At 33.4% G+C, this 268,765-nt stretch overlaps 31 protein-coding genes across 45 annotated transcripts; 12 read left to right on the top strand and 19 right to left on the bottom strand.

The window, feature by feature from the left end:
• Window positions 1-9,809: 9,809 nt before the first annotated feature.
• LOC100258611 (serine/threonine-protein kinase PCRK1) lies at window positions 9,810-13,890 on the top strand. The gene is made up of 4 exons (XM_002283562.5): window positions 9,810-10,453; window positions 11,017-11,277; window positions 12,435-12,557; window positions 12,893-13,890. Exons 1-4 carry the CDS (start codon window positions 10,067-10,069, stop codon window positions 13,451-13,453), a joined length of 1,332 nt encoding a protein of 443 aa, XP_002283598.1. The 5' UTR covers window positions 9,810-10,066; the 3' UTR covers window positions 13,454-13,890.
• A 1,042-nt stretch (window positions 13,891-14,932) lies between these two features.
• LOC100253466 (probable serine/threonine-protein kinase PBL9) lies at window positions 14,933-18,946 on the bottom strand. Of its 2 annotated transcripts, none has more exons than XM_010652712.3 (7): window positions 18,490-18,946; window positions 18,226-18,344; window positions 16,957-17,282; window positions 16,721-16,856; window positions 16,472-16,614; window positions 16,234-16,357; window positions 14,933-15,970 (listed from the first exon to the last, which is right to left on the bottom strand). In XM_010652712.3, the coding sequence occupies exons 2-7, from the start codon at window positions 18,275-18,277 to the stop codon at window positions 15,423-15,425; spliced, it is 1,329 nt and encodes a 442-aa protein (XP_010651014.1). In that variant the 5' UTR covers window positions 18,278-18,344; window positions 18,490-18,946; the 3' UTR covers window positions 14,933-15,422. The 2 variants fall into 2 exon arrangements, with proteins under 2 accessions (XP_010651014.1, XP_002283646.2); XM_002283610.5 differs by having other exon boundaries at window positions 18,576-18,945.
• A 5,547-nt stretch (window positions 18,947-24,493) lies between these two features.
• Window positions 24,494-31,784, bottom strand: LOC100248352 (triosephosphate isomerase, cytosolic). 2 transcript variants are annotated; one of them, XR_009465835.1, is made up of 10 exons: window positions 31,548-31,776; window positions 30,616-30,691; window positions 30,092-30,215; window positions 29,071-29,155; window positions 28,812-28,944; window positions 28,424-28,518; window positions 25,985-26,063; window positions 25,645-25,822; window positions 24,922-25,004; window positions 24,734-24,817 (listed from the first exon to the last, which is right to left on the bottom strand). XR_009465835.1 is itself a non-coding variant. In XM_002283635.5 (9 exons), the coding sequence occupies exons 1-9, from the start codon at window positions 31,584-31,586 to the stop codon at window positions 24,767-24,769; spliced, it is 765 nt and encodes a 254-aa protein (XP_002283671.1). In that variant the 5' UTR covers window positions 31,587-31,784; the 3' UTR covers window positions 24,494-24,766. The 2 variants fall into 2 exon arrangements, 1 of the variants encoding a protein (XP_002283671.1); XM_002283635.5 differs by lacking the exon at window positions 25,645-25,822 and having other exon boundaries at window positions 24,494-24,817; window positions 31,548-31,784.
• A 3,318-nt stretch (window positions 31,785-35,102) lies between these two features.
• Window positions 35,103-36,409, bottom strand: LOC100243225 (uncharacterized). Its single transcript, XM_002283646.4, has 3 exons — window positions 35,930-36,409; window positions 35,447-35,554; window positions 35,103-35,360 (listed from the first exon to the last, which is right to left on the bottom strand). The coding sequence occupies exons 1-3, from the start codon at window positions 36,296-36,298 to the stop codon at window positions 35,214-35,216; spliced, it is 624 nt and encodes a 207-aa protein (XP_002283682.1). The 5' UTR covers window positions 36,299-36,409; the 3' UTR covers window positions 35,103-35,213.
• A 1,714-nt stretch (window positions 36,410-38,123) lies between these two features.
• Window positions 38,124-47,390, bottom strand: LOC100853337 (methyl-CpG-binding domain-containing protein 5). The gene is made up of 3 exons (XM_003632100.4): window positions 46,591-47,390; window positions 38,748-38,855; window positions 38,124-38,620 (listed from the first exon to the last, which is right to left on the bottom strand). The coding sequence occupies exons 1-3, from the start codon at window positions 47,170-47,172 to the stop codon at window positions 38,417-38,419; spliced, it is 894 nt and encodes a 297-aa protein (XP_003632148.1). The 5' UTR covers window positions 47,173-47,390; the 3' UTR covers window positions 38,124-38,416.
• A 765-nt stretch (window positions 47,391-48,155) lies between these two features.
• Window positions 48,156-51,190, bottom strand: LOC104879546 (pentatricopeptide repeat-containing protein At4g11690). 2 transcript variants are annotated; one of them, XR_785963.3, is made up of 2 exons: window positions 49,321-51,190; window positions 48,156-48,727 (listed from the first exon to the last, which is right to left on the bottom strand). XR_785963.3 is itself a non-coding variant. In XM_010652714.3 (2 exons), exons 1-2 carry the CDS (start codon window positions 51,166-51,168, stop codon window positions 48,668-48,670), a joined length of 1,746 nt encoding a protein of 581 aa, XP_010651016.1. In that variant the 5' UTR covers window positions 51,169-51,190; the 3' UTR covers window positions 48,156-48,667. The 2 variants fall into 2 exon arrangements, 1 of the variants encoding a protein (XP_010651016.1); XM_010652714.3 differs by having other exon boundaries at window positions 49,483-51,190.
• A 14,131-nt stretch (window positions 51,191-65,321) lies between these two features.
• LOC100253587 (glucan endo-1,3-beta-glucosidase) lies at window positions 65,322-66,999 on the top strand. The gene is made up of 3 exons (XM_002280989.4): window positions 65,322-66,391; window positions 66,481-66,733; window positions 66,837-66,999. Exons 1-3 carry the CDS (start codon window positions 65,339-65,341, stop codon window positions 66,863-66,865), a joined length of 1,335 nt encoding a protein of 444 aa, XP_002281025.1. The 5' UTR covers window positions 65,322-65,338; the 3' UTR covers window positions 66,866-66,999.
• A 3,843-nt stretch (window positions 67,000-70,842) lies between these two features.
• LOC100265539 (target of rapamycin complex subunit LST8) lies at window positions 70,843-74,879 on the top strand. Of its 2 annotated transcripts, XM_010652715.3 has the most exons (11): window positions 70,843-71,009; window positions 71,151-71,273; window positions 71,757-71,858; window positions 71,950-72,062; window positions 72,236-72,305; window positions 73,141-73,218; window positions 73,684-73,800; window positions 73,940-74,034; window positions 74,176-74,255; window positions 74,438-74,497; window positions 74,600-74,879. In XM_010652715.3, the coding sequence occupies exons 2-11, from the start codon at window positions 71,166-71,168 to the stop codon at window positions 74,725-74,727; spliced, it is 951 nt and encodes a 316-aa protein (XP_010651017.1). In that variant the 5' UTR covers window positions 70,843-71,009; window positions 71,151-71,165; the 3' UTR covers window positions 74,728-74,879. The 2 variants fall into 2 exon arrangements, with proteins under 2 accessions (XP_010651017.1, XP_002283718.1); XM_002283682.4 differs by having other exon boundaries at window positions 70,848-71,273.
• Window positions 74,880-79,172: 4,293 nt separating this feature from the next.
• LOC104879547 (RING-H2 finger protein ATL56-like) lies at window positions 79,173-80,132 on the bottom strand. Its single transcript, XM_010652716.3, has one exon. It carries the CDS (start codon window positions 79,890-79,892, stop codon window positions 79,314-79,316), a length of 579 nt encoding a protein of 192 aa, XP_010651018.1. The 5' UTR covers window positions 79,893-80,132; the 3' UTR covers window positions 79,173-79,313.
• An 840-nt stretch (window positions 80,133-80,972) lies between these two features.
• Window positions 80,973-81,533, bottom strand: LOC104879618 (RING-H2 finger protein ATL14). Its single transcript, XM_010653146.1, has one exon. It carries the CDS (start codon window positions 81,531-81,533, stop codon window positions 80,973-80,975), a length of 561 nt encoding a protein of 186 aa, XP_010651448.1.
• A 337-nt stretch (window positions 81,534-81,870) lies between these two features.
• On the top strand, window positions 81,871-85,130 carry LOC100260322 (CAX-interacting protein 4). Its single transcript, XM_002283710.5, has 3 exons — window positions 81,871-81,985; window positions 82,746-83,757; window positions 84,803-85,130. The coding sequence occupies exon 2, from the start codon at window positions 82,754-82,756 to the stop codon at window positions 83,738-83,740; it is 987 nt and encodes a 328-aa protein (XP_002283746.1). The 5' UTR covers window positions 81,871-81,985; window positions 82,746-82,753; the 3' UTR covers window positions 83,741-83,757; window positions 84,803-85,130.
• Window positions 85,131-85,572: 442 nt separating this feature from the next.
• LOC100244947 (mitochondrial import inner membrane translocase subunit Tim9) lies at window positions 85,573-88,825 on the bottom strand. Its single transcript, XM_002283841.4, has 2 exons — window positions 88,613-88,825; window positions 85,573-86,000 (listed from the first exon to the last, which is right to left on the bottom strand). Exons 1-2 carry the CDS (start codon window positions 88,705-88,707, stop codon window positions 85,814-85,816), a joined length of 282 nt encoding a protein of 93 aa, XP_002283877.1. The 5' UTR covers window positions 88,708-88,825; the 3' UTR covers window positions 85,573-85,813.
• Window positions 88,826-91,650: 2,825 nt separating this feature from the next.
• On the top strand, window positions 91,651-96,092 carry LOC100255246 (outer envelope pore protein 16, chloroplastic). The gene is made up of 6 exons (XM_002283713.4): window positions 91,651-92,023; window positions 92,128-92,179; window positions 93,306-93,337; window positions 95,129-95,162; window positions 95,309-95,376; window positions 95,794-96,092. Exons 1-6 carry the CDS (start codon window positions 91,910-91,912, stop codon window positions 95,932-95,934), a joined length of 441 nt encoding a protein of 146 aa, XP_002283749.1. The 5' UTR covers window positions 91,651-91,909; the 3' UTR covers window positions 95,935-96,092.
• A 1,132-nt stretch (window positions 96,093-97,224) lies between these two features.
• Window positions 97,225-102,476, bottom strand: LOC100260459 (pentatricopeptide repeat-containing protein At1g07590, mitochondrial). The gene is made up of 3 exons (XM_002281022.4): window positions 102,335-102,476; window positions 99,594-99,988; window positions 97,225-98,943 (listed from the first exon to the last, which is right to left on the bottom strand). The coding sequence occupies exons 2-3, from the start codon at window positions 99,921-99,923 to the stop codon at window positions 97,693-97,695; spliced, it is 1,581 nt and encodes a 526-aa protein (XP_002281058.2). The 5' UTR covers window positions 99,924-99,988; window positions 102,335-102,476; the 3' UTR covers window positions 97,225-97,692.
• On the top strand, window positions 100,108-110,675 carry LOC132253914 (uncharacterized). The gene is made up of 5 exons (XM_059737282.1): window positions 100,108-100,178; window positions 105,509-105,586; window positions 108,712-108,767; window positions 109,718-109,799; window positions 110,198-110,675. The coding sequence occupies exons 1-5, from the start codon at window positions 100,108-100,110 to the stop codon at window positions 110,673-110,675; spliced, it is 765 nt and encodes a 254-aa protein (XP_059593265.1).
• A 9,585-nt stretch (window positions 110,676-120,260) lies between these two features.
• On the bottom strand, window positions 120,261-121,531 carry LOC100267253 (metallothionein-like protein 1). Its single transcript, XM_010652721.2, has 3 exons — window positions 121,276-121,531; window positions 120,768-120,854; window positions 120,261-120,664 (listed from the first exon to the last, which is right to left on the bottom strand). The coding sequence occupies exons 1-3, from the start codon at window positions 121,323-121,325 to the stop codon at window positions 120,559-120,561; spliced, it is 243 nt and encodes an 80-aa protein (XP_010651023.1). The 5' UTR covers window positions 121,326-121,531; the 3' UTR covers window positions 120,261-120,558.
• A 6,188-nt stretch (window positions 121,532-127,719) lies between these two features.
• Window positions 127,720-128,796, bottom strand: LOC100250087 (metallothionein-like protein 1). Its single transcript, XM_010652720.3, has 3 exons — window positions 128,692-128,796; window positions 128,210-128,296; window positions 127,720-128,110 (listed from the first exon to the last, which is right to left on the bottom strand). The coding sequence occupies exons 1-3, from the start codon at window positions 128,739-128,741 to the stop codon at window positions 128,005-128,007; spliced, it is 243 nt and encodes an 80-aa protein (XP_010651022.1). The 5' UTR covers window positions 128,742-128,796; the 3' UTR covers window positions 127,720-128,004.
• Window positions 128,797-133,729: 4,933 nt separating this feature from the next.
• LOC109122806 (metallothionein-like protein type 2) lies at window positions 133,730-134,754 on the bottom strand. Its single transcript, XM_019220633.2, has 3 exons — window positions 134,591-134,754; window positions 134,176-134,259; window positions 133,730-134,083 (listed from the first exon to the last, which is right to left on the bottom strand). The coding sequence occupies exons 1-3, from the start codon at window positions 134,653-134,655 to the stop codon at window positions 133,978-133,980; spliced, it is 255 nt and encodes an 84-aa protein (XP_019076178.1). The 5' UTR covers window positions 134,656-134,754; the 3' UTR covers window positions 133,730-133,977.
• A 6,416-nt stretch (window positions 134,755-141,170) lies between these two features.
• On the bottom strand, window positions 141,171-146,402 carry LOC100250212 (probable GTP-binding protein OBGM, mitochondrial). 3 transcript variants are annotated; one of them, XM_010652717.3, is made up of 8 exons: window positions 146,238-146,393; window positions 145,929-146,007; window positions 144,050-144,311; window positions 143,792-143,952; window positions 143,574-143,682; window positions 143,131-143,213; window positions 142,946-143,008; window positions 141,171-142,865 (listed from the first exon to the last, which is right to left on the bottom strand). In XM_010652717.3, the coding sequence occupies exons 4-8, from the start codon at window positions 143,924-143,926 to the stop codon at window positions 141,648-141,650; spliced, it is 1,608 nt and encodes a 535-aa protein (XP_010651019.1). In that variant the 5' UTR covers window positions 143,927-143,952; window positions 144,050-144,311; window positions 145,929-146,007; window positions 146,238-146,393; the 3' UTR covers window positions 141,171-141,647. The 3 variants fall into 3 exon arrangements, with proteins under 3 accessions (XP_010651019.1, XP_019075853.1, XP_010651020.1); XM_019220308.2 differs by lacking the exon at window positions 145,929-146,007 and having other exon boundaries at window positions 146,238-146,402; XM_010652718.3 differs by lacking the exons at window positions 144,050-144,311; window positions 145,929-146,007; window positions 146,238-146,393 and having other exon boundaries at window positions 143,131-143,217; window positions 143,792-143,906.
• A 333-nt stretch (window positions 146,403-146,735) lies between these two features.
• Window positions 146,736-151,365, bottom strand: LOC100853532 (uncharacterized). Its single transcript, XM_003632141.4, has 5 exons — window positions 151,003-151,365; window positions 150,010-150,239; window positions 149,670-149,761; window positions 147,766-149,563; window positions 146,736-147,617 (listed from the first exon to the last, which is right to left on the bottom strand). The coding sequence occupies exons 2-5, from the start codon at window positions 150,167-150,169 to the stop codon at window positions 146,932-146,934; spliced, it is 2,736 nt and encodes a 911-aa protein (XP_003632189.2). The 5' UTR covers window positions 150,170-150,239; window positions 151,003-151,365; the 3' UTR covers window positions 146,736-146,931.
• A 9,856-nt stretch (window positions 151,366-161,221) lies between these two features.
• Window positions 161,222-162,928, top strand: LOC100262095 (fasciclin-like arabinogalactan protein 4). The gene has a single exon (XM_002283873.4). It carries the CDS (start codon window positions 161,364-161,366, stop codon window positions 162,639-162,641), a length of 1,278 nt encoding a protein of 425 aa, XP_002283909.1. The 5' UTR covers window positions 161,222-161,363; the 3' UTR covers window positions 162,642-162,928.
• Window positions 162,929-176,651: 13,723 nt separating this feature from the next.
• Window positions 176,652-180,057, top strand: LOC100256990 (probable protein phosphatase 2C 23). Its single transcript, XM_010652723.3, has 4 exons — window positions 176,652-178,548; window positions 178,682-178,795; window positions 179,215-179,479; window positions 179,564-180,057. Exons 1-4 carry the CDS (start codon window positions 176,869-176,871, stop codon window positions 179,677-179,679), a joined length of 2,175 nt encoding a protein of 724 aa, XP_010651025.1. The 5' UTR covers window positions 176,652-176,868; the 3' UTR covers window positions 179,680-180,057.
• A 4,591-nt stretch (window positions 180,058-184,648) lies between these two features.
• LOC100251857 (epsin-3) lies at window positions 184,649-186,644 on the top strand. 5 transcript variants are annotated; one of them, XM_059737460.1, is made up of 5 exons: window positions 184,656-184,822; window positions 184,961-185,105; window positions 185,185-185,307; window positions 185,416-185,577; window positions 185,662-186,644. In XM_059737460.1, the coding sequence occupies exons 2-5, from the start codon at window positions 184,963-184,965 to the stop codon at window positions 186,245-186,247; spliced, it is 1,014 nt and encodes a 337-aa protein (XP_059593443.1). In that variant the 5' UTR covers window positions 184,656-184,822; window positions 184,961-184,962; the 3' UTR covers window positions 186,248-186,644. The 5 variants fall into 5 exon arrangements, with proteins under 5 accessions (XP_059593441.1, XP_059593442.1, XP_059593443.1 ...); XM_059737461.1 differs by having other exon boundaries at window positions 184,656-184,826; XM_059737458.1 differs by having other exon boundaries at window positions 184,649-184,822; window positions 185,416-186,644.
• LOC100262227 (U-box domain-containing protein 33) lies at window positions 186,635-195,252 on the bottom strand. Its single transcript, XM_003632101.4, has 7 exons — window positions 194,746-195,252; window positions 194,141-194,259; window positions 193,851-193,963; window positions 190,343-190,880; window positions 189,164-189,715; window positions 187,996-188,718; window positions 186,635-187,059 (listed from the first exon to the last, which is right to left on the bottom strand). The coding sequence occupies exons 1-7, from the start codon at window positions 195,026-195,028 to the stop codon at window positions 186,877-186,879; spliced, it is 2,511 nt and encodes an 836-aa protein (XP_003632149.1). The 5' UTR covers window positions 195,029-195,252; the 3' UTR covers window positions 186,635-186,876.
• Window positions 195,253-198,654: 3,402 nt separating this feature from the next.
• On the bottom strand, window positions 198,655-202,317 carry LOC100246726 (actin). Of its 2 annotated transcripts, none has more exons than XM_002283903.5 (5): window positions 202,092-202,317; window positions 201,102-201,171; window positions 200,562-200,955; window positions 199,391-200,004; window positions 198,655-199,000 (listed from the first exon to the last, which is right to left on the bottom strand). In XM_002283903.5, the coding sequence occupies exons 2-5, from the start codon at window positions 201,156-201,158 to the stop codon at window positions 198,935-198,937; spliced, it is 1,131 nt and encodes a 376-aa protein (XP_002283939.1). In that variant the 5' UTR covers window positions 201,159-201,171; window positions 202,092-202,317; the 3' UTR covers window positions 198,655-198,934. The 2 variants fall into 2 exon arrangements, with proteins under 2 accessions (XP_002283939.1, XP_010651027.1); XM_010652725.3 differs by having other exon boundaries at window positions 202,102-202,226.
• Window positions 202,318-210,320: 8,003 nt separating this feature from the next.
• On the top strand, window positions 210,321-211,395 carry LOC104879550 (cyclin-dependent protein kinase inhibitor SMR3). The gene has a single exon (XM_010652727.3). The coding sequence runs from the start codon at window positions 210,824-210,826 to the stop codon at window positions 211,313-211,315; it is 492 nt and encodes a 163-aa protein (XP_010651029.1). The 5' UTR covers window positions 210,321-210,823; the 3' UTR covers window positions 211,316-211,395.
• Window positions 211,396-222,028: 10,633 nt separating this feature from the next.
• Window positions 222,029-224,553, top strand: LOC100241592 (uncharacterized protein At3g17950). Its single transcript, XM_002283919.4, has 3 exons — window positions 222,029-222,378; window positions 222,638-222,787; window positions 223,961-224,553. The coding sequence occupies exons 1-3, from the start codon at window positions 222,367-222,369 to the stop codon at window positions 224,435-224,437; spliced, it is 639 nt and encodes a 212-aa protein (XP_002283955.1). The 5' UTR covers window positions 222,029-222,366; the 3' UTR covers window positions 224,438-224,553.
• Window positions 224,554-227,907: 3,354 nt separating this feature from the next.
• LOC100263866 (putative E3 ubiquitin-protein ligase XBAT31) lies at window positions 227,908-231,398 on the bottom strand. The gene is made up of 8 exons (XM_002283929.3): window positions 230,969-231,398; window positions 230,780-230,839; window positions 230,534-230,605; window positions 230,323-230,444; window positions 230,086-230,226; window positions 229,875-229,982; window positions 229,251-229,509; window positions 227,908-228,673 (listed from the first exon to the last, which is right to left on the bottom strand). Exons 1-8 carry the CDS (start codon window positions 231,146-231,148, stop codon window positions 228,278-228,280), a joined length of 1,338 nt encoding a protein of 445 aa, XP_002283965.1. The 5' UTR covers window positions 231,149-231,398; the 3' UTR covers window positions 227,908-228,277.
• A 5,953-nt stretch (window positions 231,399-237,351) lies between these two features.
• LOC100251989 (uncharacterized) lies at window positions 237,352-243,395 on the bottom strand. Of its 2 annotated transcripts, XM_010652728.3 has the most exons (11): window positions 242,950-243,394; window positions 242,543-242,677; window positions 241,993-242,059; window positions 241,788-241,884; window positions 240,146-240,242; window positions 239,877-239,960; window positions 238,586-238,626; window positions 238,373-238,438; window positions 238,193-238,252; window positions 237,913-237,964; window positions 237,352-237,815 (listed from the first exon to the last, which is right to left on the bottom strand). In XM_010652728.3, exons 1-11 carry the CDS (start codon window positions 243,107-243,109, stop codon window positions 237,727-237,729), a joined length of 948 nt encoding a protein of 315 aa, XP_010651030.1. In that variant the 5' UTR covers window positions 243,110-243,394; the 3' UTR covers window positions 237,352-237,726. The 2 variants fall into 2 exon arrangements, with proteins under 2 accessions (XP_010651030.1, XP_019075852.1); XM_019220307.2 differs by lacking the exon at window positions 238,373-238,438 and having other exon boundaries at window positions 242,950-243,395.
• Window positions 243,396-246,089: 2,694 nt separating this feature from the next.
• On the top strand, window positions 246,090-252,797 carry LOC100258708 (U-box domain-containing protein 13). 2 transcript variants are annotated; one of them, XM_002283956.5, is made up of 4 exons: window positions 246,090-247,002; window positions 249,886-250,002; window positions 250,374-250,826; window positions 251,231-252,797. In XM_002283956.5, exons 1-4 carry the CDS (start codon window positions 246,733-246,735, stop codon window positions 252,437-252,439), a joined length of 2,049 nt encoding a protein of 682 aa, XP_002283992.1. In that variant the 5' UTR covers window positions 246,090-246,732; the 3' UTR covers window positions 252,440-252,797. The 2 variants fall into 2 exon arrangements, with proteins under 2 accessions (XP_002283992.1, XP_019076214.1); XM_019220669.2 differs by lacking the exon at window positions 246,090-247,002 and adding an exon at window positions 248,571-248,722.
• Window positions 252,798-257,216: 4,419 nt separating this feature from the next.
• On the bottom strand, window positions 257,217-258,922 carry LOC100246640 (dof zinc finger protein DOF3.6). 2 transcript variants are annotated; one of them, XM_019220344.2, is made up of 3 exons: window positions 258,602-258,922; window positions 257,574-258,450; window positions 257,217-257,476 (listed from the first exon to the last, which is right to left on the bottom strand). In XM_019220344.2, exons 1-3 carry the CDS (start codon window positions 258,650-258,652, stop codon window positions 257,403-257,405), a joined length of 1,002 nt encoding a protein of 333 aa, XP_019075889.1. In that variant the 5' UTR covers window positions 258,653-258,922; the 3' UTR covers window positions 257,217-257,402. The 2 variants fall into 2 exon arrangements, with proteins under 2 accessions (XP_019075889.1, XP_059593439.1); XM_059737456.1 differs by having other exon boundaries at window positions 257,217-258,450; window positions 258,602-258,915.
• Between the last annotated feature and the right edge of the window lie 9,843 nt (window positions 258,923-268,765).

The following is a 268,765-nucleotide window of genomic DNA, read 5'->3' as shown; positions in this document are numbered from 1 at the left end:
ATAAAATAATTATTAAAATTTAAAAAACACTTTTAAAGTGTTGAAAAATCTTTTATATTGCTTTTAAATAATTATTTGATAGATAATTTAATTTTATCAAACATCTCATTTTTCTTCATAAACAATTGTATATATATATATATATATATAACCATGGTAATAAAAATATTAATCATATATTTAAAAGATGCCATTTCATTTAAGAAATTTAAAAATCACATCAAGTTTAATTGTCTTGCCCAGCTATCATATAAATAGAATTTTTTTATTTCGGTTTGAAATGAAAAAAAAAAAGGCTTATTACAAAATTTTCAATTTCCTTATATAAAAAACTAGTATTATAATGTGAAAAATAAGGTAACGTAAAGGAAAAACCATCTAATCTCTTTCTTATTATTGAGAAAACCAACCTTAACTTTCAAAATTTCCAAGATTGCTTATATGATTTTCTTATTTAGAATGAAGGGACAAAAGTTGTTCTGGATGGCTAAAAAAAATTGTATGTTGTTGAATTTCAAGTTTAGCTTCAATTTGGATTTTATGCTTCCCAAGCCCAAGCTCAATCTATAGACCCATCTAACAAATGCATTTCAGATTTACTAATAATCAAAACTTGCCATGCATGTTATGGTAACTTTAATAATAATAATAATAATAATAATTTAATATTGTACCTAGTGTTCCAAAGTCCGGGTTAGGGGACAACTTTCAATCTTTTCTTGAGGTTCCCTAGAGGATCATGAGAAGGGAGATAGGAGGCACACTATTCCTACGATTGGATGTACCAATTTTTTTTAAAAATGTACTTAAGGTTCCAAAGTTTGTTTTAGGGTGGGAAACGACCTTCAATCACTTCTCGAAGGTTTTCAAAGGAACAAATGGACCATTGGAAATGAGATAAGAGGCCCGATAGCTCAAAAATCGTATTTATCAAATTTTCTTAAGGATGTACCAAATTTTTCTAAGGTTATACCTAGATTTCCAAAGTCTATTCCTAAGTAGAGAATGACCTTCAATCGTTTCCCAATGGCCTCCAAATGAACAAATTGGCCATAGAAAGAGATATAAATCATGAGAGCCTTTAAATTGGATGTACCAATTTTTCTTATGAATATAACAAGGGTGCCAAAGTCTGCTTCGGGGTGGGGAACAACCTTCAATCATTTCTTAAGGTTCCCCATAGGAATATATTAATCATGAGAAATGATATAAGGGGCTTGATATCCCTATGATTTGATGTACTAATTTTTCTTAAGGATGTACTTAGAGTTCTAAAGTCTGTTTCGGGGTGGGGAACAATCTTCAATCATTTCTTAAGGTATCCCACATGAATATATATATCATAAGAAATGATATAAGGGATCTGATATCCCTAGGATTGGATGTATCAATTTTTCTTAAGGATGTACTTAGAGTTCCAAAGTCTGTTCAAGTGTGAGAGAGGACCACCAGTCACTTCCCAAAGGCCCCCAAAAAAACATATAAACCATGATAAGAGAGATAGGAGTCAAAATTCCCTTAGGAATGCATGTACCTATTTTTCTTAAGGATGTACCTAAAGTTCCAGAGTTTATTCTGGGACGAAAGAAGACATCTAATCACTTCTCAAGGGTTCCTAAGGAATATATAGACAATGATAAAAGAAATAAGGATCTTAGTTCCTCTAGGAATGGATATACCCATTTTTCAAAAGTTGGTTCAAAATTTGATTTCAGGGTATGGTTGCAAATAGCTCCCCAATGTCTCCCAAATGACTATTTAAAATAAATATGCATGACTTGTAAAATTTAAATAATAATAATAATAATAATAATAATAGAAGGAATTTCAACAACAAGAAATATAATTTATAGATTATATAAAAAAAATGGTGGAAAATAAAATATTATTTTTAATCATAAAAATTAACAAAATTAACTTGTTTTTTAATAAAAAATAATTATAATCTTTTTACTCTAAAGTATTTATATACTCTTTTATTCTTAAAATTATAAATTGAATATTTAAAAAAAAAAAAAAAGAAACTTCAATTTTTTTTCTATTGTATTTTAGGTTATATTTTATTTGTTATTTATGATTATCTATTATATGTTATGTTTTTGTATTTAATGTGTTTAATAAAATGATTGAAACCAATAAATATAAAAGGATGAAACATTAGAAAATTGAAATTAACATAGTTTTAAAAGGAAAAGTATGGTCGCCTTGATACATATTATATATATCAATATAAAATTGAATAACTTTTTTTAAAATAAATAAATAAAGATAAAATCTTTTTGTAAAATACCTTTCTAATGGAATTAAATAAAAATCGTTTTCTAACCAAATTTATTTTGAAAATAATTCTCATAAATAAAAGTTGAAGAAAAGCCTTTATTTAAAAATTTGAATTCAACTTTCTTTTTTTTTCTTTTAATAAATTAGTCAAAATCTTTTTCCCAGTAATTTTATTTTCAAAATAATAATCAAATTGATGTTTTTTTTTATACTTTCTTGAAAATAGAGTTGCAAAAATTCTTTTTTTTTCAACAAAAATAAATAAAATTTCTTTTTCTTATAAACCAAATCAAATTGAAATTTTATCTTCCAATAAAATCGTACTTAATTCAAATTTTTAAATAAAAACAAGAAAAATTCTTTCAAAATAAATTTGAATGTGAATAAAATTATATTTTTTTTTTATAAATAAATGGAAGCTTTGTGAATGATCAAATTGAATTTTAATGAAAATAATTTTTTTAAAAAAATTCTTAAATTTATATTATGATATTTAAAATAATCTATTTAATAAATCATTTTGTATACTTCCTCATGTATAATTTTGTATATTTGAATAATTCACTTTTATCAGTACTTTGGTGTACACATACACTTATATTAATTTTTTTTTGTGATATCCCTGTGTTGACCCCAAATTTGGGCCCATTTTTTCTCCCACATTTTCCTCCACCCACAGACCACTCACACGACCTCCCACCTCTTCCTCTTCTCATTTTCCCCCATTTTCTTTCTCTCACTTCATTTCTCTCCACTCTCCTTTCTTCCATTTCTCTTTCACACATCTCCACTGTCATCATCACACCGACTGTGCACCTCACAACCGGCATGTCGCACCATCTCCACCATCACAGCCCACCGCCGACAACCTCATCTGCATCAACCACCGAGACCTTCATTTCCATGGCAGCCACTTCAATTTTGGCCTTAGGGTTCTTCAAGAGAATGAGGTGAAACCCTTTCCTTTTGATCTTTAAAGTTTCATTGTAAAATTTTGGGTTTGTTATTTGGGTTTTGGTTTTTGCATGTAAATTTGGACTTCGTTTTCTTGACTTAGCCTATTTGCATTGTATATTCATTGTGGGCATTGAATGTTACTTGCAATTGGGCTTCTTTTTGTTTTCTACATGGAATGATTGTTGCTGGATGAGTACATGAGCATGATGAAACTTTTTTGGAAATGAGAAAGAAACTGAAGGCTTTGGCGGCAGATTGACAGGAGAGCGGCTCATGGGGAAGCAGAATACTTTTTAACAAAACTGTAAATCCTTTTTTTATTAAACTTCCTGATCTTTTCAGATGAAATTAAATCCTTTCTTTTGAAATTAATTCCAAAAATCATGTCTTTATTTAAAGTAAAACTCGTTTTGTTAAATTTGAAAAAAAAAATTCTTCTTTTTTCCTTAATAAAACTGCTGGTGATATTTTCAAGGTAAATTCCTTTTGTTAAATATATATATATATATTTTAAATCTCTTTTTTCCCATGGAAATTGGATTGGAAGAATGATATATATGTATATATAAAAATAAAATTGTCCAAAAATATTTTGAAGGAATTTAGGAAAAATTTTCTTTTTGGATAAACTCCTTTTTTTTTAGCCAAAATTCTTTTTTAATCAAAGTCAAACTAAATTCTTTTTTTAGACAAGTTTGAAAATGTTTTTTTTTTTTTTGAAAGGGTAAAAATCCTCTTTCTTTAAGATAAAATAAAAGAAGAAAAATATTTTTTTAAAATAAAATTTAAGCAAAATTCTCTTTTTAGATGATGTTCAATTTTTTTTTCATTTTTTTTCTAAACTAAAACGAAATCCCTTTTTTTTTCAGTCAAAATCGTAAAAATATCTTTTTTAAAATAAAATAAGAAGAATCAAATTGTAATATTTCTTTTGTAAATAATTTTTTTATATAAATCTGGCACTTTTTTACAATACATTTGAGTTTTTTTTTTATTATTATTTTTTCATATATATTTTAAAATTTTAAATTGATAAATTATGTTTTTCTATTAAATTTGAGGAATATAAAATGTTTATTTTTTCGTTCTGATTATCTAAAAAGAACACGAATATGATGAAAAATGTTTAATCGGCTTTTATTTTTATAATAAAATCATTTTAAAAAATTTATATGATTTTTCTATTTTTTTTCTTTGCATAATGTTTTTTTTTCTTAATTTTCATATATAATTTTTTTCAATCAATGATGTTAATGATGTTAATATATTTGATATGTTGAATATTAATTAGATATAAAAAGTAATCCTCAAGATATTACTTTTATTTTAAAATACAGGGATAACAAAAATATGTTATAATTATAATATAAATACATTTACGTCACAATAAAACTTAATTGGGAAAATTTTGATTTTTTTTTTAAAAGTGATAATTTTATATGATCATACCATATTTCATAACATACTTATATTATAAATTATTTCTAAAATTAAATAAAATTCTAATTTAAATTCACATAGCTTTTTTATATATATACAAAAATTATTAAATAATTTTAATACATCGAATGAATATAGTTAAAATAGGTATAACATAAATATATTATATTTACAATATATTATAACATAATTTAATTTATTTTTGTTTAATTTTTTCATGTGTTATATTATTACCCAATGAATAGTTGCGAGTTATTCCATTTATTTAATAGTTATATTATATATTTATATATTATTTAATTGATGAGTGCTCGTGAAAAATAATTATTCATTCTATTATGATAATAAAGTTTTTAATTGTATGTTTCATATATAAAACGATATAATAACCTTAAAATATGATTTTTATTTATAAGATATTGAAAATTAATTTTTTTACAAGTTTCTTTAAAAAAATCTCAATTTTTGTTTAAAAAAGAAAAAAATAGCAATTTTTTAAACAATCTTGATTGTTTAAAAGTAAACAACGATTTTTGGGCATGAGAAATATACTATTGATTACCTATACTTATCATCTTATGTGGGCTCCACATCATTAGCAAATCTCAAATTTATTTATGGATAATATAGAAAACATATTCAAGGGTAGAATTGTCCTCTAAAAATCCTAGAGATGAGTGATCCTTCCCAATAATTATCACACCCAGCCCACCCCATCTGATAATTATCCATAATAAAAATCACTTTTAGTGTAAATAGAATTAAGTTAAATATACTTCTTGAGTAAATTTATAAAAAAAAAATCATTTTTCTTAAATAAAATCAAATTGAAATACTTTTCCAAATAAAGTTGTAAAATTTCATTCTTTTTTTGCAAAAACAAAAATATTTTCATTGCCAAATTGAAATTGTTGTAATAAATTATTTTAATATTTTCTTGAAAATTGAATACAAATAAAATTGAATCAAATTACTTATTAGAAATGAATTGGAATCTTTTTGTAAATAAACAAATTAAAATTATTAATTCGAAATTATTTTTAATAAACTCATTTGGAATTTCTTAAAAAGGTAATTTTAAAAATATTTTTAATTAGCTTAATAAATTTATGATTATTTTATTGTATACTGATTTGTGTCATTAATCTTGATATCCATCACTAATTAATTAATTTTCACAATCCTCTCAATTCGCTTAGTAGAAACCATAGGTATATGAGTTTAGAAGGGTGTTACGACTTATCATCGTACCTTTGCAGACATGTCTTTTCTAAATAAGGAGTCATATTAGAGTTTTATTTCATTTTTATCCTTTTAAAAAGTAAAGTAAAATAAGTGACGACTCACATTTTCAAAAATCAATTCTCACAATAAAAAATGGAGTCTCTTGCGTTTCGAGTGGGGACTCACATGAAAAATGCGGGTCCACACTTTTAGGAGAGACTTGATTTTAGGATTTCAAATGGTGCTACAATTTATTACCTTACCTTCTCGATAAATCACTTCACCTTTAGACTAGACTTGGTTTTGTTATACTTGTTTTTTTTCCTTTTCAAAAGTCACACTTAAAGTTTTTTTTTAAATAAATTATAATTCCAAATCTTTATCTAAAAATCAAGAATTTTTTATTTATTTATTTTTATTTTATATTTTATAAATAAAAAGTAAGTCACGCCATTAAATGGAAATACATGAATACACGTCAAAAATGCACTCCACGTAATGACTTTGTGCCTTCATTCAAAATTCCAAGGAGATTTTTTTAAATAATAATAATAATAATAATAGTGATAACAAACAAATAAATAAATTTCATAATGTTTGATCCAAAAATTCATTATAGATAGGCTAATGAAAATAATAGTTGAAATAATTTGACTAGTAAATTTTTAATGATTTGATCTTAGAATTATCTTTCATCAATATTATCAATTGTTTTTTGTGGCATTTTTTGAAGAAATTTATTAGTCAAATAAGTTTTGAAATTCTTTTCTGTAAAACGTTGGAATTAGCAACAATGCAAACGAATTGGGCCCAAACTACAACACAAGGGCCTGTGGCCCAGCCGATGGTTCAAGTCCATGGACCACTCCTTTCAAAAGGCTTTTTCCACACCAATAAGTCAATTTTTTAGTACAACGAATAGTTGGATCATAGTGAATTTGGTAGTATTTCTAATTGAATTGCCTTAAGTGAAATTGTGTTTTTAAAAGACTCACCTATCAAGTGTTTATGCACAAAACACTACAGGTTGATCATCCAACACTTCCAATAATTTTTTTGATTTTTAAAAGCATTTCAAGTAATTTTTCAAAATTTTAGAAATTTTTCTTAAATTTTGTTTTACGCCTAATATTTTTTAAAAAGCATTTCCTAAAATCACTACCAGCCGAACTGTTCATTCAAATCAAACCATGCTTTAATAACAAAAAAATAATAAATCAAATTAAAATTGGCAAAGTTGGTTTGGTTCAATTTATATGATTAATTGAACCAAAACCAATTTGAGCTTAAATAATATTTTAAAGTCATTCAAGAGTTTAATATAATCAAATCCAATGGCTTTTTTTTAAAATTTAATTACAACTTTTTATGTCTATTTGATTAATTTTATGACTTAAAAAATAACTTAACATGAAAAAAGTATTATTATTCAAATAAGTTTTTTCATATTTAATAAAACTTTTATAATACAAATATTGTCTTTTGAAAAATTGACTTTGACTTTAACAATAAGGTTGTAAATTGTGATGAAAGGAACTCGAACATGATATGATGGAACTCCCCCTTTAAGAGATAGAGCAATTGTCACTTGACATCTACATCCTACCTTAGGAAAAGATGTTTGGTTGAATCCTTATCTCTTGATTTATTTGATTAGACAATTACGCGTCTGTTCTTTTGATATTCTTTTTACCATTATAGATTTTGGGCTAATCAAACATCACTACATGTCAAATTGTATTAGACGGGATACTGAAGTCTGTTTAGGGCTGATTCCTTTCCAATGAGAACTAGACACGCATCCGATATTCCTTCTTTTTTTTTTTTTTTTTTGCCGGGATCTTAGTCCATCCCCACCTAAAGCTTGGGCTTCAATTTTTGGCCCAAATCGATTGGGCTTGAAATCAAAAGTTTGATGGAGTATATAGAGTGATGGGTGCGTGAAAAGAGAACATAATTATTAATAATGAAGGAAATAATTCATCTACCACTCCAACCACTCATGCTGTAAAAACAATGAATAATAAACAAATGGATTTTAAATGGGTTGATTAAAATTTGGGTAACCATAAATATGGTGAAGCGTGAGCAGGGCACTTGAACCCAACAACTGATGTGGACATATGCCGTAGTATTCATTCTATTCCTTAGGAGATACGCCACATAGAAAGAAATGTGAGTATGCTTCCTCATTTTCCATGATTTGGAGACTGCTGTCTTTTGATCATTACAATTATAATTGGGCAGGAGTGTATGTCTCACTTCTACTTTAGAAATCTCATCACCTCAAACCCTTTTCCATGTTCAAGAAATAACCAAAAAAATATTTTTCAAAAAGGTTGGGTTTAGACTTTTTTTTTTCTCCTCTTTGGGCTGGGGTGGGTTGGTGGGGTGTTATTATCCCCTCAATTCCACTGGAATTTGATCCATGGGTTACCTAATTTGTAGGCAATATACAAAACGTTTCATTCTCTAGATTTTATTTTATTTTTTTTCCTTTTTTTCAATGGTCCTTTGACTCCTTTGTTTTGAGCCTCATCGCCCACTCCAATGGACCACCAATCCCAATTCAAATCAAGCCCACCAGGGTTATGAGTTGGAATTAGGAAAGGTTATTCACGTACCCTACCTACCCATTTGTGTATATTAAATTATAGATTTTTTTTTTTCAAATTTAAAAGTGATTAATTGATAAATCTCAAAATGAAAAATTTTAAAAAAAATTAATGGTAAAAAGTTTGATAACTTTGTAATGGAAGTCATAGTTTTTATTATTTCTTTTCAAAAATTTATACAAAAATATAAATAAGTTATATAAGAAAAGAAATAGCAATATTTCTAAACAAAAATATATTAGAAAAAATCCTAAAATTAAGAGCACCAAAGAAATATATGGCCTTGTTTGTTACTATTTTTTAAAATAGTTTTGAAAAATAATTTTTGAAAATAATTTTTTGATGTTATTTAAAACAAAAATCTATATGCGATAAATAGTTTTAAAAAATAATTTTTTGATATTATTTAAAATAAAATACTGTTTGTGAACCTAAAATATTTTTTGTATCAAGTACTTTATTTTTAATTATTTTACATACTTATATAATTCTTTTCTAAAATAATCTTTAGAAAATAATTAAAATATATTTTATACAAATGCCTTATTTTTTATTATTAAAAGCAAAAAATATAAAATAATTGTCTGATTATCAATTGTGTTTTCTTATTTTTATTATGGAGAAAAAAATTTATTTTTAAAAATAATTATCACATAAATTCATAATTTCTTTTTTGAAGCAAATACATTTATTATTTCCTTTAATAAATAATAAATTAATCTTAAAATATGACACATACAATTATTGGTGATGTAACGGTTGGTTAATCAAAATCATATGCCAAAAAAATTCAACATTACTTAAAAAATTTCAAGGGAATTTATGTTAAGATGGATTTATCCAAGGCTGCAAGGATTGAAGTCGTTGCATAAAGTCAAGCCAAGCCATTTTATTGAAGTCATGATCCTGGAATATGCGCACTTCTAGAAACCAAGACTGGATCAAAACTCTGCAAATGGGTTTGGACCATCCATATTAAAACCTATTGAAGCGAAATTACACCTGAAGCCCTCACCAATTTTCAAATTTCTCCGCTTCAACCCTTGCTTTTCCCTGACTCACGTGACCTCGTGTCTTCCTTTCTTTTTTAAAGCAAGTACATATTTCTTCAAATATATTTAATTTTTCCTTATTTAAAAAATAAAAAATAAAAAATTTAAAATTACATTCCAGTTGGATGATATGATATGATGAATAGAAGCCGTATGATTGGAGTTTGCATTCCGTTAGGAAAAGCGGTTGTGATTGAAGCTGATGGAACCGGCACGGGAGAAGGGTGTGGAAGAAGATAAAATAGACCCACACTATCAGATATCAGAAACTACACCTGCTCTCTTTGTTTTCTATTGTTTATTTTTGTTTTATAAAAACGAAAACAAACAAAACTATGTTTTAATTTTTGTTGCCGCCTAATTTTCTAATAATATTTCCACATTCACATTCAGAGTTGGTTCATCCTCCTTACATTTGACTCTTTCTTTCTCTCTCTTTCTAAAACGATTGAATATTATTATCTCTATGCATTCTGGGTAGAGTAATCCTTCGGAGAAATGAAGTGCTTCCATTTCAACAACGGAGAGAGAAGAGAGGAGGAAGACGGCGTCCTTTCCAGGGCCTCCAAGGTCTCCTGGGCTCGTTCTCTCAGCGTCGCTTCCAGCAGTGCTGACGTCCGCCGCTCCGAGTTCGACTTTGATTCCAGGGACCTCTCCGACTCCGTGTCCTTCCACGAGTTCTTGGCGCAGAGGCGGGCCAATGATCTGCGGGTGTTCACCTTCTCGGAGCTCAAATCGGCGACTAGAGGGTTTAGTAGAGCTCTGATGATAGGGGAGGGAGGTTTCGGGTGCGTGTACAGAGGTGTGGTGAGGGTTCATGCTGATGAAGCTCCTGATTCAAAGATGGATGTTGCTGTAAAGCAGTTGAATCGAAATGGATTCCAGGCATGCTCTTCTTCTTATTTATTTTACTTCATTTCATTTCAATGAGAAACTAATTGTGGTTTTGTTCATTTTAGCTGCATTCAGTCGCAAAAATTTCAGACATTGTCAAATTTATTTTAATTGAAATTTTTAACAATTTTTATCTTTTTTTCCAATTTTTGAATGGATTGTTTGCGCTGTCCTATGAACTCGATGAATTGGAATGCATGCTTTGACTTACTGTTTGAAGAAGCAAATGATGACACTAGAAAACATCGAAATTGTTGTGCTGAAATCCATCTCTTTTGCAGTTGATGTTTTTGAAATATGTTTGCCTTAAATTTCTAATTATCTCCTTTATTTTATCATGTAATGGTTGGATTTTTTGCAATTATAGTGACTGTTCCAGAATGCAAATTGGGCAATTCTTCTGTTCGCCAATTGAATTCAAGATACATTACTACTACCTTTTAAACGATTACAGAAATACGAAAAGAACATCGTGGTCTTCTATTTTGTTAGCTTTTTAATCCGCTACTGCATATGTATAATTTCTGATTTGAGGGCATCTGACTGGTATTCAGGGGCACAAGGAGTGGATCAACGAGGTGAACTTTTTAGGTGTAGTTAAGCACCCAAATCTGGTGAAGTTAGTGGGATACTGTGCAGAAGATGATGAAAGAGGGATCCAAAGGCTATTGGTTTATGAGCTTATGTGTAATAAAAGCTTGGAGGACCATCTGTTGGCTCGGGTACCATCATCGCTCCCGTGGATGACAAGACTAAAGATTGCTCAAGATGCTGCCCGTGGTTTGGCATACCTTCATGAAGAAATGGATTTTCAGGTATTTTATTCTCTTCTGTAGTTCAGATGCACCTCATGAATTAAAAACATTTAGATCGCTGTTTGAAAGGTAATTATCCCTAATTCCGTTGCTGACTGAGGACACATTTAGCCATAGACCTTTTGGCACAGCAAAGAGTTTAATATTAAGTTCTTGCTGAAACTGGAATAGGCTCTTTGCATCATTGTTTTAATGGTCATATATTGTGTTGGAGAAGGCTAATTAAAGAAAGTGAGAGATCTTTGATACTTGCTACGGGTAGGAAATGAATGGGTTTCCTGTTTCCTTACAGGGGTGAGAAGATGGAAGATGTGTTAAATAAATGAGAAGTACAAAAATGTTGATTAGAAACCCAAGCTCCTGAAGTGAGGTTTTAAGATTTCATGATGAAACTCTGAATAGTTGTTACCAAAGTAAAGTTAAAAAAACTAACGCTTCCATGAAAAAGTTCATGCTGCTGTTATAATGTAATTTTGACATCCTATGCAATGCCTATTGCATCATAGATCAAATATATCAAAGGTAACCACTTGCCCATTAAAGAAATGCCGTTGAAGAAATAACTGATGTAACATTGTTTATCATTGAAATGTCAGAACCCACCATTTTATCATTCAAGCCCTTGAGGAGGAGTTCTTGTTGTTTCATCATATGACTGCATCCTCACTCATTATTCTGATTCTTCATGTCTAAGTGATCTTTCCCTTTCAAAAAAACTCAAATTTGGATATGAAAAATTCCAATACTTTCCAATGAGGATTTCACAAGGCGAGTAACAAGAACCAAAATCAGGCTATCTGCATTGGTTTCTCCCATATCTGTTCTTATTGGAGAATTTTGTTTATTCATTTGTTTGATGAAATTTGATAAACGCAGAGGCAGCTACATATCTATTACTGCAAAATGCTTCTTTTCCCACCTTTACCATGTTGCTGATTTGAAAGTGGTGATTATATGAACAAAAGAATTTTGTAATTTTTTTTCTCTGTTCACCTTTTTTTCTCTTCCATTCACCACTTGACACTTTTGCAAGGTGATAAAATGGTGGTAAAGAAAGGTGGGAAGAGCAGCAATGTTGTATAGTGTCTGACTCTATGGTCTGTATCTCTGAAGGAACTGTCAATTTTCTAATTTCCCTTCATTATCATTTACTGCAGCTAATATTTCGAGATTTTAAAACATCAAATGTTCTGCTAGATGAGGACTTTAATGCAAAGCTCTCTGATTTTGGACTGGCTAGGCAAGGACCAAGTCAAGGAGTTAGTCATGTTTCAACATCAGTAAGTTCAGCTATCCCTGCATAAGACGTAAACAAAAAGCCTGGGCATTGGAACTTCCTCTGGATGTTTAGATATAAATTCAATAAATTCCAGTCAGGTGAATTTATTAGTGATAACTCAAATGAAATTGATGCTTTCTCCAAAAGTTTCCACCTGTACTCTTTAATCCACTTTTAAGGATTTTTAGTAGAATTTGAACCATGTAAGTAGATTGAGGAACCTTGATGATGCATTATTTCTGATTGATCCCTTGCCTGGGTAACAAATCCTGACATTCCTGCTTGTATGTGAAAAAAATGTCTTCTTATCACTGATTATTACTTTATTTTCCAAAGGTTGTAGGTACAGTTGGTTATGCAGCTCCGGAATATGTTCACACTGGCAGGCTAACTGCAAAGAGTGATGTATGGAGCTTTGGGGTGGTTCTATATGAGCTCATCACAGGAAGGCGAGCAGTGGAGAGAAACCTTCCTCGTAGTGAGCAGAAGCTCTTGGAATGGGTGAGACCTTATGTCTCGGACTCAAAGAAATTTCATCTTATTGTAGACCCGCGACTTGAAGGAGAGTATTGCATCAAATCAGCTCAGAAGCTTGCATCCCTAGCTAACAAATGCCTATCAAAGCAGCCAAAATCCCGTCCTAAAATGAGTGAGGTGGTTGAGATCCTGGGAAACATTATTAGTGAGATAGCACCCCAAGAAGAGGTTGCCCCACAACCCATCAATGAAACTGACAATGTGAAGGAAGAAGCCGAAGAGGAAACTGAGCCCATCAAACAGGGGAACAATTACCTGAGGAAGGTTTTTGATCTCAAAGACATGGTGAACTTAAGAACCAAATCTGTCGGGAAGTTAGATTGGAGAAATTGGACCCCTGGTATGGTAAGAACCTGGTAAGAAGCTAATAGAAAGATGCTTGCAGTGGACAAGCACATTCTATTCTTTCAATAGAAAAATGAAGCTTGCCATCCCTTGAAGTTTGGAGGGTATTTATTTTTCTCTTCATTCTTCTGTTTGCAAGATACTTGTAAATATAGGGTGAGGAAAGCTAAATGAAGGGGCATTTATGCCTCTGGATGAACATGGAGAGGGGCACATTTTCCTTCTCCAGAATTTATATATAATGTGTTTTGTCCTAGATTTGGCCATGATGATGCCAATCAATATAAGAAGTATTATCTTAAATACTAGTCAGTTTGTAGAGCAGTGATGACGATCCAACAGAGCAGTTATGTAGCACACAATGCCCCCTTGTGGATATCACCTATGGTTGTAAGTAGAAGTAGAAGTATCTTCTGGGTTTGAAGTCGAGAATTCTCTTCAAGTTTACCTCATTTGATGCTTAATTTTGTGAATGTGCTAATTCCTAATATATGCTAAGAGTCTCTTTTTACAAGTGACCCCAAATCTAGGAATCATTTTTTATAATAAATATTTTGTAATTTATTTATACACTTAAAATTCTTTAATATGAATATTTAACAAATAAATTTATTGCTCTAAATTAATTAAAAATAATAAAAATGAATATTAATTAAAATTAATGAAGATAAATATGTCGATTTAATAATTAAAAAAATTAAATTATTTTTTTCAAAGAACATCAATACTTAGGTGGTATTTGTTTTTTTACTTAATTTTAAATAGAACTTAATAGTGTTAAATATTATGTTGTTTGTTTTTGTAGTATTTTATTTCTATTAAGTATTAAAAAGTAAAAAAAACCAATGTGTTATTTTTTCTATTTAGAAAAAGCTATATATTTTGGTTTTTTCTAATTAGTAAAAAGTTTACAATAAGTCATGAAAAAGTAGAAAAACAAATAACCTAAATTCTAAAACAATAGTTTTAAGCAAAAAGCTAACAAAACAAATACCAGATTATCAAGTAAAAAGTATTAAATTTTATCAACACCCTCTTGAATGGGAAACTTAATTCCAACCAGAATTCAGGGAGCTTGGGTCAAGCTGTAGAGGAAGCCTTTGTTGAGTTGGTTTCGGCTGAAATCTTCAAGGCCCGGCCCTACCCATCTTATCCCTTGGAGACAGCCCCATTTGGAGAGGCCTAGTGGCTGTTGGGGTTGAGTGCAGATTTAAGACATGGGTCCCGTCCGGAAGCCCTTTTAACCTAGTGCTGTGGTGCTGTGGATCAATCTGAGATATTGGAAAGCTCTGTTAAGTCCCAAACATAGTTATATAGGCAAGAGACATATCCACGTGTGCCCCCTCATTGCTTTAGCACCAATCCGCTCCCAACTTTCCTGCTGTAATGTGCTACGCATTTAACACCATTTTGTTGGTGCTCTTCAATGATGATGGCTCAAGACTTTCCTTCCATACACACAAGTCAAACTTCTCCCCACAAGCACAAGCACAATTCCACCCAACCTATGCAGATCTCATTAGCTCAACTTCCTTTTCTTTCTTGAAAAAGAACATCAATAATGTCACATTACACAAGCTGAATACAGATGAAAAGGGAGATAAGACACATCCTCCTGAAAAAGAAATATATATAATAGAGATACAATTACGCCTCAACCCAAAAAGGAGGGAAGAAAAAAGGACGTAACTTGCACACATCCCCTTCTCTCCAGGCTGTTTTTTATTCTTCTTTTTTCTTTTTTCTTTCTTATAAGATTGCCAAGCTGTTTTCTAATCCAAGGAGATATACCAGTTTGGGTTACCTCACGGGGACTGTTGTCAACAGAAGTTGATTTTGAATACATTAGTGAGAACATGAACTGTACAGTCATTCAACAAAATACAAGAACCGCCTGAGTTGCTGGATCACTGCCAAGCTGCCTGCCAAATATTTAGATAGAAACGAGAGCAGTTTATGCCAAGTTCTTCCATGTCCTTTTCTACTAGGTATATAGTGGGGAAGCTGATGGCCTTGGATAAGCAATAGCAGTAGTGGGCTTTTCTTTCTTGGCATAGTCTGCGCTTTGTGGATGAGCAGAAGGTATAACAGGTTTTTCTTTCCTAGCATCATCTGCACTTAGAGGATAGGGGGTAGCAATAGGAGGTTTTTCATTCCTGACATCATCTGCACTTCGTCTTCTATGCTTCATCCCACCACTTCGGTTGTTGGTGATTTCTGGTTCCTTGCAGTCCTGGAGCTGCTCCAATGCTGTTACAACCTCAGTCATAGTTGGCCTGAACTTGGCTTCTGTAGATAGGCAGCGTAATGCAAGGTTAGATGCCTTATGGGCTCCCTCCAGTGAGTACTGACCCTCAAGACGGTTGTCCAGAATACGGAAGATTTTGCGTTTGTTGGCCAGGTAAGGCTTAGCCCATTCAACAAGATTGTGTTCTCCAGAAGGCCGATTCTTGTCCACTGCTCTTCGACCAGATAACATTTCCAGGAGAACAACTCCAAAACTATATACATCACTCCTGGCAGTCAGATGACCTAAAATAAGTAGAAGTGGGGTCATTATCATAAGAAACAATATATGAAGAGATAAAGAAAACATAACAATAGCAGCCCCTGACAACCCAATATTGAATACTCCATAAATACTTGACAAAAAGCAAATCACTGAAATCACATCAGTTGATAAAAAATGAAAGGAAGGAGCATGGATTCGACCTTCATCTACTGCACATCCCTCAGATGATAATAAATTCCAAACAGTATTCACCCGTGAAACAAAGAAGTGCATTGAATGATACCTGTGGCTAGATATTCTGGAGCTGCATATCCATAGGTCCCCATGACCCTAGTAGAGACATGACTTTTGTCACCTGTTGGACCATCCTTGGCCAGTCCAAAATCAGAAAGCTTTGCATTGTAGTTCTGTGACAAAGTGTTATAATAGGAATCAGTGGAAAGAAGCAAGTAAATTTTCTGGAATTCATCAAATGCAACCATGAAGGAGTGTGAAGTCTATCTGCTTCACTGGTCACATACTGAATCAAGCAGGATATTTGAAGTTTTGAAGTCCCGATATATCACTTTCGTTTCAGCACTATGAAGAAAAGCAAGGCCCTTTGCAGCACCAAGAGCAACCTTCAGGCGGAGATTCCAAGAAAGAGGTTGGAAGTAAGAGCCCCCTGTTACAACAAAAGCAATATTAATGAGTTGGTCATCGAACATTATAAAACTCGGTTTTGTTCATTAAGTGGGTCATGAACCAAGGGGTGGATAGGAAGAACTCACTCCTGAATAGATGATTCTCCAAGCTGCCTCGTGGCATGAATTCATACACCAGAAGCCGGTGTTCATCCTCTGAGCAGAAACCAATTAGTTTCACAAGATGAGGATGATAAAGCTGCCCCAGATAATTAACTTCTGCCTGTAGGATCACCGGTACCATAAGAGATTGAGAAAATGGTATGACTTAGCAAACCATCCTACATAATGTAGAGTCCTAAGCAAGGAGAATTAAAACTCACCAACCACTCCTTGTGACCTTGGAAACTTTCCAGGTTAAGCCTCTTCACAGCAATAACCATGCCAGTTCCAGGCCTGGCAGCAGCAAATGACTGTTCATCAATCCAACCCTTAAAAACTGAACCAAAACCACCTTCTCCCAACACGCTGTCAGGGCGGAAATTCCTGGTAGCCATTTTGAGCTCAGAAAATGTGAAATTCTTCAAATTTGGGGACTGCAAGATGTCACCCTCACTTCGAGGAGTTGGAGGCACTGAAGCCACGGAGACCTTGCTACTTGTACTGTTTTGTTCATTTCCATCAGTGCTAACATATTTTGAACTCCCCCCTGCACAAGACAATGGACAACATCTATAAAAGTTAGTTTTTACACACATTTTACTAGTCTAAATAAATCCTGTCCTATAGAGCTTGATCATCCATTATTTTTTTCAACAAAAGCCATTGAGGTCCAGAAACAATTAACTCAAAAAACTCTAAACCAAATCTATATCTTCCAGTAACCCCCACTTCCTCTCGTCTGGAGGAATATAGCTTCCATAAGTTGCAAAAGTTCAATCAAAATACCACTCTTCTATGATTCACCTTAACAAACAACATTTGGGTTAAGTGTCTCTGCATCAATAAATATTAACCTGTTTGGTTGTTACAAAAACCAGAGGAAAAAAAGTATACATATATGAAGTTCTATAGTTTCTGCTGCTTATTTCCTAAGAGGAGGAAATGTCAATTTAGCCAATACAATACATAAGTGAGTTTTTTTATCTGGTTACAAGATCCAACACCACAGAATTCGTAAGGTTTCACTTTGCTTTTCTTCTCCTCCTGTTCCTCAGCAACAAAAGGAGCAAAAGGAAATAGAAAGAGTGGAATAACATGTTGTGGTCACTCACTCCATGAAATAGTTATCAACCTACAAAAGAGGCCAATAGGCAAATTTTCTAACATATCAAGAAATCTGATTCCTTTCATTTCATCACTATTGATTGAATTACTTTCTCTTGAGACTATGGGTCCAAACACAGTGTAAAGCTCGTACCCATATAAAAAAAGCAAAGTTCAAAGTGGAAAACAAGGAATTTTAGGAAAAGGTAGCAGCACAGAGAAAAACCAAACCTCAAAATAGAATCTCCAATTAGGGTAACAAAAACCACCCAAAAATATTCAGTTAACCCAAATCAAAATTTAACGGCCAGACCAACAAAAATCAATAAATACACTACAGTATTGTTGTTAGCTACCAGGAAAGAGCCGACAAATTTGAGTAATACCTGTGTGGCATGGGCTCTCAGCCTTGATTCTAGCACTTAGACAAACCCCCATGGAAAGTTATTTCCCAGAAAACAAACAACCCCTCTTGCCTTCCTCCTTCGCCAAAGCGTTCTCTGCCCTACAAATCACAAGCATAAAACTTACGGCTTTGCCCAGCTTTATGAGACTTGAACAAAAAAACATGAAAAGAAGCAGATCTGGGTCCGAAAATCTAGAACTTCTCTTTCAAGACAGAGAGATAGGTTTCTTATACGGACACAGACCTCTCCCGCAGAAATGCTTTGGGTACTTTCAAATTCAATTGAAAAGCAAAACCCAGATGCGAAAACACGAGAAATCCAAAATCCACCTCTTTTTTTGTGAACCCAACCCCGTATTACAAAACCCCGGCAGAGAAAGAAAGGAGTTTTCGCTCCAGTGCTTGTCTTGTTGCTCTAAGTTAGAGATGGAAAAAAGAGAAAAAGATAGTTTGACTGGGGTTGAGCTTTGGTACACTAATACAGCTCGAGCTGGAGAGAGAGAGAGAGAGAGAGAGAGAGAGAGGGAGAGGGGAGGGGGGTGTGGGAAGGTGAGGGGAATAGCATTAATAGCGGGTCGTCGTGTTGCTGGTCCCCAGATCCTCAAAGCTCAGCCATTTTATATATGTACAAATTGTTTTCTTCTCTTCTCTGAGCGTAGATATTGAGTGAGTAGGCATCAGATAAGCCCGCCCGCACAGCGCTGCTGTCATCCTGAGCCGTCCGATACCTTTTCAAGAACCCACTTCTCGATGCTTCAACATGGCTCCCCAATCCCTATCTTCGTTCGGCTCGCTCGGCTTTGCCCCCACATCCCCACCCCCACCCCCACCAAACCCTTGTTTTATTATCATTATTTGGAATTCTGAAATCTATTTCGTATTCACCTCCATCGCTGCTTCTACGTTCTCACACTGCATTATCTCCTGCCTCTACGCCACATATTTTTATGCTCTTCTTTCAACAAAATTATTTATCACATGAATAATTGTTGGATTTGCTTTTCCAATACATATATGAAATATTTATTCAAAAAAGGCATTTGAAAGGATGTGATTAAATGAATGTAAATATCTCTTAAAAGATAATATCTTCATGTTAGTTAGTTATAAAGCCATTGCTCTTTTTACTAAATCTAATCAACTATCCAATCATATCTAATACTCTTATTCAACATTTTCAGCTCAATATAGTCTTCCACGCTTTACTTAAGCCTAAATAGTAAATACTAAGACGACAATTGTCTTATAAATAAGTTCAATTACAAAATAAATCAATGGACACAAATATTCTGATAATATCATTGTAACTTTTTCATTTATTTTAAATTTTAAATTTATAAATGTATTATTTTAAAATATCTTCTTCCCTCTAATTTTCAGGTTTTATTTTTTAAAAAAGTTTAATTATAATATAGAAAGTAAATTAGAATTAAAATTTCTTAATTTATTTAACTCCATCATATTTATCATTATAAAATATCTTACTTATTAAATATATAAAATTAATAAATTTAAGTAAGTTAAACCAGTTGAGTCTTGATTGGATCACAAATTAGTTATTTTAACATAGGTCAATGAGTTGAATGATTTAATAGTTGGAATCCAACTCGTTTGTTAAGCTGGTTATATAAATGAAAATGATTATAACATAAATGCAATTATATTTAGTAGATGTTTGGTAAATTAATTTAATAATTTAAAATGATTTAATAATTTAATTTAAGTCATTAAGTATGTTTGATAAAATAATTTAAAATAATAAATAATTTTAAAAGTTTACATTTTTATTTTACTTTTTTATCCTTATTTGTTTTTAATTATCTTACGAATTTTTTTGTTACTTCACAACCTCATTATTATTCAATTTTATTTTCTTAATTATAATTTATGAAAATAAATATATCAATTTAACAATTTAAAATAAATTTTAAGTTTGTTATTAAATAATCTTAAAATTAGGTAATAAATTTTAAGTTAATAACTTAAATATTATTTAATTTAAAATTAACTTAAATTACTAAATAAGATATATTAAATTTTATTAAACACCTTTTTAATTTAAGTATTTTAAAGTTTATATCACTTTTTAAAATTATACTATGATAATGTTATGATACGAATAAAATCACATCTAATTCGAATCCGTTAAAATTCATACAATTTTTTAGTGTGACGGTGAGCTCACGGCTTGGGGCATCGTTGTGAATTAGAAGTCGTGGTTTAGAGCACATCATTGAAGGGTTGTCCCACAAAACATGGGGCTTGAGTCGCTCGACTCTTTCACCCCTTTTGTGGCCGCCACTTTTGAGCACGTGATGATTTTTAGACTTTCTATCTGCTTGGAACCTTCCAACACGAATTTATCTTCTAAGCTTGTTGAACGGGAACCATTATTTATGTTGTCTCTGTATACCTCCCTGTTCAAAATTCAAAGTTTTTTTTTTAATGAAAACATTAATTTTGTTTTGTCTCCTTTTTGTCCACTCAAATCAATATAATTCATAAATAAATGAATAAATAATTTTATACACGTACTTGACATGTCAAATGATTGATGTATTTGTATTTTTATACTATGATAAGACAATCTTTTTGTTGACATGTATTCTTATTTTAGTTGTATTTGGCCAGAATTTTCATTTTTTAAAAATTAATAATTATTATTATTATATTTTTTATAATTTATGAAGTCAAAATTGTAAAAATTGATTGAAAAATACAAAATAAATAAACTACCAAACCAAGAGGAAAAACCTTGTCAAGCATATAATTTATAAAAATAAATTCAGATGTAAAATTAGAGGTGTAACTTTCCGATTTGTTTAACCTAATCCACTTTTTAAATAGGTTTAGACAAGCAATTTAAATATTTGAGTTATAGTTAAGTTAATTTTTTATTTTTTAATTCTAACTTAATTTGAGTTGGATTTTAAGTAGAGTTCTCACAACTCAAGTCTATCTCTATTCGAGTTTATTATTTTGATAATACTTAAAATTGATATTATCTTATTCGATTTATTATGTTGATAATAAAAAATATTAAATTATAATTATATCTTATAATAGAAGATTATTTTTTAAAAAAAAAACTTTAGTTTCCTATATGAAAACAGTTTTTAAAAACAATTTTGTGTTCTCTATAATATATATATATTTGATAATTAAAAGTAAAAAAATAAAAAATAACTTTATGTTTATAAAAATATGAAACAAGAGTGCTTTTATAAAATATCTTTTAATTATTTTTATTTGTTTTATATGATTATTTAAAAAAAGTGATTAAAAAATAAAACATGACATTTAAAAAGTTGTTTTTAAAATATATTTAAAAATAAAAAAATAGATTAGAAACATTTCATATTTTTAAACAGATTTTTATTTTATAAAATATCAAAAAACAATTCTTAAAAATTGTTTTAAAAACTATTTTTGTAACCTTAATTTTTACATAAAGATATATGAATTTAATTTTATTCTTTATTATTATTTTAAAATTTTATCACACTTATTATTTATATTTTAGTATAAATATATAAAAATATAACTTTATCAATCCGAGTTCAAAAAATGATATTGACTTATACTTCTATTGAATGTCTTTAGATTAGCCCTCGGGTTAGGTTAGACTCGAACTAATTATTTATTACTTCTATTAAGCTAAGATTAAACATTAACCCCAACCAACACAAAAGTTGCAATCCTAAGCTCTAAGCCAAAACATACGTAGATCGAATTCAATGGTTGACCCCAACAGTTATTCCACTTAAAGATTGGGGAAACGTGCCGTAAAATTACGGTCAATGGTTCACCAGATTCAAACTTCCAAAAGTCAAATAAAAATCCAAAGCAATCAGCTGTTGCATCACTCTGAGTCTCACACGTTAAACTTCACATTGCTTAATAAATTTTTCATCTACTCTTCGTCCATTTTTATTTTTATTTTTTCAAAAATTATAAATACGAGGTCCGAAACCACAGCCATGTTTCTCGATTTTGAAAAGTCTAGTAACCAAACAATGCCCGTGAAATCCACCCAACCAAACACATGAGGTAATTACCTTTTTCTGCGGATGACGTATCCTCTGCTGTATGGCTTACGAACTGTCAGTCAAAGATCGAATCTCCGCTCTTCATTCTTTGGACTTTTTTTTTCTCACTTTGTCATCAATCATTTCACCTTCAAAAACCGCCTTGTTTACGAAAAGCCAACAAATCTTAGCTGTGATTATCCAGATTCTTTTGACTTCCAGTCCACGCTGGACCCACCGAAACAAAAGCCAATGAATCGACCCCAAGTGAGAAGCCCCTGGAGCCCACCTAGGCGCGGCGCGGCTACTGAGCCGCTAAGCCAGCCGATTCGGAAGTGTGCCGTTGGGGCTCCGCCGTGGACCACTAGGAGAATTAGAAAGCAACTAAAAAGTGGAGGATAGAAGAGTACTTTGGCATTCTTTATTTGATTAAACAAATAATAAAATCAAAACGCGGCGTTTTAATTGGGGGTTTGATCTCAATGCTTAGAATTTTAAGTAATGATAAATTAGTGGCATAATATAAAGTGCGAGCAAGACATTAGTCAATAGGTTGGCTATCTGGGTAATTATGGACGAGATTGACGGCAACCAAACCATGCGTTTGGTACGTCTTCATGACACGTCGGATGTTTGATTATTAATATTTGCCCAAATTAGGGTTCAGAGACTTATGTTTGATGTTCTCATATTAATTTTTTAATGAAAAAAATATTATTTTTAGTAGAAGATAATATATGGATATGATGACGGTGTATTTTATTGTGTATAAAAATTATTTTATATTGCCGACTGTTTCATTTTTGTCATGTATGGAATTAGAACCATATCTTGTACAGGGTGGCCGACTTATTTTCAGGCGAGCATAAACAATTATTTTTAATGACTACTTTTGGAAAGAGTTGAAAAACTTAGCCAAATCATTATTTTCACAAGTCAAAATTTGAAAATTGGTTTAGGGTTGTCTGAGAGCTATTAAAAAAAAATATTTAAAGGTTAAACATAGTTTAAATATTTAAATAAAAATCTCAATCGTTACTTTCTAACAATCCACCTGTCCTTATTTTCACTGTAATTAAAATTATTCTTGTTTTTAATAAAAATATTTTAAAAATAAATGATAAAAAACAATAATAATAATCGTTCATTTAAATCGCCATGGTATGAAAAAAGAAAAAGAGTGAAGTGGTGTTTGTTTTTTTGGCTTTTTGCTGAAAACCATTTAGTTTTAGAATTTAGGTTGTTTGTTTTTTTACTTTTTCATGACTTATTATAAACTTTTTACTAAATAAAAAAAGTCAAAATATGTGACTTTTTCTAAATAGAAAAAATAACACAATGATTTTTTTTTACTTTTTAATACTTAATAGAAATAAAATACTATAAAAACAAATAACCTAATATTTAATACTATTAAGTATTAAGATTCTATTTAAAATTAAGTAAAAAAAATACTAGTAGTCACATACTAGTAGTCAACGCTTTAATGCAATTTTGGAATAAAAAGATGGGGAGAGGAGAATAGTAAGGGTCAGTAGAAAGGGACAAAGCTCATAGTGAGTGGGGCATACCCCATTTTGTCTACCACTATAATATGGTCAATTTCTCACCCCATCTGGGTGGTACCACGGCTCTTTTGGCCTTTTCATTTTAACCAGGAAAAAAAAAAAGGGGAAAGAAGGGGTCAACAGTACTCTCCCCCTGCCCAATCACCTGAAAGAAGGTTATGCAAAAAGACAATTTTACAATTGGTAACTTGCAACTTGCTACACGCCTCCAGGCTTTTTCTTCTAATCCCCCTTTTTTTTTTTAACTCCTTTAGATCTCTCTTTCTTCAGAGTAATTCAAGCTATTGGAATGTCTCTGTCACATTGTGTAGGGATCAATTAGAGGTCTCCAGAAAATTGTGTTTATTCCCAAATGCCCTCCATCTCCCTGACAGTTACACCCTTGTCATCTGCTCCAAAAAATTTTGATCATGACATGCGATGAGACGTTTTGACAGAATATCTATATGCCGTTTTGATGGGTCTCGTGCAGTCAGCAGACTCAGCACACGACCCTACCTGATTATAAGAGGCTGAGCAAGGAAACTTCCTCCTGATCTTCCTGGTCGCATCCGAATGAACAAGGAATGCGGGGTGGCCACCCACAGAATACAAACAGCATTTATTTATATATGCTAACAGATACAACAAAATTCACATATAGTGCACCCGCTTTCTTTATTTGTGGCAATAATAGTCTGGTTTTATTATAAGATTTTTAAGATGTTATGATACGGTTCCACAAAAAAGAAGCAGACTCGTGTCCGATCTTTATTTGAGTTGAAAACAAAGATGGGTCCTCACCTCAACAGACATGAAAAAGGGAAGATTATAATACTGGGAGACGTCCAGCTAACCTCTAGTTCCAGGACACCAAGACTACAAAATTACAGCTTAAGTTGCTCAGCCAGCATTTTTGAAGGACAGTAGAGGGACCGTCCAGACTTTAAGCACTCTTCTTTACAGTGGCAGACTTGATGATGTCGATGAACTCCGGCTGGTTAATGGAAAATGGATAAGACGAGCATAAGTCTCTAAAGTTTGAAAGATGACCAAGTAGATTATAATAATATATAACTTGTAAGCAATAAATAACCGTACCTTTAAGGAAGCTCCACCAACCAAAAAACCATCCACATCTAGTTGCGTTGTCAATTCTTTGCAGTTTGCTCCATTTACAGAACCTGCAATTGGTGTGCATTGAAGTAAAGAGAACATGAATAGGCATAGAGTCCCTCCCTCCCTCCCTCTTATCACACTCTCCTATGTGCACAGACACATACAATTGGCAAGCCTTTTATGTTACATACAAATACACAGCAAGAAAATCCCTTGCATACTTTTATAACTTTCCAAAGCATAGAAGGCTGACCAGATAATGTGGATGGAATGATGACATATAGTACTAAGGGTGCAAACTTGATCCAGTCCAAAAGCCCTGACAAACACTCATAGCTTGAGTTGGACAGCTTAGTTCTTAAGGAAGCCCAATCTGGTTAAGCTAATTACATGATGGATTAGTGCTTTTTAGACTGATTGAACCTGAAACCAGACCACTGAGCATTCCAATTGCATAAAGAAAGGATACTCCTCTTTCCCTGATAATGTAGAACATCAGGGGTTAGATGGCCATTGGTTTCCTTGCAAGGCTTCCTTTATACTAGAAGTTGACATTTGAAATTAAAGATCTCATCTGTCAAAGCCAACACTAAATTAAAACCAACACAATACAGTGGTTAGATTATGATCCTTTGGGGCTATTTGCTGAGTTCAAGTTGAAAATATTAGTAATGATTGATCATAGGTGATTGGTAAACCATGTACCTGAACCGGTTTGCGATTATATGTTTGACATCTAGTTTAGGAGGAAACAGAGTTCTGCCTACCGCTATCTCCAAGACACTCTTTTTTGTCCTTTCTGGTCCCATTTGGCTTGTTTTTGTGTCTACCCTGTATGTACTTGATCATGTTTCCTCCTCCCCTTGATGTAATTTTTATTCAACTAGGGAGAAAAATAAAATAACACCAACTTATTCACCCTTATAACATTAATAATATACATAAGAGACTTCCATTCTGAAAAACTTGTTTTTACTGGATAATTAGCATGTTTTCATTTAATGGATAATATGGGTATGGAAATGGATGTGAAACAGGATGATACCTCCGTAAATAATTCTAGTTGATGCAGCAACTTCATCTCCAGCATTATCATGAAGCCATTTCCTCAATTCACAATGGACCTGACACATATAAACACTGATTCTGTAACAAGATATTGGCCTGAAGCGACTTTATAAAACATTATCTTTAGAAAATGAATTAATGCAAAATTAGAAATCGTTGAAAATAAAATATGATATAAATATACACACACATAAGCCGCCAGGATGAGGAGCCAGAACTGCCTAGGGATTGCTGGGCATCACTAAGTTTCCCATAAAGCAGTGGTGGCAGTGGTGGCAATGGTGGGCCCAGATTTTGGTTCAGGAGGGGCACTGTTTAAAAACTTAAATACTAATTGTAATCCTTATATGATTAGTACATTTATAATTCTTCCCCAAGTATTTTCATATTTTAAAATATCACATAATAGCTTTATTATTAAGGCTATTAAATATTTGTCTCTTCATATATACAATCAAGTAATTTTTCATCTATTATTCTTTTACACGGTTATGTAATCAAAGTTCCACAAATATAAAAGAAATATCAAAATTGATTAACAAATTTAACAAGATTATGCAATCAAAGTTCTACAAATAAAAGATAGATGATATTAAATTACAAATTAAAAAAATTCTAATAACATATTATAGAGAAAAGTTGAAAGAAATATCAAGATTTTTCCGATGTAGACATGACTATTAACAAATTCAATAATTTTAATAATTCGATAGGATGTTTGAGAAATATAAGAAATGCAAATAGCAGTCATAGATAAAAGAATTAATAACAAATTTTTGTAAAATTTTTGAAAAAATGACATAAAAATATTTAAATAGAGAGTTGTTAAGATTTTTTATTAGAATTTTTGGGCAAAAAAAATCTAAAATGCGCTTAGGTCCTAGAATTAGGGTAAGTTGGTCTCAGATTTAAAACATGATGTGTATCACTCAATTTCTCTCTTCTTTCTTTTTTGTTTTTTTCCCTGTCAAAATGCATCTAGAGATTCTATTTAGAGTAGGAAGAGAGGAGTGAATGTAGATGACTTATTGGTAGTATTAAGGTTTACCTACTACCTAGAAAGAAGCAGTTTTATGAGGGAATTAGGTTTTGTATCCTAATATGGGAATTGATTTTTTGCATTAATCAGGTGGGGGGAGGAGCCACTATGATGCTGTGCCTGATGAACTGTGCAGAGATTGCCCGGCACAGTAAATCAGGTTGCAACCACCTTAAGGTGGAATACAGAGGCACTTATTAACTACCTTCAAGCTATTTATCCTTTAAATTCTCAACATTGTTTTCCTTTTCTCAGAAAAAAATGAAGTGAGTGGTCCAGCAGAAATTCAGATTTATGAAGATCAGAGTAATTAAATCAGAAAATGTTTGCCCTAAAATATCCCTGAGCTTAGACCTAGTTCGGTTGTGGGAGTCAGGTTGCTGACCATCTAGTTCCAATCTTAAACCCCATGCTAACCCATACCCAGCCAAACTCATTAATAAGTGGATTGAAAAGTTCAAAGCTAAAGACAATAACCAACCCTCAAGGACAAATCATATGCCAACCTACTAATTTATCAGTTTTAAAATCTCTTCTGTGAGAGAAGAGGAGTTGGGCTAGGGTGTATATGGGAAAGGAGTCCTCTTCGCTTTTAGGCTTTTTGGAATGGCTTGCGGGTCCTTAAGGACTGGTGAGGTTGTTTGTTCATGTGTTTTTTGTTTTTAGGCTGCTTTGTATATTTCTTGTATGCTTTGTGGCTTTTCGCCCTTTAATATCTCTTCTGCTTCTTGTGTGTAGTGGATCATGCATAGTACTAATAGGCATATATTAGATATTGTTTTTTCAACCCAAATCCTAACCAATTACCAAGTATTCGAATTCTACAAGTCACAAGTAAGTTCATGGATTAATTAGGTTGTTGGGCACCATATATACCAAACCTAAAACAAAAAAACCATACATTCACACAATGTACCTTACCAATAGAAGAAATGTAGAACAACCAAGTTCTTGTTGATGCCAACCCTAAAAACCAAAAACCATACATGTACACAATGTACCTTACCAGTAGCAGAAATGTAGAATCACCGAGTTCTTTGCTACAATTACATTGCTGTACTAAAAATATTAGATAGAGAAGGCTGTTAATGTAGATAAGGCCAAAAGGGCTTTTTCATGCACATACCTACTCACTATTTATAAGTGATTAAAAATGGAATACTCTTTCAGTAATCAGACTAGCCCAATATGTCAGCAAGTTTTCAACATTCTGGTCATTGAAAGAGATCAGTATTCAATGAACTATAATCATAGGGTAATTATCCTGATAGGGCTGGATTAGAGATTCCGGTTTAACAATAACTGAACTATAACATGCTTTCCAGCATAAAGATCCTTGTTAATGAAATGACAAATTCAATAACAACCCAGACTTACTTCCTGTGCCTGAGCAGGGGTTGCAACCTTTCCAGTGCCAATGGCCCAAACAGGTTCATAAGCCAAAACAATATTATCCCAGCTTGACACTTTTTCTGAAAGAGAAAATAGCAAATTATTCATCAAACATATCCGTTCATAGAGAACACATACAGCTAGAAAAAAGGGATATGGCACAATTACAAATTCATGTAGCATTAAAAATGGAAAATTCTGGAACCTCCGTAGTTGATAATAGAATGTTATTTCCTAATGACAAGTGCTAGAAAACAAAAGAGAAGACCAAATCCATTAAAATATGACAAAAACCTGACTAGATGGAGGAGTTAAAGTATCACATATATTTAAACATCCACCAATGCTTTGTGGGTGATGGGGAAACATGTACCTGCAATCGCTTTAGTTTGTGCAGCAACAACAGCCATTGTAGATCCCGATTCTCGCTGCTCAAGAGTCTCCCCAACACAAGCAATCACTTTCAAGCCTTGGGAAAGTGCATATGCAACTTTATCTCCAACAAACTGCATTCACAATTATAAAGAACAGATACACAAAGGCAGATGACACATCATCAACAATAAAAGCCTAAGCAAAAAGTTGACGTGCAAAGATTAAAGCTGCATATGTGTCACTGCACCATAGTTTACCTCATTTGATTCAGCTAAAAGACTTCTTCTTTCAGAATGACCAAGAATAACCCAAGGAATGCCCAAATTGACAAGCATCTCAGCACTGTGCAAAATGAGACATCAGTTTCACGTTTAACAATTTAAACTGCATATAGCCCAATTACCAATTCACAAAAATATATCAGAATCAAATAAAGCAAACTGTAAAGAAAGATTAACTTGCAGTGACAAAATAAACCTTAAAAAATAAAAATCTAATCAATTGATTAATATATGATTCTTGTTTCAAATGAATGAAGATATTGATACGCAAACTCCAGTAAAGATAACATGTGATATAAGCCTTTTCTTTATTTTCTTTTTAAATCCTTTTTCAAAGAATACTCAACCAACCCTTTGATGAGAGGGTCAAACCCACCAAGAACATTAACTTGGGAGGAACAAGGAATTGGTGGAAGGCATGAGGGACAAACGCCAAATTCTTTAAATTTAAAATTTTTTAATAGAAAAGTATACAATAAACTGGTTATTGCAAGACAAACCAAAAAGATCACAATTGAAACACAATCATAAAAAGTTTAAAATCAAAGGTTAAACTACAGCATGACAAGGTAGCACATTAATTAATCTTCTGTTAACCAGCAAGCTGGCAGTGACAACCTCCTTAACAGTCATACTCTTAAGTCTCTAACAAAACTATACAAATGACAGTTCTTTCTAACAAGCCTTTCATAATCAAATAAAACTTTATCATTCACAAATAAAAATATTAATGCCAGGACAGCCAAAAGGAGAGCAATGAAAGAGAGTAAAAATTTTTAGTAGAAAAGTATAAAATAAACTGGTTATTGTAAGACAAACCAAAAGGATCACTATTGAAACACAGTCATAAAAAGTTTAAAATCAAAGGTTCAATAATAGCATGACAAGGTAGCACATTAATGAATCTACTGTTAACCAGCAAGATGGCAGTGACAACCAAGGACAGCCAAAAGGAGGGCGGTGAAACAGAGATTATAGGAATAGTATAAAAACATACCTGATCTCACCAGTGAAAGCACCTCCTCTCCGAATCCAACAGTTTTGTGCCGCAACTTGGAAATCAGACCTTAATAAACTTTTTACCAAAGGAAGAAACACAAATGGAGGACTTACCACAACCTCTGCAACAAAACAATGTTTCACCACATAAAAACTTGAAGACAAACAATACCAGTTAAAAGCACTATAAAATGACAAAATGAAAGAAAATAGAGTGAGAAACATGGATTGTATAAAAAAAAAATTACTTTAAAATATATATATATTGAAGTGGCCTATTGAACAAAAGGAAATATCCTTCTTTTAGTTAACAAACTAGCTTATGAAATTCTGACCTTTGCCAACTTTACCTACACCACAAAGGTTGGGAAAATTTTCCCACTACACAATTACTGGTGATTGAAATGAGGTAAAATAAGGACATGATGCTTGCTAGTTTGGGAAATTTTGTAAACCATACTCTGATGCATCCCATTCAGTGGTCAATGAAATATGACATAGAAACTGCACAACTCAACTCACCCACAATGTCTTCGGACGGAACTTCAGCCTCATTCAAAACAGTAACAATCTTCTTCACCTCCTCAACTGTTCCATTCTGCATTGATATTAAATTAAAAACTTTAACCCATCATTCATTCAATAATTTACACATAATTCAGTGGTGGTTTCTCAAGCTGTGTCCAATAGACAAGAAAATGGGTCCCCCAGACTACAAGTAGGGAAGGGGCTTATGGAGTGCTATAATCCAACATTAACCTAACCCCACTTTTCAGTTTCTCACTTTTTTGAAATCAGCATCATCATGGGATACAATATTGACTGAGATCTAAAGAAACATGTTTAAAAAAGTCACATGTTCTCTAACTCAACTGATCATCCTATTTAACTAACATGCAAATGACTAAAGTTGGACAGATTAAATCTTAAAGCGTGCTAAATGAACTGGCAAAAATGTTTCTCAATCAAATTCTTTATTTTTTGCGACGGCAAGATCTGTCATAAGCAACGTAAATCAAATCCATAAAAGAAATCGATGACTAGAAACCCTTGCATGCAAATCCGAGATTCAAGATCAAATTTTTTCTTGAGTCAAAGGTCTAAATTACTCAGCTTTCATGGTCCTCTCCTACTCGATAAGCCCTTCCTACTCAACAGTTTTCCGGTATTGTTCCTTCAAAAATTGAGGTGGGAAAAATACATATCTTCGATATCCCATATTTCAAGTTTTTTTTTAAAAAAAAAAAGGAAGGAAAAAAGAAAGATCCACTCTTCTCAAATTTTTAAGAGTGTGGATCGATCATTGTTCTCTCGGATTCCAAACACAGAAAAATCGAGGATTCAAAAGCTCAGATTCATTCGTTTTTCCATCGTTTTCTTGGCAACCAAACAGAAAATGAGTAATTCGGAAGATGACTTCGAAAGTAAAACAGAACCGAGGATCAGAGACATACGCATTTCCAGTTGCCGCCGATGAAAAACTTTCTCCCCATTTTTCAAACCGCTAACGATGAAATACCGAAACCACAGGTCCACAGCCCACCGACAGATAAAGCAGAGAGTTGAGTTTGGCTCTACGGGTTTTTTTTATTTTTTACCCTTTTTTATATATTTTTTCTTACTTTTTTTTTTTAAATCGCTTTTTTTCCTAACATTTCTGGAACCAAATGGAGGATAACTATGAAATTATCATTAAATTTATTTTTTAAATTAGTTTTTATACTGATTGGTGTCACAGTGTCAGTGACGCCACACTTTTAAGCATGCGCTTCCACGTAATGCTCTGACGTGTTATCTTCCTTCCCAAAAGTGGCACGAGTCATGACTGCCCATTATTATTATTATTATTTTTTATCTTTTCTACTACTAATAGTCCCATACTTCTAAAATGAATCATTTTTTAAATTTCCCTGATTATTTTATTTTATTTTTTACATTTAATTCTCCACTAGTCTTTTCAAGTCCATATTTTATAAAGTTAGTGGACTTGAAAAGATGGTTGGAGTCAATTTATTGTAAGTTAATTATTATTATTTATTTGTTATTAATAATGTATATATATATTTTACCTTTTTTTTTTTTTTTTTTAACAATGGTGTTTTGGGCCCAAAAATAAATTAATTGAAAGTTCATATATCATGCATATTTAAGCATAAGATCCAAATAAAGTGTAAAAAGCCCAATTGGGCCCAAAAATTGACCAAATGTCTATACATAATGCACATTTAAGCCCAAAACCCAAATAAAGTGTAAAAATTAAGTTGAAGGATATTATCCTTCATTAATCTTTAAAATACCTTTAATCTCTACATAGGCACATAATGAGTGTAAATTTCAATTTTTTTTTTGTGTTTTTTTTTATTTTCTATTCCCAATTAAGTATTACTCATTTCTATTTTCTTTTTTTTTTTAAAGATATTGAATCATTTTACTCTTATTATAAGTAAGGATAAAAATTTTAATATAAAATTTAATGGATAATCAATGAATGAAATTTAATTCTTTTTATTATTCTCATATAAAAAATAGTACGGTTTTCAATTTTTATTTTTAAAAATAGTTTTCATTTTTTAATTAAATGTTTTTTCAAAAATAAAATATAAAAATATAAATCTTATTACCATTTTTTTAGAAAATATTTTTTAAAATAGCTTTTGAACGTAATTTTTCTTTATTTATAATTTAAAATATAAAATAATGTTAATTTTCAATTATTTATAAAATTTTTGTAAAAAAACAATGAAAAATCCAAATGGTTAAAATAGAATTATTATGGTTGCATGAATAGTGGTGCAATAAAGACCAAAAAAAGCTTATGTGAAAGGTCAATAAGTATTTTGATATTTTAATATCTTATATCATTTCCATTAATTATGTAACTTATATAAACCAAACCTTAATTTTTGAGCCCATATGTGCGTGAACTCTTTTTTTTTTGCTAGGTGTGCATGACGTTAACCATTGAATTAAGTTTATGATTTTATTTTGCATAAATTTTGCATTATTGGGCTTTTCTTTTTTAAGCCTACGATTTCATTTTGCATAAATTATAGCATTGCATGGAGCTTCTTCTTCTTCTTTATTAATTAAAGACTATTTTTCAAAAAAATCAAATTTATTTTATTATTATTATTATTATTATTTTAACTAACTCTATCATGTCGAAGCTACATCAAATTTACCTAAATTATATTTGTTTTAAGTTTTGTTTGGTTTTTAAAAGTATTAAAGAAAAGAGAAAAAGAAAATATTAAGGAAAATAATTTTTAAAAATTTATTATGAAAAATGTAAAAAAATACATATAATTAAAATTATTAATAAAATAATATATTTTAAATTTATTTAATTTTTATATAAAATAATTAAATAAGTGATAAAAGTTTGATGTAATATATAAAAATAATTTATTAATTTTAAATATATATCTTAATTTTTTTCACCTTTTTATCTTATAATTTTTTTTTTCTTTTCTTTATATTTTTCAGTGCCCAAGTGAGGAGACCCAACTAGACCTAATTCATGAGAAAAGAGAAGTACTTTTGGAGAGTTGTAAAACTACTTAGAAATAGCCTCTATTAAGGGTTTTCTATCGATGAAAAAGAATACATTTTTGCATTTTTTTTCCCGAAAATGTGAAAATGAATCTAAGTCCTTATTTTTTTTTTCTCCTTGAAAAAAATAAAATAAATAAGGCTTTCTACGTAAAAAAAAAAAATTTAAAAAAAATAATTCTCATATTCATAACTTGAAAATCTTGTTTTACATGCCCAAATGGTTTAGCATTTTTTCTGCAAGGGTTCAAGAATTGGGTCCATTGGAATATCATAGTAGAGAGTCTCACAGGGAATGAAGATTTTTCACAGTCAATTTCTTGCTCCCCAGTCATTTTCCGAGATGGAAAGACGGAGAGAGTGGATGTTCCATAGGAAATGAACATTATTAATGGGTAGGTAATAAGTCTTTCTCTGGCTATTCACCACTATATTCAAAGCTGCTACTTTAATTTAATTAAAATTTAAAATATATAATACGATATTAAGATGCATATTAATATAAATTGACCGGATTAATACCTCATTAATCTCTTCAATTAATCTCCGCTTTTATGAATGTATCTTTTTCCCAAAATTTCCACCAAATTGCCAAAACTATAAAGCCAAAAAAAATTAACAAAAATAATAACAATAATATCATTAATTATTGGATTAATATTTTGTAAAAATCAATTGAGATTGCTATGGGAAACTCAATATTAGTGAAAATTTATGAAAATTATGACTAAATTTTCTGATTTTGAGAGAAACTTCAAATGAATAAATAATTATTTTCAAGCAAACAAACAAAATAGACAAAAGTGATTTAAAATTAGAAACAATTTTTAAAATTTATTGTTTTAATATCATTTTGTTAAAATAATACTACTTTGAAAAGAAAATAATTTTGTACAAGAAAGAATGGGGAGGGGAGATCTCTTTTCAAATAAAGATAATCAAACCCAAAATATATTTTACGTTTTTAAGAATAGAAAATTGATTTTGAAAATAGTTGTCAACCATTAATTTTTGAAACAAGTTTTCCAAAACCTATTTTCTATTAAAAAATTAGTAAATATATTTTTTAAGTTTTGAAAACAATTTTACATCTTTAAGAATATAAAATTATTTTGAAAAACAAGCTTTTACCTTTTTAAAAGTTGTTGTATTGTTAACCAAATTAATCGACTAATACCTCAATAATATTTTCCACCTTTATGCCAAATAAAATATTATAGTAAAATGGTTATATTTTAGAACACAAATTAATCAAATTCTCATTTTAATAAATTAATTATTTTATTTTTATTATGTCTCCTTTTCTTAAGCTATTGTAACCGTACTTATTAAGTCGCCATTTTTGCTAAATTCGTACTTATTAATTAATATTATTTTTCCTTATTTTAATTTTATCATTAATAATACTATTATTACCACTAGAAATAAGAATTTTGTAGTGAATTCTACAGAACAAATAAAACTAAAAATTGAACTTCCACTAAAATTTACTTCACCGTCCTATTATCAGTATCAATACTTCTACAAGCATCCAAACATTTCATCATGAAATTCCTACAACAACCCAGCTATTCGATTTCATCCAATGTGTGGGGACCCAGTGTACCTTCTGGGGCAAGTCGGCAAAATCTGGGTTCATCCATGGCGAGGTTCCTGGAGCTTGAGCCGGCAGGCGTCTTCCATCTACCTCCCTCACCAGCACCATTCGCCATAGCCTGCAAGAACAATCAACTTAAAAGGAAGGAATGATAAAAATATGGAACCAGACATTCTCAAAGGGCGGTGAACAACCAATTCTTACAGGATTTGGATTCTTGTTTGCCGTCCTCCTGGGTAAGACTTCTGTTTGTAAAAAACTAAGCACCTTCTTCTTTGACCTGAAACGATTTCCCATAGGATCTACAAAGAACTGCAGCAAACCAGTTAGTTAGCACAGATGTATGGCAACATCTTTGGGATTGATATGGATCAATACCCACAACACTGACTTTTAAATAATAAATAAATACAAGTAGAAACACCCGTCAAATAGTGGGCTGTAATACTGCAACTTCAGAAAACCCATTATTTTCAAGCGTTATATGACTGTTTTTCTACTAAAACCACTAATTTCAAAATGAAACGAGTTGGGTTATGAGTCATGACCCAGACTCAGTTGTACTAACTCGGCTGAAACTTATTGGACTTGCCGATTCTCTGAACCTTGATAGAAAGCAAACCCTAGTCGCAAAAATCACTGCATCCAACCCAAGAAAGATGAAGGAAGATCAGATTAGTAAATTACAGAATCAAGATATCCCGCTTTTTTGCCTTGCAAGCGAGTTTCCTTCTCCACATGCCAGTCGGGTGGCAACCAAGAAGGCCGCTCATCATGTAGTCGTCCCTTGTGACCCGCCTTAGTTTCCGGCTGAGCGACCAGAAGTTGATCGGAAGCTACCGCCGGAACCTTGTCCCTGTTCTCCCTAGGGGTTTGGTGTGCATGGAATCGTTGCTTTACAGATGCTTCATCAACTTGGCTACTCTTCCCTTCAAATGATTTGAGCCTTTTCCTTTGGTTTTGCATAGCTTCTAGAATGGGGTCGTTGGGAACATAATTGTGAAGGGGTGTGCAGTCAAGAAAAACTTCATAGTCTATTTCACTTCGCCCAATCATTTCTGGGAGAGACGTTTCTTCTTAGGCAAGAAAACAATGGGGAAACTAGTCAGATGAACAATTTTCTTTCTCAGGCAGGTTATCTCTGGAGAAAACTTCATCCCTTAAAAGTGGTCGGTAATCTAGTAATTATCATCATACTATTATTATTATTGTGAAAATTATTTATTTAATAGTAAAATAGTAAAAAATATATCGGTGTAATGGGTTAAGCCCATTAATACCACCTTAAATTATTATTATTTTTTTTCTAATATCATATCACCTTTTCTGCCTTAGTATTTATCTCGAGATTCACACATGGTCTTAAGATTTTTTAGCATCCAATCTATTTAGTTTCCATTTTTTTGTGTGATATCGCACAAGATTTATTAAGAATAAATGAGTACCAACTCAGATTTCTATCATTTTTTTAATATTTTTTCATACCTTTAATTAACTTTAGTTTCTGCCATTTATTTTATTTTATTTTGTATCACTATAAAAAGTGGAGTCTATACATTGATGTTTCGGGTTAATTTAAGATTATTTGATGAAGTAAATTGAATTATTTACTCTTATCAATTTTAATTAATAATTATTTATTTTTAATTTTAATTAACATTTGTCTTCATTAATCTTAACTAATAATTTTACTTTTTAAACATTCATATTGAAAAAATGCATACAATAACTACAAAATATTTACTCTAAAAAATAAATCTTAAAGCACAAAGTAATGAATGCAAAAGATTGAATATGATGGCTTGTTGCGAATGTCGTATCCTAAGTATCCTAATATTGGATATAAAATACATATTTTAGGATATCATTTTCAAGTTATGATATATTTGGATAACACCATATCTTAAGATATTATATATAAGGAAATATGTTATACTATGTTTAAGTGAGTTCTAAAATGAAAATAGAAAGGAATATATATTACTTTTTAATATTTAATACTTGTTTAAAATAAAAACTATATAACATTTCAATATTTATTATTAAAAAAATATGAAAATTTCTTAGGTTTAACTATATTCAAAGATTAAAATATTTAAGATTTATAAATATTTTTAATTTTTTTTAACTATAAATTTAATTTTTTAATCAATTTTTAATTTTAAAATAGATAATATAAAAAAATAAAAAAATTGATAAGAAAATAAATTTATAAGGCATGAAATATGTATATCATATATCTTAGCTTAAACTTAACATATGTAAAAATTAGAATAAAAAATATATTTTATATATAAGAGATATAAAAATTGATGGTATAAGTAGTGAGATAACTTATTCCATCTCATTATTAACCAAATATGAAATATATTATATTTTTTCATTTTTTATCTTATCTCATATTATATTCGATCAATCAAATATGAACTTAATTTATTTATTAATTAAAATTAAATTATTATATTATATTAAATCATTAAATTAATTTACTAAACAACTTACAAGACTCCAAAATGCTTCCATATGTTGAAGAAGATTGGCGCTTCTCACAGATTATGTCTTCTTGAATTAAATAAACAAAGGGGTCGATCTCGTTCGCAAACATGAATTATTATTATTTCTACTATATGCAGTTAAATTTTCATCTTCAATAAAGGTTGTCTACCACTGTAGACACCACGCTTATGAGAAACGTAACGCAACTAAAAGCCAATAGATGTTAATGAGAAGCCCATGATCCAGAATGGAAGGCAATAACTTTTTCAGCAAAAGATGGTTAAATTGTACCACCCTATTTTATACAAAAGTTTACCACTTCCCAAACAATTTCCGGGTTTATGTTTGAAATGCGGGAATAAGGAATGAGATTACTCCATCTAGATTTTACTTACTAAATATCGGAATAGGAATCAAAGATTCATTATGATGGAAGCCAAAACTTTTTCCAGGTAATATTCTGATTCACATTCCTATTTCTGCCAAAGCCAAAACTTTTTCCAGGTAATATTCTGATTCACATTCACATTCCTATTTCTGCCAAAGCCAAAACTTTTTCCGGGTAATATTCTGATTCACATTCCTATTTCTGCCACCAAACACATCCTTATTGTTAAGTTTAGCAACAATGGGGTACCTTGTATACAAAAAGAACCCTATCATACTCCCATAAGGCCTTCAAAATGTTGGGCGCCAGCTACTTTTCAATGCAAGGAACTCGAAAGCAGCAGCCCAGTCTCGCTTGCTGGATTCGGGAACCTCTTGGCCATTAATAAAAGGAGTCCAACCTTCAGATGAACCAGTCCGGACCCATTTGACAGTGTCTGGCACATCTTCAAAATTAAAGTTCAAGGGAGGACTCTTTGTTCCCTTCTCTGGAGACTGTTGAAGCAAATCCAGCACTTGTTAATGAATAGAAAACAAAATTGCAAAAAGGTTAAAAAAAAAAAAACAGAGGGATTATTCTTCAGCATCTTAAATCGAACAAGGATATTCATTTTCAACTCACGTTATCAGGATTTTTCTTTGGTTTCTTTCGAACCTCTCCTGTTTCAAGATAGTACCGCACCTCTTTCTTGGATCTGAATCGCCGGCCTGTGATTGGTTCTATAAAATACTGCACAACATCAAGACAAGTTAAGCCATGTTTGAGCCTCCCTGGGGAAGGATTCTCCTAAGCTTTTTTACTTGATCACTTTCAAAATGGAAACATACTACTTGAGTGTTACAATTAAAAGCCATTTTATTAGTGTAATCAGCATATTTTACCTGTGTCGTTAGATTCAAAAGGTAAGTTGAAAACATGATATGAGAAAAGATAAGGCTTCTAGAATGTCGATGACAACATAGAAGACCAATCCTGTAACTGTACTAATTGGGTTGAATTGGAGGATTGGATCTACTGACCACAAATCAGAAATCTGCATTGGTGTAACTCATAAACCAATTGCAGTTATATGCAACCTTGCCGTGGTTGATCACAGAAATAAAGAGCCCAGTGGAGGTCGACTGAAAGCAGGAATCAAATGAAACCCATTTGTGTAAAACTTCCATAATCCAACTCATAAAAAACAAATGCCTATATTTGTATAACCAGCATAGCTGTACCCTTGGGGTGTGCTCCCTTTATCAATGGACACCGCTAATAATCATTTACCTACCAAAATCAAAGATAAAGGATGTAGCAATAACATCCTCAATTGATCTTTCCAACCCTTCAAATATTTTCATTAAAAAAATAAAAATAAATAAAAGTATTATTATTCCAACTAACTGCTACAGTTATATCATTACATGCAATCTTGCCTTCAATTGATTGAGCTTAATAAAAAATGGGAATCAAATGAAGCACCTATCATGTTTCTTTTACAATATGATTCATATGAATAAAAAATAGAAGCATGTTTCATGAAAATAATTGGTATCATCATAACATCTATAGTAGTTTTCGCTAACCTATCAATCTTTTCCATAAATGAAAAGAAAACATGCTGGTAGTCCAGCAGCCAGAGAAGGAAACAAAGTTAACACATCAAACATGAGAAATATGGACTTAAACTAGAAACAAAATAGATATCATTCATGTCAATGATATGAGACAAACAAAAGCTCAAGATTATCAAATCTAATGTAACCAACTCCAACAAGGATGAAGTAAACTTAAGCTTTCTATAGATTAGGAACTTCAACAAAAAAGAAAAACACTTGTATTTCTATCATATATGAACTCAACCCTCACTGGAACTCAACATTTGTATTTCTACAGTTATAACTGTAACATATACAACACTTTTGCCAACCCCTCAATTTTTTCCACAAACAAAAAGAAAAAATATGCTGGTCGTCAAGCAAGCAGTTAAGGAAAAAAAGCACATGGAACATGAGAAATATGAACCTGAACTAGAAACAAAATAAATATTATTCATGTAATTGAATTGAGATAAACAAAAGCTCAGGATTATCAAATTTTAATGTAACTAATTCCAACAAGGATGATACAAACTTAAGCTTCATATGGTTTAAGAACTTCAACCAAAAAAACGTTCATATTTCTATCATAAAACAAGTCAACTGCACTATTCATTATTGGCAGTTCATTTGGCTAGCCAGCATAAGTCTATAGTTCCATGTGGCACTCTAAACCTTACACCTTGCACATGCTAGAAAGGGAGGGAGGAGCACAAGCTCCAAACTCACACCCAGCCAAGTGGCATCTCCTAATGACTTCATGTGGTGAACCTGAGTGATAACAGCATGACGTGCAATCACAACATATGAGCAGCAACATGAGATTGGCTTCTTGAGAGGGGAAAGCCACAGTGCATATGAAGGAGATAAAAATTACTTTAGTTATTGGATCAGTGGCGAAATTACAAGAACCTCTAGCAGCATCCAGATGGCAAAAAGGTGGCCATAAACACCCCAAAAGGATACAAAAGCATTCACCCAAGGCAGTTGGGACTTGGTCAGATAACATCAAGGCTTCATCACTTGGACTAAAGAAGACAGTAGTAGCCTAACTGCAATGTGACTGCATAATGCCTAATGCAATGCCACACATGGCATAACTTTTAGTTCTTGGGCTGCATTTTGGTTAGAAAGTCTCCTCACTGCCCATAGGCTAAAAAGAAGATGTAGAAGACATTAACTAATGCAAACTGCTGATGAGACAGTATAACTTGCTATCTAACAGATTACACAAACTTGACACTATATCACAATCATACAGTGAAGCTATCTAGTTGGTGACACCTGTCCAACACACAAAGCATCAAATGCATAAGTTGAGAGCTCAGCTACTCCTATGATTGAGTGAGGTCACACTGTCAATGTAACAACTATGCATTGCAATCAACCAAATGATTGCCCATTTCTATTTGCAATTGTGAACTAAGTTCAAATTTGGAAAGATTTTTTTTTTTTTTATAAATAAACATGAAGTATATTATCAAAAGGCAAATAGCCACAAAGCATACAAGATGTATACAAGGTAGCCTAAACCTCTAAGAGCAAGATTTGAAACAAAAAACCTCACCAGCCCTTAAGTGGATGCCAACCACTCCAAAAAACCTATAAGTGAAGAGGACTCCTCTCCAATATATAATCTACCCCAACTCCACAAGTTACATACAAAAGAATTTTTGAGTTTTTGTATTGCTAAAGAACCCCCCCTAAAAGCTAATCTATTCATTTCCTTCCAAACCATCCAAAAAATACTCAACGGAATGGATTTCCAAATCTTTTTCCTTTTTTTGCCCACAAAAGGGCCCCTCCAGCTAATTAACACCTCTCTTACTGTTTCCGGGAAAACCTACTGAATGCCAAACAAGACAAAGACAATCTCCCAAAGAACTCTAACCACTCTATAGTGTAAAAGTATATGATTTATAGTTTCTTCTTCACAACCACACAAATAGCAACGATCTAATTTGGAAAGATTAACAACCACAAACTTGTATACACGCACAATCACGATGTCAACAATCAAAACACATTAACATACTACTCATGTATGTGAAGTAGCCTATAGTTAACCAACCACACTAATTTACAGCAACGTTTTCCCTCTTTGGTTTAAGTGCCTGAAGATGGCTAAATATAACAGCAGGTTATCAACCTCATACACACCTTCCTCCCCCCCACAACACACACATACACACAAACAAAAAGCCACTACCACCACCACAACAAAAAACACTAATTACGTACTATGTTGGTGGAACTATTCCATCTTCACATTGAGACCTATCTGTTTCAAACCATGCCGTCAACTATCTACCTTTAAGAGTTAGATGCATGGACAACAATCAACATCCATGTTGGATTAATCAAAAAGCAAAACCTGAATAATTTTAATGGAAATAAATTACTCATCTTAGATATAACCAAAACCCAAAAAAGAAAAAGAAAAACTCTTGATGATCATTTGTGCAAGCCATCAAAATGAAAAATTATCTAATTACATGAAAATGGCACAATTAAAGGGAATGTGTCATCCAAGATTGCTGAATATAATAAACCTTCTAAAAAAAATACTAAGCCATATGCAGAAAACATGATAATTTAGTTGAAAACAAATTATTTATATTAGAGATAACCAAAAACCAAAAAAAAAGGGAAAAAAAATGACGAAGAAGAACCTCCCAATGATCATTCATGTAGGTCATCAAAATGTAAAATTACCAAATGACATGAAAATGGCACAACCAAAGGGAATGCGTCATCCAAGATTGTTGAACATATAATATACCTTCTAGAGAAAACATTAAGCCATGTGCAACGAAAAGAAAAGCTATAATAGAAATATTAATAACGTGTAAATGAGATCCGATTCTTTGACGCTATTAACACAAGGCCAAAAGGTTGCTCTTTAAACTTGGATCTTTTTGGGTGCATAAAAAATGAAATGGAAGGTAACAAGGACGACACAAAATTAGATTTCTAACTATTTTTGGACATAAGGAAGATCAGAAGGCTTCCTCTCAACTCTTATCTGTTTTAAGCCCAATGCAAAGCACCACCATCTCATCAATAACCACAAAGTTTAAACCAAAATACTCTAATTAGGTATTTTTAGGTGCACTAGGAATTGTGGAATGTAACTTCATTTCTTTATAAAGCAATCCAAAACATGTATTCCAATGAGTGCCAAAATTACTTTGTTGGGGAAGACACAAAAACATCAATCAATGGTTCATTACATAGTAATAAAATGGAGCAAATTACAAATATAAAGGATTAGAAGACGAAAGAATGGGAAGAAATGGATGAATTGTATCAAGTAGGAAAGATGTAGTTGAACATTTTGAAAGGTGAGTTACCTTGTGGAGGCGACCTCCCTTAACAAAAGCAACCTATTGAATTTGCCTACCTAGTTTTTTATTTTTTATCTTTCCTCCTTTTTTTTTTTTTTTTCTTTGTTAGGTCCTTCACTATCCCTATCTCATTTGAGATCAAATTAGAAAAGGTCCAAAAGATTTTTATTTATGAAATTGTGAGGATGGTAAGCGTCAAACCGTCCTTGGTGTTAAGTTGTGATGATGTGAAACCCTAATAAAAAAGGGTTTGAGTACCAAAATTTAATTCTTCTAAAGAAACCATTTTCGGTAAGTAGCTTTGCCCAAACCCTACCATAAGAAATCTCTAGGGTTGTTCAAGTGGGCCTTCACCTTTTCTAAAGCTACTCTAACGCTCCTTATTCAAAACATCTACACATGTGACCAAGGATGATAGATGATGCTTAGATTCTTGCTCCTAGATCATTAGAAGGTCTTTAGCTTCAACATTAAGCCTAGAGTTTGTCAATTTCCCCTTTGGTATATTCACCGTCTTCTAAGTTTGCTTGTGGGCTTGATTGTTTGTGGTTCAAATAAGCTTTAGTAGCTTTTATTCTTGCTTCAACCAAATGTCAAACTTGCACCATCCTATGATGCTCAAGAGCATCATACCATATTTATAGAAGGTAAAAATCAATAACAAGAGAGATGAACAAAATATGAAAAAACAAGGATAAGAACTTAAGATTTTGAGGTAATGCTAGAGGGTTACTTGATGAGTAGATGACAAACCAAATGGGTCACCACTTACTAGCGGTCAAAATCCCATTTCACTGAGGTTGAAGAGAAAATGAGCAAAAATAAAAGTGTTGTATCCTAGTTGCCAAAAGAATCCAAAGGATCATAGTATAATGAATCAACCTCCATAGCAAAGTCAAAGACTTGACCCTTAGAAAAATGCTCTTGCATCTTTGGTACCTCTTATTGATTAGAGAAAAAGATGACCCCTTGAGGAGACATGTCAATGATATGTCATAGGGGATATCTTTAAAATCATTTCTTTCTTTTCCTCTTCTTCTTCTTGATCAATCATCTTTTGCTTCTTAATCAATCACTAAACAACTATCTAGAATGGAAGGACAAATTTGGTCACTGTAACATGCCAAGGCCTAAAGTGATTCAAAAGCAAGAATAGCAATATGAGTTATGGGGCGTAACAAAAAAAAAATGCTAATTTGGGAGCTTCAATCATTGGGGTACCTCTAACAAAGAGTGGTAGTTGTCCTCAGCTTTTGAATCCACCAAACTGACAAAGGTGGATTAGCTAAAGCCTTCTTTATCTTGTTCTTTAGCAAGCTAGCTTGTTGATAAGATGGTGCTACACTCTCAAGGCTTGCCTGTTAGTCTATGCCAATGCCTTTTCTTTTTTTTTTTGGGAGGAACCTTTGAACTTTACTCCTGAGGACTTTGATGCAAGATCATGGATGGCTTAATAGGCTAGGAGATCTTGGATGGGTGTCCCCACATGCCTTCAACCTAGATTCCTCTCTCCTACTCTAAGCATGCCTAGTAGGTTACTAGAGGCACTAGGGCATTCTTCAATGATGTGGTAGCCTTTGAGTCAAACGCCTTTTGGCAAACAACTCGTTGAAACATCCTCACAATCATACAGGTTAGAAATCAAAAGTCAAATGACTTCAAATGAGAAAAAGTTACATAGGGTGGTTTCAAGACAAAGGGTAGTTTCTACCATTTGATAGCTTTAAAAGACATGAAGCCTACCTGATGACCACAAGGACCTACAACCATAAGAAAAAGAAATGGGTAAGCTAAGGACCGAAAAATGCAGTGACATAAAAAGATATTGGAAATGAAACAACTTCCTTCTCTTCCTATCTATCAAGGAATCTGCGAGTTGAAGTAACATGGTCTAAGCCCTTCCAAATTGTAAAAAACCAAAAAAGAGCACGAACTTGTTACCCTCCTATACCTTATCCAAGTCAGGGTCTCATAACAAGCTCTTAGTAGCCAAGTGGGGACATGTTCCTTGACTTGTGGAGTTTGATTTGGTAAAAACACAAAAGCTTCTCAAGCCTAATATGAATTCCTTTATTAGAATCACTAATCTCATCTAAACCCAAATGGATTTGGCGAAATGTCGCCAATAGAAATGACATACTATCATCAAAAAGGGCAATGGACCCAACACGGAAATGTCCAATGAGGACATATATTTCACCACTATTGGTAGTCGTCTCCTCTACAATGCTTCTTTCCAAAGGGTCATTGATGGTAACAAAATCAAGGATTTGAAAATCCCTAGAGTATTGGATCACGAATCCCTATTACTTACGATGAAACAAAAAAAAGAGTGAGCAATGAAGGACGAAAGCAAGAGATTTAAAACTAGAAGGAAAGCAAAGACAAGGAGACAAAAGGGAGAAGGTAAAAAAGAAAAGGGTCATGGCTGAAGGAAGGTATAAAATAAAAGAAAATGACCAAAACTTACAACAATGAGCAATTGTGAGGAGACAAAATGACATGTTGCTTAATGTGATACCAACATCCCTCAAAACCCTATGTGTATCACTTAGACTAACAAACATGGATCATCCATGTGACATGTAAGACATTTGTTATCCTACCTATAGACAATTTTTCCCAAGAGGGGAAATTGTAAGGGCAAAATGCAATTGCAACTTTTATTGTCCAAGGAAAACCATGTGTGGTGTGTGATGTATCATTGGGGACAGAAACAGAAGAAACTAAGAGAGGGATATTGAGCAAATGAAATCTGAGAAAATCCCAATCGAAACCATAAATGATCTCTATGTGAATAAATGGCACCATGCTAAGACCAGATGCACATTAATGACCTCAACCACCATAGCAATGCATTTAATGCCAGCACCCACATGCCAATTACTATCCCATTGCTGGCAAGTTCAGCTGTCCCATTCCAAAGCCAGGAAGCCTCTCTAATATAAACCAGATTTTCCATAAACAGGTATGACAAGTTTTCCATTTCTGTTGTTTGTTTCGTTCCACTAAATACCCAATTCTTATTGAGCCATGGAAACGGACTTCGGCCACTGTGTTGGCCAGAGTCTCATTATCCTTCCTTGATCTTGCAGAGGAGGAGCAGGTTGCTAGACTAGATTGACAAAAGAGGATAGAAAACACCGCAACAATCCTACAATGCTTTAAGAACCTCAAAAAATAATAACTATATTCAGAGAGAATTACACTAACAAGAAACAGCAACGGGCTATGATTTTTATTTCAGGAAGCCCATGTAAAGTTGTCATTTTGCGTCTGTTTGGTTGCCCGGAAAACCAGAAAAAATAAAAAGAAAATTAAATTATAAATCATGCTTTTCGTTTTTCTTTAGTTGATTTGGTTTCTGAAAAATGAAATTCGCTTCAATTAAGCCAAATAGTTGGTTTAGCCGCATATGCCCAAAGGTTTCTGTTTTTTCATGGAAATACATAAAGACCTATCTTTTCCTGGCGATATTTTCTCAGCAACCAAACAGAAGATCAAAATAAGAATAGTATTTTGAGATACGATATCAACCTTATCTCTCGATCCAGCAGAAGCACCAGAGCTTCGAACCCTGCCCTCCACAATCCAACCCGGCGGCAACCAGTCCTCCCTTTCCACTGAAGCCATACTCGCTGTCGCCTCCGAAGCTCTCTTCCTCCCTCGCCGCGGCTGAGACTCCGATTGAGACGCAGAATTGTCCAATGACGGCCTCACCTCCCCTGCCCAATTTGAATCGCCGTCAGGCGCACCGACGCCGCATGATTGAGACGCGTGCGACGCCGTTTGGAGATCGACAGTTTCAGCTCCGATCAGTGTTTCTCCATTTCTGACCACGTTGGTCTCGATAAAGCAGCTGGATTTCAACAGGGGATCCTCCGGCGGATCGACTAGATTTTTGTGATTGTCTTCCGATGCTTGAGGCGCATATGACGCTGTTTTAAGGTTGTCTTCTCGCTTTCCTTTGACAGTTTGAGCTTCCGCGTTTGTCTCGATTAAGCGACACAGGCGGTCCGTCAGTGAGCTGGTTAGGGTTCCGTGCACTTGACCGGGTTCCGATGGATCCGACCCGTTCGACGTGGGATGACTATTTCCACCCAATGCAGAGATTGCCATTATGGTGAGTGAGACTCAGAATTTGTACCCAAAATCCAAATTAAAAATACGATATTTGGATAATTTGGATTTTGATCTTAAAATAAATAAAAAAATTGAAATTTATAGAAATCACCTGAACATTGTTGTTTTATGATATTATATCAAATTTAAATATTAACTAAAAATAATTATTTAATTTGTCTTTTGCTTCCTTCCCCCACTTCATAAGTCAGAAGGATTTAAAAAGATTTTCCGGATTAGTTAGTGATATGAAAACAACAATTTTTTTATATATAATTAAATAGTAAAATTTCTATTTTCAATTTAAAACAATTATTTATTTATCTTTCTTTGTATTTTCATTTTTTTCCTCGTACCCACAAACTTTTTTAAGACAAGAAAAAGGAACCATTTTTCAAAAATCCTCACTCTCACATTTTCCTCACATGGTGTCTTTACTTCATTGAAAAATATGGATGTATAATTTGATTTAAATAATCTTTTATTTGATATATATTTAAATATTTTTAAAAAGAATTATAATTAAATTTACATATAAATATTAAATAATATATTTACATATTTTTAAAATCATTAAAATTCTTTATTAAAAAGAAATAAATTATTAAAAAATAATCTCGAAATGTTGTTTAGAAAAATAAAAACAAAATAATGGTTTTCAAAAAATAGTAAAAAATGATAAGATAAATGATTATATATATATATATATATATATATATATATATTATAAAATTAGTTAAAAATTTATATATTTTTAAAATATTTAATCCTTATATAGATGAATTAAAATAAATAAAATAGAAAAATAATTTATTAATTTTAAATTTATTTTTCCTTTCCTTTTACTTTTCCTTCATGTTTTATTTCCTTTGTATTTTTCTTTATTTTTCAAAAACCAAACATAGTGCAAGTTTTCAATTTGTTCTTACAAATGAGAGTTCTTGAGGACTCATAAACAAATTGTTGCTGCAGCTCTTGCCTCTTGCAAAGAAATGTTTTCTGAATCAAAGTTTACACTATTCAGTTATGTGGGGCTTGATCCAAATTCAACCATTGGAAAACCTAGATTAGAATACATATCATGGTATCTTGGTAACTTTCTTCTCTATTCTGAATAATCCCACCTCTTTAGCATGTGATCAAATTTATATGCATTCGCAGCTAAGCTATATAACACAAATGGACATAAGAAGGGATGGATGAAACCCCAAGCTATGAATCTCCTTTCCTCCTGAGGAACTTGCAAGGATTGAGCAAATTTGATGATGCTTTCAAAGCCACTTGCCCTCTTCTACTGTGCCTCGGCTTGGACATCAGTCTCAAGAGATTTGAGACAATGGTTGGGAGGACATGAAAACAATCTGCTTCTTCCATGCCAACAGGTAGATTTTGAATAAGATTTGAAGTTATAGAACCACTCCTTTTTCCAAGTCTGCTCTTAGGTTTTCTATGTCATATTGGGCTGTCCATCCTCTGAACATGGGCTAAAACATCATCTTTGCATTCTCAATGAGCCAAATTCTGGAGTCATAATTAAGCTGCTCAGTAACACCTGCAAGGGGGAAATGAGCTGGTTTCAAGCAAGTCATAGAACTCATTGCGAAGAGGTGGAATTGACTTCCTCCTATATGTGAAACATTCCAACTAGATTTCAGATGGTCAAGACTCGATTGAAGATACATTGCAATACATGTCTAAATGCAGAGAGGCGGTTAGAGTATGACTTGCAATAGAAACAAAGAAAATGTAGACTCATTAAATCAAATATCCTGATGCAAAGAAAAAAAACTTATGAGAGAAGCAGAACTAAAAAAAGCACTGTGTAAACTGCCTAAGTCACACCAAATTTAATTGGTGTTAGTGAAGAAATGCCAATGCAAGAAGTGAGTTTCCAGAGCTTCAACAGAGTGCAATGGCTCAATTTGCTACTGTAACTCTGTTGGTGATAATAAAACCACTATAGTTAAGAAGCAGAAAATTTTGAGATGGACATGAAATGGTGAAATTTGATGAAATTTCTGTTCAATCCCGCCCCACGATGAAGCAGCTAGTCTAGGTTTGTATATATTTTCACAAACTATTTTGTCAAAACTAAATAGAGATTAAATAAGTCTTATCATAATGTAAGGAGGTTATGAGGCTGACCTAAAAATGAGGCAATGATCAACCCCTTGAGAGAGAAGCAGGGACATCAGAAGATTTAGGCAATTTGATTGTAGCCTCTTCTCATCTGTTTCTCCATTTATTTTTTTCCCTAATATATACATTCAAGTCTACATGAAAGCAATTCAAAATCTCCCTTCATACATTATCAAACCTGGCTTTAGAAATCATATTCCAGATAGAAATGGATGGCTTTAAACCCAACTCTATCATATCTTTAAGTAGAACTTCTGCTTCTGTCCATTTCTCATCCTTGCAAAGAATTTGTATGGTTGAATTATAGCTAGCAACATTTGGAACCATCCCATTCTCACCCATTTCTTTAAGCAATCTCAGGGCTCTATAGGAGCTACCCTCTTTGCAATACCCATAAATCATCGTATTATATATCACATCATTTGGCTTCAAATGCATCTCGTCCAATGACTTGAACAGCTTTGATGCTTCCTTCATATCACCTACCACACACAATCCATGTATTAACACACCATAGATGTAAATATCTGCCACCAAACCAGCCTTCTCCATAGAGGAATATATCTGAAATGCTTTCTCTATGTTATCTGATCGAACAAGGGCGTCCATTAGAATTGTATATGTGACTTTAGAAGGGGAAAGGCCTCTTGCTTCCATTTCTCTAACCATATCAGTTACTCCGGCTGAGTTTTTGGCTTCAGAAAAACCCGCAATTAGAATATTATAAGTAGCTAAAGATGGAGACTGACCACTTGACTTCATTTGATTGAATAAGCTTGAAGCCTTGTCCAAATTCCCAATACTGCAATACCCATCAATCAATGTGTTATACGAAATTAAATTAGGACTCAGGCCATCCCTCTTCATCCTACACATCAATCTTTCAGCCTCCAGAACCCTCCTTTCTTGACAAAGACCACCAATTAAGGTGTTATACGTCACAACGTTACATGCTACCCCTCTTTCACGCATTTCATCAAACAGTTCAAAAGCATTGTTCAATTTGCCATCATTGCAGCATCTACAAATCATGGAATTGTAAGTATATACATTAGGAACAATCCCAGTAAGCTTCATCTTCTCATACAGCTCAATCCCATCTTTCTTAAGGCCCATTTTGAAAAACCCATTGATCAATACAGTGTATGTGTACTGATTAGCAACTACATCCAGCTCCCCCATTTTATAGAACAACTGCTTCCCCCGCTCAATATCACCATTCTTACAACACCCATCAATCAAAGTAGTGTAAACAACAACATTTGGGGACAAACCCATCTCCTCCATCTGACCCAAAACCTCAAAACCCTTATCCAAATATCCAACCTCACAACAACCCTTAATCATTATTCCAAAACTATAGACATCCAACTTAACATTGCCCTTGGTCTCATTAAAGACCCGCCAAGCTTTTTCAAAAAAATTAGACTTTATAAGCAGAATCAGAAGATTATTAAATGTATTTGATCCGGGTACAAGACCTCTACCAATCATCTGATTGAAATAGAAGAGAGCTTGTTCAGGTAATTGGGATCGAACATGGGCATTGATGATTGCTTCGTGGATAAGAACATGGGTTGGAAAAGAATCCAAGTGGGGTTGGGTTAACTCATGGAAAAGCGACGAGGGGGTGAAAGATGAAGAAGAGATTTGACCAGAGATGAGTTTGAGAAGAAGAGACTGGGAATGAGAAAACAAGTTGGAGGAGATGAGGAGGTGTAGAATAAAGGATATGGATTGGTGAGTGTGCTGGAAGCCTTGGAGAGCTGAGGAAGTGAAGAGTGAGAGAGCTTTGAGTGGGGGACTTTTCACCATTTTTGGAAGGAGAATGAGAGCTTGTTGAGTTTGCGCCATTTTCCACAGCTCCTCAGTTCAAGTCCGCATAGTATTATCCTATAGTTTTTGTCTATTAATTTAAGAAATAAATGGTTAAATATGATGACTTTTCATATCCGTCGATTTATTCTCACTCATGTTTTTATATTTTAACTATTTTAAGTATTTATAATATGATTTAAAAGAAAAAATGATTTTTATGAAAAAATAATAATCACATTTTTGTCAAACTAACGTAAAAAAAAAAAAATTTGTTTGATAATTATTTTTTAAAACAGTTTTTTGTATTTTAGATTAAAAAAACTAGAAAACATATTTGACAATTAAAAACTATTTTTTTCTCAAAAATAAAAAATAAAATGTTTTTAGAAAATATTTTATAATTTTTTTCACTAGTTTTCTAAGAGTTATTTTAAAAAATAATTATATAAACATACATAACAATTAAAAATAAAGTTATTGACATAAAAATTATTTTTAAAATATATTTAAAAATACTAAAAACAAGTTCAAAACATTTTAAGTTTTCAAACAAACAAAATTATTTTTAAAAACTCTTTTTTAGAAATATTTTAAAAAATAGTTATCAAATATGACCTAAATTTTCAAATTTGAATTTTCAATAACCCTTTTATCAAATAACTGTTAATTTAATTAACAAATGTTATTAGATTTGTAGGATAAATTTGGTATATTTTTAATGCATTTTGGTGATCCATTTTTTATATTTGAGTATAAATTGTGATGATTTATTGGTTGTAAAATTAAGTCAACTGTAATTTAATTTAATATAGATTTAAGCAACCTTTAATATTTCTTAATAGGCATAAAATTGAGTATCCTATATACACTTTCTATTTTATTATTTTTTAAATAGAAATATATTAATAATTTTCATATAAAATATAAGAATTTTAAATATTTATATTGAAAAAAATAATAATTTTAAAAAATTAAGATATTATTTTTTTTTTCAATTTTCAATTTTTTTTTAAAGTAATTCTTAAAAATATAAAATTTAATTTATACTTTTTATATAAAGTATTCTATTATTATATTGTAGACCTTTATTTGGAAGAACCTTTTTTTTTGCTTCCATTTTCTTTTGCCAAATGGTGGAGTTTTGGGGAGCACATGCTGCATTTAGAGAAGATGTTAGCAAATGACAACATGTTGGTTAGTGGGGGACGACCTCTACAAGTGAGTGGGCTGCATGAGACGCGTAGCAAAAGACATTGCTATCTTAGCATGGTGGTAGTTAGGATGGAGACATCTCTAAATGGGGAGCAGTAGAGCTGGTGGAGGCTTAGAGGGGAAACAAGAAATAGAGGTGTGAGTTGGATGATATAGGAGAAATGAGGTGGTGAAAGAGGGGGGGATGCAAAGAAATATTCCAGGTTTCCAATGATCAAGAGGAGAAGAAAGAGCAGTGAGTTGCAACCTAAAATACCTTGTTGGAGAAGAAACTTTCAGCACTCAGCTTGCAACTAAGGTACACTTTCAAATTTCTCTTACTTATTCATTCTTTATTTTCATGATTCTCATTTCTTAGTATCCAATGATTAACTGATCAATTGTCATATTTGTCTCATCTTGATTAGTAAAGACCTCATTATTGGCTTAGAGGGGTGTCACGACTCACCATTGTACCTTTCTAATAAGTAGCCTAACCCCTAAACCCAGACTCAATTTTTTTTGCAAACATGTTTTTTCCAAATAAGGAGTCACACAAGTTTTTCTTTCTTATTTTGTTTTCCTTTTAAAAAATAAAACAAAAATAAGTGGCGACTCCAAGTCTTTTCTAAAAATCATTTTTTTTCACAAATTAAAAAGCGAGTATCGCCATTGAGTGGGGACGCACATGAAAAATGCGGGTCCACAAAATAGTGACTCCGCTGGGGATCATAGAGTTGAGACAAATGTGGCGTTTGATTAGTTGGTTGATGGATACCTTCTCTTTGTGCTTTTCTATGCTTGAGTGATCATAGCACATTGAGAGTTTGATGTGGTGATTTTATATGCTTGACTGCTATATCCATTTGGGACATTGACAGACTGATGATATTGATTGATTCTCTTGTTTGTCTTAGCATATTGATTATGCTCTTGCCATGATTATCTTGCTCACTTTAACATGTATGTTCATTTTGTTGTATATCTTGTTTGTCTTAGTGTTGATTCTCTTGCTTGTATATTATCTTAATCATCTATGAGCATGCTATCTATCCTTGTTACTATTCATTTTGATTGTCATATTCTCGTTTAGCTTATGTGTGGACATGGATGATATATTTGCGCTCTACTTGACTGCTTGTTGCATGACTGCTCTTCTTTTGTGTGATTGCATGTTGTTTGTCTATGTGGGTCACACATCTATCCCTTTATCTCCAACCCTTTAGTTTTGGTCATTCATTTCTTTTCGGTTCTTATATTTGCAAGTGTGAGGCCTTGTGTGTACTTGTTTCTCTAGGCAAGCCAGTGGTTAGGAGTAAAGTCTAGCAACAGACTATATAGATGTTTGGGAACATTTTGGAAGATGTTGACATATTGATGTTGATTGGAGTTCGATATTTGAAGACTTGTATAACCCAGAGCTATGTTTCATGGATATTTGTGTGACCAATGTGTTTCATTTTCTGTTTTAGCTTCATAGGACTGTCGAATGCACCCATACCGCTCATCGTACACTTTAGTTGACTATTGAGCGTTAAGAGTTGTGAGAGTTTTCACCATAGGAAACCCCCTGGGATGTCAAGATAGTGCATGTGTGGAGGTGATGACCACCTTGCATGGAAGCGCCCCATTTCTTCGGAGATGTGTAGAGGGTTGCATATCATCGAAGAGTATAATCACTTTTGGTAGGGATTTTTTAAAGTCCACATTTCCCCCTTCTAAAGCCACCTTGACCTTGTAAGGTGAGCCTTAGATCATTTGATCAGGATTTCCTTCCTTACACGTGGGTGCAATCTGAAAGCCTTCAATTAAGAATGCTCAGAGAGCAGTACAAGTTTAAGTTACAGTTTGGACCTAGTACTCCATTTTCAGTCTCCAATTAAGAATGCTCAGAGAGCAGTACAAGTTTAAGTTACAATCAGATAATCCTTCTACACTTTGATGGCTTGTTTCTTTTAGTTCAATTTAACATTTCTTCCATGTTTTCCCCATGTCATACCTTATCTTGTTCTTCATGCTTTGTAGGATTAACTCTTCGTTCTCAATCTAAATTCACCATCTTGGGTCAAAGTAGAAGGTGGATTAGTTCGTATTTCCATGAGATCAAACATGGATCAATAGTTTGTCATAGTTGACCAACTCACAACGTTCATGGCTTCCATTTAGGAGGCCTTGACCAATCTTAGACAGGAGATGGGTAGTCAGCAGAGTAGACAACCTATAGCTTAGGATGAGGTGCCTCATGATTCACTGCTGTCACCACCACTTAGTCAGATAGTGCCACAAGCCCCACCTTATCTATTACACAGTCAATTTGAGGTCGTCCCACCTACAACAGTACACACCACGATCCTTGAGGATACTCACACACACATGGATCGTATCAAGCAGCGTATCGGGTAGTTGAGAGTATTTGACATTTTAGTTGTTTGAGATGATCTTGATAGTATACCAGTGACCAATTTACTGGCCAAGTTCAGGATGTCTGACATTGAGAGGTACATGGACGTTGTTTGTCCTCATGTTCATCTTCGACTCAATAATACCGTGATGAGGGCCCATGGGTTAGATTATCAAAATACTAAAAAAAAAAACTCCACAGAAACCAAGAACTATGATTCGTTTTTATTTATTTATTTATTTATTTTAATTTTTTAATTTTATATTTTTACTGCATCCATCTATATAAAGATATATATATATATATATATATATATATATATATATATATATATATATATATATATATATATATATATATATATATATATATATATATATCCTATATCAAAATACTAAAAAAAAAAACTCCACAGAAACTAAGAACTATGATTCGTTTTTTTTTTTTTTTTTTAAATTTTATATTTTTACTGCATCCATCTATATAAAGATATATATATCCTATACACGGAGTCTAACTAATTCCTAAATTGTATACGGTAACATCAACAAATACATGGTAAGCCAATCTGTTAATCTTTTCTTATATGTACAACCAATATGATTCCTAAATTGTACAGGGTAACATTAACATTCCTATATGTACAACCAATATGATTCCTAAATTGTATATGGTAACATTAACATCCTCCCTCAAATTGATGCTGGTAAGTCAACCAGCAACAATTTGCCAACAAGAAATTGATGCCGCTGTCGAGTCAAAGCTTTGGTGAAGATATCAACCACTTGGAGATCAGAAGAGATGTGAGGAAGATATATCAACCGACTTTCCAAGGTGTCTCGAATAGAATGACAATCAACCTCAATGTGCTTGGTATGTTCATGAAAAAGGGGATTGGTGGCAATCTGAATAGCACTAGTGTTATCAGCATGAAGAGGTGTAGAAGTAGTCTGAGGAAACCCAAGCTCCTCAAGAAAACCGCGTAGCCATACAATTTCAGAACAAGCAGTAGACATGGCACAATACTTGGCCTCAGTAAAGGATTTAGAAACACGATCTTGTTTCTTACATATCCAAGAAATTAAGGCATCACCTAAAAACATACACCAACTCGTAGTAGATCGACGTGTATTTGGACACCCAACCCAATCAACATCACTATAGGCAACAAGTTGAAGAGATGAGCCGATAAGAAAGAATAACCCACGAGTAGGTGAACCTCAAAGATAACGGTTGATGCGTTGAACTGCAGCAAGATGGAGATGTCAATGAGAAATCATAAACTGATTGACCTGATGAACAACATAGGAGATATCAGGTCGAGTAGTGGTCAAGTAGATAAGACTTCCAACCAGGCGCCGATAAAGAGTAGGATCATCCAGAAGGTCCCCTTCATCTTTCCTGTATTTAGCATTTACCTCCATAGGAGTATCAACAGAAGAAGTGTCCTCCAAACCAGCCAAAGTGATAAGATATTGAATATACTTATGCTGGTTCACGAAAATACCACTAGCCTGATGATGAACTTCCAATCCTAAGAAGTATGTGAGCTGTCTAAGATCTTTCATATGGAAAGTTGTATGTAACATCTGTTGAAGCTTAGTAATCAAGCCACAGTCAGTGCCAGTAATGATAATATTATCCACATAAACCAAGAAAAGGATTATACCCAACACAGACGTATGGAAGAAGAGAGAAGAATCATACTGAATTTGGGTAAAACTGAAGGAAAGAATTGTACTGCGAAACTTCTCAAACCAAGCCTGGAGCGCTTACTTGAGCCCATACAAAGAACGTTTTAGCTTACAAACATCATAAGGAGAAGAAGTAGTCATAACCAAAGGGAAGCTTCATGTAAATCTCTTCCTGGAGATCACCATGAAGAAAAACATTTTTTTACATCCATTTGATGTAGTTGCCATGACTGTGAAGCGGCAATAGTTAAGATGGTTCGAACCATGGTCATTTTGGGCAATAGAAGCAAATGTCTCCCCATAATCAACCCCATATTCCTGTTTGTTACCTAGAGCTACGAGGCGAGCTTTGTACCGATCTAAAAAGCCATCAGAAAAAAGTTTTACAGAGAAAACCCATTTACTCCCAATAGGTTTGACTGTAGGAGGACAAAGAACAATATCCCAAGTATGATTCTCTTCAAGTGCTTGAAGTTCTGCTTGCATTACATTTTGTCAACACTCATGTTCCATGGCCTGTTGATAGCAATAGAGAATAGAAATAATGGACAAAGTAGCAACAAGAAAGATAGGAGAGAAGAATCCATACCAATCAGGGGGTCAAGAAAGACGAGTAGACCGACGAAGAGTGGTGGAAGCAGGAGCAGGATTGAGCGTCGGGTCAAGATCGGAAGGGGGCACAGAGGAAGTGGAACCAAACTCATGTCAACAACGTCTTTCATACACAAAATCAGGTTTGAACCTTTCCACAATTATTTGGGAATCAGAAAAACTAGGCAGAAGAGATACAGATGTAGATGACAACTCAACATGAGATGAAAAGAAATATTGATTTTCAAAGAAAATCAAATTCCAAGAAACTCATATACGACGAGCATGGGGATCATAATAAACATAACCCTTGTGAAGGATAGCATAACTAAGAAAAACACACTTAACAGACTAAATAGTTAGTTTATGTCGTTCATGAGTAGGTAGATGCACAAAACAAACACAACCAAATGTACGAAGATTAGAATATAAAGGAGAATGACCAAACAACTTAGAGAAATGAGAAACATGATTTAACATAGGAGAGAGTAAACGATTGATCAAATGAATTGCAGTAGAAAGTGTTTCACACCAAAAATGAGGAAGAACCGATGAGTCAAGTAAAAAAGTTCTTACCACATCAAGAAGTTGGCAATTTTTCCTCTCAGCAACATCGTTTTGTTGTGGTGTCGAAGGACAAGAACGTTGAGAGATGATCCATTTGCTTTGAAGAAAGTCCTGAAACTCATTAGACATGTATTCTCCGTCAGAATCAAAGCGCAAAACCTTGATGTTGGTAGAAAATTGAGTCTCAATAAGTGCAAGAAAGCGCTTAAAGATTGAAAAAACTTTAGCCTTAGCCTGAAGGAAGTAAACCCAAGTAAAACAACTAAAATCATCAATGAAATGAACAAAGGACTTGTAATGTGCATGAGAAACAATAGGTGCAATCCTCCAAACATCACTATGTATAATATCAAAACATTGTGAGGCACGAGATGCGGAATGAGGTAGAACTTTACTTTTGCCAAGTTTGCATGACGTACAATCGAAAGAAAGATCAAGAAAAGAACATGTTTTATTTCCCAATAATCCAGAATTAAACAAAGGATGAAGTACATCAGAGTTTGGATGGCCAAGACGTCTATGCCACATCTTATGTCCAGAACCAACAACATTACATGGAAAGGAAAGTAAAAGAAAACTAGGAATCATAGTGGAAGGAGAAACATGAAGAGGAAAGAGTCATCCCATTTTAGGCCCCTTCACGATCATCTTCCCGAACACTTGATCCTGCACAACACAACCAGAACGGGAGAAATTGATATTATAATTATTATCAACCAATTGACCAACAAAAATAAGATTTGTGGAGAGGTCAAGAGATGTAAAAACATTAGTTAAGGAAGATGAAAGATCACCAACAACACCGATAGGCAGATAATTGTCATCAGTAGTGTTAATTTTTAGATTTCCATCATAATTTATGACATTGGAAAGAGAAAAAAACAGTATTCTTCATATCGTTAGAAGCTTTAGAGTCAAAATACCATGGCTTAGAAGAAACCGTATGATTACCTAAGAACCCAAAAATAGAAAAAGCAGAAATGATCATTTGTTGTACTATTTCAAGAGTGAGTGTGTTTGGGTTTGCTAAGACTGTAGGAGCGGGAATATGAACAACCAACGAGGCAACAGGCAATGCAATAGACCTAGAGGCACCGGTGGAGGCATGATAAGCACTACCCTACTTCCTTTTAGGCCAAATGGGACAAGCAGAGATGATATGACCTTGTTTCTTGCAGTAGTTATAGAACTTTTTGGGACAATCCTGAGCAATGTGACCAAAATCTTTACAACTAAAGCACTGGACAACACGCATGTCTCGACCCTTATTCCGCCCTTATGCTGCATAAGCCACAAAAATAGGTGCACTAACATTAGCCCAATGTTCCATAGTAGCTTGAGTTACGATACGCTGCTCCTCACGCAGAAGTTCGCTCAAGCAAGCATCCAGAGATGGTATAGGATGACGATTCATTAGATTAGACCGTGTAATTTCTAAGTCGGGTCGTAGCTTCATCAAGAATTGATCTCGCTTGATGGTTACATGCACTGCTTGGACAACAGAGATAGCTATAGTGGGAACATTAGCATAAACAATGTCGGAATAATCAATCCAAATAGTTTGAAAACCAAAAAAATATTCCTCAATTGAGAGACTTCCTTGTGTGAAATTAGCCATCTCATACTCCAATTGAAAACGCCTAGCAGAGTTGTCTTAATTGTAAACCATGTGGAGATAATTCCACATAGCAGCAGTTTTATAAGACCTCAGATTGAGAACAAGGTGAGGTTCAACCGATCTAAGGATCCAAGTCATAACCCGAGCATCCTTAATTTCCCACTTAGACAAAGCCTCAACATCACGAGGTGCAGGATTACTCCCACCAATATGACCCCATAATTCTTTTCCTTTGACAAATAATTTAAATTGAAACTCCCAAGCACAATAATTTTTTCCAGTAAATCTAATAGGAAACTATTCCAACTTATCTGATGACATGATGCAACCGAGAGACAAAGGAAATAGCCCACCAGAAAATTGGAATAGAAATGACCAAGAACCAGGTCGTGATGAACCCGATCAACACTATTTTCGATGCCAAGCATTTGATTGGTAGAAGATCACGAACTCCACTCAGAAGGTGCCGAAACCTTGCTCTGATATCATGTCAAAATACTAAAAAAAACTCCAAAGAAACCAAGAACTCTGATTCTTTTTTTTTTATATATATTTTTACTGCATCCATCTATATACAAATATATATCCTATACACGGAGTCTAACTAATTCCTAAATTGTATATGGTAACATCAACAAATACATGGTAAGCCAATCTGTCAATCTTTTCCTATATGTACAACCAATATGATTCCTAAATTATACATGGTAACATTAACATTCCTATATGTACAACCAATATGATTCCTAAATTGTATATGGTAACATTAACATAGATGAGTCACAGATGATCACCATGTTCCCTTTATCTATGAGTAGCATAACCTAATGTTGGTTCACATTTTTGGAGTCCTCGCGACGTAAGACATGGGATGACCTAGCTTAGGAGTTTTTGTGACAATTTTCATTTAACACTGTTGTAAATGTGTCGAGGAAAGAACTAGAGGCTTTGAGACAGATATCAGATGAGTCTGTTTCTTCCTTCATCTCCCATTGGAGGGGAAAGATAACAGAAATTGTTGATAGATCATTGGAGAGAGATAAGATACAAATGATTTTGAGGAGTCTGCAACCCAAGATTGCTAGACATGTGGTCAGAGTACCTTTTATAGAATTTAGATCTTTGGTTTCAGTGTTGTATGACGTGGAGGATAACATTTCGAGAGGATTATAGTCTGATTCTTCCCTTGTTGATGCTAAAGGAAAGAAACCAATTTAAGGACAAAGGTCAGATGTGAGCACTATTACTTCTACTAGTCAGAGGCCTTTTGGACGTCATCAGTCAATTTCACAACTTGCTAGGGCTTACCCTTCTAATTCACCTCACCAGTATAGGCCACGGGCACATTCTCGGCCATATGATCAGACTTACTCGTCTCCCACACTAGTACAATTGTGTTATGTAGTACCGGGCATAGAGAGGTCTCTAGTCTCATATCATGCTCTAGTATAGCCATGCTATGCAGCACAGGTCATAGAGAGACCTCCAACTTTATACCTTAGACTTAGAGTTCCGCAGGCATCTGTTCATTTTGTTTTGAGGACACCAAGACAGTTTTCACAGTTGGACATGCCATTGAGCAAGGTTTTTCGGAAGCTCACAAATGTTGGATTATTGACGCTTCTTGCTTCTAGGCCATTGCTTTAGCCTATTCTGCCACAGTTTAGGATGAATCTACACTGTGCATATCACTAGGAGCCAAGGTGGACGTCAATGGGTGACTTTAGCAGAGGTATTGGGATGGAGGAAACCAAACTTTATAACGCAAACCTCATCAAGCACATTGCCTCCGGCAAAGGGACGCCATTGATGCCTATTGGAAACCTACATTTTCACTTTGTTTAACGAGAACTAGAAATCAGGCCCTTCATAGCAGAATTTTGGGCTGTTGAAACCCGACTTTTGTCCCATCTACGAGTTGAGTTGTTTACAAGGAGGCCAGCAAGAGCAGGAATTTGAGATAGCCCAGGTGATTTTTAGTTGTAAAAATATGTTCGCCTTGTGTGTCATTACTTAAGAAATGAATGGTAGTTTCATGAGGATTCAATTTCCTATGCAGCCTCTTGAAGGATAGAAAACGTGGTGCATTCCTAAAAAAGAAGCCCCCGAAGCCTCGCTGCAGTTGAATTTAGACTTTGCATGCGCCACCGGAGTGGATTGCTCAAGTATATAAGAAGGTGGGGCATGCTTCGAGCCTAACACCGTGAGTTCACATGCGGCCTTCACCATGAACGCTTACTATCAAAGCCATGGTCGCACCAAAGAGAGCTGCGATTTCAAGAACACCATAATAGTCACTCATAAGGACCCGAGTGAGTATTTCTATCTTATTTCTAACCTCAAAATTGAAAAACCATTGTGTGTTTTATATCCATGATGACTTGAAATTGTGACGTGTAGTGTGGATTAATGCAGGTTATGGACTTTGTTCTTACATTAGTGGAGAAGAAGAAGGTGGTGGGTCAGCGGGTGGCGATTATGAATAATTATTATTGATTTCATGTCTCCCGTACATAGAATATTAATAAGTAGGTTGTTTATAACCTATGGGAGTCAATTTTCATTTAAATTTTCGAAGAACTGTGTACATTGTTAGATGTTGGCATCCAGTTATTTGAATGTCCTTCAAGGTGTGTTTCGTGCGCTGGAATGAGAAATGGGAATGGAAACTTTTATATTTCCATTCTCATTCCTCATTTAGGAAACAACCTGGTAATTTTAATTCTTACGTATGTATTTAGGAATGTAAGGTTGTAATTATTTGTTTTTATTTTAATGTTAAAATATTTATTTTCATTTTAAAAAAACTCTCACAATATGTATAGTTTTCAAAAAATCTATTTTAGTGTGTGATTTAAAAATATATTCATCTTAAAATTTATACCATTGTTTATTATTGTTCTTGAGAAACAATTTTTAAAAATAATTTGAAACCCAAAAATATATGTAATGACTATAAAAATTAATAGACATAAATAATGTTTTGAATTCTTTAATAAATGTTCTTATTTTTTAAGAATAATTTGAAATTTAAAAACTGATTAATTAGTTATAAATTAAATAAAAAATTTCAAAGATTAAATAAAAAGTTTTAGAATATCATGTCCTTAATTGAGTACCTTTTCATTCATTTGTACCTTAAAAAATTAAAATTTGTTTGTTTTGAAGTCCAATTCCAACTACGAAAGAAGTACTAACTCATCATAAAGATTCACAAGCATATAATCTCTTGTTCTCTAAAGATACTTGAGTATATGCTTGACATCCACCAAAAGCTCTAATGAGGAAATGGACTAATATCCACTCATTATTCCTATAACAAAACAAATATTTAGTCCAATATGTAGCATCACATACTTAAAACTATCCATTGTAGAGGCATAGGATATCACCTTAATGCAATCTCTCTCCACATATGTCTAAAGACATTGCTCTTGAGAAAGACAACCTTAAACCTAAATGGTAACAAACTCTTATTGGAGTTTTATATTATGTACTTGACCAAATGTTTATCAATGTAGGTGATATGATACAATTTTCATATTCTTACAGTCCTAAAGGACTTTAACCCCGAGAATATATTACACCTTCTTCTAAATTTTCATCTAGAACCGAGTAAATTACCAAATTTTTATTAATGACAATATCCTTACATCATATCTAATGAGTAGATTGTCATCTACCGACTATTATTTTAATGAATATTTAGATGAATATGATTTATATTTTAGAATTCTAATAAGATAAATTTTATTTGAATGAATATATTAATTTTGTTTCAGTTACTTTATAATGTAAGTATCTAAATTTCAGAAAAAGATAATAATTAATTCATTTTTTATTCAAATTTTATTTTTAAGTGTTATTTTTTTCTTTATATATATATATTTATAGAGAATAATTTATATGAAAATAGAATTTGTAGGAAACAAAAATAGTAATTATGTGTGTTGGGTATCTATTTCAATCTTGAAATTTATAAATTTATTTCAAAACTTATTTCTTATCCAAACTAATTCTTATGCTGATTTGTTTTCTGCATAAACATTCTTTAAAAATTTTACATCTATTATTCAAAAAGGAAAAAGGTAATATATATATATAGATATATATAATTTAACAGACTATTATTTTAATGGATATTTAGATAAATATGATTTATATTTTATAATTCTAATAAGATAAATTTTATTTGAATGAATATATTAATTTTGTTTCAGTTACTTTATAATGTAAGTATCTAAATTTCAGAAAAAAGATATTAATTAATTCATTTTTTTATTCAAATTTTATTTTTAAGTGTTATTTTTTTCTTTATATATATATATATATATATTTATAGAGAATAATTTATATGAAAATAGAATTTGTATGAAACAAAAATAGTAATTATGTGTGTTGGGTATCTATTTCAATCTTGAAATTTATAAATTTATTTCAAAACTTATTTCTTATCCAAACTAATTCTTATGCTGATTTGTTTTCTGCATAAACATTCTTTAAAAATTTCACATCTATTATACAAAAAGGAAAAAGGTAATATATATATATATATATATATAATTTAACCAACTATTATTTTAATGGATATTTAGATGAATATGATTTATATTTTAGAATTCTGATAAGATAAATTTTATTTGAATGAATATATTAATTTTGTTTTCGGTTACTTTATAATATCAGGATCTAAATTTCAGAAAAAAGATAATAATTAATTCATGTTTCTTCAAATTATATTTTTTAGTTCTTTATATATATATAGAGAGAGAGAGAATAATTTATTTGAAAATAGAATTAGTATGAAACAAAAATAGTAAGTATGTGTGTTGGGTATCTATTTCAATATATATATATATATATATATAGAGAGAGAGAGAGAGAGAATTTAACCGACTATTATTTTAATGGATATTTAGATGAATATGATTTATATTTTAGAATTCTAATAATATAAATTTTATTTGAACGAATATATTAATTTTGTTTCAGTTACTTTATAATGTAAGTATCTAAATTTCAGAAAAAGATAATAATTAATTCATTTTTTATTCAAATTTTATTTTTTAGTTCTATATATATATATATATATATATATATTTATTTATTTATAGAGAATAATTTATTTGAAAATAGAATTAGTATGAAACAAAAATAGTATGTGTGTTGGGTATTTTTTCAATCTTGAAAATTTATAAATTTATTTCAAAACTTATTTCTTATCCAAACTGATTCTTATGCTGATTTGTTTTCTGCATAAACATTCTTTAAAAATTTTACATCTACTATTCAAAAAGGAAAATGGTAAAATATATATATATATATATATAGAATTTAACCGACTAATTCAATTTTTCTTGATGATATTTTTATTAATCTATGACAAATTCGTTTCTCTGTTAAATTGTTAAAGGACAAGTAGATTTATTTTGAATTCAAGAATTAGTAGAAAATTTTAAAAGTCAATGTAATTTATTTTGAAATAAAAAGATAAAAGTTAAACAAATATAATAATAATCTTATTTAACAAGAGGCACATAATAAATTAAAAATAAAAAATTCTAAAATACCTTAAATCTTAAAACAACTTGATATGCATTTAATTAGGAAAAAAGAAAAAAAAAAATACAAACAAAGCAGTTCTAATGATTTTCTCTCCAACTTTTCCTTATCGTGAAATTATATTACATGATCAATTAAGTGACAAAAATATGTTTTGATATTTCTCCTTTAAATTCCTTTTTAATACTCCCTTTGTCTCCAAATATATGCACCATAATATTAGTTAAGTTATTACAAAAATTCCAAATTTTTATAGAATATTTTTAGAAAATTCTATAATAGGAAGGTGAAATCCGAGTCTCTTTTTGGACTGTTGTTCATCAAATTTATAAAATCAAATTATAAATTAAGTTTGTTACCAAGAGGACAAAAACAAAAAAGGAAATTATTATCGTCCGAATTTAATGGTGGAAACCCTTATATAGAAATTCATGGAAACCAGGAATTGGACCGCAACAAAGAGATGGAGGATCTACTTCTCTTACCAAAAAAGAATTACAAGTTATTGCATGCATGTGTGTATATATAGAGCCACGACATAGCCCTAACGTGTGTAGCTCTAAGAACCCTCCTCTTGCAACCATGGCGGCAAAACTACCGTCTCTTCTCCTCCTCCTCGTTCTCTTCCACAACTTGTCTGCCGTGTATTCAATTGGAGTCAACTACGGCACTGTCGCAGACAACCTGGCATCACCATCTGAAGTGGCGGCCTTTATCAAAGATAAAACCATCTTTGACAGAGTGAAGATCTTCGACACCAACCCCGATATCATCAACGCGTTCGCCAACACTGGCATTGGCTTGACTGTCACCGTCGTCAATTTGGATATCCCCAAACTCGTTCACCCCAACGAGGCTACTAACTGGGTCGCCACCAACATCGTCCCATTCTACCAAAAAACCAAAATCAACTACATCTGTGTTGGTAACGAGATCACCATGTCCGGCATTAGTGACCTCATCGTAAACCTCGTTCCGGCGATGAAGGCGATCCACGCGGCTCTACAAGCCGCTGGCATCAATGACATTAAGGTCACAACTCCTCACCCTTTCAGTATAATGGCCAGCTCCAGCCCACCCAGCTCTGGTAAATTTGCGATGGAATTCGAACAGAGCTTATTGATCCCGATGCTCCAATTTCACCGGGAAACCAACTCTCCGTTCATGGTGAACCCCTACCCCTACTTTGCATACTCTGGGGATCTCAGGAACTTCTTGTTGTTCGGTGAAAACGAGGGCGCACACGACCAGGCAACTGGGCTTACCTACACTAACATGTTCGATGCTATGGTCGACTCTGTTTACTCCGCCATGAAGAGCGCGGGTTTCGGCGACGTCAGCCTTGTTGTGGGCGAAACCGGGTGGTCGTCGGTGGGTGACCCCGGCAGAGGTATTGGGATGGAGGAAGCCAAACTTTATAACTCAAACCTCATCAAGCACATTACCTCCGGCAAAGGGACGCCACTGATGCCTGGAAAACCCTTGGAAACCTACATTTTCGCTTTGTTCAACGAGAACCAGAAACCGGGCCCTTCAGAGCAGAATTTTGGGCTGTTGAAACCCGACTTCAGTCCCGTCTACGAGTCGGGTTGTTTACGAGGAGGCCAGCAAGTGCAGGAATTTGAGACAGCCCAGGTGATTTTCAGTTGTAAAAATCCGTTCGCCTTGTGTATCATTACTTAAGAAATTAATGGATTTTCATGAGGATTCAATTTGCTATGCAGCCTCTTGAAGGGGAGAAAACATGGTGCGTTCCTAAACGCGGCGTCCCCATTGCCTCGCTGCAGTTGAATTTAGACTTTGCATGCGCCACCGGTGTGGATTGCACAGCGATACAAAAGGGAGGGGATTGCTCCATCCCCTACAGCGTGTGGTCACATGCAAGCTACGCCATGAACAGTTACTATCAAACCCATGGTCGCACCATGGAGAGCTGCGATTTCAAGAACACCGGAAGAGTCACCACTATCAACCCCAGTGAGTATTTCTCTCTTCTTTCCAACCTCAAAATTGAAAACTTTAGTGTGTTTTGTACCCACAATGACCTGAAATTGTGGTTTTCAACTTGGATTAATTGCAGGTTATGCACAGTGTATCTACCTTTCTTGAGAGGAAGAAATTGGTGGCACTTAGGGTGGTGGCTACAAATAATTATCATGGTTGTCGGTTTCATGTCTCCCGTGTCGTGTAGAGTATTAATAAGTGGGTTGTGTATAACCAATACTATTCAATAATTACCTAAATGCGGGGAGAATTGTGGATGATTTTAGACGTCCATCAATTGCAGTGCATGAAGTTATTTAAATGTCCTTCGATTACTTATTTCACTTGCGATTTATTTTCTTTTCCAATTTCTTGAATATCTCATGGTAACGGTGCATAGTATCTCTACTTCCTAATTAGTATAATTTTTTTCTAATAAAAAATATTATATAAAATAGTTTTTAAGTTATACATTATTACAATATTAGATTTTCTTACCAAATAAGAAAAAAGTGAAATCGAATTTTAAGTGGATAAAGATGTGGGTAAAAATAGGAAAGATCCGTGAAATAAGTTGATCATGGTTTAAGGTGTAAATATAAAGACTATGAAAACATTATTGATCTCTTTGACAATTATTTTTTAAAACAGTTTTTAAAAACTATTTTATAATATTTTATAAAATAAAAGTTTTTTTAAAAACCTAAAATGTTTTTAATTTATTTTAAAAATAATTTTTATGTCTAATGTTTTATTTTTAAATATTTTACATGTTTCTATAATTATTTTTTAAAATAACCTTTAAAAAACAAATAAAAATTATAGAAAACAAGTAAAAGATTTTTTTTAAAAAACATCATATCTTCTATTCTTAAAAATTGAAAACACCATATTTTTTGCTTTTGAGAACATAAAACAGTTTTTTGTTGTCAAAGTTGTTTTTTTTTTTTTTTTAAGAGAACAAAAAATAATTCTCGAAAACAATTACCAAGTATATGTTTCAAAAACACAGTAGTTATATCAAAATTTTATCTTTTATAATATTTTTTTATTATATAATAGAAGAATTTTCTCTCATCTAGGTATATTGCTTTAGTACTATCAAAACCTTTGTACGGGTTGTTTTATCTTTATCTTCTTAAACTGATATTATTTACATTAAAGTTTGTAATAGTTGCATTGACACAACACCTCATATGAGCTCTTTGACCACAATTACAAGAATACAATTCGATGTCCATTCGCAACTCTAATTTTCTTTCCAAAAGACCAAGCAACTGGTGGGGAATCTTAATTACTAGATAGGTAATTAAGTTAAGATCATGATTGATGTTCATCATTTAAAAATTATTAAATAGATTTAATATCATTCTTTTAATTATTAAGATTCTATATTTTTTTAAATTAATTATATCTTAAATTATTTTTCATATTCATGTTAATTAGGAATTGTAACAAAGAAATAGCTAGTGGATAACGAATAATAAGATATATAATTAACGATAACAAGAGAGATGAAATACATAATTAAATAGACAAGTATAAATTACTATAAGTATGATAAGGCATATGTCAAGATCATTAAAAGATCAAAGATTGAGTTAATGGAATTTAATTTGTAGTGAAGATTGTGATAAATATTTTAATTTAATTAATATTTTAATAAAAGAAATAACACATGATTAAGAATTTGAGACATTTTGAAACAGCTTGGCCTAGAGATGGACAAAAATGGTTATTGTCCAACTGGGTACCACATTTGAATAAATTAATGTCGTGAAACTTCAAGCTTTAAAGTGCCACATCAGAAATTTAATTATAATATCTGAAAAAAAAAAAAAGATTCTCATTATTAGATGTTTCAAAATCAGGGTGTTCTTTGTCACACCTCCAACATCCTCATTATTAGATGTTTCAAAATCAGGGGTTTCTTTTAGAGCCCTGTTTGGTGACATTGATGTGAGGTAGGTATGACAATCATATGTATATATAGGCATAAATAGGTTGACGGATTTAAAATTTTAAAATTAGTGAAAAGCCATGAAACTTTAGAAGACACAAAGTTTTTGTTTTTTCTTATTTTTTGCTTTTCATCTTTTTATCATTATTTCTCGTTTGAAGGACTCAATCTATTTATTTATTTATTTATTTATTTATTATTAGTAAGTATTATTAATAGTTATATTGACAATACTATTTTGAGTCTTATTATTATTATTGTATAAGATTATCATTATTTTTATTACTTGCCATAATAATTATTGCAAATAGTTATTTTGTTATTAAAAACAATACAGATAATGTTTATATATATAAAGTGAATAATAAGAACATTAGAAGAAAAGAAATAAGAAAAATTAAGGTGAAACCATAAGAAAAAAAAATGGTAATTTTAGCTTCATTTTTTTATAGTAAATTGATTAAATATTCTTAAGAACAATTTATTAGAACTCATAGATTCTAGTAAAATATAAATCTTTTCTATCTTTTTAATGAATCATATAAATTAGAAGTATTTTCTTCTTTTTTAAATTAATGAGTCTTTTTTCAAAAAGACTTAAAATAAAAGTCGTCTTTTTTACAAATTTAAAATGTATTTACTTGGTTTAAGAAGGATTATGATTTATTTAAGCTTGATATTTTCTCCTTTATTCAACATGAGACATCACACTTATAAATAGATGTTAATTGATGATTTATACGAAAAATATGACTAGGGATGATAATGAGAGGTTTTTTTTAGTATATGCTACATACTGCTCTAATAAGACAAATTTGAGATTAAAATAAATAGGTTAAGGATGAATGGGGTATTTTCTTTTAAACTTAAAGTGGGTTGGAGTATTGTCTTATCTTATCATACTCCAATTATATAAATAATTCATTTAAAAATAATTTAAATTAAGTTTTTATGTTCTTATTTTAACACATATAAAATAAAAATAAAAATTATTTGTGATAAAATAAGCTATAAAAAATATTATTTTAGTTATTTATGAAATATACCTATTTTTAATGTAATTATAAATTTTAAAAAATTAAAATTAAAATATTGACTTTAAATTCAATATTATGCATTAACTATTAAGACTATATATGAATTTTTATTAATAAAAAAACGAATGCATAACATTCAATTCAATTTAAGGACAAGAATAATTGTATGTTATTATTTAATAAATATGATTTATTTCCTCTTTTTAATATTGAATATTATTTTAAAGGGCAAATACTAGAGGTGACAAATTTTAATATGATTTCTCAACACGATACGAATTTAACACGTTTTTCACAAATTTGGATTGAGTATAAACAAGTTTATGTCAAATTTATGTCAACCTACGTAACTCATTAATGAATAGATAATTTTTAGTCAACATACATAACATAAATTTTACTTGAATCGACTCATTTAATAATCCGATTTTTAACCTAGTTATATTTTAAAATTATTTAACATGTATTTAACTTATTTCAAATTTATTTTTAAAGAAATAAGTTAATTGATTTATAAATATGCTTGAGACATGATTAAATAGGAGAATTTAATTATTAAATGGATTAAATATATTACTTATATTTAATAATTAGATAATATTTAGATTTATGTTTTTAACATGATTTATTGGGTCCGGATTTAATTATATAGTTAATCATATAGTAAAATACTTAACATTTGACACGATATAACAACCCATCAACATAAATTGTAATCCATTAAAAACACTAACATACCATCGTTCTTTTATCACTTTTTCTTTTCTTTTTTATTTTTCTTTACTCTGACACTTCATAACAGAATATGAAAAATTGTAGCTTTTGCATGGAATTTTAAAATATTTGACTACATATTAAATCCTTCATCAAAGCGTAAACATGAAAAACTAGAAACTCATCACAACAACTTACAATAAAAGATAAGAAATTTGGATTATTTTTTGTTCAGAAAATATTTTTTAGTTTTTTATTTTTTATTTTCATGTTCTACGAGTAATTTTTATTTCTTTTTTTTTTTTTAATAAAATAAAATAAATTTTGTAAAATAATGCTTCATATTGAGTTTCAAACATAATAAATAAAAAATAAAAAATACAAATTGGGGAAAATGAAAGGAAGTAAAGAAAAGAGGAGTTTCCTTCTAACGCCTTGATTCAAGTTGGGTTCAAGGAGTTCACCCGTTTGGGTCGTCAGCTAAACCCTAACCCCCGTTTGCCTACCCAGAAAATGCGAGAGTGCACCAAAAGTCAGAAAAAAAATAAAATATATTTAGGTCAAGAGACGTACTTTTTATTTTCAGCCATTCCTCATTCATTTTATTTTATTTTCTTTTCTTCTGTATTCAATGATCTTTTTGTGGCACCTGGAAGGATTTAATCACTCAGTTCTTTTGATGGAATGAGTATCTTCTCAGAATTAGGTGGCTGAAATGGCCCAACCATCAGTGATCCTCGCTACGGCCAGCTACGATCACACAATCAAGTTCTGGGAAGCCGAGAGTGGTCGGTGCTATCGGACTATTCAGTACCCAGAATTTGTAAGTCTTTTGTTTTTTGTTTTTTTTTTTTCGCTTCTATAATTATAATTTGGTGGTGTGTTGTTTGGTTCTGGGCATTTTGGTTTTAATGGTCATGGGAAATTGTATTGGTTTGAGCTTCAAGGTATTGAAAAAAATTACTGGACATGTATGAAATCAGGAATAGTCAAAAGGGTTATATAGAAAAATTGTTCAATAATTCTGACATTCGGTTTTAATCAAATTCAATAATCATCCTACTGGGTGGAAAATCTTTTAGAATGTTCTTAGGCAACAGTGTTCAAACTGGATGGTTGGAACTCAAACAGGGGCAACAGGCCCTGTGGCCTAGTGGTATGATTCTCCTGGATATCAGTGGAGATCAAGGTTTGATTTTGGGGAAGGGGAAGGAGGGGAGGGGAAAGGAAGAAGCCTAGCTATTAGGGAATCTGGGCCTTCAGGTAATTACATTCATGAAGTCTTATGGTGATCTTGAAAATGCAGAATGTTAATCGACTTGATATAACCCCAAATAAGAAGTACTTGGCTGCAGCTGGAAATCCCCACATTCGACTATTTGACATTAACTCCAGTGGTCACCAACCTGTATGTCTACCATTTCTTTTCTTACCTATTTTGTTTGTAAAGTAAATGTAATCAATTTCCCTTGGTAATCATCACTTTGTTTCAATGATAGATCATGAGCTATGATTCACATACCAACAATGTCACAGCAGTGGGGTTTCAATGTGATGGAAATTGGATGTATTCTGGTTCTGAAGATGGCACAGTAAAGATTTGGGATTTGAGGTAAGCAAGTAAGTTAGTAAGCAAAAATATTCGTCACTATGTAAGGTATTCCTTCCTAAATACTTGCAAGTTCTTTCTGGTTTATTTTCATCTTAAAAAATTATTCACATGTGCCTTGTTATTTGCCCCTCATATATTTCTATGATCTTATTCTCACTTTAAGCTAATTTTAGGGCTCCAGGGTGTCAACGGGAATATGAAAGCCGTGCAGCTGTTAACACTGTTGTCCTGCATCCAAATCAGGTGATATTATATGGCATTTTCCAATATCATTTAGCTTTCTTATAAATCAGTGATTGGGTTGTGGATGTTTGGAGATTAGATAATTAGCTAACTTTATTTTTGTCTGCTTATACCTAAATAAGAACAGACAAAGAGTGGGGGTTAGAAGCTTATAGAGCAGAGGGGGATTAAGAATGAGAGGGTGATTAAGAAACAAATCTTAGGGTCTCTAAGGCCTATATGTACCTTGCTGGTATTGCTATGTAATATGAAACATGGATGCCTTCAAATTTGTCTACTTGTGCTCTATAGCATGAGAATTGTTGGTAATTACTTCGATACTTTGACCTTGAATTTCATTCTTGTAGAAAGTAATTTATACCAAGGGAAGATAAAATATTCTAATACTTTAATTTAATAAACTAACAGAAATAAGATATAAACTGCTGATAATAGCCTTACAAATTTTTCATTTGTAATTGTGTTAATGGGATTTGGTTTAAAGAAGTAGAATGGCAATCCCATCTTATCTTTGGAGTCATAGGACCTAAAGAGAAGATGCAATGATCTTTTGCTAAATTCCCTATATGCTTTGGATTGCCCTTTAGGCGCCCTTTTCTCTTAATATATTTTTTCTGTGTTTATCTATAAAAAAAAAATGATCTTTTGCTAAATTTTGTCCATGTAGATTACTATAGTTTAATTTCTTTGATGGCTAGAACATAGCCATAAGCTCATGTTTCCCTTTTTTTGTTTCATTTTCTGGCCAAAATCAAATTACATACTATAATGTCTCATTTTGATAATTTATCTGTTGAAGTTATTCATTATCCAACTTTTTGCATGTGTTGTGCAGACAGAACTAATATCTGGAGACCAAAATGGAAATATTCGAGTTTGGGATTTGATAGCAAATTCATGCAGCTGTGAATTGGTATTTGTTGAGTTAATTCTGAATATTATTTCATGTGTAGAACTTCAGTTTCGTATTGATCTTATGAAATTTCATTGAAGAATCAAATTCTTATGGACACTTCTATTAAATCTTAGTTATTTTGAAGATTATGTGGAGAAAATCCACCAAATAAATAAATAAAAACAGACCTATATAACATCTTAGCAAGCTCTGATATCTCATTCAGTAGAAAACAGTATAAAAGTTCCTGAAACTGTTGTGGTTCTATGTGAGATTTTCACAATGAAAGAACAAACTTTTCTAGTACACTACATTCTTCCATTTTCATTAAACCTTATTTTATCACTTTGTGTCATTCTTCTAATGACCGCACATGAATATGTACTTTGTTATTTCATTACTAACGTCTCCAAGGACCACCAAGTAACTATGCAAAGGAAATAATTTTTCATTCTTTATTTAAGTTTTACAGTTTAAATTCAGGTACCAGAAGAAGATACAGCTGTGCGCTCTCTAACTGTAATGTGGGATGGGAGCTTGGTTGTGGCTGCAAATAATCGTGGAACATGCTATGTCTGGCGCTTGTTGCGAGGGACCCAGGTCTAGCTCTTATAAAGGATGTTTTTCTCTTATGATTGTTTTCAATTCTCTATAACTGATTGACTCCTTGTTTAGTTTGATGATAAATAAATTGTTCTTGATGATTTTCATATAACAGAACACCCTTTTCCTGCTGCAGACTATGACCAATTTTGAGCCGCTTCATAAACTTCAAGCACACAGTGGCTACATTCTTAAGTGTTTGCTCTCACCTGAGCTCTGTGACCCTCAACGGTATGGTCACTACCCCCACACCCCCACCCCCTTTTTTTCCCCTGGAGAAGAAAGTTATGTTCTCTGATTAATTCCAATTTGTACTCTGGGCTTTGTAACTGAACCACTGAATTTGATCTAAAGTTATATATTTTGTTCTAGATATCTGGCTACAGCATCATCTGATCATACTGTTAAGATATGGAATGTGGATGGTTTCACCTTAGAGAAAACTCTAATTGGTAATTTAAATCAACATCCTTTTAAAGCCTCATCCTCATTTTCCATTTATTTATTTCTTTGATTCTTTCTTTTCCCCTGCGGTGGTGAGCGAGGTTGGCTTTAGACTTATCTCTGAAAGATCAGAGTGGTTTCTTTCGATTGCTCTGACTTATAATTCCTTAATGTCATTTATATTAACCAGGACACCAACGGTGGGTTTGGGACTGTGTCTTTTCTGCTAATGGTGAATATCTAATCACAGGTACTGATCACTTATTCAAAATATCTGTTGCCAATTGAATATAGGATCATTAACCACCCTGCCGCCTCATTCGTTTCATCTATTTGCCATTGTCCTTTGCAGCTTCCTCGGATACAACAGCCAGACTTTGGACACTGTCAACCGCAGAAGCCATCCGAGTGTTCAATGGGCACCACAAAGCAACAGTGTGTTGTGCCCTCAACGATGGCCCTGAATATTTGTCTTCTTGAACCCGTATCTCATATACAAACGTTGAATAGTGTGGAAAGAGCTGTTTATTTCTTGCCTTGTATTATCATGGAAAGAAGGGGCAAAGCCTTGCCCTACTGCTTAATACTGCGTTGCAAACATAATGATTATTCAGTATTTTTGCATTTTTTGACATGAATTCTATACCTTTAGTTAGTAAATCCTCCAAGCATGATACACCCACTGCACTTCACCACCCCCTCATCACCATTCTTCCCATACCCAAAGCTTTGTGAGGCTTCCCTCAGTGTCTCCCCTATTCTTTTCATGGCCGCATGTGCTCTTTTAAGTCTAGCAAGCATACCATCAGGGGGGGGGGACTGAGACTAGAAATTCTGGGCGTTCATGGTTTTGAGATGGAGAAGACAGAATCAATAGTGAATTAGTGGGTGTGTTTTTTGGATTTGGATTTAGGCAGCTAATGTGTGATATGTAGTAGGACAAAATTTAATCTTTTACAATATGCCATGTGCTCAAATTAATTTAATTATAGACCATAAAAAAAATAATGAAAAAATAATTATCAATTCTTGTTAATAAATAAATTAGAGATTGCTAAATATATTTTTTTAATTTTTCTTAAATATTATTTTTAGGATAATATTAAAAAAGGTTAAAATTATGAAATGGCTTTTAAAACTCCTTTAATAATAAAATTTATAAAGAATATGAAATATAAAAAAATGGTGCTTCTAACCCTAGTAAATTGAGTTAATTTTGAAGCTACGTGAAAAGCTCTTAAGGGAGATTCAAATTTATTTCAAAAACAAGATTTCAATAAATTTTTAATTTCTTCAAAATATTTTTGAATTATCAAGACCTTCAAAGCCTTAAAATCGAAATCTCTCTTTAATCTGATATCAAGTTACTCAAAACCTAGACAACATTGTTCAAGTCAATTTTCGGCCCAAGTCATACTAAAACTCAAATCATCATGGCTAAGATCAAGTTAAGACCTAAGTAAATATAATTCCAAGGCCTAAGTATCGATATCCATGAAGGTCCAAATCAAGCCAAGATCCAAACACACCTAAGTCCAAATTAAGTCAAGGTCAATAAAGATAAGATTTAAGTTAAAGACAAAGTTCAAATTAAAATATAAATTAACTACAAACTCCTTTAAAATAAACTTTCTCTTACCATCAATGAACAACTACAAAAGAATGTACAAAATAGATACACATTTCTTCAAATTAATAAATATTCTATTTGATCAAGTATAATTTTTCTTAAAAAAAATCCATATATAATCTTTTTAACAATTAAGTATTATAATTTTGTCATTCGATAAAATTAAAATATTAATAATTTATATTCCATCCTTATCACACTTAGTAAGATTTGACATATGTTAATGTTAAAAAAAAAAAATAAGAGGATGAAATATTTTGTGTTTTTAATTATTTATAACATAATTTTAGTTAATTTTGTCATCTCATTATTAAATTGTGATCTAATAACTTTTTTAGTTCAATAACACATGATAATTTGAAGAAAATAAAATCTAGTTTTCCATAATTAATATTTGAAATCACAACTTTTTATTTTAAATTATCTATTATAACTTTGGAATAATTTTTTTTCCTCTAAATACTTGTATATTGGGATTTATATTTTATACTAAAAAACTTATTACAATATATAAGTTTACTTAAATTGAGCTAAAATAGAAAAATGATGATATACTTTTTAAAACAATAAAAAAAAATTATTAAGATTTTAGTTTTTAAAAGATATAATGATTTATTTAATTAAAAATTGATTTTTACACCAAAATAAAAGACATTATTTCAATTCTTAACAACCTTAATCTTTGAACTGAGAAACTTTTATATAAAAGTTTGAATTTATTTTATTTTTAAAAATTATTTTTAGAAAATTTAAAATATAAGGTAGTAATTTTTTTTTTAATATCTCAAAATTTTAAATAATTTGATATGTATAAATTTTCTGATTTTAAAAATAGAAAGTGGAAAGTATGCCCAATTTATTGATTTTAAAAATTAAAAAAAAAAAATAGAAAGTCGCCATCGTTGACATCTTACTGCAGGCATATGCCACACTCACTGCACTTTTGCCACTCCTTCATCACCTTTTTTTCATCATACACAAAACTTTGTGATGCTTCCATCAAATTTTCCTCTGATATTTTCTCGGCAATATGTCTTATCACCTGATGGGAACTGCCACTATTTTGTGGCTGATACCTTGGTATTCCAAGTTCAGTATCTGGGGCTTCGTTAGCTTGAGATTCATCCATCATTCTTCTGCAACAGAAGTACATGGAGATGAAGGTGGAGCCTATCAGGTCTACGACAAGGAAAACACCCAAAGGAGATTTTATTAGATTATCAAAGTCGGGGAGAGGAGGAGGAGATGGAGAAATTTGGGAATCCTTGTATTTCTTGTGGCAATACATGGTGGTTATTATTAACAAAATATTAAAGATTTTGAAATTCTAGAAATAAAGGAGGGACATGAGTGAAACATGGAGTTAAATATATGATTAAAAGAAGAAAATTATTCAACCAGATTTGTCCCAATATAATTATGACCTGCTCAAGATTGTCATCACTATGCAGACACAATTCCAAGGAAATGAAAAGTCAACTGAGAAATTGACCTGAGAGGCCATGGGATAGAGGCGCCAGTTGCAAATAAGGATAGTCGTAGGCTTGTAGCAGCAATGGAGCATGCATTTTTGGAGATTTATCAATGGCCCATGTCTAGTATGATGGATTTGGACGAGATACAAACAAAATAAGGGTGGAATGGGTCAGTTTTGAGGCTTATAATAGCTTAAAATTATTTATAAATAAAAATAAATATTAACTTTACTTATCTTTCCTAAAACTTTACTCATACTATTACTCAAATTAGTAGGTTTCACATTGAAGATTTTATGTAATGAATGTAGCATAATAGGGCTAAAACCTCGATAGAATTCTATTGCTTTTTTACGGTTTTTAAGGCTACATTAAGGTTTCTCAGAAGTTGCTATCTCTAGATATGGTTCTTCAGCAAGTAAAGGTGTGCAAACACAAATACCAGGAAAACTATTGATAAAGGGAAAATGAAGGATGTATTTAGAATATTTTAACTATTCCTCATCGACATAATATCCCCCTAAAACTATACATTGTCATACACATACATACAAATATATATATCCCTAATAGGATCTATGATAGTAGTGGAGGGATCAGACCGATTCACCATATATGTCGTCATATCATGAATTTTTTAGGTTAGATCAAATAAAATTCAAATCACCAAACTTTAACAAATAACTTTAATTATATTTAAAATTTTATTAAATATTTTCTCTTTCTTTCTTATTTGTTAATTTTACTTACTCCTTTAATTTAAAATAAGATTAATATTTGATGAATTTCAAAGGTGATTGGAATTACTTATGAAAATAAAATAAAACGAAATTTTATTTTTTTCCTTTTTTTTTGTATTCTTTTTTAATAAATGAGAAATGAAATGCAAATCAACATTTTTTTTTGATAAAATATATAATTTATATATTAAAAAAAATTAACTTTTTAGTATAAGGATATGTAACACATGAAGGATGATGGTATACTCAGATGGAAGATAATACAATTTTGTGCCACGCCCGTATCATAGCTCATGCCACTATTCCACGTCCAATCCCATGATGCAGGATGCACGTCATGGTTCATGTGATGATTTGTAACGTAGAACAAGGATACATTTAGACCAAAGGGGATGAACCATCCCACACGTGTGCCAATGAGAACATGTAGAGAAAAAACCTTATTGTTTTTTTTTAAAAAAAAAGTTAAGATATTTGAAATTGTAACGTAGGACAAGGATACATTTAGACCAAAGGGGTTGAACCATCCCACACGTGTGCCAATGAAAACATGTAGAGAAAAAATCTTATTGGTTTTTTTTTATAAAAAAAGTTAAGATATTTGAAATTGTTTTTAGAAATAGTTTCTTTATTTTTAAAACTAGAATATAATTTTATAACTCAGGAAATATGTTTCATAAATTTTTGACAAAATATAGTATTTTGAGAATCTTTTTTCAAAATAAGTTACTTTCTACAACAAATTTAAGATATTTTAATTATTTTTTAAAATATTTTAAATAATAATTAAAAATATGAAGAATATTTTAAGAATTTTTACATTATACATCAATATACTATAACTTAATGAAAAATAAATCGAGAAAACTATTTTATATATTTAAATTTTCGAACAGAATTTTGTTTCCAAAAACAATGAAAAATTATTTTAAAAAACATTACTATAACAATCATTAAAAAATAGCATTTTCTTTTAATTATTTCTTTTTTATAACTAAAGATGGCTATCCCTTGGATAGGAAGATGAGAACCATAGCCTCAGTTGCATAAATATCAAGGTAGGTGTTGTATTTAGGAAAATTTTCTTTCCAATAAAAATATAAATAACTTATAGAAATTACGTAACACACATGAAAAGGCCAGCAATGATACCGAATGCAAAGTATATACAATCCCATGCCCTCACAAATCCAAAAAATAAAAAATAAAAACAGGAAAACCCTAATCAAGATTTGGTACAGTATCTTTAACACGAAGACGGCATATGGGGCAGACCCTTTTCTTCATCAGCCATAAGCCTACACATGCTTTATGGAAGACATGGCTGCATTCAGGAAGAACCCTACATATCTCTCCATCTTTAATGTCTTCCAAGCATATCACACATTCATCGTTACCCTTCATTCCACCTTCCTCAGCCCTACTTTTATCAAACACAAAGCTTGGCGCTACTTCCATCCACTTCTCCTCTACAGATCTTTGACTAATATCATCATGTGTTCTTGGACTAAAATCATGAGAAGGGGGGCGATGATCATGATAAAGATTTGTAGCTCCGATTTCGATATCCGGCTCTGGAGTTTGATGATCATCTCTCCTTCTGAAGAAACGCTTGAGCCAACCGCAGAGGGTGAGGACAACCAAAAAGATGAACAGTGGGGCAGTGAATATAGAAAAGAAGCCAATGAGTACTGAAGCAACAACATCAGCATTAGGAAGAGGGGGAGGGGTAGGAGGAAGGGGTGGGGGTGGGGGTGATGGTAGTTGTGGAAGAGGATGAGAAGCTAGGGGGAGGTCCATGTATTTTGAGATATAGATTAAAAGATAGGGCTGATGGTATGGAATACAAATCGCTTATATTTTCCTAATCATTGGAGCGCACACCAAGCTGCATTTCCATTATCCTAATTAGATAAGGAATGAGCAAGAGAATTTGAGATGCCCATCTTGTGTTGTGTCCTTTTACCACCCTACTTACTATTTTTATGTTGTAAGAACAACTTTAAAAAATAAAAAATTCTACTCTAAAATAATAATAATATCAAAGATTTTTAAGCAAATATAATGCATTTAGTAAATAAAAAAAAAATCTATAACTTGAAAATTATTATGAGAATAGATTTACTTTGTGCATTTATTTTGAATAAATATTTTTGCAAAATCATATGTTAAAACAAAATTAAATAAGTAATTTCCCGGTATAATATTAATAATTTGGAGAAAAAAGCAAGAAAATTAAAATCCATTTTTAATCATAAATGGCATTCTTTGAATGTTGTCTTCTCAAACACAACTCATAAAAAAAAGGATGAGTTTTTGGGTGCAAAGAAAAATTCTTTTGTGGATTACGTATTGAAACTAGTTGATCATAACTCTGATTTCTTGTGTAACTATTATTATACCAAGTATAGCAAGATAGATATACATGTGGTTGGAAGTTTGAATTAAGAAGTTGGGTTTTTAATGACTTAAAATTCCAAAGCAAAATGTATTTTTATTTCTTTTGTTTTTGAAAAATAAAGAAAAAATTCTTTTTTGGAATATTGTTTCTCACCTGATATTAAATATAGTAATCCTCTGTAATTCAGTTTAATCTTATGGACATAACCATAATTTTCTGAGATAAAGAGAAAAAAATAAAAGAAAAACATAAATTGAATTTTGAAATAACGAGGAGATAAAAATAAAAATAAAAATAAAAAAGGAAGAAAAATATTTAAAAAATCCAGTATTATATACTAACAAAATTTCAAACATCTAATTAGATACAAAAGAACACATACAATGACTTATGGACTGATGATTGTATTTAAATGAAAACTAGAGCCAATCCAGAAATTCATAATCCAAGCCTGATCAATATCTGTCAAGAGGAGAGAGTCACACAGGCAGCCTTCGGACAAAGACGGCAGTGAAGGCACGGCAGATAGGGCAGGAATTGCTCTGCATCAGCCATGAGACTACGCATTCTTTATGGAAGACATGGTGGCATTCGGGAAGAGCCCTACATACGTCTCCATCTTTGAAGTCTTCCAAGCAGATGACACATCCAGTATTAATACTGCTGGACTTTTCTCCACTTTCACAGCCTTTAATGCCCTTAGTTTGATCATACACAAAACCATCTGATGCTTCCATCACCAGCTCTTTTATTCCTTGCATAAGCTCGCGTAATCTTTCAGAGTGATGGGAACGGAGCTGAAAAAGAAGATCACGATAGTGATCAGTATCTGGAGCATCTGCAGCAGTTTCATGATCATTGTATCCAATTCTGAATATTCTGGTGATGCAAGCACAGATGAGGACCAGGAAGACGATGAGTGGGATAGCGGACATATTCAAGATGCGAAAAACCATCGAATGATCGGTGGGAAGAAAAGGAGGGAAAGGGTGAGGGAGAGATGGGAGTGATGGAAAGGGTTGAGAAGCCGGGACATCCATGGGTCTCTGTATCCGATGGACATGGATCAATGAAATATATATATATAGTCTAAAGAGTTCCTATATTATGAGACTTGCATTCCTCTCATAATCCTAACTGTACTATGAATCAAATTATGGAAACTTTCCTTTAATTACCACAGTTTTTATTATTTTAGGATATGGAATCCATGTTTTATTATTTTATTCCTAATATAAAATTATGAAAATTAATTTTATTTGTAATACTATTTAAATATATAAAAATAAATAATAAAAACAATTTATGATTTATTTTTATTTTTTTTGGTCACGTTATCGCTGTAGACCTTTATAATCTGGAGAGGCTTCCATTCCAAACGTCCGTCTTCTGGAATTCTCTGATTCTCTCCTCCTCCTCCTCCACTCTCTCTCTCTGAAGAAACCAAGACCTTATCCAATCCCTCTTTCTGAAATTTTCGGCGCAACAGCAGGTAACCTCTTTGATGCTTTCACTAATCTATCTGTTGAATGCTCTCTCAGTGATATATGTAAGGGCGATTAACATATGTCTCTCTCACAAATCTTGAAAATTTTCCCCAATTTTTTATTTCATGGGAGATTCATGAGGACTGTCATTTCGATCCATTGTTTTTGACTGTCGGTGGGGATGCTAGAAATTTCGGAGGTTTTTATTTTTTGAATCCCTGAAATTTCGTCCTAGTTCGCGTTTTATTTTATTGATTTTTTGTACGATTAAAGCCCCAATCTGTTTGTTTTTCGCACTTTCTCAAAACAAATCCCTAAAGTTTTTCAGCAATTGGCTTTTAATGAAGATCTAATTGAAAACCCTAATCAAAATGCTAGAAACTTGTAAGTCTTTCCTAAAATTTTCTCTTTATTGATTGTTTGTTCTTGCTCCGAGATCAGTAAAGTTCTTATCAATTCCCCAAAAAGCCCTAAGGTTTGCTACCAATGTTGTTTTGAATTGGAGTTCTAATTCAGAACACCAGAAATTTCTAAAATTTCCCAAATCTTTTTCATTTTTTCCTTAAAAAAAAGTTTCTGTGGATGTTGTTTGAATTCCTCTCTATCAGTAGTTTGATATCTCTCTGAGTTAATCAAAGCCCTAAGATACGCTAATCCCTATCAATTTCGTTTGAGATTAGAATTTAATTCAAAACCCTAATTTGATTTTTTTTTTCTTGTCAGCCTTAATATAAAACCTTATTTTGCTTTTATCTTTCTTGCCAGGATAAAAGATGCCGGCGACAGCAGGTAGGGTTCGTATGCCCGCCAATAATCGGGTGCACAGCAGTGCTGCCCTTCAAACCCATGGAATTTGGCAGAGTGCAATTGGTTATGATCCGTATGCCCCCAATAAGGATGATGCTAAGAATTCCTCCCAACCCAAGTCATCGAATTCCGAACCAGAGGCTGAGAATGCTTATGCTAGTTTCCAAGGTCTCCTTGCCCTTGCCCGCATAACTGGATCTAATGCAGATGAGACTCGTGGAGCATGTAAGAAATGTGGCCGTGTCGGGCACCTCACTTTCCAGTGCCGCAACTTTTTGAGCATTAAGGATGATAAAGAAAAAGACCCAGATGCGATTCAGGCCTCGGTTTTGTCTGGTTTGGATAAGTTGAAGGGGAACGTGGGCAAGAAAGTGAATGGTAAGGGTGCAGTTGAGGATGAGAGTGAAAGTGAGGAAGAGGATGAGAGTGAGAGTTCTGACTCTGATGCTGATTCTGAGATTGAGAGGATTATTGCTGAGAGATATGAAAAGAAGGGTAGTAGCAAAAGGAGGTCATCCAGAAAGGAGGTGTCAGATGATGATGGATCAGATTCTAGGGAGAGGAAGAAGAGAGGTAGGTCAAAGAGAAGGAGTGGGAAGAGGGTAAGTGGTGATTTGGATGATGATGATGATGAAAGTCGAAGGAAGAGGAGGAAGGAGAAGAGGAAGAAGAGGAATGATTCATCTGATGAGGAGAAATCATCAGATGAGGATAAGGAGGAGCGTAGACTAAGGAGAAGGAAAAGTAGGAAGGAGAAGAGGAGGAGGAGAAGTCATCGCTATTCTGATGATTCGGATTCATCAGGGGATTCTGATAGGCATAAGCGGAAGAGCAGAAGGGCTGCATCATTGTCTGATTCTGATATCAGTGGCTCGGATGATTCGCGGGTTGGCAGGGGCACAAAGCGGTCTGAAAAGAGGAATAGGAAACGGCATCACAAACTTGATGATTAATGCCCTGATTGTGACTGGTAATGCATCATATGATTTTTCTTGAATCATTCTTGTTGTATGCGGCAAAGTCTTTTCAGGAATATGGTCTGGGCATGGGTTTTATGCTTTAAAAATGTAGGAGATGAAAAAAAAAAAAAGGGTTCTTCATGTCCTCTGACAGAACTATGCACTTTCCCGTTCATTTGATCGCACTCAGTTGCAAGTAACTGTTGCTGTGTGTTCTTATTTCTTGACTGTTGGACATTTCTTTCTAGTTCGTATTTCAAATTCTCTGATACTAATTCACCAATTGTAGTCTATCTTAACCTAGACTGCCTTGGCACTTGTATGCTGTCATGCTCTGGTCATGATGTCTTGAAGAGATATCCCTGAGTTACCTCTTTACAACAATTGTTGGACTGCTCAATTTTCCATCCTTCTATACCCTGTTGGGTTTGCCATTAAGTGCTACCTACCTGAAAGAATGGCCATATTTTTTGTTTTTGTTTTTATTTTATTTTGTTTACTCTGTTATATATTTATTTTTTGAGTCCCAACAGTCCACCACTGAGTATGATTTTTTTAAGAACAACGCAGGAGAGGGCAAAAGCTGTTGGCAGAGAAACATATTCCAGCACCTACTCCTCATAAGTATTCTTAAGAATTTGAACCAACAGGTGCTGATTGTGCAGTCAGCATCCTGATGTTTGTTTCCCCATGAAGAGTCTGAAGGGTGGGAAAAAAGGGAATTTGAACCAACAGGGCTTTTCACGAGTGGAAGAATGGCATCCATTCATTGGTTGGGACAATTCTGGTTTATCCTGTTTGTTAACCAAAATGATGGCTTATTCACATTCCTTCAATGTAGCACATTGATCAACAGCCATGTAGCACATATCTTTTGGTGGTTCAAAATAGTAGACTTACTGTTTTATGCCGTAAAATCTCAGAATGATTTATTGCACAGTTTATTCTAAAGAAAGATGCATGTAAATGTGTCCTTTTCATTTTGGCTTTGAAAAAAAATTAAAAAAAATTGATTGGTTAATAATGTCTGATGGTTGAACAATGTTTCTTTTGCAGAAAGTTGCTGTTGCTGATTGTGAGGCATATGGTTATGGTGATTCTGCAGTAATTATTCCAACCAGCAATTAAAAGTGGTCAGGCTAAGCTTTTATCGACAGTAGATTCTGAGATGAGGTGCTTGTGCCCCTGAAGTGAAAAACAAAAAACTTGTTTAATTTTTCTGTCATTGTATCTTCAAGTGGCCTGTTATTCCACACACCTGTTCTGATTGTGGTTGTTATCCTTGGATGTCATTTTCTATTATCAAGAACTGGTTTGATTGAGAGTGTATTCCCTACATGGATGGATAGATCCGAGTCAATTATCTATTTTCCATTATGCCTTATTTGCAGGTTGTCACAGAATTTTGAAATTTATGGTGGCATTTTAGTTCTGTTAAACAATGTTTATGCATCTACCTTTTACTGATATGTTGAAAAGCTCCACTGGTTGGAACATTCCAAGAATTCCTGCTGTGGCAAAAGATTTCTTGTGAAGCTGAAGTGGAGCATAGAAAAAGGATGGTTGGTTAAAGGTTATTTCTTTGAATTGATTTCCATGGAAAGGAGGGTGTGGTTCCAGTGTGCTTGAGTTCCAAAAACACTAACTGGTGTACGTTCCGGCAGTAAAGATCTACCTATTTATCTGCTTTCTTTCAGTAAACATGGTATTCAGATTTGCATTATACAATCAGGGTTAGTGATAGAATGGCCACTCAAAAATATCTTAGCATTGTGGCTCCACCTTATAATAAGGTGCAAGGTTAAAATGCTCAAATATCCAAAATCTGCATGAATCAAAATTCAGTTACTGAAAGTCATTCATCAATCTTCTGGAAAGCTACAGGGGTATAATTTGCTTGAGGCTTATTCCTAACGAGGAAATTCCTGTAGTTGCACCCATTGTACTGCACTGGGGGAAGAAACGTATGTAAACTAAGAACAGAAACATTTCCATTTTTGTAACAACCACTAAATCCTCCTGGGGCAAGTTTGAACATGTTTTGCACCCATGGTTGCTTAAGGGCTTTTAATCTGGTGTTGCTGTCCCTTGGTTGAGCTCTGCAAATCTCATACCCACACGCATCGAATGCTTCAAGAACTTCTCAGCACATCGCCGGACGCAGGTCTCTTCTTGCTTGTCAAGGGATTTGCGCCTGAAGCTCTCCACACAGTCACTAAAACATCTCTCCACCAGTGAATTATACATTCTAAGACTGCAAGTTGAACGAGGAAAACAACATATTAGAAGATTTATCCTGAAAATACAGTACGATTCAGAAACAATTTTGATTATCAGAGCCAAAGCAACAATTTTTTATATTCATTTATAGGCAAAATTGAATTTATTAACGAGGCACCTAGCAAAAACAAGGGATGCATTCCCTGACACAGGTATTGGACAAGATCCGCAAAAAAGCCCAAAAAGAAAGAGGGAAAGAAAATTGCAGCTGGGCTAACTTGAGACCACGACATCGACAAAATGTGACAAGAATAAATTGGCTTCCACAGGGAAACAGCAAGATTTTTTCAAGCAAAAATAAAATAGAAGATTAAAAAACAGCAAGATTTTAAGACATGTTTAGGTCACTAACAAGGATTATTCTACCCCCTCAAAGATTCTACTGTTTTCTTTCTTTCCAAATTCTCTGGCATAAACAAAGACAAGTCATTTTCTGAACTTCCTCGTGCCTCTGTTCTAAGAAACCACACTGGCATCCATGTAAAAAGACTAACTGAACAGGGAAGAATCCAAAAAACACATAACCATGCAAAGATTAGCATCAGAAACAACCAGAGCAACAATTGCAATGGTAGGGAATGCTTTGTGCAAATGACTTGACCACTTGGGAGGTATTTCTTTACAACAAAGCACCATACAAGCTGGCTATGCACTCCCTAGATCATGTTTAGTCCCTGTCACAACCCCACCACAAAAAAGTCTCATTTTCATTTTACAATGGTTTTAAGAAAATACTCCTGGATTCATAAACAAGACAGAATGCAAAACAAAGTTGAAGCTACATTGAAGTGTACATGTTACTACCCTATCAAAAAAAATGTTGCTACCTCTTCAAAGAAAACATTTCAGAAATCCATCATAGACACTGCTATTTTTTTTCTTACATATTTAACACAAGTTTTGTTCCCAATACGTCCAAATGCAACAACACATATATTGCACTGGTTTTAAGGAGAACATTCTTCTGGCTTCACATTACCAATGTCACAGAAAGTAAAAGTTCTTGCTTAGACACTGCTATATATTTTTTTTCTTACATATTAAACACAAGTTTTGTTCCCAAAACGTCCAAATGCAACACATATGTTGCACTGGTTTTAAGGAGAACATTTTTCTGGCTTCACATCACTGATGTCACAAAAAGTAAAAGTTCTTGCAACCAAATATGGCATAAAGCCATGATGTGAAGCCACATGACAAGGACCAAGCAACAAATTTCATGCCATGTTTTACACCCATTATTTATGGGCTTTTTAATTTAAAAAAGGAGATCATCCTTGCATCTTTTTACCATTTTACAATGGCTTTAAGAAGATTCTTCAGGATTCACAGTTTATAACTCATGCAGCTTACATTATAAAAGTTCTTGCAACCAAAAATAGCCAACATAGAAACCACAAAACAAGAACCAACAAAAAAGACAGTATGCAAAACAATGATAAACCACTTTGAAGAGTAGGTGTTGTACCACTTGAAATAAACATTTTAGAGTCCATCATAGTCACTGCTACTGGTTTTTTTCCTTCTATTTTGTCTTCAAAATAGTTTTCAACAGGAGTGTTGTTCCCAAAACGTCCAATTGCAACACATGTTGCACTGGTTTTAAGGAGAACATTATTCTGGCTTCACATTATCAATGTCACAAAAAAGGTTAACCTTGCAACCAACATGGCATAAAGCCATTATGTGAAGTGGTAACATAAAGACTAAGCAACAAGCACTAAGGTTGTCTTTGGCTCCCAAAAAGTACCAAGAAAGTGAAAAAAGTGCTAAGAAAAATTATTTTCTTATGTTTGGTTATACCATGAAAAATATCAAAGAAAATCAAATATAATAGAAATTAATTAGAAATTTAAACATTTTCAAATTATTTCATCTTTGTATTAAAGAATTAAAAAAAAAGTGAAATAAGTTTGAAATAATATATAAAAATAATTTATCAACTTTAAATCTATTATCTATTTTCCTTGACTTTTTCTTTCCTTCTACTTTTCCTTTCTATTTCTTTCCCTACTCAAATTTTCCAAAAACTAAACATAGCCTCAGAAAAACAAATGCCTCAGGCCAGTAACACGTATGTATTGCAATCAATCTTACACAATGTACCAGTGTAAGGACTATGGAACCATCAGAATCTCTTCTCTATGAAGCTAAGTAATGCCGAGCTGATGGACAATGGATCCATTATTCAATCAGCAACGCCGCATGAAATAGAAACGTGTAGGCTACAAGGGAGCCCTAACCTATATATCACAGTACAGTGTAGAACTATCGAAAAATATGATTTCTATCTTCAATTAAGGAAAAGAAAATTCAAACAAGGGTTCATCTGAAACAATTTATCTCGTAGACATTCTCGATATTGCCCATTGGATTCACATATCAACACTCGAAATTGCACAATAGATTCAATATCTACATACAAAATACCCCGAAATAAACCAAAATAATTCAAAATTTCAGATAAAACTCTCATATTTGCTTCAGGAGAAATGGCCAGAATAGACTTCTTGGCATCGCAAAATCCACAATTTCTAACACGACTCTCGAGTATTGCCAAAACACATATAAAAGGAAAGGACGAACCTGTCGCGGATCTGAAGCTGGTCGATCATGACAGACATTCGAAGCTTATCTTCCTCAGGAAGAGAGTCCAGATCTCCTAGCATGCTCTTGTCCATGATTGACTGATCTCAAATTAGGGTTAGGGTTTAGGGGTTTTGACACAATTCACACCGCAGACATTTATAGGTATGAAGTTTCACCGAGCAAACCCTAGATGTGTCACTGAAGTCAATCAAAAACGGTGTCGTTTTGATTGTAAGTCCTTTTACCTTTTTTGGGTGAAAAATAATATGTGAAATTGTCAATGTTTTCAGAACCGGACCGGTCATTGAACCGGAAAAGTTACCGGTTCACGGTTCACCGGTCGAACCGGTGGTCGAACCGCGGTCGAACCGGTGATGTCATAAATATGTAATTTATATATTATTAAAATTAAAATTAATTATAAAAATTTTAAAATATATATGAATAAATTAAAAATCAATAATATTATTTTATATATTTGATATTATCAAATTAAATGAAATGTATATAATATTTAAATGTGAATATATTAAAAATGAAAAATTTAACTAATTTTATAATTTTTAAAAATATTATATTATTTTTATTTAATATTATAAAAAAAATTAAAATCCAATATTTATTGTTTTGTTTGGCATATCAAATAACAAAACGCTGGTAGCCGAGTGGTGTCTTAGCTTACTTACAAAACCCAAGGTCCCAGCTTCAAATCCTCTTGTTGCATTTGTTAAACCTTTTTGGCTTTTTCATTGATATTATCATATGCAATCCCACATCGGTTTGTGAGAAAAATAAAGGTGCAAAGGATGCCTATAAAAGGCATCCTCCTCAGTGAAAGCTACAGCACGCTCACCTTGTGGGCTCAAGACCGAGCCTCCTTAAAGGGTTTGGGTGTGGGCTTTGTCAAGCTAAGACATGGCCCAGTATGGTGTTTGGCCTGCAGCTTTTAATTTTTGTACATTGGGCTTGGTTTTTGGCCTGCAGCTTTTAATTTGTATACATTGGGCTTGTAAAATGGTGGGCCAATATGGACTGTTCGGTTCGTTTAGAACCGTCCGGTTCTACCGGTTCACCGGTTCGACCGCTGGTTCAGGCGGTTCGTAACCGGTCCAATGGTTAAACGGTTTAATAGGGTGGACCGGACCGGAAATGCGACCGGTCGACGGTTGAACCGGTTGGACCGGCCGGTCCGGTCCGGTTTTTAAAACATTGGAAATTGTTCTTTTTCAAAAAAAAAAAAAATAAATAAATAAAAAAAAAAATATATATATATATATATATATATATATATATATATATATATATATAATTTTTTATTTCTCTTGTAATATTTTCCTTTTTTTCCTTGGAATTACTGCCCATTGAATATTAAGAATTTAAAATTGTATTTAAAAATTATTCTTAAAAATTATTTTTTATTTTTTAAAATAGAAAATAGTTTTAATGTTAGAGAATTTTTCATAGAAAATGATTCTCTAATAATATTTTATGAAAATAAGTTGTTTTCTAAAACAAATTTTAAGAATTTTCAAATTTTTGTAATATTTTGAACAATAATTAAAAATCTACGTGATATTTCAAAAAAAAAAGTGCATTGTATATAAATACTTAATACTTTCCTTGAGAATAAATTCCCATTTTTTCATTTTTATTTGAGTTTTCAAACAAAATTTATATCTAAAAAATAATTAAATTTTATTTTTAAAATTTGTTTTTTTTAAAAGTAGTTTTATAAAATCATTTTTAAAATATTTACAGATAAGTCTTAAAAATATGAAAAGATATGAGAATGAGATGCTTCATACAAGCCTCCTACTAATTTAATGATAATAATGTTAATTAAATCATGCCCACAAATGAGCAGAAAATAAAGTAAAAAAGACATGATTTTTAACATAGTTTAGTAATTAAAGTAATCCCTACAATCATAAAATGCATCAACACTTAACAATTCACTAATCAAAACTAATAAAAAGAGTTATAATAGTAAAACTCTTAAAAAACCTTTTAATTATGACTGCACACTAAAAAAACAAAACCTTAAATATAAAAAGGTTAAATATATAATAAAGATAAATTTATCGGTTAACTCAAAATAAAGATTTCTCTAGAAGACATTGCTTCTTTCAACCCCATGAGCTAACTGGACAGCTCTACCCCAACATTCCGAAGGAAGTATTATAAAGTTAATTCAAACTTCACCATCCAACAAATAATAAATAAAAATAATAATAATAATAATGTGATTGAGGTATAATAAATCAAAACCCACTGATTTTGAATTTTCTGATGTCTGCTTTATGTACATATGGAAATGGGATTAAAAAAAAATGTAAGCAAAATGGCAAAAGATGGGGCAAAATGAAATAATCTGAGTTTTATTATACATAATATGTAAAGCTATTAACTTTCCAAGGCATTTTCTGGATTTTGTCTCTATCTTGTTTATGGAATTGTAAAATCTCTGATTATGAGTCTCCATTTTTCTGCAATTTTGTGAGGATTCAGCCTTTGTCAACATGGGTGTCTTTCTTCATGGCTGCCTGTATCTAAGGGCAACCCTTCTCTCTTAAGTGCCACCTCTTTTCCTTTAGGAAGATGTTCATGTATAGCCTCAATTCAGTGAGGCTATGTATGATCCCCCAATGTATAGGACATTTTTATGGTTTCACACTTTGAGGTGATAGATTAGATCGGAGAAAATTTCATGTAGAGTAGCAAAACCAAGTTGTGTAGTTAATCCGAATGAGGATTTCTTGAATGTGTTCTAGAAACTGCTATTCTTTCATGTTTCTTCTGCTATTTCTTTAAGGTAATCAGTAGGTAAAAGGCCCAACCTCCCGAGAGGAGGCCTTGGCCTGGTTACAATCAATGCCCATATGGAAAAAAGGAAAAGAAAATGAATTCTGAAAGCAATTTATTTTGTTCAAATCAATTCTTTGAATTTAGCATAATCTTCTGTCACTCTCAAATGGATTCTCTTCTCATTTTTCTGTCCTATTCGTAAGTCCTGCTTATTGTTTTTAGTATAATTCTACAGAAACATTAACTTCTAGATTACTTGAAAATTGCCTTCTCACCGACAGGGTAACACCCGCTTGAAAAGCGAAGTGGGATGATGGGAAGTGAGCCTCGTAGACTGAGCCAAGTGTACGTCTATCGTCATCTCTGATAAAATTATTGAGACAGATGGGATCTCACATGGGGAATCAAACACAGACCAATCACATGATCGAAACCGAGTGGACTTATAAGTAGTGAGCACTGAAGAAGAAGAAGAGGAAGAAGAAGAAGATGCCTTACCAGAGAATTTCAGGGTCTCTATCAACTCCAAGGGTGGCTGTTATGATCGACATGGGCAACCCATTTCTCAACCTCACCGTAGACGGTTTTTTGAAGATCGGAACTGTAACTTCACTTCATTTTCGTCATTTTTTTCCTGTATTCTCTCAAAATTCAATTATGGAATCATTTCTACTTGTCTCTGTAATCTTTCCTTTCCTCTCTCTCAGGTGGCAGCTGCCAGAGCCGCAGCCGAGGAAGCTTACTACGTCGTCAAAAGAGGTTATTTCTACTCTTGATTTGATTTGCTTATCATAAACATAAGATTGAAATTGCTAGTCCATGATGTCAATTTTATTGATTTTCCCTTTATTTTAACTTTTTCTTTCGCTTTCCCCTTTGTTTTTCGCAACTATCAAACATTCATTTCCAATTGTGTTGATTTGATGCAACAAGTGAAAAGTACACATAAATTCTATTCATATTGATGGGAAATAGCATATCTTGTAAATGGAGAAGCTTAATCACTTCAATTCGACGCTAGGATGCAACATGCAAGCAGTTGTAAATGTGAAAACCCTTTTGGTTTGATTTTTATGAAGTCAAAAACTCTTTTCTAAAATGGTTATTTGGCTAATTTTGTTTAAAGAGGTTATGGTTTATAAAAGTGCTTAATGTAGAAGTAAGGAAAATGGTACTTCTTTGTGGAAATTCTATTTTAGCTTATGCATGCAAGAACTTAATTTATGTTTAATTAAACTTTTATAATACCAATATTGTCATTTAAAAATTATGACTTTGACTTGAACTTCAACTTTTGGCTAAAGTAAAAAACAAGAAGCTATTTCAGATAAGGCCAAAGTCTTGTTTGCATTGGTATGGGTGGGCAACTGTGGTTAGGTCCCTTCTATGGTGGGAATGATGGTTTAACGACAAAGACTAAAAAAATATAAAATCTTGTATTAAGTTTGTAATATCAAATAGGAAGAGTCATAGTATCAAAACAGTAAAATAGTTTATCAAATAATGTGCATACTAGCGGAGCCAGATAAGGACCAGGAGGGACACATGGCCCCCCTCAAAAAAAAAATTGCAATAGGGGTTCTGAATCCTTGATCTTATACTTAGAAAGGAAAGACTGCTTTCCACTACACTATATACCATTGTCCCTCCCCTTTATGCCCCCCATGAAATAATTCCTCTATTTGTGGATGTGCATGTGTGCATGTCACTGAAAATGGGCCTTATGTTGCCTCAAGGTACAGCACTTCCTTAATTCCCATTCATTTTGACATGATTCAGTTTGACTATTTCTCCATTTTCTAGGAATGCTTCATTTTATTATCACTTATTAATGATAAAGCTTTTTTCTCCTTGGTTATATGCTAATGTAACTTAACTTTTTCAGGGAGTATTTCACGTCACACTGTTGAACACTCGGTAAGATCTATCAGTTCATTTAACCTAGTTGTTTTCTCTCAGCTGTTACTGCCCTTCTAACTTTACATTTTGCTATGTGGGATATGATAGTTAGTCTGTCCAGTTTAATTGTTTGCTGGGTCAAGAGGCTCCTTCTTGGGACTTTCTTCTGGGAAGTGACAACCTCTACTTTTCAAGCTTCATTCTAAATTCCTAATCCATGGGAACTTAACTGACTAGTTGCTATGATGTGGGTAACATGGTCAATGCCCTTGGTCCTGGAAAAATGAGAAGGCCAGAGACCATATGCTCACCTAATCTGAGTGCTACAAACGGCATCACCAATCTGTTAGTTTATATCCAAATATTTTAATCATTGAGATGCTAATAAACATTTTTAGAGTAGGTTTTTGTCTTCTCTGCTGTCCCCCTTCTATGTTTAAACATTTTAGTTTTCCACCTTATGAAAGTTCTATGACAATCAAGAAATTAATGTACAAATGACACTTAATGCATGAGCATACCCTTTGAAGAATATTTTTTCCAAGAGAAGAACCGACATTGCTGCCCAATCAAATCACCCCTTAACCAATGGATACTTAGCAATTATCTTCTAGCTTAATTTTATTGTTGTACTCCTCGACCTGCAGAAAGTGCATTTACTAGAAACTATTTATATTCAGTGTTCTCATTGCCAATGATATGATATCAAGGGCAATCCTCTTCTTTATCTGTGCACTCAAATACCATCACAAACTTGCCATCTCAGCTAACATGATTTTAGAACACACACACACAAACACTTGCTTATGTGCAGTGCACAAGAAAGGGGTAGTAATAGTAAAAAACGGATGGTGGTTCAGAAAATTGCTTATTTTGAACTTTGAAGTGTGTCTTTGAAACTCAAAAGGCATCCAATCAAGATTGTTTGCATGGAAAATCCATTAAGGCATCATCTATAACAGGCTCAACCCACTCTGCATTACATTTTACTGTTGGGAAATAGTTAGAACTTTTAGTTCCTTTAATGACATTTTTTTGGAAAATCTCCCTCAGCGTAATGGTGTTACTCAAATAATATCTCATATTTCACCATTGACATTAATTTAAAGGACTTCATCCTTGAATTTTGATAGAAAAAGTACTTAATGAAACAGGCGATCCTGGGAAAACATAGCTTTACCAACATCACCTAAAATTCTCATTATTCACTAAAGTGCATCCCTCCTATATGTCTTCTCTGATTTTGAACTTTTGATAAACCTTGTGCTATTTCTTCATCCCCTGGTGTACATGATAGGCTAGAGTCAACCTAACTTCCAGAGATCTGTCATTGTGTTTTCCCATGTATTCCAAATTCTCCAGGCAGGTATGTTTGGCTGGGGAATCACAGAAGACACATTGCTTAGCTCTAGGCATAGTTGCCCTACCAAGAAATTTTAGAAGCACCCACAAGAGGATTTCCTAGGTTGAGACCAAGCTATCCTAGTTCAACTCCCAAAGAAGTGGCTTCAAGGGCTCCCAGTTAATATGAGTGATCCAAGTACTTCTGTCCTTTGTTGGTACCCATTCTCTTCATCCTAGCGAGCAATTCAGTAGTAACTTCTAATTTCTTAATATTTCTTGGAGCCTGTTCTATTACCAAGTGTTCAATTTCAAACTTGACAGCTAGAACACAGTAAGAATGCCAGCATGCTGACTTTTAGAGGTTTTACAAGATTAAATCTTATAGAGGACTCTGTCCATAGAATGAATTTTGTTCTAAAATATGACCATCTCTGACTTGACTAATGAAAATTACCATTACCGCAGTTGAAGAAGATGTGCAAAGAAGCTGCATATTGGGGTAAGCATAAGCAGTTTTGCATACTGTAACTTATTGAAAAAAACCTGTTTTGTACGAGGCATGAAAGCTATCTTTTTCCAGTAAGCTTCAGTTTTCTTTGCAAAATGAGGAACAACACTGAGAACTCCTTTTGTTCACATCAACAGGAACCGTAGCTGGAGTATATGTGGGAATGGAGTATGGGGCGGAGAGGATTCGTGGCACCAGAGACTGGGTAATTTTGCAGTATATTGCCAAATGTTTTCTGTATTCTATATATATATATGAAACAATGTGGCTCCCTATTTTCATTGATCACAAAACATGCTTCATTCATCTCAGATTCTGCACATGGTTCAAACTTTATCTTTCAAGATCCTTTTTAGGTTATTTTCCCAATGAAAGGAGCTCCACATCAATTTAGTTTCTTGTCTCTATATATTTCTATCATCATGTCTTGGCCTCACTAGCAGTTGCCAAGAAATCATCAAAACTTCTAGAAGTGAATTTTCATTTCATTTGGTTCGACTGACTGACGTTTCAAAGCATCAAAGCAGTTGCCATTCTGAATACTTATTCATATGAAAGGGCTGATCAGTTTAAATTTTCCAACTGACGATGCGCCCACCTATTCCCTTTGGATATTTTGCAGAAGAATGCCATGCTTGGTGGTGCATTGACCGGTGCCATAATATCCTCTGCCTGCGAAAAGGGTAGAGACAAGATTGTTGTGGGTGCCATCACAGGAGGTGCCATTGCTACTGCAGCCGAGTTCCTTAACTATCTTACTTGAATCAAATGGACTAAATCTACCTATCATTTCTTTTTATATGGTAACAACTATATCGTATGTTTGGTTTGTAATATGTCAGGTTATAATAACTGGATCTTGTTATGAAGACTATTCCTGCTCTTTGATACAATACGAAGTCTATCTACCTTGTCTTTTCAGTTTCTTTGCTGCAGAATATTTCTCTATTTGTGAGCCATTGGACGATTTACAGAATGAAGTACAATTCAAATTCTTTGCATATTTATTTTTACTAGTGTCTGATAGATAATTGCAGGAGCACCACTATCTTCCCCAATGGAAACCTATTTTTCCTCTTTTTCCTTTGGGGAATGCAATAAAAGTGGAGGTACCAGAGCTAGGTGTTAGAGAACCAACCTCAAGTCTCCAAACAGGATTTATTTTGTAGAAGTGCAACTTAAATGCACTACCAAAATACCTTTTTGATACTTTAAATTTAGCACATCCAGGTAGCATAATCTTAATCAAAGCTGTCAAGACAATTAATTTTGACAAGCAAGCACATTCTGATGCCCTGATCCACACTTTTTCCTACTTATGGATCAGTCCTTCATAGAAAATACACACAAGAAATCTAGAGCGTTGCCCTCTATTAGAAGTACATAAAAAAATAATCTATCTAGATTATTGGATGAGAGTACAAACAATGGAATAGCAATACAAGGCACAAAGCAACAGATAGAAAGCAATAAGACTCACACGCTCATATAATGCCCTGGTTGATTGAACTATATGATAGTCACCTCTTCCTTCCTGTAACCAGACCATAAACAAAACAGACGAAAATAGAGTACTACATGCAATGAAACTGGTCAATACCAACACCCATAATACTGGAGTTTCCAAAGAAAAATACCACAACCAATTTCCCAACAGTAATCTTCAGAGTTAGTTTCACAGTACTTTTATAAAACACTCCTAATATAAAAAACACTTTTGGATAAAAATCAGGTGTTCACTGTCATTTAGAAAACATTTTTAAAAATTTTAAAAATACTTCTAAAGACACGCTTCAATTAAAAACACTTCAAATGAAAACACTCGGAAACCAACCCTTATTTTGTAAATATATGATATAAATGATAGAACACAAACCTTTTGGGAGCAGAAGCTAATCAAAACTGACAAGCCAGCAGCAACTGGAGTAACTACATTCATTCAACTGCTATATAAAACTCCACTAATCTCTGTCTATGAAGAACCTCCAGATTCCTGCCTCAAAGAAAAATAACCTAACCACCCAGGCAAGCACATGTACACAAAGTGAGAAAATTCATCGAAAGGCAATTTTCATTTTCATTTTTATTCAACAAGTAGTGAAAGATAATGGGGCCTGCTTTACAGATAATTACAATTTCGAGCAACCAGTTAGAGTACATGAATAAATGATTTTATGTTATTCAAAAACAGCCAAAACAATGCTATTAAAAAAAATTCTATAACCAGTTAGAATTTCTGTGCTGCCTTTGTAATCAACTAATACTTTTCTTGGTGGTGGAACAGAATACAGAAGAAAAAGTGAGGCTACATGCTGTAAGCATCTCCAAATAATCTGATGAGCTCTAGAGGCAAGTGAAAAGAACCATTTCAGTGTGCCTGAAGTTGCCACATTTCCCTTAATCTGTAAATCTGCAGGATGCTCCTCCAAAATTTATCCCTCTCTTCCAATTTCTTATCTTTACACCAACATTTTGCCTTGAAATTAATATCTGCTGACTAATCCAGTATAATTGATTTGAATCAAGTCTGAAACTGCTCAGCAAGTTTCATCAGGCTATAGGTCTCCGCATCTGGCCTAGCACCTCCCAGAATCATCCTTCTCAAAAGATTAGGATCATAGACCTTGGCCTTCACATAAGCCTTAATCAAGGTGTTATAAACAAAAGTGTACCTGGTATAGTTTGCTGTCTTCAATTCTTCAAACAACTTCTCAGCATTCTCAACATCACCATTCTCAGAAAAAATCTCAACAATGGAAAGTGTAGTCTCTAACCACGGGATTGATTTCCTGATCCTTGTGCTAATTGTCAAACCCTTGCCCAACTCTAGAGTCTTCAAGGCCTCCTCCAATAACCCTGCTTTCAAGCAACCCAAAGCCAGATTTCGATAAGTTATGGCATTTGCTTTGCATCCATTCATCTCCATTTCCCTAAACAGCCCAGAAGCTTTATCAATAAACCCATGTTTGGAATAGACAGATATCATTGAATTGAATTGCTCTGTTGATTTCAACTCTTTTTTTGACTTTATTTCTAACCAAAGCTCTTCAGCTCGATTTAGTTGTCCAATTCTACCAAATGCTTCAATTGCCAGCATATAACTCTTAGATCTAACATGGGGAAGTTCTTGCACAATGCCCCAAGTACGCTCTAAATCAGTAGGCTTCCCCAAATACCCATACAGTATAATTAGAACATCTAGTGTTGACCAGTTATTTCCAGTTATGGACTTCTCCACTGCTTCAACATATGCCTCAGCCACAGTGTACAACTTTGCAACAGCATGTGCAGTAGCTAATAAGCAGTAAGATACCTCATTCGGCTCAACTTGTTGCTGCTTCATTTCACCAAACACCTTGACCAGCCCTTCAATATTGTGTTCATTAGCTTCTATTTTCATGAGAATGTTATAAGTAGAGACATGCCGGGCAACCTTATCAGCTTTCATTTGGGTGAGGATCCTTGGGATGATTTTCCTTCGATGAGGGGATGAATGGAGGATAATAAGACGGTTGAAGACCAAGTATGAAATGGGATGACCCAACTCCCTCATTTTCTTCATGTAAGCAAGTGAAAGCCTTATCACTCCTTTATCCAAGCATGCAATTACAAGATTGTTGTACAACAACTCATTCTGGAATTCTAGAGGTACATGGGAGAAAAGCTTCTCACCTTGTGAAATCCCATGAAGCTTGGTTGTAAATTCTAATAGATACGAATAGTCTAGTTCTTTTGGCCTGTAGGGCCTCTCCCTGACCACCCATTCCATTACCTGTCATAGGTAAAATATTATTCAAGCATAGTTAACGCATGTTCCTGCTTCTTCAAAGAGGTAATTCAAGCAAAGACAGGACTTTAGAACATTACCCAAAATGCAGATGATGCTAACTACTATGTCCTTCACAATTTAGGCCATGTGCAAAATGACACAGAAGATGTTATGTGTGTTCTTTATTTAGTACTCTTTAATGGCAATATTCTTGATTTTTAATTTGTATTCCATTTATGCTCCATTGTGGTAGCTGAGAAAAACAGAAAAAATGAAAATGAAAATTTCAAATATTGAATTTGGAACCTAAGAAAAACTGAGCTAGGATTAATTCAACCATTGGGCTACTTGAACAAACTCTTCATTCTTGGGAAACTTTAAAAAATAACAATAAATAATAAAAATCATAAATCTTCAATATTTCACCTGCTCTCTTTTTTCCTCAGATTTCCCAGCTATCAAAAGGTAGGGAATTCAAGATTAACCATGCCTCTTGAGTGGGATGTAGCATCCAGTTTAAGCTAATTATGCAATTTCCATTGTTCATTCCACATTGAAATAAATATTTGCCATCCTTTAGAACAAAGAAAAATTGCCAAAGATCAATCACCATACTCAGTTGAAAAGCTGAAACAACACACAGACATAGTTACCTCAAGGGCACGTTTGTTGAATTTAAGCTTCCTCAGACGATTAATGGCATGAAAGATGTGGCCTCTGTGAATGGGGCAACCCTCACCCATCCAGCTTTGGAAGGCAAGCCCAACTGGTTCTCCTCTTGGAAGCTTCTCAATCCTCCAAGATAAGGACTTGGATTCTTCCTCTTGATTTGGCTTTGAACTTTCTTCAAAAGAAAGAGCAGCTGTTTCCGTGCCAAAAGGGTTGAAAGAATAAGCAATTTGATTAACAGGTGAAGAGAACACAACTGTTCGACGTATTGCTCGAAAGAAACTGTGTCTCCACAGCAGCACTCCTGCTTGCATGCCTAATTTCCCTTCACTATCAGAGGCCCTCCATGTAGGTTGTAAACTCAAATCATGGGTCCCACCTGTCATGGACAGTCCAAATACAATTGAATTTCTGGTATAATCTACAAGTTACAATTTCAGGATTTTCATAACAGGCCCCCAAAAAAATCATTTGCATGAGCAGTAAGGAAGGTAGTCAATGTATTTGTCAGGTGGAAAAAGGGTTTTCCAGGCACTTCTCCAAAATGCTTCTTCCAATGGACTGACAAGGTGAATTGAGAAAATAAAACTATTAAAAATATGTTCCTAGAATGTAATATTATTCCTGAAACATTGCTGTGATGAGAACACTGATGTTTTACATGGTCTCATGTTGTTGGACGAGCATCTCTTGTTGTTGATTTGATGGAAGAAACTTGTTGAAGTTTCAAAATGGTTGGAAAAGATATATTGCAGGCTAGTTAACAAGCCCCTTTTGGGTGCCTTAACATTTGCAAATTAGGCATTTAACATCTAGGTTACATCCGCACCGAATATTAGAAGCTCCTCCCTGACTCTCTTGATAGTTTGAGGTTTATTTGGATTGAGGTGATTAAACTGTGACTCCTTTGTCTTGGTCCTCGTTTTTGTGTTTTTTTTTATTTCTATTTTTATTTTTATTATTTTCTCTCTTCCACTTTGTCCTGTGCGTAACTTTGAATATCCCCTGTATACTTGGGCTACACTCCCTTTGGTGTTGTTTAGTGAAAGCCAAGAGCTGACCAGAAATTAAAGATGACATATAGCACAAAGGCTGTTAATGGAGCTAAGCTGAAAATAGCAAGAAAGAAAATTAATCATAAGATTAGACATTCTGCAAATTTAACAACAGAAAACAGCCCATAAAGAGTTGAGAACGGTTGAGAGTGATTGATTTTACTTTTCTTGCGATTCCTATTCCTACAATATCAGGACTATCTACAGAAAAAAAAAAAAAAATGGGAGGAAAGAAAGAACTGAATTTCTCAGCCAAGGGGTCACTGCTTCCATTATCTTTGAGAGGATAAAAGTATGAACAGCAGAAGTAAAGAAATGTTCAAATTATATATTCAATTACATTTTTAAAGCATAAAGAAAATTTCCACCACCTGCTATTACTTAGTTGTAGGGACCCCTCCCTCCGAGAACACGTGGCACGCATCTTACAGTGACACATGGCACGCATTGTCATCCGGGTCACCCTCATCCGGATCTTCCTATAAAGCACACATGACGCGCTTTTTCCATCCGGACTGCCTCAAGGAAGAGCAAACGACGCTTACAAAGCATAGACGTCCGGACGGCTTCCATAAATGCGTCCGCTCCACAATACATCCGGATAACCAACATGGGTTATCCGGATATGATTGTCCGGATCATTGACTAAAGTAAAGCGAGTCTTACACGATATTACAACAACCTGCCATGGCCCACGTCCCATCACCTGCAGAGTGAAAGGACGAGTTGAGGTGACAACAAGTCACTTCCCACGATCATTCTACATGATCACTTCCCACGATCTCTGATAGCCACATCACCTACCACGGTTTCTGACAGCCGCCCATAGAGTGGTGATGACCCTGCTGCCATCTAATGTCATCATGACAACATAAAATATCTCTCCACCATTAATGAGAGGAATAGTACTCCTGGCACTATATATAAACCTTCACACGAAGAGGAAGGTAACCTCCTAATACCTAGTAAAAGGCCAACTAATTTATATCTCCCTCTCTAACCATGGCTAACAAAACCATCGGAGGGTGCGTCCGGACACCCCGTCCGGATGCTTTTTTGCAGGTATAACTGCTGAATCAATAACTTATTTTGGTTGAGGTCGCGCATCCATCCATTTGGCAATTACGTGGAACACCAGGAGCGCGAGGTATCAACATTAGTGTCATATGTATTTATACGAATTGGTTCTCGTTATCCCTTGGTTTTGAATGAATTCAGGAATTTGCATAGCTAATAAATGAAAGTAATTTCATTGAACCTCTCAAAGATAATAATCATATTCATGTAATAAAACTACTTCAAGAGTTTTTAAAGTCACAAAACTCCTACTTAAATGGGAAATTATAAGAACTAAGAAAGAATAATGCAATCGAGTGGATACAAAATTCTTCAGCCATTGCAAGGATTTCAATGGCGTTTTTCAGGCGTGCCTTGGAGCGCGCCTCAGGGCGAGGCGTGGCAAAAACGCCTTGAGGCGTTGAAGAAAAAGCAAAACTCCAGAAAGGCGTACGCCTCTGTGGGTCTTTGCGACTCAGGTGGCCATGTTAGAAAAAAAAAATTGAAGAAGATATCAACATTTTAACCCTAAAATCCCATAGAAAGTGAGTGAGAACTGAGAATAGAGAAGAAAATGAAGAAAAACCCTAACCCTAGATCTGTGAAACACTTACCTCACGATCGTGGCTTCTCACTCCGACCACACCCTCTCACTCCGTCGACCACCCCATCTACCTCGTCTCAGCAATCGGTGTCTTCGCCGTCCCGCTTCCTCCCATACTCCTTTCTACTTTCTCTTTTTTTCTTATCTTTTGTTTTTTTCTTGGGCAATGTTGTCTGGTTTTTTACTTTTTACATCTTTGTTTTTTTTTTTTGTTTTTTTTTTGACCACTTACTCCCCTTGCTCGCATGTCCATCCAATTTCTTCTCTTTTTTTTTTAATGAAAATTTGTAAAATTACATAAATAATTAGGTTTTTATATTTATCTTAATCATTAGATATCACAATATACTTAATTTTAAAAAATTTATTATTAAAATTATATTCTTTTATGTTTTTAAAAAATACGACTAGTAAGTTATTATATGACCGTGAATATGACTAAAATTGAATTTATATAGGATTTAAGTTCAAATTAGTCATTAGATACAAAGTTCTCTAAATTAGATTTTTATATGATCATCTACTTACCAGTGATTGTGACATTAAATGGATTATATTATGTTAAATTACCCTAATTTAAACTCCAATTTTCAACTATTAATTTCCAACAAATCACATCAATGTTTTTGGACTATTAATATTAAAAAAGTTAATAATAAAAAAGACAAGTATTTTTATTATTACATTTCAGTGAAATCATAGTTTCAAACTTCGTAAGATTCTACTTAATCAAGAATTTTGAGTTTTTTTTTTTTTTAAATTAACTTTGCTCAATTAAAATATAGATTATAATTAAGCATAATGTTGTGAAATGTAACCCTTTTTCATTTTTTTAAAAATTAATTTAAAATCATCGTTCAAAAATATGACTTCTATAAGACTTCAAAACCATATCTTAAAATGCAATTTCTTAAGATACAATTCCTAAATTTATATTTACACCCTGATTTGCATAAACTTTTAGGGGAAAAAAACAAAAGAACATCTTAAACATTTGTTTCATAGGTCAAGGTCCTTTGTTACGATAATGGTCTCAACTCACAAGGACATTTGGGACCCAAACTCTTCAATCAGTATGCTTTGTTTGCAGAGGAGATGGGAGCCTCCTGTGAAAATTTTTATAAAGTCTTATCCAGAAAAGAAAAGATCCAAACAGACCCCATGTTCTCTCTGCTCTATAATGCATGGCGCCCCACCTTGAAATGCTAAGAAAAGCAAGGGTTCAGAAGCACCCACAAAGTCAAATATTGAAACCTCTCAGAGGTAGCGCAGATAAGATGAGAGCGTGACTGAAATGAGCTATTCATATAAAATATAATTCAAACCCCCCTTCCATACATCATACATGCACCAGACTCACAAGCACATTATAATATTACAGAGTCACCTAGAAGCTAGCCATGAAAGCTTTGCAAACCCCCATGGCTGCCTTATTTTTTAAGGACCTTACTGTTGAAGTAGAGAGAGGATTATTGAGAAACAATGGCTTAGCTTTCCCATTGATTAAGAATGAATATATATACACAAAACCTAAAACATAAAAATAGGAAACAATCTATCCAAAATACAAAAATAGGAAATAATCCTACAATTAGGAGATTACAACAAAAATAGGAAACAATCCTACAATTAGGAGATTACAACAAAAATAGGAAACAATCCTACAATTAACCCAAAACACAAAAATAGAAAACAATCCTGGAATTAGGAAATAACAACAAAAATAGATTGGCAGTGTGTCCTTGAATACCACATACTAGATAACGACCCAAATAAGGTTTGGGTTGACGTTGATTATGAGGAGAAAACGCAGTGGTAAGGCCTAGTTGTTGTGGAGTGGTGGCTGGTGGACGCCAATTTGGACGATTCCGGAAAGCTGTAGGATTTGTCGTTGCTAGTAGTGATAGAGGAGATGGTTGAGCGGTCTCAAGAGATGCTTCTTTGTTGAGAAGTTTCTCATGGAGCTTAGCAAAAGAAATTAACGTGTCACGGGCATTAATTGCATCAATGACGGATTTGTACTCATCACTTAGTCCTTCAAGAACCTAATCAATAAGATCCTCATCATCAATTGGCTTCCCCAAAAGGGCAAGTTCATCGGCATGAATTTTTATTGCCTACATATATTCACTAATTAATTTTGAGCCCTTGGTATACCGCTTTAATTGTTTATTCAATTGTTTAATATGACCACGAGATGGTTTGGCATAGGTATTGGCTAAGGTTTGCCATGCATCAAGGGAAGTGGTGATGCGGGCAATAAGCGGTCGTAGTGAAATGGAGATAGCACCAAGCAGAGCATTAAAGATGAGACTATCCTGACGCTTCCAGGTTGTGTATGCAAGATTTGGGGATGCAACACCAGTGAGATGATGATGGGTGGTGGTGGATGCCATCAATGAAGTGATGAAAATCATAACCTTCAATAAGAGATTGAATTTGAAGGCTCCATGTGAGATAATTGGTGGATGACAATTTGGTGATATTGGAGAGATTGATTATAAGGAGGGGATGTTGAGGATCTTGGGAATTTTGGATGGTGATAGGATCGTTGGTGGAAGAGAAGGATGCACCAGAAGCCATTGAGGAGAAGGAAAAAAAAAATACGCCTAAAAAGATTAGGCTCTTGATACCATGTTGAAGTAGAGAGAGGATTATTGAGAAACAATGACTTAACTTTTCCATTGATTAAGAATGAATATATATACACAAAAATAGGAAACAATCATAAAATTAGGAGATTACAACAAAAATAGGAAACAATCCTAGAATTAGGGAATTACAACAAAAATAGGAAGTTACAACTAATTACAAGAATTTGAAAATAGAAAGAAAATCTATTATAATGAATTCTCTAATTCTTACATCCACAACAACTAATCACATTGACTCAACCAGAAATCCACTTCCATTTTTTTTCTTCTTTCTCTTATTTATGTAGACCATAGATACTTGAGGCACCATCCCATCTTCTTACTTATTAGCCTTAGCAGTTGCATGGATCGCAGTTGTAGCTATTTCCGCACTTGCAATCATTTCCAAACTTGCAGTCTTTTCCTCCTTCTAGGCTCATCTCCGATTCCTCAGAGTACCTGCTAAAAAATTGTAGTAAAAGAACCATTAATTCGTTCATTTCCAAGAAAATATGCAAAAACAGAAGAATGTTTAATTTTTGTATTTGTAGGTACATCTTCGCTGGTGCAACCCCAGTGATGATGATGGTTGCAGCTATGATGGCTTTCTTTGAGGACCCCAAGTCAGGGTACATGCCGCATTTGCAAATATACAAGGAAAATGAGAAAGAAATAAGCAAATGATTCAAAGTGATAAGCACTCAGATCAATGTTCTAGACAAAACAATAGATTCAAATCGCTGAAGAAAATGATTGAGTGATGAAAAATGATGTTTTAAAAACCTCATACCACAGTTTGTGTTAAGGCCTCGCCTAGTTGCTGAGAATAGTGGGGCCAGAAAATTAACAAGAAAACCCATTTATAGGGCCCCGTTTAGTTTTTAACGAGAAAACCACTTACAAGTGCTGGATATTGAAAATTTTTTATATGGGCTAACATTAATCGGATAATTTGTATTTTCAAAAAATGGGTTAATGGATAGTCTATTATATAATGAACCCAATTAACTAGTGATTATATTTAGATTGAGTTTTGCATATTTTGAGTAGAAGCTCAGTTGAGTGGCAAGTGTAAATTATGGGTCTCATTGAAGCCCATTATGGGAGTGCCCAATGAGAACCCAATATTGAGTTATGCTAAGTCCCCTCTCTAATCTAGATAAAGGGTTTTTCTGTTTTCCCATAAAACCACCATAATTGTTATCAAGATCATAGAAAGGAAGACTTGATTGCAACAATCAATCACTTGTTTTTTATTTTTTGTGATGGCTCAAACAGAAATGTTCTTTATAATGATTTTCTATTGATAGTATCTTTTAATCGTGTATGATTAATTTATGTGATTATGTAAATATTTTACACTGCATGTATAATACACTTTCCCAATGACCAAACGCAAAAAGGATGTGAATTCAAGAAAGAGAAGAAATCACGAATGATGACACTTCCTTAATTTTTTTTAACACTTAAAATATTTATTTTTTAAGCATTAAAAATAATAAAAATATATTCTAAAATCACTCAATTTCTACAAATGTATTTAACAATAATTTTAAAAAATATTTATAATATTTATAATATTTAAAAGATAAAAAATTCTAAGTATTAAAAATGATAAAAATACTTTGAAAGTCCATTTAATAATAATTTTTAAAAATATTTCTAATATTTTTAACATTTAAAATTTTTCATCATTCAAATATAAAAAATATTACAACTCTTTTTTACCAAACACAACCGTATTCAAAACGCTGTCCTAAGATCACTTCATTGTATGTAATAAATTGACAAAGTTGGCAAAAGAAATTGACATAGAGCAAGTTTGTTTACGAGCAGCCGCTGCCGCATGTGCAGCCCGAGCCACAATCACAGTTTCCACCGCAGCCAGACATGTTTTCAGAGGAAAATGATGCGATGGGAAAGGATTTTCCCGGGAAATGGAATTCACAGAAACCAAAGCTATTTATGGTGAAGGTGAGGAGAGGAGAAGAGGATATGAACCGTACACGTGGATGCATATAATGGTAGTTGCGTGGAGATTGCCATACAATTAAAGTGCATACTGCATACTGCATAGTGCTTCCCCACGTAACACCTGACCAATCTCTTCTCTATCCCTCACCGTCACTGGTCACACTGGTCATTAATTTGTCAAATTTATATCATTTTATTTTTAAAATTGTTTTTCTACCTCATAGAAATGTATAAAAATACATTGGCATAGTAGGAAATTAAAGATTTGTACTTAGAAACTCAAATATTATATGATACCAACAGACCAAATATATTAATTTTGAAGAAAATAATCGTTTGAATCATCTTTTATAAAAATCATATTAAAATAATTATATACATAGACATGGGAGAAATGATGGAGGTAAACAGAACTGGGGCTTCTTGTGAAGAAGCCCTAAAGATTATAATGGGCTGAGTCTGGGCCGACCGGCCCAATTTTTGAACTATTGGGCTGTAGGTGGGCTGATTGCTAATACATTTAATAAATATCTTGGACAGTTTATTCTAGATGACGGGCAACTCGATCTTAACACAACCGTTTTCAATGCACAATCAATTTAATTGGATTTAAATTAATTAAGTATATATTAGATGAACTTTTTATATTCTGTGTAAAATACATTTTTAATATTCCAAAAAACCTAATTTACCATTTATTATTCTTATCATCTTAATAAAAAATAATTATATGATAATAAATATTTTTTTTAAAAAAATTGTTTCTCATACGTATTCATTTTTAATACTTACCTTTTCTTTTCTCTTTTTTAAATGAAATAATAATGTATTCTCAGTCGTTATACTCATATTTAATATTTCCTTATGAAAATTAAAATATTATAATCGCTTTTTATCTCTCTATATATAAGTTTGTTTGGGAGGGTCTCTATTTGAAGTATTTTTTTAGAAAGTGCTTTTAGGAGAATTCCATATCAAGTATTTTTTTTTAGAAAATATTATAAGTGATTTTTTTTAATATTATAAATGATTTTTAAAAATTTTAAATGTGTTTCATAAATTTATTAAATATATAATATTTTTAAAAAAAATATTTTTTTTAAAATTAAAAATATTTCCTAAAAGTGTTCTCTAATATTTTGTAAAATAAAAGTTTGTTTGAAGTCTTAAATGTTTTTAATCTATTTTTAATATTTTTAAATGTATTTTAAAAATAATTTTTATGTCTAATATTTTATTTTAAATTATTTTATATGTTTATATAATTATTTTTTAAAACAATTTTAAAAAAACAATTAAAAACAACAAAAAATATAAAATATTTTTTTATTAACAAATGTGTTTTCCTATTTTTTGTTATGGATAATAAAAGACTGTTCTAAAAAACAATTAACAAATAAAACATTATTCTTTCAATTTAGTACAAAGGTGTATATAAGATGTTTATATATTTAGGAATCAAAAGTGAAGTTTCTTGAAAGGTGTTTCAAATTTTTTTTAGGCCTATGTATGAATTTTTTCTATTGGATAATATTTTGTAAGGAATGTGAGTTTCTTATGAAATAAGGAAATAATATAGTTTATTTATTTATTATTATTTTTTATGCAACGGAGACCTTACTGCATAATGCATCATTCTAATAGCTAATAAGACTTTACCTTTTGTATATAAAATGTTTTACATCTTATAAAATTTTTTAAAATAATTAACTTATTAACATGTAGACCCCCATTTAGGGGCTCATGTTTATCACATTTTGTTGTAAGTTTTTCTTTGCAGGTGGAAGGCCCTCAAGGAGCCACGTGTCTCTTCCAGATTGGCTAGTAAAGAATCAAGTTAGTGGTTTTGATGGCCAATGGAAGCTTGACACGTGGAGATATATTCAGCAGAAAAGCTGAAAACCGTTAAGCTGTATGGCAGGGTGTCGTCTGGCAGCTGGAGTGAGTGGGGAGAGGAGGTTGCTTTTAGGAGGCTGCAGGAGGGTGGTCTGCAGGAGAGCCGTTGGAGATATTTTTAGAGGGGGGCAAAAGAGGAAAGTGGGCAGAGATCTTTAGAGGAGAAGGGGTTTTTGTTTGGTGACTTTGAGGCTGGACTGAGAGGAGCTCTCGGAGCAGGCCGTGAGAGTTTTTCCAGAAGATCCGAGAGCTTTAGGGGGGAGAGGGTTAGAAAAAGTTTGCTCGAGAGGGAAGCCAGAGAAAAAGGGAGAGAGAGAGAACCAGAGAGTGAGAGTTTTCTGAAAGAAGGAGGCTACAGAGACAGGGAATGAAGTAGAATATCTGGACACATAGCTAGTCTCGTCGGAAGCTTTTTTTCAGGTGCGTGTACTAGACCATCTGTTCATTATGGTTGGTTTTCCTTGTATTATTGTGACTGTGCCATGAATAATCCACACCTTACTCTGCATATGAAACTGGATTAAGAGTGATCTAGCTTTTCTTAGCTTTTCTGTGTGTGTCTGAGGAATATTCTTGGATCTTATATCCATCTGATTCTTCCCACCTGTTCACTGGATGATCTGTTCTTTTTATGCTTGCTCTCCTATTTGTTTACACTCTGTTCTCAATGGCCATTCATACCCTCAAGAAGAAGGGTTTTGGGCCAGCATGAGCTTTTGGTTTTTATATGGGCACAGTTTCTAAAGTTTGGGACCAGAAGATGGTTTTGTGAAGAGTGTTTCCAGGCTGAAGTTCCACGCCATGTTATTTCGATCTGAGTCTCATTATTAGTCATCCCGATGTCGACTGTTTTCTGTTCACCGAGTTTGATGTATTTGGGGTTTGCTCAGGAAAAATGGAGAGTCCTGCTTTACAGCATAGGGATCTTGATGTCCATTGTCTTTGCCTATTTTCTAATATGGAAATACGAAGGTCTCTACCAGAAAAGTCAGCTAATAGATGTTCTACTCAGACATAAGGGTATGATGTTATACAGCCATTCTTAGAAGGAGACGAAATAATGATTTAAAACAGAGCCATGCGAGGTGATCAGAAACTATAAAACGGGCTTTCATAAAGCGAAATTCCCTCATGGTGCTTTAAAGGTGGTTTCTGGTTTTGGTCATATAGCTAGGGCACTCTTTCTGGTCATATGGATGTGAAAAGGCTTGCTTTCATAGGGTCAATTGGTGCTGAGACATTGTTGTTGTAACGGATCACCTATATTCGCATCCAAAATGATGATTTTATGCTTTAAAACGCATAGTCAATGATCCTTTTAAGAAAAGAGTGGAATAAGGACCTCGTGTTAATCATCAGCAATTTCATAGGATCCTTGGTTACACAAAATCTGGTATTGAAGCTGGTGCAACTTTTGGTGTCAGAGGTGGAAAATTCGGTTCTAAAGGCTATTATATCCCATCCACCGACTTCTCAAATGTCCGTGGTAATATGTTGATAGCAACAGAAAAGATTCTTATACCAGTGCAGTTCATTTTGAAATTCAAGGACCTGGGTGAGGTGATCGGAAAGACAAACGCTGCTCACTATGAGTTAATAGTTGGAGTCTTTGCCCAGAGCTTAGATACAGCCAATATCCTGATGCGCGCATTGAAGGTGGGCACAGTATGGGTCGGCTGCTTTGACGTGTCTTATGCAGCGATTCCTTTTGATGGGTTTAATGTCACTCTCAAGGCTATGGAAAATCACTTGATTTTTAGGTGGATGAAATGCCGCCTTGTTAAAATCCCTACAGCTTCATCATTTCTGCATGGGTCCACAGTCCACATGAGTGTTGAGGGTGGATGACACTCCTTCAGATGGTGAGCACTACCGGTCAAATGGACATGGGATGACGTGGAGGACGCGTTCAATCTTGCGACTCCGTCTACCACTCGCATCCTCAATTACCATACCCATTTCATCATCTCGCCATCTTATGAAGGCAACACCATCCCATTATCAATCACGACTCAAGCAAAGCCATTCCCGTCATAGCCTTCATTCTCTCTGCATCCTCATACCCACTCCTCTCTAAACCTTCCCATGCATGCCACTACTCTTTTAATACCCACAAACCCACTGCTCATGGCCGATACTCCCCTCATTACCTTCTCTCACTCATCCATTCTGCCATTAAGTGCACCCTTCTCACTACCCTTCGTCACCCAATCTGTCACCTCAACCTTTGCACGCATGGCATCATCACCCTACACACTCCCCGAACCTACAGCCATCCACTCATCCCGTCCGATGCCCATATCACCCACTCACTCAACCATCCAAAACCACCTTCAAACCGTGTGCCATTTCCGAAGCCCCATGCATCCAATCCATTATCTCACTTCGCGCAAGAAAAAGCAAGGGGGGAACGGTAATAGCAGTCTTGGTCTCTATCATGGCCGTCACCCTCTCTCTGCACCTCACCATATTCATCCTCGCCATTGACTCAGAACGATGCCGTAGCACTGCCAAGTTGGCGTCTGATGGGTACGACGAGCTTACACACTGCGTATTCAATCCGGGTGCATTGAGTGTGTATATACCGAGGATGTTTTGGGCTTCGATGGGAACCATACGTTTCCTTGACCATTGGGAATGATGCCGTTGAAGATGAGATTTGTCTTCACAGCTTCGGTATTATCCTATCTTCATTCTCGTGTATAGTTTGACCCCCAAGGAAGAATATGAAGGAAAGCCTCGGATGCAAAATTGGATTTGAATCTGTGGGACTATGGGCTCTTGATGAAAACTGGGAGCTCGTTTGGGTCCTTGGAGGCTCAGTATCAAGCTCTTGCCCACCTTGTTGAAGTAATGAGAGAGGCTCTAATTGAAGACACCTGCCCCACATACTATCTCTTTCCAATTCTAGTGGGCCCAAAAAGGGTATGTGGGACCAAGCAGAGGTAAGAGAAATTCTGAACATGGCTAAAGGACTCGGTCAGGCCCAAAAGGGCAGCACAGGTATTTTGAAGGCCCAAAACCGAAATAAAATTATGAGAGAGGGTGCCTTAGAGGCTTAGAGCAATCTCATTCAGAATAAGCCTATCTTGAAAGTGCAAACACTGATTGGCTGAGTTTTCGTGGGTCAGGTATTCAGGAGGTCCACAGCATGCTCTTCAAGTTGTCATCACCTATCTTTGAGCCGAGGGTCCTTTTTTATTTATTCCTTTGTTTATTCCTTCATCTTTTGGTTTTAAAATAGTTTCCTAAACCCTAGTTTACAAATAATTTTTCAAATTTTTTTTTATTTAACTTTTCATCTTTAGTTTTTTTTAAGGTCTTAAAAACCTCGTTTTTTTTAATAATAAAGGTTGATGCCATTTTTCCATTCGACAAGCAATTTTCAAACCTATCTCGGTCTTTTAAAATGTGTTTAAAATAAACATGAATTTAAATTCCGTAATTCCAAGTGATGGAATTTATGGAATAAATTCATGCTAAAATAAATTGGGCTTTGGTGGGGGCCCCACATATGAGTTTTCATGATTGATTGATTGACTGATTGGTTGACTTGTTTGCCATGCGTGATTGATTTCACTCTGTCCTGTGATATGCATGTAATCATTTTGTGTTAATTCGCTAACCCTGTTCTATGATAGCGCATTTATGACTAAAGGTCCAGGTACGCACTCATTCTCATTTTGATCATTTTATATGCATATTCTGATCCTCATATTGTGCATGATCGATTTGAGTGTTCATTGATTTTCTTATTGATTATCACGTCAGCTTTATTCTATTAGTAGAGACCTGACTTTAGGGACTTAGAGGGGTGCTACGGTCTTTACCGTACCTTCCCGATAAGTAACCTGACCCCCGAACCCGATCCGGTTTTCGTAGATCACCTTTTCCAAAAATAAGGAGTCGCACTCAGGGTTTTTCTTTCTTATTTTGTTTACCCTTTAAAAATAAAACAAAAATAAGTGGCGACTCCAAGTCATTTTCAAATAATCAATAAAAATCAATTTTTCAAATAAAAATCGAGCTCGCCATCGAGTGGGAAACGCATTCGAGCAATCGAAAATGCGGGGTCCACAAAATGGCGACTCCAAGTCATTTTCAAATAATCAATAAAAATCAATTTTTCAAATAAAAATCGAGCTCGTCATCGAGTGGGAAACGCATTCGAGCAATCGAAAATGCGGGGTCCACATAACAATATCTATAGGCAAAAAAAACATTTATATTTACTCAGGGTTAATTAAAATATTAAATAATTTTGAACTATATTGATAAAAACGTATATTAAAATCATTTATTTAAATTATTTTATTTTAAACTAAAAGGGACACGTGGAGTCTACTTTATGTTAAGTCTAGGAATGGGGAGGGGGTGGGGAAGAAGTAAATAATAATAATATATTAATACAAAATATAGTAAAATGAAATGAGATAGTGTATGGTTGTAAATACTAAATAGTAATTTATAGTCTTTCTGCAATCCAACCACATCCTCTTGACTTTTCTCAATAGTCCGGACTTTTCTCAATAGTACAGCAATTTAAAAAAGTTATGCTTAAATTACTGTACTGGCAGAAGTTATTACAAATATAGGGTAGTTTTTGCCACATAGGAGAGAGGAGAGAGGAAAGAGGAGAGAGGAGAGAGGAGAGAGGGTGAGAGAAGAGAGGAAAGAGGAGAGAGGAGAGAGGAGAGAGGGTGAGAGAGAGGAGATAGGAGAGAGGAGAGAGGAGAGAGGGTGACTAAAAAAAAAGCAAACTCGTCTCTTGAAGAGACGAGTTCCATGAAAGAAGAGAGGAAAGAGGAGAGAGGAGAGAGGAGAGAGGGTGAGAGAGAGGAGACAGGAGAGAGGAGAGAGGAGAGAGGGTGTGTAAAAAAAAGCAAACTCGTCTCTTGAAGAGACGAGTTCCATGAAAAAAAAAATATATATAATTTTAAAAAAATTCTAAACAATTATTCAAGGGAACTCGTCTCTTGAAGAGACGAGTTCCATGTAAAAAAATCCAAGAGACGAGTTCCATGTAAAAAAAAAAAAAATTTTTATTTTAAAAAATCCCAAATTTTAAAAAAAAAAATTCCAAAAAAAAAAAAATTCCAAAGGGAACTCGTCTCTTGAAGAGACGAGTTCCATGTAAAAAAAAATATATTTTTTAAAAAATATAATTTTTATTTTAAAAAATCCCAAATTAAAAAAAAAAAAAATCCAAAGGGAACTCGTCTCTTCAAGAGACGAGTTCCATGTAAAAAAAAATATATTTTTTAAAAAATATATATATTAAAAAAAAAATCCCAAATTAAAAAAAAAAAAAAAAACACACAATTCCAAAGTGAAGAGACGAGTTCCATGTAAAAAAAAATATATTTTTTAAAAAATATATTTTTTATTTTAAAAAATCCCAAATTTAAAAAAAACAAAAATAAATTCCAAAGGGAACTCGTCTCTTGAAGAGACGAGTTCCATGTAAAAAAAAATATATTTTTTTTAAAATATATATATTAAAAAAAAAATCCCAAATTAGAAAAAAAAAAAAAAAAAAAAAAAAAACACAATTCCAAAGGGAACTCGTCTCTTGAAGAGATGAGTTCCATGTAAAAAAAAATATATTTTTTAAAAAATATATTTTTTATTTTAAAAAATCCCGAATTAAAAAAAAAATAAAATTCCAAAGGGAACTCGTCTCTTCAAGAGACGAGTTCCATGTAAAAAAAAAATTATTTTTTTAAAAATATATATATATATTAAAAAAAAATCCCAAATTAAAAAAAAAAAAATTAATTCCAAAGGGAACTCGTCTCTTGAAGAGACGAGTTCCCATGTAAAAAAAAAAAAAATTTTAAATATATATATATTAAAAAAAAAAAAAAAAAAAAAAAACAATTCCTCAAAATTCCTAACAGACGAGTTCTCATCTAAAAAAAATATATTTTTTTTAAATATAAAATTTTAAGACACGAGTTCCTTTAGGAAAAAAAATATATTTTTTAATTTGGGATTTTTTAAAATAAAAAATATATTTTTTAAAAAATATATTTTTTTTTACATGGAACTCGTCTCTTCAAGAGACGAGTTCCCTTTGGAATTGTGTTTTTTTTTTTTTTTTTTTTTTTAATTTGGGATTTTTTTTTTTTAATATATATATTTTTAAAAAAATATTTTTTTTTTACATGGAACTCGTCTCTTCAAGAGACGAGTTCCCTTTGGAATTTATTTTTGTTTTTTTTAAATTTGGGATTTTTTAAAATAAAAAATATATTTTTTTAAAAATATATTTTTTTTTACATGGAACTCGTCTCTTCAAGAGACGAGTTCCTTTTGCAATTTTTTTTTTTTTTTTTTAAATTTGGGATTTTTTAAAATAAAAAATATATTTTTTAAAAAATATATTTTTTTTTACATGGAACTCGTCTCTTCAAGAGACGAGTTCCCTTTGGAAATTTTTTTTTTTTTTTTAAATTTGGGATTTTTTAATAAAAATTATATTTTTAAAAAATATATTTTTTTTCCTAAAGGAACTCGTCTCTTGAAATTTTATATTTAAAAAAAAAATATTTTTTTTTAGATGAGAACTCGTCTGTTAGGAATTTTGAGGAATTGTTTTTTTTTTTTTTTTTTTTTTTTTTTTTAATATATATATATTTAAAAAAATATTTTTTTTTTACATGGGAACTCGTCTCTTGAAGAGACGAGTTCCCTTTGGAATTAAATTTTTTTTTTTTTTTTTTAATTTGGGATTTTTTTTTTAATATATATATATTTTTAAAAAAATAATTTTTTTTTTACATGGAACTCGTCTCTTCAAGAGACGAGTTCCCTTTGGAATTTTTTTTTTTTTTTTTTAATTTGGGATTTTTTAAAATAAAAAATATATTTTTAAAAAAATATATTTTTTTTTACATGGAACTCGTCTCTTGAAGAGACGAGTTCCCTTTGGAATTGTGTTTTTTTTTTTTTTTTTTTTTTAATTTGGGATTTTTTTTTTTTAATATAAAGAGACGAGTTCCCTTTGGAATTTATTTATTTTTTTTTTAAATTTGGGATTTTTTAAAATAAAAAATATATTTTTTTTTACATGGAACTCGTCTCTTCACTTTGGAATTGTGTGTGTGTGTTTTTTTTTTTTTTTAAATTTGGGATTTTTTAAAATAAAAAATATATTTTTTTTTACATGGAACTCGTCTCTTCAAGAGACGAGTTCCCTTTGGAATTGTGTGTGTGTTTTTTTTTTTTTTTTAATTTGGGATTTTTTTTTTTAATATATATATTTTTAAAAAAATATTTTTTTTTTTACATGGAACTCGTCTCTTCAAGAGACGAGTTCCCTTTGGATTTTTTTTTTTTTTTTAATTTAGGATTTTTTTAAAAAAAATATTCTTTTTTACCTGGAACTCGTCTCTTGACTTTGGATTTTTTTTTTTTTTTTAATTTGGGATTTTTTAAAATAAAAAATATATTTTTTAAAAAATATATTTTTTTTTACATGGAACTCGTCTCTTCAAGAGACGAGTTCCCTTTGGAATTGTGTTTTTTTTTTTTTTTTTTTTAATTTGGGATTTTTTTTTTTTAATATATATATTTTTAAAAAAATATTTTTTTTTTACATGGAACTCGTCTCTTCAAGAGACAAGTTCCCTTTGGAATTTATTTTTGTTTTTTTTAAATTTGGGATTTTTTAAAATAAAAAATATATTTTTTTAAAAATATATTTTTTTTTACATGGAACTCGTCTCTTCAAGAGACGAGTTCCTTTTGCAATTTTTTTTTTTTTTTTTTTAAATTTGGGATTTTTTAAAATAAAAAATATATTTTTTAAAAAATATATTTTTTTTTACATGGAACTCGTCTCTTCAAGAGACGAGTTCCCTTTGGAAATTTTTTTTTTTTTTTTTAAATTTGGGATTTTTTAATAAAAATTATATTTTTAAAAAATATTTTTTTTTTCCTAAAGGAACTCGTCTCTTGAAATTTTATATTTAAAAAAAAAATATTTTTTTTTAGATGAGAACTCGTCTGTTAGGAATTTTGAGGAATTGTTTTTTTTTTTTTTTTTTTTTTTTTTTTTTAATATATATATATTTAAAAAAATATTTTTTTTTACATGAGTTCCCTTTGGAATTAAATTTTTTTTTTTTTTTTTTAATTTGGGATTTTTTTTTTAATATATATATATTTTTAAAAAAATAATTTTTTTTTTACATGGAACTCGTCTCTTCAAGAGACGAGTTCCCTTTGGAATTTTTTTTTTTTTTTTTTAATTTGGGATTTTTTAAAATAAAAAATATATTTTTAAAAAAATATATTTTTTTTTACATGGAACTCGTCTCTTGAAGAGACGAGTTCCCTTTGGAATTGTGTTTTTTTTTTTTTTTTTTTTTTTAATTTGGGATTTTTTTTTTTTAATATAAAGAGACGAGTTCCCTTTGGAATTTATTTTTTTTTTTTTTAAATTTGGGATTTTTTAAAATAAAAAATATATTTTTTTTTACATGGAACTCGTCTCTTCACTTTGGAATTGTGTGTGTTTTTTTTTTTTTTTTTAAATTTGGGATTTTTTAAAATAAAAAATATATTTTTTTTTACATGGAACTCGTCTCTTCAAGAGACGAGTTCCCTTTGGAATTGTGTGTGTTTTTTTTTTTTTTTTTAATTTGGGATTTTTTTTTTTAATATATATATTTTTAAAAAAATATTTTTTTTTTTACATGGAACTCGTCTCTTGAAGAGACGAGTTCCCTTTGGAATTTTTTTTTTTTTTAATTTGGGATTTTTTAAAATAAAAAATATATTTTTTAAAAAATATTTTTTTTTTTACATGGAACTCGTCTCTTTAAAAAAAATTTGGGATTTTTTAAAATAAAAAATATATTTTTTTTTACATGGAACTCGTCTCTTCAAGAGACGAGTTCCCTTTTTGGAAATTTTTTTTTTTTTTTTTTAAATTTGGGTTTTTTTAAATTAAAAAATATATTTTTAAAAAAATATATATTTTTTTTACATGGAACTCGTCTCTTCAAGAGACGAGTTCCCTTGAATAATTGTTTAGAATTTTTTTAAAATTATATATATATTTTTTTTCATGGAACTCGTCTCTTCAAGAGACGAGTTTGCTTTTTTTTACACACCCTCTCTCCTTTCTCCTCTCTCCTCTCTCCTCTCTCCTCTTTCCTCTCTTCTTTCATGGAACTCGTCTCTTCAAGAGACGAGTTTGCTTTTTTTTTTACAGTCACCTTCTCTCCTCTTTCCTCTCTTCTCTCACCCTCTCTCCTCTCTCCTCTCTCCTCTCTCCTCTCTCCTCTCTCCTATGTGGCAAAAACTACCCTATATTTGTAATAACTTCTGCCAGTACAGTAATTTAAGCATAACTTTTTTAAATTGCTGTACTATTGAGAAAAGTCCATATCCGCTATGCGAAAAGCTTCCTTAATCCCGCTTTAATTTTTAGGTCCTTGTGGGTATCTTGGGAGTAAAATGTGTAGGTAGATACCCCTAACAATGAAGTGCTCAACAAGAAGCCATCCGTCCCAAGCAACATCATCCCCTCAATCATAGTTGTCCAAATAGTCAACCACCATGAATGGATTGTTACACACCATCGACGGGTCAACCTAACAATTGTTATTGCTAGCAGGATATGTTACGGATTAAATACTGAAATAAAGAGAGGTCATAATGGCCTGGCCTAAGGGAAGTTACGAGGTTCATCCTATAAAGGGTTATAGGAATGAGGATTAAAGGTACGAGCAAACTCTTCTAACAAATCCTCAAAGCTAACTTAAGCATAAAAAAAGTCTTCCTAAAACCATTCAAACATACCTTTTTTGGCAAGTTCAAATGAAGGAGACACTGAGATAACTGTTCGAATGCTCGGCCGTGACCCAAAACTAATAGCTCCCATGAGCCTTTGTTGTAGTATTTGGTTCATACTATATGTAAAAAAAAATGAGCAAATGTCGGAATGGAGTGATGACATTTACCATTTAATCTTGTATTTTTATCATTAAGGGCGAACGATAGGTTGAGAGGCGCAATTCATGAGTATTTTTGGAATTTCAATACCTAAGGGTTAATATAAATATGTTTTTATAGTGAAATTTTTCTTTCTTATTTTGAACGTAGATAATCCATCTAACCACATTAAATTTGTGTGTTTTTTTTGTTTTTCTTTAATTTTTTCACCAAGAATTGTTGCATGAAGATCAACGCCCTTTATATCTACTAAGAATTATCCTTCAACTCTTCACATAATAGCCTTCTCAAGCACAAATTGTAATGAATAAGACTTGCCCTCACAAAAAGTGGATTTTACAATTGAGATGTTCAAGCACAAATGTTCTCAATCAAAAGACGCAACCTTATATTCAATGCACTTTGGAGGATTTAAAATGAGTAGATGAGTAATAAATAGGACTTACAAGTTGTTATATACTCATAAATACAACTAAAGTTGAGTTTGGGTTCAAACTAACTATTAAACACAATGTTCATATAATTGGAGGTTAGGGAGTCTTTATAAGCTAAAGTAGTTGTGAATGTTTGCACATAAGAAGCAACCAAGGAGTTAGTTTTTAAAATTTAGCACAAGAGATGAAACATTTGGATATAGACCTAGACAACCATCTTTTAACATATTCGAGCATTTTTCAAGTATAGAATGATTAGATTAATTCGTTAAGATTTTTTAAGACGCTCAAAATATTTTGGTTTTTGTAGTCTTGTAAACTAGGTAAGGTCTTATCATCCTAATATCCTAGGATTTACTATTAAATCTTTGATTTCCTACATTTTATTCATATTTTAATGTTGTGATAATTTTCTACTTGTATTATGTTGAATTGCCCTAATTTAAACTCTAATTTTCAACTAATAATTTCCAACCAATTACATCAATGTTTTTGTAGTACTTTAACATGCTAATATTTAAAAAGTTGATAATAAAAAGATAAATATTTTTATTATTATATTTCAAAAAAAATCATTGCTTCAAACTTCTCAAGATTCTACTTAATCAAGAATTGAATTAAAAAAAAAAATGAACTTTGATCAACTAAAATATAGAGATTATAAGCATGTTCTGATGTAACCCATTTTTTATTTTTTATTTTCTAAATTAATTTGAAATCATATTTTAAAAATATGACTTCCATAGAACTTAACAAACCAATATGAAAATAACAAATTTTTGTAGCAAATTTGCTTCATAGGACAAAAAACAAAAGAACATTTCAAACATTTGTTTCATGGGTCAAGGTCCTTTGTTATTATAATGGTCGGCAAGGGCATTTGGAACACAAACTCCTCAATCAATATGAGTTGTTTGTAAAGGAGGCAGACCCAGTCCTCCGCTCAATAATGCATGTGCCCCACCACCTTGGAATGATAACCAGATCAAGGGTTCCACCAGCAGCCAAAAAGTCAAAGGATAAGATTAGAGCGTGACTTAAAGGAGTAAAATATAATTCAAACTTTTCTTCCATACAGCGTACATGCACCTAACACACAAGCACATTATAATATTACATTACGAAGTCACCAAGAAGCTAGCGATGAAAGCTCTGCAAACCCACAAGGCCCAGGACATGCCATGGCCGCCTTATTTTTAACAGACCCTACATCCACAACAAACTATTAACAGTACCTCGACCAGGAATCCACTTCCATTTTTTTTTCATTTTTTCTTATTCATATAGACCATAGATACTTGAGGCACCGTTCCCATCTTCTTACGAATGCCTTAGCAGTTGCATGGATCGCAGTTGCAGTTATTTCCGCACTTGCAGGCATTTCCAGACTTGCAGCCTTTCCCTCCTTCCAGGCTCGTCTCCGATCCCTCAGAGAGCCTGCCAAAATTTTTAGTCAAGGAATAATTAATTCATTAATTTCCCTGAAAATATGCGAGAAAGTGAAAGTTCAATTTTTTTTTTTTTTCTAATTTGTAGGTACATCTTCACTGGTGCGACCCCGGTGATGATGGTGACAGCGGTGGTGGCTTTCTCTGAGGAACCCAGGTCAGGGTACATCTTGCCGCATCTGCAAATATATACAAGGAAAAAGGGAAAGAAATAAGCAAATGATTCACAAGGAAAAGGACCAGACAAAACGGGGGAATCAAATCGCCGAAGAAAATGATTTGAGTGACGAAAAATGATGGTTTTTACACTGTAGAACCCCAATTCGTGATTAGGCCGCGTTCCGTTGCTGAGAATAGTGGGGGCCAGAAAATTAAAAAGGAAACCCATTGAAATTTTCTTTTGATTTTAAGTTTTAACCGGCATAATATACTTTCCCAGCAACCAAACGCAGGGCATGCCAATTCAAAAAAAGAGAAAAGAAATCGAAAAAGGAAAAGACATCAAGAACTACGAGACATCCTGTTACTAGCAAAAGAAAACATTTTCTATGAAATTGACAAAGCCAGAAAAAGAAATTGACATAAAGAAAGTATATTTACTTGCAGTCGCTGCCACAACCACAGCTAGAGCCACAACCACAGCCAGACATGTTCTCAGGGGAAAAGGGTGTGATCGAAAAGGATTTTCCTTGGAAATGGGATGCTCTGAACACAAAGGGTATAGGACGAGATCTCTAGGGAAGGACATGACTCCTAGTTATAGCGACGGAGAGGAGAGGAGCGGAGCATTTGAACCGTACACGTGGATGACTATGATGGCAGTTGCGTGGAGATATCGATACAACCGAAGTGTATACGATTTCCCCCACGTAACGTCTGACAAATCACTCTTTACCTCTCACTGTCACTTGTCATTTGTCGGGGTTAGGTGACTTTATCTACAAGAATAAAAATATTACGAAGAAAGGAAAAACAATTTTCTTAGTAAAATATTTTAAATATAGATATTTCCGAAGTTATCGCGTTCCTCGAATAAACAATGCTGTATCATACAAAAACAATATGAAATTGTCCAACTCCTTAACTTATTTAATATTAAATTTTTTATTTGTTTATCTTTAAACTAATTTAATTATCCTTATTTGCCAAAATAAAAAATTAATCATTTTTATATAAAATAAAATAATTTATAAAAGACTTATTTTAAAAAATTAAAAATTATTCAGAAAATTAAGGCGTTAACAAAATTTATTTTCTTTAATTTTAATTTTTTAATTTTTTTAAGAATGCATCTATAATTTTCTATATGAAAATTTCTATATTTTATATAAAAAATTTAAAAATAATTATCTTATTTACAATATCAATTCCTCGGTACAATCTATTTCTAAAAATTTCATATTTGATCACTGTTTCAATAAATTTCCGTCTACCTGCAACTTTATTAAGAGGAGCTGTATTTCACCGTAGTTGTGGAATAGGTCTGTAAACAAGTAGTTCAGTCTTTTTTTCTTTCTTTTTTCTTCTTTATAAAGATAATTTGAATCTAGAAAGTTCAAAGAAGGCAACTCTGATTTTTTTTTCCTTTTTTCCTTTTTTGGAAAAAAAAAGGTCATTTTCATATGTAAAATATAAGGTAAATTTTTTCCAACTCAAGTCAAAGATGTGTAGCTCAGTGGCACAAAGTGATTCAAAACCCAAATGGTTCAAATCATCTAGAGATCCCTTTCTAATATAATTTTTTTTACTTCAATTTCAAATCTCCTTCTGACGATTCAAAGAGTAGCATACTCAAATTAACAAATTAAATTAACGATATTTGGTTCCGAAAAGTACTTTAAAAATAATTACAAAATGGTAGTTTAGGATTTTCCATTCTTAATTTTAATAATTACAAAATAAACAATGGTAACCTAATTGTGCATTTAATATTTTATTTCAACTTTAAAAATATCAAACCATGAAAAGTTTAATGACATTAAGATTTGAGGTTTAATTTCAAGCTTTTTACCTATAATTATAATTTTCCTTCTTTTCTCATTTCTCTCAAATATTTATTACTCCACGTTTAAAAATAAGGCATGATAGGTCAACATGATGACCTAGCACGATAGAACATGTCCTTTGGCCTAGTATGACCCAAAAGATTGAGCCATATCAATGTGAGTCATTACAACGTGAGTCATTATAATAATTTGGTTAAGTCGGTCCAACCTGATCTTTTGGTGTGTCGAGTCACAGGTCTAGTTTGGTCTGACCCTTTTAACACATCTATTAACCATAATCGCAACCCTAATTAGAGATGATAATAGGGTTAACCCACCCCACCTTTTCTATAATAAAAGGTATTTGCAAGAGTACTCTAAACAAATCAAAAACTCATTTGAGAATATTTTTTTAAAACTACCTAACTTAATATTGGTTACTACCTCGTCCTTCCGTTTATATATAAAATTAAATAAAAATAATTCTTTTTATTTATTTTTTGTTTTCCCTTTTTAATATATTTTAAATAAAAATGTGACTATTTCTCATATAAATAAAATATAAATTAATTAATCTATTTGTAGCTTACATTTTATTTTAATATATTAGAATTTTTAAAAAGACTAAAGAATTTAAACACATACCAAAAATTCCCCAACCACCAACCCAACCCAATCCAAGTTTGAGACAGGATGAAAATATATTTAAAACCATCCATTTTATTTATAAATATAAAATAAAACTGTGTTCAAGCAAATACCTTAATTATTAGCAAAAACTAAAATCTTAACTTCTATAATTGACTTTTATGCTTAAACTTAAATGAATAACTACCTTTATTTTCATAGAAACTTAATGAATATACACGTTTAATTTTAACATATTAAATTATTTTCCTTTACCTAAAATGATAAAACATCACTATGGTCCAAATTTCATACATTGTATGAGTGGGACCACACTTATATATCGTATCTTAATTGGCACCGCCCTAACTATTAATAATATGCATTACTCAACATTTAAAAATAAGACACAATAGGTCGGCGTGATGGCCTACCATGATGGACCATGCCCTTAGGCCTAGTATAATCCAAAAAACCAAGTCATGTCAGTATGACTCACTACAATAATAGGATCGGGTCAACCCAGCCTGATCTTTTGGTATAACCAAATCGAACTGCCTGACCCATTTTACACATTTATTATATCATATGCAAGGATTGAAATATCGGTTTTTACAGATATATCGATACTTCAATTTTACGGATATATCGGAAATATCGGAGAAATATCGGTGGATATTTTTTCATAAATATCGGTGGAGTGAAAATTATTTAAAATTAATAGGAATGCTTGAAAAAACTTCAAAAAATGATAACATAAGTAAGAATACACATTTTAAAGTTATCTTGTAAGTGTAATTGATATATATATAATTAAGAAGAAAAATATCGTAAATAGAGATATATTGGTAGATTCGATATTTGAATTTTAAAAATAATATATATGAATTTTGAAAGTGTATAAAGTTAAAATTGAGTTAAGAAATATGAGATTGCAATAGTCTTTATACTAAGAAAGATATCGATGTAGTTTCAATATATTATTAGATGAAGGGAGTTCATCTTGTTGAAGACAGTATTTATTTTAAAAATTTTAAAATATTTTTATTAAAATATATTTTATTATATTTTAAATGAAAAATTAAATTAATTTATATAAAATATCTTATTTGAGATTTAATTTTTAAAATTTTATTAAAAATATGTGATAATAACTTTTTCTATTAATATTAATTTATTTAATAATAAAAATAAAGGTTGATAATTAATAATTATTTATATAGAGAGTGGAAAATTGTTCTCATGATTTTTTTATATATTTTATTATATTTTAAATGATAAATTAAATTAATTTATATAAAATATCTTATTTGAGATTTAATTTTTAAAATTTATTAAAAAATGTGATAACAACTTTTTTTATTAATATAAATTTATTTAATAATCCAAATAAAAGTTGAAAATTAATAATTATTTATAGAAAATTGTTCTCATGTTTTTTTTATTTTTTATTTTTTATTTTTTTATCTCCCCTAAATCTAAAAATAAAAAAAAATAAAAAAGGCACCCACTTCTCTCTCGGGCATCAAGAACCCTTTTCTGAAGGTGTCTTCCAGCGAGAGAATCCTTAAAAAGCCCTATTTTCCTCTGCTACTCTCAAATCTCAATCCTCGCAGGTACTAATCTAATCATGTTATTATTTTTTTTTTTTTTGCAACCCCCGTTTGATTCCCAAGAAAATCCATCCCCATTCGATTTCCGGGAAAATTCATCCTCGTTTGATTTCCGAGAAAATCCATTCAAAACTCCCAAAGAAAACCAAAAAAATTGCTTTTCTTTTGCTCCCTGTGTTTTCTGGATCTGTTTTAGGGGTCTCTTTGCTGTTGTGCCATTGGATTTAAATTTCACGAACCCTAAATCCACGATTTTTGAGCCAGGCTGAAAAACACAACTGCGCGGGCTGGACTGGTAGGAAATATCACGATTTTTCTCCGATTTTTCGGTGCTTCACCGATATTTCGCCGATATATCGGAGATTTTGTCGATTTTTGGCCGATTTTTCCGTCGATCGATAATCGGTGGCGTTTATCGTTTCCATGCCGCCCGATAACCGATATTTCGACGAAATATCGGCGACATTTTCCGATTTTTCAATCCATGATCATATGAACTATGATCTCAACCCTAGTTATATTTTTAGCATCTTCCCTCTTACTAAGGATGAAAAAATTAATAAAGTATTCAATAATAATTTATTAAGTTTAAATTTGTTTTTTGTTTTTTTCTATATTTTCTTTTCCTCAAAATTTTCAAGAACCAAAAATAAAAGGTAAATAAAAATAAAGAAAATTTGAAAAAAATACATCCTTGAATAATTTTTTTTCCCTTAACCTACTTCATGCCCAATGAAACATGAAACAATTTTATAAACTTTATTTACTTTATTTCCTTCTTTTTATTTTCCTATTAAACTTTTCGAACCAAACATAGTCTATTAACAATGCTAACATCATATCCACAAATTTCAAGCAAGTCAAATTTTACGTTAAAATCTCATTTTAAATTAATTCAATTCTTTATTAATGAAAAAGCAAATCGATGTTCACAATACCACAAGATAATGTATAAAATTTAAGAGAATCATTCTTGGATTGAATATAATATAAAATATAAGAGAATCGGTCTTCAATTGAATATTTATTTCATTCTTGGATTGAATGTTAAGCTTGTAACCTCCGAATTATATTTTTCTTATTAAAATAATATACAACAAAACAATATTACTTTATTTAAATTATAAAATGACAAAAAAAACAAAATAAAGAATTGAGTGCACATGTGAAAGAAAAAAAAATGAATCTAAATCATTATTCCCAAAGTACCCATATAATATCACTTATTTCCCCCCGATATTTCACATCTTCATTGTTTAAATGTAGCAATCATAATAAATTCATCATAAAGATCATAATAAATGCAAATTTTTTTTATTATTTATTGGTTACAAATGATAAAATTAAATTCATTTTTCTTATTTTTCACTATAAAGTTATTCCTTTTCTTCTTTTAAGATAATACTACTTACCTTTTTTCGGAGGCTTCTATTGGAATTTTCATGTTTAAATGGAAAAAATAGTGAACATTAATTCAATTGCAGATCTTTTTTTTGTATATGATTGTACAAGATAATGTTCTAATCCTAGAATTCAAAATTTTCAGCAATAACATTAACAAGTTAAAAGCATTAAAAGAGAAAACCTAGCTATCTGTTTGGTTTCCCAGAAAATAAAGCAATAAAAGAAAGCAACATTTTCACTTTTATGTTGTCTGTCGAATTTTGCTTAATAAGACAAAAAGGGAAAAAGGGAAGAAGAAACCTTCAGGACAAATTAGCCAAACAGGCCCCTAACTCGTTGCTGGTGAAAATTTTAGAGTTCAAAATTTCAACAATTCCAAGATAAAAAGCACTCAGTGAAATCCGACCCTCTGTTTGGTAAGCAAGAAAATGAAGAAAAATAAAAGAAAACTACATTTTGATTCCTATGTTATTTCTCTCACTGTCTTTGCTGCCAAAACTTCAAAACAAACAAAAATTAAATTAAATTAAAAGAAAAAAAAACACTCAGATTTAACAAAGCCAAAAAGATCCGTATTGTCGAGCCCTAGATGGTCAAAATTTTCTTTCATTTTCGCATTGTTTTCTCAGCATCCACACGACTGTATCTAACCTAGAAGTCGATAGAAAGAATTGGGAATAGAGATTGGAGCAGTACCTTGAAGGCTTGAACTCACTACTCAGAGCAATCCAACGGCGAGATATTGGAGAAATGATAGGTGTAAAGAGAACTCGGGGTTTCTTGAGCCGCAGCCCTAAAGATTATAATGAGCTTAGCCTGGGCGGGACGGCCCAATTTTTGAACCATTGGGCTGTAGGTGGGCTGATTTCTAATACATTTAATAAATATCTTGGACAGTTTATTAATTGGATTTAAAATGAATTTCATAAATAATTAAATTTTTTTAAATCTACATAATTATATTGAATTAATTAAGTATATATTAGAGGATCTTTTTTAGAGTCGGGTATAAAATACTTTTTATAATATTATATTAATATTCCAAAAAAATTAATTTACCATATATTATTCTTATTACCTTAGTTTCCAAAAAATTTAGCACGACAAACAAAGCAAGTGGATGTACAGTTGGACAACAAGATACATTGTATCGGGAGCTTTTTAACCAACTTGTATATTATAATATCGTATTCTTGTGTTAATATTTGATTTCTTATATTTTATCCCGTGATGATATGTACTTGTATTACGTTGAATTGCTCTAATTTTCAACTATTAATTTCCAACAAATCACATCATTATTTTGGTACTACTTTACACGTGTTAATAATAATAAAACCAAAAATATTTTTATCAATACATTTCAAATTAATCAAGAATTGAGTTAAAAAGGCCATTGATAAAAGACGAGAGCGTGACTGAAAGGAGCTATTCATATAAAATATAATTCAAACCTTCCTTCCACACATCATACATGCATCACACTAACAAGCACATTAAAATATAACGAAGTCACCTAGGCGGTAGCCATGAAAGCTCTGCAAGCCCCCATGGCTGCCTTATTTTTACAGACCTTACATCCACAACAACTAATAACAGTCACACAACCAGGAATCCACTTCCATTTTTTTCTTCTTTCCCTTATTTAAATAGACCATAGATACTTGAGGCACTGTTCCCATCTTCTTGCTTATTCGCCTCTAGCAGTTGCATGGATCGCAGTTGCAGCTATTTCCGCACTTGCAGGCATTCCCAGACTTGCAGCCTTTCCCTCCTTCCAGGCTCATCTCCGATCCCTCAGAGTGCCTGCCAAAAATTTTAGTCAAAGAATAAATAATTCATTAATTTCCCGGAAAATATGCGAAAAGGAGAAAGCTTATTTTTTATTTTTTAATTTGTAGGTACATCTTCACTGGTGCGACCCCGGTGATGATGGTGGCAGCGGTGGTGGCTTTCTCCGAGGAACCCAGGTCAGGGTACATCTTGCCACATCTGCAAATATATTCAAGGAAAAGGGGAAAGAAATAAGCAAATGATTCAAAAGGAAAAGGACCAGACAAAACGGGGGAGTCGAATCGCCGAAGAAAACGATTAAGAGATGAAAAATGATGTTTGTAGAACCCCAGTTCGGGATTAGGCTCCGTTTGATTGCTGAATGCTGTGAATAGTGGGGGCCAGAAAATTAAGAAGAAAACCCATTGAAATTTTCTTTCGTTTTCAACCGGCATAATATACTTTCCCAGCAACCAAACGCAGAGGATGGCAATTCAAAGAAAGAGAAAAAGATATCGAGAACGACGAGACTTGCTGTTACTAGGAAAAGAAAACATTTTCTACGAAATTGACAAAGCCAGAAAAAGAAATTGACATAAAGCAAGTTTATTTACTTGCAGTCGCTGCCGCAGCCACAACTAGAGCCACAACCACAGCCAGACATGTTCTCAGAAGGAAAAGGGGATGAGTTCTCAAAGGAGGGGACTCAACTCCTACTTATAGCGACGGAGTGGAGAGGAGCGGAGCATTTGAACCGTACACGTGGATGAGTATGACGTCAGTTGCGTGGAGATATCGATACAACCAAAGTGTATCGGATTTCCCAATGTAACGTCTAACAAATCTCTTCTTTACCTGTCACTGTCACTTGTCAATTTTCAAGGTAGGTGACTTTATCTACAAGAATAAAAATAAATAAAAATATTACGAAGAAAGGAAAAACAATTTTCTTAGGAAAATATTCTAAACAAATGCCTCTAATAATGTATCATACAAAACAATAACAAATTGACCAACTAAACTCCTCCTTAACTTATTTAATATTAATTTCTTTATTAGTTTATCTTTAAACTAATTTAATTATCCTTATTTTCCAAAATAAAAAATTAATAATTTTTATATAAAATACTTATTTAAAAAAATTATTCAAAAAATTAATGTGTTAAAAAAATTTATTAGCTTCAATTTTAAAATTTTAAAAAATATTTTTTAAGAATACACCTATATTTTCTATATGAAAATTTCTATATTTTATATAAAAATTATTATTATAAAATTTTTAAAAATAATTAACTTATTTACAATATCAATTCCTCGGTGCAATCTATTCCTAAAAATTTCATATTTAATCACTATTTCTACTTAAATTTTCGCCTACCTGTCACTTAATTATTTCATTGTAGTTGTCGAATAGTTGAATCAAGAAAGTTCAAAGAAGGCTCCGATTTTTTTTCTTTTTCAAAAAAAAAAAAAAAAAGTCATTTTCATATGTAAAATAAAAGGGAAATTTTTTTCTAATCCATCAACGACGTGTAGCCCGATGGCACAAAGTGATTCCAAACCCAAATGGTTCAAATCACTTGAGATATAATTTTTTTTTTTTTAACAAAAAAAAATCCCCGAAAGATACGTTAATATAAATTATCTTGAGATCCCTTTTTAAAAAAATCTTTTTTACTTCAATTTCAAATCTCCTTTCCACGATTCAAAGAGTAGCATGCATGCTCAAATTAACAAATTAAATTAAGGATATTTGGTTCCCAAAAGTACTTAAAAAATAAGAAAATTAATTTTCTTATATTTGATTGATTAGAGAAAATACAAAATGTTAGTCCAGGATTTTCCATGATTAATTTTAATGATTACAAAACAAACTATGGTGATCTAATTGAGCATTAAGTATTTTATTTCAACTTTAAGACTAACAAACCATCAAAAGTTTAATGAGATTAAGGTGGTGTTTGTTTTTTGGCTGAATAGAAAAAGTCAAATATTTTGACTTTTTCTATTCAGATAAAAGTACCTTATTAATACTAACCAACATAATTAAAGTGAACTTATTATCAATAAGTTTAGTTTAATGATGTTGGTTGATGTCAATAAGTTACTTTTAGCTGAATAGAAAAAGCTAAAATATTTGGCTTTTTCTATTAAGCTAAAAAACAAACACAACCTAAGATTTGAGGTTTAACTACAAACTTTTGACTTATAATTATACTTCTTTTTTCAATTGGATTGGCAACCATCCAACCATCACATTACTCAACGTTTAAAAGTAAGACACAATAGACAAATATAATGACATAATATAATCAATCATGCTCTTATACCTAATATGATCTAAAAGAGTGAGTCATATCAATATAACCTACTACAATTAATTGGGTCGGATTGATTCAACCTAATATTTTGATATGTTGGGTCATGGGACAAATTGGGCGACTCGACTTATCAACACATCTATAACACCATATGAATTATAATTTCAATCCTAATTAGGTATGATAATAGGGTTTTTGTGGCTACCCTGCCACACCCTACCATTTCTCTAATAAAATGGATTTGGTAGGGTACTTTAAACAAAACAACAATTCATTTGAATTTTTTTTAAAAGATTTAACTTAAGTTTGGTTATTGCCTCTCATCGTCTCGTTTATATATAAAATTAAATAAAAATAATTTTATTTATTTATTTTTGTTTACCCTTTCATGATTATTTCTCATACAAATAAAATAAAATATATATAAATTAATTAATCTATTTGTAGTTTACATTGAATTTTAATATATTAGAATTAAAAAAAAACAATAAAGAATTTAAACACATACAAAAAAACTCTGCCCCTACCCCACAACTTTGAGGAGGGGTGGAAATATATTTAAAATCACCCATTTTAATTTTAAATATAAAATAAAAGTATATTAAAGTAAATACCTTAATTAGTAACAAAAACAAAAATTATAACTTCCTTAAATGAATAAATACCTTTATTTTTCCATTAATCCTTAATGAATATACACTTATCTTCTATGTCTTTATACTTTATCCCATTTCTTTTCTAATTGAGTTATTTTCTTAAACTTTTTTGTCTTTTCTTTTGTCTCTTGTTTTGTCATGTCGTATAACGGCTAAGCCTTCAAATATTCATAATATTCACATAAATACATCAAAGGCTTGAACTTTAGGCATAGGAAGTTTCTTATTTAAATTGTTCTTGTTAATGATATCATATAATAAGGCAAAATTTGGTTATTGTCAAGTATTAAGGAGAAAAATAATTTTTTTATATTTAATTTATTATGAAAAAAAAGTGAATTAGTTTCAAAAAATAAGAAAATAATATATTTAAAAATTTATTTTATAATTTCACCCCCTTTTTCTTTCTATTTTTCTCCCTATTTTGTTCCTATTAAGAAAAAACATAGAAGAATAGAAAAAAGTAAAAAAAAAAAGGTTAATACATAATTTTTATATTGCTTTAAACTCATTTGGCTTATTTTTCATAATGAATCTAAATATGAAAAAATTATTTTTTTATCATTTTCCTTGCTACTCAGGATAAATTAAAAAAAATTATTTTATTTTATTTATTTTTTTATGTTTAATTCACCATAAAAAGAAAATCTAAACAAAAATAAAACATATTTAAAATTATGTAGTAATTAACCAATTTTCAAAGCTATTTAGGTGGTGTTTGTTTTTTGACTGAATAGAAAAAGTCAAAATATTTAGCTTTTTCTATTCAGCTAAAAGTAACCTATTGATACCATCCAACATAACTAAACTGAGTCTATTGATAATAAGTTCACTTTAATTATGTTGGATGATGTCAACATATTACTTTTAGCTGAATAAAAAAAGCTAAAATATTTGACTTTTTCTATTCAGCCAAAAAACAAACACCACCTATATATAATAATAAAAATATGTGAAATAAACTTAAAAAACATTCAAAAATAATTTATTAAGTTTAAATTTATTTGTCATTTTTCTATATATTTTTTTCTACTTTATTTCCCTCAAAATTTTCAAGAACCAAAAGGGAAATAAAAGTGAAGAAAAATTGGAAAAAAAATACATCTTTGAATAATTTATTTTTTTCTTTAACCTATTTCATGCACAATCAATCATGAAATAATTTTATAAACTTTATTTTCTTTCTTTCAAACTTTTCGAAACCAAACATAAACAAACAACAATTCTAACGGTATATTGACAAATTTTGGGTGAGTCAGATTTTACATTCAAATATTATTTTAAATGAATTGAATTAGCAAACCGATGTTGACAATAACACTAGATACCGTATAAAATTTAAAAGAATCATCATTGGATTGATAAAATAAAATAAATTATATGTCTTATGTTGAGAAGGAAGATATTAAACCTTAAACTTGTTAGTTGTTACCTTGTAATTGGATTCTTTTATTAAAAAATATACAACAAAACAATGCTGCTTTATTTAAATTATGAAATGACAAAAAATAAAATAAAGAATTGAGTGCACATGAAAAAATATATATATCCAAATCCTATTTAATAACTCAACATCTTCTACTTTTAGAATAAAAATATATATTTTTTAAATTTAGAAAACGGTTAGATAAAAATAATTTTGTTTTGAAAACAAATTTTTTAGAATAAATTTAAGGTGTTTCAATTATTTTTTGCATAGTGTTATGAGTAAAGATTTTGAAAATTTTGGGTGTAGAGTGTCTTTATTTGAGTTTCTAAACAAAATTTTATTTTTAAAAGTAATTTACAACTATTCTTAAAAACTATTCTTTTTGAAAATGATTTTCCCAATATTAGATTTTTCCAATGCAATTCCACTTTCATGTGGTTAGTAAATATTTTAAGAAAATTATTATATTTTATTTTTTATATTATTTAAGATCTTCCACAAAATAATTTGAAATACCTTCTTGATACTATTTCATTTTCTTAAACTTTTCATGAAAATATAATAAAAATTGGAATATTAATATGTAAAAAAAAATTGAAATTTTAAGATGTAATTGGCTTCTCAAGACTTTTAAAAATCTTTGTAAACAATTTTAAGTTATTTTTTTTAATTTAAAAACATGTTTTGTAAAAATGACAGGGAACAACTTTTATAAGTAAAAATTATTTTTTTAGGTTTGTGAAGGCAATTTCAAGATTGAATTTGAATATGAAATCAAAATCAAGTTATGAATATACCATATTTCCACAACATCAAGTAATTAAAACCTTAAATTAAACCCCTAATAAAACTATTGATGAAATAGAAATGGAAGGAAGATGAAAATATTTTATTTCCAATTATTTTATAGGTTAATTATTACTATTAATAAGGTTATTTTTAGAAATAAAAAAATGACAAAACATATCATACTTTTCTAGATAATATAAATAAGTTCAATAAATTTTGCATAAATTGTGTCTAAATGGTTTTTTTTTTTTAAAAAAAAATCACTAATTTAAAGTTCATACTATTCATTTACGAGGTTGTAGTCTCTATTCGTTTAGCTTAAAGAGTGTTTAAGTGTTTATATACTTTCCTTTCATTTGCCTTAATCCATATTTAATACATCTTAATCCTAATCTTTTTTTGTATACTTGTACTGTAATTTGCAATTAGTGGAGAAGCTCGAGCTTAGGATTGAGAATAGAGGGAGTAAACGTAGATAATTTTCAAGCACATTATAATATAACAAAACAACCAAGAAGCTAGCCACGAAAGCTCCGCAGGCCCCAAGAGAAGGGACTTGCAGGTGCCATGGCTGCCTTATTTTCACAGAACTCACACCCACAACAACAACTAACAGTGACTCAACCCGGAATACGCTTCCATATTTTTTTCTTCTCTCTCTTATTTATATAGATAGCTATTTGAGGCACTGTTCCCATCTTCTCCTCAGCAGCTGCATGGATTGCAGCTGCAGCCATTTCCGCATTTGCAGCCATTTCCGCACTTGCAGCCTGCCCCTCCTTCGAAGCTCATCTCCGATCCCTCGGAGAACCTGCCAAAATTTTAGTAAAAGAATAATTAATTCATTAATTTCCAAGAAAATATGAAGAACAAAAAAAGTTTAATTTTTGTATTTGTAGGTACATCTTCGCTGGTGCAACCCCGGTGATGATGGTTGCAGCTGTGGTGGCTTTCTCTGAGGAGCCCAAGTCAGCGTACATGCCGCAGCTGCAAATATACAAGGAAAAGGGGAAAGAAATAAGCAAGTGATACAAATTGAGAAGCACCCAGATGAATGTTCCAGTCAAAACGGAAGTCAAATCGCCGAAGAAAGGGATTCGGTGACAAAAAAGGATGTTTTTTAGTTTTTACGCGTCAGTTGAACTCCAGGTCGTGATGAGACCCCGTTTGGTTGCTGAGAATAGTGGGGCCAGAAAACTAACAAGAAAAAGCACTTCCTTTCACTAGGAAAAGAAAACATTTTCAAGGAAATTCAGTGCCGGAGGATTGACAAAGACAGGAGAAGAGGGTGAGTTAAAGCAAGTTTATCTTTATTTACCCGTTGCAGCCGCTGCCGCATTTGCAGCCGCTGCCGCAACCACAGTTTCCACCGCAGCAAGACATGTTTTCTGAGTAAAAGGGAGTGATGGGAAAGACTTTTCCTAGGAAATGTATTTCACTGAGAACAAACGCTGTAGGACGATTTCTAAGGGAAGGACTTCACTCCCATTTATAACGAAGAGTGGAGGATATGAACCGTACACGTGGAGATATCGATACGCTCAAAGTGCATAGAGCTTTCCCCAATGCAACACTGACAAACTCTTCTTTACCTCTCAATGTGACTTGTCTTCGTCAAGTTTAGGTGAATTTATCTAAAGAAAAAAATAGAAATCACACAGAAACAAAGAAAGAGACTTTGCTGCGCTTGTTTTTAGTGGGAGACCTCATTTGGCTTTGCTAAGTGTTTTTATTTAAAGTGATTTTAGAAAATATTTTTAATACTTAAAATTTTTCATTATTCAAACATTAGAAATATTTAAAATATTTTTTAAAATTATTATCAAATGTATTTTTAATAACATTTTTGATAATATACCGTATAAATATAAAAATATTTTTAATATCAATAAATTACTAAAAAAACATTTATTATGGAAATAAAATATTGCAATAAATAAAAAATTTATTTTTAAAAATAGATAAACACTTGTATTATTAAAAAAACTCAAAAAATTATCTTTATGATTATGAAAATTAGAAATAAATGTTATTAAGCTTATTATATGATAAGCTTGTAGTTCGATGAGATGGTATAAAATCTCAAAATTATTTTTTGGATATTAATTCTTTGATCTTTGGTGAGACATTTTCATAAAAAATTGGAGAGAGTGATTAGTAGGAAACACTTTGGGTATTTTAGGAATATTTGAAAATTTTAAAGTATTTTTTTTTTTAAAAAAAACACCTCCCAAATGCTTCCCTAAAAACACTTCAATTGTTTTTAAAAATTTTTAAAAGTGTTTTTCAAAGTATTGTCAAATACCTTTTTTTTTTTACCTTAAAAACACTTAAAAAATGTTTTTAGGGTGGAAATACTTTTAAAAAATACTGTCAAACGGGCTCGAAATGTTTTCTTTAAAAGTATATTTAAAAAAATTATTTATAAAATATTTATTCAGAAAACACAATTTTTTTTTGTTTTTTAAAAATATTTTCTAAATTTTTTTCAACACTTTTTTTCTTTTCAAAAATATTTTTTTTTTAATCCAAAAACGCTTTCAAACGAACTCTAAATAAGAAATTAAAGAATTTTTTTGAATATTTTCTTAATAAAATATCTTAAATATAATTATTGTATTCATTGAATGATTAATACCTTTAATCATACATCATGGAAAAAAATATATGAAATTTTTGGATTAAACTTATTTTAGACATTTAAAAAAAAATTATTAAAATTTATATAAAAAAACTAAAGTATTAAAAAAAATGATTGTCTTAAATTTTAAAAAAATTAAATCTAATTTTTAAGAATATATGTATACCTCAGTGAAATCTGTTAAATTTCCATGAAGGGGTGTTGCTTTCATTGAAGTTGTAATCAGATCTCGTAAACAAGGGAATCGGTCTTTTTTTCTCTTTTGTCATTGTAACAATAATTTGAATCTAGAAACTTCAGAAGAAGTCAACTCTCTGGCTAATGGGAGAAATAGGAACGAACAAAAAAGTCATTTTTATATGTAAAATATGAGGGAAATTGTTTTCCATCATGCTGCGCAGGCCCAATGGAACACGGTGATTTCCATGCCCCAAAGTCAATCGCTTTGTTCAAATCACTCAAAATATACTTAAAAAATAAAACCCAAAAGAATATATTAACTTGAGATCCCTTCCTAACATAAACTTTTTATTTCAATTTCAAATCTTCCCCCTCAAATAATCCAAAGAGTAGCATGCTCAAGTTTAAAAATAAAATCAAAGAATATGTTTGGTTCGGAAAAAGTATTCTAACAAGGAAAAATAAGTGATAAAAATTTATTTAATATAAAAAATATGAAGCTTGAGGTTTCTTGATGTTAATTTTGATGATACAAAACAAATAGGTAGTCTAATTCTGTAAGAAATGTTTTATTTTGGTTTTAAGTATATCAGACCATTGAAGGTTTGACAAGATCAAGATATACCTTAGTTGTTGAAAATGTTTTTACTAAGATTAATTATATAAGATTGAGGTACGCTAACTAGAATTACAAGCAAACATCTCTTGAAACATCCATCGTTTTCAAAGTTTCATCCAATATGTTTTTAAATGACATTAAAGTTTTTCAAGATATTGGATGACATGGAAAACAAAGTAAAATTTATGTCTTTTCTTTTGGAAGCTTTCTTGAATCGTAGGAGTTTGACTAGGTTGTTTTCTCTTGTTTTTGCAAGCTAAAAAAAAAAAAAGCAAACTTTTAAAAAATTGGAAGAGATATTGGGTACTAGTCCATTGGTTTAGTATTTTCTTTTAGGGCAACTTCATACGATGGAAACATACCTCAACCAATTAAGCTAGACCTAAAATTCCCCTTCATAGTCTCTAATCGGTTAAGGTTCAACTCTAAACAATCAAGTAATCAGTCAATTAGTTACTTGATCGATTAGAACTTTTTAACACCAATAATCATTTACAATCATATTGTTTCCTCCATCAGCTAGTAACTTAATTGATCACATGATCAATTGGTTTAATATAAATTGTGCCTAATAATTATTTTCTTCAAAAATCACCTATTTAAAGCTCTCACTCTTAATTATGACAGTAGTGTTGTGCTGCACCTTTTTCTTTTATTTGCTAATCCATATTTATTGCATATTAATCTTAGTTTTTGTTGTATATTTGAACTTTAAATTGTAATTTAGGAGGTTTATTGTTGAAAATTTTTTTATTTATGCGAGGAAACTTTTGTTAAAAAGAGAGGAATCTCTTGAGGGTATTGTAAAAATAGATTGGAACCTCAAATCCAAGCATAAAGACTTTCAAGATTTAGATTGAAAAGAATCTCTTAAGGGTATTGTAAAAATAGATTGGAACCTCAAATCCAAGCATAAAGACTTTCAAGATTTAGATTGAAAAAACTCGTAATTATAGTGGAGGATTCTCAAACTTGTGATTGAAACTAAAAGGAGTGAGTATATTTGTACAAGTAATTGTCAAACCTTTATAAACACAGAACTTATCCGATTCATCCATTTTCAAATTATGTACAAGAAAAGAAAAAAAAAAACAATAAATTTATCTTTTTATAATTTTTTACTTTCTCTTTTCCTCTTGAGTTTTTCTTCCTATTTTCTCCCCTAAAAATTTCCCTAAATTTTTTCAAAGCCCAATAAAACATAAAATATTAAGAAAATTAAGCAAGCAGGTATGAATGAAAAGGCACGAAACATGCTGCATTAGACACAATTTTACAACAAAACAGCATGAGTGAGGCTTGGACTTTCTTCTGTCCACAATGGAGTCCTGTTTTTTCTGAACTTCTTCCATGGATTAATCAATTCCATTGACCTTTTCCTTGAAAAATATAAAAATGGTTGTTGTCATAATTATTTTTTCTTTTTTCATCTATGTAAAAAAAGATTGCTTTCAAATATTAGAAAGCAATTTACTCCTCTCTAAAAAAGGTGGATTATGAATGACTACCACCCTAACCCTACCTTTCTTTGTTCAATGATTATAGACCTAATTATTTCCCTACTAAGGCAAAGCAAAAATGGGAGAACAAGAGTAAAAGAAGGCCTAAAAACAAAGAGAAAAGAAGGGGGTGGGAGGCAAGAGGATAGATATATGCTTTGGGTCTGAAAATGTATGATGGGATTCCTTGGTGCACTTTATGCTAGCAAAAAGAGTGGCATTGCTCTCTGCTTTGTCCTGCTCCACTGCCATCTCTTCAACCACCGCATATTTTGATATTTCCAAAGCCTACTTTCTCTTTTTCTTTTTGCATTTTCAATTATGAAGTGGGAAGCAAGAATCAATCTCCTTTCTTTGACTCAAGGGGGTTGTCCAATGCTCTCGGTCCTACTCCTACCCATTTTACAATAAAGTGAAGAGACCTTTTACATATGTGTGTATATATATATATATAGCTTTCAATATTTGGTGGCCCCTTGGTCACTTCTATCCCCTCAATGTGGATGGCCTAGAGGTGCTTTTGTAAGTGACCAATCAATGGGCTTGCCTGTGAGCTGTCTCACATCATGTTTTTCAAACCTTTTCATTAGAAAAATATTTTTACTTAATATGTATGAAACAGAATATAAATCCCACTAAAAAAATTTGAGAAAATTGATCTTAGTTGAAGTGGGCAAAAACTTTACTGAGGTCCCATTTGAATTAACTTTCAAAGCTACAATTTATTGTTTCAAATAAATAAAATATTTTCTATCTATTTGAGTAATTATGGTTTAGAAGAAAGTTGAACATGTAACATTTCTTTTTCTAAAAACCCAAGCTTGAGTTACATGGAAACCAACTTTTATAATACCATAATTTCTCTTTAAAATCAGGAACTTAAACTATAACTTCAACTTCTAACTGTTCATCCATTCCCTCTACCTCCCCTAAGGCTTAAAGGGGCAAGCTTAGTTAGTTGGGTTTTCTTCAAGGGATTGGGCTTGGCCCAGAAAGCTAAAGACTTGAAAATTTCCGTTTGGTGCCTAAGAAAATGTTGGAAAAGAAAGAGGAACTCTTCAAATTCCTTATAGTTCAACTTTCTCCGGTATTAGGTGTGGAAAAATCCCTGAATTCCAGGCTTTTATTACAGTGTTCCCTGAATTGTGATGAAGAAGAGCACCTGCTCCCTGGAGCTCTTGACAAAACCATGAAGTAAGTTTGATACATTTTGGTCAAATAATGAATGAACTTGAGCTCTACTTTCTCATCAAGAATAACTTATTTTGCTTTCTTCCCACAAAGAAGTTATGCTAACTTTACAAGACTTCCTTAACCAACAAAGTAAGAACCCAAGCGACTCCAAATAAAGCAAAAAGCAAATGCTTTAGCTCGTAGCTTTAAGACAGTGACGAAGGATTATATGGACTCCACTTTGCTTTTACAATGGTACCAATCTGAGGCTTTGCCAGCCTTATGTCTTCACCACTCATTTTATTGTTGGAATTTCTTTTATAGGATTTGTAGACTAGACAAATTATGACATAGAATTCTTGAGAATTTTCTGCCATTGCATACGTCTTGTAGCTGAAAAAGAGCTTAATTTGGGAGATGCATGGCACAGTTGTTCAACTTCGAGAATTTCTGATATCCCAGTATCTGCATTTGGTTCTTGTGCTCATCTGAAGAAGACAATGGCTGTGGTTTGTTTCTGTGTATCTTTTCACCCCTTTTTCATGTTTTTAAGTCTTTGGCTGGTCATCCTTATAGCTGATTTATTATGTTTTTCAGCAGGAGTACCATGATTCTCCAATGAAGGGTTTTTCATTTTGGCAGTGCTCTTAACCGCTGGTTCACGAACCCGTGATACGTGGTCGGAGAAATTGTCTGAACTTTACTTCACTAATATAAGATGCCACAAACCCTTTTAAGTGTTGTTCGTTGTCAAAGGGTTTACGGGCAAGTCTATATACTATTGTGCTAGCGAAAGCTCTGATGCCAGTTTGTTGTGCTTTGACCTAATCCCAAAAGACGTCCAAAAGCACCCAAGTAAAATATAAACTAAACTAGCCAATAATGGTAAGAGAAATAAAGATAAAATAGGGGGCACAATATTTCCAAGGTGTGATAATAGCGTCCTACCTAGGTCCTTCGCTACGACTATTAATCCACTCATTTTCAAATTGGACGAAGACATTGAGATTGGCTAAAATCACATGGATCGACTAAAACCATTTTAACAACTCTAGTTAAAATGATTCTCATACCCCTTTGACTAATCACTGTGGTACAAGGATTCCTAAAATACATCAACCTTTTAATTGAACCAAAAACCAACAAATCTCTACCTTGGCAGAGGTTACTTATCTTCTTCCAACTTCCAAAAGTCAAAACATTCTCTGGTAAACGAACTAACCATCGTCACCTCTAAAGCAAACTCTTAGGTGAGCCAAAAACCAACATATACATGGTGTACACAATTTTCTTGCGACTCCCTTGAGGCATCCTTGATTTCTCTCTGTTATAATACATGCACAAGTGTCTAAACTACTGGAACATCTACCATGCGTAACCATTATTTAAAGTTTAGCAAAGTTGGAATGCAGAGATTACCAGTTTTGAGCCTTCGAAGTTACTTTTGGAGCTTTCTGCTAAACACAGTTGTGACTCCTATCCAGTTTCATACATTAATTGAATTACTTATTGTGCAAACATCGCTGATTTACACAAAACAATCTTTTGATTGCCAGCTATGCCTGAAGGAGATGTATCAAAATTCTTGGTAGTTCGACTCGTTAAACATCTTGTAATGAGTAAGTTCACAGTGCAAGAAATCACACAATGAAAGCTTAAGAACCACAAAAGAAACTTCTAGTAGAATTTACAGATCCCAGGTTGTGGCCAAGTGGAGTGTTCTGGAACTACAATTATATTTGTAGTTTGAAATAAGACATTGATAATATATTAGCTGATAAGAAGCTGAAATTGTAATCCTTTGCAGGAGGTGGGTGATTATATGTATTGTACTGGCATATAAGAAGCATCACAAACAAGCCAGACAACAGAGTATGAACACATTGTATCTTTAGAAAACTGGGTTCAACCAGCAGTTTAGGCTATCCTGTTATTAGGCTTGTAAAACAAAAACAATTTTCAGCATTTCTTCCATCTACAGTCCGTTGACAGACAGCAAAACAATAATATTGGCCTAATCGGTCAACTGGTGAGAAAAAAACCAGCAAACAGGAGCCTTGATTCATCATCGGTTTAAGAGATTAGTGACAGCTACCAAAAATATACTAAGCTCAAAATCTCTCTGGCTCTGAAGACTACCTGCAATGCATCTGGGACTCAATGTCCCAGCTGATTACCTAGTTGTTTGCAGCACATATTTTCCAATGAAATGTGTGGGGTGGGGAACCCTCATTACTAGCAAAGAATTTGTGTCAGGAACAACCTAGTCAAGCAAAATTCTGTCCAAACTCAGCCCATATGATTCTGCACCATTCACAAGCATTCTGAGGCCAGCTTTTAGCTCTGGTATTCCCTCCTCCAGCACTGCACATACAGGAAAGATTGGAACACCTTGCACCCTTCTTTTCAATTCTTCATAAAATTCTTCAGTCCCTGCCTCATCGATTTTGTTTGCCACTACTAAGGAGGGTCGATTTGATAAACCCTCTCGATAGTACTCTAGCTCTAAAATCAAATCTTTCAGCTGTTCCCATGGTGGAATTCCTTTCCTACCATCTAATGCAGCAGCCAAATCTACCACATAAGCTATAACTTTAGTGCGTTCTATGTGCCGCAGGAAAGCGTGTCCAAGTCCACGATTCTCATGGGCACCCTTTATAAGACCTGGAATGTCAGCCACTGTGATTGATAAATCATCATACTTTAGATTCCCAATATTTGGCCTCAAAGTTGTGAAGGCATAGTGGCCTACTGTTGGCTTAGCTCTTGACATAGCCCCTAGAAGGGTACTTTTACCAGCATTTGGGAATCCCACAAGACCCACATCAGCAATACTCTTGAGTTCCAATACAAGAATAGCCTCCGAACCAGGAGACCCAATGCCAAGAGAGGATTGATCATCATCGGATACTTCAGCCCCAAGTTTTGTAAGTTTGTGGTCCCTAGAATTTTTGGATGAAGAGATATTGCCTACACCACCCTCCCCTCCACAAGCAACAATTATACGTTGGCCTTCTTCTGTTAATTCAGCAACATTGTATTGTATTTGTTCCTTTTGCTCTCTTTGTTCTTCCAACTCTGGTTCGGACATACCATCATCAGTCTCCACAATTTCAGGGTCACTCCCCCCTTCTCCCTTATAGGATAGAAAATCTTCATTGAGAATTCTGGATTTGTTATTGGAAGGAGAAGATTGAGGAAGAGACACAGATGATGAAACTTGAGTAGCTTGCCTCTTTCCGACTGATTCTTCCACAGTTTGTTCAATAGTTGATGAGCCATCAACAATATATACTGTTTCTGCTACTTCCACTGTGCTGGGGTTCACAGAGGCAGGTTTCTGGTGAGATTCAGATAGATCAACATCAAGTGAGCCTGGAATCTCCCAGGGATCCAATGCTGCTGAAGATCGGTTTTCAACTTGAGAAGGAATTTCACCTTCTACAAGATGAACTACAGTGCCAACAGGCACTCGAACTACCTGCCAGAAAATAAGCTTCTCAATAAACTATGAAATTATCATTTAACAGAAGTGACATCCAACATCTTATTTATTGTAACCTTATCTGCCCCTCGGGTTCCTATCTTATTCTTCGAACTTCCATGTCCTCCCCTCTTTGCATTCTGCAGTACAGCGTCACCATTACTCAATTCTCTAAATGCTAGCCATCAAGATCTATATTGTTCTGAAAAATTTGGACACAAAACCAAAAGATAACGAAGGAGAAGATGGCAATGGTACATACAACATGATGTTGTAGATTGCTGAAGTCCCAAACTGTGGCAGAGCATTCTAGAATCACATCTCCCCCTCTTCCACCATCCCCACCTTCCTTGATTCCACATATAGATGAAAAACATGGCAATGTATAAAAACCATTAATTCCAAATTGTCACTCCAAACTAAGAAAATGACTAGAATGTGCAATTATTTCATGAATGGAAACGTTTGAGATTTGTTTGAATAAGTTTCAATCAATAAAGGAAACCAAAGTATAGGGCATTAGATTAAGAAAGTAGCAGATATTAGTCACCGGTCAAATGGAAAGATCATAACAGCCTATTAAAAAGGAGGAAAACATACTAATGATTAAATGAACTAATATCATAAGTAACCTGAACTGCCAAGAAATATTATAATTTGATTAAATAATGATTATAAAGACTTCGACTAGAAAAGAGAACCCACCATCAGGTCTGCCATGGCGATCATGTCGGCTACGGTGGAAACTGGAACAACCGCTGCCGCCCTCACCTCCTTTTGCATATAACCTAAATCTATCAATCATTTTTCTTTCCTGTAAACAAAGTCCCAAAAATCACAACACAAAATCAAGAAGATGTAAATATATAATAAAGATTAAGAATATTCTATATACAAAATTGTGTGGAAGTGAGGTCAGAAACCTGTAAAGGGGCACTCTTTGACTTCTTGTAAGGAGTATCAGAATAAGGGCAAAGGAATGGAAGATGACATGGTGATCTGGAGGATTTTCTCAAGACTTCCAAGTACTGAAGGGGTTTGGCACAGCGCAACCACATCTTTCTCTTCTTTTAATCCTTGAGATCTTATATATTTATTTAGACACCAGCATCAACAACTAGGTCATGTATGTTGCAACATTCAAAAAAGGAAAAAGAAAAAAAAAGGAACTTTTCCTATACCTCCTCCAGATGCTAATTTATTATCTGTTGATGCCAGGCTAATGTTGGAGGTGTCTTGAAGATATGCGAATTAATGGCACTGGGCACTCACAAAATGCAGAAGTGCTTAGTGCAGAAAATAGCACTTCAGTATTTCATCTAATGTCACCATATGGATGGATGATTTGAACTCCTCAACACAAGCTATTTACTTTTAACTGGCCTTGCACCTTCCATATTCCTCAGTATGCTGCTTCCATTATATTCATTAACCTTCAATTCACTGCAATGTAATTCCCATTAATGATAAAGAAGAGTTCTTTAGTGGAATGCAGATTAGACAATTACTCTTCATGAAAAACCACCAGCATACTAAGATGTAAATGATGCATCTCACCAATTTAATCCTTGTCTTCCCTTCAAACATTTGCCAACAACATTTTGAATTTTGTTTCAGAAATTTTGTTTCCTTTTATTTTGAGATTACTACAAGTTACATGGTGGTTTCAGTTCAGTCATTTTTTCACAGAAATTATGGTGTTTTATACATATATATACATCCACATAAGTAAACTTGACATTGAAATCAGCTAAATAACGAATCCATCAATACAGGGGCCACAACTATATATCTCAGTGACAAATGAAAAACCAACAACTGTTTGGTTGCTAAGAAAACTGAAGAAAAATAAAATAAAATAAAATAAAATGAAAAATACTGCATCCTAATCTTAAATTCCTTTTCTTTACAAAAAAATGAAAACCACATTTCTATGACTAAGCAAAATATTTGTATTATGTTCCAAAAAATGAAGGCTTTTGCCTTCTCAATGAGAACTCAGAGATATAACTTTTTTTCTCCTTGGCTTTCTTTTGCTCAATTTTCTGAGCACCTAAATGGCGCAAAAGAACTTAAAAGATAGAAAACCAATAGAGAAGGGTAGAAGAAGGCAATATGAATTAATTACCAAGATGACCATTTTGCAAAATTTGATATTGACAACACTTTGGGCAGGTTGAGCAACTTGGTTGGATTTTCAAAGGAGTCCAATATAGGCCTCACAAGTCACAAGAGGATGATATACACTCATATAATATTAATTGTAAAAACTGCCAAAGAATTTTCTGTTTTCATAAGCTAAATACATAAGAAATTGTAAAGGAAGATTGCCTTTGCAACATCATCCACTTCATAAGAAATGAATGCCCAAATCAGTGGCCTTCTTTGATTAATGTGATTTAAGAACAGAAACCTACTTACAAACTGAACCAACTATATCAGTCATTACAGATGACACCTTATGCCAATTCCTCTCTTTCTCAAACTCCTTTCCAGAATTAGTCAATTTGTTCCAATATTTCCTCATCCAGGTGAGAAATTATCCACGGTTATCCTATAATTTAAAAAGTTTTTAGCACTATGAGGAAAATGGTACCCCAATAATCCTTTGGCACTTTCCATGTATTCCATGATGCAATCCAAGAATTCAAAATTTTCAACAATAGCATTGACAGGTTAAAGGCATTCAACGAGAAACTTTGGTTTCCAAGAAAACAGAGCAATAAAAGAAAACAATATTTCATTCCTATGTTATATCTCATCTTTTGCTTCCAAAAAAGACAAAAAGAAAAAGGCCATTAGAAGTGTGAATTTCAAGTGAAGTGGCATTTTTCTACATTCTTGAATCACCGTTTACAACTCAAAATTTTAATCACTTTTTTCATGTAAGAAAAAACATTCCCAAATAGCAAAGACCGTTTATCTTACAAAAATTTCAGTCTGAACTGTAATCCAAACTGGCATTAGTTCCACAGCTGTTCAAAAAGAAACACTAGAATCCAAAACTTCCACACCCACCCCCCCACCCAAAATTTTATAAAGCACTCAGTGAAATCACACCTTCAGTTTGGGTGAGCAAGGAACACAAATAAAAGAAAACCACATTTTGATTACCATGCTATCCGTCTCACTTACTTTGCTGCCAAAAAAACCAAAAAAAAAAAAAATTCAAAATAATTCAGACCAGCAGAGCAAAAGAATCATAGGGGCTTCAGCAAAGTACAATTTTCTGTATTCTCCTACCCTAGATGGTGAAAAGTTTACGATTCAAAATTTTATTTCATTTCTCATAATTTTCTCAGCAGCCAAACGATTGTATCTAATTTAGAAGTTGACTGATTGAACTGGGAATTGAGATTGGAACAGTACCTTGATCAACGGAAGGTCCGAAACGCAGCGTTTGGAAAAGGAATGATTGAATGTTTTGTGTATACAAAGATCGGGCCTTCTTCTGCTGTCAGCAAACCCTAGAGCAGTGTGCCCGACATGAGTTCAGTCAGGTGATCCTGATAGTGGGCTGAGCCTGGGCTGCCCAATTGTTCAACTATTGGGCTGTAAGTACTCTTACAAGTTGCAATTAAGAGATTATTTAATTGGACTCACCTCATTCTCAAAATCATTAGATTATTTTATATCAAATTTATATTATTTTTATTTAAAAAATTAATATTTTAATTTCCAATATTATAATTTGAACCATCGATTTTAAATATATAAAAAAAATTCAATTTTAATAATAAGCATTAAAATTATTATTTTAATGTTAATTATAATAGTAAGACAGAAACCATAAGTATATAAAATATTGTATTTACATTACAAAACCCCAAGCATAAGCACTGCAAGAAGATCAATGGGCCAAAGAAATTCAAAAAAGAAGTCAGATTGTGTTAAATGTAAAACACAAATTTTTTGGAATACAATCCACAACAAAAGACACCCTCCTATCTCAAACCCTATCTACAAATTCCAATGGACAATATTTCTTCATGGAAATTGACCAGAAACAAAATTTCATGTACAAGGCTGGCCAAGAAGCTCCTTTCTCTAGTCTCAATAATCTTCAACAACAAAGCATTTCATCCAAGAGTTCATGGAAAATCATATCCTCCATCTCCAATGCCAAACACTCTGTTTCCGACTGGAGATTCATCCAACCATCATCCTTTGCCAAATCTCCAGCCACAACATCGTTCAGTGTCAGCTCCTTCTCCTGTCCCGAGCTCAGGCGCCAGCGAATATTTGCCCAGACCGCCTCAACAACATGATGGCCTACAGGCATTGGATGGACACGGCAGCTGTATGACAATGCTCTTGGGCAGTAGGTGAATGATCTTTGATAGATCTCGAGCAACGCCTGGTTAACCAAGTCAAACAGAAGCTGGTGATCACAGCTTGGACCGACCTCCTCCTTGGAGCATTGGTTTTCGTGGGGCAAGCAGGCCTCCATTTCCTCGAACACTGAGGGGCTCAATGGCTGGTCTAACAAGTGCCATGCTTCTAGGTACTCCTTCCCAGTGAAGCCTGATAGCTCAAGGACGTCCCTCACATAATTGAACTCTGCTTCATCCTTTTTAACCGGTTCATCATCCAGGAAGTGATTGTAGGCACCCTTGTTTCCATTTTTAACTTTCTCATGGTTTATTGTGACATAAACGTGTGACAATTCATCTGTGCTGGACCTGCCCTCTGAGTTGATCAAAGTATCCGACTCGTCAAAATCAATGCGCCTTGGTTTCAACTCTGTGCCTGATACAATTTAATTTAAACATTCAATTTTCTAACCATATTGAAAAAGGGGTTGTCCAAACAAGAAAAACGTTTTTCAAGAATGAAATAGTAAAGCTAGAAAATTAGTGGAATTTCAGCACATTGGAAAGAAGTCTATGATGATTACCTTCTGAAAATGTCGACTTTGCTGGGGTAGTTATGACATCTTGGAAACAGGACTCAAGAACAGAATCTGGACTTGGTTGTGCAAGCTCGGTGTTGGAATTCTTCTCAAGATCCACCTCCTGTTCTTGGCTAAGGCTGTTTTCCGTCATTATTGGCTCAAACATGTCCTCACTAAGCCCACCGTCATCATTTATGCCTACCATTAATCCAGCGGGGCATTCAACACTTGGACCACTATCACTTCCTTGTACAATCTTTTTGCTATCTTCAGTCTCTGCAGCAACAGCATCTGTGAGTAAAATATTTTCCTGTCCATAGCTCTTCTCCATATGTAGCTCATCTGCATTCTCACTAAACCCATTCTGGTAATCTAAATCTACTGAAGACCCAGCCGGATACTCAATACTTGGATTATAACTGTCACTTTCATCTACCAAGTCTTTTTGAAATTCAGTGCCTATAACAGCTTCTAATGCTACACATTCCTCTGTACTTGAAGGAAAGTCTACAGGTTTTGGTTCATTGTGACTCTCTCTTGTGATATTTGTAGTGCTATCCAAAGAAGTCCTACTTGGTTTCCCTGAACAAAGGGCATCAGAAGACAACTCATTTGGTTGTGCACAATAAAAATTGAACTCAGGCAGAGACAGATTCCTTCTGGCTGTTTTCCGACCATGCCCCCCTGATGGAAAATCATTCTCATTTGTCACTTTTAAGCTCTTAGAGTGATGCCACCTGCCCTCTCTCCTGAAACCATGCTCAAACAACTGAGCATATCTGTCCAATGAGTCATTTGGAAAAGATGTTCTTCTGCTGTAGACTCCACCCTTGCTGTGTTCATAGCCAGGGATATCAGTTGCACTGTCATCCCTGGGCTTGTCTACACCATCTTGGCCTATTGTACTCTCCCTTCTCCATTCAGCCACCTCGTTCTCATCTGTGGACAAGCTTCCATGGACGAGGAGGTTACTCACCTTTGTGCTCTCTTCGGTAGCATTTTCTGTTCTCTGCTTAGTATCTGCCAAATGATTTACATCCTCTTGGTTCTTCACCAAACTTTTTTCTTGTTCTGGAGCACTGCCTATAAAATCATCAGCCACACGGACATCCTTTGAAGACTTGGATGCTACCAACTTTGGTGCTTGAGCACTAGGAAGCAGTTTTTCTCTCTTTGGGAAGGACCAAATTTCATTCTGCTTGTGTTCGAATTTACTAGGCTTGAAATTTCTCCGGCGGGCCAAATCAGCTGTAGGAAATGACCCTGATTTGGTTAATTTTATTTGGGAATTGGAGGTCTGCAGGCTATGAAAACGATTTGCAATGCCGACATCTGGGTCTTGTAGAATCTTCACAAATAACTCCTTGTTTATGCGTAATAGCTCCAAGACATCCACACATTCCTTTAGCTGATGACCTGAAATATCTCTGTTGAGCTGGTCAGAATCCATGATATTCTGATACACTGAAGCTTTCCTTGCTTTCTCACTTCTCTTATGAAATATCCCATGCTTCTTAGCATCCCGGGTATGCCCCAAGTAGTCCACAAAATTCCCGGCAGCTAGCTCCTCGGAGGCTTTTAGAATAGGTGGATCCGGCAATACAGCAGCAGCAGTGCTTCTTTCACCAAGCCGAGGATCTGAAGGTTCTAGATGATGGATTGAAACAGTTTGCCACAACCGAGGTTGTCCAGGGAAGCGCAAAACACGATGTATTGGACCCCCTTTCTTCCCTGTCTCTTTACCGCGGGCTTTGCCAGACCTTTTGTTCGCTTGGTTAGTTTCTGTAGTACTCTGTTTCACCTGATGTATATCAAAGGTAACATAATGTCACTTTACATTCTGTTGTGAACAAACCAAACATTTTTTCATTCATTAAAGCAGATGCAGTTCCATGTTATGAACTTACAACAGACTGGTCTGCTTCATCATCCATGCAGTCTTGTGCTTTGCCAGTGCCAGTGCCACTGTCAATCAAATGTTCTCGTAGATTTTTATCACCTATAAAAGGAAGAAAAAAAACAGGCATTTAAGTAGAAGAATTAGGCTGGAGTTTCTATCGAAAACTGCCATGGAGAAGTGCTTAAAAACCCCATCTACTTCACATTTACCAAATCCAAATATCATAAAAGTTGTTTTCAAAACAGCTATATATGCAAAATTCCACATTGCTTTCACAGAAATGTCCATATTTGTGGGAAAAGTGGAGCAGAACCAAATATGGGGTTGAGGAAAATTAAGATGCTTACATCTAGCATGTCTTCTGCCACGGTGCCATTTGTGTGGAAGGATCTTCTTGACGGTATGCCAATGGTGGTAGTCAAGAATATGAAATATGCCCCATATGCAGCCTGGATGATTCTCCTCAACCCCAACATCACTGTCTTGGCGCCTCAATGGCTTTCCCATTTATTTCCACAACCACAGCTGGTCCTCCAAACCTACTCGGAGTGATAATGGATTGAATTGCAGCCACTATCTACTCAAAAACCCGACAAAAGAAATGAGAAAAGACAGAAAATCCAATAGCCGAAACAACAATATTCAAAATCACCTACAACCTGTCTTAAAAGCTTCTCAAATCCCATACATGATCCCAATAATTGAAACAAATATCATGGGAAAAAACCCGGAATTTGAAACAAAATTGAATCATAACAATTGACCAGGATTGCAGGATCAATATCCAATAATACCCATATCTAAAAAGCTCATCAATTTTCCTTTCATTACTTTAACTTCTGTTTTTTATGCCCTTTTTCCAGTATTGAGGCATGTTTCTTATTTGCGACAAATACATAATGACATCTTAAGAATTTCACAGAGAACATTGACCAGAAACAAATGAAGTTTCAAAAGAAGAATACAGAGAGCCATAAAAGGAATTGCCGCCTTTTCAAAAGACGCAAATCAAAGTGATGCATCAACTATAGATCGAAGAATTAACACCTCTAATCCATCAAAAGATATAGAACTTTTATAAAAACTCAATTAAAAAAAAAACCCATGCTGTGTTTGGCTGCAGAGAAAGGGAAGTAAACCCACAAAAATTGAAAACTTCAACTCTCAAATCTCTGGCCTTCAGGGTGCTATTTTTTCCTAGAAAAAGAAAAAGAAAACTCCAAAAGCCGTATTAAAATTCACGAGCTGGTTTTCTTTTCCTGGGTTACCTCGACAGTGACAAAAACTTAAGAGAGAGAGAGAACCAGAAAGAGAAGAGAACAACAGAATAAATTCAATACCTTTTGAGCAGAGAATCGAACTCAGCAGAGCCTTAGGAAGCTCCGAAGTCCAACTAGAGAGAGAGAGAGAGAGAGTTGCCTGGGTTGTGGCGGGCTTTGAACGAGAAAGATGAGAAACAGAGAAGCATATACAATATTGAATATTGAATAATACGCTTTATTATACCATAATAATAACAGTAGAAGGTATGGGGAAAATATTTGTTGCTTCAAACGTACACGATAAGAAGAAGAAGAATAAAAAGGTGGTCGTTGGTCTTTGTCTTTTAGAGACGACCAGTCTCGGTCTTTCTCTCTCTTTCTCGGCAGCCAAACAATGGTGGAGATGCAGGTATTGGATTAGATGACCAACCATAGCAACTACCATTACAAGTGGGCAACACCTCGACAAGGACTACTAGAAGAAATGATGGGGATCTTTTCCTTAAAGTACATTTGTTCCTAAACACAGATGATTGTGGTCATTTGATCCTTCGATTCTCATTTTTAAACAGAAGGAAGGGGTTTTATGATTGAAATTGGTTTTACCTCTACCCTTTTTCACTTTCTTTCTTTTTCCTTCGACTTTAATTATGATGTGTTCGGCGAATTTGAAATGAAAAATAATTCAATTTAGATATATTTTAAAATGATTTGAATTATCAAATAAAAATAATTTATTAATTTTAAATCCATTTTATTTTATTTTATTTATATTTTCCCTTTTTATTATCTTTTCCTTATATTTTCCTACATAATAAAAATCCCAAAAAAGAAAAATGTTAAAAGTCAAAAGTTTTGTTTGAAGTAAATGTGTAATGATAATGCAAGTTTTTATTTTTTATTTTTTCATTGTACCAAAAAGAATTAAGAATTAATTTTCATAAACAATAGCCATCGAAGGTGCAGTAGGAGAAGGGCAATGTTGATTTTGGGTGTGGGTTTCTTTGACTACAACGTAGGAGAGCAATCAAATGATGTCTGGGAACATTGACAGGCCTAGAATATTGAATCTATGTCAATATTATAAGCTTTGATATTAGAGCATGGCCTTGACTGAATCAAGCTTCATTGGAAAGAGTCAAATGTGAAATAGTTTGAAGCGAAAACCCCAAAAGTCCTCTCTACGGAAAGGTGGTGGAATGACCATAGAGGACAAATGTGTTAGCCCAAAACTGACCTGGTAGCCTCCTCACAAGTCACAACAACCAGGTCCAAGTGTCCAAGCATGAAATCAAACTTCTTTATTTGACCTTCAACAACCCTATTGTAAAGATGCATGCATGGCTAGAACTCAGAACTTAGAATTTCTCTCTCTTAGACTTATTTGGGTTTTGGGTATTTGGTATGGTCAAAATATGAAGCTACTAGAATGTTCTTTTACTCTCTTGGGAGCCACTCGTCTTTATTTAAATTTGGTTTCAACTCATCAAATTCTTTTGATTTAATGTGTTACGTTTTAATGTTGTTTAAATTTAATAACATTTTCCCCGCATGTCCGGTTAATTTTTTCTTAAAATAGCTTATGACTTAAAAAATATTTAATAAAAAAGTTAGGAAAATGTTACTTTGTACATAAGTTTTATTTAGTTTTATGTACTAATTTTTTTTATATACTTTACAAAAATTTTGTAATATTAATATTACTTTTTAAAAATATTTTAGATTTAACTTTTTGTTAAAATTAAAAAATAAGAAATTGTCTGAAACGGGCATTTGAGGAAAATGATGTTCATATGTTTGATTTAATATATATATAAAAAATTGGTTAAAAATACATATATTTTCAAATTATTTAAACGTTATATATAATAATAAAATAAATGAAATTAGTTTGAATATGTATATAAAAATTATTTATTAATTTTAAATATATTTTTATTTTTTTTACTTTTTTTCTTTTAATTATAAAAATATTTTATTAACTTTAAACTTATTTTTTAATTCTTTCTTCGTATTTTCCCTCATTTTTAAGAGAATTAAACACAAAATTGGTCTTTTAAACCATAAAAGAAAGTACTCTATTGAGTGATATGAAAGACAAATTCCTAGGCCCTAGGAGTCACTCCATTTTTTTTTTATCAATACCATGAAAAGAAAATTACTATGATTAAATTAATTTTTTGAAATCTAAATTAACTAAACTTGAAATTTTGATAATAAAATAAGCATTTGTTATAAATAAAATAAAATGTAAAGTGAAAGAAAAGTAGAAAGAGAAATATGGAGAAAATGTAAAAAATTGGTCTCAAACATGTATCTCATTAAAACCTTACTAGAAAAACCATATAGGAAGAAAAAAACTATTGAAGAATAAAAAATATAATATTTTTGTCATTTTTTAGTATTATCTTGGTCTAATTGTTTCTTAAAACCCTTGTTAATAAAAATCCAATGAAATGAACAAACGAGACATGAAATTGCAAACCAAATCTCCCTTTTTTTTTACCCAAAAAATAACTATTTTAGACAAGAATACCCTCACTTTTTTTGGCAAAAATAACTTTTTCTTTTAAAATACATATGTAAGTAATGAAAATGTTGAAGTGTATTTATGTCAAAAATGGGTTACTCTTTAAATTAAAAAACAAGAGATGTTAGTTTTACAAATTTGGGATATTTTTCATCATTTTAATCAATTAATCCATAAATAAAACAATGTGCTAACATCCTTTGCATACATTGCAAATTGGTGACTTTTGAGTTACAAGACGATTGTTTGAGTTATTTTCACTTTGGGTTTAAGATGTGAACATAATTATTATGCCCATAGACCGGGACTTGAAATGTGACATCATGTGTATAAAAAAAAAACTTTATTGAACTATGTTTGGTTTTGTTTCCATTAATATAATCTTATTAGGCTAAGGTTTCCTTGAACTTCTCAAGAAGAAGATATATGAGCAGAAGGGGAAATAAAAAAGAATGAAGAAGGTTTATCAAGATCATTATAGGTTATTTTTATATAAGATTATGAGTGCACAAATTGGTCTTAAATCTTTTAAAAAATGAATAAAGAATATTTCTAACTAAAAATCACCTTTTATTAGTGTTATTCATAGTTAGAAAGACTTTCAAAATGTCAAGGAGTTTATCTAGCTGGATTTTCCCAAGGATTTTATGCTCAAGATGAAAAAGTTTCAAAAAACTAGAGTTTTTTTTAATGTATTTTTTTAATAATTTTTATCATACATATATAAAAGAATGAGATTAATTGTTTCAAAGATAAAAACTCATGTTTTGGCATGCATTCCATCATTGAAAAGGGTTTTCTAATCTTAAGCTTTCTTGTGGAATAATATGAGTTGTTAAAGGCAATTTGTGTATTAATTTTTTATATTTTTTGTGCATTTGACCAAAGTGATTCAATTGGTTACTATTCACTTAACGAATCGATTAATTTGGTTACTGTTCATCGATTGATCTAGTTTAGGCTAGCATAAGCTTGTTAATTGATTAAGGTGGAAACCTCAACTGATCGTTCAACTAGACAAGCTTTTTGAATCCAACAGTCACTTGCCAGTGTATTAAAAACCTAATGACTTGTAATTAGTTCAATTGGATTGATGGTTGATAAGCCAACCCCAACTTGTGCCAAATAGCTAATTTTGACCTTAAATTCCTATTTAAAGGTCTCATGCTTATTATATTGTATGAGATATAGTTCAAAATCATTATTGAATATTATTTGAGTCTTTATAGAGTGTTTTTAAGGAGCACCTTGCTTCAAAATTTGCATTTCATCTAAGTACACCTCAATCCCTAGTTTTATCTTGTATTCCTTTTGAGCCTAAAGTTATATTAGGATCTTATTATCTTTAATTGTAATCTTTGTCAGAAATTGCTAAATGTGGGATCACTTTGGGAAACTTAAAAGTGAGGTATCTTTTGAGAATGTCCATTAAAACCATAATTCAAGGGAAATAACTTGTAACTTTGGCTTTAAATGTCTTATTGTTGTCAAGGGCATTCCTTGGAACCATAATCAAAGTGTAAATATTGAAGCCTTAGGTTGAAAGTTATGTTAGTGGAATCCTCAACAAGGTTGAAACTCAAGGAAAAATGAATGTATGATGGGTTGTGTCGAAGCATTATAAAAGTTTGTGTTTACATTTTTCTATCATTCATCTCTATTTACTTTTGTATGCAATCGTGTTTTCCATTATAATTTTTTTATATTATAATTGTACTTGCCTATTGCATTCATGATAGTACATAATTATAAAATTTCTAAAAAGTGATAATCATCTAATTCACCTTTCATCTTGTTATTTTAGGTTAATTAGCAATAAATGCTAATAATTGGTATAAGAGCTTGACTTCAAGATTAAGATTGAACCACTTTATAGGAATAGTTAATTAACCTAACTCGCTATTTATGAAAGGTTTTTCAATTTTTAGACTTTTTTTTTCCAAAAATGATTATACGTGTTGGAAAACAAAAATGAATTGGTTTTTAAAATCTACTGGTTAGATTTATGGAAAGTCTTTAGAAATGGTTATAATATCTTAACTAAAATTGAAAATGGGTGTTCATTCTAAAGCCAAGTCATGAGTGTTGGAATATCTAGATTGCTCTATTACAAGCCCTAGATCATTATGATGCATGCAAAACTATACTAAAAATCTCTAGATCTATGCAACGAAAGCATATACATTAAAAACTATAGATCCATGTGTTTAGAAAAACTAACTACGATATGAATGTTCCTAAAATTCTAATAAGTGAAAAGGTAATGTAGATTTTGAAAACCAAAAGATCTTTCGTTCGATGGCTCTTTTTCCTAGATCTAAGCAGTTTAGGATGATAGAATCCTCTCAGATGGGTGAAGACTAATATTTTTTTCTTTGGATGATAGAACAATAAAAAAGCTCTAAGCCCTAAACCCTAAAAGAGGTTTAAATAGGTTTACCTTTGGGCATAAGTGATTTGAGCCTATTTTGAGCTTGTATCACTTAATTCAACCTATTTGGATTCTAATTAATTAATTAGTCATGTTGAGCTTTAATTAATCAATTATTTCATTTTAAATAGACCATTCACAAACTCTTATGTAACCTTGCATATTTATCAAAACACCTTTATGCACACATATAAATAAGAAACGCAAAACCCCCTTAAATAATGTGTCATATAAGAATATGAACTCGAATATAAACCATCGAGACCTATAAGAAAGTATTAGCTTCCTCGGAATCCAATTTTGAAGTTGACTTAACATCCCACTATAATGGGTCAACTACATTCCAATATCTTATAATATTAGATGGAACTAGAACACTCAAGTCCTTGACTTGTTAATGACTACATGCAAACTTCTTATGAACTAGTGCTCATAATCTAACGAGGTGAATGTTATCAACCTCTTAAGATTACTTCTACAATTCTTAGGTCTCAAATCCTCCTATTATGATATTAACTAACATATTATGGTTCTCTAATAGTATAAGTCAAATCTCAATTAAGGAATTATTATGACTACAAATTTTATAATCACATGACCTTAAGATTACCTAAGGGGACACACTACCTCAAACCTATGAGATATCATAATTTCTGTTTTGAGAAACATGTTGTTACCTATCTTAATCAATAGCAACTCAATCCATAGAGAATACATGATCACCTTAAGATCTTAACCATAGGTAAAAGTTATTGAAGATCTCAACATTAGCTTAATATTTTCTTAAGGTTAAGAGTCTATGCAACATAGTAACTTAGTGAATCATGACTACCTAATAGTCAATGTTATGATTCATCATAGGTCCTGTCCAATGTGTAATCATACATACTAACACACTTATCATGGGAAACTTATCTCGATGATCAAGATAAGTTATCCTTCCAATTAAGAGATAGTGCCCCATAGTTTCAGATGGATTGCCTAAATCTATGAACTAAATGTGAACAACTCATTAATCTTTCATGGAATCTATGACTTAAATCTTCCATGAAACTCCTAAAGTACATAAGTCATGTACTATGCAAGTGGTGTATACCTAAATGATTAAATAAATATTAATGGAAATAATGGATAGAATAGTGGAAAATCAAGTATAACTTTGTGATATCTTGTTCATAGTTGTGAAAGGCAAGTTTTGAGCGCACCTAGGCCCAAGACGACATGACATGAATCGTCGACGCCTCGCCTTACTCTAGGCAATGCTCGTTGAAAGAGGCACGACTTAGGTGTGCAAGACACTCACTTTCGGCCAAGTGCAAAGCCTTGAAAATGTACTTTTTTTCCTCATTCTTCATTCTTATTCTTTTTCTTCTTTTGTTATTCTTCTTCTTTCACAAACCATGAATGAGTTGCAAACACAGAGTTAGGAACCCTAATTTGAGCTTTTTTTTTTAAAAAAAATGTTTTAACCCAACAATTTTTATTTTATTTTATTTATTTATTTATTTATTTTTAAGTCTAGTCCAGCTTGTTCCTTGTCTCATGCGTGAAAAAAAAAAACCAGTACTTTACATTTTTTTGGCGTATTATATAAAATTAGATATGTAAACTAAGGTGTGTCTCACTTCACTAAAACTTGCACCTTAGGCTCTAGGATAACTTTGTGCAATGTACTTTCCAAGCATATTCTATAAAATTATATATGTAAGTTAAAGTGTGCCTCACTTCACTAAAGCCTATGCCTTAGGTGTGCCTTACACCTTAAGCTCCAAGAGGACTCTGCACCCTTGGTATGCCTTTAGCCTTTTAAAACTATGATCATGTCTTACTTTTAAGTGTTGTATTCCAAGAATGAATAGCATAAGCAAGAAAAGAGAAAATGCATAATTAAATGCTAAAGCTATATGTTATCTTCATTTGATAAAAATGAATACAATCTCTCAATGTGAATCAATAAAAAATATATGGAGACTCTCACTAATTACCCATAAAGGCACTTACTAAGTAAAAGAATGTAAGAAAAACATCTTAGTGCAAAATTATGAATTATTTTCAATGAAAGATTTATAATTTATCAACAAAATGTTTACTAGGTTCATAAAGATTGTAAATAAACTTTAAGATTTGGAAAATGCTTATACTATGAGTTAAGAAGTTTATAAGATATTACGGTTTTTACTAAATAAATGAGAAGTTAAGATGGTCATCATTCAAGAAGTCACAAATCTTTTAAAGTTCCCTCTTGAAGAACTCATTGAATCACTCATAACATAAACAAACATCAAGAGGTTGAAGCAAAGAAAAAGAATGACATTGCCTTCAAATCTTCAACAATTGATAACAAGGAAGAGGAGAATGAAGGTAAATATCTTAAAGTTCATGAAAATATAGAGGAAAAAGGCTTCACATCCAAAGAAAAAGTCGTTTAGTGATAAAAAAGAAAAAGAAAGAAATGGTGACAACATGAAGTGAGAGTAATGAAGACTCCATAGAAGAAGTGTGCACAAATAAGGATGTCAGCATGCACTTCATAACTTTGGAATATTATGAAAATGAGATAAATTCTTCTATTAAGAATAATAAATTACAAAATGTTTTTGAAAAATTGTACCTTGATTTTGAAAAGTTTACTTTGAAAAATATCTCTATAAAAAAGAAGTAAAAACAAGTTGAAAGAAAATTTTGAAGATGTTAAATAGATAGATTTCTTTTGACAAAGAAAAATGAATAATTATCATATCTCCTTGCAAAGCTTTCAATTAAGAAAAATGATTTTGATACTAGTCTTATTGATTAAAAATATTACCCTAATAAAAAATGGCTAGACTATAAGTCATTAAAGAATAAAAAATATTTTAAAATCTACTTTTTTTATAAAATAAAAAACTTTTGGGATAGTCCATTTACTACATGTCATTTTTGTGTGAGAAAAAAAATCATATTAGTAAAATACTTATCCCTTAAAGAAATCCTCTCATCCTTAATCTATTTGGATTCTGAAAGCGAGTAAACTATGTTTTAGGAGCCAAAAAGATAAAAATATCAAAGATTACTTAACTTGTTTTGTAGAAATATATTCAAGAAGGAAGAGAACATATTTACTATTGTGTCAAATAATTATAAATTTTTCTTGCATATCTCTTTCTATTTTTTTTCTTTTATTTACTTGAAATTAATGTATTTATATTATTATTTGTGAACATTTTTTTTTAAAAAAGAAGACATTAAGACCCAATTCACCTCCTATTGGATATTTACATCAAGTTGGTTTAGCAAAGAGTTAAAATAAGTCAAAATGCACGAAATTGTCACAATCATGAAAGGTAGAATAAAAGTGCTGAATTATTGAGTTCAACCTAATTGGAAGCTGACTAAGAAAACATAAGCAAAGAAGTAAGAAATGCCAGCTAATTCAATATTATTTTATTGAATTTAAAATTCCAAATAATAATAATAATAATTATATATATATATATGGTTAGAAAAGAAAATATATTTTTGTAATTTTTGTGAGTGGTTGGTGGAACGCTTTAAATAAAGCATAGGTATTGGGAATAAATTGAGTTATATTGTTCATAATTACATTATCCATTGAAATAGGTTTATATAATTATTATTTAAAATCTTAAACACCACTAAATTCCATAATTTTTGTTTGAATTAATACAAGAATCCAAAATAAACACATAATGTATGAACCAAAACAAATATATATTGAAATTCATAATTATGTTTAAGTCCACCCAATGGCATGAGAATCTAAGAAATAAACCACATCAATAATTAATAAATATATAATTTTTTCTTAACCACCTTCAAAAATGTTAAAAAATAAATGGCGTGACAATATATATATATATTTGGATTTTTTGAAATAATAATGGGGACAAAAATTGGATGATTACAAAACTTAAAGCACATTCACATGCACTGTCGATGTGCATGCTCGCATGCAAACAACTCCGACAGAAGATCAACGAGGACATTTGGAATCACCGCACACGTGGCGGTCCACCATTGCCTTAATTAGGGGGCCCACATTCTGTGTGGTGTTTTTTGTCGTAGCTACCGTCCACTACTGTAAATGCGTTTGCAGAGAATCAGGGCCCACGAGAGAATGCCAGTCATGCCTACGTCACGTGTACTCTCTCGAGTAGAAACTCCCCTATATTTGCGGGAGAAAAATTCGATCTTGCTAATCAAAATTTTCCACGTTGATTAAATAGTCATTTATATGATTATTATATGTTGTCCTAAATATTTTTAAAGAAGAGAGATAAGCGTTACAGCCCATATCTCCTCTCTCTCTCTCTTTTTTTTCCCTCAAGAAATTCAATTCAATTCAATCATATTCTATATATAGTTTTATAGTATATACTTATTTTGTTGTGTTGTAATTTGTAAATATGAACATGAATCTAATAATAACACATTAATTATTTCAAATATCTGGTTTGTTGACTTTTGAGTCAAATTATTCCCCAAAGAATTTCTTGGATCATGTAGTGGGATGGCGTGGCAAGCGTTACACCTCATGAATAGAATTTTTTACCAATGGTCGATCTTATACATCAGCGCAATTCGTACCCATCTCCTTCTTTCTAAGTGTAATGTATTATATAATTAAAATAATTACAGGACAAGGCAAATTAATTTATATACTCTTATTTAGGTAGGGTTTATTTTTTAATTAAAAATAATTATTTATATCAACCAATATAATTAAATTAAACTTATTGATAACAAATTTATTTGAATCATATTAATTGACATCAACATGTTAATATAAAAAATTTAAATATTTAAAAATTTTTTATTTAGTTTAAAAAAATAAAAACCACTGTAACATTTTCTTGAAACTTAAGTATATGTCATGTGTTGATGTAAAAGATTTAAAATTTTTTTTTTTTAAAGGTATCTTTCAAGAAATTAATAGTCAAACAATGAAATAGCCGAGTAACTTGCAAAATTCAAATACATGCCTATTTGTGTATAGCCCAATATGTACTTATTTGAAGTATGTATTTATTTGATGTATGTGTTTTGGGAAAGAGAGGTGTAAAATGGGAGAGGGATGTTTTTTATGAGATAGAATAAATGAATGGTTAGTTCATGAATGGGGAGTGATCTTTAATTATTATTTTTTTAATTTAAAACTCTTAGAAATAAGAAAGATCCAAATGAATGTGGTTATGGGAAGCAGCTCAGCCTAACCCAAAGCTGAGTCTTAAGACTAAAAGGGAAGAGCCCAACGAACGGTCCAAAGTTCCCATTCAAAGGGACAGCTGTCAGCAAGGGGCAGCGTGTTCATTCAAATAAATAGACGCGAGTGGGGAAAGAATGGTTAATGGATTAAATGCATCAACATCACCATCATGCACATCAGCCCCATCATGAACCATCATCAAACCCTCTCACACTCTCCTCTCCTCTCTTTCTTCTAGGCTCTCTTACTCAGACTACACTTGCAGGGGAAAAATGGCCGCTTTACGCATTTCCCATTTTGCCCCTACTGCCATCGTTTATTTCCTCCTCTTGTCTTCTTCTTATCCCATTGTTGCCCTCAACATCACCTCCCTCTTGTCCACGTACCCAGATCTCTCTGACTTCGCTAACCTACTCACCGCCACCGCCGTCGACGGCGATCTCATCCACCGCTCTTCTCTCACCCTCCTCGCTGTCCCCAACTCCTTCCTCCGCTCCTCCGATCTCACCCACCGTTCCTCCGCCTCCAGTCTTGCCGACGTCATTCGCTACCACGTGCTTCTCCAGTACCTTTCTTGGCCGGACATCCGTCAGATTCCGGCCGCCGGAAAGCTAATCACTACTCTCTACCAAACCACCGGCCGTGCCACTAGCAACTTCGGCTCCGTGAACATTACGCGCAACCCAGCAAACGGCGCTGTTTCGGTCCATTCTCCGGCGTCTTACTCTCCCTCCAACGCCACCATTCTTTCCTTGATCAAGACGCTTCCGTACAATGTCAGCATCTTCACTGTGAATTCGCTGCTCGTTCCTTACGGATTTGATCTGATGGCATCGGAGAGTCGACCGCCGTTGGGGTTGAACATCACGAAGACGTTAATCGACGGCCACAATTTCAACGTCGCGGCGTCGATGTTGATGGCGTCGGGGGTGGTGGAGGAGTTCGAAGCGGATGAGGCTGGTGCCGGAATAACAATGTTTATCCCGACCGACGACGCATTCGCCGATCTTCCGACGACGGAGAGGCTACAGTCTCTTCCGGCGGACAAGAAGGCGGTGGTCCTGAAGTTTCACGTCCTGCATTCATACTACACTCTGGGTTCGCTGGAGTCGATCGTGAACCCTGTTCAGCCCACATTGGCTACAGAGGAAATGGGAGCTGAGAGCTTCACTCTCAACATTTCTAGGGTTAATGGGTCGGTGGCGATTGATTCAGGGATCGTACAAGCGTCGGTGACCCAGACGGTATTCGATCAAAACCCAGTTGCTATTTTTGGGGTTTCCAAGGTACTCTTGCCGAGAGAGATTTTCGGGAACAACCCAATTTCGACGACCAGGCCCAGCCCCAACAATGAAGCAACAGGCAGTGCTCAACCTCCGGACATATCCTTCTCGCCGGAGAATTCACCAGGTTCGTATACACCCCCGTCGGGGATGTCCTCTCCACCGGGGTTCCACGAAGAGCTCCGATCAGAAGCTCAAATTAACCGCGCCCAGAGGTTCATCCTCGCATGCGCAATGTCTTGTATAGGGTTGTATGTAGTGGTATGAGATTCGATTATTTTTCCTCATAATTATCAATTTATTTTTTCCTTTTTCGGGGGTTTTTGTTTTTTGGTTCTTTTTTTCACACGATGAATTGAATTTGGCTACAAAGGCAGCCAATTTTTCTTCTGGGCTCGTCAATTCTGTTTATCTGGGAATAATTTTCCACTAAAAGGCACAATTTTTTATTTTCCTCTTTTGGGGTTCTTTGTGAATCTGCTGTTGTTCTCGTGATGTAAAGAGCTTAAGATCATTCTGTTGTATGAGTGAAAGTAGAAGATGGGTTTAGATCAGTCTCTGTTTTCTTCTTTTGGTAATACCATTTCCTTTTCCTTTCTGCATTACTTTCTGCAGTAACTGATGATGATGATGATGATGATGGCAATGAGTAAAAGGGTTGATGGCCCTTGGATTCCCATGTACCCTTTCAGGGTTTCAATTCCTCCATTCCACATTTTGTTCAAAATAACTTGCAGATTTCTCAATCGGAATCCGCATAAGAAAGAAGTAAAAATTCCCTCACACAAATGCAAAGATCCAATTGAAAGACCCGGTTCGGTTCCTGTCATAAAGCGGCAAAGAAACCCTTCTTTTCAACTGAATTTTCTGAGTTTTAATTAATACAATACCCAAGGGCCAAAGACCAATAAAAAGAAAAAGAAAGAACAGAAAGAAAAGAAAAACCCAGCTGTACAGCACTTGGACCCTGCGCTGAAAATCTTGTACTTGAGTTCTTTTAAATTTTGGAAAAATTCCCAAATTTGTTAGCTGTAGTGAGCAGTTGGAGGGGGGAACTTTTTTGGCTCTGAACAGAAACGGAAAGGCAAGGGAGGAGTAATTTTAATAAAAGAGTGGGGGTGTATTGGTCCAGGAGAAGAGGAATGCGGAGCAGAGAATCCTGTTTGGATTGTAGTAGCAGTGGGAACAAGGGAACAGTGGTTGTGTTATAGATTTTAATTGTAGGGTAGGGTGAAAGGGCAAGTGATTAGTGGCAACTGGCCAAAAGTGGGTGACAGAAGGCAAGTGTCTGGTCCCACAAATGGAGGGTGGAGATGTGTTGCAAAGTGGAAAGGGAGGCGGCGGCTACTGTTGGATGATGGTTGAGTGGAGATGGGCCCGGATGCTATGTGTTTTGTTTATAGAGACTTTGGGAAATGGGAAATCTAAAGTCTGGCAGTGTGAGTACTGAGTAGTGAATAGTGATAATGGGTTCATGGCGCCTTGTCTCTCCCCTTCTATGTGTGTGGCCACTGTCTGATGTCACTTCCCCCCCCCCCCCCCCCCCCACCCTCTAGATTTTTTGAGGCTGATGGGCCCCACTCAATCTCATCCCCAACCCCAAGCCCTTCCTAAATGGCTAAATCCTATCCAATCATCATCCATTTTTACCCTTCTAAAAATGGGAAATCTAAAGTCTGGCAGTGTGAGTACTGAGTAGTGAATAGTGATAATGGGTTCATGGCGCCTTGTCTCTCCCCTTCTATGTGTGTGGCCACTGTCTGATGTCACTTCCCCCCCCCCCCCCCCCCCACCCTCTAGATTTTTTGAGGCTGATGGGCCCCACTCAATCTCATCCCCAACCCCAAGCCCTTCCTAAATGGCTAAATCCTATCCAATCATCATCCATTTTTACCCTTCTAAATTGCGTCAAATATTTTAAATTTACTCACTCCTTCACCCGTTTCGAGAGTGGAGAGGAAAGCTTATAAAATTTTCTAATCATTTTTTCTTATATTTTTTCATCTTAAATTTTATGAAGACAATATAGCCTTAAAAAAATAATAATAAATCTGGTTAGATCATGATCATTTCTCAAAATTCACTTATCAAGCCATAATCCATGTTTAGTAAAAATTTTGAAACATTAAAAACTTTTTGAAGATGAATCACAACTTTTAGGAGTATTTGGGATAGAATTCTGGATAAGGGTATTTTTGAGAAGAATACGGGGATACATTAAATTAAAAAATTTTAAAAGTATCTCAATATGTGTTTATCTTTGAAAAAATATTTTTAAAATATGATTTTTAAATTTAGTAGTGTTTGTTTTTTTACTTAATTTTAAATAAAACCTTGATGTAAATATTAGGTCGTGTTGTAAAATTATAAGTGAAATGAGAAGAAAATAAGAAAGAGAAATTAGAACAAACGAAGAGAATAGAATGCACGGAAAAACTCTATATTAAATTTCATTAGGGGTCTCTCCCTTGGAGTTACAAGAGATATTTATGAATGATCATCCACAAGTTACCATAGTAGTACAAAATCTCATATTTTATAACACTCCTCATTGGATGATCATAAGAATACGTCTCATTAAAACTTTACTAGGAAAAACCCCATAGGAAAAAACCTTAGTGAAGGAAAAATAGTACAATATTCTTTTGGATTACTATAACTGTCTCATTAAAAACCTTGCCAATAAAACCCATTGGGACAAAACCTGGACGAAGGAAAAAAGAGTGCAGTATATTCATATTATCATTCTCTCCCTCATGTAAACATGATTATGATTTCTTCAACATTTCAAATGGTAGATATCTCAATCTTCGTATTCCAAAGTCATACCTTAATTCTTTTTCAATGAAGTCGAAGGTAACGCCTTTGTGAATAGATTTACTATATTATTGCATGACCAAATCTGTTAAACATCGATGTCACATTTCTTTCGGAGCTCATAAGTATAGAAGAATTTAAGGAGATATGCTTAATTCTATCACCTTTTATGAATCTTCCTTTAATTTGTGCAATACAAGCAACATTATCTTCATGTAACTTGGTTGCATTGCCTCTGATGGAAGGTAGTCCACATGTTTCTTGAATATGTTGGATCATTGACCTTAGTCGTACACATTCACGACTTGCTTCATGAATTGCAAGAATTTCTTTATATGGATCTGAAAGATATTCTGCATCTGCATATATAAGCAATTGTTACTTTCCTTGAGTAAAATAGACCTATACTATTAGTTCCGCAAAGATAACACAATATATGTTTGATACTATTCCAATGTTTTCGAGTTGGAACAAAACTATATTTTGCTAATAAATTGACAAAAAAAAACAATGTTTGGACGTATACAATTGACAAGATATATAAGTGCACCAATAGCACTAAAATATGGTACTTCAGGACCAAGTAATTCTTCATCATTTTTCTCAAGGAAAAAATAGGTCATTTTTCACATCAAGTGATCTGACAACCATTGGAGAACTTAAATAATGCGCTTTATCCATATAAAAACGTTTCAAAACTTTCTTAATGTATGTTGATTGATGTACTAAAACTCCATTTGGAAAATTTTCGGTCTGCAAACCGAGACAGAATTTTGTTTTTCCAAGATCTTTCATCTCAAATTCATTTTTCAAGCAATTTGTTGTTCTTGTGAGCTCTTTAGGAGTTCCAACAAGATTTAAGTCATCAACATACAATGCAATAATTTCAAATTCGGCGTATAGGGTTATTCACATACTCTTCTTTTAGCAAATATTTGCTAAGGCGATTATACCACATGCATTCAGAATGCTTTAATCCATACAAGGATCGTTGTAACTTGGTTGAGTACATGCTACGAGACTTTGTACAATTTGCTTCAGGAAATTTAAATCCTTCAGGGATTTTCATATATATATCATTATCCATGGATCCATATAAATATACTGTAATAACATTCATGATACGCATATCTAGTTCTTTTGGGACTGCCAAACTAATTAAGAAATTATATGTGATTGCGTCCATGACGGGAGAGAATGTTTCCTCATAGTCAATACTAGGTTTTTGCAAGAAACCTTGTGCTACCAATCGCACTTTATATCTTATGATCTCATTATTCTCATTGCATTCTCGTACAAATACCCATTTTTACCCAACAGGCTTTACATCTTCAGGTGTTTGGACTACAAGTCAAAAAACTTCTCGTTTTGTTAATGAGTTTAACTCTGCTTGTATAGTTTCTTTCCATTTTTGGCCAATCATTTCTATGTCGACATTCTTCCACATTTCGTTGTTTGGGATCTTCATCATTTCTTATGATATCAAAGGCCACTTGGAAAGCAAAAATATTGTTAATAACAATATTATTTCGATCCCATTTTTCTCTCGTGTGTACATAACTTATTGAGATCTCACAATTTGCATGTACCTGTTCCTTTTCAAGGGCTTCTTGTTCAATATGTGCCTCTTCTAGGGCTATAGATTTATCAATTTTAAACTGATCAGTCATTTTGATGGCCTCGTCTAGAGTGCCAAGTTTTTCTCGAGTTCTCCTCTTTCTAGGAGTTGCATCATTTAAGCCGACGGGTCTATCACACTTCAGGCGTATCTTAGATTCATTTGTTAACTATCTTACAAGGATATCAATCCATGTTGGAGTATTTGTAGCCAGGATATGTGACTTTGTCACTTTCTTTGTATCAATAAATGCATCAAGTAATTGATTTGTAAGATTTTACAAATGAATGATCCTTTGAACTTCTAATACACATTGATTTGTATGAGGATCAAGATAAGTCAAAGACAATGCATTCCAAATAATTTCACGTCGTTCTTCTGGAACTGGCTTTTCTTTCCCTAATGATGAGAAAATTGTCTCATTAAAATGATAATCTGCACAACATGTTACTCTACATTTTAAGCGTATAGGTAGACTAGTCATTAAATAAAAACTTCTGGTTTTATAATGTACATCCATACAACATTTTACCTTGGGGGACTAAGTTGGTCTTACAAGATTCTTCTGAATCTATCATCGTATAAAGTGTCATTCACATGGAATCAAATATCACTATTGACATAGTATAAGCTCTTATGGAGCCTTTAATCAGGTTTCCATCACTTGATATAGTATTAACATTATTTGTCATCAATGTTGTGCAATTAATGAGACAATAGTTTCATCAAAGTAATAAGTCTTTAAACATTGTCATAAAGACCTCGCCTTTATAGAATTGAAGAAATATTATCATAGAGATAGAGTTAAAATCAATGGAAAAATATTAGTCATTGATGATGACTTAATAAGTTGTATAAAAGCAATGAGAGCATATATAACACAATAAAATATTCAAATTTGTACATAGCTTCAGGCTATGGACTATTTATGTATAACTTCTAATTACACAATATAATTAAAAGAAATTAAAGAAATTAAAAGTTAATATCTTTTATAGCTTCAGGCTATGATTATTTTGTCAAAATAAGAAAATATTTAAATTTGTACACAGCTTCAGGAACATTTATTTATTTTATAACTTCTGGCTATAATATTGTTTGGTATAACTTCTAGTTATACCGTATAATTAAAAATAAATAATTAGAGATCATATACATAACTGTGGTCATGTATCTGTAATTCTGTAATTTTTCCTCATAACTTCTGGTTATAGGAATTGCACATATTTTTCATAACTTCTGGTTATGAGTTTACCCCGTAATTTATAATTTATCTCATAACTTCTGGTTATAGGGGTTGTATATATTTTTCATAACTTCTGGTTATGAATTTACCCTACAATTTATAATTTACCCCATAACTTCTGGTTATTGAGATTATACACATTTTTTATAACTTCTGGTTATGAGTTTACCCTATAATTTATAATTTATCTCATAACTTCTGGTTATAGGGGTTGTTCATATTTATGTATTTAAATAAAATAAATGAAAATAGAAATTAAAGGGTAATAAAATAGAAAATCATGTGTGGACCCCGCATTTTGATTGCTCGATGCGTTTCCCACTCGATGGTGAGCTCGATTTTTATTTGAAAAATGATTTTTATTTGATTTTGAAAAATGACTTGGAGTCGCCACTTATTTTTGTTTTATTTTTAAAAGGGTAAACAAAATAAGAAAGAAAAACCCTAAGTGTAACTCCTTATTTTGGAAAAGGTGGTCTGCGAAAAACCGGATCGGGTTCGGGGGTCAGGTTACTTATCGGGAAGGTACGGTAAAGACCGTAACACCCCTCTAAGTCCCTAAAGTCGGGTCTCTACTAATAGAATGAAGCTAACATGGCGATGATGAGGAAATCAATAAATACTCAAATCAATCATGCACATATGAGTATCAAAACATGCGTATAGCAAGACCAGAATAAGGACAGATGCGTACCTGGGCAACGATCTTCAATGCGCTATCAAGAAGTGAGATTAGTGCATAATAACAATCACGAGATATAGCATACATGTCACTAAACTGAATACAAAATCATCAATAGCACAATGTGTCATTTCACTCAATTTTATTTTAAAGAAAATTTATTTGATGTTAGGCCCCCACCAAAGCCCAATTCATTTTTTTGCATGAATTAATTCCATAAATTCCATTATTCGGAATTATGGGATTAAATCCTTGCTTATTTAAAAACCTTTTAAAAATAGAGAAAATGTGAAAATTGTTCGTCATGAAGAAAAATGGCACCAAAATTTTATTGGAAAATAAATTTTTGGAACCTAAAAAAAAAAAAAAAAAAAAACATAAGGATGAAAAATGGAAGAATTAAAATCTGAAAATTTATTTGAAAAATGAGATTTAAAACAAAACATTTCCAAAGTTGAAGATGGTGAATTAGAAGGTGGCGCGTGGCTTAGAGGAGGAGTGCCAAAAAGGTGGCCATGCATAGAGGGCTTTTTCCTGTAACTTCTCTTTCTAGGGTAGCAGCAGGTGTCACATGCGTGAGAAGATACCCATAATTTTCTTCCTTAGCCTGTCAATTGTCCCAGCTGCTATTTGACCATGATCTGACGATGCCGAGATGTCCACATCAACATCCGAGATCCTCTCTACAAATCCTAAGAACCAATCTTATGACTCCATTCGCAACATCTCACCCAAGTCAATGGCTTCGCCAAGACCAGTTCTTCTGATCCACTCTGTTGGAGGTAGGGGCCTTGGTTTCTGGTTTGCCGTGGGCATTCTTAATAGAGTTCTCAAGGACTAACATGGGTTGATTTCCAGCTAGAGTCTTCTGGCTTTGAGCTGGAGCCAGCCCCAAAGTGGAACAAACACTGGCAGTAGCTGCTACGCTGCCCTACCAGAATTCTGAGTTGTATTGAAGATTCCGACACCTGTGATTTAGGATCATTACGAATTCAGTCCATTGAATTGAAGATTGATCACTTCCAATCATTTGTAGCAAATCCTCAACCCGAGACTCAACAATGTCACGTTGCTTAGTCAACTCTCTTATCTCTTTCTCCATCTTGTCAATCTGAAGATCTTTCTTTCACAGTAATGTTGTATGATCACAAGTTGAAGAAGCAGGGATTGGACTTCTCAATTCACTCGGTGCAAGGCAAGCTGTGCACCCTTTTGTCATGGCATCCGCCTTGATTTCATCAACTGTTAAATCGCACAAGTACCCAAGGCATAATGTGCATTTTCTTCCCAGCAAATAGTTCAACATTTTCTTGATACAAGAAACCTCAGCCACAGCCAAACCGCCACGTCTTATGGCACTCTCTATGCTTTTGGAGTCAGCAGCAAGGACATCTTGCCAGGTGGGAAAAACAGACCTTGTCACGTGCCTCTCATCGTCCTGTATATCCAATCTCCCCGCGCTGATCGCCGCCGGCAGACCAGAGATGACGTTGACGTCTCTGAGGCATCCCATTCTCATTTCGAAACCGCCTTCCATATGGCAACTCTTGGTGACATGCTTGCATGTCTGGGGTTTTTCGAAGCGATGAATGACGGAACAGACATTGAAGAGCGGCACGTGGACACGCTGAACGGGTAGGGAACAGAAGAAATATTTGGCACTAGATGAATGCACGGGATCTCCGCCAGAAGCATTCGAAACGGCGGAGTTGCTAGAGTGGATGGTCCCAGCGTCGACAACAGTGGCCAAGGCCACGACCATGGCAAATTTGGTGATGATGCCCATCGACGACGCCACGCAAGGCCTTGAGAAAGGGACATTGCAGCTGAATTTGGTACCCATCTGGACTAAGTTGGCAGTGATGGATGTCGTAGCTGAGTTTGGTACCCAGCTGAACCGAGTCGGTAGTGAAGTGGATGCCGCAGCTGAGTTTGATACCCAGCTGGACTGAGTTGGCAGTGAGGTGGTGATGGCGGAGGCGCTTCGCCGCCAACGTCGTTCGAGGACAACTTCTTTTTGGCTTTCTTATAAGATTTGCATCTGCTACATTGGTGCTGGGAAAACAACATTCAGTTTTCACCTTCGCCTGATTGCATAGTCATAGAATCTCTGAGAAGCATTGATCTAAATGATGCACCTAACGTTTTCATGCCTTACAGGGAGGTCAAGCACATCAACGAAGACATCGTCAAGAGGAGGACTAGCCTCATGTCTCGCCGTTCCCTGCTTGTTCGATTCAACACAAGTCAAAGCTTCCTCGGAGCCTTGTCTTCATAGTTACCCAATGAACTTATCAATCTTCCTGTCACTGTCACAAGTCAAAACCCAATGAAATTCCCTTCGCCCCAAGCCTCTGGTTGAGTCAGTCCTGGATTCTCCCCTTCTCTCGTAGCCCAGGCATTGAATAAAACTCAAGAACAAAAGGCAACCACCACAGAGAAGAAACAATAAAAACAGAGCGTGTAAAGAAAGAAAAATACTAAAACATCCTCAAATGAGGCTTCACTCATGGGTCATCAGTGAGCCTTCAGATTAGGTGAGAATAAACACATCAAATACATCCATTGGCATGATTATGAAAGATTTCATAGTAGAAACATGGCATATTAAAATGGGCAGCATCAAACATGAGTTCAGAAATCATATCTCAATCATTATCCACCCTCTAGCAAACCAGCAAACTCTCAAATATCAATAGAAAACGGGCAGCAGTAATAGGAATCCTAAAACAAACAATACCTCTTTGGCATCCATACCTGTTTGGCATCCATACCTGAGAATGTCCTTCTATGGTAAGCTCCCGTTCAGCTTCAAATACTCTGAATCTCCCAGGAAAGATACAATGCTTCAGAATATCCTCCAAATCAGTCCAGCAACTCCCTGAAAGCTTCCCTCCAGCTCAAGAGATCCCTCTCAAGCTAAACGAATACCTTCTCTCTCGCTCAACGAATACCCCTCTTCCTACAGCTCCAACTTTCTTCCTCTCTCAAAAGCACCCTAACTCTCCTGCAGAATCCCTGCACACCTGCCTCTCCTATCCTTCTCACTCTCTGGTTCTTTTTCTCTCTCCGGCTCCTCTGAAACTAAAATATCCTTGAAAAAAAAAATCTCTCCCCGCCTCCCTCCAGACCAGCCTAGAGACCCTCAGAAAAGCCTCATTTTTCAAAATACCTCCAACGGCCTGCTCAGAGAGCTCCTGCCAGCAGCCCAGGTACCTCCCTCCACTCTCTGCCAGACGACCTCCTCTTACATAACGGAATATGCTCCTCATATATTCCTATTCTAGAACCTCCCTCCACATGTCAAATTTCTATTGGTTCCTCAAATGCTCAGCTGATTCCCTAACATCCATCCCTGAGCTGACACGTGGCCACCTAAGATGGTGACACCTGGTCAAATAATCTGCAGAAAATTCAAAGAGAAAATGTCTCCAAAATGGGGGTCAACATCATGATATAAGTTTATCACATACCTTTTGTGAGAAAGAAGAGAGAAGAGTATTTTTATTTCTCTTGTAGAGACTATTCGTGCTGATAACGTGTTATAAAATTATAAAGTGAAATAGGAAGAAAACAAGAAAGAGAAATTAGAACGTATGAAGAGAATAGAATGCACGGGAAAACTCTGTATTAAATTTCATTAAGGGTCTCTCCCTTTTATAGGGAGTTACAAGAGATATTTATGAATGATCATCCACAAGTTACCATAGTGATACAAAATCTCATATTTTATAACAGGTCGTTTGTTTTTGTAGTATTTTATTTTTATTAAGTATTAAAAAGTAAAGAAAAACCAATATATTATTTTTTTCTATTTAAAAAAAGTTACATATTTTGGTTTTTCCTATTTAATAAAAAGTTAAAAAAAAAAAACAACTTAAATTCTAAAAACAAATTATTTTCAACAAAAAATAAAAAAAAGTTAAAAACAAACATCACCTAAGATTCAGTTACACCCTATGGTACTTCTTTATGTACTAAACACATGGATTAAGCCAAATAAGACTAGTGTCATAGACGTAGGCCTAGCCCCTTTTTTAGGAAAAAGTTTGAGTGTGACAATAGGCAGAGAAAAGAAAACAATCAACTCCAAATCTTGATTTCAATTGCAGGCCCAAACAACGCTCATCTCAACTTGGAATGGGCATGTCTTGCTGGGCTGGCAGGTATTTCTTTCTTTGCGACCGGGGTTTACCGTTAAGGCCCAAATTAAACTTCGGTCCATCTCGGCCCACAAGTACATCACATTGGGCCTTGAAATCAATTCCATAGTTGTGAAGAGAGATAAAGCAACTTGGTAGACTCCATTACTTTCTATTTCATTTTCTAAGCCTGCATTTAAATTTAAAAAAAAAAAAATTTTCAAAGGGAATATAATTTTATATTAGGTGAAAAATTAAAATTTAAAACAAAGGAGAATTAGAAATGTACCTAAAAGGGAAAAAAAAAAAAGGAAAAAAAAAATGAAAAAGCGCAACACAAAAAGTTTGGTTTGGATATATATAGGGAGGACAGGAGAAGAAAGATGTGGATGGCAGGAAAAGGAGGATGGAGAGAATGTATTAAAGAGATAAATATATTTATACAATTTATTTTTAATTAAAAAAAAAAAAGGAAAAAAAAAATAGTGGCTGGTACTTGGTAGTGGGAATGGTGGTGCTGCTGACGGCTGAGGACACTGACCATGGTGGCTATTATCATTCTTATGGTCAAACGCTCTGGATTGTGTTTGCTCTATGGCTGGCATTCCTTTTTTTTTTTTTTTTTTTTTTTTTTTAACCTTTCCCTATTTTACCTTCTTTAAAGTTATTTAAGAGATCATTTCCATGTGATTTTTAGATTTTAACATTTCTTTTTTAACACTAGCAAGTATTTTATTTATTTATTTTTTAAAAAATGACTTCATTTCCATTGTCAAATCTAATAAATAAATAAATAAATCTGCATCTTTTTTTTAATTATTTTTTATTTTTTATCTTAAAATGTTTAATTATATTAAAAAATAAAATTTATAAATTAATAAATATTATACTTTTTTTATAATTTGCTTTTATGAAAATATCTTTTATTTTTTGCATTAAAAAATGGAATAAAAAGTTAAATTATATTAAATTATGATTTTTATTTAATTGTATATACAATTGGAATTGACTCAAATCCACTATAGACTTACTAGTATTTAAAAAGAAAATTCAAATTTGTTCAACCCATGGTTTTTCTAGATCATTCTTAAATTCTTCTACAACCCATTTATGTCGGTCTCAAATCAATCCCATTCAAAATAAGACAACAACTAAAATTACCCTCTAGACTTAAATCATATGGTCTTTTGAAACAAAAACTCAAAACAAAACACGACAACCAACTTGGACTTTGGAATTTCAAATCATTTTTAATTACTATCTTTCTTTTTTGAAGACAATGATCTCCAACCCTCAATTACCATCTTCATTTCTAATATCTAAAAATTAAACAAAATATATTTTAAAAAATGTCCTCAAAATTATTTTCAAACTAGATTAGATTAGATCTAGATGCACCTTTGTAGGGCTTAAAAGCTCTTATCGCAGTTTCAGCTTATAGGCTCTTTTTAAAAAGAAAGAAAAAAAAGGTGGGGGGAAAGGAAGAAATGATGAAAAAAGTTTTTGTCTTTTTTTTTTTTTTTTTTTTTTTTTAAATAAAAAAAAATTAAATGATGGGTGTAATAGATAAGAGAATGGGTACTGGGGAGAATGGAGGAAAGGGAGTGGTAGCTTCTCACCAATTATGGGTTGGCTGAAGTGGACACCATTATAAGTCAACAAAACATTGTGCCAGCAAACACAAAAGCCCACCTTCTAATCACACTACACCCACTATAAACCTCAACCCCCCAAATACCAAATAAATTAACAGATATTATTGGAACAGTTGCCCAAAATGGATGGAGCAAATATAAGACCAAACTAATTTAATCTTCCTTCTCCCCCCATATAATATCATAATTCAAAATCAAAGTCAAGATTTAAGCATCCATACCATCCATCTTTCTTTACAATTTAGGGGGTCAATGCATCATGCCCTGACCCAAATACTTCTTCTAGAGGGCTTTACAGAGCCATGGAATTTGTGTTCTGCAATGAGCATTTGGATGGGAAAGGCCATTATTAAAAAAGCAAAATCATACTTTCTCCAAATGGGGTTTTTTTTTTTTTTTTTTTGTTTCTGAATCAATGACATTGATTTGGAAACTTTTCTTGTGCCCAATTGTATGATAACTTCTCTTTCTTTTGGGGTAAATAGTGGGTGAAGGCTGAGTCCAATTTTGTGAACTCTCTTTTGGGGGGAAACCCATACTTTTTGACTTTGCTATTTCAATATATAAGAGTAAAAATTAGTAAAGAAATGTACGAGTAAGTTGATAACATATTACATAGGCAGGAAAAAGAATAGGGAAATGGAATAAAAATAAGAAGAAAAGACAAGTGTAGGAAAGGATGGAAGGTTAAAAGGAGGGGGGTGGGTGGGTCAAGTAAATGGATTGTGGAGATGGTGGCTAAGTTGGGTTTCTCCACTTGCAATATTGAATGATGATAGCTTTGAATTCTGAAATGGGAAATTATTATCAAAGTGGAAATTGGTGCCTTTTTTATTGTTTAATTAATAACAACCTAGGTTCCTTTTGGACTCCCTATTTATAAATATATCTTGACATGATATGGGTCTATGAAGCAGATTGTCTCCATCTACTATTTTATAAATTTTTTTATTTTTATTTTTTAGTTTTTCTCTTTGGTGTTGGAAGCAATCATGGACCCATGAACCATTAACCCCTGTCCCTTTGATAATGCCATTTCTACTCCAATTTGCCACTCCACTTTGTCCTTTTTACCATATGCTTTCACATTGGGGAAAGCACAAAAACATTTTATTTTATATTTAATAATTAAATCATTTCAAACCTTGATGATAAATATGATTTAAATAGTTTATACTGATATTTTGATATGATAATGATGGGTCCAAATCAATCCATTGCATATACTATTTTGCGTTTAAAATTGACCAAATTTGAGGTTGAGGGGGGGCTCTAAAATAAAGGATAGAGAAATGGGTAGCTTGGGAATTAAGGAATATTGGACATGTGAAATTCTTTTGGCTGACTTTGCCAGAAAGTAAAAAAGGCCAAAAAAAAAAAAAAAAAAAAAAAGAAAGAGGGAAAAGGGGGGAAAGGTGCTCTTGCAACTTCTTAATGTGGACAAACACTGGCCATGGGGGGAGAATGATGATCTGTCCAACCTACTGTCAATTTAGCAGTCAAATGAAACTGAAAGTCAGCAGAAGGACGGGTCCATATTAAATCAGCTTACCTGAAACACTCACTCTATAGTAAATGTAGTATCATTACAACTATACAACTACCCCCACCTTACCCAAATTAAATTTTAACTAATTTTCTAGGAAAAATAAGGGAAAGAAAATGCGAGAAAGTCAAGCCAAACATAGGGTGGAGAAAACCTCAAGTTGACAATAACTCCATGACGCACAATGATGGGTGCCAGGTGTCAGTCAACCTTCATCTATCAAAATCTACTCCACCAGATCCAACGGTGATTATGGCACGCTTTTCCAAGTTGTATATATATAAATATTTATTGAATTATGGTCTTTGACTTTTCGAACCCTACAAGAATTTATGACCTTCTGCGATTTTCACCACTTAGAACAAACTCAACCCACGCGCTCCATCTGAGCGTTCAGCACTGTCCGGTGAAAGAAGGCGATGCAGCCTTACTGGGCCGCCTACGTCGAAGCGTGTGTGCCACGCCTGTTGTGAAGGTGGTATTGACAAAACCCCCACCAAAACCCCCCTAACCCATGAGTTTACTTAAGCCCTAACCTTAGTCAACGCCACCACCACACAAAAGGCAAAACAAATTTTAAAACCGAAGGAAAAACAAAGTGGTTTTCCAATTTCAAAACCTCTACAAAAAAGTCAACTCCTATTTCTCTCGCTCTCTCTCCTTATTCTTTTCATCTTCTTCCTCCCAGCTTCTCTCTCAATCTCTCCATGTGGAAAATGAAACATCGGGTTTAGCGTTTTTTTGGAAGTTAGATTTGTTTCGGGGGTTTTTTGTTTGGGGTATCCTCGATGGGTAACGGTTTCGCGAAGCTAAGCATCTGCTTCACCGGCGAGGGAGGAGCTCGCCGGAGGCAGGATATATCTGTTTTGATATCGGACCCTCTTGATGAAGGTTTGGGTCACTCTTTCTGCTACATCAGACCTGACCAGTCTCGGCTCTCATCTTCCAAGGTTCACTCTGAAGAAACCACCACCTTCCGATCAATCTCAGGCGCTTCTGTAAGTGCCAACACATCAACTCCTCTCTCTACAGCCTTTGTAGATCTCTATTCTTACAATAGTATTGATCGAGCCTCGGCTTTCGAGAGCTCAACGTCGTTTACTTCCATTCCTCTGCAACCAATTCCCCGAAATTGGATGAATTCTGGCCCAATACCGGGAAGTTACGGCGGAATTCCGGGTTCTGGACCCCTTGAGAGAGGGTTTTTATCGGGGCCGATTGAGAGAGGGTTCATGTCAGGACCGATTGATCGGGGGTTGTTTTCAGGTCCTCTTGAAAAGAGCAGTACTGATCAGTTTCAGAGGAGTTATTCTCATGGTGGGTTTGCTTTTAGACCCAGATCGAGGAAAGGGTCACTGATTCGTGTTCTTCAGAGAGCAATATCTAAGACGATATCGCGTGGCCAGAACTCGATTGTGGCTCCAATTAAAGGCGTTGTTTCGGTAAAAGAACCGGATTGGCTTGTTGGGTCGGAAAAGCACAATGAGAATCTCACTGTGAGTAGTGTGAATTTGAGCAGTGATGGGAGTTTGGAGGATGATGATTCGCTAGAGAGTCAGAATCTTCAATGGGCTCAAGGGAAAGCAGGGGAGGATCGAGTTCATGTCGTGGTTTCGGAGGAGCATGGCTGGGTTTTTGTAGGGATTTATGATGGATTCAACGGCCCTGATGCACCTGATTATTTATTATCCAATTTATACTCTGCTGTTCACAAGGAGCTCAAGGGTTTGTTATGGGATGACAAGCATGAATCCAATCCAGTTGCAGCCCCTGCCTCCTCCCCTGTTCCTTCAGAAGCTTCCAATTCAGAACTGGAAGATTCACATCTTGGTTCTGATGTTGATTTAGCTAGAAATAGGATGGTGGATGGTTGTTCTCATTGTTCTTATCAAGAGTATTATCCATCGGGGAGTGGGGATGTGAAGTTCGATTCAAATTCAAAGAGAAAGAAGGGTAAGAATTCGAAGAACAAGTACAAGGGTGCAGCAAAGAAATGGGAGGAGAATCAGAGGAGGTGGAAGTGTGAGTGGGACAGGGAGAGATTAGAGCTCGATCGAAGGTTAAAGGAGCAATTGAATGGATCTAATACCGATGGCTCGAGATCTATTAACCATTCAGATGTATTGAAAGCTCTGTCTCAAGCCTTGAGAAAAACAGAGGAGTCGTATTTGGAAATAGCTGATAAGATGGTTATGGAAAATCCGGAGCTGGCCCTCATGGGATCTTGTGTTCTTGTAATGCTGATGAAGGGGGAGGATGTTTATGTGATGAATGTGGGTGATAGTCGAGCAGTTTTAGCTCAGAAGGCGGAGGCTGATGTCTGGCTTGGGAAGATCCGGCAGGACTTGGAAAGGATCAATGAAGAAACATTGCATGATCTTGAAGCGATGGACAATGATAACTCCAACATGATTCCTACTTTATCTGCTTTTCAGCTTACTGTGGACCACAGCACCAGTGTGGAGGAGGTAAATGTTCGAATCTTTATTGTTTACTTTGTAGAGAAAGCTTGAGCTTTGCCTTTTAAAACTGATTCTTCTTTCTATTTGCTCCTTTTTTCCCTTTATTTAGAGCTTTACTTGATGTTTTCTTGCATTTCAGGAAGTTCGGAGAATAAAAAATGAACACCCTGATGATGCTTGTGCAGTGATGAATGATCGTGTGAAAGGTTCATTGAAAGTCACTCGAGCTTTTGGGGCGGGTTTTCTCAAACAGGTATCTTCAGTGATCTAGATTTTAATATCTCTTTTCTTTTCTTTTTCCCTGGGGAAGAGTAGAGATAAATGGAAAATGTACAATCATTTCGACCATGTTTGGCACTTAATCTGAGGAGATTATGGACTGGTGCTGCATTGTTGATTAGCCAATAAAACGGTCTACGAATCAGGCAATGTGGAACAATGCCCGAAGGAAAAATTGCAACTAGCAGTGCTATGGTTCCCCTGAATATTTTCTGGGCAGAAAAAATGTCAACAGTGCCAACTGCTAATGGGGTTGTACATGCATGATAAGAATTGGAGTGTGGAATATGTTTAGGGAGACCCTTTTTTTTGTATCTGCTATTGCTCTAAGAAAAATGTTCAGTTCTGAAATTCTTTCTGTGTCTTACACAGTTTCTCTTTGAAATCCTGCAGCCTAAATGGAACAATGCACTTCTAGAGATGTTCAGAATAGACTATGTTGGCACCTCTCCATACATCAGCTGTCTCCCATCTCTTTACCACCACAGATTAGGCCCAGAAGATAGGTTTTTGATATTATCATCTGATGGTTTATATCAATACTTGACAAATGAAGAGGCTGTTTCTGAAGTTGAACTTTTCATCGCATTATCCCCTGATGGAGATCCTGCACAGCATCTGGTCGAGGAAGTGCTGTTTCGTGCAGCAAAAAAAGCTGGTATGATCCAATTTCCACAAGAAACTGTTTCTTAATAATTAATTAACTAGGGAATTTGATGAAACCGGCTTTGGCGAACTGCAGGTATGGACTTCCATGAGCTGCTTGAAATACCACAAGGGGATAGACGACGGTACCATGATGATGTTTCGATTATTGTTATTTCATTGGAGGGCATGATATGGAGATCATGTGTATAAGTAAAGAAAACCACAGATAGAAGTTATAGAGACGTCGGTTTAAAAAAGTCGGGCATTTCCGTTTTGGCTGTGTTTTTTTCCTTGTCACCTTTGTATTATACCAATTAAGCTCCCTGGACAGTCTGGAGAGTTGGCTGTGTGATCTACTGGGTGGTAAGGTGTGTAAAGGCGTACAAATCTGGTTCGTGTTGATTATAAACTGTCATAGAAAATTGTAATTTTCTAATAAATGACATTCCTTAAAAAGGGGTTTTGTTCATAGGCATCACCATCCATTTCTTTTAGTTCTTTTTACAAGCAAATGTTTAGGTTTCGGCCTCCTCCACATCTTGTTGTAATTCATGTTTTGAACAAATTCAATTATTGGTTTCTTCCAAAGTCTTTGGGTCTGTCTCTTCTCAGTCCGATGAGGAATTTTTATTTTTATTTTTGTAAAAGAAAAGCTCAAAAGAACTTCATTTCTCAGGAGATGGAAGACCGAAGACTTTCAGCTAAATCTGAATGAGAAAAAAGTAAGAAGCATACACCTTAAAACTTAGGGGCTGAATTTGAAGAATCATGTGGCCCTATACAATTCCTTGTTCTGTTTTTCTTCTTGTTCATGCTCTCTTTGACAAGAACTTTTGGTAAAAAGTGTTAAGTCATTAATAATCAAAATCAAATTGCTGTCCATTTCCTGTGATGAGTCAAAGCTTCTGCAGAAGTGATCATTGTTAGAACGTGGCACAACAAGAGCCTAACGGGAAGAGACCAGAGGAGGCCGAGCCCATGTGGGTCAGTTGATCATAAATCTCTTAACTACTAACTACTTCTGAATGGGGAGTAAATGCATTGCAGTTGGAAGAGGTTGGTATCAGACTCATCAGTAATAAAAACCTGTCATTTTGTCATTAATTTCATGCAATATTTCTTTAGCCTATGGTTCCTATCCAAACAATTCCCAGATTTCATACCATCATCATCCACAACAATTTCACACTCTGTATTTTGAACACAGCTAATGGGCTTCAAGACCTACACCACGCCCAAAAAAATTGCTTTGCACGCTGCTCATTCAATCGTGGTTTGGGCCGACCGACATCGGCCCAATTACTGGACTGGAAAACCAAGTCTGGAAACATCTGAAAGGTTGGCATTGCAGCTGCATTCTGAAGACTCCCAGTTTCATTTCCATTCCCTGGGATTTGAAATTCTAGTTTGGCATCATCTATCATCCATCTGAAATCTTTTTCAGCCTGGTTTGAAGTCTGATTGATGGTGGGTAGTCTCTTGGCTAAAAGGAGGTTGAACATTTAGGGGGTGTATGGTAGGTCGGAATAAGGAATGGAAATGAATATATTACTTCCATTTCTATGATATAAATGAATTTGATGATTCCATTTCTAGCATTTTGATGAACTTAGAAATGTAAGATTGGAATGATTATTTGTTTCCATTCCAATGTTTGATAATAATAGGAATGAAAATTAAAAAGAAATAAATTTACAATAATATTCTTCCATATAATTTAAAATAATTTTTTATTTTTATTTTTATTTTTAAAAAATAAATTTTGAGAGTTTTTTTTTATTAAATAATAAGACTAAATATATATATATACTCAATAAATAAAAGATTAACTATAAAAAATCATATAACCCTAATATACAAATATTCAATTATTATTTTTATTAAAAATTTGAATAATTTGTCATGCTTAAGTAGTTATAAAATTATATTTTACCAAAAAAAAAATATATATATATATATATTTATTATAACATTTAAATTCTCAAAGCTAGCAAATATTTTTCCTATTTCCAAAAAAGGAAATAAAAGAATTCAATTTTCATTCTAATTTTCAACAAGTATCATGTCCAATAAAATCCATAACTTTAAAAAAATTTAAATATTCGTTTTTTTTTAATAAAAAAAATTATGGTCTAGAAATTTTTTTTTCTAAATGTCATAGAAAGTTTGATTGATTGGAGAATCACTTGTTGCATAGAAGTGGATGATGAATGAGTATCTAGCTTTGCAAAGAAGATAAACATCGGGCTTGAAAAATGAGATAAGAGGGTAAAATAGTAAATTTAGATCATTTGATACAAGAATGAGATAAGAGGGTAAAATAGTAAATTTAGGTTATTTTATATTATCAAATGAGTTTAATGAATCAGAATACCACCTATTTTTTATGAATTCAAATCCAAACTTATAAGTTGAATTTGATTTCTACTTGAATAATTTTTTATTCAATTTCTGCTTTCTTATCATTTATTTATAGGAATAAGGGAGAAAATTAATAAAATGTCTATTCCCGCTCCCCATTTTCGTGTACCAAACACCCCCAATAGGTTAATAATATAATGGAAAATGCCGAGAATTATGGAATAGATTAGGTGGGTGAGCACCTTCATGGTAAACCTTTGCCAATTAGACAAAGGGCAGAGCATTTGTTTATAGAAATAGGTAGGAAACACTCCAATCCATGCAAGAAAACGCTGGGTGGACGTGTTTGCCACCACTCTCATCTTTTGGGAAAGATTTCTAGAAGATTTGAAGGTTCAAGAACTCTTGAAGGACTTCTCTTCCTATACATGTATATATAGGAATTATCTCTTCTAAGTTCTAACCCAACCACCAGCTGCAACGCTTCTTTCATTAGCCTAAACTTCTTGTACGCATTTCAATAATTTCAAAACAATTCACTCACATTCCATTTAAAATGGTCTCTTTTGTTTGGTCCCACGTAATAGTGACATTATTTTCATTTGACTTCTTCAATAATTCTTAATTGATGGATGAATTACAAGCTTTTCCAAGTATTCTAGTTAGAAAATGTCATGTCATTACAATTGGATTAGGGCCCAACAAATCAATTTGGCATTATTTAATAATTTAGCACAAATAAATAAAATTTGATAATTTTGGTAATTTATGACATATTTGGGAATTGTTTTTTAGAATAATTTTCTATTTTTTATTTTCTATGATTAGAAATAGAAAATAGGATGTTTTGATTAACATTTTTTAATTATTTTTTATTATTTTTTATTTTTTATAATTATAAAAGAAATAAAATAAAATATTAAATATAAAATTATTTTTAAAAATATTAAAAATATTTTAGGTTTTTAAAGAAAAAACTTATTTTATAAAATTATTTTTAAAATATTAAACTGTTTTTAAAAATTATTTTCGTTATTTGAGAATTTTTTAAATGATAACAGCGTCAGACAGCCGCTCACCTTTGATGACAACTCCAAGTGTGACGTGAAGGACCACTTAATTCCACGTGTCAAATGATGATTTTGAATTTGGATATTTTCAATCCCAAGAGTCCAAGACTTATAAATGATTAAATATTAATAAAATAAAATGGGAATATATTTGTCGTGTTTGGAAAGTCTGAATATATTTGGTGGGAGGTCGTTATGAATTTTGATGTGGATTGCACCCAACATTGAAGCTTTTATTTGGAGTTTGGATGGGCCATCCACTTCTATAGCTTTGCCTACTCATTTAAATCATTCATTTTATTAGTGCTATTGTTATAAATGAGTCTAAATAGGAAATAAAAATGATTTTTTTATTATTATTTATTATAATTATATTTTTAAAATTGTATTTATTTAGTCTATGTTAATAGTTTGATATTTCTTGACAAGGTATGAAAAAATTAATGTAGATTTATACATCTTTAAATAATATTTTTTAAAATAAATTTATTTATGTTTGGTTTTTTGAAAATATTAAGAGAGAAAAAAAATAATTTTTTTTCTCATATTTGATTTTACTAAAGTCAAATATAATTAAAATTCATATAAAACTTTCATATATTTTAATTATTTAATCTTTATATAAAAGAGTTAAATAAGTGAGATAATTTTAATAAATTAACTTAATAATTTAAAATCCATTTTGCAATGTTTTAAAAAACACTTCTAACTTAAAAAATATTTTTGAAGAAAAATTATTGTTTGGTAAAATTATAAAAAAAAAAAAGGCACTTTTAAAATGTTAAAAAATCATTTATGATGTGTGACCTAAAAAAAAACTCAAATAGATGATTATCTCAAAAACACTTTTAAATAAAATACTTCAAAAAAAAATGTTGTGAAACACACTCTTAATATAATTCAATAATTTAAATATAATTTAATTTAAAATAATCTTAAATTATTAAATATTTATTAAGTTTAAGTTATTAGAATGTATTTGATAGTAATTTTAGAAAACACTTTTAACATTTCTGGAAGGATTAAAAACTCTTTATTCAAATAAGTTCTTAATCATATTAATATGTTTAGTAACTTAGAGCATGTTTGGTAATGATTTTAGGAAGTGTTTTTAATATTTTTGATACTTAAAAATTTTTATTATTCGAATAGTAAAAATACTAAAAACGCTTTTTAAAATTACTTCTAAACGCACTCTTAATATTGCAATTTAAAAATAAAAATAAATTTAATAAATTAACTTAAGAACTTAACATTGTTAGTGTGTTTAAAAAAACATTTCTAATTCGATAAATGTTTTTTTAAGAAAAAATAGGTATTTATCAAATTGTAGAAAATAGTATATACTTTTGAAATACCGAAAAATCATTTCTTGATAATTCTCTAAAAAAAATACTTTTAGATAAAAGAATTCAAAGAGAAGCTCGGTCAAGTATATTCTTGATATGATTCAATAATTTAAATATAATTTAATTTAAAGACATTTTTAAACATTTATTAAGTTTTACCGAATGCACTTAATCTAATTCCATTTTCAAATTTTCTTAGGACCAAGACAGAACGGTCAAAAACATGGGCTGACGAAATTATTTCCATATTCTAAAATCCAACCTCAAGCCATAAATTCAAATCCATACCAAAGAGCCCACAGAGCTCCATCACAACACGGAACTTGACTTTGATCATCCACATTTGTATACAAACTTTTTGGCATGTAAATTGGAAAGACTAAATCACACCTTTCCACATCTTTGCGTCAACTTGGAAATGTCCATCTCGCCCCCAACCATATGACCCTGCTCGCCTTTGAATTCTTCTCCTCTAGAATCACTCCTTTGAATTCTCCTCTCTTTTGTCCTCTTCTTCTTCTCATTACATCTGCAAATCCTCACTCCTTTTATTTTTTTCTGATATAAAAGAGAGTAGGTATTGTTGCATTTGTTGCAGCCACTGTTGAAATGGTTGTTTATGCTAATAAGCTTACGCCAATTCCATCTGCTCTCATCCCAAAGGTCTAAGATATTTCCAAGTTTTCAGTTCTTTTGCTTATTTCATTTCAGAGATGTCAAGCTTGGGCGGCAACAGTGGTGGCAGGAACATGGGTGCACCCTTTTTCCATGAGTTCAAGAAACAGGCTTCTTTCTTCTTCAAGGAGAAGATCAAGACTGCTAGATTGGCTCTTACGGATGTTACACCTGCACAACTGTGAGCATCTTTTATGATTTACGTGATTTTTTGTTTTTCCTTGATTTTGAATGGTGCTGTGTTGTTTCTCTATTTGAAGGTTGACGGAGGAGGTCACTGGTGGGAATCCTTGGTCTGCGGACACGAGAACCATGGGCTTGATATCGAGGGCGGCCTTTGAAGTGGATGATTATGGGAGAATTGTGGAGATTCTGCACAACAGGTTCTTTTTTGCCTTCTGGCTTTCTTTGTTTTTGATCTGTGTTCCTGTGTCTAAGCTTGTAATGATATGTATTATCTTTTTGTTTTTTCTTTGTTTATTCGGCATCAGATTGTTGAGATTTGATAGGAAGAATTGGAGGGCCTTTTACAATTCTCTGATCCTCCTTGAGCACCTGCTGACTCATGGGCCAGAGAGTGTTGCAGGCGAGTTTCAGAGTGAGAAAGGTGTCATTGAGGAGATGGGAAGTTTTCAGTACATAGATGAGAAAGGGTCTGTTTTGATTTTACTTTTTTCTGGGTTTGTGTTATTAGTATTAGGATTGGTTATCTCATGCTCTGATGTTTCTAAGCGCAGATTCAACTGGGGCCTGACTGTTAGGAAGAAATCTGAGAGGGTATTGAAGTTGCTCCAGAAAGGGCCTCTTCTCAAGGAAGAAAGGAACCGAGCTAGAAAGCTAACGAGAGGGATTAAAGGCTTCGGGAGCTTCACCCAGAAGTCTTCCTCAGCGCAAGGAATTTTGCGTGAATCATCCTTCCATGGAAGGTGTACTTCACATTTAAGTGATGATGAAAATCAGTTAACCAGTGATGAAGGCTCAACCAGAAGAGGGGTTGGAAAATCACAGCAAACACAAGAAGATAATGCCATACTGGCTGTTGGCGAGAAAGCTGAGAATTCTAACACCTGGGGTAGTTTTAGTAATGGAGACATACTCAAGAAATGCGAAAACCAAACTAGTTTCAAAGAGAACATGGTACTTGTAGTGAGAGACCTACATGAATGGAGTTGCACAGGGGAGTCTAAGCCTCTTTTGGATGGTAACAGAAATGAGCCAAGGACAGCAGTTTCTGTGGATGAAGATCACCCCTTCAATCACGCTGAGAATCAAACCACAGCATCACTGCTTTCAACCAGAAATGAAATCCTGCAAGGATGCTGAGGAACTAGATTATGGTATATACAAGTGAAGTCTGCAAGCCTCTTCATCATACATAGAAGAGCCAAGGTTCTGTTTTGCCTGTGGTCCTATGTGGGCTTTGAAGGATACATTCTATAGAGGAGAATGGCATTGAAAGCTTGCAGGGATGTCGAGGAACTAGATTATAGCATACATGACTGAAGTTGTCTGCAAGCTACTTTACCATATGGACAAGCGTTCTGTGTTTCCTGCTATGGTGTGTGTGTGGGCTTTAATGTTAGATTCTAGACAGAAGAATATCAATGGTGAGGTTCTGTTCTATTTATGTTTTAAAGGAACTTCTGACATTGACTATAACTATTTTGATTGACAAAAAAAAAGATTATGTTGAAATAGAACAGAATTCAATAACAGCAAAGAATCTGAGTATCATCATACAGGTAATATTAAGATTTCCATTTCACATATGGTCTATAAAGTTTTATTTTTCCCTTTTTGGGTTGGAGTTCATGACCTCATTTTAACAAGAAAATAACCCAAACCCGCTAGTGAATCATCAATGCCTGATCTACAATGGTGACTATCTAAGAATACACCTCTGTACACAAAGAAAGAACAGAGACTATGTACACGCATACATGCAGGAGACTTCATGATTTGCAAAGCCAGTCTTGAATTGTAGATCTCAGTGAATGGTTGGGAGTAAGATGCAAGTGACTCAATCTCAAATTGGTCATTGGAGAGGTTTCCCGGCCATTTTCCAACCACCCAAGCAAGGCTTCTTTTTCATAAGTGAAGCCATCTGCTGCCACATGAGGATCGTGCATTATGTCCTGAAAGCATGTGTGAGCCACATGAAGAATGTTAGCATAACATCATAGTTTCGCCCCTATGATAACAGTAAAAAAGGGCTAAATGCTTTTTGCTATATAGAACTCATGATTTTAAAATATCTAGCTCTTGGTAGGCATTTTAACATCTTCAGATCCATGACAGAGGTAAGATGTATTGTATATATCAGCCAAGCCCATCTGAGTCGCATGCAATTTCAGATTAGCTCAGCCAAACTACATTCAAGCCCAAGACAACCACCCAAGGTTCCATAAACTAGAATTTTGCTTCTTCATGAGCATGTCTGAGACTATAACTTTCAAACAAAATTAATTCAGGCCAGTCACACCTGCTCACCAGCCAGACATCCCTAATGTAAAACAAACAACTTCCCAAGGGGTTCCTTTAGGTGTGTTCTTAAGCTTTTGAATTTAACTATGGATAACAGGGATCTCCTTCAATTCATGAGCCTAAGCACGTCAAACCCAGTTTAGCAAGAACTTGGTAGTCGTTACATTTAGCAGTGAAGCCTGGAGTTCCTGCTTAATCTCGACTAGTTTGCGGCTGATGAAGAAGTTTGAATAGAACACATTAAAAGAAAGCTCAAGTGAATTATTTGTTTCTGATTTAAAATTTTTTTAAAAAAAAATAAAATTAGAAGAAAAGAGCATATAAAAAAACAGAGACACAGGAAGAAAGGAAGAAGCAAGCTCAAGTTGTCACAACTCACAAGTTGCTTGTCAATTAGTCAATTAAGTCTTAGTTTGAACATTGTTGGTAATTTACCAAGAGCTTAAACTTTTGGTGCAACTGTTAGTTAATATCGTATCAGAGTTCTTCTACTTGGAGGTTTTGGATTCAAGCTTCGTCAATTATCATAAAATATCAAAATATGGCTTTCACTCTTTTGCTTGTAACAAATGAGAAGAATTGCATACCTGAAGGATAGGGCACAAAAAGAAAGATGGAACTGGTTGCTCTTCTGAAACATGCAACTGCTCCAGTTCCCTAACCAGAGTTGGTTTTAGCTCTGGTCTGTCCCTACTGTTCAATTCACAGCATCTCAGTGCCAGGTCCGCCAATCTGCTTGCCACATGTGTAGGCCATACTCCAGCTGAAGAATCCAAAATTGATGCTAATTTCCCACATGAAACTGCCTTGCGCACCTCACTGGCCAAACCCACAGGAGGCCTTCCAGTGAGTAACTGTAGAATGATTACTCCAAAGGAGTAAATGTCAGACTTGGTTGTCAGGACTCCAGTCCTATACAACTCTGGATCCTCATATGGAAAAGCACCCTTTGGCTCAGCATTGCGGCGGAAACTTGGACAACGAAGGGTTTCATCAGAGACAAGTCTACAAATTCCAAAATCACATATCTTGCAGCGAAGATCAGAACCAAGAAGGATGTTCTCAGGTCTCAGATTGCCATGGACTATCTTTTCAGGTTTGCAAGAGTGCAAGAAGAGAAGGGCACTCGATATTTCAGTGATGATCCGTGCTCGGACCTTCCATGTTAGGGGAGAGTTGTTGCTCTTCCGAAAAAGGCGATCTTGGAGGCTCCCATTGGGCAAATACTCATATACTAGTGACCATGCTTCTGGGCTTGCACCAATCAGAGTCACCAGATGAGGATGTTGGATTTTGCCAAGAACTTGAACCTGCACATGAAAAAATAAAGGTTGTTTTAGCCCTCTGACAAAAGATAAGAGGAACAAGTAGCCTAGTCAAAGACAGCAGAAGAAATTCAAGTATCTTTCAAAAGAAAAATCTTTCTGTGAGATGGGGATTTCCTTTTCCACATTTAATACTGAGAAGAATTACATGATACTGAGAGCAACAGATTTTTAAGACCAATATTCAACATGTTCCACCAAAGAGATCTTCTGATAAATTTTAGGGCAATCAAATGATCCACATGCTATTGAACCTTGTTGGATGATCAGAGAACATAGTGAATAATCATGGAAAAACTATAGAAAAATCATTTAGCCATGAGAGTAAAGATTGATAAACATAAAGAACATATTCTTTCTGGACTATTGTGTGTGCTAGTGGGGGTGGGTGTGTGTGTGTGTGTGAGAGAGAGAGAGAGAGATAGGCGACCTCTCTTTGAAACTCTGATTGTCCCTGCATGTTATGGGGATGCAGCTTCTTAATAGCAACAGTTTTATCTAACATTTCCCCTTTGTAAACAGAACCATTTCCTCCTTGCCCAATCTTGAAACTCTCGGAAAAATTGCATGTCGCAGTCTCCAGATCCGACAGTGAAAATTCTGCTAACTCAGGCAAATCTTCAAAAACCCCAATGAATCCATTGCAGTGTGAAGTTCCAGCTTGACCACGACTTCTCCACCGATCAAGCCAATGCATGGCTTCCATTTTTTGCCGTCGGATCTTCTGCTTTTCATACTGGAGAGTTGCAATGGATGCTTGGATGAGTTTTAATTCCTCAGTTGCTTCATCACATCGCCGGTTTGCTTCCTGTGCACGACTGTCTAGAAGGGCTACATTTCTCATGGTCTTCTGTATCTCCCTGGTTAGTTTTTCTCTTTCTTCCAAGAGCTTGTCTTGTTCCTGTATCGTACTTCTCAATGCATCTTCAGCATCTTTCCTAAGTTCAACTTCACGTGCATGAGCAGATTCAAAAGCTTTGACCTGATGACATCAGAGAACAAAATTTCCTGTGATGGGGATAAAATAATAATGATAATACTAATATATGATAATAACAAGTATATAAATAAATAAAACTACCTAAGAAGATTTATATATTACCATGCACTATACTTGATTGTGCATATTTTCAATTTCAAACAAATATTATGACAACCAAACATTAAACAAATAAAAAGTGAAGCTTTCCTAATATTTTCTTTATTTATGAAAATTCTCTACAACTATGTAAGTCAAGAATCTTCTGCATTGACACTAAATATTTGGGTTGAATGCATAGCTATATCCTATGATGTAAATTTAATCACATTTGATCCTAGCAAGTAATTTGAAAATCGAAGTATTTGAAACATTATATCTAAGAAATGCAGTTTATTATTCTCCCAGAAGACACAGGAAAGGAATTAAAATTGGATTCTTTTCCCATAGGGTTCTTGTGAACTGCTGATACTCCAGCTGTCATAGGCTGTAAGTTTGCTCCCAGCAGGAAAGTTCTGCATACTGTGTAGGCCCCAGAACTCTGGTGTGGTTCCTTGGAATGGTCATTCTCACGAGCTATAATATATATGAATCAAAGTTCCTTACATGAAGATTGCAGATTCCATTTACCTTGGCAATAGCTTCCATAGCTTCTGATTCCAATTTTTGGCGCTTCAATAGCTCTAAAAATGCTTCGTTCCTTGAGGCCTCTGCTTCAATTGTAGCTTCTGCAAGCTGATAATATAAACTTTCTTCCTCTGTCTTTGAGTAGGAATCCATAGACCTTTTTTCTGCAGAGGAACCATATCCAGAAAAGGTGCTAGAGCTTGTTGGACTAAACTGTGGGTCATTTCGACTAGTAGAATCAGATAAGGCTGGTGATGATGTCACTCTGGTTCTAACCAATTCGCTCTCAACTCCATTTCTATCTCCACCACTAAGCACACTTACAGGAGAAGAACCGGATGGAAGACATTCTGGTTGGAAACCTAAGTCTTCTCCAGTTTCTGTCTTTGGATGACTAATTGGTGGCAGAAAGCCTGGGGCTTTGAACGCTTCTTTTGTCCATACATGTTTTCCTTTGTGGATAAACCAGATCTCACAGAATTCAGGAGCCTTTTTTGCAGCATAATTTGCTTTGCTAGAGCTCATTTTCACCTTCATGCAACTGCATTAAACCAGAACAGTTTTAAAATGGTAGGAAAAATATTTTGAGGCATATTATTTAAATAGCAACAGAAAAGAATACAACCATGGGAACAGAATATAGGATTTCCCAAGTGCACATAGCAACAGGCAATGCATTTCATAAAAACCGCCTAAAAATTTTATGACTGTTGTGTGTTGGCTCTTCAGGAAATTCAATCTTTGTTTTGCTTATGCCTTATATTTTATGGTACAAAAAAATTTAAGCCAAGTTCCATGTCGAAATGATGAACATGGTTCACATAAATCAGCATTTCTGCGATATTATGTGTCCAACTGTTCATTTACAATTGAAAAAAAAAATAGTTTAAATCAATAATTCCCTTGTTTTTTCATGCCTCAAGAGAAATTTCAGTTTTCATAATCGACATGAACAGTCAGTTCTCATTAACAAATAGACATTATGAAATTACTACACTAGCTAACATAAATAACATGCTTATAAATGATTGGATGATTTAAGAATACAGTGATGTGGAAATGAACTGAGCATGCAATGTGTCCACCTCTCAAATGGCGCCTTTTATGTTAAGTTGATCCAGTCAGTATGCAAACTACAATATTGAGTTTGTCCTACCAACTGCAAAATAGAGTTAGGTTTGAAGTCTTGGTATTCTTACAGCAGATTTTTGGTCTCTCATGGAGTTAAAAATAAATTATCAGACAGAACTCAGTATTACAGGAAATACTCTTAAATACAACCAACCATGTAGCTTTCTGAGTCCCAAAATACCCAAGGCTGACCAACTATCAAGTCAAACCTGTAGAAAGGTATCATACTATGCTAATATGGAGCAAGACATCATTGTGAGGACCTGAAGTCTGTAAGAAGGGAAACTAATCCCAGCCAGTCCACTGGCACCAGCACAAGCATTTAAATCAATTAATTAATTAAATCTTGAATTTCAAATAGTACAAAAATTAAAGGTACTCAGCACCACAAGGTGCATAGAGAAAGGATGAGAACATCATTGACAGACAAGAGAAACAAGAGAAAAGATGCCCCATATATAAAAATTACATGGATGTCCAGTGAATCCTGCTATTCTTTTCTGCCACAGCAGCGTTCCTCTAACCCACTTCAGTTGTTAGAAGGGAAAAAAAACACCCTAGAAAGAAGAAGAAGAAGACACAAGAAATATGATATATGGCATATAAGCTCCCAAACAAAACACACTTGCCCTGCCTTTTACAGCTTTTATGAGTGTTTTTGGATTTTTCTTTTTTTATAAAAACAAATTTTCAAAGTTATATATATATATATATTGAATTCTTAAGAAATTTCAGAATTTCTTAGCAACCATTTATGATGCATCTGTTTTGGAAATTTAGTTTTTTAATTTGAATTTTTAAAATATCTTATAAGCATCTTAATTCCATGTAATATTACATAATTTTTTCCCAAGGTTTCATTCATCTCCCTTGAGGTTTTGGCTAAATACACCTAGCTCCTATTGGTTTTAAATATTATCAAATATCTCCCCTATCCTTTTCATTTGTTATTTTCACTCACCTCTCCTCTCACTGAAAATAAGAGAGGTATTTGATAAAATTTCAAACCAATGAGGGTCAAGTGTATTTAGCGAAATCCTAAGGGAAGGTGAGTGAAATTAAGAGTTTTCCTAACCATCCATAATTAAGTTTCAAAGTGTTTGGTTGGCTAAATGAAAAAATTTGTAATTTTGGGGAAATATGGGTGGAATCATGTAAATGTCAACTGAAAAAGGGTCGAGATGAAGAAATGCATTATCTCTCAACTAACTTGCTAATGGCATTAGCATTGTTCCTACCAATTGAGCACCAAAATAGAGCCTTTTTTTTTTTTTTTTGCTTTAAATATTGTGACAATTGATTATGAGAAATCAAGGAATAAATAATTTGGTGGTATATATTAAGCAAGACATATCTAATGGTATTCTATGATAAGATTATAATGTAGCAATTTGAAAAGTTGCAAACCTCCACACACCCCACAACCCCCCCCCCCCCCCCCCCCTTCCTCCCCTTGCCCCCCAAAGGTGAATTCTTGGCTTCAACACTGCCCAATAGTTATCTAAGTGAATCCATGTATTACTAACATAAATGATTAAGATGGACCACAAGGGTTTTCTAGTAAATATATAACTACATTTAGAGGCTTTACCTAGTTCTAGGCCAGTCTAAATATTTTTAGCATCGACATTTTCTTTTCCACATATATAATCCACTTAAGTTCACTAGGTGAACAAACCAAGAAAGGAAGTTTTCCAATCACTCGTTCAAATCATGGTCTAGTTGATCAAAACTCAAAAGGTGGGAAATAAACAAAAGGTTGGCACCTATTCTAGGGAGCTTTCGGTGTTTCCTTTTGCCCTATACCTTATCTATTACAAGACAACCAAGACTTATGACCTTAATCTACATTCTGAGTCGTTGCCTGTATGCTATCATTTTATCTCCCTGAACGATCTGTAGAATTAAAGCAGTGGAATAGAGAGATGCTAATGAAATGAGACATCCACTGCACAATGTTAGATTTTGATGCACATATAGCTGGTAAATAAAGGGCACAAGCCTCTTAGGAGATATGGATTTGCTGCACCTTTTGGCGAACTAGAGATCCTGCATTCCCCTAAATTGTTAAAAAGGAGAAGAGAAAACCCCATATTTTTAGATTTTGATATTTTATTGCATCTAGACAAGAAAATTGTAGCTTTGATCTGTGCCCTTGTTTCATAAAAAAGAAAACATCAAAGCCATTTTCAGGGCACTGAAGGAAATAAAAAAAGCAGCATTGCAAAATAAGAAGGAAATCACCAAAGCAACCTTGCAAATAAGCAAAAGATCCTATCAATTGCCCAAAACATGTGTTTCTTAAAGCAGTAGCATATACACATATAATACAGATATTCACTATTCAATGGAGGGCCAAGATGACAAGTGAAGTACTTACTTTTCTGGCACAGTGCCCCCCATAACCAGCTTCCTAATACCATGTCTGTTCACCAGATCTACAATTCCTTTCTGAACATGATCAGCTTCAATTGTAATGATGCTTGGTTTCACCTGCAAAGCAATTACTTTCCAAATATTAATTCAAATAAATATTGAAATAACCAGGAAATATATCTGATTTTAATAGTATAAAAGTAAATTGCAACCCTGAAATAAACACAGCCAAGATGAGTATGTTGAGCAGGATTAGTGAAATCACTTGGCAACAAAATAAGAGAGAAAGAAAACCTTCATCCTGGAGCAAATGTTCGAGTAGTTAAGTAGAAGTTTATTTGTTTGTTTCTTCTCCTCTCTTCTATGTGCAGACACCACTTCCCCATTTGCTTGACTTGCCGGTAGTTTCCCCACTGCAGAACATAAGAGGATCATGAAATCGCCCAAATTCTATGAAACTTAATGCTCCATTAGGTCGTAGAAGAACAGTTCAGATTCACCAAAAAAAACTAATGGGTCATCAGTTAGCATCTTTTAATTAATTTCTTGCTTCCAAAAGCAAGCTATGGCTTTGGCTCTGAAAAGCAAGAAAATTACTCCCAAAATACAAACCACAAAATTACTTTAATTATGAATTCAATGTCTTTTGCAATTGCTAACAAACTATAAAAATAGAAAATGTAAACCTATAAAAAAAATTAACATAGAAAATATAAATTTTCAAATTTCCTTTCCCTAGCTTTCACAATAACCAAACAAGGATTAAACCAAAACCCATTGAAACAAAATTCAAATCCAATCGAAACAAGCTGTCAAAGAACCAAAAATATCCACACAGATAACAAAATTCAAAGAACATTTGTCAAATTCCACAAGAACTCTGACAAAGAGAGTCTTACAGAGGGTGGGAATCAGCGGAGAAGGTTGATGCACATGAACAAGACAAATTTCACAGCTCCCAAATCGCCGGAAAGTCCAGTGAAGCAAACTTTCAGCTTTCTCGACTGATTTCCCGACGGCCACGTGTACTCTGTCACCACCTTCTTCGACAATCCCCGACAACGAAGAAGCTACCGCTGGACTACCCTGATCAAACCCATGTAGGAAACTCGCCGGCGGTGAAAACCCAGAAAAGCGATCTCCAGGAGGGCCTGGGGGGTGTGAGGGTTGGAGCAGCTCCATTTTGGTCGGAAAACTGAGCTCCAGCAGAGTCCGGCGATGGCTTGGCTTCTGAGAGAGTTTGGAGGGTTGGGGAATTATAGTACAAGTAAAATCAAAGTAAGATTCTTCAAATGATTTTATTAGCAAATTTCTCTTCCAAATGGGACCTTGACTTTTACTGACTGGATTGCGATTTATAGCGAGGCTTCCAAGAAAACCACTCAGATATTTCCTTCTTCCTTCCTATGGCTGTGGAACTCACCACCATTTAATTATTTTTTTAATATGTTCCAAAGCGTTTTCGAGAAATAGTTTTTCTGTTTTTTTCTTAATTATTTTATGTTTTTATTTTTCAAAACTTATTTTAAATAAAAATTATATAAAGAGGGAGATGGTTAAGAGCTTGTTTGAAAATTATTTTTTAGAATAATTTTTTATTTTAAAGAATAAAAATGAAAAAAAAAACATATTTAGTAAATATAAACTATTTTTTATTTTTTTATTAAAAATAGAAAATAAGATATTTTTTTAATTTTTTATTTATTTTAAAAAAATTATATAAATATGTAAAATGATTAAAAATAAAATATTTTTCTAAATATTAAAAATATTTCACATTTTCAAGTAGGTTTTTATTATATCAAACATTTGAAAATAACTTTTAAGAATAGTTATTGAAAATGGTTTTAAAAACATTTTTTTTTTAATAATAATTATTGAATAAGACCTAAAACTTTAAAAAATATTTAAAAACCCTTTAAAAATATTTAAAAAATTAAGTTTCAAACAAATTTTAATTAAAATAAACCATGTTTTGGAAATAGTTCAAGTCTTATTTATTGATTTAAAAATCGAATAAATTCAAACTCATCAATGAGGGAACAAAAAATATTAATTAATTGAATGGAGTGGCTTTGGAAGAGTATTGAAGAATGGAAGAAATGGCTTTCCTATGACCGCATTTAAAGTAGTATTTAATTACCAAGTACTAAAGTCATAAAAGGACATGTCAACAAGCCTTCTTTTGTCTTTATCTGGTAGTAATGTCTGATAAAACTTAGATTATTGATGGACAAAGAAATGAAGAATTGAGGATGGGGTTTCAAAGAATAAAAGAATAATTAAAGGTGAAAGGGGAATATGCTCTAAAACTTTGAATGGAAAAAAAGGGAGGAGGTGGAATTTGAAAATGGGAATGGGGAGAGAGAGTAGGAGAGATTCTCAATCAATATCAACTTGGGGTTTTGCATTTGGCGTTTCTAACCAATCCAACCAAACCAGGGTTTGTCAGCAGTGATGAGCCTGGCGATCTGTATTTGGAACCAGATCCAAGAAATGAATGACTCTCCAGTCAACCACCCATCACATCTGCATGTGTCACGTGTCCATGTGTGAGACTTTGTTTGGAAAACAGGCCTTTTTGGTGGGTCAAACCCATGGAAATTGGAAACCACCGGTGCCGCCATGGCGCCATCCCCTGATTTTGCAGAGATTTAAGGCTCCATCAAAATTTCACTATATATATAACGTCTCAACTTTTCATGGAAATGAGTCAAATGACTCTATTAATATTAATTATTATATTTAATAAATATATAAAAATTAAATACTTTATATAGTAAAATAAATATATACTTTTAAATTATTTAAATACGTTGAAGTATTTTAATTTAATTTTAAATATAAAATAGTTTAATAAATAAACATTATTATAATATTCAATCATTTTTATTAAAGATAATAACATTTTTATCCAATTCAAAATGATTTCAAAAAACAAAATAAAACAAAATCATATTCATTTTCAAGTCAAGTGAGCGAGGAATTGATATCTTTTTATTTTCTTTGATTCCTTTGAAATTATTTCAATGAATTATGTTTGATTTTAAGAAAGTCGGAATAAAAAGACAAGAAAAAAACTATAAAAAAAGTTTGTAATATTTTTATTTGGTCTAAGAAAACAAAATAATTTTTCTTAGACGTAAACAATGGCTTAGGTGATATGACATTCTAAAATTGGCATTAGTGTGACTGGGTCGACCATTTATCTCTTAAGTTGACAGTTGACAGTTGACACTTGCAAACAAGCCTCACCAAACTTGACCGGACTCCGGAGAATGTTTGTTAAATATGGATGTGAATGGGGATTGGCTGAAATTATTAAATTCATACTGTTTCATTCTCTCAATACTACCAAATTTGAAAAATATACTTCTTTTTGTATTAAACTATACATATAATGTTAGGTATAGGAACAAGAGAACTTCGGCTTGTTGAGGTTCATGATGTCACTCGTATCGGTATGTACATAAGAGCGAGATGGAGTTCAAGATTGTGGTTGGACGCACAAAGAAGAAAAAGGAAAAAAGATTAGCATAATCTCCGAGAAGAAATGAAGACAACCTGCCATCCATCGGCCACGTCACTTGATTATATTTACGGTTACGGGCTTACAGCTATAGAAAAGTATGATTGGTTCCTCACTTTCTTTATGCTTTCTCTGGAATCTTCATTAATCCATATTACAAAAAATTATGATTTAATTACCCTCAAAATTAAGATTTTAGTCTTTCATAAATTAAAAACCCAAAAATTAATAAATTAATATTAATAATAAAGAACACGTATTTCAATCCCAATCCACAGATCTAAAAATATATTTCATAAAAGCAAATGCTAACTTAAAAAATTTATATCATTGTTATCAATCAAGCTTAATTAAATATCTCACCTACTATTCAATTACTAATTTATTATTAATTATCTAATCAAGTATTATAACATTTTTATTATATAAATGAATTATAATATTGACATATAAATACGTTAAATTACTATTTCTTAATTTATTAGTTTTAATAATTTAAAACTTAATAACACTAAGCTTTATTTAAAATTTAGACAAAATGTAAATACCACGTAAGTGTTAACTAAATACACTTTTGGAGACAACAAGCAATCGATGCATCCATGCATAAGACAGATGTAAATAGTAAGAAAATTCTAATATCTACTAAACTCATAATTTCAGCCATTGGAAATGCATTATAAAATCTAAATCTTTTGATAAAAATACAAATAAATGACATCAAAGTTCAAAAGAATAAGGCTAAATGTAGACAAATATAATCCAAGTATAAAAAAATGGAATCAAGGTATACAACAATAAAATGTGAATTAAACACAAAACAATGAGATTAAAGTATATACGGAAAATATTATGATTGATCCTATTTTTTTGATAGATATAGATTCGATAGTGAGGGATATGACCAATTAATAATTGAGAAAAATAAAGAGCAAAACGGCAAAATATATAGCCATGACCACTTCCTACTTTAGGTTGAAGCTCTAAATTGAAGCACCATTAATATGATGGGGCATTTCGGTTGACTTGATGCATTCAGGTTGACCCACAATACAATCAGAACACACGACTACTCTGAGGTTAAACCCCTACACTAGATGCACCCCCTAGGAGTATTACTGACTTAGCCAGCTCACATGCATGGGGGTTCAACATTCCTCACCCAGACAATGACAGACAGCCCCAAGACTTTATAGGCATGGCAATGTCATTTCAAGCATGGAAGGGAGATCTTTAATTGTCTGAATCATCAATGGGCCCTCAACAAGATAATAGCATGTCACGGAAAGGAGGAAGCTAGAGTTAATAATTAAGAACTGCAGATGCCATTGAATCGGTAGCATTGAAGGGGAATGGTTCCACGACTACTAAAGAAAAACAAAAACAAAAAGAATTGGAATCTTTTGCCATCTTCGCCACCACCCTTTTAGACCCTATTTTCCAACATAAATGCACATGAAAATTAAAGTAAAACTAAGGTTGAGTGGTAAATTGCAAGCTGCAATTTCTTGGACAGGAACAGGATACTGGCTTTCTTCTACCTCCCCCATCTGGCCAATTTAGAAGCATTTCCTATGCACAATAGATGGCCCAGATTCATCATACTCTGCCTTTGCTATCCACATCTGCATTACAAATATCACATTCAGTACTTGTAGCAAATTGCTACATCAAGAACAAATCTTGGAGTGAGGAAAAAAAATGTCTGAAAAACAGAGAATATAGTTTTGTTTCATTTGGGTTCATCAAGAAGATAGTAATGTTTGTAAAACTATGATGAATAAGTATTCAATGGTGAACTGCCTATTTAGAAACGGGTACTGAAAAAAAGGGGCCCTGTTTTGATGACATTTGTATAAATGAAAAAACATTTTAAGGGCCTAGTACTCTAACAAAAACATATCCAGTACTAATGTGTATTTGTTGAGTATGACAAGGTATAAATATGGGCCTGCCATTAAAACGCAGGGCAGGTATCATAATCATAATCATCATTATATGTATAAGGAACATACCTGCTGGAAAGTGCTGAGTGATGCTAAGATGGAGCCTCCAATCCATACGCTATACTTCCTCTCAGGAGGAGCCACCACCTTGATCTTCATGCTGCTTGGGGCTAATGCAGTGATTTCCTTGCTCATCCTGTCTGCAATGCCTGGGAACATGGTTGATCCACCACTGAGGACAATGTTTCCATATAGATCTTTTCTGATATCAACATCACACTTCATGATGGAGTTGTAAGTAGTTTCATGAATGCCTGCAGCCTCCATTCCAATCATGGATGGTTGGAACAGGACTTCTGGGCATCGGAAACGCTCAGCACCAATGGTGATCATCTGTCCATCAGGCAACTCATAGCTCTTCTCAACAGAGGAACTAGTTTTGGCTGTCTCCAGCTCCTGTTCGTAGTCAAGGGCAATGTATGCCAACTTCTCCTTTACGTCCCTCACAATTTCGCGCTCAGCTGTGGTGGTGAAGGAGTAGCCACGCTCAGTCAGGATTTTCATAAGTGCATCAGTGAGATCACGACCAGCCAGGTCAAGACGTAGGATAGCATGTGGAAGAGCATATCCCTCATAGATGGGGACAGTGTGACTGACACCATCTCCAGAGTCCAGAACAATACCTGCAATGAATTACCAGATGGCACCATAGAGACTTTGCACAAAAACATTCCTTTTTGTGAACTAGTGATGTGAAAAGATTAAGATCAAAACATTATTCTTGGATTGGAAAACCTTAACATGTTTACATATACATATTCTGGAAAGAATCATCCAAAAAATTGATTGTTGTTTTCACTATTTTCGCATATAATTCCATCAAACTAGTAAAAGCTAGCTACTCTGATGCAATACTTCCCTAGGCTACTTCTGGATAGGAGCTGAAAAAAAAATAAAGCCTATGAATTTTGAACAGGAGGGTTACTAATACACCACTCCAATGATTTGTTCTAAATGCCTTTTATTTTACTTCTCTAGAGAGCAGGTGCCATCTACCTCATCAAGGGAGAGTCCCATGAATTGATTTCTAGTAAATTTGCAAGTTACTCCCTCAGTATTGAGATCATCTTCATACAGATTTCAAAGCTTTATTGGTTATTATGAATCATTCTTCCCTGAGTTACATCTAGTTCTTAATTTAACATAAAATCATGCGATGGAGAAATAGTTGACTGCATACCAGTTGTACGTCCACTGGCATAGAGGGAAAGAACAGCCTGGATGGCAACATACATAGCAGGGGCATTGAAGGTTTCAAACATGATTTGGGTCATTTTTTCACGATTAGCCTTTGGGTTGAGAGGAGCTTCAGTAAGTAGAACTGGGTGTTCTTCCGGAGCCACTCTGAGTTCATTGTAGAAGGTATGATGCCATATCTTCTCCATGTCATCCCAGTTGCTCACAATGCCATGCTCAATTGGGTATTTCAGAGTTAATATACCACGCTTGGACTGAGCCTCATCCCCCACATATGCATCTTTCTGGCCCATCCCAACCATCACACCAGTGTGCCGTGGACGACCCACAATACTAGGAAACACAGCCCTTGGAGCATCATCTCCTGCAAATCCGGCCTAAAGGTTGGCATTGCATCAGACCAAAAAACAATTCAACAGTGATGTCAGTGAATATCATGCAAGCCTTCAGAATTAGCTGTGAAGATTGATAAATGACTTAGCAGGTTATTATTTCTAAACAAATGATAATCCTGATATGATACCTTAACCATTCCGGTACCATTATCGCAGACAAGTGGCTGAATATCTTCTTCTGCCATTTTAAATCAGTTTCTGGAGAATATCAACTCTGAATCAGAATGGTAAGACACAGGAAATAAAAGAAGCAAAAGAAGAGAAAAAATCAACTGCTAGCGGATTTAAGAAGCTATTAACAATGGTATTCTCTTGAGTTGTTCCTAGTCTGCATTTTGCATTTTTTCCATATATATATATAAATCAAGATGACAATGATAACATCATATTCCATATGGGTGTCCTATTCTGTTCAACCATAACCATTAAGAAATATGATCTCCAATAAACCATTAAAAATTATTTTCATCAAACCCTCACAAAGATCAAAATATTCATTACATAAACAAATATGAAATAACTAATCATTAAGCAGCTAAACAGTGGGTTAAGCACCTAATCAAACTCTTTCCATTTAAAAATCATATCATGTATGCATTCCATTCCATAATGAAAACGCCAAACCGAACCCACAATAGTCAAACAAAAAAATAAGACAAAGAAATTTCTCAAAGGACAACAAACATGGCATCATAAGTTCTTCAAGATTCAATTCACTTTTGAAATTTGTAAGGAATGGAGTGCAAATGGATATTTCAGAAAAATTGTTCACTAAAAAGCACAACTTCCGAAAATTTAACGCTACGAAACAATGCGATAGATTCATTAACCAGAAATTAATCAAGCAGAAATCGGGGTCACCCAATGCGGATCGTCCACATCAACAGACGAATCAAAACGATCCATAATAATAAAAAATACTATGCCAATTATCATCAAAATCACAAGATTCGCATCCGATGACTGAGGTCCGATCGGAAATGGCACGAAATTTAACCACTGATTCGAATGACCAAAGATTATAGGAAACGAAAAGAAGAAAAAAACTATAGAAGAGAATATTATTTTCCAGAGACATAAACAGAAAACAAAGAGAGAAAATGTGGAAGAGAAATCACTGGAGGAAACCCTAGATTTGGCGCTTGAAGGAAGAGCCTTCTTCGATCTCAGCTGCGCGCCCTTCGGTTCGAACTTGGGGAAAAATTAAATAATAATAAAATTAAAAAAAGAAAAGAAAATGAAACTCAAAACAAAAATGAAATTCGCTTTTAATGGTGCTCCTTCCAACATGCCTCTGGCAAATCCTGGCCGTCCGCTATTTTTGAGTCTAGATAGAAGGAATTGACGACACGTGTCCCACGGGTCTGGATCTTCCAGTGTAAAGTGTAAACGACTGTTTCATATCTTTGTCTCGAAACGATGCACACTGGGCCACTCAGAGTGGCCCGATTAGGCCCAGCATAACACTGGTCTGGCCTTTTAACAGTTCAAACGTTTATCCGGGCCACGCTTTAGTAGTGGGTTTGTCCATTCTCAGTGTGGGCCTCAAAAATCTACACTTGGAGGGATTCCTTCATTGAGATTCTCTGAATTGAATAATTTTATTCATTTTTTGCCCATGATATGAGACATTGCAGGCAGATATATGGTGTCAAACTATTCATAGTGTATGACCAAAAAGATACAGCAAAGTAGATTAAAGCATCATCTTGCTTAAAGAACATGATAGCATCATGGATACCCAGCTTCTTCCAAAGGTTGCTTTGGAAGCAACACCTCCATCAATCCATATGTCAACGGGTTAGGCCAACCCTTAAAAGGCACAAAAACCTTATAATTTTCAAACTAAAAAAGAGGGTGAGATTCAAATAAATAAGCTTTTAAGGTGAAACAGTGCTCTATAGCACAAATCGACCTTAGTTTAGGGAGGTGAGCAGGGCTTGGAGGCCAATTTAGTCCTACTTGATTGGACAAGCTCCACTATGGTTGGAGATCACAAATGTGAAAAGGTTAAGAGTAAAGGTAAAAAGTGAAATTAAGGTTGAAGGAAAAAAGTAATGCTTATAGAGGAAAAGGAGTCTTCTTGAAGTATGTTGGAAGTTGATTTGACGACTACAATAATTCCATACTCCTTTTAAAATTAAAAAAAAAAAAAGGATGTTGGGAAAGATGGGTGACGTGTAGTCTCTTTTATGATAATTGGGATTAATTATCTAGCATGTAGTCTCTTTTTAAAATTTAAATAAATTGAGATAAAAAAAAAAATAGTGCTAGATTGGAGTTAGTGAGATACATGCCAATTACATCAAGGGAATTATGGAGGAGTCTCCCAAGGCTTGTTCTTATTTCTAGGATTTAAATCAATAGATTGAGTGGAGGAGTAACACCAAGTCCTAAACCCATTAGTGGGGAAAGATTTTGATTAATTTTCAACCACTAATTTATTACCATTGGCGAGGAAATTATGTGAGAAGACTTCCTCTGGCATAAACCACTACTCTTACAACATCAAACTCATATATTAATGAGTAGTAAGTAGTCATTAAATCGATTAGACATGCCATACTCATTCTAGCCATAAGGTGTAGACTAATCAATGTCATAGCCATTGACTCCAAAGGCTAGTGTAAATTTAGTGGGAAGACTGAAACTATGATACAAGGATGACATCCAATATGTTAGGTAAACAACCTTGGGAAAATAGTTTTTATGTAATGTAATTTGATTAATATTATTTGGTGTTCTTGGTGTAATGTTCATGCCAAATTAATATAAATTCTTGTATTCTAGGTGAAAAATCAATAATTTAGTAAGATAATACCTAAAGGAGTTGAATAGTTGTTTTAACTTTTATTTGCTTAAAAGTTAATTCTTTTTAATTAATTAGTTAAAACCTTTAAGAATACAAGGAAGATTGAAAAATAACCTAACACATAAAACAAAAGATTTTTTTTTTTCTACATGGAAAATCTCCATACAATGCTTTGAGATGTAGTTTTACGGAGATAAAAAAACCATGAGTTAGAGATCTCAAGTTTACAATCCCCTGTATAAGAATGCAATATAGTTTACTTGACAAATGTTATCTTAAGACTTACTTTTTAGCACCTATATTGCATTTCACGTTTGCAATGCAACACCTTGTGTGCTCTTAATGGATCTCACTTCAGCACCTAAAGGAATTCAAATCTCCTTTACAACTTGACAAAAGTATAAGAATCTTTTTTGAGAGTTTTAGGAAAAGAAAGACAAATTAGGTTTTCCAAAATATTTGTATAAAAAAAAAAAGGACCTATTTAGGTAGGGTATATATAAGCTTAATGGCTTAGTGGGCTAATTCAAGAATAATCTAAAAATAAACCTTTAAAATATTCAAAGACAAATTTCCAAAAATATGGAAGATTTGATCATGAACACTTAAGCACCCTTAAAGCACTATTGCCAACACTCAAGCACATGAAGCAATTTATAAAACAATTGGAAAAAAACATATATACTCAATTTTAACTCAATTGATCTACACCATATCAACCTAAACACTAACTTGCTTTTCCTAAGCATTTCTTTACCCGCTTATGTTATCCTTGTTGATACCTTGTCAACTGAGGATGGATTCCTCCCTTAGACGTGGCAGAGAAAACTCCCGCTTTGATACTGGAATCTGGGCCTTATGCTTCCCTACACAAAGATGTCTGGACGGGTTGTCCGAACACACCCTTTGAAGCCCAAGTCAAATGTTAGGAAGAGTGGAAACCTTTGGAGAGAGAGAGAGATAGAAAGATAAAAGAGTGGGTCTAAGAACTCATTGTGTCCTCCTCTCTTCTATTTCGATAGGATTTTTATAATGCTCAAATATGAGGTCAGACTCTGTAGTGCTGAGCTGGCCCTTGTAGTGATGATTGCGAAGTAGTGACAAGGCAATCATCACATTTGCAGGCGACTGGGGGCTATGTTAGAGGACGGGTCGTGATACAGCTTGCCACCCTTTCAACCTTGTTGATGGCTTGAGACTAAGCATGCCTATCTATTGAAGTAGAGGAAAGGATGGGAAAAGCCCCATCAGTTAATCTAGTGTTAGCTAGTCGTGGTATTGTATATCAGAGAAGACTTGGGACTATCAAGGAGATGTGGGCTGCTTCAGCAGGGTGAATAGTCCGGATAGGATGTCTTCGGACGCCTTGGAGGTCATCCGGGTAGTGATGAAGAACTGACACGTGGCCCAGTTGAGGTGATGTCATGTGGATAGACACGTGGAAGTACTTATGAGTGGACACGTGAGATAAGGTCCTCACAATCCTAATTGATTAATTAACAATTTTGAGTAAGATACACTCTAAAAAGATTTTAAGTCATAATAAATGGAACAAAATTATCAATCTTCGATTACATAACCTAATGTACTAGCACATGGTGAATTACCTCATTCTTCTAACTAGCTTGATTTCTTATGTAATATTGGTATTGGTGCAAGTTTGATAGTTTAAAAGTCCCCTGTCGAAGCATAAAAATAATTTTTTTTTTAAAAAAAAAAACAAAGGACCCCAATATATATATATATATGTACTCATAGTTACTCATGGAGCCAAGATTCAGGAGCATTCTTTTACGTGCTTGGTGATGGTGACTGACTCCTCAAATACAGTTAAGACACTTATGCATCAAACCAACACATTCACTTAAACCCAGTTTTATCATTCCTTACGAGAAGGTAGGAGACAATGCTGGAATATGAATATTTTTTAAAACTAACATACTCAGCACATAAAGATGGAAAAGTAACACTATCACCTGCTAATTTGTTTCAAAGCAGTGTATGAAAGGTTAGTTTTCCTAAAATGATAACCAGGTTCTACTTCTCAAAATAATTCTTTAAAGTGCATGAAAATAAACCCAGTTACTCCGGATTGGTCACATGATTTGTCCAGGGCAAAATTGCTATTCTGACCATCTAAAATTCAATGGTTATTACCTATTAGAAGTTATTTGTTAAGAGAGATCCGAGGGTCACTTTCAACTTTCAAGTCCCACTTGAACTTGCATCCCCATAGAGGTGCTTTCCATTTTAAAAGGGAAAAGGGAAAAGGGAAAAGGCTAAAGGGTAAAGGAAGAAATCTTTGATAAAACTAGTTCTCCCAGGTCAGAAGATAACTGATAGATCTAACTCCCGAGAAGTCTAAGAGCAGTTGGCTGACATCACAAGATTCATAGCCATTACTTCTAAAGTAACCATGCACATGCAGGCCACCCTCCCAAATCATACTTCCACTTCCTCTCCACTTTTCTCTTTTCATATATTCTATGGCAAGTGAAAGAGAAGGTTTACTAACTTTGAACCAAACCCAACTTTCTAGTCCATATCTCTCAAAACCCTAATCAATGTGATCCATAGGATTGTATATTTGAAGGAGTTTATTCATTAATAATAGGTCTATTTTTTAGTGATTAATCTATATTTTTTAATTAATATGATTTATATTATATCAGAGCTCATATTGACTTCAATGCTCTAAAGTGGTTGAGCAATAATATACTTACTATTAGGTTTAGTAATTTAAAAAGCAAGTCCAACATTGATCCTTACATATGTTTGAGAAAACATGATACCCGGGCCTGCATATACTTAAATGTAAGAGCTTTTATATTATAGGAAAAAGGAAATTTTCCACCGGTTTCCTTAGATTAAGGAACCTATTTGAGAAAGTCATATGATCCAAGCAAGCAATACACCAGGGTCATGCCAAATTTTGGTTCAAATGCTTACAGGCCCCATTCATCAAATCCCACTCCTGATTTTTGGTCTTGTCATGAACCTTCTTTATGGTCACACAAGGATACAAAGGGGACCCAAAATGCTCATTTGGTCCAAATAACCATGTCATTGGTTGACTCTACAACTTCTTTATTGGTCCATAAAAGTATAAACATATATAAAAACTAATAATTATAATTTTTATCATGCTAACCTCTTATCTAAATTAGAGTATGACAGCCTTTCTCAGTGATGTGTTTATTTTTTTCTTTAATTGTTTTTAATGAAAGTTTTTATTTTAAAAAGTGTTTTTAAAAAAATAACTAATTAAAAGTGTGTTTGACAGTAATTTCAAAAAATATTTTTAACAATTCTAACACTAACACTTTCAAAAATTTTAATCACTAATTAAGTTCAAGTGTTAAAAAATTTTCAAGTGTTAGAAATACTAAAAACACTTCTTATTATCATTGTCAAACATACTCTAAATATTTCTTCAAAAAAACATTACAAGTGATTTTTCAATTGTTTAAAAGCATTTTATAAATTTTGTCACATGCCTTTTTTTTTATATAAAAAAAAAAAACACATTATCAAATACACTCTTAAAGTCTATTTGATAATACTTTTTAAAAGTATTTCTAATCCTAAAAACACTTGAAAATGTTTTTAAGGTAAAAATTAAGTATTTGACAATATTTCAAAAAACACGGTTGAAAATTTAGAAAAACACTTGAAGTGTTTTTTAGATAAACACTTGGAAGGTGTTTCTTTACAAAAGCACTTCAAAAATTTTCATATATTTCCAAAATATCATTTCTCGCTATCCTTTATTTTTCTTTCACTCTCTACTTCCCTTTCACTCTCCTCTTTCTTTTTCAGTTCCTTTTCAAAAAAAATAATTTTTTGAGTTTTTTAATAATATAAATGTTTATATATATATATATTTTTTATAATAAAAGTTTTTGATTTATTATAATATATTTTTCTTAATAAATGTACTTTTTAATAAATTATATTATTAAAAAAATTGTACTTATACAATATATTATCAAAAATACTATCAGAATCACTTTTTTAAATTATCATAAAAGCATTTTTAACAAGAAGTGCTATAAAAAAAAAAAAAAACACTTTTAGTAAAAACACTTCTACTAGTAGTAGTGTCAAATGAGCACTTAAAGTCCATTTGGTACTGATTTTAGAAAGTAATTTTAATTTAGAAAGTGTTTTAGAAAAAATTAGGTATTTTGTAAAATTTAGGAAACACTTTTAAAATTTTCACAAATTACTTTTAGCTTTGAAAAATCAATTATAGTATTTTTTTTTTTTGGAGAAACACTTCATAGGTGAATCTCTAAAACAAATTAAGATAAAATACTTCCATTAAAAACACAAAGAAAACGCTTCCACTAAAAATATTTTAAATAAAAATACTATCAAATGTGCTTTTTATAATATTTTTAAGTCCCATATAATTTCTTTTTTTTTTTTTTTTTTTAAGTTCAACAACAAAATTCTACATGTGCCTAAATAATTCCTTAAAAAAAACAATTTAAATATGAAAATAAAACTATTATTATCATTATTCCTTCTTTGTTTTTAATTTTTAAAATCAATTATTTTTATAAAAATAAAATATTTTATACAAAAAATATACATTTTACCTTACATCTTTAAAAATTATTTTAAAAAATTTTAAATTGAGACCTCAATTTTTTTAAATAATTCGTAAGATCGTTACTTTTTCAATATAAGGCTTAATAGTTCTTTTATCTTATTATAAAATTTATTATTATTTTATGATTTTAAAAATAAAAGTCAAAAAATGTATCCAAGCACACTTTTGACTTCCCCTTCTTCAACTTTTAATTAAAGTAAAAAAAAAAATATATTATCTCCGACAAAATTTAAAATTAGTTTTTGACCGAGATTATCCAACCACATAATTAATAAATAAATATTACAGAATTTTTTTCTTAAAAATTGCATAATATGATGTAAAAAAAAAAAAAAACCATCCAAGAAAATTGGCGGGAAAAAGGCAAAGAGAGGCATAGGAGAGCACAGGAGTTGACAATATGGGGGAGAGATGATTGTTGAAGATGGGCCATCACATGATGATGGGAGATGGGAAGCAAAATCATTAAGCATGAGCATGGGATGCAATTATGTACATGGCATGAGAGTGTGTGTTCCCCCTTGTATTTTTAACCATCATTTCCCTACTTACCCCACATTATCATTCCCTTTTTAATCATATTTTATAATTAAAGTATCTCCCTAATCACCACATACTTTCATGGTCTATTATCAGTTTCAGTGGAAATCTTTTTCCTATTTCCGCCCCTCTCTTTTCCCTGTATTTCCTTCTACCCCCCTCCTTTCAAATATTTTTTGTTTTGAACCCGGGTGGCGTAAGAAAGTGACGGATCAGAATTAATAAAACTTTGGGGGACCAAATTGGAAAATGTTAAAGCACAAGTGTCGATGTATAAATATACAAAAAAATCTGCGCCTTCTCATTTGTATGATGGTGAAATCCAAGCAATCGTATTGGGTCCCCCGCTTTTCTTCCGAGACATTCAATTGATCATTTTCCCGATATGACTCAAAATCTCACGTTAGGAGAAGTTAATCCCGTGCGAGATATTTAATGGGAGGTCTAATACACGGAAAATGTACCGAATCAGAACTCCTTAATTTAAACTAAGTCTCAAAACGATGCGTTTTGAGAAAATAATTTGATTACGGAATCTGCATTTGGGATATTTTATATATATAAATGGAGATTATTAGATAAAATTTAAAATTATTTTAATTTTTTAATTAAATAGTATTTTTAAAGTATAAAAAAGTTAAAAAAACAAAGAGCTTGTTTGGTCATTATTTTTTACAAATAATTTTTAAAAATAAAACAAAATAAAAATTAATTTTTAGAAAATAAGTAAAAATTATTTTTACTTTTTTTTTATAAAATAAACTTGATCATATTTTCTGAAATTTATTTTTAAAAACAGTTTTTAAATTAAAAAATAAGAAACAATTTTTAAAAAACAGCCAAAAATTCTTTTTGTGATATGTGCTGTGGGTCTTGTGGCAGTTTTATTCCTTCGATTTAAACAAATATTTGAAATTTCGAGGATAAAAAGAAAAGAAATAAAAATTTATCGTGCATGATGTGGACACGGACGGCTTGAACTTCACGGAGGAAGCTTCTAGAAAAGAGCCAAACGCTTGTTACCATTTATTTTTATATTTATGGGACGGCAAAAGAATCCATCTGACATGGTTAATCTCTTCACCTCTTATAATTTTTATTTTTTTTTATAAAGAAAATTAATTAAGCCCTATCTTTTGAAACTTTTTTTAATAATATTATTCAAATTCGGGTGACATCATGATATTCGTTTTTTGAAATTCGGTTACTGTTAAGTAATAATATTTTTAAAATTTAGTTTGTGTATGCGTATTGTTGATGAAATTCTTGTCACTACTCGATAATTACGTGCAGGCTTTGGTATCTTTTAACGTTAAAATTAAGTTGATGTAAAATGGTTTTAGCTGTAGCATGTCACGTGAATAGATGCATGAAAGTTCGTAGAAATCAGAAAAAGCCAACGCCAAAGGCCCAAACCAGATTTTTTTAGTATGAATGGCTGACTGATAAGAGATAATAACTCAGAGAGAGAGAGAGAGGGAGGGAGAGAGACGTGTGTTTGGTTTATTTGCATTGGATCCTTCGCCGAAGTGGGCTTTGAGAGCTTCCACCTTCTCTCTCATAAAAAACCATGGAAAAAGCTAAAATCCAAGGATTAAGCGCAGAAAAAATCACTGGGGAAAAAAGGGGCAAAAAGATGGTGGTTTTGATGATTGTTTTTTTGGGGTGTACCCATTAATTTCTATATCAACCGTCTTTTTCTCGCATATGTTTCTCAGCCTCTTTGCTCTCCAGCTTTGGAGACTAGGTTCTTTAATTGTTCTTGTTGGTTTCTTATGTCTCATGAGCTTACCATCTTTGCTTATTATACTACTCCAAACTGATCTCTAGCTTCTTTCTCTTGATGCGCTACTAGCTCGGAATTCGAATCAGTTTCCTTCATGGGTGTGTCCAATTCTGGGGTGTTCCTCACTGAGAAAGATCTGACTTCCATCGGATTCAATTTTCTAGCAAAACCCACGTTGGAATTTCAAGATGATGATCATGAGTGTGGGAACTGTGAAACTGCACGTTCAGGAGAAGGCAAGTTTGATAAGAAACAAGAAGAAAAAGAAAGAGAAGAACAAGAAGAAGAGAAATGCAAGGTGAAGGTAACTCCTATGGACCTGAAAATGTCATCTCTAGCAGAATTCAAGGTGGAAGAAGATGATGATAACGATGGGTTCAAGACTCCAACATCTGTGGATCACAAAATCCCATTGATCCTCCCATGCCCACCTGCACCAAAAAAACCAAAATCCCTTCCATCCACTAAACGGAGAGCGGCGGGGCCTAATCGACGAGTCCTACTCGATCTCTCAAACGAGATTCAATCACTGTTTCCTCCTGATTTCGGTGGCAAATCTAAGAGACTCAGGCAAGGTGGAAAATGATGTTGCTCTACATCTTTTTCATGCCAAGAAAGCAAAATTATGTTACTGATAAGTATCTATGAAAATTTTGTTTTCGTCCATCTCCATTTCCATTCTCAGTTCTATCCCATTTCCTGCCTTTCTGGTTAATCGAGATCCGATGATCACTCTGCAAGTTCGAAGCTAGTTTCAAAAAAGAAAACAAGAAAAAGAAAAAAAAATGGAGGTGGAAGGTGTCTGCCTTGGATTCGAAAATGGTTAATGGCCGGCATTGACTTTCTGTAAAGAGATTAGGGGGGTTGAATTTGACTTTTCCAAGAAAAGCAAACATCCTCCATGGTTATCAACAGGTCTCCTACTAGTTAATTTCTTTTTTGTTTTCCCAGAATTCCTACCACAGTCCTATATATAAAACAGCGAATAAGTTAATGGATGTAGTGAACGAAGGTGCCTGTTCCATTTTTTTTTCTCCTTTTTGCAGGAAAGGGTAGATGGAGTGAGAAGGGTAGACAGGCCTTCTGAGATTGAATATTTTTATGATAAAGAGGATTGATATGATTCTCTTGGCATGAATTTTGGTAAACTGCATGTTCTTCTGTAGAATTTAGAATGATAATTAATGAAAATTAGACATAGATGATGAAACATGATTGCTGTTGTTTGATCCTAGTATGACCTTATTCTCTTCTCATCCAAAATTTGAATTTCGTTTTGTACGATTTGTATTATTTTTAACTAATTGATGGGACCTGGGATGGACGTTTCTGGATGTTTGAAATCTAAATATGATTGAATTTATCTTCATTCTGAGTAGAGATTGATACAAACATGTCATTCAAAAATCATATTTTAGATAGAAGTTAAATTTTTTTTTGACCTTTTGCATTCAGACAAAATTTTTAAATTTGAAGTCCCTTAAGACTTCCCACAAAAAAAAATATATAAAAAATTAAGAAGGCTTTTTATGGGCCTCAAACTTTAGAACTGGACTGCTGTGATGGAAATGTGCTTTGGCCCAGCTTGGCTCAAGAAAAGGCTTAAGTCCACCTGTCTGCTACCTTGCAAAACCATGGCCATTCAAAATGACAATTATTGTTGGAAATGGGCTTCAGGCAGGGCTTGTGATAGGGCTATGTGTTTGTTGCCATAGCCCAGCTTTTACAACGGCAGCCTAGATTCTTGGTCATTCTGGAAGAAAGCCCTCTAGAACTTTTAGAGTTTTGGAGGAAGTTTGTGTGCCTCAAGTATGTTCCAAAATACATCAGAAAAAAAGTCTGTATGGATGTTGTGGATTATTATTTGATTTCCAGGAAGGATTTGAAACAGTATTGGAGTCAGAGGACTATCATTTGGGATGCACAGAGATTAGAGTTTACAGGGTTTTTAATGTTTTAAGTCCCTGTTTAGGCAGACTATGCAAACATGACCATTTCGAATGGAAGAAATGATGGGAAAACTATAGGCTAAAAAGAGCAGAGCTTTGTACTTTTTGGCATTTGGTTCGTTTGCCCATGTTGGTTATAGGTGCTTTGATGAGTAAAAATCATCCGACAAGGCTTACAAACTGATTTCAAATTTTCAGGGTATCATAACATTCAAGCATCTTGAGCACTAGTCAAAATTTAGAAAGCGGCCATGGTTCAAATTGTTGGGGTTTGATTATTGATTCTCAACTCTATTCTCTAGTTTCTAGTGTCATTGAAAAACTATTAAAGAGACCTGTTAATATCTAAGACGGGTCTCATATTTAAGGATTCTAATGTTAAGTTAGTCACATACATGAGAGAAAAAAAACGGATTTTAACATGGTTCGAGGATGAATGTGATTCTCATATCTACAACAAGTACGCCAATGCTTAAGAATCTATTAATTAAATGAAGCTAGAAAGGTTACGATAGTAAAGACTCTCCTACTCCTCTCAATTACAATCCCGCATTATTCTTTTTAACAAAACCCTAAAATATAAGAAGGTTAAATACAATAATTATAGGGGCAAAACCATCATTTAACAAATATAAATAAATTTCTCTAGGGCATTACCCCCCTTCAACATCGTGAGTTGATAAGACAATTCTAAGTACTCTTGATATTATCTGCATAGCACAATAAAATTGATTCAGACTTTACAATCTAGTATCTAAACCCCTAAAACATTTATGGATTGGTCATTCGCGAAGAATATGTACGCACTAATAGGATATGTTTGAGGTCATCCCGAGTCTTAAAATTCAAAGACCCAGCTCCTTCCAAGTTGAATCAAGCTGTAGAAAATTATTGCTGAAGAAAGGAGTAGAAGCCATAATATTTATTTCCTTTTAGATATGGTTTCTGGCATTATTGGATTAGAGGGCTATAGGTTTCTTATAAAGAGCCCAACAAGTTGTCATTTTGCCCTATGCATGTTCAATTTTCCAACGCTTATTTAAGGGTGAGCCCTCATCTTCCAGGTTAAATCATAATCAATGCTTTAGAGCCTTTTCTTTGAATTCAAGGGACGATGATCAGCTTCTTTGATCCTTTGCTGCTGCTTGGCAATATTCATTTCTTCCTTGACCCCTGACCAAGAAACCAACGGTGGGGAGAGGTGATGAAGACTGCCAAACAGCAACAAAGAGTCGAGTATGGTTACTTTTCCCATCAATTGCAAGAAGAGGCTATGTATTAGAAATGTATGTACTCTTTTTCAATCTTTTCTTGCACGGTTTGAAGAATATGATTGTTTCTTGTTGAGACCCTTTGCAAGCTAATTATTCTCAGTACCCATTTGGATTGGAGTTTTATGAAGAGAAAGAATGGTATAAAAGTTACCATGGCTCTGTTCGTCCCTCTGAAATGTGTTTCACTTGGATACACAGGAAAAAAATTCACAACAGTATCCTTTAAGGAAAACTTTTTATTCAAGCTTATTATCAGTTCAGAACTAAGCCCTTGGGGCTGTTTAAGACCGTAAAGGGACTCATAAGGTTTACAAGCTAAATAAGGTGCTTTTAGATCTTTGAAACCAGTTGGTTTGCTCCATATAAACCTCCTCTTGGAAGTTACCTTTAAGGAAAACATTATTGATGTTTAACCAAATCCATTGTGAGTACTAACTAAAGGGTTATAGGCTTCACAAGTCACAACTGGACTTTAAAGTCTCATTAGAGCCAAACCCTACTCCCTTATGAAAACCTTTTGCAACAAGCCTTCCTTATTAATACTTGTTTATTGCTCTATTAGAGTTTTCTCTAACTTTTTGAAAACTCATTTGCACCCTTTAACCTTCCTTCAAATAGAAGTGCAACAGACTAAATGTTGTTTCTAAATAATGAACAATCTATTTATGAGAAAGATAGTTGCTCGAAAAGCCTTATCCTAATATTTTGAAGGTATCAACACATATGTGTAATAAGGGTATGTATTTTATTTATGAATATGAAGATTAAAGTTTCTATGGATGAGGTCATGAGAAAGAAGAAAATCAATGGAGGTCCTATACTCCCCACCCCAGTCTATTTGAATGAAATTTATTTTATGAACAAGTTGAAATTTTACTTAATTTTTAAAGTTAATGAAGGTGCAAAGTGTATCAGACTTATTTTTTAGCATGTAAATCTAAGTAAAACATGATGAGACGCCAACAAAAATATATATAATAATAATAATGATTTGATAGTAGAAATATTACATTTGGAAAGACCGGATGTGACAACTTTCTCAAAAGGATGACCTAATCTATGCCAAATACTATAGGATGAAATATAAGGAGAAACTAATATAGAATATGAAAAAAACAAAGGAAGTAAAAATATAATGTTTGTAACTTGTTTGCAACTTCTTCTTAAGTAAATCCAATAGAATAAGCCCACAATTGACCTTTTAGATCAATTCAATTGTGATCAAACACATAAAGCCCACATTTGAATCTCCCTTCCAACAAAAAAGTTACTTTGGTGAGTTGGTACTTGTCAAAACATGAAATGAGATAAAATTTAAAGAAGACATTATTGTCTTCTTTCAAAAATTTTGACCCTTAATACCTTTTTTGTTGTCTGAGAAACACATATCAAATGTTTAAAGAAAGGATTTTAGACAACAAAAAAAAAAAATGAAGCACATGGACCAATCAATATGCTTAATTGATAAACCCTCACTATTATCCATATGAGCTCAATTTGATCCAATGAATTTTGCTTTGGTTATTAGGTATCCAACATCTACAGTGATATGGTTGGTTCCCATTGAATTTGGATACAAAATATTATATCATAAATGGATTTTAGAGTGGTCAGTGTTGTTGCCATTTGTGATCACTGAGTTTAATTGAATTATGAAGGGTACCACCAAAATCATCCTTGAAATTGAGAAGATCCTTGGAAAAAATGATCAAACCAATAGTAACACTACATCACAATATGTTTTATCCAATCATAGAGCTGACATTGTAGTTTATTACTATTTCAAAATCCTTCATGACCATAAGAACACCAAAACAACCTCTTCATCTACTACCAAAATCTCCTCAATTATTTGAAAATCCACAAAAAATACCTTTGGAAAAAATATTAAAAGTGTAACCATATTCTTGACTATAGTTTTGATCACTTCCAAAATTGTTATATGTTTTCTTCCTCTCTAGTGTATTATACCTAGAACTCATGGCAAGATTTGCACTAGGATTACCTTAATCAAACAACTTGTTTTTCTCAATTCTAATTTCTTGTGATAAAAGAAGAGATTAAATTCCATCCACATTATATAGATCACTACGAGAATTCACTAATAATATATAAAAGTATCATACTCGAAGGCAAATCATCAAAAGTTGGTTTGATATGATCTTTCATAGGGAGATGATTGAATTAACAATTTTTCCTAATTTTTCTAAAAACTTTAACTTGTAGGATTTTGAATTATACATAAGTTTAATAAATTGGGTCAACTAAATAAAGAAGTTGATACCATGTTGACCTATAAATTTTTCAAAAAGTTTAAACTTATAGGATTTGAGCTCACAATGTATATTACACACTCTAATAAGAATGACTAATTAAGACAAATAAATCAACAAAACCTTTAATTTTTTATTAGGTAATTATTAATGGATAGAGAGCATTTCTTGGGGTTTTGCAATTGTCTCTTAAATTGAGTGGCCTTAGCTTGAATTTGGGAAGCAATATACATGTCAAAAGTACAATATCTTAGTCAAGATATCACAATTCACCATTCGAGAAATAATTCCTTTTGACATTGAGGAAAGCAACCATAACAAAATCAATTGATCCTACTCTTTCCCAATCCAAGAAATCTAGATTAATCTTGTCACTTGCTTCATCTCCGGGCTCTAAGAACTTAAATGGAGGTGATTTCGTGCCAAAAATGAAGTGTTGAAACTTGTGACCATGAGGAGTTGCAAGAACTTGTTAATGCCAAACAATGAAATTGTTGTTGTCCAACTTTGAAGAAAGAGAATCTAGATGAAGATGAAGAAGCTGCCATGTTGCACAACAAAGAACTTTCATTCGCAGGAGAGCTTAATTTGCTCAGATACCCTCTCAAGAACTAAAGAAATGAGAAGGAATCTTCTGTGAAATGAATTTCATGATAGTGAATAAGTTGTACATTAGATGTCTTAAATAGAGTTAGATTACAAACCAATCCACTAATAAACTACTAACAACTCTAATATAGAAACGACATGTCATCATCAGGACATCTAATTAATTAAGGGAGAATTGTGTTTTGGGCCCAGCTGGGCCCAAAAATTAATAAAAGATCCTCCAAACATCTATAATTGATTGTAAGGATATAAGGTTGGAATAGACAAAAATACCCCTTTTTACTTACACCCATCATTTTGTCTTTATACCACCACTCTTTACATGCCCCATCCATAAAATTCTCCTTTATTTAATCATTTTTTTATTTTTTATTATTTTTTAAACTCCTTTAAAAATAATTGAAAAATCAACATTATTTTCTATTTTTAAATTATAAATAAATAAAAATTATATTAATGATTCAAAAATTATTTTGGAACATACTTTTGAAAAAAATATTAATTTAAATGAATAAAAATTATTTTTTACATTTTACAAGTAAATAATTTAATGATTAAAACACTATTTAAAATAAATATATTTACTATTTTTTTTCTTTTATACTAAAAAGTATTTTAAAGTTTATTTTTTTCATTATTATAAAATAAAAAGTTTAAAGTTTTTTTTTTAATCTTTTTCTTTCCATAGTTTAATAATTTTTTGAATATAGACTTTTGTAATAAGTTATATGAATGTTCCAAATTTGTTTATTAAGGAATTTTTTTAATGATTTGAATTAATTGAAAATTTAGTGAAATGAGAAAAAAAAAAAAAAGAGAGAAAGAGGATAGATGAAGAGTTTTTATTTTAAATATCCAATTAAAATGTTTTCGTATTTAGAAATGAATTATATCAATACATAGTATAGTAGAGATTGATTTTTTCTCATACAAAAGAGTTAAATGATATATTTACTCATTTTAAATAAAAACAAGTAGTTAAAAATTATATAGATGTTTGAGATTGGTTTTAAAATATTTTTTCTAGTTTTTATTATTTTTTTATTTTTTAAAATTATTTTTATTTTCTATATTGTCTCTTTTTGAAAATACATTTAATTAAAAAAATGAAAAATATTTTTAAAAATGAAAATTGAAGACCTTGTTTAATACTAAGATAATAAAAAGAATTAAATTTCATTTGTTAATTATTCTTTATTATTTTTAAAATATAATATGTTCACAATTAAATAAAGAAATTGGTCAATTGTATATTTTTTTTCACAAAAATGTAATATGTTCATAAAAAAATTGAATTGAAGTTTTTCATCATTTTTTTTAATCAAACTACTAGAATCATGTTTAATACAAATATAGGCATATATGCACTACGGGAATATGAAATTTGTGTCACTATATAAGAGTATTTACTAACTGTATAAGGGAAATGTACTAAGTGTACAAGCAGTGTATAAGATTACCATTTATAAAAGATTTCAATCTATTTTGAACCACTCCTTTATTTTCCTTGTCACCCACAAATTGCATATTCATGTCATGCACTTTATTTAACTCCCATATGGAAATTCCGATACTTTCCCCAATAATGATGTTTGGGAAAAAAAAAAACTAACCCTAATTCATCCATCCTTTTATTAGTTAAACCATTAGAAATATGGTTAACATACCTACATGGACATATTATTTAGGATAGATATATTGTACAATGGTATTACACTAATTGTAAAAGGGAAATGTACTAAGTGTATAAGGAAAATGTACTAAGTGTACAAGGGTGTACAAGACTACCATCTATAAAAAAAATTAATCGATTTTGAATCACTTTTTCATTTTCCTTGTCACCCATAGATTGCATACCTATGTCATGCAATTTATTTAACTTTCACATGGAAATTTCGATACTTTTCTTAGTAATAATGTTTGGGGAAAAAAAATTTAATCCTAATTCATCCACCATTTTGTTAGCCAAACCATTAGAAATAAGATTAATATACCTACATGGACACACAACTTAAGAGGGATATATTACACCATTGTACAATGATGTTACACTAACTGTATAAGGGAAATGTACTAAATGTACAAGGGAAATATACTAAGTGTACAAGGGTGTACAAGGTTACCATTTGTGAAAGATTTTAGTTAATTTTGAATCATTTCTTTATTTTCTTTGTTACCCATAAATTATTTATGAAATTTGCACTATTATATAAGAGTGTTACACTAACTATAAAAAAGTATTACAAAATTAAAGTGTTTATTACAAGTAAACCGAATAAAATATATATTTTTACTATTTTACCTTTATAAACATAATGTTAGTAGATATTAAAAAAATCATATTTAAATAGAATTAAAAAGGATAAAAAATTATCTTTGTAACATTTGTAATTTTTTTTAAAAAAAATCATTAATTTAAATTATCAAGTTAATTTAAAATAATTTTTTTGTTGTAATTATAGTTTTGAAGATTCTACGATTTTTATATTATTACTTTTAATTTATTTTCTTTGATTTTTTATTTTAAATTTCATCTAAACTTGTTTTTTCTTACATGTATATGTTTTCTATTATATCCTTATTTAAAGTGATTTTCATCTAATTTGTGTTCCATTATATTCTCTTTTCAATTTTAATGTGTTGTTATGCCTCTTTACATAACAAAAGATTTTGTTATTTTTCATCTACAAAACTTTATATAAAAGATATCATGTACGAGAAAAAAAAATAAAAAAAAAGAGAAAATTATGATATAATTTACATACACATCTCTTAATATGATACATTTGCTTAACTTAATGACATCATGCTTTAATAATTTAAACCATATCAAGTCCACATCTATTTTAAATTTAAAAGGGCATTTGAATATTTTTCAAATTATTAATTTATAATACATTATTCAATTAAAAATTAATTATCACCATTAGTTAAAAAATGATCATGTTACAAAATAATATATTAAGATAATATCAATGTATTGTCCAAAAAATAGAGAAAATATTCAAATAATTGTCTACAACCTTAAAGATATTTATATATATATATTGGATAAAAAAGAATAATAATATTTTTTAAGGTGTTTAAAAAATATTTATTATATATTTTGTAAGTTTAAAATAAATTATGAGGTATTTAAAAAATATTTATTATATATTTTGTAAGTTTAAAAAAAATTATGAGGTATTTAAAAAATATTTACTTTAAAAATATAGTAATAATCATTTTCAACCATTGATTTCCAATATTTAATTTATTAGGCATGGTTTTTGGGAGAAAAATAATTGATGAAAATAGTAACACTTTTCTATAAAAGAATTAATTTACATGTCCCACCAATTAATATGTGAGAGAAAAAGATAAGGTGAATGATGAAAGAAAGAGGGAAAAAAAGAATGAAAGAGAGTAGGAAATTAGTTGTTTTCTTTTTCTTTTTGACAATAAAGGGCATTTTCGGAAAATTGAATGTTTCATATCCTTCTTTTCAATTTGTAAACTTTCTTTAGGTGTTGGGCTTAAATATGGAACTTATAAGAATCTTTTATTAATTTTTGGGCCCAGCTGGGCCCAAAACACAATTCTCCCATTAATTAACTACTAGCCTTAACCAGTGTGACATATCCACTACTGAAGGTGTATGTTTTCAGCAACCATGACTGCATCATTCTCGACCAACCATACAAATCGGACTGTAGAAAATCTGTATTAATGGACCTTGAAACTCATATACATGTGTTTCACAATGAAAATTTTCCCCATCTTGTTTCCACTGCGAACTGTTTCTAATGGAAATTTCAAATTTGGTCAGCATTTTCATTAAAGATATGTTAAAAAACAGGAGTAAAGCCAGCATCTTGTGATGTGCCTTTGCCAAAAGGCTTAATAAAACTACTGAGCGGCGCATGCTGAATTTAATAAATAAACACCAAGCAGTGGACTCTTTTAGAGTGTTAACCACGGCATTTACGTAATGGAGAACACCTTTTATCAATTGGATCTTTTGGCAAGTGATTAGATGTTTGATAATATAGAATATGCTGACTCAAATAGTCTTCTGGACTTGGTCGTCAAATTCTGCTTTCCAAGTCTTTTAAGTCTTCTCCCATCCTTTCACTTTCCATGATTTTTCATCTGATGTCTCTCTCTCCCATCCCTTTCACTTCCCTTGATTTTTCATCTGGTTTCTCTATCTCTCTCTCCCTCTTTCTTGCTTTGCTATGATCACCTGGAAGTAGTATCTACAAACCCATTTCATTGTTCATTAATAATTGCGTAACATATCGAGACAACTTTAGAAAACAAATGTCTATCATCATGAGAGCTGAACAGCAACTTCAGCTCAGTTTTTCTTTCTATATGGTGTGGGAAGAAATAACTAATAAGGACTAAGTCTTCCATGCCATGACTTTTGGTTGGATACTGGATATGAGGGGAAAAAAGGCAATAAAAATGAAAAAAAAATTGCAAACTTGATGGAACTTAGGAAGGGTTGGTGGGCCTTGTTCTTTACCCGCCTTTGGATCATGAGAACTGATGCAAAAGACATGGTGAAAGCAGCAAGTCATGAACTCCTTGGACAAATCAAGTGGGGCATGTTGGGCTGGATCAGGACAGCGACTACTGTGGATCAAAGATAAATGTGCAGCAGAGAAGAGGGAGACTTTTTGATAAGCCCATTCTTTGGCATAATGCAATACACCAAAGCAAAAGTGTCTCACTTTTTCAACCTTTATTGGATCCCCTCTTCAACCATAATTATGAGTGCCAATGAGCCCCCAGCTTAAGGGCAGACCCTTTTCCTCATATGGCCTCAGTGTCCCTTTTATTTTCATAGCATACTATATTTTTGGGACACCCAAATTTTGGGCCCCCGGGCTATTGATGACCACCACCTGGTGCACATGCACATTATTTGATCCATTACATGAACTCCTGCACATTACATTATTAATTATTTTGATTACCTTCATACTACTTTTTTTCTATTATTATTATAACCGAACACCTATTGTGAAATGGGGTTTGTACAGAAGGGCTACAACCACAAATTAAAAGGAAACGATTATGATAAAGATGGGTAAATCTGTCATCTAGGAAGAGGGGTTCTGCAAGACTTTCGCCTTCGTCCACTTTACACACATCTTAGAGGATACAAAATCATGGTGTTTTATTCTCTGTACTCAACAAACCCAAGGAAAAGTAGTGAACAATGCTTTCACCTGATAGAGACCCTCACTCACTGGAAACCCCCCTTTTTGACTCTCTTCTTATTGTTTTTACCCTCTCTCTCTGTGTTCAAGAGCCAGTGTATAAGAACTGCATGTGAACTAAGAAGGGCATGACTTGTATATAGGGAGCGAGGGGTATCTTGTTCATCCTCTCAATATAATCTTATCTCTCTGCAGCTTCTTTTACAGAGTAGAGAACACCAAGGAAATGACAGTTACGTGTCTCTCTACTCACCTGAGGTGACTTGTTTTACTATAATCAATCAACATACTACACACCCTAGTGCTCGACTATTTGGCAGTAATGGCTCAGCAGGTACTTGCTTGTCTTCTCTCATTTTTCTTTTGGATTTTACCCATATGGGCTGTCTCGGATTCATTATTTTTTCTGGTTTTTCTGAAGGTGGTCAGTGTTGTTTTCCCATAATTTCTCTGATAGATGATGGGTCTAGCTTTTTTCTTCATATTATTGTTCTGGTTTATCATGATACTGGAGTTCTCTTCAATTTTTTTTAAAATTCTTGTCCATTCTGTTGGAGGTTTTTGCAACCTTTTTCTGACTGATTTGATTGCAGGAAGAGGGTTGGCCTCTGGGTTTGCAACCACTGAATGTGAGAATTGGGTTGGCAAGAATTGGTGATTTTTCTGGATCAATTTCATTCAACACTTTACTCACAGGCTCTCCAAGTTCCTCCACAGATTCTTCATCAGATTTGGACACAGAGGTCAGTGGCAACTTACAGATAATTGAGATATGACATTGGTTTCGATGCATTTTTTCTCTCTGTTGGGGGTTTTTAGTAGTTAAGAAGTCACATTGACACGATAAGGACATACCTCTGTTTTTGTTCTTTATCAATTTGTATTTTCCAGACATAAATATGCTTGAAAATTAAAGACTTGAACTCATATGCTTTTGCATTATTGTTAATTGGGTCAATAGACAATGATAAAATGATAAAACGATACCCCCTTTGGCAAAATTTATGATCTATCTCATCTCTCCCTCAGTGCTTCTTCCCTAACTTGCAGACACAGTTCAATCTTCAAGTCGTACCAGAACCCCATATATGCTGACCCTTATGCTTACTTTTCTATGCATGTGATGATCTTACAAGAGAATACTGATAAATTTTTTGCCACTTGGTACCCCTCAATAACGTGCCATGGAAAAGGACACATATATATAGATTCTCTAGTACTTCGATTTTAATTATCTGCAGCTTTTACCCTTATATTTTCATCTTTTATATCAAGCATGAAATATATATATACACACACAAATAAGAAAAATAGTAAAAATAACCATCATCAAAGTAACCTATGACCATGCATTGTACCTAATTATCATCATTGTTCTATTCCATGGTTATTGTGAATATAAGTGACACAAAGATTCAACTTTTTATAAATACGAAAGCATAAATTTTATATGACTGAAGTGTTGAATTATCAATTTTTTTAAAAGCTTAACTTTACAGGATTTGACTTTAATATGCATATCATGCTTCTTAACATCCTCTCACATGTGCAGCCCCGTACCTATACGCAGAAAGACAGACATAATTTGTATTTATATCCAACAAACAAGTGGGAGAAATGCAAATTGTGAAGAGGGGGGTTGAACCTGAGACTTTCCATCAAATCAATATTTGATACTATATTGAACTACTAATTTTCCTAAAATCTTAAGCTTATAGGATTTGAGTTTAATATACATATCATACTCCCTAACATAAAGAACTCAAAAACTTAAGGAACTTTGATTTGGGCCCCAAGTTCCACCTCTGGCCTAAGAAGGAGCTGATTGTTTGTCTTTTTCTAACTCTTAAAGACTATCAAGAATGATCTAGCAGAAAGTATCTGTCACCCTTAACTGTGTACTGCATTGGTTTCAGTCCACAGGGTCTTTCTTCCATGACAAGAGCATCACGCTTGGGAGCCTGATAGGTGTCTCCAGCATTATAGAGCTCACTGGAAGATCAGTAAGGGGAAGAAGAGCAGAAAGTTTAAAAGGCAAGAGAAGCTACAAGTCCAGAACATGGTTTTTCTCTTTATGCTCAAGGGCTAGCACTGATGCAGAGAATGTGAAGAACCCTCCCTCCCTTGGCCACTTTCTTGCAGTGGAAAGGAGAGCTGCCAATGAATATAGAAGGAACCATAGCCCTATCGATTATGGACCGGATGAGCTTGCCCTGGCTCAGCCTAATGCAGAACCAAACTCACTATTCATGGATGGAGAAATTGCACCTCCTCAGCCAAGTTCATGGTCAGGTTCAGATGCTGAGATGGGACAAAACAGAGGACTAGTGAATGGCAGTGGGCATGGAGTGCCAGTGCTGTTTTCATGCATGTGTGGACAATCTTCCCACTGAATGATTATGCCTGCAACTTTTTTTTTTTTCCTACTTTTACTTATTTTTTGTGTTCCTCAGATTGGTGATTGAAATTTATGTTCTAGGAAGGAGAATAAACTGTCATTTCCATTTCATAGGATTCCCCGCTTTCTTTTTTCCTCTCTAGTTTGTAGTAGTACTACATTTCAGGGAACACCATGTGAACTCTGTTTTCCCTTTCTTTTATTCACTTCAAATATCCTACTTCCCAGCCAAAAGCATCAAATCAAGCTTAAACTTTTTGATGCCCAATTCTAACTAACTGCAATGTTTTAGTTTTTTAACGAGAACATAGATTATCGGAGATGCTTTATGCGGCCAGTATTAAGTAATCAATTTTTCTTAAAATTTAAGGTAACGAGCTTATCGAAAACTTTTTCTAGATTATGTCTCGGGTTTGGTAAAGATCTCCCATTTTGATCTAGTAGGACGGGTAGAGAATTTCTAGTAGTAGCCTTGTCTAATTTATTTATTTTTAATATTTTTTAGTTTTTAAAAAGTTTAGACTGTAAGACACTAGTTGACTGTCAAACTTATATAGCATTACTCCCTACTAGCAAACATCACGGCACGAGGGTTGAAAGTAATGCGATCATCGATTTTTCTGCAGTTCTGCACTATTGACTGGGACAAATTTGACCAGTGCGGTGCAGATGAGCACATGAAGACTGACTCCCTACAATTAATTTTATTGATTTATTGGATGGAGAGGTGCCACAAACTGATTATTTCCGCAAACCAAGGCTCTTAAAACCATCAAAGAATGGGTCGTTTTCATGGGGCTAACACCCTAACATCCTAACACCACTCAGCTTCTTCCTAATGGCCGAAAAAAATGTGGCCCATCCTCCTTCAGTTACGAGGCACTTGTGGTAGGTCATCTTCTAAGATTTTGTCTGCTTTTGATTCATAAAATAAACCATACACTCATGAACTGTCCGTGATCGGGTGCTCTTTTGGCGTCGTACGTAAGGGACACGTTACCAAATTGGTGTGATTTTCAAAACTTGTGGTTGAATTCAAAGGGTGGAAATTTTGTGGATGTTTTCTTTATTAAGGATTAAGGATAAAAGATGACCCATTCATGTAGATATTTTGGTCTACATTTCCATAAAATAAGCCCCTCAAATGGTTTTAACTAATTGATAGGATAAATTATGCTTTGGGTTGCTGATAAGTTTGGGCATCATTTTGACTTATCAAACAACATGACAACTCCTATACTTTACTAATTTTGGTATATTTTTAATACGGTATGGTATGACAAGAGAAAAGTGATTTTTAAAAGTACTTATCATTTTAGATACTTAAATCAAAATGGAATGGTTGAAGCATACAGGTCTCTCATATAAATTATTTTGAATATATATGCTAGCGATTTTTAAAAATATTTTAAGTATTTTGAAAATTTTTATTTTTTTTAAATATTAAAAAAGTTAAGAAAACGTTTTCTAAAATCATTGTAAAACAGATTCTTAGAGTGCGTTTGGTAATGATTATAAAAAATATTTTTAATACTTGAAAAATGAAAATTTTTAAGTGTTATAAATATTAAAAACACTTATTAGAATCACTAGAGTTAAAACCAAAGAATAAGGGTTTAAATGCAACAGCCTTAAAACCCTATTTGAATGAGTTGTTTTGAAAGATAAAAGACATTTTTCTTAAAGTTGCAAAATCCTTATTTACATAGGGTTGGTCTTAAATAAAGTGGGTATACGGTATACTTGTGATACATAATAGCTTAAAATTCAATTTTTTTTATTAAAATTAAAATTGAAAAAGTTGTAGTAAATGAGGTTGACAGCCATGCACTATAAAAAGTTCATCAAGAAAGACTGGAAAATTTGGAATGAAAAGTAAAATAAAAAATGGTCAAAGAAATTATAGAATTTTTTTATTTGAATGCATGTTAAAAAGTGAAAGAAAAAAAAATCAAAATTTTCATCTGTTTGATAACATTTTGAAAAATAGTTTTCAAAACATCAATCTTTCTAGGGAATAATACTCATATACAAAAAACAATTAATAGAAAATTTCTTAAAATATTTTCTATATTTTCAATTAATACTTAGAACCCTTCAAAAAAGTTTCGAGAAATTTTAATTAATCCATACTTTTTCTAAAGTTATGTTTGGCTCTCAAAAGTTTTCAAAAAAATATAAAGAAAAATAATTCAAAATCAATAAATAATTTTATATATTTCTTTAAATTTATTTCACTTGTTTTATTTTATTATATAAATATTAAATAAATTTAAAATACATAAAATTTTAAATAATTTTAATTATATTTAATTTTTTTATATTTATTTTAAGAAATATTAAACAAGATTTTTTTTTTATATATTTTTTCTCGATTTTCCCTCTTCAAGTAAATTTATCCATTCTCTAATCGCCAACCATCAAAGAACAACTCATGAAAATAATGTTATTCTTTCCACTTTTTCATTATATTATTTTTAAATAATGATAAAATATGTATTAAATACAAAGATTTTTATGTTACCTAATCTCGGAGATGGAAGAAAGATATGATAAGAGTGGCAAAAAGAACAATACCACTCCAGCTCATTGTACGGATATGCATGCCATTCACACAAAGCAGCCGCGTCAATCCCTATTTTTATTAATTTAATAATATTGGTTTGGTTAAAAACAACTTCATAGATTAGAGCGTGACGAGACCCCTGACCGTGGGTAGGAAGTTTGGAGTATGCGAGAAACAATAGTTCAAATATGAACTTGAGATGCAGGTGGCAGCATGAAATGTGGGAAGCTGGAAGCAGGCGACATGTCCAAACGTGCCGACGTCATAGGAGGAGCCCCTATAGATAGGATTAGACTTTTAAACTGTGCCATACCCCCCCATAGCTGATGGCCCTCCATGCTCCAGATGGTGGGTCTCCCACTATCATAATTGACTAATATATTAACAAACACTGCACCCCAGATATGATGGCCCCCCACCCTATACACACCTACTTCTCCACGACTTTTCTCCCATTTATGGCCCCATTTTGTCTTTCACTTTCCACCTGGCCTCAGCTCGTGCATTCACACATACTACACATTTTCTTCTCCGAAATTTGTTGGAATTGCAAGTATTTTTCTAAATAATTTTCCAAGATTTGATAAGGAAAACAACGGAGATGTGAACACTTGACAACCAACACCCAAACATGCTTTTCTTTGGAAGGTACTTTATTGGTCCGTTTGACAAGAAATAAAGATAAAACAAATAATACATGTCAATCTCACACTCCATGATGTCTTGTTTTTCTTTATATATATATTTTTTTATTTTTTAGAAAAAAGAAAGAGATGAAAGGCAGGGTGGAGTGGAGTGGAACGGTCAAACCCCAGAGAACCATTCATCTTCACTCCTCCGTTTTCCAAGTTGGGGGTGTTGTGACTTATGACTTGTGACTTGTAACAGTGTAGCAGCCATTGAAGAATGTTGAATTTTCCTTTGAAAAGAGAAAAAGAATGCTTACTATTCAGGTAAACTAACAAGAGGCCCCCCTTCTCTCCCTCAAGTTCACCACTGCTCCTTCAATCTCAAGAAAGAAAGAAAGAAAAATGAAATGGAATTACAATAATATGACCCCACATCACCAAAACTTACCAACCGACGCCCGCAACTCACCTCTTGCTTATTTCCCAAATTTACATAGCAGATGGAGCTCTATCTATATATACGGAATGGGTCCAGGGCCTGCACCCGAATCTTTCATTTTCCTCCCTTTTTTTTTGGATATCAGGGCCGCCAATTATTGATTGCCGGATGGTCTCCTTGGTTAGGAAATGCCATGCAGTATCAAGGCTTATCGATCCACTCATTTTCTGCAGCAATTCTACCAGAGCCCCGGCCACCCATTTTGCTGAAGGAGCCCACTGCTGATAAGCCCTTGAAGCTGCTGCTTCCCTCACTTAAGTTTCTGGACTTTCTTGATCTTCTCAGCTTGGAGGAGCTGACATCGCCAACGTCACTGTCAGCTTCATTGTTGGTCTTGATCTTGGCAACTGCCAGTCGTGCAATGCCGCTTCTACAGAAGGGGCAAACTGGGGCAGTTAGGCATGCGGTCGTGGGATTCGGCTTGTTGTGGCAACACAGGGCTAGTGTGCATTGAGCGCACATCTGGTGACCGCAGTCTTGGACTTCAATTGTGCACACCTGATCGAAGCATATGCAGCAAAGCTCTGTTTCACTGGCCTGCAAGATATTATCAAACAATGAACAACTGAGACCTCTTGTTCTTGCAAGAATAGACTAACAGAACAGGAGAAGATAATTGGGACCAGGACCAAAGACGATGATTGTCAGAAATTTCTGAATTTCTATATTGAGTTATTTAGTTCATGAGAAGAGTTGGATGTTTAAGCAAAAAGCTAAATTTTGCTCTAGGTCTGAATTCTGACTTAACCATGTCACTGAGGAAACAAAGAAACCAAAGTTGAAAACCAGCACCTAAAATTGGGGACCAGAGCCATGGGAAAGAATACCAAACAAGACATGTGCCTCAAATTCAGAATCAGACACAGGAAAAGAATATCGAACAAGGCATAACAGTTAAAAGTGTCCACAAAATTTACACCAGAAGACTCAGTGGGTCCAAATCAAAAGTCAAGAAAGAGAAATAAATAAGGGCAAGCTTGAACAGAACGGCGAGGTTTTGGACATTCACAATCATCCCTTTTCCAAATTTTCGGGAATTTTCTTCTAACAATAGCAAAATTGACATGGAAGATCAAGTTTATACTTTGGTAAGAAGGGAGGGTTGGAATATTACCTCAGAGATATTGTCGTCAACAGCGACATCAGAATGAGATGGAGATGGAAGCGAGTAAGATGTTCCCTTTAAGATGCTCTTCTCCCTCTCCCTGTTTGCCTCCATTAAGGCCTGTTCTAGCAGAGCTTTTGCATCCTGGTTAAGCTCACTGATGAACTTCAAGGGAGATGGCCAAACAAGAGGCTCTGCTGATGTGGGATTCAGTAAGGCTGCACATGCTCCATGCTTGTGCTTAAGAGCAACCACGTACGGTATTCTCCTGCAGAGACCCCACCATGCAACACAAAGTTAAGTTCTAGTTCAAATCCGCAAACAAACAGAGAGTTGACTCAGAAAAGAAAATGGAAAATCTTCAGTATTTCAAGAAATTGAGAAGCTCCAAAATTAGGATTCATGGAATGCCACTGTTTCAAAGTTTCATAGCCACTTTTCTAGATACAGTGATATCCGTATTAACTCCGGTTACAGTAACCGCAGAAACCTCTTTCAATGATTTGTGCTAAAGGGCAAATTTTATTAACGGGATCAAGGGTTACAAAAAATCAGTTTTTTTTGGATTGCCCAAAATTGATGCAAACATAAAGACTCCTGATTTTCAAAATCAAGAAGCAAATCAGACAATACCCTGATGAATCTCTCTGAAGACGATCAGCACCCCAAGCCAGCAATTCCCTGATGCAATCCAGAGACCCTCCTCTGGCTGCCAAATGAAGTGGAGTGCTCCCTGGGCAACTGCAAACAAGAAATTTTAACATTAAACTCTGGCAAAGCCTTGAAACATAAATTCAGGATTAGCCTTAAACCAAAAACTAAAGAACTTCACTGGATCCATTACCCGTATCCACCAGTGGAAGCACAAACAAGAGCTCCATTATCTAACAGAATATGAACGCAATCGGGCCGTCTTTGACGGGCTGCTAAATGCAAAGGTGTTGCTCCCCTGCCATCTCTTATATTTACAAACCTTGCAAATCCCCTGTGATCAAGTACCGATACATCCAACCATAAAAAAATGGATAAGCTAAATCACTCTACAGATATGAACTGAAGCAAATCAATCCAAAACACACACCACGAATCAGCCACAGGGTTTGAATGGGCAGCAGAAAGTATGGCTTGAAGGCAATCGGAATGGCCGTAATAGGCCGCGTAGTGCAAGCAGGTTCTACCATGCATCGAATCAAACATCAAAACCTGAAAATTTTTCAAGATTCCCATCATCAATTATTCACGCTTCTGAAAAAAAATCAGAAAATAGAGAAAGATATGGGAATTTCACACACATTGGCGCCTGCTTGAAGGAGCTTTTGGACACATGAAATCTTTCCGTGCATTGCAGCAAGCATAAGCGGAGTCTGTATCAGTGACAAACAACAAAATCAAAAGACAATAAAGAGAAGAGAATTGAAGCACAAGATTAAAGAGAAGAAAAAAAAAGAAAAAAGAAAGCAAACCACAAGATCAAGCATTTCCACGTAAAGGAGATTTCACACATACAGACAAACATTGCAAGAAAAGAGAAAACTCACTTGCTTGTTGCGATTCAACAAATCGGGACTAATAGATCGATCCAAAATCATGGAAAGAATCTGCAAAACCACAGCAACGAAACCCAAAATAAGTGAATAGATAAAACATCAAATCACAACCGAAATAGGAGAACTTCTTAAGCAAGCACTGATCCCAACTAAAAAATCCAGAAAAACAGAGAAAACCACCTCGATCTGACCATTAGCAGCGGCGATATGAAGAGCAGAGTGGCGATCGTAGACAGTAGTCTGATGCAAGAGACTGGGGTCTCTCGCCAACAATGACTCAACAGACTCCAAGTCCCCAACCTGAACCGCACTGAACAAGCCATGCTCATGACTCACTCCACAGCTCAGCCCCTGACCCATCTCTCCCTCTCTCTATTTCTTTATTGAGTGGCACTTAAGCCCCCTTCTCCTCCACCTCTAACATGCGCCACCCTCCCAAGAGGTGGCGGTGGTGGTGGTGCTGCAGGAAACTGGTGGCGCCGATGACCAAATGGGAAAGTTCCCATTTATGTAGTTACATTTGAAGGAGAGAGAGAAGACATTGGAGTTTGGAGCTGCCCAGAGTGAGTGCGGGCAGCTGACCGTGTCAGAGTGGGGCAGACCGGGGCACCAGTCAGATATTTTGGGCAATTAGATTCCATATATTACACTTCAATTTCCAACTGCCCTTACATGTCGCTATCCCTAGTCGCGTCTTCACACCCTCCTCCCTCTTAGTTTCTCCTCCGTCCGATTTCCCTCTCCTTCCTCTCTCACCGTCAGATCACCACCAGTCAAACCATGAGAGTGGTGACATTAGTTTTCACCGCTTTGGCTGCTTCCACTCCAAAACCGGCCGTAAATTTTGATTTTTTATTTTTTTTATTTTCTCAATTTATATTATATTTCCACAATATTTTAATGCTTTAAATTAAACCATGACCAACCAAAAAAAAAAAGCATTTAATTAGAGTAACGCTATCCACCAAAATCCACCATCTTAAAAAGGAAATTGTGGGAAAGAAAAAGAAAAAGAAAAATAAAATAAGCCTTTTTTTTTATTTGGGAAAAAAGAGGAAAGAATATAGAACAAATTCAGATGATTTTGAATATAGAATTGAAATAAATGCTAGTCCCAAAGCTTTACAGATACATTATTGCAAAAGAATCAGTAAAGGAGACAAACAAAAACTGCAAAGCAAAGGAATCTGTAAATATTGCAATTGGAATACAAACAGATTGCCTTTGTCACAAAAGGCTTGTACAAAAACCTTAGAGAAAAGTAATTATGTCGGATGCCAACAAAATTAAATTAAATTATTAACAAATGAATTTTTTTTTAAAATGCACTTTTGCTATTCCACTTTATTTAAAATAAATTTATTTTATTTTATATGGACCCATGGCATGGTGAATAAGAATAAAATCAAAGGAGTAAAATTAAAGGATTCTTTTTCTTAATGGTAAGCTAAATTTTGTTCTTTGGTTAAGAATCTTAAACAGGTCTAGAGAAAGACCATATGGAGGTAAAGAATAAATACAAGCTTTCTTCATATTTTCGTATTTTCTGAATTAAACAATAAAATTAAAATGTCATGTGGCAGTGTGGGCCACAAACTTCCTAAACTTTATGGTAAAACATATACAATATGGTGCCTTGCATTTTTCCTCCTTTATTGGGAAACTGGACCGTTTTTCTGAATTTCAGGCAATGGACACTTTTGTACTGGGAAGATGGGTGGTGAATTGCAGTGAAGCAAGGGCATTTCTGGCAATATAAATGGGCACATAATTATCTGTACTCTGAAATGAGTAGGGCCATATTTTCTTTGTTTTGTGAGATATTGGTGAAAAATCTTGCATCAAGTTGGAGTTGATGTTAGTTCAAGGGGACAAGGTGTCGGTGCTTGTAATTTGGTACATTTTGTGACATAAAAAAAATGATTTGGGATGGACTTAGCATTATTATAATTATAGAGTGGGGGGCATGGGTTTTTTGGATTAGAGTTGGCCAACAAGGCCACATGGTTGATGATGTAAGTTAGGGCATGGCTCATTCAATGTCACTCCAATTATCAATTCCTTAATGCTAACAATTATTTCAATATTGGGTCTTTACTGTTCATTCCATCTTGGGAACTAGTTTGGATGCTTTTGTAGATGATTTTTAATAATTTTTTTTATCTTAAATATATTAATAGTAAAATAATTAATATTTATATATATATATATATATTTTTATTAATGTGAATATTAAAGAATAATAAGAAAGATAGGATTTGACTCACTAATATGAAAATATATGATAAAAAAAACTCAATTTTTTAAATCAGTATTTATCTTTATTTATTTAAAAATAATTTAAAATAGTCATATTTTTCAATGAGTCATCTAATTATTATTTAAAATACTAATTTTATTTATCATGTCATTAATATCAATTGAGAACAACACCATTCCATATAAATGTTTTTTATTTATTTTAAAATTTATTATTATTATTATTTCCTAATAAGTGTTTGTGAAATAATAATAATAAATTTAAAAAGATAAAAAACATTTAGTTTAGTTGGTTAATGACATGACAAATAAAATTGAGATAATAATTAGATGATTTATTAAAAAGTACATGTATTTTTAATTATTTTTAAATAAATAAATATAATATTAATTAAAAAAATTAAGGTTCTTTTTTCATATATTTTCAAAATCAAAACCTTTTTTTTTTAATAAGAATTTAACTTGAAAAATATTAAAGGCTGGGAATGTTTTCAAAAATAACTTTTCAAAAATAGCTTTTGAAAACAATTGGTTATAAGATTCAAAAAAATATCTCTTAGGGTCGTCTCAACAGGCTCCCACCGTCTTAAGGCAAAATACTAAAAGCAAAATAGTGAATAATGAGAGGGTAAAGAAAAGTCAAAAAACATTTGGTACAAATGGTTAAGGTTGTTGACACCACATTTTATTTTATTTTTGGGGAATAAAAAAAGAAAAATATCTGGAAAGCTAAGACATCATTTAGATGATCACTTGTTTTGTGGGTTCCATCTAGAAATTCTAGGTGTCCAAATCTAATAATATGGTTGAAATGGTCTTGGGATGTGTTTATAAAATTGGTCTTCAAGTTGAAGACCATTGAAATTGAAGGGTGGACTTCATGGTATGACCCCATCTCCTGCAAATGGGGGGTTAAGGGTTTATTCCCAAACACCCATTACAAGTCACACCATCAATGGTCATAAAGAAAAGATAAGATGGAATGAGAATACGGTCTTCTATTCGCCTATTCTACTTCATCTTCTCATGAATCACAGCCATTGCTTCATAAAAATATTCTTCTTCTTCTTATTATTATTTAGTAGCATAGGCCTCTTTTTTTTTTTCCTCATAGGAGACTCCTGCATCCATGATTGGACACTTCGAATTTTAGAACAGGATAAATATATTAAAATAAAATTTTTATCACAACCATTTCACCTAAATTACTAATAATAATAATAAATGTCTCATAATATAGAAAAGTTCTTTTTTTGTCTTGCATTTTCACAAATCTTTTTTTTATAAATTAAGATGTGTAAATATTATTCACTCTTAAATCTATTTATAAATAATTAAAATAATTTTTTATAGGTAAATAAGAATTTGTATTAACAAAACCTGAAAAAGTCGAAAAAAGTACACACAAAATATACAAAGAATACTCAAGAGTTAGATAAAAAAAAAGACAAAAAATATTTCGCTTAACTAGACAAAAAGTCACTCTATAAAATCAATTATTGACAAGTAATGATCATCTTAATACACCATATCTCAATTCACAAAAATGTAAAAAAAAAAAAAGAATGTTTGAAAGCTCGATTGAACCTTTCAATATCATTGAACACTCTTTTATTTATTTCATTCCATAAAGTCCACATTAAGTAAAAAGGACAGTACTCCAAGCCTTCTCCCTTCTCTTACTTACAAAAACTTTATGTCAATCAATCAAATTCCTTTTAATTGAAGGGTGTAGGACCTGTCGCACATCAAAAAAGAAAGAAAAACAAATATCCTTAAACCGACTATGTATATATGTATCACTCTTCTCAAAAAGGTGGTAATATGTATCTAATGGAAAACACTCAATCGTCATACCAACAATATGATAAAATTGAACTAAAATGGTTATATATATGAAATACTTTTAGTACAAAGTCCTTATTTATGAACATTAGCGAAATTGATGCAATGACCAATAACATGAATGAATTTTCCGTGCAAGAAAGATGAGGGATGCAATTTGTTCAAATCAACTCAAACAATCAAGTCAATTATAGTATATATATTATCGGATAAGTATATCTAATAGAAAAAACTCAACCATCATATGAGCAATATGATAAAATTGAATTAAAATCGTCACATACATGAAATACTGTTAATAAAAAGTCCTCGTCCATGAGCATTAGTGAAATTGATGCAATGCCCAATAACATGAATGGGTTTTCCGTGCAAGAAAGATGAGGGATGTGACTTATTCAAATCAATTCATTAAAAATCATGCCAATTGTAGCTTTTGGTTTGCTTAAACTCATCAATTTAGGTAGTTGTTATCATGTCTTTGGGCCCCCAAAAGCATGAAAATCAAGCACGATGCTTATGTCACACGCAGATTTTTTCCCCTTCTGCTTGATGGGTCCTCCCCATTGGTCCCATCAAATAGTACATTCATTAGACTAAAATTTATAACAAAATTATATCACATTTTAACCCATAACTTCTGATATATTATAATGTATCTTCTAGGTCTTGACTAGGCTGTCTTTCTCAAGGTGAGCTTCTAAAAATAGAAAACCCTCCAAATGTAATACTAATATATGGCTTCATGATTCAGCAACTTTGGTCTTTAGAAGCCATACGAATGTTATAGAGCCTTTAAAGTTGAAACTACCTCTCACTGATTGTCTCAGTCAATTATTGTTTCAAGGGTCCACTCTGCGGTCACCCTTTTTTTTTATCATCAGTCTAATTATTGCTTCAAGGCTCCACCCTCGAAAAAACTTCTAACTTCACAGTAGTAACTCACTCCTCTTTTTCCTTGTTCACCCACAAGTGGTGTCTTGCAGTTAAGTCTTTCCTTTATAAGTCAAGATGGTTTCTTCAAGCAGTAGAAGAAAGAGATGTCTTGAGATTGAATTATGAGGTCAGACCCTATTAAAGATCACTGATAGATTTGAAATGCTTGTTTTCAGTAGTTGCCAGAAGACCCTGAACATATCGATGAGTAGGTGGGCACACCAACATGGTAGTAAGTTTCAAAAACATGATACAAAATAATTTCATTAACCCCTACTTAAAACTTATGTCTTATTATTTTTCTTTTATCTGGGTTTTTTTTTATTAAATTATTTAAATTTAAGTATGTATATCATTTATTCAGATTTGGAGTTTGGTACGTTTCCGATTGAGTCTTTACTTAAAAAGAAGTAATGAGACTCTTCTTCAATCATGCTTTGATATACAATGAAATAATGAAACATGGATGGATAAATGGTTGAAGCATTCGGCAAAATCAATTATTACCTACAAGGGATTTTAAGTTTATAACAGATGATAAGAGGATGAGTTAATGGACACCAGTGGGAGAGATGGGGCCCGATTCATAGACGCAGTGGACTTTTCGGCTGCAGCTCTCATTTCTAGGAATCTGCAAGCCCAAGGTTGAGAAAAAAGGGGGCCCAGACCTCAATCCCTCCTAAATTCAGTAGCGTGAGCCGCGCCCCAATTGCAGCCTTTCAGATGTGCAGACGGCAGAAACTGGCAATTTGATGAGAAAGGAAGTCTAGCTGTTCATGATTTTATTCCTATACTTGATTTTGGAGCTGGGTTTTGTAGACTGTGACCCGATTTAGATTATAGAACCCCAAGGTGTACTTGTACAGGCTTTTGGAGTCAATCAAATATAATATGTAAGATCTCACACGCATATTTCATATCTGGGTTTGGATAATGTCTTCATTATGATTTATGAGTCACATATTAGTAAAATTGAAGACATGCGCGGAGAGAGAAACAGAGTTGAAAGCATTGAGAATGGCAGATGGTGATGAAGGTGGCAGGAGCTTAAAGAAAGTGGTTAGACTAGAACGTTATATTCTCAATTAAGGGGTTGTGGTTGGGCATTTTATCTTGGCTATAAAGAGGAAGTTTGCAAACATTGAAATTGTCTGTTAGGTCCCAGTAAAAGCATTGAGGCAAAGTCCTCATTGGAGGAAGGATTTTGTAACGATCAACTCTGAGTTCAATATGTTGTTACAACTTTTAAACATGTTTACATAATTAACAACAATCATAGTTAGGAGCATCCCATTATACATATTCAGGAACTTTTTCTTCTAATCGATGCGGGATACCGCACGATGTGGATAAAAATTAAGAAGATATAAAGGGATTCATTGCTAAAAGATGGTGCTACACTTACAGGCGTATGATGTTCCGTGAAATCTTCAAATGCATGTCTGCAGGCATGGTTACATTATTGCATACGCATAATATGGCCTTAACATGATGCATGCTACAGATCCATAAACATGAATATGGTATAAGCCCAAATAGAGATCCATCTGCTAAATCAGAGCTGATAATTCCAGAAGAATAACAGGGGTTAATATCGTCTTCGCTCAGAGGAACTATACATGGGTTATCAATACCAACTTCTGCTAATTATGTCTACCAAGAGTCATTCAAGTTACAATTGGTATATAATGAAATTGATAATTTTACAACAGCCAACATATTTCCATTCAAAATGGTTGCTTTTGAAATCCTGTCAGTTAAATGGCTCTCCTGTCTCCCAACTCTGGAATCTGGTGAGTGCAAGTATTTGTACTTCACTTTAGTTGAAGGTAGCCACCAAGAAAGATGCAGAGAAGACAACCATGTAAAAGGTCAGAAATTAATTGATGTAAGATATAGCTCTATTCTTCTGATGCCAGGAAATCCTTCATGTTGCAAAAAACACCCTTGTTGTATGGATTTCTGAACCTTCTCCCTTCAGAGCTTAGCCCTGAGCACGAAGAATCATTATTGACAGCCAAATTTGAAACAAGTGATTATAGATGAAATCACCAAAGAAAAATAGTAGTGATGTGTAACTAGTTTACCTGGTTGGATTGGAATAATAATTTGGAACTCTGGATACTTCTTCCAGTTTATCTGACAGAAAAAAAGAAGAAAAAAACAATTTCTAAGCTCATGGATAAATTGTAAGAATGGAGAGTTTGAACAGACTCCACTTATTAAGGGCCTCTTTTACCCTCCAGGATAGAATGGACAGGGACAGAACTCATGGAAGGAATATAACAAGAAGTTCCACCTATTAAATGTGCACCGATAACTCTCTCTCTCTCTCTCTCACCACACACATTTCTTTTAGCAACTTACCCACTCATCAGTTCTGATGTTGACACATACACAATATATATGCCATGTCAGGAACACCCCCTAAAAATCACCAAGGTTGATCTTGTTAGATAATCAAACATCTTATTATTTGATAATTTCTTGCATCTGCATCTTTCAAAATATAGCAGAAATGACAACCAGTTAAAAACACTACAAAACCTGCCATAGCACTTGGAGAAGACAGAATAGCATTGTGCTGATAACCAAATTCTCAGATAGGCTAGTCTGCATAAAATAAAATATAAATATATCAAGCATTGCAGAGGTTCGGATTGCTGAAAAACAAGTTTGTACAAGGCTAATAGTATTCTAAAGCTACAATGTCCAAAGAAGTAGTGATTTAACAGAATCACCTTGAGTGAAACGACATACCTCCTGTCCAGTTTCATCCATTTTTTGGAATTTTGTGGCAACTGAAGTCCAATCAAAAATTAAAAAAATAAAAATTGTGACAAGGAAAAGCATTCCTTAAAAACAAAGACATGGAAATAGAAATCAGATGATTGGGTCCAATAGGATCTTGAATGTCAAATCATATCCATAGTTTAACAGGTGGGGCAAGTATAGAAGTCCAAGAATGAAACAATTAATGTGCTAAGAATCTTATAAGGTAATTACAAATTAGATAGCAATTATTAGAAGCTTCATCAAAATATAGATTCAAATGTCAACAGGTGGAAAATTTGAAGTGCAGGGGAAAAACATAATGGTTTTCTTTTATTTCTAAGTAATTTGGTTCAGAATACCTGCACAGATGTTTTCTTATATGCCTTTAACAAAATCCAATGCAGATTCTAACATTGTAAAGTGCTGTTTAACTCAGTGGAAGGGTGGTTATGAAAATGCAAAGTTTATGTGCCTAAATATATCCTTCTTTTGATTTGGAAATTTCTTGTGGAATCCAGATATTTGATTGGGAATGTTTCTTAATTTCTTTTCCTGGGGATCTTTTGTTGTGTGCTTTCTATTTTGACTAGACAGAGTTTGAGTATGAATTGTATTTTTTCTTGGATTCCCAAATTTGTCTTTATGAGATCATGTCCAAAATTTTTAAATTATAGAACTTTCTAGGTATTTATGTTTTCTTATCAAGTGTTCATGAGAAAATTGAAACTTGACTTGCATCACAGGTATCCGAACGTCATCTTCTGGTTGAAACTATGCTAGACTGATTTTTATTATTTAAAAACGACAACGATTTCTTTATTTTAAACATTATACTGGTGCCACTACAAGCCAAAATAATCACTATATGATGGGACGACTAGGTACCATCTTCAGAAAAAAAGAAAAGAAAAGAAAAGAAAGCATTAAACTGAAAAGTTATTTAGGAGCGAAGAATGTCGAAAAAGTATTATTAATAACTTTTGCTTGAGACCCAGAAACTCCAATAAATCTGATTGTTTCATTTGCTCCTTGTGACTGTTGAGTCTGTTTTATTCAAACATTATCATTGCCTGTTTGAGCACTGCCAATTCTTTATGATTCAAGACATTATAACCAACTACAACTAAGGTATCATATTAGAGATTATCCATTAAGAAAATAAGTGTGTAATGGAAAGACAGACCATCACCAACATATTTGGTCATACACAAAATATGTCGGGTGTTCTTTCTGTGATTTAAGATCAACAAACAAATGTGAAGGAGCCTGAACTTACACTTGAATGAGTCCATTATGTATGAAGCCTCAGTGATAACAAAGCCAACGAGAAGAACCATGAAGAGAACATGGTTCTTTTGTCCTGCATATCCAAATAATAAAGTTCATTGTCTACTAAGGTATATGAACCAGTAAGGTATGAAAAAGTACTAACAAGGTTTAGAACCAATTGCAAGGAAAAGATAATGCAACATGGAAAGAAAAATTTGACAAGATTAATGTTAGTTCACAAGAAAATAGTGTACTCCTGACATGAATTGTAGTTACCTATACAGTTCCCAAATGCAGGACAATGGTGGTCAAATCCCTTTACATATGCCTTGCAGCTCTTACAGTATCTCACCCTCCTTGATGAGAAAGAACCCTGTGCAAGAACCATTGAGGCTATTTTAAGAATTAAGAAACAGCCCAGTATAAAGCCCATTGAAACATCTAACAATTCAAGAAGAAAATTGACTCAAAATTCTGGTGTCAGGAAAATTAAGAAGTACAGATAAACAAAAAAATATTCCAATAATCAATCTAAAGAAGGTAACATTAAATGGCGATTGAAATCAACCTTATGTCATTTCTTTTCTTTGCTTTAGCAGCCGGGTCATTGTTGAGAGGCAGATTAAAACTGATGCCAGATTTATGCAAGCAGATGATTAACAAGTGTTAAGTGTATTAAACAAGCACCCATACTGTGTACAAACATCTTGTATTACTCAACAAGATGGGAGCATAGGAAGTTTACTAATTTTGTTAAAATCCTCCATATAAGCTTACAGACTCTTTTGAAAATTTCCTGGTGGAACCATACATGTAGACATGTATGTATCTTACAAAAAGGTGTTAAGTTAACAATAATACTAATAGGGAACCATTTCACTCAATTTGCTCATTCTAGCATATCAACAGTATTCAACAATTAACCTCTCAAACATCCATATAAGTAACCTATTATAGCGGTTGTAACTTTAAACCATATGGTACACAAATGGGTAATAAATATAAATGACACCAATGGGGGAAAGATGACACTTCCTAAACTCCAATAAAAACCAGGTCATACCAGGGAAAGAAAAGAAAACTACATGTTGCTCAAACAGGAAGATGCCAGTATTGAAGAAAAAATAAGAGAAGGATGACTACAGGAAATCAGAATGAATGAAATGAAATGCAAATCAAAACACTGGCGGAGCCAGGATATGCCCAGAGGGGGCAAGTGCCCCCCCTGAAAAACTAAATTCCCACCAAGCTATCAGATTTAAAGGGAAAAAGAGGCTTAACAACTAAGCCAAATTTACATCTTTATATCACATTTACCCCCCTGAAATAAATTTTTTCTATTTTGCACCAAACCCCCCCACACACCCCCACCCCACCCCAACCCCCCTGCCCTACATTTCTGGCCCTACCAGTGAACCAAAATGTTTCTTTTGAAAACAAAATAAGAGATGACACCAGGAAATCAGAATGAATGAAATGAAATGCAAATCAAAATGTTTCTTCTCTTTTCCATCAAACCTTCTGCAAGCATGGAAAGAAAACATTTCAGACTATATTGCCATTCAAACCTTCTGCATGCAACATTGGCAAACAATAATAATTGATGACAATCAAATTCAGCTATATCATGAACATTGAAATTAAGACAACTGTTATGGAAAAAGACAACATGCCAAATCCATCTTTCCAGATCATGTAGGTCTAGCTAAATTTGAATGGCAATATGAATGAACAAGATAGAGAAACTATTACATTCTTAAGAATCTAAAACAAGAAAAGGATAAAAATAAGATTACTTCAGTTGGGTGTTCATGGCATGTGCCACCTGTTAAAGTTTTCAATATCTGCCCAAGTGAATAGCTAAAGATGATTAAGCATATCATATCGTATAACTGGGGAGCGGGATCAACTTTACAACCTCAAAATGGGCTTCATCTTCAGAAAATGAATCTTCAGCATGATTGTCTGAACACGAAGATCTGCTTGTAACAAAACCCGGATCACTTGATAGGATACTGTCAACATGAAAATGTGTGTTAGTTTAAAGCACACATAACCATTTGCTTTCTGTAGTGCAATCAGATCAAGAAGGTGACACTTGAAAGGTGTGAATTAAAACTTACCTATACAGACCAATGATGAGCATGACAATCTCTCCATTCAATACAATACCCATTAGAGGTGAAATGACTGCAAATCAAGCCAAATTCAAAGTGGTAAGCTTGCAAGAAAGTCATCTGCATGTTAAAACTTAAAACGACTCGCTCTCATTGGTCATAAAATATTATCCTTTTCCATTGAGTGCTATTAGCACATAGGAGGTTTCATAGATTGTCAAGAAACCTTGAACATGAAGGAGACTATGATTCATTGAAAAAATGGAAGCTGAAAAAATATTAGTGATGATGAAACTCTATATTTGAAATCTGTAAATACTGGTTAACATGACTAAATTAATCATTTGTTGATTGAACATCTAAGCATTGACTAGATAACTAATTCTGCCCTATGATTACTATTTCTCATACATTTAAAAGGGCAAAGTTTTTCTTCCTATCTGTCATGCTGAATTGTCAGACAATTTGCTTCAACAATTGAGAAAGACAATTAATTCCAGACCCAAATGATAAAAATCTTAGAAATGATAGCAATATAAAGGAAGATTAGTGGCACCTTTTCGAAGGATCACAATGTAAACACCCCAAATAAACAATAAATTGAAGAAGACGAAAGCAGGAGCCGATGCATAAACTCCAAGAAACCGCCGGCAGCATCTTCCGGCACCCAAAAGTACTAGTAGTAAGAGAGCTGCAAAAACATCCACTTCAATTTCAGACCAAATAACTCCATAGTGTGTGGTAGCCTAGAAAATTATAAGTCCTAAAAGGATAATAAATTTGAAGCCTAACAATTTCTACTGTTTGGTTTGTTGGAAACCTAAAGTCTCCAGTCAAATCATCAAAGTAGCTGAAAGTTGCTTACTTGAGTCGTGTAATCAATGGAAAATATATATAAGGTCTCAGTTTCCTTTTATTTTCCTTAGGTTTATCAGAAACCAAACGGACAATTTTCAACCGTACCTGAGAGTGGAAGTTGAATGAGAAGAGAGGAGGCAGCGAAGAAGCGAGGAACAATAGATAGGGCAAACTGAGTGAGGAAGACGAAGATACAGGAGATCATACAACGACCAATCAACTTCAATGAAATTCTCATGCTCTTCTGATCATCTAACACTAACATCACCAGCGCCACTAGTCATTCATTCAAAACGGATAGGTTATCGATGAGATGCGGACTTCGAATCTTCTTCCTCCTCCATTTTCTCGCAAGCCAAACAAGTTCGGGTAAATTAGACCCAAAAAAAAAAATCAGTTTCCGTAGTCTGTCCTAACAGGCTGTAGGAGCCCAGTGATCAAAAGCTGGATTGGAAATTAGAATTGGGTTTAGGCTAGCAGATCCAGGTCATCAGGCCCTCTCTCAGTGAGGCCCTAAGTCACATCCTAGCGAGTGGAATTTGGGCCTTTCTCAAAGTAATAGGTTTCGCTCCTCCATTTCAAATTTCTTTTTCCTTCTTCACCGCTTTGCAACGACTTAAATTAAAGGATTCGTCCGTAGAAATCTTTGTTTTATGAAAAGAAAGATAAAAATAGAATAAAAGCTCACTGAAATTTTAAAATTTATAGACTTTATTTTTCTCTTAGATTCTGTGATTTTTTAAATAATTTTTATAATTAAGTGATTCCAAATTTATATTTTATTTAAAAATGAGTGCAATTATTATTTTAATATAAGAAGGATATTGAATTCTTTCATGATTATAATTAAAATGAAATATTAGATGAGAATGGTTTTTGTTTTAACGAGTATTTGGTAAATCAATTAAATAATTTAATTTAAGTTATTAAGTAAATGATGTATATTTAATAATATAATTTAAAGTAAAAAGTAATTTTAAATAATAAATAAAAAGAATTAACTTATTCTTAAATCTATATTTTTATTTTATTTTTTTATTTTCATTTATTTTACTTTATGACCTTAATTATTATTTGATTTTTTTATTATAATTATAATTTATAAGGATAAATATATTAATTTGATGATTTATAATAAATTTTAAATTCTTTTTATGAAACAATATTAATACTTAAAATAAAAATTAAATAATAAATTTTAAATCAATAATTTAACTTAAAAAATCAATTTAAGCTATTAAATATTAAGATTTATCAAACACCATCCGTATTCTTTTATTCCTTCTAACCCGATCTTCCAAAACCAAGTATTATATTCCTTTTATTATCAACTTGCACATTTAAATTTCAAATTAAAAAATAAGCCTAACTTGAGCTTAAATTGACTTCTTAGTTCTTATCCCAGCTCAAGCATGGAACATGCCAAAAAAGAAAAAAAAAGGCTGCAAGTGACTTACTATACTAAGTCCGAACTCAAGCGTTGAACTTGCGACCATACATTATAACAAAGCGCTTTTATAATTAATAATAATAAAAAAAATTAAAAAACAAAGAAGTAGGAAGAAACGAAAAAGAAAGGTAGTGGAAGATTAGCGCTCCAATGATCCTATCCTTTACCTTTTACTAGTTACTCCGCACGCTCCCGAGTTCAGACATAGGGAGAAGTTAGAAGCGCGTGGCGTGGTGCGTTTAAAATAAAAGCTTATGGGATGATTTTGAGTAGAGGTGAATAATGAAATTAAAGAAATGGGGAAATTGGCGAAGGCGGTCACGTGCATCATCCCATTGTCCAATGGAAGTGTAGAGTCTACACACTGTATAGGGGTGAAGCACGCGGTGATAACATGGACTCTCATAGGCCGTTGCACTACACACCAAATTTATGGCCCCACCTCTTCTTGGGCCTCTTAGCTGTCCTTCACGACGGGTCACATGCGCCCCTGGGGCCCACCCCGCGACGGTGCTTATTAATTTCGATAATTGGAGTTTCTTGATTTTAAGGAATAAAAAACGCAATGTATAATATGGTTGTGACTTCCATAATTTTCTCTAAAAATTTATTATTCTTTTAAGGAAAACCCTATGATTCTTTGGACGGCTGAGATCTATGTTCAGCTCCAAGACCGCATCGTGCCACGTGGGCGAGGTACAGAGCATGGATCATTGCTTCCACGTCGACCATGTGCCGTGGTTTCCGCGATGTGGGACCCACCCACTCCCCTTCCGTTCGCACTTGACCTCTCGTGGACTTGTTCTTTATTTCTGTAATATATGTTTATTATTTTGAAGGGTTTTGATGAGTGGGCCGTCAAAGTGGACGGCTCTCAGATACACCAAGGTCTAAGTAAGCTGCTTAAAGCCGAGCCGAGTTGAGTCGCTATCGAGTAGACTGAAACGACGGTCTATCTTTCTCTATAAACCCACTATCACCACCCACCGTGCATGTGGTCCACGTGTATCTAGAATTTTGATTGGGAACTGTTTGCTCTATTTTGCTAGGTGTAGGGCCCAGATTGAATGTAGGTGTCAGAAGTCAATCCGTTCCATTCGATTTTCTTTGACTTTTCAAATTTGATAAGACAGTATTCACCCCCTGAAAAGCACAGGAATCTGACCAGCCTAGTTAGGCCCCGCTGCGCACTTGCCTGGAAATTGCCTATCTGTATAATTAATACTAAATACCCATAACATTCATAAAAAAATGATCAAAATCCTATATCAAGCTTAACATGTAACAACCAATTTAATTTAATATATACTTAAAAAATTAATGGAACACAAGGTTAGGAAAAATACAAGCAATGCTAAGTCTTCCAATCTCCATCGTGATTCATTTAAATACAAGCAAAGAGTCTTTTGACAGTTTTTGTGTATATACAAAAACAAATTGATAGATATGAGATTATGACAACCCCAAATTGGCAGCGGATGGTTGAGACTGTGGATTGAAAAAGAAAGAGGTTTCTGGTTGGGTGACCCAACTCCCAAGTTGGAAGACCACTTTGTTCCTCCATGATTGCCTTGTTGCCCCCCCCCCCCCATGTATGCATTACTGCCACTATTAATCCTCCCCCACCATACAATTCTTTCTACTATCTTATATTTGCCCCTCTCTACATCAGGGAGTTTTCTTTTTCTGTCAAATGTCTCGCCATGATTTTCTTACATCCATGCACTTCTTCCCAATGGGAGACACCTGATGTTGGAAACGTTTGAGGTGTCTCCCCCTATCCATGGTTTTTTTTTTTTCCTTTTCCCACTCATCATCGATGTTTGGCTTCATGAAAAAAGAAACTTTGTAACATATCTATGCATTTACTTCTTACAGTAAAAAAGTAAAAAAATAAATAAAAATTTAATGGTCATAAAAATTATGTTAATATTTAGATGGAAAATTATTTGGGAAGGTTAAAGCTGGCATCGCCGTTACTCATAAGGAAATTCAGTTGCGTTGCGTGTAGAAATCAAGGAGAAGTTAACTCGATTCAGTAAAACGCCACGAAGGAGTGCGCCGACCACTGCGGGACGCCGGCGTTGGTCCCCTGATAAAATCTCTCTGACCCAGCGAGTCTCTCGCCGAGCCGATAAGCCTAACAATCACAGCTGGATAAAGGCTAAAGGCAAACCCTGGGTTTGGATAAGTCCCAACCCTGGTTAAGCTCATTCAGCCGCGCCAGAAAAAGTCTCCTGCGCGTGAATCGCAGCACCAAAACATCTTTCTCGCCTTCTCTCTAGACTTCCTGTCTCATGGCGACGACTCCGGCCTACCATTCCGGTCACCGTCGGCAATATAGCTGAACTCCAGTGCTCTACGAATCTTGTATATCGATTGCTGTGGGCGGTTCGGTACGGTTGGGGTGAGTGCAGTTAGATCTCTCATCTGAAGCCATGGAAGAAGCAAAAGGAGCTCCAGTACAGGAGCTGATCGATACAGTTAGTAAGATATCGTCAATCTCAGATTACAGATGTACGGTCAGGAAAGAGTATTGTAATCTGGCAAGAAGGTTGAAGCTGTTGATTCCAATGTTTGAAGAGATTCGGGACAGTAAAGAGCCGATTCCAGAGGAGTCGTTGAAAGCCCTAGTCTCGTTGAAGGAGGCTCTGGAGTCAGCTAAAGAGTTGCTCAGATTTGGTAGTGAAGGGAGCAAGATTTTCATGGTGCGTACATTCCCTTAGAATTTTTTTTTGTGTGTTTTCTTATTTGGCTTGTTTGAATTTAGTTGATTGAATTATGTGGTTGCTGTCGTTTATATTTTCTTGTGATATTCTGTTTGGTTTCCCAGAAAATGGAGGAAAGGAAAGGAAATTTTTTTAATATTGTGATTTTTTGGGGCGTTTGGATGTCAACAAAAGAGAAGCTCAATTTCACTAACTCAAGCGGATGTATTAGGTCCAGATGACTGAATAATGTAAAGTTTGAGATTCATTTGCGCTTGTTTTCCCATATTTTCTCGACCAGCAGGGTTAGTGTCGTATTGGTTTGAAAATGTTATCAGTTGTTATTTTGTTTTTCCCTCTATCAGGAATAGGGCTTTAGAATGTAGGTGAGGTGGTTTTAGTTCCTTTCTCCTACTGGGATGTCTTCAGTGCGGAGTATTTAGCAACAATTATGTTCATTTTAATTGAACGGAGAATAGAAGCCTCTGCTTGGCATGGGTAATTGCCCGTGTATCACGAGCTGAGTAAAATTTCTAGGGAATAGGTAAAAGAAAGTCATAAAATGCCATCACCTATTGGAAGCCATCCGAAAGTTGATTCATATATGTATTTGCTCATTTGTTTTACCAGTTCTTTTATCACTAAGATAAGATCTTCTGGTTCTTTTGTCCATCTGGTAATTTTTTATTAGCTCGCTACAGTTTTGAAGTGCAATAGTTTCTGATATGGTCATCACCATCTGGATTGATTTGTTTTCATTCATATAGATGCAATGTCTTTTGTCTTTTGATTCATGAGTATCACTTTCATGTATGGATTATATATTCCAGTCATTCTTTAATATGTATCTGTTTATTCCTTCTTTTTTTTTTTTTTGTCCTCATTAGGCCTTTTCTTGATTGCACCATAAGGCCCAATTATATTAATTGGTATGATTTTGTCTGTTATTATGTTTTATACCCTTGTGAACTCCTCTAAATTAGACACACGACTTAATTTTGTGTCTGTTGGAACTTCTTGAGCATGATCTGCCACCATGTTTGTGGTTTATGCCGTCTTTGTGTTTTTTAAAAATTAGAACATGAAGATTATTATTATTAAAAATTAGAATACCATTGGGTTGCTTGGGTCTATCTTCAGCAATTAAGAAAAGCACCCCTCTTTAATTTTACAGACAATGGAACCACTTCTTTTGCATCAGTTTTGCAAAAGAACTTCCCAAGTAATGGGCATATGTTTAATCGATGATTGAGTTATTTTTCTCTTCTATTACCGAAATTATTGGCCTTAAAAACATTTACATTACTGTCATGCATAGTCATGGAAAAGGAATCATTTGAAACTATTAGGTGAACTTGAAGAAAATCCTAGAATGAGTTTGAGAGAGAAAAGTGATACATTTTAAGAAATGGAAAAGAATTATTGTTGCATCACTATGATTTTGAAGCATTTGGAAAATTTTGCAATTCATTTGAGGATAAATTTTAATATTAGGGGTATTTTTTATTACTTCGCAACTAGTGAAGAGTACGTGATAAATTTGGTTTTCATTTATGTGTACAGCTGCTGATTGGTTGTTTAGATCGTCCAGGTCATTGCACAATAAATATGCAGTGATTTTGCTGCATTTTCTTCCTATATTGCCACTTCTTAATCTGATACAAAAGGACCAAGCCAAGGGCAGTGGTTTTCAGACATGGAGAGTCTAATGTCTAATATGGTATGTCATTGAGGTAAGGGGTGTATTAACCTATAAAGGAAGGAAAGGAGTGAAGAGAATGATATCTTTCTTGTTTTCTCTTTTTGAAAGTCAAATTTACTATGGAAAAAGAAAGGTAAATCCCAGTAAATACAAAGTATACAAATGCAAGAAAAGATTCAACCTAAGCAACAACAATCTAAGAGGTCCAATAAGTCCAATAAGAAGACCCCAACAAAGGAAAAGGAGAGATCCAAGAATAATGACTTAAAGTCTCTGAATATGCAACTTGTCATAAGGTTCTTCTATTCCTTATTATCTTCTTTCCTGCTTGTCCAACCAGCTTGTTAACTTCTCCATATTACAAACAATTCCACTCAGAATGGTATGGATCCTTGCTTATTATCAGTTGAAGAACTGGCACAAAGCATATGGGGAGTTTCCAAGATGAATGTTTTGTTTGTAGTTAGGAGTGTTGTTGACATGATAAGAGGGGGAAATACAGGAGTGGCTGAAATAACAGCTTAACCACCAAATAAACACAACCAATCACCGCTCCCCTGCATCTAGTGTTTCATATGTTTGTTGGGGGGTGGGGGTGGATGCCACAAAAAAGCAAGAAATATAAGTTTAGAAATTGGTAGATTTCTAAGCTTAAATCTGTTCTGCCACTATTGAAAAAAGGGTAAAAGAATGATAACATTTGAGTGTAAGGTAGCAGACCTTTTGAACTGGGTGTCCACCTCAACCTTTAAATGGTGAATTGAGATAGTACTTTTCCGCTTCTTCTTCCCATAAAGTTGAAATTGCAATTCCATTGTGCCTGCATGTTTAATGAAAATAAAAATCCCAAAAATAAACCACTGAACCAGGATTATTCGTCTTATTTTGTTTTATATTTTATACTTGAGAAATATTAGTAGATGTATGTGCTGAAGGTGTACTTAAGAGACATAAGTAGATGTATGTGCAGAAGTGTACTTGAGAGACATAAGTAGATGTATGTGCAGAAGATGGTCCAGATCCAAAGGTATTTTTAGTGGCTACTCTCATACCCAAGCCTCTGTTCCCTTGTTGCTTGGGATACTCAAAGCTGTACAGCTAATTTTGTTCCTTAATTTTTTTTGTTTCCTTTTTCCTTTTTTATTTATTTATTAAATCAATCTTTTTCATTTTGCTTGCAGGTCCTAGAAAGAGAGCAAGTTGTCTCCAAATTCCACGAAGTGACTGCTAATCTGGAACAAGCTTTGAGCGGAATCTCATTTGAAAAACTTGACATAACAGACGAAGTTAAGGAACAGGTAGAGATTCACTTCTTTTTTTTCCTTTTTTGGGAATGTTAGTATTGTCTTTATTTGGATGGATGGTTGTAGGGAGTTCCTACAAGATTCACCTCTTTTTTTTTTTTTTTTGGCATGAAACTTTGACTTGATTAATAGAGAACCCTGATTTTCTCAGACCAGACAGCTTTTTAGTTGGAAATAACATAAAGATCCTAAGATTTGTTACATTTTATAATAAAATGTAGATGGTCCATGAAAATTATGCTCATTTCCCACTTATTATGTTGGTAATGATTTGAGGAGGGCCCAAAAGCAGAGGAGTCACCAAGGTTTATTTCTTGTACTATTTTTGTGTTTATTGTTTTCCCTTCGGCTTTTTCTGTATCCAGGTTGAGCTAGTTCTCTCTCAGTTCAGAAGAGCCAAAGGAAGGGCTGATGCAACTGATGCTGAGCTGTATGAGGATCTTGTGTCCCTTTATAACAAGAGCACTGATGCAGCTACAGACCCAGCTGTCTTAAGGAGGTTGGCTGAGAAGTTGCAATTAATGCAAATAGATGATCTCACACAAGAATCACTGGCTCTGCATGAAATGGTCACTGCCAGCAGTGCAGATCCTGGAGAGAGCATCGAGAAGATGTCAATGCTATTGAAGAAAATTAAGGATTTTGTGCAGACTGAAAATCCAGACTTGACTGCTACACATGGAAAGTCCCTTCCTTCAAGTTGCAGCGGGCAAATATCTACCGATGGGAATCACAAGTCCCCAGTTATTCCAGATGATTTTCGTTGTCCGATATCCCTGGAGCTAATGAACGATCCTGTCATTGTTTCAACAGGGCAGGTATATGCATTTTAATTCCTTGCTCTTTGATAGCCGAACTGAGTTGGGCTTTTGTTTCTTTTTTGTTTCTAATTTTCATTGGTGGCATCAGAAACCAAACACCTTCACGAAATTCTTAGGATAGAAGTTGACTCTCGCTTTCTTGATTCCTTCATTTTTTTAGTTGCTTGGAAGAATCAGAAATTTGGAAAGAGACTGGAAGAAATGGATTCATGGTTCAGATATTTATAATCATCTAACGAGAGTTGATATTCTGACCATAAGATTTATTATAAGAACCTTTTAAATTGTTAATGTTTTGAGTCACCTAGATGCATCTCCCATGAATGAGCAATCTGGAGATTTGCTTATATCACATCCTTGGATTACTATTCTTTAGCGGTTTCTATGTTTCTCTGTTGTAGACCTATGAACGTTCCTGCATCGAGAAATGGCTGGAAGCAGGACATGGCACATGTCCAAAGACACAACAGACCCTCTCTAGCCAGGCCCTCACACCAAACTATGTCTTGCGTAGCCTCATAGCACAGTGGTGCGAGTCTAATGGGATCGAGCCACCAAAAAGACCCAGCAGTTCTCGGCCCAGTAAAACTGCATCTTCCTGCTCACCAGCTGAGCGCACCAACATAGAAATTCTTCTCAACAAGCTTCGATCTGGCAGCCCTGAAGACCAGCGAAATGCAGCAGGTGAGATCCGCCTTCTTGCTAAGCGCAATGCAGATAATCGAGTGGCCATTGCCGAAGCGGGGGCCATCCCTCTCCTGGTCAACCTCCTTGCAACACCTGATTCCCGCACCCAAGAGCATGCTGTCACAGCGCTTCTTAACCTTTCCATATGTGAAGATAACAAATCAAGCATTATTAACTCTGGAGCTGTACCTGGTATAGTTTATGTGCTCAAGAGGGGGAGCATGGAAGCACGGGAAAATGCTGCAGCTACCCTCTTTAGCCTTTCGGTGGTGGATGAGAATAAGGTTACAATTGGTGCTTCAGGGGCAATCCCACCACTGGTGACATTGTTAAGTGAAGGTACCCAGAGGGGGAAGAAGGATGCTGCAACCGCACTGTTCAACTTGTGTATTTACCAAGGGAACAAGGGAAAGGCAGTGAGAGCTGGAGTAGTGCCCACACTGATGCGGCTGCTGACAGAACCTGGAGGTGGAATGGTGGATGAGGCACTGGCTATACTTGCAATCTTAGCCAGCCATCCTGAAGGGAAGGCAGCCATTGGATCCTCCGAGGCAGTGCCAGTTTTGGTGGAGGTTATTGGCAACGGGTCCCCCAGGAACAGAGAAAATGCAGCTGCAGTTTTGGTGCATCTTTGTGCTGGTGACCAACATCATCTAGCGGAAGCTCAGGAGCTTGGAGTGATGGGTCCATTGGTGGATCTGGCTCAAAATGGCACCGATAGGGGCAAGCGAAAGGCTGCACAGTTGCTTGAGCGCATGGGCAGGTTTATTGAACAGCAGCAGCAACAGCAGGCTCTGGTGCAAGCTCAGGCTCAAGCTCAGGCTCAGGCTCAGGCTCAGGCCCAGCCCCAGGCACATACCCACACCCACACAGAGAGCCCGCACACACAGCTGTCCACGCTAATGAATGCTGTTGATGGCTGAGGTTTTCTTGTGTCGTATTGGGTTGAGGCGGCTTTGCTTAATTAGAAGGGGAGGTGGAAGATCACCTGCCCCACCTGTTAAAGTTATTCATTTGGTTTGTGTGGGGTTGAGGCTTTGATGATTTAAAAAGAGTCATCATGATCCAAAAAAGAGAAGGAAAAGGACTGAAATATGATCTGACGAGTGTGAGATGTGCCATCACAACATGTACGCCTGTAATCATCCTCAGTTTTTATTGAAGGAGATGTTTTCTGTATCCAGATCAAAGTGCTTCATATTGAAGTTTGCTAATGTAACTATCGACAGCGAGAAAACTACATTCAAAGAAATGGAAATGCCAGAAATTGAAATGTTATAATTCTGCAAGTAAACTGACACAACTTATGTTGAATTCTGGGCAAAGTCAAAGTTAAGCATTTGTTTGTAATCCGGTTAGAAAAAATGGAATTAGTAATTAACCTATTATTCTGGGCCGTACATTTTGTTTTTTGGGGGGGCCTAGACTGTTGCTTTCTTCTGAGTGGAGGCTTTTGCGGCTTGGGGGAAACCCTAAGGGCATTTTGGGGGAGTCATGGGATGGGACCCATCTCCATCGATGCAGGGGCACTATGGTTCAGCCTGACAGGTGCCATTACCATACGGTTAGGCTGGGCTGTGCAACTGTTTGTCGAAGAGACATGGTGTATAAACATTTTTATTTTGCTAAAATGATGGCCAGTGTCCATAGCTTTTGCTATTTTATAATATCTTGTCTTACGTGGATCATGAATCAGATTTGTCAAAGCGTGGGGTTTATAAACGAGTCAGCATCTTTTAGTTAAGGAATCTTAGTAGCATTAGTAAAGTAAGATGATCCAGGTACGATGTTTTTCTTAAGAGAACCCAAGTATTTATACCAAAATCTCGTAAATATTTTATCCTTATCCGTATCATTCTGGTTAAAATTATTATTTTTATATTTTATATATTTGAGTGCTGTGGAATTAGGCCTTAAAACAACAATTGGAATCAATACTAGATGCTATTTGAGTCTTGTGAGACTAGGTCTATGATTATCTAGGGTCGTTGGGATTGTTCGTTATTAGGCCGGCTAAAAGAAAGACAACACATGTTTCATCACTTAAGATTATAGTTACCCATGTAGAATTTTAAGGCAAAGAAATTTGAGGAGATTAATAATTAAGGATTAGCTTAAGTTCTATTACATGTTACTTAGAATAATAATTGGAATGAATATTTGAGACTTGTGGAGCCACACCTTTGCACTACACTTTTATCAAATGTACCCACCTCACTTTCACATGCCAAGTGGCTTGTCAATGGCCCGCCTTAGGAGTTTAGGTCCTCTAAACTGATCTTTCTCTCAATTTTTTTTTTTTAAATACCACAGGGAATTGAATTTTATTTTTTTTTTACCTTAAATGACTATGTTTGTTTCAGGACAGTTTGAAGGAAAATATGTGGAAAAAAAATTACAAAAGAAAAAAAAAGTGAATCAAAATAAAAAAAAATAAATTATTTTAAACTCTTTTCATGGATTTAACTTTTTTTATGTAGATTAAATCATTTAAAAACATACAAATTTGTTAATAATTTTAATTATATTTAATTTTATTTCACATTTTTATAATAAAACCATGAGAAAATCATTTAGCATTTCTTTTATTTTCTTATTACTTTCAAGAATCAAACATAGTCATTGTGTTTGATATAAAAGGAAATTAAAATAAAAATAATACTCTTTTTTGTTCAGTGTCACAAGAGAATTATTTTAATCATACTTTAATAGTAAATATAAATGACTCAAAATTGTAGAACTAATAAATTAATTTAAGAAAAACAAGGTAGACAGATAGAATTCATTTAAAGTTCTTAATTCACTCAAATAAAAAAAATTACTATTAAATATATATATATATTTTTTTTTTTAAATTTTTGAATGCTATTATCATATCGAGTATATTTGATGGTGATTTTAGAAAATCATTTTTTAACATGTGAAAATTTTTATTTTTCAAATATTAAGAGGAGTACAAACACTTTTAGAATAATTGTTAAATGTACTTATAGTCAATTCGTAAAAAGCTTACGAACGACCTAATTCTCAATATTATAGCAAATTTAAAAAAAAAATAATAATTAGATGATGATCAATAGAAGAAATAGAGATAATTAAAAAGTGAAAAAGAAAAGAACACGAAAACAAGTTGTAGAGTAGAGGATAAATAAATAAAATTGTAACTTAGTAAATGCTTTAATAAAAATAAATTTCATAAACTTCCACCATTTTTTAAAACAAATGAAAAGTTCTAAAATTATCCCATAACAACCTGCAAAATCTTTTTCCTTTTTCCTTTACGAAAATTTCAGTCCACTCCAAACACTAGATTGTAAGATTTCAATTCATTTATTCAAATCCCTCCATTCCAAACTGGTCTCTTAAGGCAAAAAAATAATGTTCCAAAAATGCATTAAATTGACGTATTAATTCAACTCAGGTTGATAGATCCAGGAGAATGATACAAAAATGAAATAATTCAAACCCAATGAGTACAAAGTCAAATCCATGGAAGACCCGAGTTTCTACTGAGTCAAATGGGCAGGATGGACAGGAGGAAACGGCTCCATCTTGTCTTTTGTTTTTTTCTCCTACATGCATGCTAAAGTTTCCAGTTTCCACAGTGTGTTTGCTAAAGATATACAATTTTCTTTTTCCAACACCTGCCAATTAAAAGCAAACTCGATCAATTGAATCGAAGCTAAAGTGGGTCCCAAGTGTTCTTATATTACGTGAAGAATCATTGAATCTATTATAGGTTGGTATATGGGAATTGGGAGGTGAGGTGAATGCAAAAGAAGGTTGCTTCTACAAACTTCGCACTAGTGATAAAATTGACGCTTTGAATAGTCTATTTTCTTGGGGGAAAAGTTCCATTTGTATTGACAGGGCAGCTGATGGAAGAAAGCCAACTTGCCCTTAAGATGCATGCTTCCAATTGATTGGTACACAGTGACCGCATAAACTATGGAGAGAGAGAGAGAGAGAAGAAAGAAAGGTAATAATGCAGGTTGTAGATGATCTGATTGCAGCAGTTTCCAGAGAGGTTCACTGGAAAACGGAAAGAAAAAAGAATGAAAAAGCAAAATGATAAGTTCTTTGAACCAGTACTTCTCAGAACAGATTCTTTTTTGACTAAAACAATCCAGTATCATAATCATATATATATACTGTTACGATATATACATATCAGAATATGAAATGCATGACCGTATCTCTACTGAATAATTCGTAATTCTGCAGTCACATTTCAGTGATATTTTGTGGCCTTGGATTGCTTTTATGATTTCAAGTTGTGAAGGAAACGTAAAGAGAGAGAGAGAGAGAGAGAGAGAGAGAGAGATACAAGATATGAGACGTATCCATGTGGACAACAGAGGAACATGGAGACTAAGCAAAGCTTGGATTTCCGAGCCCTCCGTTGATTGGAATTGTTCGTACCACAACAACGAACCACTCGTCTTTATTTCTCTTCTTTCTTTTTTTCTTTCCTTGCTGGTGGCCTTTCCTACCCACCTACATCTACAACTTTGGTATCCCACGATAACTGTTTTTTGCTTCCTACATCCAATGACCCACTGACACGAGCATGGACTTTGCTTTATTCGTTGTTGCTAGGCAGCCTTGGTCCTTGCAAAAAAGCAAATCCGGATTCCTTTCTTTTCAGACAACCAACCCTAGATGGTTTATGATTACAATATCTAATTATTAGTATCAAAGATTTGAATGTGGAGAGAGAGAGAGAGAGAGAGAGAGAGAGAGGGAGGGAGAGAGAGAGAGAAAGGGAGAGAGGAGGCAAGGCTAACCAAATAAAACCAAGCAAGGAAGTTGGGAGGCTGTCACAACGTGAGGACGAAGGTTTTGAAACAAAGGAAATTCCAGAATTCTATGGTGGGCTTTGGGTTGCATGGTTTTGAGTGGGATTTTTGGCGTTTTCTTATATTGTTTTTTTATAACTTCCATAGTTCAAGACTTCAACTTTCACTCTCACGACCCAACAAAACAAATAAGTACTTCCCATGTCCTCACTCTCTTTCTCTCCATGGTGGAGGACAGACGTGGCTGCCTTGATCAACAGTTTTCTTGGACAGGTGAAAACTGAAAAGAACTAACCTCTCAGCTGGTGAATCACCTAAAAATGAGAGACAAGGAGTTTCCTGGGAATTTGAATTTTGCTTGATATAGAAGAATAGGGAAAAATGTGGGAATTGGAGTCACTGTCCATCGGGAGATTGATGGAAAGCAGTGCGGATGAAACATCACTTCTAGTTCTGAGTTATTAAGTTCCTAAGACCATTCAAAAGACTCCTAGAATCATGGTCGAAAGTAAACAAGCATATGAGTGTGTAAATATGTGGGCAAATAATACATAAGTACAAAGGTTCAGTGCTGTAGAACTGTAGAAACGTTCTAATGCAGCTTCCATTTTTCTCTTAACATTGCAGATAGTACTGTTCACCAAGAACAAATCAAAAACATGATACAGTACAAATTAAAGCTTGAACTACTTGATATAAGGCAATTTCAACAAGACTGGTTCTTTGTATATTAATATTTATCGATAAGAGGTCGATCACAACTGGTTTAGGTTAATTTCTTTTTCTTTGGCAATCTTGCTAAATGTGGGTGATCCCCAGAAAGGATTCTTGCAGCATCTCATCTTAATGCAACTAACAGTACTACTCCTAATGCTAGTGCATAAAGAAGAAGAAGAAAAAGTTGGCATACGAGAAATTTTAATAGTAATGAGTTCATCATGTCAGATAACAAACTCCATCAGACCCGGCACGCACACTTCTGTAAACAAGCCCATAAAATACAGGAGACTAGAAACATAAATTAAATAAGCAAGGGCACATATAAATTCTACAAAATCTACCATTTCTTGGCTCGGCAGTAGATTGATCAGGATGAGATAGGTTCCTCAGCAAGTGATCTTACGTTCTCGGATTTGGAACTTGCGACAAGCTGAGGCGATTCTGTGGAACATACAGCTAGCTTGGTGTCAATTATATTTGATTTAAGTGTAGTAAATGTCAAATTATAAGCGATTGCTAGTGGAGGAAGAGTTGAGACCAGAGAAATCCGTCCACGCATTTCCAACCCAATACTGATTATTTTCTGAAGTATCCAAGAACTGCCTTGACAAGTTTAGCCCTTGGTTTTCTAGCAATTTCACTGCAGTCAGCTGGGCAACCCCAGAGCCCGACACCATGTGGGGAAGATGGCCGTTTCTATCTACAGAAGACGATGCTTTGACATCTTCATTTTGAAATGGGTACAAACCTGTTGGTGGCTCAAAGCTACCCAAGAAAGGAAATTGCTGAACCTGTTGCAAACGCCACTGCTCCACTCCTTCTGCGGACAAACCTACTGAATTACTACCTATATGAAAACCCATTTCATTCTGGCCACCACCACTGGATGCCATTACATGTGGCAGATTTCCACCAAAGTTCAAGCTCATATTCCCAATACCATACTGAGTAAGATTTTGTAAAGTGGGCATGAAGGGTAACTGAGAAGCTTGTTTTGGCAAGTGACCAATTATCTCTGCGGTGCCACTAGAGGGAATTGCACTGGTCGAGTTCGAACCAGCATGCCTTTCAGTAGAAGCTGGCGACTTCGAGCTACTGCTTTTGCTTTTCTTGTTTCTACGGCATCCTCCACCCACCGGAACATTCCTAAGGGCACCTCCTCTCGTCCAGTATCGTCGACATGTTTTACAGAAGTGGCGGGGCTGTGTGAGACTATAATTATTGAAGTAGCAAAACTTAGTATTGGTCGATTCGCATCTGGGACACTTCAGTGCTGTCTCTGGTTGTGGTATCTTAGCTACCCGTGCTCGATCAGCCATCGAACCAGGTCTAATCGAGCCCAGACTACCGGCCTGAGGTGGTGGTGGTGGAAGCTGGGGATTTTCATTGCCACTTCCTTCTTGACGATTGGGTTGCTGCGACAGAAAATCCAAAAACAAGAAGAAAATTAAAATCCTAAATATTTGGTATATTCAATAAAAGATCACAAAGGAATAGGAATATTTTTTTTCATTATCATCCTTTTCGGTGAAGAAGCAGTGGAAGGAAAATTCAAAGAAACCATACCTGCTGCCAGTTCAAAGGATCTGGATAGAGTGGAACAGATGAGAAAACCATGGTTTTTGAGCCTTCTCTTTTATAAAGGTTGATGGGTGTGCTTTCGTTTTTTTTTCCCCCTTTTTTCCGAACTACGAAGGCGAATCACACAAAGAAGATATACCAGAGCCAAGAAAGCAAGAGAAAAGAAAGAGAAGAAGAAGGAAAGATAGATGAGGCTTTTGTTTATTTTGCTCTTATTCTCTCATTCTCATCACTTTTTGTTTTATTATATTTCTAGGGCTTTAGTGGGCGAAGTTTCTTAGCCTTTAAGCTTCCTTGTGATGGACGGACTGCGGTTTAGTGCTTGAGAGAAAAAAGTGGTGGCTCCTCATGCATGGAAGACAGAGAGAAAGATGTAACCCTAGTGATATATTAATTAACAAATAATTACTGTCACTCTTGTCATTGTGGTGGGATCACCCTCTCCCATAACCAAAATTCCAAATCAGGGAGCTGTTCAAGTAAAATTAATCAATGTGATGTACAGCCCAAATAATGAGCATTACCTTTGCCACATGATCGATGAATTTGCTATAGAATTCTTCACTTTAGATCATCCATCCAAGTAAGCAGCTAGCTCTGCTTTGCACCAAGAGATCTTTGCCATTGATCAATTACTTGCACTGCCTCTTTATAGTATTGCTCTTTAATTTTATGTTATCTCAGGGCTCCTTCTTATCTTTACTTAACATGTATACATTCAGTAATTGATTCAATTTTAACTGATCCTTAATTTTATGCTTGATTCTTCCTAGCTATATATTTTCCTCAATGCTTGATGAATTACTTTTATAAATTCCATGAGGAGCCAGTGCTGGTAGCACTACTTCCATGATTGTATGAAAATTTCATCCCCTCTCTTTTGAGTATGGAAACTCATAGTTTGTGGATTTTCCACTGCCATTGTTTCTAGAAAAATAATAAGCTGCTCCAATCAGACTGTTCCAATCACCTTTTTAGTAAGCATAAAAAAAAGGGCATGAGAATTTTTAAAATCATAAGGACATTTGTGCATGGTGTGTTCTTCCAAAGTGTTCAGAAAGTTATTCAAATGAAGTAGCAGTAAGTTCTCTTTAACAACTTTAGAGTTAATTTGGACCATGATGTTGATGCTGATCAGTGGAATCCAGTTTCTCCTAATTGGAAAGTACTATATGTAGAGAGATCAGACCATGCTGAGAAGTTCCACTTCACTCTCTATATGTTGCATTGCTTCGATGGTAAGCATATTGACAAACTAATTCAATTCTGAAAACGACTCTCAAATATGAATTATGCAAATCCAGTAATTTTCTCTATCTATAATCGCATCCATTTGGGGAATTTCCAATTTTAGATGTATTGAACCCTCAAATTGATCAGAGAACCCATCTCACCATCAAAAAATGATGCAAAACCAGAAACTCAGTGGAGAGAATGCCAGTTACTTCTACATCTTTACGTGGTCTAGTAAAGAAATTAACAAGGGGGTCATGGCCCCTAAAGCCCAATGATGTAGCGACAAAGAGGATCGGTCTTCGTCAATCATTGTCATCAGATGCTCACGGTCGGAATTCGTTTCTTATTTGCCATGGTAGCCACTTGTAGGTCCCATTAGATAAACCCCTTCCTAACAATAGCCTACAGAATATATGCGGGGTCGGGGTGGTGGAAAAAGCACAATTCCACCATCATCGATGGATCCCTCTTTTCTTTGTATTTATCGTGATCGGTCATATATATTCAATTTCTGATAAAGCATTTGATCATTGAATTATGTGATGAAAAAAAGGAAAAGAAAAGAAAAGGGGAGGAAAATACTTGGACCTACATGAACTTCATGCATCAACATCTTTTTGTAATGGACAAACTGAGGTTGAGGACATAAGCAAGTGGTTTGAGATGATTTACAACCCTACATGCACATGGTGATAAATTTCTCCTTTAAGTTAAGCCAAAAATCATTTGGGGTTATAGTCTAGACTCCATTTTTTCCAAAAGGCAACAATGATACACATATTACGAATATAAGTTGTGGTGGAAATGTGTAAAGTCAGTGGGGTCCCCGTGGATTATGGTGCTGGATCTTGTGTTTCTCCCCCAATCAAACATCAATCATCTAGAAAGTCAAAATACCCAGATGATGAATTTGCTCTCTAATTAAGAAAGAAATCAACAACAACAAAACTATATAATATGGGATTCAATTAATGTAACAGAACATGTGGATTTTTCACCCAACATGCAGTAAGTTGTAGGGCTATGGAAGAAAACTTGCCATGAAAAGGACTGAATCTGAGTATTCATATGTAGTCCTAGAAACATGGGGTGCAAGTAAAAGTATATATATCTGGATTTAGAAATGTATGTCACTTCAACCGCTTGGTATGCACTGTATCGACATTCAAAACTTGATAAAAATCTATTTGAATTAAGATGGTGGGGATAGAATCTGATTCTCTAACTATATTTCTAGGCATATGGTAATGGCTTTTGCTTATTTTCATGCAAAAAGCAATCCCCTTTCACACAGAAATATAGTTTAAAAGGAAAGCAAAACTGCAGCCTTAACACAACCCCTTGTCCCCTCTCCTCTCCCCAGTGACAGTCCTCCCACACATGCGACCTACAGTAGTGAAAATTTATCAAGACATCATGGTTTCCTTAACGTTATCTGATCACTTAGTAAAGAATCCAGGTGATGCTAAAACGCCCACTTTTTTTTTTTTTTTGCCTTGTCTGCTTCGGAAACATGGTTCCCACCCTGCCATTAATGGAGGCTAGCATTCTGTCAAAGACCATAATACAAGTGTTCCTACGCGTTTAGTTGTTGATCCGAAAAGGGAAATGCTATTGAAAGGCTTTTGCTAATAATTGCACATGCCACTGACACTAAACAGATGCTCCCTATACCCATCAGCTCAGCTGCTGAACGCTTTATTGCCCCCAAAGTGAAGCCCCAGCGTACCTGTTAAGACACAAATCCACCAAACCCACCCATACCAATTAATCAAAGGATGGAGAAAGTTGACATGTCATATCACAGCCAACATATCATGGAAGTGCAGATTCCACCGCCATTTCTCATTTGAAATCATTGAAAAATATTGGTTTTGGAAATGGAATAGAACTTGGGAGTAGTATTTTGAAAGCCTATTGGGCCATGGAGCCCAGTGGGCCATGGCCTGGCCCACCACCAACAAGGTTCGTGTGACTATGGACCGATCTATGCCAACCCAAGCACCTTATTGGCAACAAGTAGGGTAGACCTCCATTCTTTAAAGCAGGCCCAAATGAAGATCTAGTCTCCGAACAGCAGCCCACTGGAAAGCCCACTGCAAGGCCTACTGCAGTAGACAAAGCCCACAAATGAATTATATTAGAGATTGTTTGGGAAAGCAACAACTACATTTAGAAGAATGAAATGAAATACACGTACAAAAATTTTGTTTAAATTTTTGAATTTCAAACGCATTATTGCATGATGTGATCTGCTCTAGGAATTCAATTCAATATTATGTCTACAAAAAATATTTATAGAATTAAGAAAAATAGAAATTAAATATAAAAAAATATAACTATTACGTTTAAATAAAATAAGTGAAATTTTTTAGTAAAATATAAATATTAATTTCCACGTCTAAGAAAAAAATACGTGGATCTAAGAAGGAATCCAAGTTATAAATATTTGATCATTAAATACAAATAGTGATGCTCCTTCATAGGAATAAAAAGTTTTAAGTAATTAAATTCAAAAACTAATGGAAACAAAATTTGGGAAGGGATAGTTGTAGAAATGGAAGTAAGAAAGCTTTATTTTAGATTGTAGGGTAAAACCATTGCTTTCAGTCTCAAACCAATATGAGTTGGCTCGAACAACCCAAGCAACTTGATGTTTGAAAAGGCTTGGATAAGTATTTTTAATATTTAAGTTGGACTTAAATTGTGTTTTCTCAATTTGAACTCAATTTGAGTTGAAATTTGGGTTAAAATTTTGGACAAGTTGAAAAAAATGTTATAATATTTATTATTTATATTATTATATATAAAATATATTCATTTTTTATGCTTTCAAATAATTTTTTTTTTAAAAAAAAAGTGTATCAAATTTAATTATATTATGTATTTTTTATTTCTAAAAAGATAAATAGATTTTTTTTTATATCATTGCAAAATAATGTGTTATTTATATAAATAACACATAAAATTTTAAAAGTTATTATTTCAATCCAATTAAACTCGAATTTAATTCATATAGACCTAACAACTTGTCCAACCCAAAAGTTTAACCCAAGTCTAATATGAAACTAATGAGCCTTGAGAAAATAAGAATGAGATTTATTTGGGTTAAACATCTTAGGTTAGAGATCGAGTTGGGTTAATTAAATGTTTATTAATTTGAGTTGGACTTGAGGTTGTCAAGTCAATTCTCACCCCTTGTAATCCTATCAATAAACTCATGTTCTACACTTTTCAATATTATTTATTTATATTTAAAGAAAAATAATGTATTGTCAAAAATAGTTTTTATTTAGTCAAAATTTTAAAAATATCAACATGATATTCATCTTTAATAAAAAAAGAAAAAATTTAAACACAATTTTCAAACATATAATTTAATTATGGAGCTCCAAATTTTATTCATACTCTTATTTATTCAAAACCTTCATCCCCAAGGGAAGTCTACCATGAATATTCATGATTTTTCATATTGGTACTTTAAATTCATCTCTTAAAGTTCCCACAAGACTAGACAAATTTGAATTATAAAAGATGTCCTTATTGTACTTAAAACTTAAAAGTAAAGGTCTAATTTACTCTTTTTGTACGCCTTTAGATTCTTTTAAGATTTTACCTCATGAAAAATCTTTAAGAATTTCCTTTTCTCAATAGCACATTTATTTCTATAACCTAGGGTCCTACATTAAGATTTCATTACTATCCCTAGTGCCATGTCAATTTCAAGGAGCTTTTCGGATTCTTTTTCCATTTATATTTTCTTATTAAGACTTTATTATTAGTGTGCTAAAATGTTCCTCCTGAATTCAAGAGGAGAATAAGAGAGAGAGGGAATATTTTGTTCATCCTAGGTTTATTATTTTATATACTTTTGATTTGATAAATTTTGTTATTATTTAATTTGTTATTATTTTTCTAAATAGTTTGAGTGCTCTTTGGATTTTTTTTATTCTTTCACATGTTTATTTTTCTAGTCATTATCTTTAGGTGGTATTTGTTTTTTAACTTAATAGAAAAAACCAAAATATTTGCTTTTATAAAACACATAGCCTTCTAGAATTATACCTATATGTTCAATCCTCATCTCTAGTCAATTAGAATATTAACTAGAGAAAAAATAGGAATAAGGGAGAAAAATATGAAAAGCTTAGCGTTAGGAGCCTACCACTTTGGACAACTTTTATGACTAAGCACTATCATCTCCCACTTACTTATAATGGGAAAAATATTTATAAACTCTTTTCTATTAATCCCATTGCCACCTTGGTTCATACTAGCTAATGAATCATGCAATTATTCGGAATATAAAGAAAATGAGAAGAATTATATCAAATCTCATACAAACCTACATAGTTCATCCAAAAATTCTCAATATACCCTAAAATCATTTAGTCACATCTCAACAAACACCTTTGACCCATTTGGAAAAATGTTTTAGAATCATATCTGAACTAGTCATACTCATGAACATATTGCATTCTTAATTGTAATTAAGGATAAAAATATAAGTTTTTATGGGAATATTGGTGGTTGGACTTTACAAAAATATCAACACTATTGGATAGAAATTTGGATAAAAAAATATTGATGGGATATAAATTGATAACAACTCATAAAAATATTAGGGAAAACTAAAAAAAATATAAATAAAAGAAACACTAATATGTATTATTAAAGTTGTTTTGTTAAAAATATATAAGTCCTATTTGATGAGCCATTATGTTGAGTGTCTATACTCATAGACTCAAAGTTGGCTTAAAATGAGTCACCATCAATTGGTGTCATTCTTTGTTGTCTCCTCCCTTTATACAACTTTCTTATAGCTCTAATGCCTAAACTTGCTTTTTCGGTAGATCCTTTAATGTCAAAAGTTATTATTTTACTTCCATTGCATAAGATCTAATGACCTATGAAGATTTTCATGCTCTTAACCTAGTCTTAGGTAGGAAATAGAGAGATCTAGCATTTCCTATAAGTAGTGCCTTTTAAATACATCATGAAATTAATTATGCTTACTTTTGTCAACCTTGTCTGTCCATTGCACATGATTGTACATCTATAAGTCTTTCATTTTTCTTTGTTTGCATACTCTTACATTTCTTTGAACTTCATATCCAAGTATTTAATGGAGGTGGAGTAGCTATACCCATCCCAACAATTCATACATGATCAAAATAAGTAAGAATATTATAAACATAGTTGTAACTAATATTCATAGTGACAATATTAATACTTAAAAGTAATTGTGCAAGTATAAAGTTATTCTAATTATCTATTTGTCGTGCATCAATGATCAGAGGATGAAATGAGAGTCTATGACCGGATTGGACATGAAGTAATGAGGGGTAATTTTGTTGCGACTTTTGGTTTCAAAATTAGGATGTTCAATGTAAGGGACTAAATAGATTCCAAATTTTCCATCTACATCATACAATAAGTGAAACTTGAGATTCCTTAGGGATCACCATTGATACGAGCAAACAAAGTAGAAACGATAGAAAAAAAAAATGTGTATAAGGATTCTCTAAAACATATAGGGAAGGAAATAGTTAAAACAACCCAATCATTGACCACTTGGTAAAATACCACATTTTTAAAAACAAATGAGTGACGATTGATAGTGCATTGTAAGTGTTATAATGGTAATTATTTCAAAATTTACAAAGTGATGTGCCTTATGAATGGTGACCTTCATGACAGGTGCCGTTTAACTCACTAATTCAAACTATTTTGAAAACACCTATTAATTACTCGCTCAAAGTAGAAGCCATATGGATAAGCCAAACTTGTCAAAGAGCAATGTAGTAGACATCTATATTTTGCCAATATAAACTTCTCCACAACCTAATTTGATGGATTATCCTTTGAGTATTAAAACTAGAAGATCCCTTAACTTTAAAAAATTCACAAGTAAAATCAACATGGTACAAATAAAGGGAATTAACGGCCAAAATGGCCTTATACCCAAACATAATATCAAAGTTGGCCTTCAGGTCAAAGTAATGTTCAAAATAGCCTTTTTTTCCACGTAAGCAGAGCCAACAATTGTTTATATATATATTTTTTTAACTTTCTCCTTTCTTCATCCTCGGTTGGCTTTTTCTGCTGTCATTTTTTTTAACTTTCCCCCTTTGCTTCATCCCGCATCCAGAGGTTGTCTTCAAGCCCTAGCCCCACTATTTTTTTTAACTTTCCCCCTTTGCTTCATCCCGTATCCAAAGGTCGTCTTCAAGCCCTAGCCCCACCATTTTTTTTAACTTTCTCTTTTCTTCATCTTGCGGTTGGCTTTTTCTGCTATAATTTTTTTTAACTTTCCCCATTTGCTTCATCCCGTATCTAGAGGTCATCTTCAAGCCCTAGCCCCACCAGTGGGCCAGAGACATTTTTGGAGTTGCAATTGAGGTTGGTTTTGATTTATGCGTGAGAAATATTTTTGGGTTACAGGTGTTGTGCTTCGTTGCATGAGAAGAATTTTTGAGAATTTTTTTTGGGTTACAGTTTTTTGAGAAATATGCAGAATGTTGTTGCCTTCAACTTTGCCTTTGACAGGAGTTTGGACTTTTTTTTTTTAATTTTTTATTATCATTATTATTTTTTTATTATTATTCCAGGATATGTGAAAGCTAACTTGTGCTATAAAAAAAAAAAAAAAAATCTTTTTTTGATTCCTCAAAGTGGCAACCCGATCTTTGTCAGAATCCCTCTATTGCTCTCAAAATCTGCACGTGTCCTCTCCGGAAAAAACTCCCTTCCGTTTGAAAAACGTGTTCTATTGTTCACTGCAAGACAAAAAAAATAGCTACTTCTTTATTTAAAAGCAATCAGGAAATATTGGGTGAAGCCTAACCTTTGGATCATGATCTGAAAAAGATCTATTTTTAAAAAATTTAAAAGCACAGTTGATAAATTGGATTATGCTGGATGTAAAATTTCCTACCAGCAAGGAGATGCAACCAAATTTTCACTAAATAAAACCAATTCCCATCCACCATTTAAAAATGTATGATCTGCATCAAGAAGACCAATTCTAGAGAGAACGTTTGAAATAGTTCCATTTCCGCAATTTGTTGCTTTGATAAAATAGGTTTCAAAGGCATCATTTTGACAAATACCCATGCTCCGGTGTTCCCCCACCCCTAACCCCATTGCACTAACACAAGAAAATATATCATGTCTTTCCTTTATCTTGACAAGGACAGACCTCAATCCAGCAAAAGATGTTATCCATTCACTATGCAACTCATAGACATTTCATTTTTAGAGACATTCCTTCTTTTAAATGAATAACTCAACAAAAAATCCAACTTGCCTCTAGAACTGTTTATAGACCTCTTTTCCTCAACAAAAGCTTGACGCCTACCAATTGTAATGGGTGAAGCCTGAAACATCGAAGAAACAGAGTTTTAACAAAAATCAGGAAAATATCAAATAATTGGACAAAGTAAGCCAATGACAACATGAAGCCAAAGAGAAACAGCTAATGAAACAATATCACACTAAAAACCTTGATGTAAAATAATCCAACCAAATCATACTCAATAATGTGATTCAAAATGGTTTACAAAGAAAATAAATGTTGCTTTATCATCAAAATGTCAATAAGGAGGGTAACAAAATAAATAAAAAATAAGCAACTATTGATCTCAAGGTATAAATGTATTTCCAATTCACAGTTCATTTAGTTGACAGAAAATTGGCAAAAGGGCAATTGAGCCTGAACCACCGGACTCCTTTTATGGGGAGAATTAACATCCAATATTGTTCGATTTAAATATTTATTTGGTTTATTATTGTATTTTATGAATCATTGACCATAAAGTATTATTTTTTACTTGAATAAATATTATTTTTTTATGTATTAACCTTTTGTTATTATTTATGTGAAGACAATTATGACTGATTCCATAGTAGAAGTGTTATGTTATTGGAATGGAACAATTTTGAGGACAAAAACGAATTTGAGATATATTGGAAATAATGTAGAGATTGAGCCTATAGATGTGCCCATTCATATGACCTTTGTGGATTTGTTGAAGATGATATATGATATCATTGGTGTTGATAGAGACTATCAGTTAGTCTTGAAATGTCGACATCCAACTGAAATGAACAAATTTCAACCATTAGTGGTGAGAAATGATCGGACAGTTGCACGTATGCTACTGGTGTCATCGAAGTATGAAATGTTTCCAGTTCAATTATTCATAAAGCAAACTCCCAACCACTATCATTTGAGTAATGAAATGAGTCATTTGACACGATTATCAATAGGTGATACTAATGTTGATGACGAAAATGAGAGAGATGAGGAAGATGATAGAGATGATGCAATCTACACAGATGAGATTCATTTACCTAATGATGATGAAAATTGTTTTCAAAGAGAAAATATTGATTTGGTAATGGTCCAACAAGTTGTGGAATGTGAAAACACAAGATTTGTGAACCTTGAAGTTGGTGATAGGTCTAATAATCCTGAGGTTGAGTTTGAGGTTGAAAACACATCACTAGTTGCCTTCCCACATGGCACCCAATTTAATATCTCTAATGACAACCTATAGGAAACATTTGCACCCGTTTCATACCATATGCCACCTATACCACAATTTTTGAATATGGACGAGGCAATTAATTGTGTTGTAAGTGATTGGGCTCCATGGAAAAAGCCAACTTTAGGAAATGTTGATGGGGAGTTATCAATTGGCCAAATATTTCCCTCAAAATCAGATTTGCAACATGCTGTGAAGATGTTTTCCATAAAGGCGTACCAAGAGTTTACTGTTTATAGATCAAATGCAAGTGTATTAGTTATTCAATGTAAAAAAGCACTAGAGTGCCAATGACGACTAAGGGTAATGACAGTGAAACAAACGGGTATGTTTAGAATCACAAAGTACAAAGGTCCTCATATAT

This window comes from Vitis vinifera, chromosome 6 (assembly GCF_030704535.1).
Source record: "Vitis vinifera cultivar Pinot Noir 40024 chromosome 6, ASM3070453v1".
In the NCBI taxonomy this organism is placed as follows: domain Eukaryota; kingdom Viridiplantae; phylum Streptophyta; class Magnoliopsida; order Vitales; family Vitaceae; genus Vitis; species Vitis vinifera.
This window is presented reverse-complemented; position numbering and strand designations above follow the sequence as displayed.

Excerpts from the sequence above, each read along its gene's own strand:
- LOC100260322 (XM_002283710.5), top strand. The coding sequence starts at position 82,754 with ATGCCGGCGACAGCAGGTAGGGTTCGTATGCCCGCCAATAATCGGGTG.
- LOC100258708 (XM_002283956.5), top strand. The coding sequence starts at position 246,733 with ATGGAAGAAGCAAAAGGAGCTCCAGTACAGGAGCTGATCGATACAGTT. Across the intron at positions 247,003-249,885 it reads AAGGGAGCAAGATTTTCATG|GTCCTAGAAAGAGAGCAAGT; the intron begins GTGCGTACATTC and ends TTTTGCTTGCAG. Across the intron at positions 250,003-250,373 it reads CAGACGAAGTTAAGGAACAG|GTTGAGCTAGTTCTCTCTCA; the intron begins GTAGAGATTCAC and ends TTCTGTATCCAG.
- LOC100246726 (XM_002283903.5), bottom strand. The coding sequence starts at position 201,158 with ATGGCAGAAGAAGATATTCAGCCACTTGTCTGCGATAATGGTACCGGA. Across the intron at positions 200,956-201,101 it reads ATGGTACCGGAATGGTTAAG|GCCGGATTTGCAGGAGATGA; the intron begins GTATCATATCAG and ends GCCAACCTTTAG. Across the intron at positions 200,005-200,561 it reads TGCCAGTGGACGTACAACTG|GTATTGTTCTGGACTCTGGA; the intron begins GTATGCAGTCAA and ends AATTCATTGCAG.
- LOC132253914 (XM_059737282.1), top strand. The coding sequence starts at position 100,108 with ATGTATTTGTCAGGTGGAAAAAGGGTTTTCCAGGCACTTCTCCAAAAT. Across the intron at positions 100,179-105,508 it reads TCTTCCAATGGACTGACAAG|GTACATCTTCGCTGGTGCAA; the intron begins GTGAATTGAGAA and ends TTGTATTTGTAG. Across the intron at positions 108,768-109,717 it reads ATTGGCTAGTAAAGAATCAA|GAAAAATGGAGAGTCCTGCT; the intron begins GTTAGTGGTTTT and ends GGGTTTGCTCAG.
- LOC100265539 (XM_010652715.3), top strand. The coding sequence starts at position 71,166 with ATGGCCCAACCATCAGTGATCCTCGCTACGGCCAGCTACGATCACACA. Across the intron at positions 71,274-71,756 it reads CTATTCAGTACCCAGAATTT|AATGTTAATCGACTTGATAT; the intron begins GTAAGTCTTTTG and ends TTGAAAATGCAG. Across the intron at positions 73,219-73,683 it reads ATTCATGCAGCTGTGAATTG|GTACCAGAAGAAGATACAGC; the intron begins GTATTTGTTGAG and ends GTTTAAATTCAG.
- LOC100253466 (XM_010652712.3), bottom strand. The coding sequence starts at position 18,277 with ATGGGGGTTTGTCTAAGTGCTAGAATCAAGGCTGAGAGCCCATGCCAC. Across the intron at positions 16,857-16,956 it reads AAGGTCACAAGGAGTGGTTG|GCAGAAGTTAATTATCTGGG; the intron begins GTGAGTTTTAAT and ends GTGATCCTACAG. Across the intron at positions 16,358-16,471 it reads CAAATATCCTGCTTGATTCA|AACTACAATGCAAAGCTTTC; the intron begins GTATGTGACCAG and ends ACTTTGTCACAG.
- LOC100246640 (XM_019220344.2), bottom strand. The coding sequence starts at position 258,652 with ATGGTTTTCTCATCTGTTCCACTCTATCCAGATCCTTTGAACTGGCAG. Across the intron at positions 258,451-258,601 it reads ATCCTTTGAACTGGCAGCAG|CAACCCAATCGTCAAGAAGG; the intron begins GTATGGTTTCTT and ends TTTCTGTCGCAG. Across the intron at positions 257,477-257,573 it reads TGCGTGGACGGATTTCTCTG|AATCGCCTCAGCTTGTCGCA; the intron begins GTCTCAACTCTT and ends TATGTTCCACAG.
- LOC100250087 (XM_010652720.3), bottom strand. The coding sequence starts at position 128,741 with ATGTCTGGCTGTGGTTGTGGCTCTAGTTGTGGCTGCGGCAGCGACTGC. Across the intron at positions 128,297-128,691 it reads GGCTGCGGCAGCGACTGCAA|ATGTGGCAAGATGTACCCTG; the intron begins GTAAATAAACTT and ends ATATATTTGCAG. Across the intron at positions 128,111-128,209 it reads GGGGTCGCACCAGTGAAGAT|GCACTCTGAGGGATCGGAGA; the intron begins GTACCTACAAAT and ends AATTTTTGGCAG.
- LOC109122806 (XM_019220633.2), bottom strand. The coding sequence starts at position 134,655 with ATGTCTTGCTGCGGTGGAAACTGTGGTTGCGGCAGCGGCTGCAAATGC. Across the intron at positions 134,260-134,590 it reads TGCGGCAGCGGCTGCAACGG|CTGCGGCATGTACGCTGACT; the intron begins GTAAATAAAGAT and ends GTATATTTGCAG. Across the intron at positions 134,084-134,175 it reads GGGGTTGCACCAGCGAAGAT|GTTCTCCGAGGGATCGGAGA; the intron begins GTACCTACAAAT and ends AAATTTTGGCAG.
- LOC100253587 (XM_002280989.4), top strand. The coding sequence starts at position 65,339 with ATGGCGGCAAAACTACCGTCTCTTCTCCTCCTCCTCGTTCTCTTCCAC. Across the intron at positions 66,392-66,480 it reads AGGAATTTGAGACAGCCCAG|CCTCTTGAAGGGGAGAAAAC; the intron begins GTGATTTTCAGT and ends TTTGCTATGCAG. Across the intron at positions 66,734-66,836 it reads AGTCACCACTATCAACCCCA|GTTATGCACAGTGTATCTAC; the intron begins GTGAGTATTTCT and ends GATTAATTGCAG.
- LOC100263866 (XM_002283929.3), bottom strand. The coding sequence starts at position 231,148 with ATGGGTCAGGGGCTGAGCTGTGGAGTGAGTCATGAGCATGGCTTGTTC. Across the intron at positions 230,840-230,968 it reads CTGCTAATGGTCAGATCGAG|ATTCTTTCCATGATTTTGGA; the intron begins GTGGTTTTCTCT and ends GTGGTTTTGCAG. Across the intron at positions 229,983-230,085 it reads GCTTCCACTGGTGGATACGG|TTGCCCAGGGAGCACTCCAC; the intron begins GTAATGGATCCA and ends TCTTGTTTGCAG.
- LOC100241592 (XM_002283919.4), top strand. Across the intron at positions 222,788-223,960 it reads CATCAGATTTGGACACAGAG|TCCACAGGGTCTTTCTTCCA; the intron begins GTCAGTGGCAAC and ends CATTGGTTTCAG.
- LOC100260459 (XM_002281022.4), bottom strand. The coding sequence starts at position 99,923 with ATGCAAGCAGGAGTGCTGCTGTGGAGACACAGTTTCTTTCGAGCAATA. Across the intron at positions 98,944-99,593 it reads TCAACAAACGTGCCCTTGAG|GTAATGGAATGGGTGGTCAG; the intron begins GTAACTATGTCT and ends TACCTATGACAG.
- LOC100251989 (XM_010652728.3), bottom strand. The coding sequence starts at position 243,109 with ATGTTAGTGTTAGATGATCAGAAGAGCATGAGAATTTCATTGAAGTTG. Across the intron at positions 241,885-241,992 it reads CTCATCATTGGTCTGTATAG|TATCCTATCAAGTGATCCGG; the intron begins GTAAGTTTTAAT and ends TCATGTTGACAG. Across the intron at positions 240,243-241,787 it reads AAGATGAAGCCCATTTTGAG|GGTTCTTTCTCATCAAGGAG; the intron begins GTTGTAAAGTTG and ends GTTCTTGCACAG.
- LOC100853532 (XM_003632141.4), bottom strand. The coding sequence starts at position 150,169 with ATGGGAAAGCCATTGAGGCGCCAAGACAGTGATGTTGGGGTTGAGGAG. Across the intron at positions 149,564-149,669 it reads ATGAAGCAGACCAGTCTGTT|GTGAAACAGAGTACTACAGA; the intron begins GTAAGTTCATAA and ends GATATACATCAG. Across the intron at positions 147,618-147,765 it reads AAAGTCGACATTTTCAGAAG|GCACAGAGTTGAAACCAAGG; the intron begins GTAATCATCATA and ends AAATTGTATCAG.
- LOC104879547 (XM_010652716.3), bottom strand. The coding sequence starts at position 79,892 with ATGGACCTCCCCCTAGCTTCTCATCCTCTTCCACAACTACCATCACCC.
- LOC104879546 (XM_010652714.3), bottom strand. The coding sequence starts at position 51,168 with ATGGCGCAAACTCAACAAGCTCTCATTCTCCTTCCAAAAATGGTGAAA. Across the intron at positions 48,728-49,482 it reads CTAAAGCCAGGTTTGATAAT|GTGTTACTGAGCAGCTTAAT; the intron begins GTATGAAGGGAG and ends TCCCCCTTGCAG.
- LOC100258611 (XM_002283562.5), top strand. The coding sequence starts at position 10,067 with ATGAAGTGCTTCCATTTCAACAACGGAGAGAGAAGAGAGGAGGAAGAC. Across the intron at positions 11,278-12,434 it reads ATGAAGAAATGGATTTTCAG|CTAATATTTCGAGATTTTAA; the intron begins GTATTTTATTCT and ends CATTTACTGCAG. Across the intron at positions 12,558-12,892 it reads TTAGTCATGTTTCAACATCA|GTTGTAGGTACAGTTGGTTA; the intron begins GTAAGTTCAGCT and ends TATTTTCCAAAG.
- LOC100262227 (XM_003632101.4), bottom strand. The coding sequence starts at position 195,028 with ATGGAGCTGCTCCAACCCTCACACCCCCCAGGCCCTCCTGGAGATCGC. Across the intron at positions 189,716-190,342 it reads CTATGGAAGCTATTGCCAAG|GTCAAAGCTTTTGAATCTGC; the intron begins GTAAATGGAATC and ends TGATGTCATCAG. Across the intron at positions 187,060-187,995 it reads TTTTGTGCCCTATCCTTCAG|GACATAATGCACGATCCTCA; the intron begins GTATGCAATTCT and ends ACATGCTTTCAG.
- LOC104879550 (XM_010652727.3), top strand. The coding sequence starts at position 210,824 with ATGGGTGTGTCCAATTCTGGGGTGTTCCTCACTGAGAAAGATCTGACT.
- LOC100267253 (XM_010652721.2), bottom strand. The coding sequence starts at position 121,325 with ATGTCTGGCTGTGGTTGTGGCTCTAGCTGTGGTTGTGGCAGCGACTGC. Across the intron at positions 120,855-121,275 it reads GGTTGTGGCAGCGACTGCAA|ATGCGGCAAGATGTACCCTG; the intron begins GTAAATATACTT and ends ATATATTTGCAG. Across the intron at positions 120,665-120,767 it reads GGGGTCGCACCAGTGAAGAT|GCTCTCTGAGGGATCGGAGA; the intron begins GTACCTACAAAT and ends AAATTTTGGCAG.
- LOC100255246 (XM_002283713.4), top strand. The coding sequence starts at position 91,910 with ATGCCTTACCAGAGAATTTCAGGGTCTCTATCAACTCCAAGGGTGGCT. Across the intron at positions 92,180-93,305 it reads TTACTACGTCGTCAAAAGAG|GGAGTATTTCACGTCACACT; the intron begins GTTATTTCTACT and ends TAACTTTTTCAG. Across the intron at positions 95,163-95,308 it reads CAAAGAAGCTGCATATTGGG|GAACCGTAGCTGGAGTATAT; the intron begins GTAAGCATAAGC and ends TCACATCAACAG.
- LOC100251857 (XM_059737457.1), top strand. The coding sequence starts at position 184,963 with ATGTCAAGCTTGGGCGGCAACAGTGGTGGCAGGAACATGGGTGCACCC. Across the intron at positions 185,106-185,184 it reads GATGTTACACCTGCACAACT|GTTGACGGAGGAGGTCACTG; the intron begins GTGAGCATCTTT and ends CTCTATTTGAAG. Across the intron at positions 185,578-185,661 it reads CAGTACATAGATGAGAAAGG|ATTCAACTGGGGCCTGACTG; the intron begins GTCTGTTTTGAT and ends TTCTAAGCGCAG.
- LOC100250212 (XM_019220308.2), bottom strand. The coding sequence starts at position 143,926 with ATGTGGTTGCGCTGTGCCAAACCCCTTCAGTACTTGGAAGTCTTGAGA. Across the intron at positions 143,683-143,791 it reads CAAAGAGTGCCCCTTTACAG|GAAAGAAAAATGATTGATAG; the intron begins GTTTCTGACCTC and ends CTTTGTTTACAG. Across the intron at positions 143,214-143,573 it reads TCGCCATGGCAGACCTGATG|GTGGGGATGGTGGAAGAGGG; the intron begins GTGGGTTCTCTT and ends GAATCAAGGAAG.
- LOC100248352 (XM_002283635.5), bottom strand. The coding sequence starts at position 31,586 with ATGGGGAGAAAGTTTTTCATCGGCGGCAACTGGAAATGC. Across the intron at positions 25,005-25,984 it reads AACTAGAATTATTTACGGAG|GTTCTGTAAATGGAGCAAAC; the intron begins GTATCATCCTGT and ends CACCAATTGCAG. Across the intron at positions 24,818-24,921 it reads TTGGTGGAGCTTCCTTAAAG|CCGGAGTTCATCGACATCAT; the intron begins GTACGGTTATTT and ends TCCATTAACCAG.
- LOC104879618 (XM_010653146.1), bottom strand. The coding sequence starts at position 81,533 with ATGGATGTCCCGGCTTCTCAACCCTTTCCATCACTCCCATCTCTCCCT.
- LOC100256990 (XM_010652723.3), top strand. The coding sequence starts at position 176,869 with ATGGGTAACGGTTTCGCGAAGCTAAGCATCTGCTTCACCGGCGAGGGA. Across the intron at positions 178,796-179,214 it reads GGGCGGGTTTTCTCAAACAG|CCTAAATGGAACAATGCACT; the intron begins GTATCTTCAGTG and ends GAAATCCTGCAG. Across the intron at positions 179,480-179,563 it reads TCGTGCAGCAAAAAAAGCTG|GTATGGACTTCCATGAGCTG; the intron begins GTATGATCCAAT and ends GGCGAACTGCAG.
- LOC100244947 (XM_002283841.4), bottom strand. The coding sequence starts at position 88,707 with ATGGACAAGAGCATGCTAGGAGATCTGGACTCTCTTCCTGAGGAAGAT. Across the intron at positions 86,001-88,612 it reads CAGCTTCAGATCCGCGACAG|TCTTAGAATGTATAATTCAC; the intron begins GTTCGTCCTTTC and ends TTCAACTTGCAG.
- LOC100243225 (XM_002283646.4), bottom strand. The coding sequence starts at position 36,298 with ATGATTGGGCGAAGTGAAATAGACTATGAAGTTTTTCTTGACTGCACA. Across the intron at positions 35,555-35,929 it reads AAGCGGGATATCTTGATTCT|TTCTTTGTAGATCCTATGGG; the intron begins GTAATTTACTAA and ends GGTTTGCTGCAG. Across the intron at positions 35,361-35,446 it reads CAAACAAGAATCCAAATCCT|GCTATGGCGAATGGTGCTGG; the intron begins GTAAGAATTGGT and ends TTGTTCTTGCAG.
- LOC100262095 (XM_002283873.4), top strand. The coding sequence starts at position 161,364 with ATGGCCGCTTTACGCATTTCCCATTTTGCCCCTACTGCCATCGTTTAT.
- LOC100853337 (XM_003632100.4), bottom strand. The coding sequence starts at position 47,172 with ATGGCAATCTCTGCATTGGGTGGAAATAGTCATCCCACGTCGAACGGG. Across the intron at positions 38,856-46,590 it reads CTGCTGGATCGAGAGATAAG|TATTTTATAGAACCAATCAC; the intron begins GTTGATATCGTA and ends GATGTTGTGCAG. Across the intron at positions 38,621-38,747 it reads CAAAGAAAAATCCTGATAAC|TCTCCAGAGAAGGGAACAAA; the intron begins GTGAGTTGAAAA and ends TTGCTTCAACAG.